The following is a 288,358-nucleotide window of genomic DNA, read 5'->3' as shown; positions in this document are numbered from 1 at the left end:
GTTCACGTGTGCATATTGGTATTTGTCATTTCAATTCACTTACTTCTGATTGGATAATCAGTAAATAGTTGTTCCAGGTTTCTCCCACCAGTTTAACATTTGTATCAGAAGTACTAGAATTAAGAACTTTCCTGATTGTAATAGAACGTGAATAAAAGGATTATGTTGTCAACCATCAAGGAGAACAAACGTCTATTTATTTTAAACCAAATGAAAGAAAACAAGTCCGTTAGTTATACTTATGACAGACATACAGCTGTACTTGCGTTGTACTTCGAAAATTGTATGTCTGTCACCATGTACAGCGCTAGAACCATGCAAGCAACTCGGTACAATCGCTGTACCTGTACCGACCTGTTTTACTGCTGTACATGGCTACAGTTGTACTGTGCGCAGCGCCATAGACGGTTAGTGGTGGGTAGCATGAACAAGCAGAATCAAATCACTTGATAAACGTTCTTTTCATTGACTTTCTTTTAAGTTAATAACTCAGATTGGAAACTTTTTTGTTGTGTTTGATAGTTTAGACACTAAATAAAAACCTTTTTCATTGAAATATGTGGTGGAAATTGGAAAAATATCTGATTGTCAGTTTGACATACGGTACAATGTACAACCAAAGTATGTCTGTCATGGTACGATGGTACTTGTACAACGCTGTACACGTACAACGCAAGTACATCTGTATGTCTGTTCCTGGTATTAGTGTTAGGTGTTTAATGCAATGCGTTGCGTGTTAATTCAAATACATCGCGAGATATCCCAAAATATGCAAGAGAGAAGCGGAGAAGTACAAATATCGCCGGCGTGAAGTGTTTTCGTTTGAACGCCAGCCACACGCCAAAACCACGCTCACGACACGTCAGCCTGGAGTGAACACATCGGTGAGAACACACACGATTAATCGTAAGCATCACACGCCCCGCCCAATCCACGCTGACGCTCCGCTGCAGTGAAAACAAGGCCTAAAGGTTGTATCCGCCACTAAAAATTATGTAAAGCAGTATGAAGCAAATGCAAGTTACAAGAAAATCCGTTAGATTTTCGCTGCGAAAAATATTCAAATACTAAGTCATTTTATGCCGATTTTCATTCAAAAAAAGAAAATTCGAAAGCAAAGCTTCTTTATTTTAGATCCTTAACCCATGAGCTCAGGATTCAATTTCTGCCAAGCGTCGCTTTTTCAGTTTAGGAATATTTCCTGATTTTTATTTCAATGTTTCTTTATTTTTGAATATTACCCTTAGAAAAATCCTCGGTCGAAAACTACTAAATACATTTGGTAATGCAAAATTAGTAGAATGTACAAATTTTTTGTACATATTGTCAACAAACCCGCATCCCTACCAGAGATTAGTATATTTTACTCGATAACATTAGTAAGCTTGGATATTGTCATATCTGAAAATTGGTGAGAAAAGCGCGTATTAACCATTTTCATTGTTCCCATAAGGCAATACGGAGGTATAATAAGGATATAATTCTGATACGTGCATTTTCGGCGAGAAAATGTAGCCGATATTGGGCTTCCGAATCATTGTTCTGCTTGACATATGTGTTTATTAGTACGGTCGAAAATGACTATAGATTGGTAGTATTTACCAAAAAATTCGTTATATTTACTAATTATTTCTCTCAGTGTATACTTGGCAACGCTGCTAGGAATAATTTTAAAAAAATTGCACCACCTTATGTATTGGTAGCTTTGGATGAACTGTCGTAGCAAAAGCCTGCGAAAACGAATAAAAATGATAAACGTCTGAAAAGCTGTTAATTGTTTCTGGTGTTTTCGAAAGTTATCTTTACAAAAAAGAACAAGCCGTGATGGATACAAGCGTCGAAGACTTGAATGAAAGCATGACTGATGTGATCGAGCGCGCAGAAGCTTATCTATCAGCACATTCCAGTCTTTCGAACCGAAATACGTTAGATCAATCAATTGAAAACCTGTTCGATAGTACAATCACCGAAAGATCATTCGAGACAGCCCATGAAACATCAGATTGTTCAGAAGCTCACACTAGTAGCAACGAAAATCCTAGGAATATTGCAAAAAATGACAGTGCAACTTTCAATAGAGTTTCGATCACCGCAACTGGAAATAGTCGTCCCGAACAAGAGGAGATTGAAGTACTAAGTGATGATTCGGATGATACCGTTTTGTATAATGTAGTTCACGAAGAAGCACCAAATCCACAACGGAATGGAGATGCAGACAATGATGATTGCATTGTAACAGCGGAGACAAACCGGGAACCCATTCCAACGGTTGCAACTATAGATCTAAGTTCAACCATTGACGAAAATATGGAAACGCTCTCCAGGCAGAGAAGGAGGAATCGACGTAGGAGACTGGATATTAATGTACCAATTGTGGAGTCAATTACTCTTGATGATTCAATTAGCGATATGCAGCCATATAGTCATGAACCAGGAAACGCTGGAGGAATCGTTTATAGTTCTCCACCTAAGCGCACTAAGACAACTGCAGTAGACCTGGAATCCTCTTCGGAAGGCGGAGCCTCATCCAACTCGATTATCTGCCCGATTTGTTTTGATTCAATATTCAAGAAAGATCCGTCGTCAACCATCTGTGGGCATCTTTTTTGTTATTCTTGTATCAGTCAGGAAATTCAACTGAGAAAAAAATGTCCATTGTGCAAAAGGAAGTTGACACGGGCTCAGGTACACCCGATATATTTTAGTTAAATTGAGATTTGTGATATTAAGATGCTGTGCATAGACTGACTCACTGAGTGTATACAAACCTTCGAGGACCATTTTATTTTTTTCCATCACATAGTATAGAATCTTTCGTTCCATATAATTACGATTCTCTGTTCGATCTTTGAATTAGTTTTATCAAGTTTTGCTTCCCTTCCCTAATGACAAGGTATGCTAAGTTATGTGTTCAAACAATAATTGTAGAGTTAAAACGATCGATTCTAGAATAAACAAATTTGTTTTACAACGAGAAGCTTTACCTACGTAAATTCCGTTATACCTGGCTGAGCACCTAGAGATCATTCGAAACTCTATTTTGCCCTCACCAAATTCGATGTCATTATACTATGGGCCTGATCATGAACATTACTGCCACATACGCTTACACTTCACTTAATCTTATTGTGGGCCTGATCACGAACATCACTGCCACATACGCTTTCACGTCACTTACACTTCACTTAATCTTTTTGTGTCTATCATTATTGCCACGGACAGTTACGTGTAAAAATGAACTCGGTGAGGTTAGGTGCAAGTGTTCATTCCCGTTTATAAGAGACATGTCAATTGCTGATTGTAATAGAACGTGAATAAAAGGGCGTTTGAACGTTATGTCGGTTGCATAATTTCGGACGATTGAACGTTTTGTAGGTACAACTTGTATGCGATAATATTCCATTAAATTAAGCGCATGTTTTAGAATGACGAGTTTGCGATTATACTTCGATGATTCGGTATTTCAATACCAACTATTCGGACTCATCCCACGATTTATTTGCTTGGTGCGTTAGTTTGCCGAATCAAACGCTGGTTCAAAGATGAGGAGGAATACTTGGATGCTCGTGAAAAATATAGTTGTTGAACATATGGGATTGTAATTTTATTTTCTCTTTGTATTAATTACTGTAGAGATATAACATGACTATTATGTTTAATAATCGACATCTCGCATACTCTTGTTCTTAGCTCTGTCTTACTCGTTTGAATAGTGAGAAGTATTTAGTGTAGGTCAAGGTTAGAATAATTTTTTAAGAATCGTTTGTACAATTTTGATGAATAATAATATCTTCTATATCTCAGAACAAACCCGAATTTATCCACCTCACGATCAGTATAATCTGAGCTACCCCCATACGTGATTCAAAATATCAACAAATCAATCACCCTCATTCTTGTTTTCGAATGAAAAGAAATCGTTCCAAAGGATGTACCATTTGTATTCTTGTTTTCGTACGAATCAAATCCATTCATTCGAACTTTCGAAAATTGAACAATTCTAGTTTTCGTACAAATGTGTTTTTTCACGTGGTTTCTAAACGTCACTTTTTTCTTGCGAATTCCGTTCGATTGTTAAATCATACGTATTCATGTTTTGACGTAGGACTACGTCTTTCATTTCTATACCGGTGTGTAAAATCAAAGTTTCGAAAACGAAAGCGTTACGCCGGAGACCGAGATTTTGAGCATTAATAGCTCCTAAACAACTGAACGAAATGGTATGATGAACACTTCATTCGAAAGATAGAATGTCTACGCGTTATATACTTGTTACTTTTTGATCCAAAAACTTGTTTCAATAGTCTTAAAATTGATTTCAAAACAGGCTATTGAAATCACCAATCGGTATATAAGCGAGCGCCACTCGGAAATCCACTCAGTTCTAATTGAACAGCGATTGGAGCATGTTGTCGCTGTTGTGGTGAAGCTCTTCGTTTATCATGAAAGCGCGAATGAACGGTGTCACCAAGAGCCTGTTTGTGCACCTTAGGGCAGAAGGGAATCCATCAGGAGGAGAGTGATGCCGCAAATGGTTCCCCGGGAAGAGATCGGAGCAGCCGCCACACACACACACACATACACGCGAGGAACTCTTCGTTTTGATGCCATTCAGCATAGAGAAAATTCCGGAAAGATTCAATCGTTGCTGAAAAATAATCTGCCAGTTCCCCTGGGAACTGAAAAATACATTCATGCCAAAGAGTTCATTTTAATGTTTTTTATCCATGTAATACTTATGACAGACATACAGCTGTACTTGCGTTGTACTTCGAAAATTGTATGTCTGTCACCATGTACAGCGCTAGAACCATGCAAGCAACTCGGTACAATCGCTGTACCTGTACCGACCTGTTTTACCGCTGTACATGGCTACAGTTGTACTGTGCGCAGCGCCATAGACGGTTAGTGGTGGGTAGCATGAACAAGCAGAATCAAATCACTTGATAAACGTTCTTTTCATTGACTTTCTTATAAGTTAATAACTCAGATTGGAAACTTGTTTGTTGTGTTTGATAGTTTAGACACTAAATAAATACCTTTTTCATTGAAATATGTGGTGGAAATTGGAAAAATATCTGATTGTCAGTTTGACATACGGTACAATGTACAACCAAAGTATGTCTGTCATGGAACGATGTTACCTGTACAACGCTGTACACGTACAACGCAAGTACAGCTGTATGTCTGTCCCTGGTATAACACTGCGACCAAATATTTTTCAATTAACACTCCTATACTCGCGCATTGGTCTGTCAGACCGAGAAATCAATAATTCGTTCATTTCTCAGAAAATATCAACACTACGACTTTGCGATTCTCTCTAGCTTCGTTATTCATCGTTCGTCATCGTTTAGCGTATCACATGTGTTGTTACAAAGGGGACGTGTGCGACTTTTTAAACACTTTCGGTCTGACACACCGACGCGAGTATAGGAGTAACTTTTTTGGACAAGTGCCTTTTTCATATTCTAGAATATTGTTGAATGAAATGTATAAATTAATGTTAGTGGCGTGGAATATTTATTGAATACTAGATAACCCGGCAAACTTCGTCCCGCCCATTTACTTGATTAATTCTCGAGTAATGCAGAAATTTGTGTTTTATTTGTATGGCAGCCACCCCTAAGAGAGGGGGGAGGGGTATCTAACCACCATAGAAACATTCATTGCGCCCTAAAGTTTCCATATGCCTAATTTGGTTTAATTTGCTTGATTAATTCTCGGGTAATGCAAAAATTTGTGTTTCATTTGTACGGCAGCCCCCTCTAAGAGAGGGGGAAGGAGTATCTTAACACCATAGAAACATTTATTGCATCCTAAAACCTCCACATACCAAATTTGGTTTCATTTGCTTGATTAATTCTCGAGTAATGCAGAAATTTGTGTTTCATTTGTATGGCAGCCCCCCCTTTGAGTGGAGGAAGGACTGTCTAACCATCATAGAAACATTTATTGCACCCTAAAACTTTCACATGCCAACTTTGGTTTCGTTTGATTAATTAATTTCCGAGTAATGCAAAAAATTGTGTTTCATTTGTATGGCAGCCCCCTCTAAGAGAGGGGGAAGGAGTATCTTATCACCATAGAAACATTTATTGCATCCTAAAACTTCCACATGCCAAATTTGGTCTCATTTGCTTGATTAATTCTCGAGTAATGCAGAAATTTGTGTTTCATTTGTATGGCAGCCCCCCCTTTGAGTGGGGGAAGGACTGTCTAGCCATCATAGAAACATTTATTGCACCCTAAAACTTTCACATGCCAACTTTGGTTTCGTTTGCTTGGTTAATTTCCGAGTAATGCAGAAATTTGTGTTTCATTTGTATGGCAGCCCCCCCTTAGAGAGGGGGGAGGGGTCTCAAAATATCACGAAAACCTTCCCCGGCCCCAAAAACCCCTACATACCAATTTTCATGTCGATCGGTTCAGTAGTTTCCGAGTCTATAAGAATCAGACAGACAGACAGACATCACTCCATTTTTATATATATAGATAGATAGATAACGCATAAAATCATAACCGGACTATTATTATTTGATTTCTGTTCCTTTTGTAACTGGATTGAACGAACCGATATATTAACTATTCGTCGTTAGATTCATACGCTCAAAAGCAAAATATAAATGTTTGACTTTCGTATAGTTATTCGCTAAATATAATGGTCACACACATACACACTCGTGAAATAATTTCACTTGTGGGAGAATTGTAAACAGTAAACTATTAAGCAATCGGTGGCTTATGGTAATTTTTAACAGTTACAGTTTCGGGGTTTTTTTTTATAATGAACAATATCGACAAGAAAACAAGGAAAAAAGGAAGTTCGTAGAAATTCTTTTATATCATCTTTTTATTCCCCATCTAAAAAAAGGCATTAATTCTTTGTTCACCAAGAATACAGAGACAAAGACTATTAGAAATATTCAAACTTTATATTCCAGAAACCTTTATCATTTGGTGATTATCTAGAAGGTCGTTATACATTCTTCTCTTCGATAAAAGACCCGAAAAACACGCTACAACTGCATGAAATGTGAAAAATATGTTTGCTTCGAGCATGCAGTTATGGTATGTTCTGATTCATACTCCAATGAAACCACAATCGATTAATACGTTTCTATGTTATTTTATAACTCTTGCTACTTCCATAAATTATATTCAGTTGCTTACTTTTGATTAATAACAGTGAAAAATCGTTATTTGTGTTGGAGTATCAAAAATTACTCTGTTTTGAGGAGGCTGAATTCGATCACCACTAAAACATAATAAAGACGAAGAACATATTTTTTGGAGTTTTTTCATTTAATCATACCCTCTTCTTCAAATAAATGCCAATAAAGCCTGAAAAATACACAATGGCAACATTACAGAGAAGTTCAATTTTCGGTCTGTGACACCGTGCGCGAGTATACGTGTTATGATTTTGCACGCGAGTACAGGAGGGTTAAGTGCCATTAACAGGTGGTTATCGAGTTAGCATTAACCACTGGTGGGCTTCGAGTATCGAGGAAAATCGGGAAAAATCTAATCGTTGCTGAAAAATAATCTGCCGGTTCCCCTGGGAATTGAAAAATACATTGATGCGAAAGAGTTTATTCTAATGTTTTCTATCCATATGACACTGCAACCAAATACATTTGGTTTTGTGATTTTCCATCGCAATTAACAGGAAAGCTTCTGAAATTATTCTTCCCCATCAGTAGAAAATTTTCGTATCCAATATTGTATGCGCGCGCAACGGAAAATGTTTCGAATCGCGAAAATTATATAGTTTTCAATTGATTATTGCTCAGTCGCCGAAAGTTTCGAAATCAGAGAGTTCATTCGCCTATAGTTTGCCTTCCAAATTGCCATCGTAAACCACACCTTCTCTCGATTCAATCACGCACAAAAAGCATACTTAAGCGATATTCTGGTGGTGAAACGCATTCATTTTTCGTGACGACATCAACAAGGCAACATCGTTATTGAACGAGCTGAACGAGCGGAACGAGCTGGACGAGCTGGCAGCGAGGGATCAAGAGATTCATTACCTGGCCTAACCAGACTTGAAACACATACGGTTTGTTTGGAACTGTGAGGGAGCGCAGAAAAGCTGATCCATCAGAAGAAGAGAAGACGACCGAGAAATTATCAGCACCGAAAAACGGTTCCATTTGAGATATCGAAGCGGCCGCCACAACACACATATATATACGTGCGGAACTTCTTCCGTTTAAATGTCATCCAGCATCGAGAAGATTCAGTTCCCCTGGGAATTGAAAAATACATCCATGAGAAAGAGTTTTTTTTAAATGTTTTCTAATATATAATACTGCGATCAAATACATTTGGTTCTGTGATTTTTCAATCCAGTGCAATTAACAGGTGCTTATCGAGTTAGCATTAACCACTGGTGGGCTTCGAGTATCGGAGATTATCTGGGAAGATGTTATTGTTGCTGAAAAATAATCTGCCAGTTCCCCTGGGAATTGAAAAATACATTCATACGAAAGAGTTTATTTTAATGTTTTCTATCCATATAACACTGCGACCAAATACATTTGGTTTTGGGATTTTCCAATCAAGTGGAATTAACAGGTGCTTACATATAACATATAACACTGCGACCAAAAACATTCGGTTGTGATTTTTCAATCAAGTGTGATTGGCAGGAAAGGTTCTGAAGAGTATTCTTCCCCATCAGTAGGATATGTTCGTTTCCAATATTGGATGCGCGCGCAACGGAAAATGTTTCGCATCGCGAAAAACATAATTCTCAATCGATTATTGCTCAGTCGCTGAAAGTTTCAAACTCTTTTTAGAGGCGAATGAACTGAAAAGTTTAAAGCCTCTTTAATTCAACATCATCATCATCATTTCAAACTCATTCTCATTCGCCTCTAGTTTGCCTTTCAAATTACCATCGTAAACCACACCTTCTTTCTATTCAATCACGGACAAAAAGCATACTTAAGCGATATTCTGGTGGTGAAACGCATTCATTTTTCGTGAGGACATCGACAAGACAACATCGCTACTGAACGAGTTGAACGAGCTGGACGGCGAGGGATCAAGAGATTCATTACCTGGCCTGACCTGAAACGCATTCAGTTAGTTTGGAATTGTGAGGAAGCGCAGAAAAGCCGATCCATCAGACGAAGAGAAGACGACCGAGAGAATACCAGCATCGAAAAACGGTTCCGTTTGAGACATCGAAGCAGCCGCCACACACATATCTACGTACGGAACTTCTTTCGTTTAAATGCCATCCAGCATCGAGAAGATTCCGGAAGAATATTATCGTTGCTGAAAAATAATCTGCCAGTTCCCCTGGGAATTGAAAAATACATTCATGCGAAAGAGTTTATTTAAATGTTTTCTAACCATATAACACTGCGACTAAATACATTTGGTTTTGTGATTTTTCAATCAAGTGCAATTAACAGGTGGTTATCAAGTTAGCATTAACCACTGGTGGTGGACTTCGAGAAGAATCCGGAAAAATGTTATCGTTACTGCAAAACAATCTGCCAGTTCTCCTTGGAATTGAAAATTACATTCAAGCGGAAAAGTTTATTTTAATGTTTTCTATCCACAAAGTACTGCTGCGATCGAATACATTTGGTTTTGTGATTTTTCAATCAAGTTATTAGCAGGAAAGCTTCTGAAGATTATTCTTCCCCAAAAGTAGGATATTTTCATATCCAATATTGGGTGCATAAAACCTTGTACCTCCAACGTAACGCTCTCGTTTTCGAAGTCCTCCAAATATTCATTTATTCTTTCATTCAGAATGGATTCAGATTCAACTTCAAACAAATGATCACTAAATCAACGATAGTCCTACGTCACCATTGCGGTTATACCATAGATATAACCCACTTCCTGTTTTTCGGATAATTTGAGCTTAAGTCGTACTGATTCTGCTGTTCAATACATTATAGAAGGAATTGAGTCATTGAGGATTATGAATATGATTCATGAACATTATTAATATTTCATTTCTTCGTATACTTTTTATTATTGTTTTTGCTGTTTTGCAGTCCAGTTAGTAAAATTCAATAATTGGGTTGATTTTCCGGCAAAATTAATGAACGATCACTGTATGGGCGACACTTTCACCGTTGCTTTGATAAAATCTTGCATGAAATTTTATTGATGCATGAAATCTTGCATCTGATGTTTATGTTCGAAATAGGTCTTGTTCGAACGGATTCGTACGAAAAAAAGAAAGTATTTTTCGAAATTGTTCGAATCGAGTCTTTCGAACGAAAGTCAGATACGTCCGTAAACAAGAATAAGGGTGAATATTATACATAATAAATCATGATGATCGTTCTTTCTAATAGGAGATTATAAATTATTGTTTTTCTCACACTATTACAGCGTATTTGGGCCAGTGGCCTCCATTCCCATTTTATGGTATTGCAACTCTCTGTTGGTCTAATCCCAAAAATAGAAACAAAAAAAATTCTATTCATTCAGGATACTCGGAAGTTGACCTTTCGTCATGTTTCAATGGGTCTACGGGAGCTACATTTTTAGTCCCTTATTACATTCCATAGTGCATTTACGGAATCAAAATAAAAAAATTTACGTTCTAACCAGGTGTATGACACGATTATCGCTATCTCACTCTACCTACCTGTGTGGACGCTAGAATGCATATTGGCAACACTGTCAGCTATAAATATCTCGCCACACTCGTTCATCCCACCATTCGTATATACCTCGATCATAGCAACCTTGCACCTCGGGCTGACAGCTCATCTGAGCCAGGGGTACGACTAAAACGTCAAATCCCTCATATTGCCAGTGTGCCCAATATTGCTGCGATTTACTGACATTTTGGTTCAATCAATTACTGTTGTTTACAACTCGGTCCGGTTATATAGTTGAATAGTGGCTAACTTTAAACTCCATGTTAAATGTGAACACCTCCATGTGAAACCGAAATATGAAAATCGCTCATGCAGTTAGAATAAAGCAGCACATTTTTCGATTTCAATCCTCGTAAATGATATGTTGATAAACAAATGACGCCATATTGATTGTGATTTTGGGTAGCCTATATTCAATTGATGTCTAACCCCTGATCTGAGCACGACACACATAACATTGCCCCCCTTTCTTGTTCCAGCCACACAAGAGGTAAGATACATTTCCGCGTCCCGGGGCAAAATGGTGTACTCCACGGAGGCCGGTCATTTACACTACCGTCATCGCATATCTCACTATCCCTCTGATGTAAAAGTTCATCATCGACATCACGATATGTCAAATGGTGGTAAATTGGTAATTCGCGATGGTGTCGACGTCTGGTGGCGACTTCAAATTAGGGCCATAATTTGTATCCCAAACTCGTTAGTGTAATCTCTATCAGATTAGAAGACACGAAGCGGGTTTTTAAATTTTAAAATTTGAATGAAAATTTTCACATCATGTTATTTAATTACTTGAAACACGTATTTCTGACTTTCATTAAACCATATGGCTATACAATTCCAAAAGTGTTGCTGATTTTTTTTTATTATAATATAAAATTGTCTTCATAAACAATTTTCGTATGAGACTTTTTCACCATCTGCAAACAAAAATGTTTTTAATTCAAATAGAATGCTAATTTGATATAGAAAAGCTAATTTTCATTCATAATTTTAATTTTGAAAACGTTCATTCCGACTGAAAATCAGCTATTCGTTAACGCTCCCCTAAACTAGTAAACGAAGCACAATTCCGCCAACGCGGATCGCGGATTTTGAAGAAAACAAATACTTTTGATGTTTGAGATGTTGGCACCAAAAACATGGCGGGTGTCATACAGCTTGTTCTAACGTCTAAACGTTCTAGACGTCAGGATTTCGTTCTAAAAATGCCACCTGGCGGGTAAATTGCTGTTTGTTTATCTTTTCTTTCATAAAAAGCAAGGCAAGATTCGAAACGTTAGCAAAAAAAACTAAATAAATACGAAATTGAACTTACTCCATTCCGCGTGACTAGCTTTCACCATCTAAAACACAAGTGACAAATATACCTGTTTTTCCCCGCGACGTGACAGTATCGTGGTATTCATAATAACACCGAGTTCATTAAAGTTGTCACGACGGATGAACTCTTCCGGCTTCTACACACACGGTAGCCGTAATAACGTTGTATACAATTTACTTCGTTTTCACCGTGAAGTGACGTTCGTGATCAGGCCCATTGCATCTTCTGATTATCACTTGTTCAGGCCGATAAGAAAAAATATTGAAGATCGAGAATTTCGGCTCATTGGACACAGTTTTTTGATGAGGAAACACAAAAGTTCTGCGATGATGTATTTTGAAAGTTGCGTGAAAGATGACGGAAGATAGTTGCACATAGAATCGAATAAATGTATATCTTAAATGTTTTGCTTTTGATTTGTTCCTAAAAATCGGCATGATTATTCCAAACAACTCAATATTTCCCAAGATTTATGAAGTTGATCGAAAAAAGATCATTGGTAGATGAAGCGCGGGGACTCATCATTGAGACTCAGACAAGGAAAGATTTTGCAATAGTAAACTAGTCTTAATGGGATGATGAATTTGCGGATCAGCTAAGTGAATAGCATCAGATATTAGGCACTGACTTACACTTATTAGATTGACCGGCAATCATGGAGTTGAACTCGCGAAAACTACATAGCACAACACAACATGTTTAAAGGCATGATAATATCCATATTGATTTTTATACACCTGCTATCTTGTTTCGAGAATCAGTTTTTCTACATAAAATTTAATTTAGGCGCAATTCAACTATTTTTTCGATGAAATGGAAAACATGTCCACGTGACAGCAGGGGGAGGGGTATGTCCATGCTTGTCCACGGAGGGCGAGGAGGGTGTCTGAAATCATACTTTTTCTATACACGTACTATGTGGACAGCGCCTTATTAGCGTGGAGAGACAACAGGATCTCTTTCAAGGGAAATTAATTCCGGCCGCATTCCGAGGGTTAATATTTTGCATAGGGTAATTTGTCGTGCAAATCAACACTTTGCAGGAAGTCCTGTTTTAAGATTCGAGATGATCATTTTCATTGGCACCCTATGATTTTTGATCAAAAAAAAATCGAGATGACAGTAGATTTCGACGTTTCAAGCAATTTGAAGACATTCGGCATAATTTCGTTTTGAAGAACCCCGATTTCATGTACTCGCTCCCCATTTTAAGAAAGTTCCGTTTGAAAATTCGAACATCATTCTTCCCATACATCCATTGCAGGTGTATGACACGATTATCGCTATCTCACTCTACCAACCGTCACCGCCTATCTCACTATCTCTCTGCTGTAAAAGTTCATCATTGACATCACGATATGTCAGATGGTGGTAAATTGGTAATTCGCGATGACGTCGACGTCTGGTGGCGACTTCAAATTAGAGCCACAATTTGGGTCCCAATCTCGTTAGTGTAATCTCTACAAGATTAGAAGACACGGAGCCGGTAAAATTTGAATGAAAATTTTCACATTATGTTATTTAATTATTAGAAACACGTATTTCTGACTTTCATTCAACCATATGGCCATACAATTGCAACATTGTTGCTGATTTTTTTCATTATAATATAAAGTTATCTTCATAAACAATTTTCGTATGAGACTTTTTACTCACCTGCAAAAAAAATGTCTTTAATTTAAACAGAATACTAATTTTATATGGAAAGGCTAATTTTCATTCATAATTTTTATTTTGAAAACGTTCACTACGACTGTGTGGTGGATGCCCGCCTTAACGATACATTCAAGGCGCGCGATCAGCAGAATTAGCAAGAGTCCAAAGTTCCGAGAACAGGCGATTGCGATTTATGCTGACCGCGGCAGAAAGTGTCACGTAGGCATCGCCGCATGCATGGTAGAATATGTCTGAGAGATTTTAAAATCATTCTTACACCTCAACTCATGGCGAGTAGTACATTGCTAATACCACGTCCCTCGATGTCTAAGCTGTACGAGTAGACATCAAATCATGGCGATCCCTCGCCAGTCGAGTAAAAAGTTAACCTTTTTAACAGAGTAAAAGTTGAGTTTTAACAGTGCAAAAGTCGAGTGATAAGTGGCAGAAGAAAAATCGATCATTAATTACCGACCAACAATGGGTTGGTTTAGCAGCGACGAGATCGTCGCGCCGGCAGCAATTAACAGCACAGCCGAAAACAGCCACGCACAGACGATAGCAATCTGCATACTTGCGGCAGCCGCCGTGGGATACATCGCGATTAAATTAATTGCGAAATTGCACCGCCAACAGACAGAGCGAGTGGCCAACCGGACCATTCAAATGAACAATTTAGCAGCGAACGTTTAACCCTTAAACTTCTAACGATGTTTAACGTTTGTGCTATGTGAACTGTGAAGTGAATAATCATAAAGACCATAAAGTGAATAATTCATAAAGACTCAGACCAGCCGCACCGTAGTGCGAAATTCAAAACGAAAAATAGCACACAGTTAATTTAATTATCAAAATACTGTGACCGAATGAGAGCACCGGGACAGCAGAACGGTTAAAAGCAGCAACAATCAACCGCAGCGAACATCAGTGAATGCATGCGACCATCAACATTGTCCTGTTATCATTTCACGACGCAATGCGGAATGCGCATCCACAGGCTAACTTCAAAATTAACAACAGGCTGCGTAGAGGAGAGCGCCTCCGCAGGCCAACAGCAACATTATCAACAGGCTGCGTAGGGGAGAGCGCCTCCGCAGGCCGCATCCAAACAACGAGCAACCGGAAACCTGATTCAGACGACCGCCAGTGTTCTTCAATCAGTTCAACGACCATGTAGATTAGTACAAAGCAAAACAACGAAAATTAATGTAAGTAAATGGATTTTATTTTTACAGTGGGGGATAGATTAAATAAGCTTTTAACTAATTTAAAAAAGCATAAATCATATACGCTACCCACAAAGAAACAAAAAATTAAAGATATCAAACAGCTATTGCTAGAAGTTAAACATGTAGTGATTGATGCTAGAGGAACGGAAAATCAGATAGCTTTCAAAAACAGATACATCGATCTTAAAAACATAGCAAGGGAGTGTTTGGTAATATTGAAATCAAACGACCTCGAATGCACAGCTATAGAGGATGATGATTTAGAAATTGGGGAAAATACTGAAAATAAGGAAGACAAAGAAGAAGACGAAGTCGAAGAGCAAGAAGAGGTAGAATTGGAACAAGAAGAAGAGGAAGATCAGAATAGTGAATTTTCAGACTTATCAGAAGAGGAAACAAGTGAATCTGAACCTGAACCATCCAAAATGGCTACGCTAGATCTTGGAATAGCTATGAAACTTATTGAAAAATATGATGGCGAGCCAACTGGGCTATCATTATTTTTAGAAACGATGGATCTGCTCAAAGAATATTCGAAAGATGTTCATGAGGCATCCATCATAAAATTCCTAAAAACTCGATTAATAGGAGCAGCCCATGGCTCCATTGAAAATGTGACTACGTTAGGACAAGTTAAGCAAGTTCTGAAAGACAAATTTACCATACGCCTCACCCCTAGAGCGGTGGAGAGCGAGATTCGTCAATTAAGACAACAGAACAAATCTGTCAGCGAGTTTGGCGCTGATATTGAAAAGCTAGCGACAAAACTAGCAGCGGCACACGTGTCGAACAATACCTTCACATCGGAAGCTGCTGCATCCAGTATTGTTCAGCCAATAGCTGTACAAGCTTTCATAGAAGGATTGAAAAATCCCCAGACCATGTTTTTCTTAAAGGCTAGAAACCCTAGTACTTTAAATAAGGCGATCTCAGACGCACTAGAATGTGCACCAGAAGCGTCAAAAACTGAAAATGCTTTCTGGTTTGGGTTTTCAAACAGATCAGGAGGATACAACAACAATGAAAGAGGCCGTGGAAATCCACGAAGCCGTGGATACTCTCGTGGAAGGGGAAACTTCCGAGGCCGTGGTAACCACCAACAACAACAACGAGGTAATTACCAAGGTCGAGGTAATTATCAAGACTCAAGAGGACGCGGTAATTACCAAAACCAGGGGAACGGTAATAATCATTTCCAACAACATTCGCAACAGCAAAACCATAGGCAACATGCACATTTGGCAGATCACGAGCCTCAGCAATCGAATGCATCAGTTGCAGCACAGCAACCTACAGAGGAAGCTAATCTGATCGAGTTATTTCGTTGACTTGAATCAAGGAAAATTAAGCTCGTCACCCTGAACAGCATTTACCATTTTTGATAATACTATTAGTTTTATTATTGATAGCGGAGCATCGTGCAGTGTTATTGATATAAAACACATACCTGAAAATGTGAGAATAGACAAACAAGATATAATCTCAATTAAAGGAATAAATGGATTAACAAAATCCGTTGGGTCCGTCAACACTGTATTGCAGTTCGGTAATAACTATTTCGACATTAAATTTAATGTTGTTCCAAAATTGCCGAGCAGCATAGCAGGATTGATAGGCACGGATTTCTTATTGAAATATAAAGCCAATATTGATTTTGAAGCTTTAAATTTGACATTTAGAAACAACCAAAATACAATGAATCAGATACCCCTAACACTTAATGGAACTGTGTCGATTGTTATACCACCAAGAACAGAAATAACTACCAATGTAAAACAAAATTTTGCAACACGTGTGTAGTACTTAGCGAACAGGTTATGCCAAATGTATTTATTGCAAACTCAATTGGTCAACCCTCGAAAGGTACTATACCTGTTAGGATAATCAATTTAAAAAATAAACCAGTAATAATCAAGCAACTGGAACCGAAGATAACATCAGCTGAAAAGTACAATGTTATCGAATTTAAAAAACAAGAGAATAATATTGACAAAACACGAGCGGAAAAACTATTGGAAGAATTGAAACTCAGTCATCTATCTGGGGATGATGAAAAAACAATTAAGAAAATTTGTCTGAAGTACTCAGATATATTTTGTGTAAAGGGAGATAAACTTGGAACCACCAATGTTTATTGTCCTTCATTGACCACCAAACCCAATAGTCAACCAGCGTTTAGTAAACAATACAGACTACCAGTCTCACAGAAGAATGAAATCTGTCGACAAATTGACAAAATGTTAGAGGAAAAAATTATTGAAGAAGCCAAGTCAGAGTGGAACAGTCCATTATTGCTTGTACCAAAAAAATCAAGTGATGATACTAAGAAGAGGAGATTGTTGATTGATTATAGAAAAGTCAACACTAGTCTTCAAGATGATAAATTCCCTCTTCCAAATATTGAGGAGGTGATTGATTCACTAGCAGGTGCGCAATACTTTACTCATTTAGATCTGTCGCAAGGCTACTACCAATGTAACCTAAAGCCTGAAGACAGACACATTACTGCTTTTTCAACGCCGTCGGGCCAATATCAGATGACCCGACTGCCGATGGGACTGAAAACCAGCCCATCCTCTTTTTCACGATTGATGACCGTAGCGATGTCGGGACTTAATTTGGAAAGATGTTTAATCTACCTTGATGATATTATTGTGTTTGGTAAAACATTTGACGAACACAATAAAAATTTAATTTCTATATTTCAAAGACTTCGAGAAGTAAAATTGAAGCTTAATCCTTCTAAGTGTAATTTTTTGAAGCAAGAACTGCTTTATCTAGGACATTTTATTTCAAAAGAAGGTGTCCTTCCTGACCCTTCAAAAATTGAAACTATAAAAACTTGGAAAAGCCCTTCAAATGCTGACGAAGTTAAACGCTTCGTAGCATTCGCCAACTATTACAGGAAACACATTCGAAACTTTGTTGAAACGTGTATTCCATTAAACTTCCTTACGAGAAAAAACATTCCATTCAATTGGACTTCGGAATGTGAAACAGCATTCCAAAAATTAAAGGAACAATTTATAAACCCACCGGTGTTAGATTATCCAGATTTTAGCGAACGAAATATTTTTAAACTACATACTGACGCTTCAGGTTATGGTATAGGTGCAGTACTCAGTAACAATAATGACAAATCAATAGCCTTTGCAAGCAAGACGCTAAATAGCGCAGAAAAAAATTATTCAACTATAGAGAAGGAACTTTTGGCTGTGGTTTGGGCAGTCCGACATTTCCGTACCTATTTATATGGGCGAAAATTTGAATTGTACACAGACCACAGGCCTTTAGTGTACCTTTTTACATTAACTGACCCTTCAAGCAGGCTGACGAAGTTTCGTCTAGCTCTTGAAGAATACAATTTCAATGTCTATTACAAAAAAGGTTGTGAGAACGTAGTAGCGGACGCGCTATCACGTATTTCAACAGCTGAATTGAAAGACATGAATACAAAATTAAGCCAAGATGCATTCATAACAACCCGAATGCAAGCTAGAAAAGAAAAATCGGAATCTTCCACAGGTGATGTGATCAATGGCCATGATACTTCACATGGAAAGAAAGCTCAAATTAAAATACAAAATAATGATTTTCAAGAGAACATAACGTGGATCCCTGAGAAAGAAGAAATAATTATTAAACCAACAGAATCCTTGGTATCGTTACGACGAACAATGGATAAACTTGGAGCAATATGCAAAATTAATAACGTCGACGAATTATACATAAAAATCAACAATGAATGTGCGCACAAATTCTATGAAAAAATAATAAATCATGATTTAATCAAAGGGATACCAAATATAATTAAAATCTCAAACAAGGTGAAAATTATAACGGACGAATTAACTAAAAAGTTGATCCTTAATGACTATCATTTGTTGCCAACTGCAGGACATGCAGGCATCAAAAGAACAATAAACACGATCAGACAAAAATACTACTGGAAAGGCATGAACCAAGATGTAGCGAGATTTGTTAAATCTTGTGTAAAATGTCAAAAATATAAGTCAATCAACAAAGAGAAAACTACTATGACAATTACTACAACAGCTGGCGCAGCGTTTGAAAAGATTTATTTAGACCTTGTTGGACCGTTGATTCCTTCAGAAGGTTATGAGTATATCTTGACAACGCAGTGCGAGTTGACAAAATTCATTACCGCAACTCCAATAAAGGACAAAGCAACTGAAACAGTAGCCTCAGCTTTCGTAAAAAGCGTCGTATTAAAATATGGCGTGCCAGAGAGGATTGCGACTGATAGAGGAACAGAGTTTATGTCGGAACTGTTCACATCAGTTGCAAAACTCCTGAATATTGAAAAACTAAATAGCACAGCATACCACCATGAATCAATAGGAGCATTAGAAAACTCACACAAAGCACTTGGAAATTTCTTAAGAATCCAGTGTGATAACAAGTTATTTTCATGGATAGACTGGGTACCATATTATGAATTTGCCTATAATAATACGGTTCATTCTACTACACAATTTACACCTTTCTATCTCGTGTATGGCCAACAGTCTAGAATGCCATCAAACCTTACAGACAACAAATCTGAACCTATTTATAACTTTGACGATTATAGTAAACGCATGAAACTACGACTACAAATATGTCACAACGAAGTAAAGGAAAGATTAATACGAGAAAAAACCGTCAGGACAGAACACATAAATAGAAACGCGAAAATAAGGAATTATAAACAAGGAGATTTAATCCTACTAAAAAATGAAACAACAAGGAAATTGGATGAGAAATATTCTGGTCCATTTCAAGTATTGGAAGATTTAGATCCAAACATAAAAATTTTAATTCAAGGAAAACAAGATTTAGTGCATAAATGTAGAGTCAAACCATACATAGGACGTGTGGTGGATGTTTAGAAAATGACAACAATAACAATAATAATAATAATAATAATAATAAGGTTAGTTAAGCCTGGTGCACGTGTCTCGTAGTTCCCATTGCGACCTTCAGCCTCTGCCCAGGAACTCCGATCCCTACCTTCACGAGGTACTAGCTGAGATGCGAGCAACCCTTGGAAAGATCGGGTAACCAACCCCGGTGGGACCTTGGGTCGTATGCAAACAGGGAAGGGGGACTAGTGTAGCGTCTGTTCTCCATGTTAGGAGCGGCCCACAACAGCGTCTGTATTCCAGGTTAGGAACGGCTGAGATACCGTCCTTCAGGCAGGTTGAGGACTCTAAGAAGCAACCTGTGCCAACCCGTGTTTTCCCGGGAAAAAGAAAACTACCAATAATGCAATTGAGAAATCGGAGAATTATAGTAATGCGATCGCCTGAGGAGGGCCCCCGGACTGGAGCTGGTCCTGGAACGGGCGTACATGCGAGCGGCCAGCGGCTAGAGGAATTGGTGCAAGAGCGGACCCCTAGTCATCGGGCTCAGCCCGTAAACCGAACGCTAAACAGAACCCGCAGCACAAGAAATCACAATGGCAATGCTGCACCTGCAAATGATGCTGCGATTGGACGACGTCAGTCGCTCACATTGACAGGCCGCCAACGGCAACGAATCATGTGGACGAGAGAGATGAATGAATTCGTGATTCGTTGCTATTATGTCTGCACAAGATTGGAGACGGACATGTCCGGCAGACCAAGAATGCTGGAAATGTTCAACGAACAGTTCCCACGATTTGCCGGCCAACTAGATCGGAATAAGCTCTACACACGGAGACGAGCGATTTTGTCACACAACATGCTGTCCCCGGCTGAAATAGAGGCCATCAAGTTGGAAGTGCAACGAGAACTGCGTAGAGAGAGTGGAAGATCGAGCGATATGTCGAGAAGGAGCTCTGCTAGGCTGAGTGCATCGTTCGCTAGTGAAAGGCGCGAATCTATTGCACCACCACCGGATCCAGTGGATGAGCCTAGAGGACAAGAGCCGGCAGAGGATCAACAACGAGGTCAATTAAAGAACGAATTGGCTTTCCACATGGATGCAGCAGTGACCCAGTTTTACGGAACGGACCCCTTAACCCGACACAAGATTCCGAAGTTGCAGTATTCCCACCGACTAACGAGTGCCGTCCAAGTACTCGACCAGGAAGTACTACCTGTGTACCTGGAAGTGGTAGAGAATCTAGAGGAGCTGCAATTTATCGTTTATTGTGGAACTGTAGCTGTTGTACGGACGTTAGGAATGCGCACCTTTCACCAAGACGATAGACAGAACCGCGTACTCTCCAAAAAAACGAAACCTGCTTGGATGAGACGCCTGGAAGGTCGTATCCAAACGCTCCGAGTAAAAATCGGTCGACTAACGCAGTACAAGAGGGGAAGTCGATCGCGAAAGCTGATTCGTGGAGTTGCTGAAATTGTGGAGCCGGCAGAGCTCTCTGATCTTAATGAAAACCGCATCATTGAGATCCTCGACACCCATGTACAACGGTTGAGTGCTCTATCAAAAAGGTTAAGACGTTATACGGAATGTACGAAAAGGCATGCGGATAATCGTATGTTCAGTATGAACGAAAGGGAGTTCTACAGCCGCATCAAAAAGAAACGCAATAATTACGATGGTGGTCTTCCTGAGATTGACGAAGTTACCCAGTTTTGGTCAGGCTTATGGGAGAACCCTATTCAACACCGAAGTAACAGGATGTGGCTGGCAGAAGAAGAGGAATATGGAAACGGACTTGAAGCAATGCCTGCCGTTATGGTAACCGCCCATGATATCAACGAAGTCATTCGATATTCCAGGAATTGGGCTGCGCCAGGACCAGATTTCGTGCACAATTTCTGGTACAAAAAGTTTTCTTCAACTCATGGGCAAATGGCAGAGTGCTTCAATAAGGTATTAGAAAATCCCCAAACAACACCGGAGTTCGTGACCCGGGGAATTACTCATCTGATGCCAAAGGATCAAGACACAGCGAATGCGGCGAAGTACAGGCCAATAACATGTCTAACGAGCCTGTACAAGCTACTTACGTCGGTGATTAATAAAAAGATACAAAACCATTGCGAAGTTAACGAAATATTAACAGAAGAACAGAAAGGCTGTAAACAGAACACGGGGGGCTGCAAAGATCAAGTCGTTATCGATGCAGTCATCGTCGGACAAGCAAGCCGAAACAGAAGGAACCTGAGTATGACGTACATTGACTATAAAAAAGCATACGACTCAGTACCGCATACGTACCTGATAAAGGTACTAAAAATGTACAAGATACATGATGGCGTCATCAGGTTTATGGAACACGCAATGGTAAACTGGAGCACCTCGCTTAGTATCACCGACGGAACAACTATGTTGAGATCCAGAACTCTCAATATTCGCAGGGGAATATTCCAAGGTGACACATTCAGTCCTTTGTGGTTTTGCCTTGCGATGAACCCCTTGAGCAGAGCACTCAACCGAAGCAGCCATGGCTACCATATCAACAGAACAACGACAATAAACCATACCTTCTATATGGACGACTTGAAACTGTTTGCGGAATCAACAGAAGCGCTACATAGTCTTCTACAGTGTGTTAGCGACTTTAGTTCCGATGTGCGGATGGAACTCGGAATCAAAAAGTGTAAGGCAGTACAGCTCCACCGTGGACGATTGGTGGAGACTGAAGGATTCCGCATTAACGAGAGTGAAGTGATTCAAGATTTGGTGGAAGGCGAATCCTATAAGTACCTGGGATTTCTGCAATTGAAAGGGATTTGTCACACAAAAATCAAGAAGGAACTCCAAGAACAATTCGTGATCAGAATCAACCAGGTTTTGAAAACAAACCTCTGCGGCGGCAAAAAAATCAAAGCCGTCAATACGTTTGCCCAGGACCGTATCATGAATCCATTGGTGATTGATAACTTCGAAAATCTACTCCAACTGACTCCTCAGTCAAGTTTTATGTCTTTATACCATGAGTACCTTACCCACGACGTGCACCCTTCACCAGGCATCTCCAACCAAGTTTGCTTCCCATACTTTTGCAATTCCTCTGTCATTTTTGATCTGTCCATGCGACAAAAAATCCATGGAATACCAGATCACCTACGCTCCAATGTTATTCCGTCGATATTTTCGGAAAAATATGGGAAAGTTGGATCTGATAAAATGTTCTTTACTGACGGTTCATACATAAACGGGTCCACTGGCTTCGGCATCTTCAATGAAAATTCCAGTGCCTCTTTCAAACTCAAAGATCCTTGTTCCGTGTATGTCGCAGAAATGGGTGCGATATACTATGCTCTAGGGATCATTGAAACACTGCCCATCGACCATTCAGACAGTCTCAGCTCAATAGAGGCAATCCGCTCAATGAAGGTTGATAAACGCTCATCTTATTTCCTAACAAGAATAAGACATCTATTGAGTGTTTTGGTCGAAAAATTATTCAAGATTACCTTAGCATGGGTTCCCTCTCATTGCTCGATTCCGGGGAATGAGAAAGCGGACTCGCTAGCTAAGGTGGGCGCTTCAGAAGGCACACTTTTTGAAAGGCAAATTGCCTATAATGAATTTTTTCACATTCCTCGTCAGGACACACTCGTTAGTTGGCAGCGCATGTGGAGTGAAGATGAGTTCGGTCGTTGGTTACACACGATTATCCCTAAGGTCTCGACGAGTGCATGGTTCAAGGGATTGAATGTAGGTCGTGATTTCATTCGCGTGATATCTCGGCTTATGTCCAATCACTACAACCTAAACGCGCATCTCTATCGCATTGGGCTCGCAGCAAACAATCTTTGTGATTGTGGCGATGGCTACCACGACATCGAGCATGTTGTCTGGTCGTGTATCCGGTTCCATGCTGCTCGCTCTCAGCTCTCTAGAGCACTGAGAGCACAAGGCAGAAAATCGGATATCCCCGTCCGGGATATCTTAGGTAGCCGGGATCCTGATCTTCTGCTTCATCTATACCTGTTCCTCAGAAACGCCGATGTCAACGTTTAATGATGTTTCCTTCGTTGTGTCCCCGTTTCATATCCCTCCTATCCGATCGATAAACTTTTACATAGTCGCGGCAATACATACACACACTCTTTACAGATGCACGGGCCGAAGGTTGTGCAGTCCACTGATCATTCAACAAGAGCCAAAGGTTGTACCGCTCATGACAACTCTACACGAACTGATGATTGCGCCGGCTAGTGACCATTCTATCCTGGATTCCTCGAGTCGAGAAAGACGCACCACGCTAGATATGGGGTACAGACTAGGGAGCGTTGCTGATTAATGGTCAGCTGCATCCCAATAGGAAGTAGCCCGTGTCGGGCACACGTATAGAGCATCGAAGACTGCATCGAAGACTGCAACATACCAATTATGAGAACACTTGTAACACTAACCTCGAGCCAACCGCGAGTAATCGGTTACATATTACTAACATAGTTGTAAGACAAAAATTGTCAAAATATTGGACTCCCGGCCCCGTCAGGCTAACGCCACATGTGCCTTAATAAAAAATATATTTTGGAAAAAAAAATACGTTTGCCGTTCCTTTACTCACGTACAGTTTCGGGGTGCTGAAGTGGACGAAAACCGATTTAGAAACAATAGAAAGAGCAATGAGAGTGACGTTCACAAAGCACCGTATGCACCATCCAAAGTCGTCCATAGAAAGATTCACCTTGCCACGTGTTGAAGGAGGAAGAGGTGTCACTGACATTAGAGCGCTTTGCAGTTCCCAGATCCAGCAGTTGCGGAGTTACTTCGTGGAAAGTCAGACCCGTCACGATATCTATCGCGCTGTCTGTGAAGCGGACCGTGGATTCAGTGCCCTGCATCTGGCGCAGGAGCAGTACGAACTTAGCTGCAATTTGCAGACCATAGAAGAAAAAACAACATCATGGAAGCAAAAGGAACTTCATGGGACACACCCCCATCGTTTAGAGCAAGCGCATATCGACAAAGTATTATCGAACACGTGGCTGGTGCGAGGTGAACTCTTTTCTGAAACAGAAGGGTTTATGGTAGCCATCCAGGACCGGATAATAGCGACCAAAAACTACCGGAAGTACATCTTGCACGAAAACGTTGTTGACTGTTGCAGAAAGTGCAATAAAGTAGGAGAGACGATAGAACACGTCATAGCCGGCTGTGGAGCGCTAGCCGAATCAGCTTATCTCAATCGTCACAACTCGGTTGCCAAGATTGTTCATCAACAGCTAGCATCAAAACGCAACTTGGTAAATCAGTTGGTACCCTACTACAAGTATATTCCGGATCCGGTTTTGGAAAATAGCTGCTACAAGTTGTACTGGGATCGCGAGATTATTACGGATGTCCGAATACCAGCTAATCGCCCTGATATTGTGGTCTACGATAAAAATAAGAAAGAAGTGCTGATAATAGACATTGCAGTACCGTTAGACCACAATCTACAATCTACGTTTGCTGCCAAGATAACCAAGTATCACGACTTGGCAGAAGAACTAAAACAAATGTGGCATTTGAAAGGCATCCGTATTATACCAGTAGTGATCTCTGCTACTGGTTTAGTTCCACACTCTCTCACGCAGTCATTGGAGGAGCTGCAAGTAACCGAGCAGCTTGCGGTTATGCAGAAAGCGGTGATTCTTGGAACGTGTAACATTGTGCGACGGTTCCTGAATCACCATAATTAGAACACGATGATTGTGCAGACACTATTATAAAGAGAAAAAAAGAAGAAAAAAAGATACCACAGAGCCTAATCCCCCTTTGGCATTTAAAAAGCCCGGGGGTAGGTGAATATTCCAGCTCAATGCTGAGAAGTGCCATAACTCTATATAATAATAATTATAATATGCCATAATTGTAATTCACCATAATAATTCATTGTAACACTCTATTTGAAACATTAAATGATCTTCAATTAAATATATTTATACAATATTAATTTTTAGCGTTAACAGTTCAATATCAATGTAATCAATTACAATATCAATTAATAACAATTTATCATCAAGTCAAATTATTATATTGCTTATAATACTACTATAAATAAGAAGAAGATTATAACAACTTTAAACTTGATTTAAAAATTAAACTATAGCATAATTTTTAAATTTTATAAGAAAGGGCGTGTGGTGGATGCCCGCCTTAACGATACATTCAAGGCGCGCGATCAGCAGAATTAGCAAGAGTCCAAAGTTCCGAGAACAGGCGATTGCGGTTTATGCTGACCGCGGCAGAAAGTGTCACGTAGGCATCGCCGCATGCATGGTAGAATATGTCTGAGAGAGTTAATAAAATCATTCTTACACCTCAACTCATGGCGAGTAGTACATTGCTAATACCACGTTCCTCGATGTCTGAGCTGTACGAGTAGACATCAAATCAACTGAAAATCAGCTATTCTTTGACGCTCCCCTGTTTGGATACCATCTATGTAAATAAGTTCAAACTTACGGGATACGTCCGAACGGTAATTCTGACATTACGTTTTACCTTCCACTTCACTTTCCTTGGGTGTCGCTAAAAAAATCGAGGGGTTGCTAAGTGGCCATCTTTTTGTAGCTAGCGTCAGAGGATAGTAAAGGCTGATTTAGACGATGCCAGTCAGCGCTCTAGTTGAAGTATCCAGTGAATAGAGAACAGACACTCTGTTCAAGTTAGAGGCCAATTACTTGTTCGATACTGGTACAAGTAATTTGGACAGAGTGTCTGTTCTCTGTTCACTGGATACCTCAACTAGAGCGCTGACTGGCATCGTCTAAATCAGCCTTAACTTCAAGCAAAACAGTGGGACCGATTCGAGGTTGCTTTTATGTAAACAGTAAACTTTTTTTACACTCTAAAAATTGCACCGACTTGCACTGACAACTGAATGATATTGTCAATTTGTGCGAGATACCTCAAAACAGCTGGGAATAAATATTGTTTATATATACAGTAAGTTACATTTAATGCGACGTTTAGATTATTGGACAGACCTGTAATGTGACACGTTTAATTTGACATTTTTGTAAACATCGAGTTCGGGGGCGTCTCCTCAGCGACACTGAATGGTGCCTCGGAATGTCATATTAAATTTAAATTACTGTATTATATTGTTATTTATGTTCGCATCATAAGCAACGAACACACATTTATTTTCCACTTGCAACAGTATTCACGATGATTGGATGGATGAATATACGACTTATACATGTATCTAGTACGACTATTGTCATGCGTATATACGATTTACTATAGACAACCAAAAAAAAAACGAATAGCGGAAAACGTTCTTGATAATTATAATAATTATTATAGATTTTTGGAAATACATGTGTGTTTGGAATATCACGTTTAAAAGTCCGAATATTTCCGATTTCAAGAAAAGTGAAAGTTAAAGTTGCTTTTTTTATTTTTAACTTTTAAGAACGAAAGATTATCTGTTTGCCGGTCTTTTGCGTTCTGATAAGCATAATGACAAAAAAAATTAGTTCAACTTCGTCATTCAATTGCACTTAACTCAAAACTGTAAACATGAGATTATGAACTTGACAAACCAAGCTGCCAAGTATGCCAACCCAGCAAACATTAAATCGTATAACTATCGTATATAGATCATCGAATATCTGATATTTTGGGTGGTATATGATGCGCCCAAATAGCATATACAGTATGTTACCTCTAATTCTCAACATATCGAGGCACTACTCAGTGTCGCATTAGAGGTGATTGGTTTGTAATTGGACATTCACGATTATAGTGGTCGTATTGTCGACGTCTGGTGGCGACTTTCAATCTGGGGCCATACTTTGGGTACCAAACTCGATGTTTACAAAATATCCAATTAGAGATGAAAATGTCCAATTATTTGTGTCGCATTACAGGTTTGTCCAATTAACTAAATGTCGAATTAAAGGTAACTTACTGTACATGCAAGGTTATTAGGCAATACCTAATAACATAATAAGTCTGTTGTTATACGAATATACGATTCATCACTGCCATAAAAAAATGGCGGAAAATATTGGAGTAAAATGTTCGGCCCGGGGAATCACCATTTTTGTATGTATATAGAACCTTTATAAACATTTATGTTTGTAGAAATAATAATTAATCAATTGACTTTTAGGGATATAAATGTTTGATATGAGTGGTGGCGACGGTTATAAAATTGCTCCGATGGGATTTGAACTCTGGTTGTTTGGATTATCAAGCCGCAGCTATCTCGTACGGCTATCTGAAATATGATTCTAGGGCATTTAAAGCTCTTACATATGATACGAAAGAGTTGCAATCGGATACGTCATTTCTGATTGTTTATTGTGCTTCAGTGGAAATATCGCAAAATTTATATAGAAATGGTTGTATCCGATAATGTAAGATGTAGTCCTACGTAAAAAATTGAAGGCGATATACATACATCCAAGACACTTTACTTGTATGATATGTATAACTGGCATATTCATATGAAATTGGAGGCCATATACATGTATATGGGGTATATGATGTAATTTAAACGATAATTATACGATTTCATTTTTCTAGGATGTATGTATATCGCCTCCACGTTTGTATGTATGGGCTGGCTAGGCGCATCATATACATGCAATTTATATTAATCATACTTGTATGTTTGTGAATATAATCCTCAAAATAAAATAATTACACTAAACCTTCATTTCAAACCGCTTATGCAGTTACCAAATCACGCAATGAACATCAAGAATTGCTGGGAACCTCTTATCAATATTTGTTCAAATTTAAAAATGTGCTTAACTCCAGTTTTGTTGACAACTTTTATGCATTCAATTAAATCGTACAATAAATCATATATAATATAAACATAAACATTCCCACCTTTCATCCTTCATTGGACACCTCGTAGTAGAAATCTGTGAGTATGCATACACTCTCCTACGAAACATAGTGGAAAAAAATATATTCGTCGATGTAAACAAGCGGTGAAAAAGGAGACACTTTTCGACGAGTGATTTGTATGAAGTTCCACTGTCGTGCTAGCGTCATGAAAATCATGAGCATATACATCATAACCTAAAATTGAAAATAAAGCAGTGTCTTAGAATATCAACAAATATTCACGAGAAACGAATATGATTTTGTTCCAGTGTAAATGACTTTTTTTCAGCTTGAAACACACTGCCCTCATTATTTTGATGACAATAACAAACGAGTTCATTTTGTTCATATCCCTGTTGCATGAGCAAATTTGCTATAATGAATGAATGCGACATTGATTGGGGTTCATAACTTCGCTGTTATTTATACTTTGGATATCAAAAGCAACAGATTGATATTCATCACATCCGAAACGATATTCGTTCTGGCAGTGAGCTTAAGTTCAAAATAAATTTTATTTGGCGAGACGGTAGCAACGGCATATGTAGAATGGATACAACGTGTGGTTTCAGCTACCGTCAAGTCATTTGCGACATCGGGAATTTCATAAGATATTTCCGATTACGGCATCCGGCAACTGCAAAACCCAACCGCACACAGCAGCCTCAGGTTAGAAGTTAACAACAGCTGATATTCATTTGGCTGAAATGAAATTCAGTTCTGACGTTTCCTATAATCAAAATGAAAATGACACTGGGTGGAAAAAATAAACATCAAAACATATTGAAGGACAAAAGTTCATTTGCTCATATTCAATGCAAGGCGCGTAGAAGTATATCCTAAGGTGGGCCAACTTGCTAAAACCATTCTTCAGCCATCTTGGAAGTCTACTGTGTTTTGTTTGTAAACAAAACATAATACGCTAGTGCCGAAGCTCGCTCCTGATCAGTCTGTCTCTTTCACGCTTCAAGGAAATAATTCCCCTTCTGCTTTCTTCCGTACTGTTTTCATATACCGCTCCGCTAACCAACTTAGTGACGAAACGGCCTCACCTAGTGCCATAGACCCGTCTTGATTCAATGGTTGCCTGGATCTGTCATTTTAATTTTCGTTTGGAATATATAGGTTTTCGATGCAACCTAGCCCGAAAATCTATGCATTTGATCTTAGCGAAGATGATTTTTTCCAACACTGAAATAAAGTGATTCGTGCGATCCTGCTGCAGTATTTTAATCGCAAATCGCAAAATAAGCTTCCGGATGGATATCTAAACATCTAAGAACTTTTCAACGGAATCATCGGCTACAGGCCATTGTAATTGCTGAACATATATGCACCAAAATTGACTCCCAAACAATGAACCATGCGTGAGCCCTAGCTTTCTGCTGCCTACGCTCAATTTGTATTGGTTTACATTGGGTTGTCAGGCTCTGAAGAAAATATGTAGTGGAAATCGCTCTGCATTGGCACGAGTATTGTTAAAAATATTGACCACGTAAGGAGTTTAATCGATCAATGTTGACACTAGGATTGATAATCGTTTCAATACTAGATCATCAAAATATTTATAGTTTATGGAGCACGTAAAACTGTTTCTTCGCACATTCGTCGATCGCTGAGAAATATCTAGAGCGAGAAAAAAAACATGAATGAGCGAATGGAACGAAATAGAATAAAACAATGACATCGCAAGCTTAAATCAATCGTATCGAAGAATGATTCATTCTTCTAATATAGTTCATTATTCAAAAGCCGGTAAGGCGAAACGGCTAACAAGAACATAAGAAAACAGGTTTATTCCTAAGTAAAACGTGATATTGAGTTCTAGAGCAAAACGTTCTCAGTCTTTTATTCCAATAACAAGCTTGTACTTGGCATTGAAGGTGATAAACAGTATGGAAAAACTTACATGCCATCAATATGATCATCATTATGATAACTAAGCTTGTGGTCCTTCTTAACCAGTTGTTTGGTACATTAGAATTTCGGAATAAGTGAAACTCGATCTCTACCTATATACTCTTGTACATTTTATTTAGTGTGTATAAAACGAATACAACTCACATAAACATGAATTTGAATTCAACACATTTTTTCTCATACACGATTTTTTTATATCTTTACTTCTTTCTATTTTTAAACTGCATCTTTCTCACTATTACATTGCATGTATTGTTAAACTGTATTGTTCTCTGCGAACAAACTGAATGTAATCATGTGTAGTTTGTTCCTGCTCGAGATGCATATCACTATCATATACAGCAGTCAATAAGCTAAACTAAACGACGTTTAGAAATGTGAGACAAAGTGTAGTTATCCAAAAACTTTTTTTTTCTCAATAAAAAGGCAAATTATGTTTAAAGGTATGTTACACTAATAATAATGGCGAATAATATTGACAAATATACCATTTCAGCAGTCGATTAGTAATCTACCAGTTATTAGTTTTTGCCATACACATTCTCATCTGAATAAGCAATGTAAAGAAAATAATCTTCTTCATGATGTTCCTATTGAAGAGAGGAAGAATTAGCAACAGAAATATGAGGTATTTGATAGCATGTGACCTTACCTGGTAAAGTGATCCCATAGTGGCAGATGTTGGAGGAATTACATTGTTAACGAAGAAAAACAAAGCATCTTCGGGCCTGAGGTGGATCCGTTTACGAATGAGAAAATAAAATTGACCGACGGTCAGATCAGATGGTACTAGATACTTTTTCTTATCCAAATCTCCTATACGTGCTTTGGGTGCCTTCTCCACGATAACCTGTAGAATTTTAATATATATTATATCAAATTAGTTGGAGTAGTTATTGAACTTATTCAACATGTTACTGGGAAGCAAATTTAAATGTTCAATTGAGAATGGAGTTCAGTTAGAAACCATAATTGGCTACCACGGTATATCTTCCGAATTATACCTGGCTCATAATCTCTGCGGGGTGAAAAACTTTGCGAATATACAAAAAGACAAAATGAAAAAAACAATCCCTTCTACTGTTTTCTGTTTTTGTTTTCATGTGCTTACATTTGAGGAAAAATGAAAAATATAAACCAACTTAGCATCATTTTTTTTACAGACGCGTAAATATTCATGCCTCTTCGTATTTTGACACAAAAACAGATCGAAAACGTATCACACACTCCTACACTCTTAACAAAGTGTTTTTTTTTGCATTTGGATGAAGAAAAACAAACGTTGTTTATGCATAGAACCTCTGAGTGGTAACGCATACATTAAAGATATTCTATGGGTAACCTTGAAAGTATCGTGTTGGAAATGTGCCCATATAAAATTTAGTACTCGCACATCACTACAATGAAACGCAAAACAATTTTGAAGCAAAAATTACTGCGTAAAGATCCTTTTTTACCTGAAATCACGCCAGCGAAATAACGGTCTTGTCTTTCATTTTGAAGTTTTGTTTAGGTATACCTGAGAACATATTTACAATTTGAGCTTGTTCTATATTTGTTCTTTCTGACGATTTGCAAATTGCCAAGGTGCAGATTAGTACAGTCTCAAATATATTTGTCATGGCGATCAGACGATCAAGAAAACAAAGAAAACTTTTCTGTGTTGTTGGAAACAATACAACTCCCGAAATTATTCTGTTTGCATTTGAATGATATACTCTAGAGAACAAAAATGACTGTAATACGAACACCATTTAATCGATCAAGAAAAAATCGGTCCGACATTTTGATTTCTAATTGCCGTGAATCACCATTTTTCACCCCGACATCAAACCTCTGAGCCCATAATGTGCAATGTTTATACTTACAGGAACACGGTCGGGATATTTGCGACGAATTTTATCTCCTTCAGCCTTCCTCTTCTCGAATGGATGCTCTTCTTTATATTGGAATTTCATGTTTGTAGTTTTGAAAGTATTTAAACACAACTTTTTCACCGAACCGAATTGAATCGCTTTTTCAATGGAACTGTGCCTCGTATTATCTACTGCGTCTTTACGAGCCTTTCAGTCAATAGAATAGAACTCTGATTCAGGTAGACAGGCAAATAACAAGGGCAAGGCGCCTAGAAGTATATCCTAAGGTGAGGCCGATTCGTCACTACACTGACCCAAAAAAATGGTATATATAACGTTTTTTTTGGTAAATATTACCAATGATTAGTAAATTTTTGCAATTCGAATTATTCGTTCATATTACACAATAACATCGGTAATCAAATGTCAAACTGGTCAGTATAACCCACTATAAACGGTTGGTTGAACGTTTGTTTAACATATACCCTATACATATATGAAATTTGTTCAACACGATGTCATTTGTCAGTCCAACGTCGGTTCAATGGTATTTTGATCGGGTATAGAATCGTAATATTTTCTTTTCAATTGTAATTAAAATATTTTTTTTTTAATTTATTATAATCAATAAAAATTATAAATAATTATTTCTATATAAATAAAATTGGAACTCGAGGAAGGAACCGGTCGATTTGATTCATCAGATCAGCTGATGTTTGCATCATCAACTGCTCGTATCAACGCTGTCCCCCGACTTTCGGCAGCCACTATTCCATTACTACTATTGCTACCGGCATTATTATACACCCCAACCAAGGACGCTTGTATCACAGATGCCGGGGATGTTATCGCAGGCTTTTTGAAGCAGGCTATTCTGCTGGTAAAACAGTGGATGAACCGGGTATTTGTTGTTACTGCTACTGCTGCTGTAACACAGCCGTACTTCGGGAGATTTTCCGTTGTGGTACCGCAGGAGCAGACAGAAATTCTGGTAGTTTTTTGTTCCAGTCCAGCTTATAGAGCAACAGTTCCATTATTCGCAAGTGGTTTTCCGTGTTATACAAGATTTGACTGGAAAAATTAAACAAATGCATTAACATGTGACAGTCAGACAAGGCTGGCAGGCATACTTACAAAATTTTCTACCTAGAAGGACACATTAGAATATGGCACCACACTTGCATCAGTATTGTCGGTTCCTCTCTCAGTTCCCGCTGGTACTGCATTTGGTATATTCGTATCAGATGTATCATGATATACTTGAGCGTCATGTTGTAGTAAATTGGCAGATCCTGGATATGTAATCGGATTGCTACGCATCACTGGTAATTTATTTGTGGACAGATACATGGATACATAATAAAAAGTTATATAAAGCATGTATAGGATATCCTACTTGAGGCTTACGACGAATTTGTCGTAAAACATAACCAGAATGATCGGATCGGACAGCTCCCGTAAGAACTTCTTTAGCACCCTGGCTACACACTCCGGTGAATAGCTGCCCAGATCGGTGTTGATTAGATTTTCGTTGAGTGAGTCACGCAGTTTAACCTCATCGTGGTTCGGTGACGTCGTCCGATACAGATTATACAGATCCAGGTTCAAGCAGTTTCCGCTGCACACGGTTCAAGTCCCGTGGCCGAGCACTGCTGATGCACTATGAGACTACACTGCAAGTATTACTGACATTTATCACATTTAATCGTCCACCAGATTAAGCGGATGTTTATCGGCCGAGTTATCACCATCTTCGCCGGTTATTCCCAGCACGATACCTTTACCTCCACTGGTGGTTCGCAAAGTACCACAACTGTGAATCAGTTTCTGTTTTAATAATAAAATCAAACCTCATGTCCCGTGTATCAAATTACACGAGAATGGGAAGGATAAGAGAATTAAACTTTAGAATCCCATATGGGAGTAGCTCAGATTATACTGATCGTGAAGTGAATAAATTCTAGTTTGTTCTGAGATATAGAAGATATTATTCATCAAAATTGTAGAAACGGTGCATAAAAAATGATTCTAAATATTTCTCACTATTCAAATGAGTAAGACAGAGCTAAGTACAAGAGTATGCGAGATTTCGATTATTAAACATAATAGTCATGTTTTATCTCTAGCGTGAAATTACATTCCTATATGTTCAACAACTACATTATTCCCGAGCAACCAAGTATTCCTCCTCATCTTTGAGCCAGCATTCGATTCAGCAAACTAATCATCGAGGTATAATCGCAAACTTGTCATTCGAAAACATACGATTGATTAAATGGAATATTATCTCATATGCTGTATTAAATTACCTACATAACGTTCAAACGTCCGAAATTATGCAACCGACACAACGTTCAAACACTCGACATTATGCAACCAACATGTCTCTTATAAACGGGAATGAATACTTTCACTTCACGGAGTTCATTTTTACACTCAACTGTCCGTGACAATGATGATAGACACAGAGAGATTAAATGAAGTGTAAGTGTCGTGAAAGCGTACGTGACAGTGATGTTCGTGATCAGGCCCATTTTTTCAGTTTTCACCATGCTGATAACAACAATTTTTACTGCAGCTGCAGCTTAAGTCAGCGTGGCTTGGGCGGGGCGTGTGACGCTTACGATTAATCGTGTGTGTTCTTACCGATATGTTCACACCAAGCTGACGTTATATATACCATTTTTTTAGGTCAGTGAAGTAATGAACAAGGCGCGTAGAAGTATATCCTAAGGTGGGCCAACTTGCTAAAATCACTCTTCAGCCATCTTGGAAGTCTACTGTGTTTTGTTTGTAAACAAAACACAATACGCTTGTGCCCAAGCTCGCTCCTGATCAGTCTGTCTCTTTCACGCTTCAAGGAAATAATTCCCCTTCTGCTTTCTTCCGTACTGTTTTCATATACCGCTCCCCTATCCCACTTAGTGACGAAACGGCCTCACCTAGTACCATAGACCCGTCTTGGTAATGAAGAGTGGACCGATTTATTTACACTGAGAGGAAAATTTAGTATATATGACCAATTTTTTGGTAAATATTACCAATTCGCTAGTCATTTTCTACCCTACTAATCATTGGTACATCCTACGAAAAAAAAAGTCACAGAAGGGTTGTGTCTGAGACACGACCGCATAGTTGACGTAGGATTCCGTTAGGCTATCTGTTGATATATCCAAAATGAAGAATTAAACTCTTTGATCATGATTTGGTGACCCTGAAAAGAGAAGTTTTGTTTGGTTGTTGGGTATTGTTTGTTCACTTACCAGTGTTTACAACCGAGTGATGATGACAGAAGGATTGTAATTAGTCGTTAGATAGTGAGTATCAGATAGAAGATGCCGAAGTGGAATGGGATATGATGAAAACTGTCCTCTGTGATCCTTGACGAGATGCCTCCTGTGTTATGTATGGATGAAATAAATAAAGAAAACAAAACTCATCAATGTTATAGAAGATAATTATCAATACCGAACACAATTATCAATTTTTCTCATCAGTGAAAACATGTTACTTTAATATAAAGAAAAATATTTGAAATGGAATAGGTAATTTTCGTTTATAATTTTTACTTTCTGAGTGTTTATTCAACCCAATGCGAATTTTAATTGGACTAACAACACCTAATGCTACATGTAAAGCAAATGGGAAATCACATTTTCGAATATTTCTTCACTTTTCCAACTTCCCTCGCCATATGAACTTTCCTTGGGTGAAAAAGAACACAACAAAACAGACAACTTAAACTGAACGACGCGTTCTCGAGCGAGAACACACCCTGGTTTTTATTTATGAAAATTTAAATAAACCGTTCCATATATCAAATCATTTTCAAGACAACTGCTACCATATACAATTTTACACTTACACTTGTGCTAAATTTTTCACAATACACGATCGATCATTGATATGAAATTTCACGAAGCAATCGACATTAAAGTTCCAAATTTAAATTTAATTTGCTAAAATTATTCGTATCACTCGCCTTACTTGCAATATAAAAATGCCCCCGACTTGCATATATTTGCAATGACGATTTCCCCCGAACACCTTGGTTTTGATGTCTCTATAAGGGAACACATTTCTGTAGGAACAAAAGTTCCTCCTACTTTCATGTATTTGCAATGCCGATTTCCCCCAGACAGCATGATTTTGATGTCTCTGTTAGGGAATACATTCCGGTAGGAACAAAAGATCCCCCTACTTTCATGTACTTGCAATGTTGAATTCCCCCAGGCAGCTTAGTTTTGATGTCTCTGTTAGGGAACCGCCGCATGTGTCGTCAATTTGACCAATGAGAAGTGGGTTTTTCCGTTAGGATAGGAGTTGAGATTTTTCAATTGTTCGATGGTTAGTTTCATGACATATATTATTTTATTCAATATAAAAATTTGTTATGGAGAGCCGAAATCGATTGACGCAAAAATTTCATCAATCCATCATGAAATGACTGAGCAATAAGCGTTTGAAATTGGACAATTTTCACGATGTGCTTGATTTTCGATTTTCAATTTATACCCCAATATATTCCCGAAAGACGTAATCCTACGTCAAAATTGGTAGACACAAATGTCAAACAAAACTATGGTTTGTAAGTCCAGTGTTGGCTCAATTTTGGCTTCAGTAATGGCTGATTTGTTGGCCCTCCATTGGTTCAAAATAATTGAGTAATATAATTTTTATTTCAAATATTTTTATTCTTATTAATATTCTTATTCTATTCTTATTTTTATAAAATATTGAAAAGCTTTTCGAGCAGGCTTTTAGCGAGCGAGTTGGGTATCACGGTACTTAAAAGTGTACTTTTTCGGACACTTGCGAAATTTCCTGGATCGCAAATTGCATCAACTCGTTCTCATCTTCGAAGATTATTTGACGCCGGAAATCGGCACCAGACGTGGTGCCGATTTCCGGCGTCAAATAATCTTCGAAGATGAGAACGAGTTGATGCAATTTGCGATCCAGGAAATTTCGCAAGTGTCCGAAAAAGTACACTTTTAAGTACCGTACGACGGTACGTACTCGAACGGGACATCGAAACAATAACCATCGATAATGCTTCTCGTACGCTCCTCGCTTTCTTTGATGGGGCTCACGCTGGTCACGGGTGTTTCTTATTCGAATAAGTTGCCAAAGTTGCCGTTTCCTGAAACAACAAATCAAACAATAATCGGATCTTCAATCAATTGTGTACGGCGACATCCGCCGTTTTTGGCCTCTAATGTTTAGTTTATCTAAACGCTTACGGCTGCATGAAACTTTTGTATGGATTCTACGATTTTAGGCTGAAAAAGGAAAATATTTAGGTAAAATGAATCATAATAAAAACCGAATGTTTACCTCCAAATCGCTTCGCTTCCATTAGAAAAATGGCGGTTGCGCACACACACAGTTGTTAGAAATGAAAATACTCGAGGTTACACATGCTATGAAGTAAAATGTACGAATCATTGGTAGGGATGTACATTGCATCTGACATCAGTTTTACAAAGTTTTGGTAATATTTACAAAAAATGTGTACATTTTACAAATGTTTCGACTACTAAAGATTTGGTAGCTGCATTTACTAAAGTTTTTCTCCAGTGTAGCAGTCAGCTGTATCCCAATTAACATACAGTCAGAAAAATAATTAGATGAAGATGAACGGCCACTGTCGTTTCTAACGATGGAACAACTGAAGCAGTTTCTGTGATGGAAAACGCACCGTTTGTAATTACCAAATGCAATAAAAAAACTGGCTTCATTTCAATTTATTCATTTAAATCGTATATTATTGATTTTTGGATGTACGGTAAGTTACACCTAATTCGACATACCGAGGCATCATTTAGTGTTAAGGCTGATTTAGACGGTGCCAGTCAACGCGCTAGTAGAAGAATCCAATCACTAGAGTCTAGTTATTAGAGCCATGTAAACACCCGGCTCCAGTTACTTGCGCAAGTATCGCACAAGTAATTGGCCACGCCAGCGAATAGAAAATTTTCTAGATACTGGCGCCAATAGATAAATGACAATTTCTTCCAAACAGTGCGTCATATTTAAATTTTGTTAAAATTATTTTTAAGATTTAAAATTTGTGTGAAATCGAAATGCCAGGCAGTTTCAGTGGTGCCATATATTTATTTGTACTGGAAGGGGAAAAATCTTTTTCGGCTATGGTGAAGACAATAATCAAACGGTGTTATTTGGCTTGCTCTGTAATTTGTATGTTTGTAACATGTTTGTTTGTAGCGCTTTACCACATTAAAAGAAATTTAACCCCCTTCCTGTTGACCGATTGGTCTGAAATTTGGAACACACCTTTATCTCTGCAGTCATTATAAAACTGGGTATTTCATTATTTTAAAAATCCAAGATTGCGGCTGCTACAAAATGGCGGATTACATATTCTCTCAAAACCCCATCAACATGGGTATCAAATCAAAGGGCTTGACTAGTAGAACACAGTTATGCATGAGGAATGCAAATCCAAAATGGCCGCCTCCACAAAACGGTGGTTCACATATTTTCTCAAAACCCGGTCAATATTGGTATCAAATGAAAGGGCTTGACTAGTAGAACACAGTTATTCATGAGAAATGCAAATCCACGATGGCCGCCACCACAAAATGGCGGATCACATATTTTCTCAAAACCCTATCAATATGGGTATCAAATGAAAGGACTTGATTAGTAGAACACAGTTATGCATGAGAAATGCAAATTCAAAATGGCCGCCACAACAGAATGGCGGATTACATATTTTCTCAAAATCCCATCAACATGGGTATCAAATGAAAGGGCTTGACTAGTAGAACACAGTTATTTATGAGAAATGCAAATCCGAAATGGCCGCCACCACAAAATGACAGATCACATATTTTCTCAAAACCCTTTTAATATGGGTATCAAATGAAAGGCCTTGACTAGTAGAACACAGTTATTCATGAGAAATGCAAATCCAAAATGGCCGCCACCACAAAATGGCGGATCACATATTTTCTCAAAACCCTATCAATATGGGTATCAAATGAAAGGACTTGATTAGTAGAACACAGTTATCCATGAGAAATGCAAATCCAAAATGGCCGCCACAACAGAATGGCGGATTACATATTTTCTCAAAATCCCATCAACATGGGTATCAAATGAAAGGGCTTGACTAGTAGAACACAGTTATTTACGAGAAATGCAAATCCGAAATGGCCGCCACCACAAAATGACGGATCACATATTTTCTCAAAACCCTTTTAATATGGGTATCAAATGAAAGGGCTTGACTAGTAGAACACAGTTATTCATGAAAAATGCAAATCCAAGATGGCGGCCACTACAAAATGGCGGATTACATATTTTCTCAGAACCCCATCAATATGGGTATCAAAGGGCTTGACTAGTAGAACACAGTTATTCATGAGAAATGCAAATCCAAAATGGCCAAAATGGAAAATTTGATTTGGCCGCCGCTAAAAAATGGCTGAATGGCTTGACTTGGAGAATACACTACACTATGAACAACGTAATTTCGAAAAGGTCACCGCCATAAAATGGTCCACTATGTATTTTTTGCAATCCCCTCAATATTAGTATCAAATGAAATGATTTCACTTATAGAATACAGTACACCATCGAAATATTCCGAAGAAAGTTAGGTAAGAAACAAAAATTGAAAAAACACATATTTTTTGGATGGTTTTAATGTAGAGAAACTAGGAAATAAAATAAGTAAAAAACAGGAAGTGGGTTATATCTATGGTATAACCGCAAGGGTGACATAGGACTATCGTTGATTTAGAGATCATTTGTTTGAAGTTGAATCTGAATTCATTCTGAATAAATGAATATTTGACGGCGCCAGTGGTTGTATGGTTAGCGTAACAGCCTCACAATCCGATCGGCCTGGGTTCAATCCCAGCTGGCGTCGTTGGGATTTTCTGAGGCGAAAAATCTCTGGTTACGTCTTCCTTCGGAGCGGAAGTAAAAGAAGTTGGCCCGGCTCATGAGTTGTTGAGTCTGATAGGTAGGAACAGGTGGAGTCGCCTCCCTGATGTCGGTGATTGGCACTTAAGTGGCGGAAATAGGCCGACGAAAAATAAGCGAAGATAAAAAAAAAAAAAAAAATTAATATTTGGGGGACTTCGAAAACGAGAGCGTTACGTTGGAGGCACAAGGTTTTATGCATCCAATATTGGATACGGAAATATCCTACTGATGGGGAAGAATAATCTTCAGAAGCTATCCTGTTAATTGCGATTGATTGAAAAATCACAAAACCAAATGTATTTGATCACAGTGTTACATGGATAGAAAACATTAAAATAAACTTTTTCACATGAATGTAATTTTAAATTCCCAGAGGAACTGGCAGATTATTTTCAGTAACGATTAGATATTTTCACATTTTCCTCGATACTGGAAGCCCACCAGTGGTTAATGCTAACTCGATAACCATCTGTTAATAGCACTTGATTGAAACATATTTGGTCACAGTGTTACATGGATAGAAAACATTCAAATAAACTCTTTCACATGAAAGTATTTTTAAATTCCCAGAGGAAGTGGCAGATTATTTTCCGGATCTTTCTCGATGCTGAATGGCATCCAAACGGAAAGAATTCCGTGCGTGTATGTGTGTGTGTAGCGGCTACTTCGATGGTCACCTTCTCTTCTCCTGAAGGATCGGCTTCTCTGTGCTCCCTCACAGTTTCAAACAAACTGCTTGCGTTTCAGGGCAGATCTCGATCCTTCGCCGTCCAGCACCCTCAGCAACGATGTTGTCTTGTCGATGTCCTCACGAAAAATTAATGCGTCTCACCACCAGAATATCGCTTAAGTATGCTTTTTGTGCGTGATTGAATCGAGAGAAGGCGTGGTTTACGATGGCAATTTGGAAGGCAAACTAGAGGGGAATATACTCTCTGAGCTCGGAACATTCGGCGACTGAGCAATAATCGATTGTGGGCGCATACAATACTGGATACGGAAATATTCTACTGATGGGGAAGAATAATCTTCAGAAGCTATCCTGTTAATTGCGATTGATTGAAAAATCACAAAACCAAATGTATTTGGTCACAGTGTTTCATGGATAGAAAACATTAAAATAAACTCTTTCACATGAATGTAATTTTAAATTCCCAGAGGTACTGGCAGATTATTTTCAGTAACGATTAGATATTTCTACATTTTCCTCGATACTGGAAGCCCACCAGTGGTTAATGCTAACCCGATAACCATCTGTTAATAGCACTTGATTGAAACATATTTGGTCACAGTGTTACATGGATAGAAAACATTCAAATAAACTCTTTCACATGAATGTATTTTTAAATTCCCAGAGGAACTGGCAGATTATTTTCCGGATCTTTCTCGATGCTGAATGGCATCCAAACGGAAAGAATTCCGCGCGTGTATGTGTGTGTGTGTGTAGCGGCTGCTTCGAGATCTTCCCGGGGAACCGTTTGTGGCATCACTCTCCTCCTGATGGATTCCCTTCTGGCCTAAGGTGCACAAACAGGCTCTTGGTGACACCGTTCATCCGCGCTTTCATGATAAACGAAGGGCTTCACCACAACAGCGACAACATGCTCCAATCGCTGTTCAGTTTGAACTGAGTGAATTTCCGAGCGGCGCTCGCTTATATACCGATTGGTGATTTCAATAGCCTGTTTTGAAAGCAATTTTAAGACTATTGAAACAAGTTTTTGGATCAGAAAGTAACAAGTATAGAACGCGTAGACATTGTATCTTTCGAATGAAGTGTTTATCATACCATTTCGTTCAGTTTTTTAGGAGCTATTAACGCTCAAAATCTCGGTCTCCGGCGTAACGCTTTCGTTTTCGAAACTTTGATTTTACACCCCGGTATAGAAATGAAAGACGTAGTCCTACGTCAAAAACCTTTTTTAAGTTAAACGGTTTAATGTACTAAGAGCTAGAAAATAATTTGACAAGTAGCTGTTAGTAATTATCACATCCGTTCTTTCATTGATCTAGGGCAATGATGAGACTAAAATAACATCGTGGGGTATATGATGAAACAACTAACTGTGGATAATGGAAATCCAACGTTTATTTCGTACCTAATTTTCTTCGGAATATTTTCATGATGTATTGGATTCTATTAGTCAAATCATTTTATTTGATACCGATATTGAGGGAATTGCAAAAAATAAATAGTCGACTATTTAGTGGCGGCGACCTTTTTGAATTTATGTTGTTTATTATGTTTCGTGTTCTTCATGCTATAGTGTTCATCACAGCAATTTTCAAACAATTCTCTAATTCTCACCATATTTCACGGCCGTCCATTTCTTCTTCTCTTCATCTCTCAAGTCCCAGGTCCGTTCAACCAAGGGTCAACACTCGCAGGTGTGAATCTGCGCATCTATCAAGATTTATAGAAATTGTGTAGAATATATATTATAATGAACCCTACACATGCCAAGTCATTCAGCCATTTTTAGCGAAGGCCAAAATAAATTTTTCAAGGTCATAGAATACGTAGTTTGATAATGGCAGTAGAATTGAAAGTATGTTCCATATTTCAGATCAATCAGTCAATAGGAACGGGGCAATTTTCTATTAATATGGGACAACCCTACAAACATTCAAACATACATACAAACAGGTCAAGCTGAATGAAACCATTTAAGAAGTAATTAGTTGTTTGGGGACTGCGGTCATTTTGGATTTGCATTTTTCATAAATTACTGTCTTCTACTAGTCAATCCCTTTCATTTGATATACATATTGATGGGGTTCTGATAAAATGTGTAATCCGCCATTTTGTAGAGGTTGCCATCTTGGATTTGCATTTCTCATGTATAACTGTGTTCTACTAGTTAAGTTCTTTCATCTGATACCCATATTGATGGGGTTTTGAGACAACGTGTAATCAGTCATTTTGTGGTGGCGGCCATTTTTGATTCGCATTTTTCATAAATAACTGTGTCCTACTAGTCAATCCCTTTCATTTGATATCCATATTGATCGGGTTTAAAGAAAATATGTAATCCGCCATTTTGTGGTGGCGGCCATTTTTGATTCGCATTTTTTATAAATAACTGTCAATCCCTTTCATTTGATACCCACATTGATCGAGTTTAAAGAAAATATGTAATCCGCCATTTTGTGGTGGCGACCATTTTGGATTTGCATTTCTCATGAATAACTGTGTTCTACTAGTCAAGCCCTTCCATTTGATACCCATATTGATGGGGTTTTGAGAAAATATGTAATCCGTCATTTTGTGGTGGCTGCCATTTTGGATTTGCATTCCTCATGAATAATTGTGTTCTACTAGCCAAGCCCTTTCATTTGATACCCATATTGAAGGAGTTTGGGAGAATATGTAATCCGCCATTTTGTAACGGCAGCCATGAAATTCCCAGTTTTATAATGACTGCAGAGATAAAGGTGTGTTCCAAATTTCAGATCAATCGATCAACAGGAAGGGGCTCAAATTTCTATCGATGTGGTAATGCGCTACAGACAAACATGTTACAAACATATGAACGTACAAACATACAAATTACAGGGCAAGCTAAATAAAACCGTTTAAAAACAGTTCCTATCGGTGCTTTATGAGAAACATCTGTGTTCTTACTGTACAGAACAAAACAAAAAAAAGTTAAAAAAATATACCTTTCCGGATAAATCTGTACATTTGCCAACACTGGATGGTTCGACGGTACAAGGAACATCAAATTCAATTTCCTCAACGTATCCATGGAAGAATCTCCATTCGCGTTGACGGCATTGTGCTTCATGTGTTCGATTTGTGAAGCGAAAATGATAGTAGACAATGAAATCATGGAAATATCAGGAAACAGCTGATGAAGGTTCAGTACGACGTGTTTTAATTAGTAAATTAACAAGAAGTAAAATTTTTCATTCAAATTTTGACAATTTAAAACTGCCTTCGCTCTTACAAAACCGATAAAGATTAATTTGCCTCCCAAAATGGTTATCGCCACCAGACGTCGCCACTGTCATTCGTCATCGAGGATAAAGTGACAGCCAAGCTGTCCAGTTGCTGAAAATGTGTATAAACGCACAGCACCAGTCAACTGGTGATCTAAATATGGCGTGCCGTTGACGTTCAAGTAACTGGCGCCAATTACTGGTCAATGTGTAAATCAGCTATTAGAGATGTACTATCCGCTCATGAGCTGTACATCCGACTCGCTTCATCATAGTGAGCGGATACGGATCGGCTCGCAATTAAAAAAAAACGGAGCTTCAGCTCACATCGGAGCTGATGAGCTCAGAAGCTGAAGAGGTGTTGAGCTGATAAGCTGCAGAGCTGTAAAGCCGTTGAACTAAGGAACTGCTGAGCTGAAGAATTGAAGAGCTGGAGAGTTGCGGAGCGGCAGAGCTGCAGTCAAAGTACGTAGAATAGAAGGTAAGTGATATTACCTGTGTATACACACGGAGCGCGCACACAAAGAAGATAGTAATAAACAATCCTCAATTTGTTCGATGTTCGGAAGTTTTTGCAATATTTCTTGTTTTGAAAAGTTCAAAAAATCGTAAAAAGTGACCAAATCGTTGGTCGAGCCGACGATAATCACGATAGTGTACCGCATTTTCACTGCAGGTAAGGTTTGATGTGATTTTTTATCGATTTCATACTGAACAGTGCTTGTTTACTCCAGCAGTATGTCGAAGTGCAACGTCCCGCGATGCCAGAGCAGAAAAATTTTGAAGAAAGTCGGATAACTTTCCACCATTTTACGACCAACAAATTGTTGAGACGGAAATGGTTAAACTTTTTCGAATACAACAGCTCGTTCGATACGCGAAACATATTTGTTTGTTCGCTTCATTTTTCGCCGGATTCTTTTGGGGATACTGTTTTAACCTATAATCAGCAAAGAAGACGTCTTCGTACTGGAGGTAAGTGTGTTTTTTTATATAAATTGTGATGAGATAAACTAATCGGAGATGTTTTCAGCTGTTCCATGCATTTGCTTCTTGGATCTTCCAAAACGTTCCGTTTCAATGGTTTCACACGAAATTCCAAATTTATACATTCACTTCTTGCGAAAGTGCAAAATATTTATTTGCAATCACTTCGGAAGATGATCCGGGATGGAGAAAATGTTTTTCTCGTTTTCCAGAAACGCCAATTTGGTCCCTTAAGCGGCCCCACTACGACTGAACACTCCAAACTGAGACCAATGAAAGCGTCGCGATGATTCATGATGGATGCTTCAATGAAAGACAAAAAAATCAGCAGTGTTCATCTTTCATCATATTATCAAATTGCGGGAACGACACTGCTTCGATATAACCTCTCCACACATTTGTTCATCATTTTTTTGCGTTATTTTTATAATACAAATGCGATAATTTCACTGTTTTTAGTTTTAAAATGATTAACTGTTGTTTCATCCCCTGGAAACATATTTTGAGACAGTTCTTTTGTTACAATTTAAAAAAAATTCAAAAATGTTCGAATTTATATGAATTCAATCGATGGTTTATTACAATTTTTTGCTTTTTTTCTTTGCCTACCACTACATGATCAAATCAGGGAGGAGACTACCTTCTATTCTACGTACTTTGAGCTGCAGTGAGTGTTCTGTGATGCGAAAGAATTATCTGTTTCCCGCCCTTCCTGATATGACGTCAGTTTGTTTTCGTCTCTCCGTTCTTTAGCTGTAGCAGAGATGCCAGATAGGAAAAGGTTTTAAGTTTGAAAATATTAAATCGTTCGTTATTTAATTATATCTCCATACAACGCATTACAAAACAAAAAACTTTATAATACAGGGTAGTATTTCACTTTCAAAATTGTATGTTATATCGAATTGTATATTATATCGAAGCATAATAAAAAAACTCAGAAACGTAGCTTATATAACTTTATCGTGTTGCTGTTTGAGTAAGGTTAATGAATAAATTAAACTAGAAGACTTTCTCATGATGTTCCCCTTCGTACTGTTGATTAAGACTTGATTTCTTTTAGAATCTGGAATCACAAAAACAGTTGTATTTCGGGATTGATTAACGGTACAAAACATGTTTTAGTATCAAAATACAGATAATTTATTGTTCTTTCAGAAAAAAAAAATCCAAAAAAATATTCCTGTACCCTTTGAAAATGTGTACGTTATATCGAGGTAAAATGTACGTTATATCGAAGTTCCCCTGTAACAATAACTGTTTGCAAATGAAATAAATATATTATATTTTATTCGAACATGACTGCTGGAACACATAATTTTTTCCCGTACTGAATCGAAACAATTAAAAAATCACCCGGCATCAATGCTGGTAGTAATGGTAATAGTATGATAATAGCTATGGACTTCCATGCGGAACAAAGAGGCTTTTAGAATGAAACAAATACTACTATCTTCGCTATTGCTAATCTGATAGAGGAAGAGAGTAGTGATCCCCGATTTTTGAAATTAATTGTTCATCAGCTAATCGAATAGTTTTCAGCAGTTCGTTATTCGATACGATTAATCGACCCAAATAATCGATTAATCGATTAATCGCAATACTGAGAGAAATAATCCGTCAGACTAATATTTCTCATTTGCTAGAAAGCCATATGGAATCAAAAATATGTTAATTCCACCTGAAAATCAATTATTATCCTTTACGCTCCCCTAAAGTCGTAAAGAATGCTCAATTCGCGTTGACGGCATTGAGCTTCGTTTATGAACTTAAGGGAGCGTCAAAGATAATGATTAATTTTCAGGATAATGTGCGATTCACATAGCACGTTACGGAGAAGAACGTCTACGTTCCGTCAACGTCTCCACCAATTCACACATGCAGTCAATACTTCCACCAGCACCGTCACGTCAAATGCTAAACGAATGATTTATTTAATTTTATTCATGGTGTCGCCACCTACAACAATTTTAAATTGCAATGCCCTCTTTCAAATCAGCATGCCTAGAATCAGTTCTAAATTTTGAAAAATTCAATGAATGATTCTCATTGAATTTTTCAAAATTCAATTATTCAATTCAATTATTTAAATGCTTATACCCCGTAGTCCGACCCTTATGCAATAATAATAATAAATAGAATAATTCTTTCAACTTGTCGCGAATGATTTTCACTCCGAAATTTGGAACTAAGAGATATGTTGGCATAAAAAGTACAGTAAGTTACTTGTAAAGCGATATGCTGAGCCACCATTCAGTGTCGCATTGGAGTCGGTTTTGACCAGTAATTGGACCTTTGCGACTGGTGGCGACTTTCAATGTGGGGCCATTATTTGGGCCCCGAACTCAATGTTTACAAAAATGTCCAACTAGAGGTAAAAATGTCTAATTAAACGTGTTGCATCACAGATCTGTTCAATTAGCTTAATGTCGATGTAGATGTAAATTACTTTACAATCAAATCAAAACAAAAGCCGAGACGCAAAGCCCAGACAAAAACCAAACGAGCCGTCCGTCTCCGTCAATTATTCTTTTCTATAAACCCTGCCGGTTGTTTTCGTTGAACGTATGCTGACGGGTCGTTACGTTGCTGGTGTATGTGAATGTTTTCATGAGAATTGCATGGTAGAATCATTGACGTATCGTGACGTGACGGGACGTGAACGTGACGTGTATGTTGTATGTGAATCGCACTTAAAACTGCAACGGCCGTACGTTTTTTTCTCTCAGCGTTTGGATCGATTAATCGCCGTAAATTATTCGTTCGCTTCGATTATTGGTTGTGCAGTATTCGTTCGATTAATAATCGATTTCTGTAGGAAGTATTCGATTAATCGATTAATCGAACGATTATCGGGGATCACTAGAAGAGAGTGGCTGTCTTTTTGTGAACTTTGGCATAGCGAACAATTATTTCGCTTTGTGCCTACTATTGGAAACATTTTTGTATTATTGGAAAATTTAACTAATTTTCAAATGGCCTTTTTACCAAACAACACAGCGAAATGTAAATATTGAACTTCATAAAGAAAACAAGAGATGTTTTAGTTTATAAGATCCCAACTCTATTGTTTTGTTCACGAGCGAAACATAAGAAAAACGAGAACACCAGTGTTTCATAACCATAGAACTTGAACTGGTAAATAACCATGATAGTCCCGAATCCGAAGCTTCAGTAACAAACCATGTAATGGACTTCCGACTTTTATGAAATGATGTTTTATTCTGTTGGAATAACCAAATCATCACGGTGGTTTCGATGCAAAACGATAGCAAATGATTTAGGAATACTTCCTTGAACTCCTCACTCCTCATTCGTGTGATTGGAAAAGTCATTTGAAACAGTTCTTCCCAAAATTTCTTTTCTTTCATTAATAAAGAAACAAAATCTAACATGAAACAAACTTGAAGTGGAATAAGGATGCAATCGAGATAATTACTTGGTAATTTGTTATTTAAAAAATATCCAAGAATAAGTGGACAACAGCGGGAGAGGTCTGGACAATAATCCACGGAGGGGGGAGTATAAAATCGTGCTTTTTGTGTTTTGTGACAGCCCCTTATATGGAATAGAGCCTATCATTTTGACTCGGATGTTACGATGAAAAACAGGAAGTGGGTTATATCTGTGGTATAACCGCAAGGGTGACGTAGGACTATCTTCGATTTAGTGATCATTTGTTTTTAGTTGCTTCTGAATCAATTCTGAATTAATGAATAAATGAATATCTGGGGGACTTCGAAAACGAGAGCGTTACGTTGAAGGCACAATATTCAGCAAAAAAAGCAATCACACGAAAGTTGTATAATACATAATACATTGCTTGTATTGTGATATGATTTGTATTCCATTTCCAATAGACAAAATAACTGTTGCTTCAAATCAGTCTACATATTTTTTGCGTTCGCTCATCCTTTCTCACAACACCCATTTCTCGTTTGAGAAATTGTTGAGCAAACATAGTTCGCCAGTGCGCGTAGAACGGAAATTCCTTCTTAAGATTCATTGCACCTCTAATAAATTGCCGAAAGACGTGGTCTTACGTTGATCGCACTTGATTGAAAAATCACAAAACCAAATGTATTTGGTCGCAGTATTATATGGATAGAAAACATAATAAACTTTGTCGCTTGAATGTAATTTTCAATTCCAAGGGAATGAATGAATGCGTTTCAGGTCAACTCAGGCCAGGTAATGAATCCCTCGATCCCTCGCCGTTCAGCTCGTTCAGTAAAGATGTTGTCTTGTCGATTCGTTTCACCACCAGAATATCGTTTAAGTTTACTTTTTGTACGTGATTGAATCGAGAGAAGGTGTGGTTTACGATGGCAATTTGGAAGGCAAACTAGAGGGGAATGAACTCTCTGTGTTTGAAACTTTCAGCGACTGAGCAATCGATTGAAAATTATATAATTTTCGTGATACGAAACATTTTCCGTTGCGCGCACATACAATATTGGATACGAAAATTTTCTACTGATGGGGAAGAATAATTTTCAGAAGCTTTCCTGTTAATTCAGATTGATTGAAAAATCACAAAACCAAATGTATTTGGTTGCAGTGCTATATGGATAGATAACTTTAGAATAAACTCTTTGGCATCAATATATTTTTCAATTCCCAGGGGAACTGACAGAGTATTTTTCAGCAACGATTAGTTCTTTCCCGATTTTCCACGATACTCGAAGCCCACCAGTGGTTAATACTAACTCGATAACCACCTGTTAATAGCGCTTGATTGAAAAATATTTGGTCGCAGTGTTACATGGATAGAAAACATTAAAATAAACTCTTTCGCATTAATGTATTTTTCAATTCCCAGGGAACTGACAGATTATTCTCAGCAACGATTGGATCTTTCCGGAATTTTCTCGATGCTGAATGTCATCCAAACGAATATACTCCTTTCAGTTTGGCCTGTAAAACACTTTTCTGAACTCTAATCCATCAAATTTGGAGCCCTGAAAAGGGCCGCTGATTATATACTAAGCTAATATAGCACGCATAATGTGACGCGTTTTGCGTGGATAGCACACAAATTACAATCTTCAAATAGGCTTCCTGCAGCGTCATAACAGCGGAACTTTTGAAGCGCAAGTCGGTTTTGAAGTCCTGAGCAATTCCACGAACCAAATGCTGCAAAGGTAGCTTGCGGATCAGCAATTCGGTCGACTTCTGATAGTGACGAATTTCACGCAAAGTTCCCGGTCGATAGCGATGTGGCTTTTTAACACACTTCCTGCGACTGGTGCGCTTATCGGAGCTGCTTTCGTGGTCCCTTACCACCGAAAGACTAACGAGCTGTCTACTTGGTCCCTCAACAAACAAGTCCTCACGGTGCGAGAGAAGAGTAAGAAATGAACGAAAGCAAAGGAAGCGTGATATTATAAACCATAAAAGTATAAAATGTAAACCCCACCCTCTTTATTATATAAGCTTACTGTATACTTACTTCGATGTTATTCGTTTCTCCCTCAGGGTAAGCTACGAATATAATAAGGGTGGGGTGAAACGCATCGACAAGACAACATCTTTACTGAACGAGCTGAACGGCGAGGGATCGAGGGATTCATTACCTGGCCTGACTTGACCTGAAACGCATTCATTCATTCCCTTGGAATTGAAAATTACATTCAAGCGACAAAGTTTATTATGTTTTCTATCCATATAATACTGCGACCAAATACATTTGGTTTTGTGATTTTTCAATCAAGTGCGATCAACGTAAGACCACGTCTTTCGGCAATTTATTAGAGGTGCAATGAATCTTAAGAAGGAATTCCCGTTCTACGCGCACTGGCAAACTATGTTTGCTCAACAATTTCTCAAACGAGAAATGGGTGTTGTGAGAAAGGATGAGCGAACGCAAAAAATATGTAGACTGATTTGAAGCAACAGTTATTTTGTCTATTGGAAATGGGATACGAATCATATCACAATACAAGCAATGTATTATGTATTATACAACTTTCGTGTGATTGCTTTTTTTGCTGAATATTGTGCCTTCAACGTAACGCTCTCGTTTTCGAAGTCCCCCAGATATTCATTTATTCATTCATTCAGAATTGATTCAGAAGCAACTAAAAACAAATGATCACTAAATCAAAGATAGTCCTACGTCACCCTTGCGGTTATACCACAGATATAACCCACTTCCTGTTTTTCATCGTAACATCCGAGTTAAAATGATAGGCTCTATTCCATATAAGGGGCTGTTCACATACCACGTAAACACAAAAAGCACGATTTTAGACTCCCCCCTCCGTGGATTATTGTCCAGACCTCTCCCGCTGTTGTCCACTTATTCTTGGATATTTTTTAAATTACAAATTACCAAGTAATTATCTCGATTGCATCCTTATTCCACTTCAAGTTTGTTTCATGTTAGATTTTGTTTCTTTATTAATGAAAGAAAAGAAATTTTGGGAAGAATTGTTTCAAATGACTTTTCCAATCACACGAATGAGGAGTGAGGAGTTCAAGGAAGTATTCCTAAATCATTTGCTGTCGTTTTGCATCGAAACCACCGTGATGATTTGGTTAATCCAACAGAATAAAACATCATTTCATGAAAGTCGGAAGTCCATTACATGGTTTGTTACTGAGGCTTCGGATTCGGGACTATCATGGTTATTTACCAGTTCAAGTTCTATGGTTATGAAACACTGGTGTTTTCGTTTTTCTTATGTTTCGCTCGTGAACAAAACAATAGAGTTGGGATCTTATAAACTAAAACATCTTTTGTTTTCTTTATGAAGTTCAATATTTACATTTCGCTGTGTTGTTTGGAAAAAAGGCCATTTGAAAATTAGTTAAATTTTCCAATAATACAAAAATGTTTCCAATAGTAGGCACAAAGCGAAATAATTGTTCGCTATGCCAAAGTTCACAAAAAGACAGCCACTCCCTTCCTCTATCAGATTAGCAATAGCGAAGATAGTAGTATTTGTTTTATTCTAAAAGCCTCTTTGTTCTGCATGGAAGTCCATAGCTATTATCATACTATTACCATTACTACCAGCATTGATGCCGGGTGATTTTTTAATTGTTTCGATTCAGTACGGGAAAAAAATTATGTGTTCCAGCAGTCATGTTTGAATAAAATATAATATATTTATTTCATTTGCAAACAGTTATTGGTACAGGGGAACTTCGATATAACGTACATTTTACCTCGATATAACGTACACTTTTTCAAAGGGTACAGGAATATTTTTTTGGATTTTTTGACGTAGGACTACGTCTAACCGGAAGATATAGGGGGTGAAATGGAAATCTAGGCACTGAACAAGTAGGAAAAAATGCATAATTTGGAACGCTTATAACTCGAGCATTTCTCAATAGATCGCAAAGGTTTTTGCATCAATTGATAGGAAATATATCTACGCATCTATCATAACGAATAACATTTCATTTTTCTTGAGATAAATAATTAAATAATTGTGAAATATCAAGCATTGTCAAAATGCACTATGTGCCCATTTTTGATTGGTCCATTTTGTGCTCCTCAAATCGAACCGACCAAAACGGGCAACCAGAGCAGCAGCGAAATAGAATGAACCACGATTGGAAAGGAAAAAGAAAAAAATGAACGAAACATTGGTCGCAGTCTCACACATGCGTAATTCTCGAGCCAGCCAGTCAGCTTAAAAATCCCCGCTCCGCTGCCGTAACGATCATTCTCATTCAAACCGTACACCACATCGGTTCGCATCACAACACATCAACAAACCAACCCAAGCAGCCATGTCTGGACATGGTAAAGGAGGAAAAGTGAAGGGAAAGGCAAAATCCGGCTCGAACCGTGTTGATCTGGAGTTCCCCGCAAGGGTAGCTAGGCCGAGCGCGTTACTACCAGTGCACCAGTCCACCTAGCCGGCGTTATATAGTTTCGGCCGCCGAAGTGATCGAGTTAGCTGGCAAAGCTGCTCGTGACGATAAGAAAACCCGCATTCGGAACAGAACACATTCGGTTCGGTGGACATCAAGACAACAGGCAGTTGCAGCGAGTGGCGAGTGGCAAACGCAATCGCAAAACGGCATCAGGTAGCAGAAGAAAAAAGTTTGTTCTTTATACACACTGCTTTGGTGGCAAATCCAGAACAAGGCGGCATCGAGGGCGTTCGAAATGGTTTTTTTCAAAACCACGAGTACTAAGTTTTCTAAATTTGAACCATTCTATAAAACAAGGCGCTTTTCAGGGCCATTAAACCTTCCAAAAAAGAGTTTAGGAAATACAGTTCAATGCTTTCTAAAACAATATCCAAAATAATAATAAAACACAAATTGATTTTTTCATAATTTGTTTGCCAGGATATGATGAGTATGTGAATTTGGCAGTTGTTCTGAGCTTATTGATTTTCACCAATTCTTAAATTGCTTCTAGATTGAAAGTACAGTAATTTACACTTATCTCGACATTTAGCTAATTGGTCGGACCAGTAATGCGACATATTTAGTTGGACATTTTTGTAAAGTTCGGGGTCCAAATTATGACCCCACATTGAAGGTCGACACTGTACCACTGTCATCGCAAATGTTCAATTACAGGTTAAAATTACCTCCAATCCGATACTGAGTGGTGGTAATGCGACGTGCCATTGAATGTAATTTACTGTAAAATATGTCAGAAGCTGGATGGGAAGAAATTTTCCAACTGTGAAAGCTGTGGCGAGTGGCAAATGCAATCGCTAAACAGCAAGGTTTAGCCGAACAAGATGGGGATATCGAGTGATAACAAAACAATAAACTCTTTAGATTGAAGATAATTTTGTGATCCTGAAAAGGACTTTTTTTAGCCTGCATGTGAATCCAACGACCGAACAAATCGTAATGAATGTGTTTTTTTGCCATCGCTCCCTTTTAACGCTCATTCGTTCGTCTCGTTGGACTCGCCCCTCTGGCTGAGTCTGCCGATTTGTCTCTATCCTGTGAGTGTGTACCGCTAGAGTATAAAACACGCGGACCCCAAAAAAATATCTTATTTTCTTTCAAACCGTAAACCCGTGTGGTTGTACGGCATCGGCATCGTGGACGTAACAAAGGAGGACAAGTTAAGGGAAAGGCAAAGTCTCACTCGAACCGTGCAAGTCTCCAGTTCTCTGTTGGTCGCATTCACTGATTGCTCGGCAAGGGTAACTAGGCCGAACGGATTGGTGCCGGAGCACCAGTATACCAAACAGCGATTATAGAGTTTCGGCCGTCGGAGTGCTCGAGTCGCATCAAGAACAGAGCAGCTTCGGTTCGGCGCTCATCAAGGCAACAATTAGTTTCAGTGAGTGACAAAGTGTTTCTCCGGCACGTCGCATCAAATGTAATTTACTGAACAACATGTCACAAGCTGGATGGGAAGAAATTTTCCAACTGTGAAAGCTGTGGCGAGTGGCAAACGCAATAGCTAAACAGGAAGGTTTAACCGAACAAGATGGGAATATCGAGTGGTAACAAAAACACAACACCAAAGGTTCTTTTCAGAACCATCAACATATTCATGAAGAGTAAACAGTAAACTAATCCATTTTTAAGGTAGATAGGTAGGTATTCACGTAGGAGAAGAAAATAAAACAATATATTTAAAATATACATTTAACAAAAGCTGTCCCCTTTGTATAGTCCTACGTCACTCCGGTTATGTCCCCGACATTACCCACCCGTCTTTTTTTTTCTGAAAGAACAATAAATTATCTGTATTTTGATACTAAAACATGTTTTGTACCGTTAACCAATCCCGAAATACAACTGTTTTTGTGATTCCAGATTCTAAAAGAAATCAAGTCTTAATCAACAGTACGAAGGGGAACATCATGAGATAGTCTTCTAGTTTAATTTATTCATTAACCTTACTCAAACAGCAACACGATAAAGTTATATAAGCTACGTTTCTGAGTTTTTTATTATGCTTCGATATAATATACAATTCATACAACATACAATTTTGAAAGTGAAATATTACCCTGTATTATAAAGTTTTTTGTTTTGTATGGACATATAATTAAATAACGAACGATTCAATATCTTCAAACTTAAAACCTTTTCCTATCTAGTTTACAGATTTGCTGCAGCAGACGACATCCGTTTACTTCGACCGCGGTGAGCGGTGCTTACCGGCGTGCCAGAAAAGCGCGCATTTTTCGGCGTCACCAACGCTACGCCCCCTTTTTTCTTTTGGGCAGTGCTGGCAGTTTATTTGTAGCGATTAGTGATTTTAAATATATAATATAATTTAAAAAGAAGACGTGCGCTTACGGACAGTGAAGTGACTGGTGAAAACAATTTCAAAAGCTTATTCGCGATATTGGTGGTTTTACAAGTGCTCTCGTTAAAAAAGTGCGAATTTCTGGGCACATATCCCTAAGTGTAAAGCCCCCATAAATATTATATAGTGTTTTAACCCGAAGAAAACCCCACTCGTCGGCTATACCTAGGGTGTAGCCAGACAACAGTATGGCTTCAAGTAGCTCCGGGCCTCCGGGAGGCCGAGCTACAAACATGTACGAGGGTAAACCTTCCCAACGTACCGCTCCAAGGTGGGTCGACCCACTAAACGGAAATCTTCAAATCCTGCTACTTCGTGCAACAGGAGAGAACGTAATCCCGACTAATCCGTTCGTAGTGAGCAAAACGATCGCCAACGCTGTAGGAAAAAAATATTACACAGCGCGACCGCAACGAGACGACAAGAAGAGGACACAATATATCCTTACGGCCAAGGACGAGGATATCATTGGTAAGCTCCTTCTAATTAATCAACCGATTGACGAAACCCCTAGTGAAGTGATTTACCACCCAACCCTAAACCAACGTAAATGTGTTGTTACTTGCCGTGATGTCATGGACATCAAAGAATCCGAACTGGTTACAGAGCTTTCCGATCAAGGTGTGATCGATGTCAAGCGCATCACCAGGAAGGAGAATAATATTGTTGTGCCAACAAAGACAGACACCAACAACAAATAACAATACAACCCCAACAGAAAACAACAACAACAACAACAACACACATCAAACAAAAAACAACAACAACAACAACAGCAACGCACATTCAACAAAAAACAACACAAACACAATAAACACTTCAAAGACTTCTACACCATCATCAATACATCAATCAAACAACATCAATACCTCAAAGAAAGCTTCTCTTTCCAAGGGTAAAGGACCATCGAACTAATTCCCTTTGAATAGTTCAAACATACACACAATCAAGACTTAGGAATTAGAGTTAAAAACACCAACACATTCACTCCAATACAGAAATTCGGGATACAATGGAACATCAGAAGTATCCGACAAAATATGTTAGAATTGAAAATTCTTATCTCGTGCTCTAATCCCACAGTCATAGCCCTTCAAGAAACTATGACACCAAACAATTTCAACAAACACTTCATCCCAAAGTACATCACATACTTCAAAGAGGGTCCCAACCCCTCAAAGCACGGAGTTGCAATCGCAATCAAGGATGGCACTCCACATGATCTTCTTGCAATTACCACCGACCTTCAGGCAGCGGTAGTGCGCATTAAACACCCCTTTCCAATCACTGTCGTCAGCATCTACATTACTAATAATTCTAATCCGGCCATTCTACGAGGCCAACTGGACCATCTGTTCTTCCAACTTCCCGCCCCAATCATGCTTATGGGTGATTTCAACGCCCACTCATACGCCTGGGGAGGCGCATACCTCGATCAAAAAAATCTATAATTGAAGATTTTATCTCCGACCATTCCCTACTCCTTCTAAACAACGGCCAACACACCAGAATTCATCATACTGGTACTACATCGGTCATTGATCCCACTATGGTATCACACACAAACTCTCTTCAAAACTTTCTTGGAACATTCACGATGATACCTGCGGCAGCGATCATTTTCCAATTCTCATCTCCTTCTTCAGAGTTTCCGACAAGGCCAAGATGGAAATTTGAATACGCTGACTGGGCTGGCTATCAGTTTGATATTGAAAACTGCCTTTCCACTAAACAAGACTGGACAGCCGAGGAGTTCTCCAAAGTTGTCCTCGAGGTTGCAATGTTGCACATCCCTAGAACCAGTGGCATCCCTGGCAGGAAGTGCGTGCATGGTGGTCGCCTGAGGTGAAGGCAGCGATCAAAGGTCGACGTAAGGCCTTACGCAAACTAAGAAAGGCCCATCCGGATAACCCTCATAAGCCCACTCTGCTCACAGAGTTCCAAAGGGCTCGCAACGAAGCTCGAACTGTCATTAATACAGCCAAGCACAATAGTTGGACTAAATTCGTCAGCGAAATTAACCCCAACATCGACAAAGGAGTTATGGAGTAAGATTGGTAGGCTTCATGGCAAGAAAAGAAGCAAAGAATATAATCTTCTTATTAACGGTCAATACACCAATGACCGGAAAATCATTGCCGAGGCGTTCGGAGAATTCTTTGCATCTGCCTCCTCCAATCAAAACTACGACCAAACCTCTCAAACCCACAAAACGGAATGCGAAAAAATTCCCATCGATTTTCATACCGATGTGGAATTTGACTTCACCAAAAACCTCTCCCTCAAAGAGCTCGATTGGGTACTGAACAAAGTCAAACAAGGATCTACCGGATCCGATGACATCAGCTACCCGATGCTAAAGAAACTACCCCATCTCGGGAAAAAAGCACTTCTGAAGCTCCTCAACAAAATCTGGGACAGTGGAACCCTCCCCAGTTGCTGGAAAGAGGGTTTAATGATCTGTATCCCGAAACCAGACATGAACAACCATCTTCTCGACAATTTCCGCCCCATCACTCTTCTAAGTTGTGTTGGGAAAGTCATGGAAAAAATAATAAATTGACGCTTAACGACCTTTCTAGAGTCAAATAAGCTGATTGATTCCAGACAATTCGCATTCCGCCCGGGAAAAGGTACAGAAGATTGCCTCGTAGCAATAGAAAAAAAGACGGGTGGGTAATGTCGATGACATAACCGGAGTGACGTAGGACTATACAAAGGGGACAGCTTTTGCTAAATATATATTTTAAATATATTGTTTTGTTTTCTTCTCCTACGTGAATACCTACGTATCTACCTGAAAAATGGATTAGTTTACTGTTTATTCTTTATGAACATGTTGGGGGTTCTGAAAAGAACCTTTGGTGTTGTGGTTTTGCGTTTTTTTTTTTACAAACTTGATTCTTGATTTTTTTCTGAAGGCTTTGTACATATTAAATGTTCAACGTCGGGCATCTTTCGGCGTATATACATATCGTACAATCAAAATGATGGCTGTGATAGGGAATGCATAGGTGGTCATCAGCTCGTTCACTATCATATATTTCACTATTGAGCACATTACCGTACCTTAAGCTGTGGTTTCGGAGACGAATGAATTGTAAGATTTGTAGTCTCCGCAAACAAAGTAAATAAAAATTAAAAAGAACTGAGGTTTAGGAGACGAACTCTACGATCTGTCGAGAAATAAACGAGCTATAAGCGTTCTGAAAAACCAACAGTAAATACAGGGACGGATGACCTTCGGATTAAAGTCCTTTAAAATAAGAACAGAGCAGTAGGAAATACATAGCTCATCGTGTTGCTCCTTAGTTATTTCTCTATGCAATGCAGATGTAACGTCAGTCAATTTTCAACATCAGTTATCAACCAAAGAAAGCAGTTCTTGCTACCGAGAAAATTCGTTAATGCCATCCTACATACAATGTGTTGTAATTTGAAGCCACTTTTAACTCGTATTAGCATCCCTAGTTGTTTTTACTATAGTAGGCATGAACTAGGATGGTTACTGTTAGCAACGTGATTTTTCACCCTGAGTTAGTTTGAGCTGAGCACGAAATAAAGATAGACGCTTTTACTTAACACATGTTCTTTTCAATTGCAACAAATTTTGGCGACGAGGACAAAGTGAAAATCGGAGTCAATAGAAGCTTACATCGTCTAAAATGGCAAGCGGAGGAGGAGAACCAGCCGGAGAAGCGATCCAGGACATGCAAACGGCGATTTTGCAAATCACCCAACTCTTGCAGCGGTTTGCAGTTCCCAGGCAGCCAAATCCGGAACACACGTTGGAAGCCCTTTCTTCCAACATCAGCGAGTTTTCTTTCAACCCAGAAAATGGCGTCACATTCAAGAAATGGTTCGCACGCTATACCGACCTTTTCGAGAGCGACGCGCAGCATTTTGATGATGCAGCCAAGGTTCGGCTGTTGCTGCGAAAATTGGACACCACTTCCCACAGTCGGTATTTGAATTACATCCTTCCAAGGCTCCCTAAGGATGTTCGACCAGTTCAAATGTCTGGTTTTCGTGACCGGACTGAAGGCATCCAAGCACGCTGATATTCGGACGAGATTGCTCACCCGGATGGAAAACGAGAGACCGGACGCACCAGTGACTCTTCAAACTCTCATCGACGAGTTCCAGCAGCTCGTTAATCTGAAAGCAGACACCAGCTTGATTGAGCATCCAGCCAGCTCGAAAGCAGCAGTACACGCCATCAGTGAGAAGAAGAGACTATCAGAAGTTCCCAAGCCCTCGTTTAAACCGGAAGCCAAATCTCCAAAGACGCCGTGCTGGCAATGCGGCCAGATGCACTTCGTGAAGGAATGCACATACAGCAACCATCTGTGCAAATCTTGCAACCGTGTGGGACACAAGGAAGGGTACTGCGGATGCTTCACCAAGACTTCAAACGCGCCTGCTGGGGATAATTCCAACCAAAAGGGTAAGAAGAACCAGAAGAAGACGACCAAGTACCAAGCCAACATCGTTCACACTGTAAACCACACCGGTAATCTCACCCGTTTCGTCACGACAATGATGAACGGACGTCAAGCCACACTGCAACTCGACAGTGGATCACCAATCACCATTATCAGTGAAGAGACCTGGAGGAAGGTTGGATCACCTGCACTCAAGCCATCGTTCTGTGAAGCACTTTCTGCAACCAAAGATCCTCTGCCGCTGCTGGGGGAATTCACCTGTCTCGTAGGAGTCAATGACGTCATCAAGCCTGGACTATGCCGAGTAACGTCAGTCAAGGGACTCAACCTGTTCGGCTCGGAATGGATGGACCTCTTCGAGATGTGGACGAAACCATTGTCATCGTTCATTAATCAAGTGAATCAATCCAATTCAAATTCCTTTTCTGGAAAGCATTTCCTCATGCGGTTTCCCGAAGTTTTTCAGGACACTCTTGGGCATTGCCAGAAAGCTCAAATCAGTCTTCACCTGAAGCCAGATGCCAAACCGATTTTTCGACCCAAACGCCCGGTTCCATACAACGCCATTCCCTTGGTCGAAACCGAGCTCAATCGTCTGCAGCAGTTGGGCATTATCTCACCAGTAGATTACTCCGACTGGGCAGCTCCTATCGTGGCAGTTCAAAAGCCGGGTGGCAAGGTTCGAATTTGTGCCGACTACTCAACTGGGCTGAACTCGATGCTGGAGGCGCACAATTTTCCGCTTCCCACACCGGACGACATCTTCTCGAAGTTGGCTGGAAGCAAAGCGTTTAGCATAATCGATCTGTCGGACGCTTACCTACAGGTTGAAGTCGACGATGCATCGAAGCGACTCCTCACCATCAACACCCACCGGGGCCTATTCAACTTCAACAGGCTGGCTCCTGGTGTAAAGTCAGCACCCGGTGCTTTCCAACAGCTTATGCACACCATGATTGCTGGGATTTCCGGTGTTGAGGTGTTCCTGGATGACTTCATCATCTTCAGCAAAAACGAGGAGCAACACTATCAGACGTTGTGCACCCTGTTCAGTTGCCTCCAAGAATATAGGTTCCATCTGAAGCTGGATACGATTTGGTACGATTTCGATATCGTGTTCGTATCTACCAACAATTTCGGCTATGCGGATGTACTATCGAGGCTCATCAGCAGCCACGAGCGACCAGAGGAAGAATTTGTGGTGGCAAGTGTCAACATCGAGCCCGATCAGCAGTGCATTCTGGACAGCACCATCGAACACCAACCAGTCACATCGATATGGTGCAGAAAGCTACGTCAGCAGACCCAATGTTGCAGCGACTCATCCAGTACATCAACTTCGGCTGGCCCAAGAACGGAAAATCGATTCAGAATGTAGCATTGCAGACGTTTTTCATCGGCGTGAATCATTATACGTTGTACAAGATTGCGTGATGATGATGGAACGGTTGGTGATTCCGGAGTGTTTCCGGAAGAAACTATTGAAGCAGCTACATCGAGGTCATCCCGGAATCGAACGAGTCAAAGCCATCACTCGGAGCATCATCTACTGGCCGAAGATCGATGACGACATCACTGAGTACATTCGAAGCTGTACCAGCTGTGCGAATGCGAAAAAATCTCTACCACAAGCAGAGCCACATCCGTGGTAGACCGCAGAAGGTCCATGGGAACGTATTCATGTGGACCGATCGACGGGTTCAACTATCTGGTCATCGTCGATGTGGCGGGTTCAACTATCTTGTCATCGTCAAGTGGCCAGAGATGTTCCAGACGAAATCAACGACAGCTTCTTCGACGATCGGGTTCCTCACAGAGAGCTTTGCCAGATTCGGCGTACCGAAGGTAATTGTTTCTGATAATGGAACCCAGTTCACTGGATTCGAATTTCGTTCCTTCTGCTAAAAGCTGGGCATCATCCATTTCCGCACTGCACCGTTCCACCCCCAATCGAATGGTCAAGCGGAAAGATTCGTCGACACGCTTAAGAGGTCACTGCGCAAAATCCAAGAGGGGGAAGGATTACCAGCATCTGCAGCACTACAAACCTTTCTGCAGGTATATCGAGCAACTCCGTCCAATCTGCTCGAGGGAAAATCCCCTTCGGAAGTGCTGAACGGCAGAAAAATGCGGACAACATTGGATTTGCTGAAGCCTTCGAACATACTCCTACAACCACCGGTAGCAGCCAAGCCTTGCCAAGCACGGAAACTTGCAGCCGGATCACTGGTATTCGCGAAGGTGCACAAAAACACCACCACCTGGAAGTGGCAATCTGGAGTCATCATTGAGGCGATTGGGAATGTACATTACAATGTACTTCTTGATGCACCATCCGGACGAAAGCGGATAATTCGTTCTCACATCGATCAACTTCGGACCAACGACACTGGAAAACAAGAAAAAACAGAAATTGGACTACCGCTGAGCATTCTTTTGGACGATTTCGGAATGACAACAAATGCGGAGTTTCCCGACGAAAATTCTTCTTTCGTTTCAGCACAAGAATTACCTGACCTTCCGGACGATCCGGAACTTCCAGACGATCCTGAACTGCCGGACGATGAACCGGAGCCTATTCAACCTGGACCATTTTCTGCAGTATATGGTTCTACGCTGGCACGATCAAAGCCAAAACGAAACATCAACCCTCCACAACGTTTTCAAGACTATGTTCTTTCTTAGGGGGGAGATATTAGCATCCCTAATTGTTTTTACTATAGTAGGCATGAACTAGGATGGTTACTGTGGGGCACAGGCAAGACAACCCGATGAGGGTCTACTATCAGTCCAACTGTGTGCACGTAAGATGTCACGTGATGTGCTTACACTCACACCAATGTACCAGTTAGCATAGAACCGAACGAGGCCCTTCATCTCCCTTGGATCGTCATTCGGGTGGGCAGTTCGTTCATCAGCGGTCCTACAGGCAAGAGGTGCATTCGACAGCTCCGGCACGCTCGGGCGATTGCCAGTGGCAAACGGCCGACTCCACATTTGGCGATCCTGCCAGTTGTAACTTTTTTTTTTCTTGTGAAAATAATCAATTAATTTTATTTGTCATTTTGCACAGTTCCTTTGCTAGTAAGAAGTCACTTGAACATCGCAAAAAAGTTTCCGAATCGTCAAAATGCGCGGAAAATTGTGCAATTGTATAAAGCAAGTCAAAATATAAAGCAATGCCGATATAAAGCAATGGCGTGGTGTGCCGATATAAAGCAAGTCAAAAAAAAAAGCGCGTTGGGATAACCGTGTAACAATTATAGTTTTGTGTGCGTTCGAGTTGACCATATAGCGTTCATTGCGTGTTGGGATAACCGCAGATTACTCTTTTTTTCTTTCAACGTTTGTGCGAGCTCGGGATGACCACACATTGTTAGACAACATGGTATACAATACGATATGAGCGAAAAAAAGGAAAAGGAATAGTTTTTTGCCCACTTAGCAACAGCGTAGTGTGAGTTGGGATAACCACACATGTAACAATCTAACGAAAATAAGAGCGTGTTGGGATAACCGCACTTTTTTATGACATTCAAACTTGGAGCGCAACGTGAGTTGGGAGAACCACGAATGAAGAAATTGAACAAAAAAAAAGCGCGAGTTGGGATAACCGCTGTTAACTAAATTTATATTCTGATTTTTTTTAATTGTTGTTGTTTTGTTAGAAGCTAGCGAGAGTTTTCCATTAAGCAAAGTGAATATGTGCTGGACGATTTTTTTCTGTTTTTCTCAAAATTGCAGAAAAAATATAAGCAGAGAAAATGGAAGGCCGATACGTACGAGCTCCGCAATACGATTCAGACTCGGATGACAAAAAAAGTGTTTTGTCTCGCGGGTCGGAAGAACCAAGCGATTTGGAGCAAGAATGCAACGGTTCGAAAGGCTCTGCAGGCGAGCAAGGTTTTATCGATGATAATGGCGACAAGGAGGGACCAGATAGTCGGGATTCATCAGATCAGCCGATCGGAGAACAGGGGCGTGAAGAAGAACCGGAGATGGAAAACGAAGGGAATTACTCGGCACGGACAGATAAATCGTTCAATGGCCAAGCGGATGAAGAAGGACCGGATGTGGAAGTGATTCCTCGTCGGTCGGCCAAATCAAACACAGAGCTGTACGCCAAAATGGACAAGTTTGAAAATGCTTTGTCCAACATCGCTGCGGCAATGAGCAGTTATCAACAGATCCCGCATGTATCCGACCCAATCGACGTCGAGCTAACCTGGACTATGGCGCGTACCCAAGGGAAACAAGACACTCCGCAAAGCATCCGCTGGGACCACATCAAAGCGTTCCCCAAGGACGTACCGGCGATACTCCGGAAGTATTTTCCCCTGGGGGCATCAGTCACCTAACTTTTACGGACGGTAAACAAAACCAGGCTGAAGAAATTTCCTTTAGCTGAACACTCGCTCGATCAGAACAAACAGCACAAACAGCTGTCAGATTGTAGAGCTAAATTTATGGGCGTTGAGCTAAACACGTTTGTTTTGTATAACGCGTAACGCGAATACAAGTAGCGCATCTAGCGGTCAATAGAACGACTATAATACTGGAATGAACACGGAAAACTGAAACAACGCAACATTTAAGCAGTGCAGTTCCAGCCCATGGATAAGTATCTGATATTCTTCATTCTGATATCAAATGGTATTCTAATATTTTGGCTTCTGCAGCTACTTTAGCATACACTCAAAATTCATTACATGTCAGATATATTATGCAAGTACATTAATAAATCTGGACAAAGTGCAATGCATTCCGATTTAGTGTACGACATTCATAATCCGATTCAAATGTTTAAATACGTTTTCCCCAATTTGAATGAAGGGCCTGAAGTATCGGCTGGAATTAGGCTTAGGTTTGCTCAGCTGTCTGGTCTCGAAAACGATTAACAGATCGTTGTCGGGTATCCAGTAAAGCGGGATTTCCTTTGTAAATTCAAAGCTGGTATGGATATAGGTATTAGGTTCGATTCCTGATCGGTCAAGGGTCTTCCCGGATTGGAAATTCTCTTGACATGCCTTGGAATATCTAGCGTTCATATAATGCCTTTACTTGCTCTTTCGAGTGACAATCTATGTATATGCTCTTAACTAATATACTGGTTTTGTTTGTATTATAAAAGAAATCCATATATATATATATATATATATATATATATATATATATATATATATATATATATATATATATATATATATATATATAGAAAATTCGTCCAGCTCAAATCGTTGTAGGAAAATAAAGTGGGACCGTCATCATTATTACATAATGAATAGAGTACTGTTTTAGGTGTAGGTGCATGTGTGTGTGTTTTTTTTTTATCTTTAGACTATGATGATGATGGTATGTTGTTTTTATTATTTTTTTTCTTCAATTTTTAATAATTTTAGTTATTAGATTAGTTTAAAAATAATTGTGAAGTCTACAAGAGTTTGAGCATCGCGCGCGTGAACCGGCATAGTAAAATTTGAAATTGAACATTGGCAAAAGTGATTTTTTTCTTTGTTTTTGTTTTGTTTAATAAGATCGATCCATTCCAAGGGATTGAAAGTGGAAACTGAAAAGAAGCTAGGGATAGCTCAACCGGAATACTTGTAAATTTATCCTTTTGACAGATGATTGACGAGATCTTTCTGTGTTGTGGCAGATCTCATTGCAGATTCAGATTGACGCGATTATACCCCAGGTTGAATGAAGGGCCTGAAGTATCGGCTGGAATTAGGCTTAGGTTTGCTCAGCTGTCTGGTCTCGAAAACGATTAACAGATCGTTGTCGGGTATCCAGTAAAGCGGGATTTCCTTTGTAAATTCAAGGCTGGTACTGACATAGGTATTAGGTTCAATTCCTGATCGGTCAAGGGTCTTCCCGGGTTGGAAATTCTCTTGACATGCCTTGGGAGAGTTACTGGGCCTGAAGTGTCGGCTAGAATTAGGCTCGGGGTTGCTCAGCTGTCTGGACTCGAAAGCGATCGCATTAGTAGATCGTTCTCGGGAATCTAGTAAAGCGGGAAATCCCTTGTAAATTCATGGCTAATGCTGATATAGGCATTGGGTTCGATTCCCGATCGGTCAAGTGTCTTCCCGGATTGGAAATTCTCTTGACATGCCATGGAATATTTAGCGTTTAGATAATGCCCTTACTTGTTCTTTTGATAAACAATCTATGCCAGTGGTACAACCGGACCGTTTTTTGTTTTTAACTAGCTTACTGGTTGATTTGATATTACAAAGAAACTCCTCCATATAATTATCCACAAGATAACTCGTCCAGCTCAAACCTATGTAGGGGAAAGAGGTGGGACCATCATCATTTTTAAAAAAAAAATACGTTTTTCCATGGCGCTTACATTTCATGTGAATTTAAGGGAACGATTATTTAGTGTGGTTTTGGATATTTTTTTTTGTATAATTTACCGAATCACCTCAGTACAACCCATTTTTTTAGAGAAGAGGGGAGATGTGGGGCATAGGCAAGACAACCCGATGAGGGTCTACTATCAGTCCAACTGTGTGCACGTATGATGTCACGTGATGTGCTTACACTCACACCAATGTACCAGTTAGCATAGAACCGAACGAGGCCCTTCATCTCCCTTGGATCGTCATTCGGGTGGGCAGTTCGTTCATCAGCGGTCCTACAGGCAAGAGGTGCATTCGACAGCTCCGGCACGCTCGGGCGATTGCCAGTGGCAAACGGCCGACTCCACAGTTACTATTAGCAACGTGATTTTTCACTTGAGTTAGTTTGAGCTGAGCACGAAATAAAGATAGACGCTTTTACTTAACACGTGTTCTTTTCAATTGCAACAATTCGGAAACCATACATGGCCACCATTTGAAGCCACTTTTAATTCGGAAACCATGCCGGGTGTTCGAGTTCGATTCCCGTTCTGGTCGGCGGAATTTTTCGTCAAAGAAATTTCCTCCTATTTGCACTGTGTTCACGCGTAGTCTAGAGCTTGCCACACAGAATGCATTCAAAGCGCGTTATTTGGCATAGAAATCTCAACTAAGTACTAATAAAAATGACGCAAGTAATACTACGTTGAGAAGGCGAAGTTCCTCTAGGAACGTTAGTGCCATTGAAGAAGAAGAAGACATGGGTTTGTGAAAACTGAATGATCAATTTAAAAGACCCCAACCACCAATAAGTTCAAGAACAAGCATAAACAAAAAAAATCAGTTTATATTATAAGTCATATTATGTCACATTAGAATGCATCGGTATTGTATTAATAACTCTTCTTTGAAAGGTTTAATGGCCATGAAAAGCGCCGTGTTTTACGGTGGCTGGTTTTGCCACCAAAGCAGTCTGCTGCCGTTTAGCGATTGCGTTTGCCACTCGCTGAAACTAGTTGTTGCGTTGGTGAGCGCCGAACCGAAGCTGCTCTGTTCTCGATGCGTGTTTTCTGATTGTCGTGAGCAGCTTTGCAAGCCAACTCGAGCACTCCGACGGCTGAAACTCTATAATCGCTGTTAGGTATACTGGTGCTCCGGCACCAATCCGTTCGGCCTAGTTACCCTTGCGGAGCAATCAGTGAATGTGACCAACAGGGAACTGGAACCTGCACGGTTCGAGTGAGACTTTGCCTTTCCCTTAACTCGTCCTCCTTTGTTACGTTCACACGTCCACGTTGCTGCTTGTTTTCTTTTGACGTAGGACTACGTCTTTCATTTCTATACCGGGGTGTAAAATCAAAGTTTCGAAAACGAAAGCGTTACGCCGGAGACCGAGATTTTGAGCGTTAATAGCTCCTAAACAACCGAACGAAATGGTACGATAAACACTTCATTCGAAAGATAAAATGTCTACGCGTTATATACTTGTTACTTTTTGATCCAAAAACTTGTTTCAATAGTCTTAAAATTGCTTTCAAAACAGGTTATTGAAATCACCAATCGGTATATAAGCGAGCGGCGCTCGGAAATCCACTCAGTTCTAATTGAACAGCGATTGGAGCATGTTGTCGCTGTTGCGGTGAAGCTCTTTATTTATCATGAAAGCGCGGATGAACGGTGTCACCAAGAGCCTGTTTGTGCACCCTAGGCCAGAAGGGAATCTATCAGGAGGAGAGTGATGCCACAAACGGTTCCCTGGGAAGACATCGCTACACACACATACACGCGCGGCTATTAACAGGTGGTTATCGAGTTGGCATTAACCACTGGTGGGCTTCCAGTATCGAGGAAAATGTGGAAATATCTAATCGTTACTGAAAATAATCTGCCAGTTCCTCTGGGAATTGTCAAAATATATTCATGTGAAAGAGTTTAATTGAATGTTTTCTATCGATGTAACACTGTGACCAAATATATTTCAATCAAGTGCTATTAACAGGTGGTTATCGAGTTGGCATTAACCACTGGTGGGCTTCCAGTATCGAGGAAAATGTGGAAATATCTAATCGTTACTGAAAATAATCTGCCAGTTCCTTTGGGAATTTTCAAAATATATTCATGTGAAAGAGTTTAATTGAATGTTTTCTATCCATGTAACACTGTGACCAAATACAATTGGTTTTGTGGTTTTTCAATCAATCGCAATTAACAGGATAGCTTCAGAAGATTATTCTTCCCCATCAGTAGGATATTTCCGTATCCAATATTGTATGCGCCCGCAATCGATTATTGCTCATTCGCCGAAAGTTCCGAGCTCAGAGAGTTCATTCCCCTCTAGTTTGCCTTCCAAATTGCCATCGTAAACCACACCTTCTCTCGATTCAATCACACACAAAAAGCATACTTAAGCGATATTCTGGTGGTGAGACACATTCATTTTTCGTGAGGACATCGACAAGACAACATCGTTGCTGAGGATGCTGGACGGCGAAGGGTCGAGATCTGCCCTGAAACGCAAGCAGTTTGTTTGAAACTGTGAGGGAGCACAGAGAAGCCGATCCTTCAGGAGAAGAGAAGGTGACCATCGAAGCAGCCGCTACACACACATACACGCACGGAATTCTTTCCGTTTAGATGCCATTCAGCATCGAGAATGATCCGGAAAATAATCGGCCAGTTCCTCTGGGAATTTAAAAATACATTCATGTGAAAGAGTTTATTTTAATGTTTTCTATCCATGTAACACTGTGACCAAATATGTTTCAATCAAGTGCTATTAACAGGTGATTATCGAATTAGCATTAACCACTGATGGGCTGCCAGTATCGAGGAAAATTTGGAAATATCTAATCGTTGCTGGAAAATAATCTGCCAGTTCCCCTTGGAATTGAAAATTACATTCAAGCGAAAGAGTTTATTTTAATGTTTTCTATCCATAAAATATCCATATAATACATTTGGGTTTGTGATTTGTCAATCAAGTACAGTTAGTAGGAAAGCTTCTGAAGATTATTCTTCAGAACAAGGTTTTTCGTATCCTATATTGGATGCATAAAACCTTGTGCCTCCAACGTAACGCTCTCGTTTTCGAAGTCCCCCAAATATTCATTTATTCATTCATTCAGAATGGATTTAGATTCAACTTCAAACAAATGATCTCTAAATCAACGATAGTCCTACGTCACCCTTGCGGTTATACCATAGATATAACCCACTTCCTGTTTTTATGATGTGATGCGATGCGATGTTAAACGATGCCGTACAACCACACGGGTTTACGGTTTGAAAGAAAATAACATATTTTTTTGGGGTCCGCGTGTTTTATACTCTAGCGGTACACACTCACAGGATAGAGACAAATCAGCAGACTCAGCCAAAGGGGCGAGTTCAACGAGACGAACGAATGAGCGTTAAACGGCAGCGATGGCAAAAAATACATTCATCAACATACTGATTTTAACCTCCGACCGAGAAGGTCGCTTTTATTTTCAGCTCAGCAGTTTGACGTTTTGGACAAGAGGACTAGGACGTCCCCCCCCCCGGCGTTTTCGAAAGGAGTGATTTCAACGGTTTTAGTGTGGCAGCAGAAAAAGAAGCAGGAAACAACAGTTCGTTTCGACCGTGAGGAGCGGGCGCCTACCGGTGAACCGGAAAAGCGCGCGCTTACGCGGCGTCACTGACGCCACGCCCCCTTTTTCTTTTCTGGTAGTGTTGTCAATTTTAATAGTAGTGCTTAGTGTTTACAAAATAAAATAAAATTTAAAAAGAAGACGCACGCGTACGGACTGTGAAGTGACAGGAGGGAATAATTCCAAAAGTTTACCCGCGATATTGGTGGTTTTTCAAGTGCTTTTGTATAAAAAGTAGTATTTTCTGGGAACATATCCCCAAGTGTCAAGCCCTCACAATAATAATTCAGTGCTTTAGTGCAAAGTGAAACCCACTTGTCGGCTATACCTAGGGTGTAGCCAGACAACAAAATGGCTTCCAGTAGCTCCGGGCCTCCTAAAGGCCGGGCTACAAACCTGTACGAAGGGAAACTTACCCAACGTACCTCTCCAAAGTGGGCCGACCCACTCAACGGCAATTTGCAGATTCTGCTCCTTCGTGCAACAGGAGAGAACGTGATCCCTTCCAATCCGTTCATAGTTAGTAAAACTATCTCCAACGTTGCGGGGGATAAATTTAACAGCGCGAGACCACAACGAGACGAAAAAAAGAGGAGGCAGTATATTCTTACAACCAAGGACAAGGATATTATTGGTAAGCTCCTTTCAATAACTAAATTGATAGATGAAACCCCTGTTGAAGTTTTCTTTCACCCAACATTAAATCAACGCAAATGCGTTGTCACTTGCCGTGATGTCATTGACATCAAAGAATCCGAACTGGTTACTGAGCTTTCCGATCAAGGTGTGATCGATGTCAAGCGAATTACCAGGAAGGATAACAACATTGTTGTCTCAACGGCAACTTTAATTTTGACCATTCGTGGAACGGTTGTTCCCGATTTCATTTATTTCGGGTTCATTCGAGTCGGGACTAGAAACTTCTATCCTAATCCCATGCAATGCTACAAATGCTACAAATTTGGGCATACGACCAAACGATGCAAACGAGAAAATCCGCTTTGCAGAAACTGCTGTCAAGAATACCTGGAACAACAAACAGAAGCAATCAAAGTATGCAATGCTTCAGCTTTTTGTACAACTGCCAAGGGAACCACTCCTCTTCCAGTAGGAATTGTCCCGTATGGCAAAATAAAAATAAAATTACCAGAATAAGAATCGATAATGGAATTTCACACAAAGAGGCAAAGGAACAGTTTCAACTTCAAAACAATGGCTCTTCATTCGCAAGTGTTTTGCAAAACAGACTCACCAACTTGCGCCTCGGCCGCTTCGGCCACTTCTAGTCGCGAAAGCACCGCCCCCCCCCCAATTGACACCACATTCGATACAACCATGACAGATTCAACAACTGGTAGTTCATCAACCGAATCTGAAAACGAATCAGTTGTCTACGTTTGATGTTCCAAACAAAAACAAAAACAAAAGAAAAATAACTAAAGGATCATCCTCAGAGTCAGATAAAAAATCTGAAGATGAGACCCAAACAAACAAGGACAAGAAAAGAACTAAGAATGAACAAAGACAGTCACCAACAACAAATAACAATACAACCCCAGCAGAAAACAACAACAACAACAACACACATCAAACAAAAAACAACAATAACAACAACAGCAACGCACATTCAACAAAAAACAACACAAACACAACAAACTCTCCAAAGACTTCTACACCAAACAAAAACAGCACCAATACCTCAAAGAAAGCTTCTCTTTCCAATGGTAAGGGACCATCGAACTAATTCTCTTTGAATAGTTCTTTAGTTCTTTGAAATAGTTTAAAAACACCAACACATTCACTCCAACACAGAAATTCGGGATACAATGGAACATCAGAAGTATCCGACAAAATATTCTAGAATTGAAAATGCTTATTTCGAACTCTTATCCCACAGTCATAGCCCTTCAAGAAACTATGACACCAAACAATTTCAACAAACACTTCATCCCAAAGTACATCACATACTTCAAAGAGGGTCCCAGCCCCTAAAAACACGGAGTTGCAATCGCATTCAAGGATGGCACTCCACATGATCTTCTTCCCATTACCACTGACCTTCAGGCAGTGGTAGTGCGCATTCCAATCACCGTCATTAGCATCTACATCACTAATGATTCCGATCCGAACACTCTACGCGGACAACTGGACCATCTGTTCTCCCAACTTCCCGCCCCAATCATACTTATGGGTGATTTCAACGCCCACTCATACGCCTGGGGAGGTGCATACCTCGATCGAAAAGGATCCATCATTGAGGATTTCATATCCGACCATTCTCTTCTCCTTCTTAACAACGGCCAACACACCAGAATCCATTATTCTGGTACTACTTCAGCCATCGATCTCACTATAGTATCAGACAAACTCTCTTCAAAGCTTTCTTGGAACATCCACGATGATACTTGCGAAAGCGATCATTTTCCAATCTTCACTTCCTTCGGCCAAACTTCTCCAGAGTTTTCAACAAGGCCAAGATGGAAATTTGAATACGCTGACTGGGCTGGCTATCAGTTTGACATTGAAAACCGCCTCTCCGCTAAACGAGATTGGACAGCCGAGGAAATCTCCAAAGTTGTCCTAGAAGTTGCAATGGTGCACATCCCCAGAACCAGTGGCATCCCTGGCAGGAAATGTGTCCCATGGTGGTCGCCTGAGCTGAAGGCAACGATCAAAGGTCGACGTAAGGCCTTACGCAAATTAAGAAAGGCCCATCCGGACAGCCCACTGAGGCCCACTCTGCTTACAGAGTTCCAAAGGGCTCGCAAAGAAGCTAAGACTGTTATCAACACAGCCAAGCACAACAGTTGGGTTAAATTCGTCAGCGAAATTAATCCCAACGCGTCAACAAAGGAGTTATGGAGTAAGATTGGTAGGCTTCATGGCAAGAAAAGGAGCAAAGAATATAATCTTCTAATTAACGGTCAATACACCAATGACCGGAAAATCATCGCCGAGGCGTTTGGAGATTTCTTTGCATCCGCCTCCTCCAATCAAAACTACGACCAAACCTTCCTAAACCACAAAACGGAATGCGAAAGAATTCCCATCGATTTTCATACCGATGTGGAATTTGACTTCAACAAAAACCTCTCCCTCAAAGAGCTCGATTGGGTACTGAACAAAGTCAAACAAGGATCCACAGGACCTGATGACATCAGCTACCCTATGCTTAAGAATCTACCCCATCTCGGGAAAAAAGCACTTCTGAAGCTCCTCAACAAAGTCTGGGACAGTGGAACCCTCCCCAGTTGCTGGAAAGAGGGTTTAATGATCTGTATCCCGAAACCAGACATGAACAACCATCTTCTTGACAATTTCCGCCCCATCACTCTTCTAAGTTGTGTTGGGAAAGTCATGGAAAGAATGATCAATCGACGCTTAACGACTTTTCTAGAGTCAAATAAGCTGATTGATCCCAGACAATTCGCCTTCCGTGCGGGAAAAGGTACAGAAGATTGCCTTATAGCAATCGAAAAAATCCTAGACGACACTGAAAAATTACATCACATTGATATTGTTTCCCTGGATTTATCCAAGGCCTTCGATCGGGCATGGAGGTATCCAGTGCTGAAAAGCCTTTTCGACTGGGGGATTCGTGGGAGGTTAGGTCTCTTCATTAAAAGTTTTCTAGAAAACCGGTCTTTCAAAACCGTAATTAACAACCACCAATCTTCTCTAAAAATCCCAGAAAACGGCTTCCCACAAGGCTCAGCACTTTCACCAACCCTCTTCAACATTGCCATGCAATCTCTATTCGAGATTATCGCGGACCATATAAATATCATAGTCTATGCAGATGACATCACTCTTATCTCTACGAGCTGCTTCGGCTTAATTCAGAGAAAGAGGCTTCAAAAATCCTTAGACTCCATCCAAAACTGGGCTCTAAAAACAGGTTTCAAACTTTCCCCGGAGAAATCCAAACACATACATATCGGAAAAGCTCTCAGAAGGAGAACCTATCTTCAGCTCAACAAAATCCCGATCCCTACAATGAGGACATTGAAAATACTATGGGTTACTTTCGACAAGAAACTCAACTTCCTATCACATTCCCAAAAGACCAAAATAGCCACCAGAAAGAAATTGAACATCATCAAGGCTATCGCAGGCAACCTAGCCTCTGGCCATAGAAAGACGCTGCTAAATGTTGTAAATGTTTGGTTGGTCCCACAAATCCTTTACGGAATAGGCACCTTCAGCCGTGGAGGGCTTCAAAAATCCTTAGACTCCATCCAAAACTGGGCTCTAAAAACAGGTTTCAAACTTTCCCCGGAGAAATCCAAACACATACATATCGGAAAAGCTCTCAGAAGGAGAACCTATCTTCAGCTCAACAAAATCCCGATCCCTACAATGAGGACATTGAAAATACTATGGGTTACTTTCGACAAGAAACTCAACTTCCTATCACATTCCCAAAAGACCAAAATAGCCACCAGAAAGAAATTGAACATCATCAAGGCTATCGCAGGCAACCTAGCCTCTGGCCATAGAAAGACGCTGCTAAATGTTGTAAATGTTTGGTTGGTCCCACAAATCCTTTACGGAATAGGCACCTTCAGCCGTGGAGGGGACAGGGTGTTAAACACCATTCAACCAATTTACAATAAAGCAATTAGGCTCGCAATTGGCGCTTTTCCCACCAGTCCTACTCTTGCTGTAATGGCAGAATGTGGGCAACTTCCCTTCACCCACCTGGTAACAAAAGCCATCACTAATAAAGCCATCCGTCACTTGTCACTCCCCGAAAGCGACCACAATGTCCCATTAATACATAGGGCTAAAACATGGTTCAAAAATGTCACGAACAAAGATCTTCCCGATATATGTGAACGTTCATCTGCGACGGGAAGAAATTGGAACGTCAAACCGCCGAACATTAACCTTGAACTTCTCAAGGCAGTTCGGGCGGGAGACCCTTCTCCAAAAGTCAAAGCCTGCTTCAATAACCTCGTTGCATCCAATTTTCAAAACAACCACCAGGTATACACAGATGGTTCAGTCAGTGCCGATGGAGTTGGATGTGGAATCTTTGAGAGTAGATACACTGGTAGCTTTTCTCTTCCACCGCAATGCTCCATCTTCAGTGCGGAAGCTTTCGCCCTTTTAATAGCTACCCAAGAATGCACCCATGATTTTCTTCCTACCACAATATTCTCAGACGCAGCTAGCTGTCTCCACGATCTTCTAAGTGGAAACAGCAAACACCCATGGATTAAGCAAACAGAAGAGGCTGCTTCAAATAAAAACATCTCCTTCTGCTGGGTTCCTGGTCACTCAGGAATCCGCGGAAACACAGCCGCCGACATACTGGCCGGCAAGGGCAGCAAAATAGAACCCCCAGACATGCCCTGTCCTCCATCTGACATTGTCCGCTGGGTAAAACAGCAAGTCCGTGAAAGTTGGGACATAGGTTGGATAAACAGCCGTCCCACTCATCTTCATAAAATTAAAAATTCCACTCTCCCTTGGGAGGACCGTCTCAATAGTAGGGAAAGGCAAGTCCTTACCCGTCTTCGAATTGGGCACACCCCAATGTGCTTGCAACGAAGCTCCGGTTTCCGTTAGCCATCTTTTACTTGAATGTCAACATACCAAAGATGCTCGAGTCCGACACAACATAGGTCAGAGACTCCGAGATATCCTCAGTAGAGACGAGACCCAAGAAACCAATTTAATTGCGTTTCTGAAAGAAACCGACTTCTTTGGTAAAATCTAAATCGAAATACTAAATACCTTGGAAATTGCTTATTAAAGTTCGCCACTTCACAGTCATGTATGCGTGTTTATGTGTGTATACACATGTATGTACGGGTCGGAAGGAAGGAATTCATACATGTATATACACGCATTCAATAATAATAAATAACAAATAATATAATATATACTTTCATACCCACATCTATCTTCTATCCATTACATTATACTTTAATCAACTTCCTATTCCTACAGCCACACTCACCAAGGAGGATAAATTCATTAAATAAACCTCTCCATTTTTCAGCTCTACTATATACCATTAAATTCAAAACCACTATATTTTATTATCTATTCAAACTGTATTTCATTTCATTTCACCCCACCCCACACCCACTCCTCCCCTCTTTCCTTCCCATACCACTCCCACCCCCTTCCACTCCACTAATCCCACCCAAATCCTTTCCACTCCTTTCCTTCCCATCCTCCTGAGAAGGGCCTTTTTGTTTTTTTGTTTTTGGAACACGCCTTTCGCTGGGTCACTTGTGCTTCGTTACTGCTTTGGTCCTCGGATCAGTAAATATTTACTTTTCTTTACAGCATATATTAAATATCTTATGAAGCATAGGATCCCTTCCTACCTTCTTCTTTAACCGAGAGTCGAGCGGACAGATCTGATGAGTGATTTTGTTGGTTTCCCTTTCGCCAGTCCCCTCTGGGCTGGTTTTATTGTGGCTCTTCACTGGGCTAGAGGCGAATGAACTGCAAAGTTTAAAGCCTCTTAAAAACAAAGAAAGAAAGAAAGAAGAAAATACATTCATTACGATTTGTTCGCTCGTTGGATTCACATGCAGGCTGAAAAGGGTCCTTTTCAGGATCACAAAATTATCTTCAATCTAAAGAGTTTATTGTTTTGTTATCACTCGATATCCCCATTTTGTTCGACTAAACCTTTCTGTTTAGCGATTTGTTGCCACTCGCCACAGCTTTCACAGTTGGGAAATTTCTTCCCATCCAGCTTTGTGACATGTTGTACAGTAAATTACATTCAATGCGACGTGCCGAAGCAACACTCAGTGTCGCATTGGAGGCAATTTTAACCTGTAATTGAACATTTGCGATGACAGTGGTACAGTGTCGACCTTCAATGTGGGGTCATAATTTGGATCTCTATGTTTACAAAAATGTCCAACTAAATAAGTCGCATTACATGTCCGTTCAATTAGCTAAATGTCGAACTAATAGTAAATTACTGTACTTTCAATCTGGAAAAAATTTAAGAATTGGTGAAAATTGAATAATCAGGAAAGTCCCCAACTATCAATAAGCTCAGAACAACTGTCAAATTCACATACTCATCAGATCCTGGCAAACAAGTTATGAAAAAATCAATTTGTGTTTTATTATTATTTTGGATATTATTTTAGGAAGCATTGAACTGTATTTCGTAAACTCTTTTTTGAAAGGTTTAATTGGCCTGATAAGCGCCGTGTTTTATGGAATGGTTCCAATTTAGAAAACTTTGTACTCGTGGTTTTGAAAAAAACCATTTCGAACGCCCTCGATGCCGCCTTGTTCTGGATTTGCCACCAAAGCAGATTGTATAAAGAACAAACTTTTTTCTTCTGCTACCAGCTGCCGTTTTGCGATTGCGTTTGCCACTCGCCACTCGCTGCAACTGCCTGTTGTTGTCTTGATCCACCGAACCGAATGTGTTCTGTTCCGAATGCGGGTTTTCTTATCGTCGCGAGCAGCTTAGCCAGCCAAATCGATCACTTCGGCGGCCGAAACTATATAACGCCGGCTAGGTGGACTGGTGCACTGGTACTAACGCGCTCGGCCTAGCTACCCTTGCGGGGAACTCCAGATCAACACGGTTCGAGCGGGATTTTGCCTTTCCCTTCACTTTTCCTCCTTAACCATGTCCAGACATGGCTGCTTGGGTTGGTTTCTTGAATGAAGGAAGGTATTGTATTATAGAGACTTTGAACTTTTTCAGTTCATTCGTCTCTAGCCTTGAGAAAGGCCCTTTGAAAACTCTACTCTACTCTACTCCAGCACTACCACCTCCACCCTCTTGCCTTGAGAAAGGCACTCGATTCCTCGCCGTCCAGCTCGTCCAGCAACGATGTTGTCCAGTCGGTGTCCACACAAAGAATGGTTTGTTGATGTGTTGTGATGCGAACCGATGTGGTGTGCGGTTTGAATGAGAATGATCGTTACGGCAGCGGAGCGGGGATTTTTAAGCTGACTGGCTGGCTCAAGAATTACGCATGTGTGAGACTGCGACCAATGTTTCGTTCATTTTTTTCTTTTTCCTTTCCAATCGTGCTTCATTCTATTTCGCTGCTGCTCAGGTTGCCCGTTTTGGTCGGTACGATTTGAGGAGCACAAAATGGACCAATCAAAAATGGGCACATAGTGCATTTGGACAATGCTTGATATTTTACAATTATTCAGTTATTTATCTCAAGAAAAATGAAATGTTATTCGTTATGATAGATGCGTAGATATATTTCCTATCAATTGATGCAAAAACCATTGCGATCTATTGAGAAATGCTCAAGTTATAAGCGTTCCAAATCTTGCATTTTTTCCTACTTGTTCAGTGCCTAGATTTGCATTTCACCCCCTATATTTTCCGGTTAGACGTAGTCCTACGTCAAAATCCTAGACGACACAACTGAAAAACTACAGAACATAGATATCGTTTCACTTGACCTATCCAAGGCCTTCGATCGGGCATGGAGATACCCAGTGCTGAAAAGCCTCTTCAACTGGGGGATTCGTGGGAGGTTAGGCCTCCTAATAAAGAGTTTCCTTGAAAACCGGTCTTTCAAAACCATCATCAACAACCATAAGTGTACCCGGTCACTCAGGAATCTGCGGAAACACAGCCGCCGACATATTGGCCGGCAAGGGCAGCAAAATAGAACCCCCAGACATGCCCTGTCCTCCATCTGACATTGTCCGCTGGGTTAAACAGCAAGTCCGTGAAAGTTGGGACATAGGCTGGATAAACAGCCGTCCCACTCATCTTCATAAAATAAAAAACAGGAAGTGGGTTATATCTATGGTAAAACCGCAAGGGTGACGTAGGACTATCGTTGATTTAGAGATCATTTGTTTGAAGTTGAATCTGAATTCATTCTGAATGAATGAATATTTGGAGAACTTCGAAAACGAGAGCGTTACGTTGGAGCCACAAGGTTTTATGCATCCAATATTGGATACGGAAATATCCTACTGATGGGGAAGAATAATCTTCAGAAGCTACCCTGTTAATTGCGATTGATTGAAAAATCACAAAACCAAATGTATTTGGTCACACTGTTTCATGGATAGAAAACATTAAAATAAACTCTTTCACATGAATGTAATTTTAAATTCCCAGAGGAACTGGCAGATTATTTTCAGTAACGATTAGATATTACCACATTTTCCTCGATACTGGAAGACCACCAGTGGTTAATGCTAACTCGATAACCATCTGTTAATAGCACTTGATTGAAACATATTTGGTCACAGTGTTACATGGATAGAAAACATTCAATTAAACTCTTCCACATGAATATATTTTGAAAATTCCCAGAGGAACTGGCAGATTATTTTCAGTAACGATTAGTTATTTCCACATTTTCCTCGATACTGGAAGCCCACCAGTGGTTAATGCCAACTCGATAACCACCTGTTAATAGCACTTGATTGAAACATATTTGGTCACAGTGTAACATGGATAGAAAACTTCAATTAAACTCTTTCACATGAATATATTTTGAAAATTCCCAGAGGAACTGGCAGATTATTTTCCAGCAATGATTGAACTTTCCGGAACTTTCCCAATGCTGAATGGCATCCTAACGGAAAGAGTTCTGCGCGTGTATGTGTCGATCCTTCGCCGTCCACCTCCTCCAGCACGTTAGGCAACGATGTTGTCTTGTCGATGTCCTCACGAAAAATGAATGTGTCTCACCACCAGAATATCGCTTAAGTATGCTTTTTGTGTGTGATTGAATCGAGAGAAGGTGTGGTTTACGATGGCAATTTGGAAGGCAAACTAAAGGGGAATGAACTCTCTGAGCTCGGAACTTTCGGCGACTGAGCAATAATCGATTGCGGGCGCATACAATATTGGATACGGAAATATCCTACTGATGGGGAAGAATAATCTTCTGAAGCTATCCTGTTAATTGCGATTGATTGAAAAACCACAAAACCAAATGTATTTGGTCACAGTGTTACATGGATAGAAAACATTCAATTAAACTCTTTCACATGAATATATTTTGAAAATTCCCAAAGGAACTGGCAGATTATTTTCAGTAACGATTAGTTATTTCCACATTTTCCTCGATACTGGAAGCCCACCAGTGGTTAATGCCAACTCGATAACCACCTGTTAATAGCACTTGATTGAAACATATTTGGTCACAGTGTAACATGGATAGAAAACATTCAATTATACTCTTTCACATGAATATATTTTGAAAATTCCCAAAGGAACTGGCAGATTATATTCAGTAACGATTAGATATTTCCACATTTTCCTCGATACTGGAAGCCCACCAGTGGTTAATGCCAACTCGATAACCACCTGTTAATAGCACTTGATTGAAACATATTTGGTCACAGTGTAACATGGATAGAAAACTTCAATTAAACTCTTTCACATGAATATATTTTGAAAATTCCCAAAGGAAATGCCAGATTATTTTCCAGCAATGATTAGATCTTTCCGGAACTTTCTCGATGCTGAATGGCATCCTAACGGAAAGAGTTCTGCGCGTGTATGTGTCGATCCTTCGCCGTCCACCTCCTCCAGCACGTTAGGCAACGATGTTGTCTTGTCGATGTCCTCACGAAAAATGAATGTGTCTCACCACCAGAATATCGCTTAAGTATGCTTTTTGTGTGTGATTGAATCGAGAGAAGGTGTGGTTTACGATGGCAATTTGGAAGGCAAACTAGAGGGGAATGAACTCTCTGAGCTCGGAACTTTCGGCGACTGAGCAATAATCGATTGCGGGCGCATACAATATTGGATACGGAAATATCCTACTGATGGGGAAGAATAATCTTCTGAAGCTATCCTGTTAATTGCGATTGATTGAAAAACCACAAAACCAAATGTATATGGTCACAGTGTTACATGGATAGAAAACATTCAATTAAACTCTTTCACATGAATATATTTTGAAAATTCCCAAAGGAACTGGCAGATTATTTTCAGTAACGATTAGTTATTTCCACATTTTCCTCGATACTGGAAGCCCACCAGTGGTTAATGCCAACTCGATAACCACCTGTTAATAGCACTTGATTGAAACATATTTGGTCACAGTGTAACATGGATAGAAAACATTCAATTATACTCTTTCACATGAATATATTTTGAAAATTCCCAAAGGAACTGGCAGATTATATTCAGTAACGATTAGATATTTCCACATTTTCCTCGATACTGGAAGCCCACCAGTGGTTAATGCCAACTCGATAACCACCTGTTAATAGCACTTGATTGAAACATATTTGGTCACAGTGTAACATGGATAGAAAACATTCAATTAAACTCTTTCACATGAATATATTTTGAAAATTCCCAAAGGAACTGGCAGATTATTTTCAGTAACGATTAGTTATTTCCACATTTTCCTCGATACTGGAAGCCCACCAGTGGTTAATGCCAACTCGATAACCACCTGTTAATAGCACTTGATTGAAACATATTTGGTCACAGTGTAACATGGATAGAAAACTTCAATTAAACTCTTTCACATGAATATATTTTGAAAATTCCCAAAGGAAATGCCAGATTATTTTCCAGCAATGATTAGATCTTTCCGGAACTTTCTCGATGCTGAATGGCATCCTAACGGAAAGAGTTCTGCGCGTGTATGTGTCGATCCTTCGCCGTCCACCTCCTCCAGCACGTTAGGCAACGATGTTGTCTTGTCGATGTCCTCACGAAAAATGAATGTGTCTCACCACCAGAATATCGCTTAAGTATGCTTTTTGTGTGTGATTGAATCGAGAGAAGGTGTGGTTTACGATGGCAATTTGGAAGGCAAACTAGAGGGGAATGAACTCTCTGAGCTCGGAACTTTCGGCGACTGAGCAATAATCGATTGCGGGCGCATAAAATATTGGATACGGAAATATCCTACTGATGGGGAAGAATAATCTTCTGAAGCTATCCTGTTAATTGCGATTGATTGAAAAACCACAAAACCAAATGTATTTGGTCACAGTGTTACATGGATAGAAAACATTCAATTAAACTCTTTCACATGAATATATTTTGAAAATTCCCAAAGGAACTGGCAGATTATTTTCAGTAACGATTAGATATTTCCACATTTTCCTCGATACTGGAAGCCCACCAGTGGTTAATGCCAACTCGATAACCACCTGTTAATAGCACTTGATTGAAACATATTTGGTCACAGTGTAACATGGATAGAAAACATTCAATTAAACTCTTTCACATGAATATATTTTGAAAATTCCCAGAGGAACTGGCAGATTATTTTCCAGCAATGATTAGATCTTTCCGGAACTTTCCCGATGCTGAATGGCATCCTAACGGAAAGAGTTCTGCGCGTGTATGTGTCGATCCTTTGCCGTCCACCTCCTCCAGCACGTTAGGCAACGATGTTGTCTTGTCGATGTCCTCACGAAAAATGAATGTGTCTCACCACCAGAATATCGCTTAAGTATGCTTTTTGTGTGTGATTGAATCGAGAGAAGGTGTGGTTTACGATGGCAATTTGGAAGGCAAACTAGAGGGGAATGAACTCTCTGAGCTCGGAACTTTCGGCGACTGAGCAATAATCGATTGCGGGCGCATACAATATTGGATACGGAAATATCCTACTGATGGGGAAGAATAATCTTCTGAAGCTATCCTGTTAATTGCGATTGATTGAAAAACCACAAAACCAAATGTATATGGTCACAGTGTTACATGGATAGAAAACATTCAATTAAACTCTTTCACATGAATATATTTTGAAAATTCCCAAAGGAACTGGCAGATTATTTTCAGTAACGATTAGTTATTTCCACATTTTCCTCGATACTGGAAGCCCACCAGTGGTTAATGCCAACTCGATAACCACCTGTTAATAGCACTTGATTGAAACATATTTGGTCACAGTGTAACATGGATAGAAAACATTCAATTATACTCTTTCACATGAATATATTTTGAAAATTCCCAAAGGAACTGGCAGATTATATTCAGTAACGATTAGATATTTCCACATTTTCCTCGATACTGGAAGCCCACCAGTGGTTAATGCCAACTCGATAACCACCTGTTAATAGCACTTGATTGAAACATATTTGGTCACAGTGTAACATGGATAGAAAACTTCAATTAAACTCTTTCACATGAATATATTTTGAAAATTCCCAAAGGAAATGCCAGATTATTTTCCAGCAATGATTAGATCTTTCCGGAACTTTCTCGATGCTGAATGGCATCCTAACGGAAAGAGTTCTGCGCGTGTATGTGTCGATCCTTCGCCGTCCACCTCCTCCAGCACGTTAGGCAACGATGTTGTCTTGTCGATGTCCTCACGAAAAATGAATGTGTCTCACCACCAGAATATCGCTTAAGTATGCTTTTTGTGTGTGATTGAATCGAGAGAAGGTGTGGTTTACGATGGCAATTTGGAAGGCAAACTAGAGGGGAATGAACTCTCTGAGCTTGGAACTTTCGGCGACTGAGCAATAATCGATTGCGGGCGCATAAAATATTGGATACGGAAATATCCTACTGATGGGGAAGAATAATCTTCTGAAGCTATCCTGTTAATTGCGATTGATTGAAAAACCACAAAACCAAATGTATTTGGTCACAGTGTTACATGGATAGAAAACATTCAATTAAACTCTTTCACATGAATATATTTTGAAAATTCCCAAAGGAACTGGCAGATTATTTTCAGTAACGATTAGATATTTCCACATTTTCCTCGATACTGGAAGCCCACCAGTGGTTAATGCCAACTCGATAACCACCTGTTAATAGCACTTGATTGAAACATATTTGGTCACAGTGTTACATGGATAGAAAACATTCAATTAAACTCTTTCACATGAATATATTTTGAAAATTCCCAAAGGAACTGGCAGATTATTTTCAGTAATGATTAGATATTTCCACATTTTCCTCGATACTGGAAGCCCACCAGTGGTTAATGCCAACTCGATAACCACCTGTTAATAGCCGCGCGTGTATGTGTGTGTAGCGATGTCTTCCCAGGGAACCGTTTGTGGCATCACTCTCCTCCTGATAGATTCCCTTCTGGCCTAGGGTGCACAAACAGGCTCTTGGTGACACCGTTCATCCGCGCTTTCATAATAAATAAAGAGCTTCACCGCAACAGCGACAACATGCTCCAATCGCTGTTCAATTAGAACTGAGTGGATTTCCGAGCGCCGCTCGCTTATATACCGATTGGTGATTTCAATAGCCTGTTTTGAAAGCAATTTTAAGACTATTGAAACAAGTTTTTGGATCAAAAAGTAACAAGTATATAACGCGTAGACATTTTATCTTTCGAATGAAGTGTTCATCATACCATTTCGTTCAGTTGTTTAGGAGCTATTAACGCTCAAAATCTCGGTCTCCGGCGTAACGCTTTCGTTTTCGAAACTTTGATTTTACACCCCGGTATAGAAATGAAAGACGTAGTCCTACGTCAAAATTCCACTCTCCCTTGGGAGGACCGTCTCAATAGTAGGGAAAGGCGAGTCCTTACCCGTCTTCGAATTGGGCACACTAACTTCACCCACTCACAAAACCCCAATGTGTTTGCAACGAAGCACCTGTTTCCGTTAGCCATCTTCTATTAGAATGCCAACATACCAAAGATGCTCGAGTCCAACACAATATAGGTCAGAGTCTCCGAGATATCCTCAGTAGAGACGGGACCCAAGAAACCAATCTAATTGCGTTTCTGAAAGAAACCGACTTCTATGGTAAAATCTAAATCGAAACATTAAATACTTTTGAAATTGTTTATTTATTACAGTTCGCCACTTCACGGTCATGTATATACATGTATGTACCTACATACTCTGTATATACATGTATGTACCTACATACATATACACGCATCTATTAATACATATTCTCACATCTATATTTCATTTATTACATTACTTAACTGATTTCCTAATTTTACAGCCACACTCACCAATAAGGATAAATACATTAAATAAACCTATCCATTTTTCAACTCTATTATATACCATTAAATTCAAAACCACTATATTTTATTAAATATCTATTCAAACTGTATTTCATTTCATTTCAAACGAAGTGGTATGAATCACATTATTTGAAAGATAAAATGAAGATGTTTTCTGCCAATTTCCTTCAACCTCAAAACATCTCTTTCTCCCGTTTGTCGTTATTGCGTTCGCTAATCCTTTCTCACAACACCCATTTCTTGTTTGAGAAATTGTTGAGTAAACATCGTTTACCAGTGTGCGTAGAGAGGGAATTCTTTAAGATTCATTGCACCTCTAATAAATTGCCGAAAGACGTGGTCTTACTTTGATCGCACTTGATTGAAAAATCCAAAACGAAATGTATTTGGTCGCAGCATTATATGAGTAGGAAGCAAATAATCGCTCGAAAATTACATGATTTTCGCGATGTGACAAATTTTCCGTATTACATGTTATGCATCCAATATTGGATACGAAAATTATCTACTGGTGGGGAAAAATAATATTCAGAAGCTTTCCTGTCAATTGCGATTGATTGAAAAATCACAAAACCAAATGTATTTGGTTGCAGTGTTGTATGGATAGAAAACATTAAAATAAACTCTTTCGCATGAATGTATTTTTCAATTCCCAGGGGAACTGGTAGATTATTTTTCAGCAATGATGATAGCAACGAGGGTTCCGCGCGTGTATGTGTGTGTGGCGGCTGCTCCGTGGAACCTTGGAACCGTGGCATCACTCTCCTCCTGATGGTAACACCGTTCATCAGCGCTTTCATGATAAACGAAGTAAGCTTCATCACAACAGCGACAACATGCTCCAATCGCTGTTCAATTATAACTGAGTGGGTTTACGAGCGGCGCTCGCTTATATACCGATTGGTGATTTCAATAGCCTGTTTTGAAAGCAATTTTAAGGCTATTGACACACACACACACACACACACACACACACACACACGAAAGGAGTGCCAAGCACATCAGGATTGACGCCAGTAAGATCCTGATTACGACATACTGGTTACGACATAGAAAACGGACACGATACGGAAACGATTTCAACACGACGCTAAAGGCTGACAGTCGTACTATCCTGTTCCCTGAGTAAGGAAGGGTGACACCGTCCTGAAATGGCGTTTGGGCTAATAGTGCGGTTGCCCCCGTCCCGGTAATAACTTGGCAAGTCTTCGGGTACGTTCGATGCTCGTCTAGGCCCAGGCACTAGGTACTAGGCGTCAGATGTCACATTCCTGACTTGCGCTGATCTGGCTCTGAACACGGTCCCCATGAAGGACCGTGTCAACCCCTGCATGGCCTCACTGCTTGCATAGATAACCATGGGATCACTGGTAGCGACTATGTACAACGAGCGGAGATAGCGGCCCGAAGTTGGGACCCAGAAAAATATGAATAGTTGCAATAACACACCAACAAACGATGGAGAGGAGAATGTGTCGCGAGAAGCGGAAGAATGCTGAGGTCACCTGTCACTCGAGTAGCCACAACGAGTACAAGCAACACAAAACCACAAGAAGTGTTTGCTGCCCAAGCATTCCAAGGAGATCTTGGCTCCGTACAGAGCCAGTTGTTTACGCTGACCTCAAGCGCATCCCAAGAAGGGCAACTTGGGGGGCTCAGCATCACGGACGTTAGGAAAAAGGTCAACGAACTTTACGAGTTCGTAAAGGACAAAAACAATGTCCACTTAAAAATAAAACATCTGGTGACGAGCATCAGATCGGTCGTCATGGTTGCTGAACGCGAGCATAAGGAGCTGCAGATGAGAGCAGAGGGTGCTGAAAAGGCTCTGCTCGAGGCGAATGAGAAACCCGTCGAGATACTTGAGACGCCGAAGGGTCCTCTGAACACACGATCGGACAAGAGAAGGAGGGACACCCCAGGAGAAGAAGAAGAGCTGAAAAAGGCCAAGAACGATCTGAGTAACGCGAAAGGAGGTGAAAGCAGTGAATGGCGTACTGTCGATAACCAGGCAGAAAAACGCAAAAAACAGAAGGAGAAGAAGAAAAAAGTTGAGCAGGAAAAGAAGAAACTCAGACCTCGAGTGGAGCGAATCAAGGGCGATGCTTTGATCGTTGAAGTGTCAGCAGGAGTATCGTATGCAGCTATCCTTCGGAAAGTGAGAGACGATCCGGAGTTGCAGACACTGGGCGAGAACGTCGTGAAAACTAGGCGCACGCAGAAAGGCGAGATGCTCTTCGAGCTTAAAAAAGATCCAGCGGTTAAGAGCTCTGCTTTCAAACAACTCATTGAGAAATCACTAGGGGAGGAGGCGAAGGTGAGAGCTCTCTCTCAGGAATCAACCATCGAGTGCCGGTATCTGGACGAGATCACGACTGTTGAGGAATTGAGAACTGCGTTACAGTCACAATGTGACCTTGGCGATGTGCCAATGACAATCCGGCTGAGAAAGGCATACGGTGGGACACAAACGGCCTCGATACGGCTCTCGAAACAAGCTGCGAATAAACTGGTGGAGAAGGGTAAAATAAAAGTGGGGTGGTCCGTGTGCCCGATGAAAGCTCCCCCTCGTATGGCCAAGCAAATGGAGAGATGCTTTCAATGCATGGGCTTCGGTCACCAGGCGAAAAACTGCGGTGGTCCTGACAGATCGAAATTGTGCAGGAAGTGCGGGACGGAAGGTCACGTTGCTAGAGACTGCACAAAGCAACCGAGGTGCATGTTGTGCAAGGAGGAGGACGGAAACGACCACGTCACAGGTAGCTTCAAATGTCCGGCGTACAAAAAGGCGATTGCGGGTTCGCAGTAATGGAGGTTACCCAGCTCAACCTCAATCATTGCGACATAGCACAGCAATTGTTGTGGCAGTCAACAACTGAAACTAAATGCGACTGGTTACGACATGGAAAATGGACACGGTACGGAAACGATTTCAACTCGACGCTAAAGGCTGACAGTCGTGCTATTCTGTTCCCTGTGTAAGGAAGGGTGACACCTTCCTGAAACGGCGTGTGGGCTAAAGTGCGATTCACATACAACATCCACTTCACGTTCGAGTTCAGGCACGCCACGTTGCGTCTATTATTCTTCCAAGTAGTTCTTATGCAAACATTCATATACACCGGCAACGGCAACTTCGACTTGCCGTTGCTGGTGTATGTGAATGCATCAATAGGAATTGAATGGAAGAATAACTGACGCAACGTGACGTGACGGAACGCGAACGGTAGTGCGGTTGCCCTCGTCCCGGTAATAACTTGGCAAGTCTTCTGGTACGTTCGATGGTACTAGGCATCAGATGTTACATTCCTGACTTACGCTGATCTGGCTCTGAACACGGGCCCCATGAAGGACCGTGTCAACCATGGCCTCACTGCTTGCATAGATAACCATGGAATTACTAAAAGCGACTATGTACAACGAGCGGAGATAGCGGCCCGAAGTTGGGACCCACCAGACCATGAATACGAATGATAAATTCAATAGACGAAACGACGAGAATGACACCACATCAATTGGAGACGTAAACGTGTTCGCAAGAAGCGGTAAGCTCCAGAGATCACCAGCACGAACGACCACAGCGAGCTCTGTAAATAACACTCCCCTAGGGCAGCAGCAAGAATCACAAGGAGATGCCGCCCCAATGTTTACTCAGAAATCTATCAACATCACTTCCTCTGAAGGACTGCAGCTTGGGAGGTCAAGCCAGATGGAGGTAAAAAGGAGAGTAAACGAACTCTATGAGTTCATTAAAGACAAAAACATTGTCCATACGAAGATTAAGCACTTAGTGACGAGCGTCAAATCGGCCGTTATGGCTGCTGACCGCGAGCAAAAGGAGTTGACCACGGAGCCGAAGTTGCGGAAAAATTGGGTGACGGACAGATGATTAGAGATGGCCGCAATACAGGTTATGGGCAGATATCCTGTCCAGGAAGTGATTGGAGGCTCATATGAAGGATTCGTTATCGCCAAAATTAATGGAATCTGCATGTGCAGTTGCTATGCATCCCCGAGATGGACAAACGAGCAGTTCGACCAGATGGTGGACCCAATGACCGCGGAACTAATCGGTACGAAACCGATCGTCATTGGAGGTAACTTCAATGCTTGGGTGATGGAGTGGGGAAGCAGATGTACTAACGTAAGAGGGTGCAGTCTACTGGAAGCTCTTGCAAAGCTGGAAGTGACGCTACTCAATGAAGGAAGCACCAGCACCTTCTGTAAAGATGGCCGCGAATCTATCATCGACGTCACTTTCTGCAGTCCGTCGTTGGTGGCGAACACTGAGTGGAAAGTGTGCGAATCGTATACACATAGTGACCACTAGGCGATCCGGTATAGAATCGGTCAACGAAACCACGTGAGAGTACGGAGGACAACAAGCAGTGAGCGGAAGTGGAAGACGAATGCTTTCGACAAGGACCTTTTCGTTGAAGCACTTTGTCTAGATAGTAGAGCTTTAGACTGGAACGCGGAAAACCTGACAGATTTTCTGGTGAGAGCGTGCGACTCTACCATGCCGAGGAAATTAGTCCCTGAAGACGCGTCCACATTACGCCAATCGGCCTTGACCGCTCGGTAAAACCGACTAAATGTGGACGTACCGCCCGGGCTTGCCGACGTGCCGAAAACCGACTCGAATCAAACCGAACCCAACCCGAAACAAGTTCGGTTCGAGAAAGTCGAACCAAAACAAAACGAAGTAAATTAGCGTTGACGACATAGTGCTTCGTGTGTTCGTGACGGCTTCGGGCATCCGATGGGACATCGGCTTCGTGCACCCGATGGGGCGTCCACATAACATAACGAACCGAATTTGCCGCCTGGTATAGGCCGATCGGCATCATTCGGCATAATGTGGACGCGCCTTAAGAACCGACGCCCAGCTAACTGGTGAAACCAAAAACTCCGCAATCTTCGCGCTAGTTGTCTTCGGGCCAGAAGAAGGGTCCAGCGTGCAAGTAATAGTGCCGATAGAGAGGAGCGTCGAACGGTGTACCGAGCACCTAGAGCCGCTTTGAAACGGGAAATTGAACAGAGTAAATCGAACTGTTTCAAGGAGCTATGCCGAGATGCAGACGTCAACCCATGGGGCGATGCTTATCGAGTCGTGATGGCGAGGATCAGAGGTCGTCGCTCGTCGTATCGTTTCCCGAGAAGCTGAAGGTCATTGTGGAGAGATTATTCCCGAGGCATGATCCAACGGTTCAACGGTGGAACGTTATGTACAACGGATTCCTGATATTGAAGCTTCCCAAAGACGTGGAGATCGTGGGCTTCGCGGACGATGTCGCACTAACAGTGACAGGAGAAACGCTCGAAGAGGTGAAAATGCTAGCAACCGAGTCCTTCGTCACAGTAGAGAACTGGATGCAAGCAGCGCAACTGAGGATTGCTCATAACAAAACGGAAGAGCTGTTTGTGAGTAATTGCAAAGCCGTCAGCGGGCGGAAATCACGGTCGGTGAACACGTGATATCTTCGAAGCGTGTGTTGAAGTACTTGGGAGTTCTGATCGACGAACGGGTGAATTTCAACAACCACGTCGACTACGCCTGCGAGAAAGCAGGAAAATCTGTCACTGCGATAGCGAGGATAATGCTGAACAACGCTGGGCCCTGCAGTAGCAAAAGGCGTCTTCTAGCTACTGTATCCTCGTCAATACTGCGGAACGGAGCGCCAGCCTGGTCTGCGGCTCTCCAAATCCATCAGAATTGCAGAAAACTGGACCGGACGTTTCTGCTCATGGCGATGTGAGTTGTGAGCGCGTACAGGAGATTTCGATTTTAACCTGACGCAGTTCCTGTCTGGACATGGCTGTTTCAGGCAATATCTTCATCGGTTCGGGCACGCAAGGTCGCCACTCTGCCTGGAGTGCGGGGACGTGGAGGAATCACCGGAGCACGTCGTGTTCGTATGTCCCAGATTCACCGCAAGGCACGAGGGACTGCCTGTCCTTCATGCTGGGAATATTGTGGAATAATGTGTCGTGACGAGGGCACCTGGAACGCTGTGAACAGTGCAATCGTACACATCATGTCCGAGCTACAGCGGAAGTGGAGGACTGACCAGAAATCTTACAACGCCTGACTGTTCAAGGAGAACACCTGCGAGGACTGCTCAAACGGATGGTACCTCACGAGAGCAGCTGTGACGGAGTGCGCGTTATGTTGGAGGGCACTGCCTAATCGGCGTTCCGTTGGGAAGAAAAATTTTGCGAGGGTGGCTGTGACGGGTTGCGCGTCAAGTTGGAGGGCAATTCCTAATCGGTACACGTCTCGACGGGTAAGCGGAATCTGGCGAGTAGGGACAACAAAATGCTGGCAATGCCTGTTGGTGGATTGGAAGAAGGAACACTGCGAAGGTCGTTTCGACAGAGCAAGTGCCTATGAGTGCGTCATCAAATCGGTGTGTACCCTACGAGAGTAGCTGTGACGGAGTGCGCGTTATGTTGGAGGGCACTGTCTAATCGGCGTTCCGTTGGGGAGAGAAATCCCGCAAGTGTGGCTGTGACGGGTTGTGCGTCAAGTTGGAGGGCAATTCCTAATCGGTTCACGTCTCGATGGTCTCGAATGGATGCATGCGAAATGGACATAAGCGCAGTGGAGAGAAAAACGAATGGTGAATAAGAATATTGAGAAAAAGGGAAGGATCAACGCTAGTAAGCGTTGAAAACTCGTGAAGTGCATGAGCACAGCCGCCCCCTGAAGTAGTCGCCTAGATGTGGTCCCAGGGGGAATGAGACAACGAGTAGACGACTTTGTTTTTGAGGGTGAGATCTCCACTCCCTTCGCAGATAAGGCTGGTAGAGCGTTTTTCACCTCTATAAAAAAACACACACACGCGCGCAAACACGCATTTTTGTAGCACAAAAAATAACAAAACAGTGTAAACAATAAGGAAACAACAATCCAAAGGATAACTGAGTGCCCGTGCGAACAATAAAATTGCTATCTATTGAATTTCGGCTCCGGTGACGCTCATACGTAAGTACCAAGAAAACACGCATGAAGGCTTCGAACTGAGACTTTTAAGTGCGATTCACATACAACATCCACGTCACGTTCACGTTCCGTCACGTCACGTTGCGTCAATTATTCTTCCTTGGAATTCCTATTGAAGCATTCACATACACCAGCAACGGCAAGTCGAAGTTCCCGTTACCGGTGTATGTGAATGTTTGCATAAGAACTGCTTGGAAGAATAATTGACGCAACGTGACGGGACGGAACGTGAACGTGACGTGGATGTTGTATGTGAATCGCCCTTTAATCTTTCGATTCATTTGTCTGTCGCAGGATGATTTTGACGTATTGGCTCACCTTGCTCAAGATATAGTGCTTAACACCAAGGCGCCTAGAAGTATATCCTAAGGTGAGGCCGTTTCGTCACTAAGTTGGTTAGGGGAGCGGTATATGAAAACAGTACGGAAGAAAGCAGAAGGGGAATTATTAGCTTTAAGCGTGAAAGAGACAGACTGATCAGGAGCGAGCTTCGGCACTAGCGTATTATGTTTTGTTTACAAACAAAACACAGTAGACTTTCAAGATGGCCGAAGAGTGCTTTTAGCTAGTTGGCCCGCCTTAGGATATACTTCTAGGCGCCTTGGTAAACACCAAGGCGCGTAGAAGTTATCCACAAGACGGGTATATGGTACTAGGTGAGGCCGTTTCGTCACTAAGTTGGTAAGGGGAGCGGTATATGAAAACAGTACGGAAGAAAGCAGAAGGGGAATTATTTGCTTGTAGCGTGAAAGAGACAGACTGATCACGAGCGATCTTCGGCACTAGCGTATTGTGTTTTGTTTACAAACAAAACACAGTAGACTTCCAAGATGGCTGAAGAGTGGTTTTAGCAAGTTGGCTCACCTTAGGATATACTTCTAGGCGCCTTGATTCATACATTCTCATCCAATGATTACATATCGAGGTGGAGCAATAGGCGAAGTGTATCTGTATTGGCAAGCAAATATCGTGTCGTCAATTATTTGCATTCAGTATGGAATGAATGTGGAAGAAACAAAACAATGTTGAAAGTACTCACGGCTGCATGATAATTTAAGCCAAAATTCTCATGAAATCAGTTTACTGTTTGTTTTTTAACAAATGACTATTGTACCATGGCTTATTTGGATTATTTATGTAGTAAAATGTCCAGAGAGCATTCGTATGCTTAGTTCTCGAAAGCAGTAACATTTTCGGTGAAATTTTGATTAACTGACGATTATTCTCTCACAACATACGCACCGACACTGAGAGCATTCGAAACATCATCTTCATAACGTTATGATAATGAAATTTTGTTTGTTTCCATGAACGTGGGAGAGTGAAAATGGCAAATGGAAATATTACTTTTAATCGCACTTTTAAATCGACGTGATTTCACAAATATTCACTGCACGCTATCACATTAGCCTCATATTCAGCGGAAACACTAAAAAAATGTACGTTTTTAATTGATTAATTACATCCTGAAAATAGCATTTTCACATGGATGCGGTGGGCAATCAAAGATAAACACAACGCCTGACGTCACTATTTGAGAAATAGTTATGACAACGCTTGCTATGTCGCTCGAAACTCTACCATCTTCATTACCTTTTTTCCAGGACATTGATTCTCATCTATATCGATTGATCAACTATACGTCAATACGGAGGACAATATTTCTTAATCAAAATAAAGGCCATAATCTTCGTATCAACTTATTGCAATAACTCGATATTCCTATAACAGCTAGAATCTACCAAACCTGCATGTTCGTGCGATAAAAAGTATTATTTTGCTGACGCTCATCGTATTTGTAGCACACTGAAATTACTTTTCTCACAGAATGACCGACAAGAGTGCTTCCTTACAACCTTTGGTGAAGATTGGTCACTACATTTTGGGAGCGACCCTGGGTACGGGAACCTTTGGTAAAGTGAAAATTGGAGAACACCAGCTCACTAAACATAAGGTTGCGGTAAAAATCCTCAATCGACAAAAAATCAAAAGCCTAGATGTAGTTGGCAAGATTCGCCGTGAAATCCAGAACCTTAAACTATTCCGCCATCCGCACATCATCAAGTTGTACCAGGTGATATCGACCCCAACCGATATATTCATGATTATGGAATATGTTAGCGGAGGCGAGTTATTTGATTATATTGTAAACAATGGGAAACTGCAAGAATCGGAAGCGAGGCGTTTCTTTCAGCAGATTATCTCCGGTGTTGATTACTGTCATCGGCACATGATTGTGCATCGTGATTTGAAGCCTGAAAATTTACTTTTGGATCACAATCGTCATGTTAAAGTAAGCATGGGTTCGCTAGATTACATTTCTGTTTCAAAACATTGTTGTTTTAGATTGCCGATTTTGGGCTGTCAAATATGATGCTCGATGGCGAGTTTTTGCGCACGTCGTGTGGATCACCAAATTATGCTGCCCCAGAAGTTATTTCCGGAAAACTATATGCTGGTCCTGAGGTGGACATTTGGTCATGCGGTGTTATTTTGTATGCTTTATTGTGCGGAACGCTTCCGTTCGACGATGAACATGTGCCAACATTATTTCGAAAAATTAAATCGGGAATATTCCCCATCCCGGAATATCTCAACAAGCAAGTTGTGAGCTTACTTTGTCAGATGTTACAAGTTGATCCACTGAAAAGAGCAACTGTAGAGGAAATCAAGAAGCATGACTGGTTCCAGAAAGAGCTACCAGCTTATCTTTTCCCGTCTCCGGTAGAGCAAGATAGTAGCGTTATTGATACACATGCAGTTGCCGAGGTTTGCGATAAATTTGGAGTTAAAGAACAAGAAGTACATAATGCTTTGCTTAGTGGTGACCCGCATGATCAACTAGCAATAGCGTATCATTTAATCATCGATAATAAACGTATTGCTGACGAGGCGGCCAAAGCAGAATTGAAAGATTTCTATGTGGCCGGCAGTCCGCCACCAGCGCCAGTGGCACATCATGTTGAAAAACACACTTCAATAAATGATACATTTAAGTCACCTCCTATACATCCTGAACGAATTGCCCCGCTACGTGATCGAGCAGCGGCTACCATGGGTGCACCTGTGCCATCGCCTAGCATAACTCCATCAGCTGTACCAATTGACAAGCATCGTGGAACACCTGTGAAACGAGCAAAATGGCACCTGGGCATAAGATCGCAATCGAAGCCGAACGACATAATGCTTGAGGTGTATCGTGCGATGAAAGCACTTGACTTTGAATGGAAAATAATCAATCCGTATCATGTGCGAGTCCGGAAGTACAACATCAGGAACGACAAATACGTCAAAATGTCTTTGCAACTGTATCAAGTGGATGCAAAGAGCTACTTGTTAGATTTCAAATCATTAACCAACGACGAGGTTGAGCAAGGTGATGATGTTATAATGGAAAGTCTAACGCCTCCTCCACCGATTGGATTCGGCGGTATGGGAGTGCCCGCGCAGCCTACCGGTCATCACACGATGGAATTCTTTGAAATGTGCGCTGCTTTAATAATACAACTGGCTCGTTAATTTGTTTCCGCGCGGTGATGTTGGAGTCGCTTCCCCCCTCTTAGCTTTTGATCAGTGCGAAGTAGTTGAAGGTTTTGTCATCATAGTCATTATAAATAAAAATCCTATTGATGTATATATCAATTAATAAAGCGTTTTAAATTAAAATTTGGCTATTCTATAACCAATATATTGCTTATTTTAACCTACTTGGAGGCCACATATTTTTCACATCATCGTGGCATGATGCAGGTAGAAGTTGTTGATACTCGTGTAGAAGAACTAAAAGAAGAGTTTTTTTGTCTTATAGATCACACATACAAGGTGCTTCTGGGCATACTCACAATTTTGATCGATTTTCCAGAGTTCATCCAAACGCGACTTGGAGAATATCTCATTCTTCAGAAACAGTTTGTACAATGCGTTAATCCGGGAAATGGATGTCAAATATGAGCGAAGAATTGTATCCGGAGAAGAAAGAAGATGCATTGCAAAGCGCGCTAGTTTTGGATACACAGTTCCATAAACGAAAAATTTGATGAAGTACCTGAAAAAAAAACACATAATAGTTTTAGTTTCTCGATTTTCGATTGAAATACGTTCTATCTTGGGCCCATCGCTATGGAACAGCATCGTTGTCCTGACAACATGAGAATCATCGAAACAGGTTGAAATGTTTGCGACTGAGTCGATAGACATGATCGGATTCTGGATGCGAAGTGTGATGGTCAGTAACCGTACAGCAGCGTTACGGTCGAAAATCACCATTGGAGAGCACTCGATAACTTCGGAGCGAAAACTGAAATAACTGGGGATGCAGATTGATGATCGATTGAGCAACCACGTCGACTACGCTTGTGAAAGGACAACGAAGGCAATCAACGCACCGGCTAGAATCATGTCCTACAGTTCTGCCCCAAGCAGCAGCAGCAAAAGGCACCTTCTGGCTAGTGCTTCTTCATCGATACTATGATAAGGCGGTCCAGCCAGGGTCGCTGCGTGAGAAACCCAGCAATATAAGAGAAGGCTGAATAGCACGTATCGACTTATGGCGATGTGGGTCGCGAGGTTAAGAGAAGCGATTTGCGTCATAGACAGGATGATCCTCACTTTGGTTGGTGGACAACAAATTTAGCTTCCTCCGCTATTTCGAGGAAGTTAAGAGAAGCTGTGCCACTCGGTTGAATTTGTTGAATCTATCATCAGCAGCCGCCTCGAGTTGAGACGAGCTCCCAGGAACTCTGGGACCGATCAGTGACATGTGAAGCTGTGGATCACCAACTCTTTTCTCAGCTTTTGAACCGAAATGTGGTTCGCAGAGATGGTAGTTCCTCAGAAAAGTCCACACTGAGGACGGCCACTGCTCGATCTCACACGGATTCAACAAAGGACCTTTCCGTCTACTCTGCGATCACTGTCAAATTTACAACTCCGTGGAACGCTTTCGGTGCGGTTGCCCGAAGGAGGATGATCTGCAATATCTCTATGTGATCAGCAGGAATTTACGAGATATCTTGAGCAACATTTCAGTGAGAGTAACAGCGCTTTTCTGCTACTTAAAAATTGCCCAACTATTCTTCAGGATCTAATGTCTGAACAATGGATCAACCAAGGAAATCCTTGTACGTTCCCAATGAGGTACATATGATGTGGAGCAGTAGGCAAATTATATGTGGATTAGTAAACAAAATATGGTGTCGTCATTATTTGCACTCAATATGAAGTGTATATGGCAGAAACAAAACAATGTTAAAGGACTCACGGTTTCATGATTTCATGAGCCCAATTTCTTATGAAATCTTATAACTGATTGTTTTTGACGTAGAACTACGTCTTTCAGAAAGAGTGCCAAATCAGAAAACCGGTCATGTTTTTATGAAATAAAGTTAACGTTAATAACTATTTTCACTGTGAACGAATTCTCATTATTTGCATACCAATCGAATCGGAAATTCTCTAAGATTTGTTTGATATGCTGTACATTACAATTCACTCATCTCTAAACGGTTAAAATTCATGAAAACTGGATGAACTTCCTTTTTCCCATACTTTTGTTTTGCCGATTTGTGTGCTAACCCTACCCGTATTTCGAATGCTTATAACTTCAATATTTCTTAACAGATCGGAAAGATGTTTGCATCAATTGATAGGAAATATTTTTACGCGTCTATCACAATTTATAAAATATTACATATTTGTTTATTAGATGAACAATTGAATAACTGTAAAATATCAAGCGTTATTTAAACGCCCTAACTGCCAAGTTTTGATTGGGCCGATTTACGGTTTCCCCAACATAGACTTCAAAATCGATGTACTTGTGGAAATCCGCTCTGCAAATATACCTGCAAATCAGGGGTATTTTTGTTCCCACCGAGCTGTGTTTCCCTAACACGGTCTTCAAAATCAATGTGCCTGGGGGAATCCGCTTGGCAAAACAAGTCGGGGGTATTTTTTGGTGTTGAGTATTTTTGTACTCGCTTGTCGTTGTGCAGACCGGAATATGTTTCCCTGATACATACTTTTAAACTGAGAAGCCTGGGAAAATCGTCATTTCAGTTACTAGAGGTGAATGAACTTTCGCGGTTCGAGAACTACGTAAACATAAGATGTGCAATAATTTCAGAGGGAAATGTAAAATATCCGAATATATTTTCTTGTACTATTGTTGCACAATCGTTTAATCGGTAAGTCTATTGAATTATAATCGTTGTGAAATCAAATTTGATTGCCTATTCCAGCTTCATCATGTCCCGTCGGAAGAACAAATTGCCTGACGCTCTACGAAAGGAATTCCCGCAATTCAAACCAACTTCAGACGAATCTGGATGGCTGCTGAAGCCACAATGGTATTCCATGCCGTTCAGCACAACTATAGCTACCTGAGCTGTGATTGCGAAAGCAAGCTGTTTAAAAAGGTGTTTCCTGATTCAGATATTGCCGGCAAATTTACATGTGTGAAAACTAAGACTGAAGCTATAATCAACTCGTTATGGGACCACAATCAATAAAACTACGTTTGAAAAGATGCGAAGGCTGGCCGTTCCTTTCATCGGAGTGAGTATTATTTTCATTTCACAAATTGGTACACAAAGCGGCTGGCAAGGCGAAATAAATAAAATTTAAACAAATCTTTTAGACTACCATTTATAGCATAACATATTTCCGGAATTAGTTTAGCTATGGATGCTTTCGTGATTCTAAAAGATATTGACAACAATCTAAACGATATTCCAGAAGAAAGGCACATCAATGTCGTTTTTTAATTTCATTCTTCCAGGTATAGCATCCCTCATAAATGTATCTTGGCGTTGTATTTTTGGACCAATGAAATCCAACAGTGTTTCCACTTATTCAGGTATTTTTCTCAATGATGATGGTCCTCTGTACTCTAGAGGACCATCATCGTGGAGTTACTTCAATATTGTATTTGTTGTTCCTTTTCATTGCATCCAATTCCTGGCCCAAATCCTTTTGCCTCTCTGCTTTTTCGGATTGTACTTTCAGTTCGAAGAAATTCAGCTCACAGTATTTTTATACATGGTCAGCGTGTATTTCGCGATAAAATTGTGTAATGATAAATGCAACTGAAAACCTGAGACGAAAACTGCCAATAGAGAAGTCGCTTTCGGATGAATCATTTGTCAAATTCGGACCTGATTGCTGTTTCTGACTATTTGGTGGACCAATGCTGTAGTATCTCGTCAGCAGCTCACAGTGTGAACGGACAAGGCAATTGTCAAACGAGTTCACCGACCCAGTAGCTGCTCACTGTCAAGTCAGCTACTAGCAACGTATAAATGGGCCTTTACTTACTCAGAGTTAGAAAAGGTTCATTTATTAGAATACCTGATCTCATTAATCACATCCAAACATATTTCGGGCATGTCCTGAATACGCTTTATGATCAGTTACTGAGTTGAACCAAAAATCCATAATTCGACTCTTCTATGCAATCGGAACGAGAGCGCAAAAGCTTTCTACAGTGCAGCGAATAAATTCACACACTCTGATGAGCTTTTACTTATGCACTCTAGCGGACAGAAGTGGCTTTCAATTAACTTAGCGCTGTATTTCGTTGAAAAAAGTGAACCGAGGTTAAACATGCGGCTGGATTATATGTCGAATGAGATTGCACTCTTCAGTTTACTATTCAGTGTACTCTTCAGGATACAGGTTTTCGCACACTCGAATTTTCAAGACCAAATAGAATGTAAGAGAGTGTGTTCAATTCACACCAAGATTCTCCCAACTAGCGCACACTGGCTCTTTATATAATCGCCGGTGAAAGAGAAAAGCGCATGGTCTCTCTTTGGTGATATACCAAGAACGCCTAAAAATACACAATAGCAATATTACAGAGACGTGCACACGAAGTAAGAAGCATTTTTCTAATGACCCTGAACCTGACCTCTTTTTCTTTAAACTCCGTCCCATTTTTACACAAGAGCCTTGATCTATTTGAAGGACTTGTTTAGATCCGTATGCTGGATCTACATTTCAACTATCAACTACTATTTTTTCAAAGAAACGAATGTTTCTATTGGATGCCACAAATAAGAGAAAAGAATGTAAATTAATCGCATTTTGTTTATTAAGCGTTATTCAAATGCAGTTCAGCTTTTAACACTTTTTGAGCATTTCAATGTACTCGTCCATCAAGGCTGCATCTCTATGGGTGTCCGCCAGCATCTTCATATTTTAAACCCCAAGTTCCTTCGCTTCTTTTTCTGCTTCCCGCTTTCGTTTTGCAGCGATTTCTTTCTCATCTTCTTCAGTTTGCTTCGCTTTTGAGGACTCCACGTATCTTGAGTGAACATTGCATCCGTAATGGATGAGCGATTTCGTTACGTTAACACCAGTAAAGCCGAGATTCCATTGAGGCGACACTGAACGGCAAGTCGCATCGATCCGTTGGCTGACGGATAGAAGACGACACTTTTCAACACGTCAATAATGTAAAGGAATTGGATTGTCGCATTGTATTGCTTCGATGGAATGACTATGCCAGAGGCGAATGAACTGCAAAGTTGAAAGCCTCTCTAATACACACAATGAAGGAAGGAATGACTGTGCATCGTGCGTAACAGCCGCAGATCGCATGCTGCATAAATGTCAGCTCAATGGAATTGCGGCTTAACTTCTCCTGCATTGCGATCCCTTGCTGTATTGATTGCGGATTTCAGTGCAAGTCCAATTTCAATGGTAGCAGTAGATTGATTTCTGTGAGTTCAAGCTCAACAAGTGATTCGGATTCTACTTTTAGTCGTTCGGGCTTCATAATTTTCTCCGTGACAACTCTTACAAGCCCCGCTAGGTCATCGAAAAAGAAAGAACCATCGGTGCCTCTGTCTGATAGTCGATGCTGTCGTTATACAAAAAGTAAATTACGGTCCCAGCAGCCTATCATCCACAGCATTGGCGACAATCTCGAAGACATTCGACCGGAAAACTGATGCAAAACTCCGTTTAAAGTTTGGATGACTTTCCTTAAGCTTTCTCCCCTTGTATCCTTGCCTCGCCGACAAACCGTCTGAGGTGTGGTAGCATTTGAACTGCACTTCGCGCAACACGTTCATTCTGTACCCAGTGAACATCGCAAAGCTTCAACGGAAATACAGTTGAACCAGTTACGGCCGTATAATCTGCCCTTCTCAGAGGAATGTTCTTAGCCGTTTGAGTGCGGAGCAAATTTTGTTAGCATATGCAAAAAATGCGGATGAGTTTGGGTATATTTAAAAAAATACTAAAGAGCTTAGATAACTGATTAAATCGCAAAAGTTGTATTAATAGGAAAAAAACACATAAAAAGTGAGGTTTATAAAATTTACTAACATAAACTCTCTTATCTATACATATTTTTTTTTAAATAATGAAAAACAATATTTAACAATTTCATTCAAAATTATGGTTTGCTGCACAAAGCGCGTGAAGTCCTCTTTAAAAAATGTCCCGAAAGACAAAATCCAACGCTAAGAGGTGCTAAGCCAAAAATAATAACATAGAACAAGAAGAGCGCTATCGCGCTCCCCGCGCTTTTCGCATACAACAAGAGGAGCGCCATTGCTCTCCCCCGTATTCAAACGGTTAAATAGGCTGTACAATGCTCTCAAAAAGTTATCCAAATTCCATTCGGTTTTTCGCAGCCCTTCCTTGGAAGTATTATGAACCGTATGCAATCCGCAGCTTCCAATGTTGAGAATTTCGTTCGACGGGTTTCATATAAGTTCTTGAACTGCGCTTGTAAAATTCTTAAACATTTTCCAGTTTACTGCTGGGCCATCCGTGGAATATTGAGTTACTTTCTTCAACAGAGCAGGATTTTTTTAAAAACACAGATTCACAGAACGCACCAAGGAAAAAAACACTGAGCAAAAACGCGCCAAGGAAAAAAACACTGAGCAAAAAAAACCCGACTTGGTGAAGTAATTCCTGACTTTTTCCCGATGAATTATGATTCCCACAATTCCCGAGTAGGTGACAACCCTGTAAGTAATTAAATAAAGAATGATCGCATCACAAGTCGAAAGGCTGTATTCAAAACTCCAATGAATTCTGTATAAGATTAATTTGACCAAAAAATAATTGACATTATTTAAAATTTTCGCATCGATTTGAAAAAAGTGTCGAAAAAGGGGTTTTGTATTGTTTTATGAAACCTTATGTAATTCTACAAATATAGCAGAAAGTTGTAATGTTTCCAGACAAATTTTTAGCCTAATGTAAACTCAAAACACTTGTGAACGTTTCATATGGATACGTTCAATTGTCTTTTTTAGTCGATCGATCAAAGTTTGGAGGTAGTTGGAGAAGCACCTAATCGCAAATTGTACCAAAAAACCAAAAATGTTATGCGTACTCTCAGAATGAACAATTCGTAACATTCATTTTCATGCGTTTGTAGGTACGAGGATTGCATGAAGGGATGATACTCACACGTACACAACCACATTCCCATATATACACGCACTCCCCACCCTAGTATCCAGAAAGTCGCCAAGGCTGGACGAGTGCAATGGGCGAGACTTATCGTTAGAATTCCGGAATGTAGCAAATCGATAAAGTTGGTATCATACGAACGGTATTTACTAGAAAAAGCTATATGAATTGTTCATTTATGTGACATCTAAAAGAGTGCAAAATCGTCTGTAAGATCAGTCGAGATTGAAATAATACTTTTTTTTTTATATAACACAAACATCGTAAAGAATCTACCAATGTCTGAAACCTACAAATGGTCGGTGTTAAATAATATTTCACATGATCCGGTCTGACTTAACGCCGACCAAATATGGTCTATCACGAATGTAGTTCGGATTCCGAGAAGGTAAATCCGTGAACACTATTCGGATAGTGGTAAAAAAGCCAGGAAATCGTCCAAACAAATCGAAATTGTGCTGAGCAGCAATCGACGTCAAGATGCTTTCAATAGCGCTATACTAAAAAATATGGTAATAAAAATAAACTTACAGGTATCGTTTCTCGTCTTTCGGCATATCGATTTCCGCTATCGGTAATTGCCAACCGGATTTGCCTACAGTCGCTTGCACGTGACACATGATGCTATCGTTGGCTGGATCATACCAAGGTTCTGGTTCATCCAAGACTTTGATTATGTTACAGTAGTTTGGTACCAATTGTAGTAACCATTCGGGTTCGATGGCTGTGATTCCCCTCAAAAATATTTTACTTTTTCCACCTTCCATTGTTTCGTAAACTTCCTGATAGCATATCCATTCTGGGTTGTGTCTTCTCAGCACTGAACTTGAGTTCACGAAAACGGGATTTTCCATGTCCGGTAGGTTATACGCATGCTTGTATTTGATCCTATCTTTATTCAACTTTATTTCGGTGTCTGGAATTTTGCGCGCAATTTTGTCCGCCATGCCAATAAGCACCAGCTGCCGTAGGAGTTTAGCCTGCGTGTCACTTGGAGGTGGCATCTTCGGATCAACCGACAGATTAAGGTCTTTGAGGTTGATGTTGATTTCGTTGGTAAGTTGAACGCGTAATTTCCGAATTTCCTTAATCGCCTTCAAACGGAGGCCGTTCTCTTGACAGAATTCAGCCATCCGGCCAGTGCTGTTCGAAAATTCCGCAGCCCCTACTGCACGCAATAAAATCATGGGATCCCCAAGCAGTAGCGAGTTTCCTGTTTTCGCCCAAGATTTCCTCTTGATTCGCCACTTTTTATGCTCATCGGAATCGTCTGATAGGGAAACCTCTTGCAACACTTCTTGAACCGATAACGCAGCTACCATGCAGACGGTGTATGCGAGCAAACCTTGTTGATGGCTCAAAGCCAACATTTTACCAAAACGAGGAGCAACAGGAAAGGCCGATATTGTTCGACCGAGCTCAGTGACTCGACTCAATGTTTGGGATTTGTTCTTATTGTTAACAATGTGTTCTTCAAGTGCGTCCATCAACACCAAATGTTTCTCTGCGATTTCCAACTGTAGTTTATCAGGTGGAGAAGGAAATGGGAAATTAATCACTTTATCGATACCCATACACTTCATCTGCAGCATAAGATCATCCACTGGCTTTTTCATAATTTCTGGCGTTGTGAATTCTTCAAATTCATTATTATAAACAGCACTCGAATAGAGACGGTAGCAGTGTCCGGGAGCAACTCGGCCAGCTCTTCCAGCACGTTGATTTGCGGATGCTTTACTTATGTAAGTTACATTGAATGCTGTTACACCTGTAACTTGATCGTAGAGCTTCGTTTTTTGACGGCCACAATCAATTACATATTTAATTCCGGGAATAGTCAGCGATGTTTCGGCCACGTTCGTTGCAACGACACACAGCCTGGTCCCTCCAGGGGGCTCTTCAAACACTCTTTGCTGCTTCTCTGACGACAAAATTGAGTACAGTGGAAGAACACAAAGAGGTTGTTTTCCTTTGAGTTCGGAAGTGTTTAAATTCTCGTCAAAATCAGAATCCAGACCACTAGCCTCTTCGTACTCACAGTCATCATCGTCATCGACATCTCGTTGATCGCCCTCAGTATCATCCCAAGGTAGCTGGTAATTATCCAAATTTATTCGCGGTAATTCTATTTGTTGTTTCTGAGTTTGTTTCGCAAGTCTCTTTTTCCTACTATCAATTTTGGCTGCTTTCTTACGGTTAACGGTGCATGCTAACGTTTCGTCCTCATCATCAGAGGCAATAGGCGCAAGAACGTAGCATTTTTTTCCAGACTCAGAATCGAAGCTTTCTTCAAAGGGAAACGCTTTTCTCAGCTTTTTCACCATCTGATTAACCTCTTTCTGTCCGGTGAGGAACACAAGAATGCCTCCGTCTGGTAATTTTGTATGAATTTTAATGGTTTTCAAATAAGCTTCTCTGACATAGTTAACGGCTGTAGTTTTACTAAAATGAACAGTCACAGGGAACTGTCGGGAATCTATGTTTATCACCGGAGGAACCTTGGAGAAAAGTGTGCGATTCTCAGTAAAATCCTTAACTCTGAGGGTCGCAGACATTATTATCAATTTTAACGGGGTACCTTTCCTCATTCGTAAAATCACAATTCTTGACAGCAGTCCTATCAATATGTCAGTGTATATGCTACGCTCGTGAGCTTCGTCCAAAATGACCACCGAGTATGCCGCCAACAGAAAATCTTTTTCGATTTCTTTTAGAAGTACTCCGTCTGTTAGGAATTTTATTCTGGTCCTATCTGTTACATTTCCTTCAAAGCGAATTAGGTAGGACACAATGTCGGTCGAGAGATTCATCTCTGCTCCTACACGCTTGGACATCGAAACAGCAGCAACACGTCGTGGTTCAGTAATGGCAATAATACCACGATTTGGTTCCGCATATCCAGCTTCGTATAAAAATTGGGGCACTTGCGTTGTTTTGCCGCTTCCTGTTTCTCCCGCTAATATAACGATTGGGTTTTCATTGATTGCCTCCATGATGACCTGTTCCTCAGCGAGAATTGGAAGCTTAAGACGAGCCGCTTGAACGTCCGAATCTCGTTCAACATGCACATATACAGCTGGTTTGCTACTCAATTTTGCCGTATTTTCCACGCTTTGCGTATTCTTGGATCTTTCGACAATGTCAGTTGCTTGACAGTGAACTTCAATTTCAGTCTTATTTTGTACTGCCGCAGGGCCACTTTTATTATTAACTTCGGCTTTAATTTCAACCCCAACCGTATTCTCTAGTTCCGGTGCATGATTTTTATGGTCAATTTCGTCTTCAGCTTCCGATGACGAACTACCGTCGTCAACACCGAGCGTGTTTAGGTCCCTAGAAGTTTCATCATTATCTTTATCAGTATCATCGCTGGCCTGAGCTCGCATCAATGCAATACGTTGTTTTCGGCTACCAACAAGACACTTAACTTTCGCTTCACCGGCGGTAGGTTCTGATATTACCGTGACACCAAATTTCTGTTCCTTAAAAAGTTGTTTCAGTCCCTTTGTCTGTATTGAGCTTATCTTGGTGTAATGTTTCAATTCCGTTAATGGTGCTTGAAATTTGGCTAGAGCTGTTATCAGAGTGGAACGATTCTCCTTTTTCCGTTTCTGATCAACGACTTTCTCTAGTCTTTTGCGTTGTTTTTTCGATAATATCCTCGTAACTGTAATTTTATTCTGTTTGATTTTAGTTGGTCGTTTTTTTGAAGGCAGCACAAGCAAATTTGCATCATCTGTACCGCCGTAACCGTCCTCGGTGGTAAAGTCTAGTTTTATCTGCAAGAATCAAATGAGACCATGCCGAAAAAATACTTGAACGCTTTTACCTGTTTTGTAGCAGAGTTATCGATGACGATTTCATTTTGCTGACGACCCTTTTCGTTGAATCGTCTTTTGCCCATTCCGAAGATTTGTAGTGAGAACAGAAACACAATTAACACCCGAATTCACGAGTATGAATACATATATTTGATTTCTCAAAAATGTTGGCGGAATGTTTACCTCCACCACATGTTAAATGCTGTCACATCAAGGTTCTTTAAGGTGTGAAGATTTTCATTATTTTACCAAAGTCATAAGCACAGATATAAGGCTGTGTACGAAGTTATACAGCACAGACACTAATCATAGGTAAATCGTGAAAAACTGGAAGTAATCATATTTTTGATTTGTTTTCCAGTTTGAAGAGACGATTTGGTGAAAACCATAAAAGCGTAGCGTACGATAATGTTGATGTACGCATTGTTTGCTTGTTATAACGCTATTGCAAAAATCCTAAGCGAAAATAAATGGCTTTCCCTCCTGGTGGAACCTAGGCGGAGCACAGTCTCGTCAGCTAGCGTATGAGGGATACGTGATAGCGCGCATGAAGGGTGCATGCGGTGTGGTTACCGAGTGGTGGAAGATAAGCGGAATACCGTCAGCCTACGTACAATAGCGATAGCGATAGCGCATGACGGACGCAGTTGCTCCGTGTAGGCATATGAACGACACAGGAAATGCCAGGCATAACAACCTGCGCATGATGGGCCCCTTTCCTGTGTGAAGATCATTAAGGTGGTGATGAATATGCTATTCAGCATAGTGCCAGGCACTTAGGAGACGATTGGCAATTGAGGGTTAGATCTTTTGAAACAACTCAATAGTACGGAGGTTCGGGATATGAATTCTTTGTCGAAGTTCATCAAAAACGGTTTCTCTGTTTGCGTGCCCAAACTTTTAATGATAAGACAGGATGAGCTATCACGTTACAACGTGACTTCATGGGAGCACGATAGAAAAATGTTATATAGAAGGGAATAAATCCTGTTTTCTCCATCCAATCACTCTGTTGTAAAACTTACTTTAGATTGGTTCGAGGTTAGCATTTAAAGAGGTACGGTTGTCGTCCGACCGCGAAACAATTTATATTTTCATCCTAACTGAAACGGAATATTTTTTTCAATATTTTTTTTTGAATAACAATAAATTATCTGCATTTTTATATAAAAACATTTTTTGTACTTTTAACCAATCCTGAGATACAACTGGTTTTGTGATTCCGGATTCTAAATGTCTAACTAAATCAAGATATCATGGAGGATATGTAGCTATTCAGACGTGAAAAAATATCGAAATACTGGTTCGATTTTTTGAACAGCTGGCCGTAATGAGTTAAAAAAAAGGATTAATTTCGGATGGCGATGGAAAAAAACCAAGGATGATACAATTGATCAAAATTTCCTTCAATCCAATGTTTATTACATTAAAAAATGCATCGACGTCCTACCTGTGTGGTGCAGACTGAACTGATTCCAGAAAGTGTGAAGTGTCCTGAATGTAACATGACATTTCTGCGCACGGGCACTCATTGTGAGTGCCCACTTTACAAGCACATGGCAACAACCGCGATTGATCCTGCCCTTTTTGATGACAAGCCGTGAAGTAGGTAAGACGCATACAGTAGTCCCTTTCTCTATAGCCAGCAGAATCACACAATGGCGATCCTGCCAGGAGTTGCAGTTATTTTTGTTCTTTTAGACTGCAACTTGAATATCGAGTCAAAAGTTGACGCTTCTGGCGCTGAGAAAGGAATTACTCTCAAATAGAGTGCAGTGTTAAAAAAGTGGAAAGTGTGTCGATGAAGTGATACGAAATTTTGTTGTACGAGTTAAATGGCGAAAATTGTTTTGATAAAATGAAAAAGAAAATTGTGTTGAACAAGTCAAATGACCATACATTGCGAGTCGAAAGGATCGCGCTGAGCAGGTAGAAATGAGTGTATTGCGGGCCGGAAAGGTCGCGCACGGCGGGTTAAAAGAACCGCGCATTGCGGGTTAAAAGAACCGCGCATTGCGGGTCAGAATGGCCGCGCACAGCGGGTTGAAGGAACCGCGCATTGCGGGTCAGAATGGCCGCGCACAGCGGGTTGAGCCGCGCATTGCTGGTCAGAATGGCCGCGCACAGCGGATCGAAGGAATCGCGCGCAGCGGGTCGGAATAATCGCGTAGAGTGGATTATAATGTATCGCTTATAGCGGGAGAAAAGATATGCGCAGAGCCAATTAAAAACACCGTGTCAGGTGGTAAAGTACCGTTCTGTGGGCCGTGATGAGTGAATAAAACACATTCGAAAATCAATTACTTCCCTTAATTTTTTTATCATTACCCATCTGTACGGAATGGTGTCTTAGGGAAAGCCGGATGTGCAGTAGCACCAAAAGCACTCTAAGATAATTCATTGAAGGTGGTTCACGGAAGCTACTACAAAAATGAAAAGCATTATATGTAAACATGTGTGGTGGCCAGGTATAAAACATGTTGTATCAGCCGGAGAGAACAACGTCAATGAAAAGGGTGTCCATTCCAAAACAGCATACAGTAACACTATATTTATAAGGCCCTAAGTGAGATTCGATAATATAATTATCATTATGATAGTAGATTTTAATTCGACATACATAACAGAACAAGAAAATCGACTAATTTCGAGAGTACTAGAAACTTTATGGTATAATAGAGGAGTAAGATTTTCGAAAACCATAAAACGAATATTTCTTCGATCTTCTCGATACTATTATTTGCTTGGCAAAACGGATTAGTCGAAATTTATATGAAATTATTATGAAAGCCACTTCGGCAAAACGAGAAACGTTGATGAATTGAGGAAGGTAGTGCATGCTCATAACGCGGCGGCCTAAAGACATCACGAAGGTATCGCCTGAAAAGGTGACATACGGACGTCTTTGACCGAACATAGCTATCCCGTTTTCTACAAATGCCTTCCTCAGCACAGGAATCGTGAAGTCAAGAAAACGAGAAAACAACGCTATTGCAGTATTAAGCCGAAGGATGAAGTTATCACCGAACGGCATTCCAGTACCAATTGAGATCCTCGTTTCTCACCGACTAGGCACACTGTTATGAACGGCAGTCTGATTCAGTTATAAAGATATGAGATCATGCGAGCGGCATATATCATAGACGAAAATAGTCAAACCATGGCGGGGTACACTAAAGTGTACAGATTCACTGGGCAGTCCCATCTGTGAAAGACTATTAAGCTATTGTTTTGAAGAACGGGTAAGAAACAATTTCTTGGGAACGTAATGCAATCGTTATTTGTTGTATCGTCTGATACAAGAAGATTCACGAGTTAAAGAGTTAAATAGGACATTCCCAACATTTTTTTTGAATTCGTAATCCAAATTCGGAAAAAAAACATCAAAATTCAACAAACCTACCGTTATCAAAATCTGAAAAACAAATTAATGTACATAAATAATATAAATTCAAATACAGTATAATGGAATGGAATTGAAAGTTATTATGGGAAAGTTTCACGTCAACAGCGACTCTTATCATAATTCAACAAAAACTTTTTTTACTTCTTTTTTTGAGAAGGTGGTGGATGTGTGGTGCAGACTGAACTGATTCCAGAAAGTGTGAAGTGTCCTGAATGTAACATGACATTTCTGCGCACGGGCACTCATTGTGAGTGCCCACTTTACAAGCACATGGCAACAACCGCGATTGATCCTGCCCTTTTTGATGACAAGCCGTGAAGTAGGTAAGACGCATACAGTAGTCCCTTTCACACACACAGAATCACACACTACCGAGCAACGTTACGTCAATTAATACGCTTAAGGTCTCATCTGAAGATGTTTGTTGAAGCTGTAAAGAAAATAAATTCAGGAGATACTGGACAAGTTTGTATCGTGGTGCCGTGCCAACAACTTGACTTCAGTATTCCAAAGTGCCACGTCATCAGCATCAATCACAGGAAAGGCCCCCGGCAATTAAAATATACGGAACCACCCTGACACGTGTGCAGACGGTGCGTTATCTTGGAATTTCCTTGGACCCCAGCCTAACGTTTGAAACCACTATGTAGAAAAAATCGCAATAGGCACAACGACTGCTTGGTTTCATTGGAAAAGTGACGAATGGGTTTGTAGATCTCATTATATGTCAGTCTGGATCGACCCATTCGGATTCAATCGTCTGGGATTTGTTCTATAGTACCGTAACCGATGGTATAGAGGTCATTCAACGTAAATTCGTGAAATTTGCTCGCGACTTGCCGTGGGACAGATGCTAGTTGCTGGGATTGGAGACGCTGGTAAAAAGAAGGGAGAATGCGAAATCTATTTTTGCTACCAAGCAATTGAACGCCGAGCTCGACGCTCCGAACCTCCTGACTCTTGTGGACATTAATGTCCCTGTATACACACTCAGCACCAGTGGCGTCGACTGGGGTGTGCGGCCCGCCCTCGGGTATACGATTTTAGGGATGCAGAAAGTTCCACTCGACGCCACAGCTCAGGACCTCCGAATTCTTTCGCCTGCCATGATAGAGGCAGGACTACGATGAACTAATACGAGCAATCATGCGTAGTTTTAATCTATAGCTCAGTTTCGTACAAGGCTTGAAAGATATTAGAATTAGGTATTCTTCATTGAGACTATATAACGTCGGATGAAATAAAACAAATAATAAATAAATTATAAAGAATAACCGGAACATTAGCCATGGCCGATGAAAAGATGGATGTCGTCAGGTTCTTCTGCTGCTTTTCCGTTTTGGTCACGAAATCATTAGAATAGGATCCTCCCAGCCGTATGGCACCCGCCATGTTTTTGGTGCCAACATCTCACACGTCAGAATTATTTGTTTTCTTCAAAACAGCGATCCGCGTTGACGGCAGTAAGCTTCGTTTACTAGTTTAGGGGAGCGTCAAAGAACAGCTGATTTTCAGTCGGAGTGAACGTTTTCAAAATTAAAATTATGAATGAAAATTAGCTTTTCCATATCAAATTAGTATTCTGTTTAAATTAAAAACATTTTTGTTTGCAGGTGGGGAAAAAGTCTCATACGAAAATTGTTTATGAAGACAACTTTATATTATAGAGAAAAAAAACAGCAACAATGTTGGAATTGTATAACCATATGGATGAATGACAGTCAGAAATACGTGTTTCTAATAATTAAATAACATAATGTGAAAATTTTCATTCAAATTTTAAAATTTGAAAACCGGCTCCGTGTCTTCTAATCTGGTAGAGATTCCACTAACGATTTTGGGACCCAAATTATGGCTCTAACTTGAAGTCGCCACCAGACGTCGACGTCATCGCGAATTACCAATTTACCACCACCTGACATATCGTGATGTCGATGATGATGATTTACAGCAGAGGGATAGTGAGATAGGCGGTGACGGTAGGTAGAGTGAGATAGCGATAATCGTGTCATACACCTGGATCCTCCGCTTGAGAATCGCTCGATTATATACAGTTTCTTTTGAATTTCAAATGTGACTTATTTCAAGCGAGAATGAAATATTTCAACGTTAAAGTAAGTTTTAAATGGAGAACGATAGAAGTTGGGTGTCAAAGAACGAATGGTAAAGCGGTTATAGAGCTTTAATTTGATTTATAGAAACATTCAAGTTCATTATGCATTTTTTGGGGAAAATTAAGAATAACACCTTAAAAACCACTAACTTTTACCAAGGGGGTATTCTAGAGCTCCGTAAAATTAAAACAAAGAAAATTTGTAGTACCCATCATACACTCGACTTCTGTATCAAATATGTATTCCATGCAAGTGAGAAGCATGTTATTTGCAAGTGATTGAAAAATCTTGAACGAGAATCGTTTCTGAAAATAATTTGATATTACAATGAGTTTTGGTAGAAGTACTAGGAAATTTATAATAAAAGGAAATTGTTAGGTTCAATTAGATGATCAATCAATGAACCGTTCTGCGATTGGACCAATGGACGTTCGCTTAGCAAGAAGACGTAAATGTTTGAAGGTATTTATAACAAAAAAAAACTATTTTGAGCGGAACGAAGTTTGCCGGGTCAGCTAGTATTTATATAAATTCGATATGAATCGGTTCAGTAGAACTTGAGATATACAGTAAACATTCACTAACTGGGCGAAAAGGGAAGACCAGTTATCGACATTCACGTTTTAACTGGTCCGGCATGTAAACGTCAAATAAAATCGAGGGGAACTTCAATGAATTGTTTTATTCATGTAATTGGATAAACAAAAGTATTCCAATGGAATTTTCGCATTGAGTGCTACAACAGGTATGAAATATAGTTTGAGAAAATTGTTTTTTTTTTGTAGTTTAATCAATGTTTTTGTCATGCGAAAATAATGTCAATTTTCATAACATTTCAAATTACATTCGAATTCACCTCACAGCAAATCTTCCATTTGAATACGGCGTCAATTGTTTACGAAATTCTGCTTTTTAACTGGACCAGTTAACGTTCGCCCAGTTAAACAGCAGACCAGTTAAACCAGGATCAGTTAGCGAACGGTTACTGTAGTGTACGCCAGTTTGAAAAAACTAGTTTCGAGAACGCGCCCGGTGCGGTAGAAATTCTGAGTACTAATCCCCCGAGCTTGACTGCCTCGAATGCTTTTATTATTCGTCATGTTTACAATTCTTGTTTTCTTATTTACTAATACAAAATTTGGCGCGCGCTAAATTCACGGGCGCGCGCTTCGAATGGCTTTATTATTTGTTATGTTTACAATTCTTGTTTTCTTATTTACTAATACAAAATTTGGCGCGCGCTTCCTCGTGCTGACTCTGCACGCGATTGTGTAAAGAGCAACACAATTAAACTAGGGCAAATTTAGCATACGCGGATACAAAAATTAACAACAGGGCCGTTCATCTCCAAAGTGGATGTACTTTTGTAAATTGACAACAACGCGCGTGTTAAAATGAAATATGGAAAAATGGAGCGAAGCATTCTCCAAGCGTCTCTATAATGATGTCTGAAGCGATTAGGGCCGCTTCAAATGATATCTAAATCCAGTAATTTGGAAATTTCACTACTGTATCCTGTATAAAACTTTCTCATCTTATTAATGGAAGCAACAGAATTGTCCTATGTTTAAATTAGAACCAGTTAGAGGCAAACAGAGCCCGAAATAGAGAAAAGGTTCAATAACTCTGTCATTGTTGCAATTCGAACAAAAGCGTAGGATTTTTTTCAACAAATTTGATTCTCTTTAACCTCGTGAAATGATTGGGATTTTTATATGAGAAAGGTACATTAAGACTTTAAGGGGATGATTCAAAAAAAATTTTTTATATTCAAACAACAAAAAATATATGTATAAAAAACAAATAAAAAAAAAATTTCTGACTCGATTTGTACAGTGAAAAGAAATCGGAGACTGTATCTAATCGAGTTCGCCCTGTATTTTTTCCTTTTTTATTGAAAACCAAAATTTTATGACCATATAAAGAGTAGCAGTTGCATCTCCCACGAGATCTTTCAACTATTTTTATTTAGAGACTAGCTGACCCGACGAACTTCGTCCCGCCCAAAATAGATTTTTTGATTTGAGTACTTTCAAACATCCACGTTTTCTTACTAAGTGAATGTTAGTGAGTCCAACCACTGAACTCTTCATTGATTGATTACCCCTTTACAATTTCCTTTTACTATAAATTGTCTAGTACTTCTACAAAAATTCATCCTTACAATATAAAATTATTCTCAGACACAATTCTCGTTCAAGATTCTTCAAGCATTTGGAAATAACATGTTTCTCCGTTGCATGGAATACATGTTTGGTACAGAGAATATTACAAAATAAGATAGCTCAAATCGGACCATTCCTTCCTCGGGTTTAGGGCACACCAACACATTTGGCCTTCCGTTTTTGTTTATATAGATAAAAGATATAGGAATGCGTTATTCCGTCTGAAAATCCTTTTCCACTTTCGAACAAAAATCAAATTCGTTAGCGCCAACATGAAATGGACTAACAACGTTTAGCTAATCGTAGAACTTATGGGAATTCAATTTTCCGAATTTTCCGATTTTTCTCTCCGCTATATTGATCTACGGGAAGAGACGAATACAACAAAATACAGCAGGCTAAAATCGGACCATCCCATCTTCGGGTTTTCCGCTTACCAACAGATTTTGCCTTACATTTTTATTTATATAAATATAAGATATGGAAATGTGTTATTTCGCATGAAAATCCATGTCCACCTACGAACAAAGATCAATTTCGATAGCGCAAACATCGAATGGACTAACAACGCTTATTATGATGTAATTTTCGAACATGTGGGAGTTCAATTTTCCGAATTCTCCGACCTTCCTTCAGGATTTTCCGAAAATTTTCCGATTTTTCTCTCCACTATATTGATCTACGGAGGCTTAAATCGGACCATCCCTTCTCCAGGTTTTCCGCTTACCAACAGATTTTGCTTTACATTTTTATTTATATAGATAGATAGATATTAGATATGGTAATGCGTTATTTCGCCTGAAAATCCATTCCCAGGTACGAACAAAGATCAATTTCGATAGCGCAAACATCTAATGGACTAACAACGCTTATTATGATGTAATTTTCGAACATGTGGGAATTCAATTTTCCGAATTTTCCGACCTTCCTTCAGGATTTTCCTGAAATTTTCCGATTTTTCTCTCTACTATATTGATCTACGGGAAGAGACGAATACAACAAAATACAGGAGGCTAAAATCGGACCATCCCTTCTTCGGGTTTTTCGCTTACCAACATATTTTGCCTTACATTTTTATTTATATAGATTCTGTTTCACTGGCCACGGTGATGTTGTTGTGTTTTGTATCGATATTCCAAGTTATTTTTTTTCAAATGTCTAAACGAAAGTGTCATTTTATCGACGATTTGCGCCAGAACTACCCCTTTTCCACAAAAGAACTTAAGAATTATGGGGCCAACGCTGCATATGTAATACAAAAGTGTCGTTGGCTCATAGCGATATTTAGCTTCAGCCATTTTGTTGACACAGATGTTTAGAATCAACAATGAAACATTACAGGTAGATCTGATTAGGAAAAGCATATCGAAACACCAAAACATTGCCAGAATATTCGATTGGCATCCACTTCCAAATCCATTCTGAACTATTTGGTGCAGAAATTCAGACGCTCAGAAAATTTGGGTTGCAGGAGCTCTTGCGTTTCAGAAGGCGTCGTGCACAAATTACGTAACGCGATAAGAGGGGGGAGGGGGTCGAGGTTGCGTTACTTTCTGTGTATTAGAGATAGGAAATTGCGTTACGTAGGAGGGGAGGGGGTCCAAAATCCGGATTTCGGCCTACCGCAAGGCTCCTACCTAAGCCCCCTCTTGTACAGTTTTTACGTCAATGATATGGATGATTGTCTAACTAGAGACTGCACGCTGAGACAACATGCAGACGATGGAGTTATTCCATCACGGGTACTAATCCCGTCGTTCTGCAAAAGTCGTTGCAAGATACCCTAAACAATCTGTTCACGTGGGCCCTCAAGCTGGGTATCGAATTCTCTACGGAGAAAACTGAAATGGTCGATTTTTCCAGGAAGCACGAACCCGCCCAATTCCAGCTTCACCTATCCGGCAAAACGAGCAGGCACTCGATGTTTTTCAAATACCTGGGTGTATATTTTGATTCTATGTGTATCTGGGGGAGACACATTGCGTATTTGAAACAGAAATGCCAGCAAAGAATCAATTTTCTCCAAACAATAACCGGAACGCCCATCCAGGAGACCTCATTTAATTGTACAAAACGATATTATCAGTGTTAGAATATGGCAGTTTTTGCTTCCGATCAGGTGCCAGGATCGGAAAGAATACAATATCGTTGCTTGCGTATAGCCATGGAGTGTGTGCATTCGACACATAGGATGACTTTTTTTCAGCCCATCATCTTGCGTGGACACCGACTGGACAACATCGTTGCTGGGCGAGCTGGACGGCGAGGGATCGAGTGCCTTTCTCAAGGCTAGCCTGGTGGTAGCACTGGAGTAGAGTAGAGTTTCAGAAGGGCCTTTCTTAAGGCTAGAGACGAATTAACTGCAAAAGTTTAAAGTCTCTATAATACAATACCATACCATACACATACACATACGATGAGTCTCGAAGTCTTGGCAGGAGTACCCCCGCTTACTCTTCGGTTCACAGAATTATCCTACAGATTTCTCATCCGTTGCAAGATCATGAATCCGTTGGTGATTGATAACTTCGAAAATCTACTCCAACTGACTCCTCAGTCAAGTTTTATGTCTTTATACCATGAGTATCTTACCCACGACGTGCACCCTTCACCAGGCATCTCCAACCAAGTTTGCTTCCCTTATTTTTGCAATTCCTCTGTCATTTTTTATCTGTCCATGAGACAAAAAATCCATGGAATCCAAGATTATCTACGATCCAATGTAATTCCGTCGATATTTTCGGAAAAATATGGGAAAGTTAAATCTGATAAAATGTTCTTTACTGATGGTTCATTCATAAACGGGTCCACTGGCTTCGGCATCTTCAATGAAAATTCCAGTGCCTCTTTCAAACTCACTGCCAAAAAAACCTGCCGTGCTCGTGAAAAGACAGAAGCCATCATCTCCGGAGTATTTTCACCGCCCAAGAAATATGTTGAATGAATAAATTGCACGTGTTTTTATTTATTGATATCTTAAAGCAAGGGTTTTCACATTTTTTTATGGCAGAGCAGTTTTTATAGCAAAACCATTTGACGGAGCACCTGCATTTTTCAATCAATAAAACAAATCATATTTGCATCGACATTACCCAACTGGAAACAATTCTAGTTCAGTTATACATCGCAGTTACACAGCATCTGACCCGGAGTGAACAGGATGAATCACTATACGCCAAGTGAAATTAAATTAAAGATTATTTTTTTCAAGGAGTTTTCAAGTGGGAGCATTTGCTATAACTTCGCGGAGCACTTATTTCCCGCGGAGCACCATTTGAAAAATTGTGATGTTGCTGTCTCCAATGCTCTGTACGTGTGCCCGACACGGGATACTTCCTATTGGGATGCAGCTGACCATTAATCAGCAACGCCCCCCTAGTATGTACCCCATATCTAGCGTGGTGCGTCTTCTTAATCTACATGCGTTGTTCAGGGTCAGTCTAATCATGATGGAAGGGCAAATTAAACTAAATACAAAACGGTGCATATTTGACCTAAACCGGTCACTAAATAAAGTCTTGAAGATCACGTGAGTTTAATTGAATAGATCGCACAAGAGATTCGTATCGCAACAATCACCTACTTTTTGCAACATTAGCACACTGAAGCATGTTGTTCATTATTGTCACATCGATTCCCCCCAATGGCTGTGTTCGGAAAATTATTGAAAATGTGGCCAAATTGTTAAATTATTTTTTCTCATTATTAGGTTCAGGTATTCAACAATGTTGTAGTAGCTTTGATTTCATGATGCAATAAATAACGGTATAATAACTTGGTTAAAAAGAAAACTCAAACGAAAGAAGAATGTCGAAAGTAATATCGTTAGTGCATTATAGCTCACGAATGCTCGAAGTCTAAATTCATGTTTCAAAATGCTTATAAATAGCCGTAACATAACTCATCACTAGCTGCCAATCAGGTCGTTCCAACTGGCACATTTCATCAATACTCTGAAATGAAAATGGAACATCTGTAGATTAATACACAAGAAAGCAACGTTACAAAGTACCTACCAGAGATGTTGATATTCCCACGCTTTCCGCTGCTGCAAAGGCCAAAGTGAAGTTACGTCGCTTGTCATTGGGACTAAGCTTGTCGTAAGGAATACGATCCGGTATGTAGGAATGTATAATCGCACACAATGCTAGACCATCGTTCCACGAGGAGCTGAAGTTGGTTATGTCTATATTCCGATAGCCGACTGTTTTATTTTGACACCATTTCAGGAGCGCGTTGCGCTTCGATCCGCCATTCTTAACAAGCGCATTCAATGGATCTTTACGATCACCTGCGGCGAAAGAAAAATATATTTAATAGATAGAAAGTAATGTATTCTAACTACACATTCTGGATAATTTGTTCTTTTTTCTTTACTGCTTCGTATATGTATGTATGGAAACTGTAACAGATGATCCTCTTAGGGCCTAACAACACGTAATGTGTGAGCTATTCATATGGATAAATTCTTGTAGAGGAGCCAAAAAATCAGCTCAGTGAAGAAAGTTTATCTGTGAAAAGAGTTCTCCATTTCTCAACTGAATACAAGCAACATAGATGGAGTGGATACAAACTAGGGGCACCGGGAGATGTTGATCCATCCTCAGCATCCGATCTTTGAATCTGCTCTGCACAGTCCTTAGAGAATGGGGTTAAAACTGTTGACAGCTTGTGGTGAAAAGACCTCCCACAAGTCGCCAGCCGACTGTTGCAAAAAGAAAAAATATACGCACCCCTAAGTAATTTGCACTCGAGTGTCTGTCACGCGAAACCGTGAGTTTCATTGCACTGCGAGTGATTAAAGTCCACAGTAGAGATCATAACCATGGTGCGTACCCAAAGTTTGAAGGCTTGTTACGGTTTTTTGATACTCAAAAGCTACATTCCGAAGATATTTAGTTCACTGTATAAATTTTTTCATGTTCAAGACTTATCTTGAATTTTACGAACGCATACTGTCCGACAAATTCTTGAAAATGCAAAAGATCCTGAATACCATAGAACTCTTCGGCTCGACGAAAGCAGTATTTGCTATCGCCGGTATGATCTTCATCAAAATGATCTAGGCAGGGAACAGTGATAGCTGTATTCAAATATACACCCAGGGTTTTTTACGCGGAGGATACGTATCTCGTAAAAAAAACGCGTTAATTGGAAAACCTGCGTAAAAAAACCGCGTTAATTGGAAAATCCGCGTAAAAAAACCACGTTAATTGGAAAATCCGCGTAAAAAAAACCATGTCACCTAATGATAGATATCAAATGGGACTATCCTTACGTAGAACGGAAGTGAAAAATTGAGTGTTACTCGCCTCCGAAAACCCGTAGTTTTTTCCTGCGATTTCGTTGGTTACTGATAGCTATTGTCCGGTTTTCCCCACGAATGAGGACATCTGCTGTTGCTAGAAGATTCCCTTGTGATTTGTACACTCTTCTGCCGATGCACGTGCAGTACCACTATTGGACCGTCCAGAGCTAAGTAGACAGAAAAATCCATTCACGAATCGCTGCCCCGTTGTACAGCCCGGTGAGCTACCCTAACACCTAAAATCCACGTAAGAATCATGATAAGGTGCTGCACTAATTTCCTTTATAAGCTCTAAGCTCCGTTACAAGCACTAATTACCGTAATATACTATGAGGGAACATAAGCGAAAAATATGAGCTGAGGGGGAGATGTGATATTGCACTGTTCTTTTTTTACGCATGTACCGCGTAAAAAAACTGCGTTAATTGGAAAATCCGCGTAAAAAAACCGCGTTAATTGGAAAATCCGCGTAAAAAAAACCGCGTTAATTGGAAAATCCGCGTAAAAAAACCTCGTAAAAAAACCGCGTAAAAAAAAACCTGGGTGTACATCAAATGGAAATGCAAAACCCGAGAAGACGGAGTCGACGATTAATTAGCAACACCATCGGAATCTCGGGCCTGTAAGGTATTTCCCCTTCCCGCGGTGCAAGCTGGGGTGCGCTAAATGAACTATAGGGTGTTCAATAAGTTCGAATGCACTTTAAAAATTTATTTTAAAAAATTAAAATATAAGACATTCTTTTCTGCGTCAATGTTTATTGAGTATCTTTACGACATATTAGCACCCCCTCTTCGTGCTGTATGACGAGCTTAAGACGTTTCCATAAAGAATCGCACGTGACATGCACCTGGTCCATCGGCATCTTGTCCCAGATCATGGAAATGAGCTTCTTAAACCCGTCCATAGTGCTCACTTTATGGTCGCTCTATTTGGCCAGCATGTACGACCATACATAGAAGTCCAGGAGTCCCAAGTTAGAAGAATACGGAATGATCCAATTGCAACGACTTTAGCATGAAAAAAGGACACGAATTGGAAATGGACCACTGGCGCAACAAGGTAAGCAGGCTCAACTGGCTAGTAAGGCGCACACAAAGTCCGTGGGTCTCAAGTGGCGGTACACTGAGAACCAAATAGACAACATCTGCATCAATTGAATGTTAAGACGGAGTAGTCTGCTTGGCGTGCGGAATAAACGTAGTGCCGACATCGCTTCCGAACACCATGTTTTCATCGGAGAAATCCGTCTACGCATAGCGCGGGTTCAACGAAGGGAGGGAAAGCTCGGCTGTCGATCAACACACACCGATTGGAAGATTCTAACCTCAAGAAAGTCTTCATCGCTATCAGCGAGAATAACCTGGGAGAACTACCCATCCAGAGGAAAGAAATGATCTCGAAGGGCACCTGAAAGATGAAAAATGATCGGAGGGACGCTCCACGGGACAAGCGAGCGTGGGCTGACTCTCTTGTTAACGAAGGGAAAAGAGCCGCTACAACCGGTAACCTTCGCCCCCTCTACGATGTATCACGACGCATGAAAGGAGCAAGGATGAATACCAAGATGCCAGTGAAAGACGCGACTGATCAGTTTATAACCGACTTCATTGAGAAGCTGAAACGCTGATTCTAACACTTCGAGCAGCTGCTCCAAATGCACGCGAACCACCAATCTCCAACATTCCAGTGTGAACCGTGAACCACCCCAGTGAGACGCATTTCCCGTTTAAACACAGAAGCGCCGTCATTGCGAGAGATAGAAGCTGCTTCAAAAATCAAAAGTACGAATGGGTCCACTAACCAGGTCGATCGCATATCCGTCGAGATGCTCAAAGATGACCCCTCACTAATTTATTCGTAAATATCTGGGAAACCGCAACATTTCCGGTCGACTGGATACAGAGCATCCTTATCAAGGTCCCAAAGAAAGCGGAGTGCGACAACTGGCGAGGGATCATGCTGCTGTGCGTAGTTCTTGAAGTCTTGTGCAAGATAATCCTCAATCGGGTCAAGGAGAAGATAGAAGCGACACTCCGGCGACAGCGGGCGGGCTCTAGAGCTGGTAGGGCCTGATACGACCACATTGCCACGCTGCATCATTATCGAGCAGATCAATGATTTGAGTGCTCCCGTGGACGAGTGGTTAGCGTCACATCTAACATGCTGGGGGTTCGGGTTCGATTCGCGATCTGATCGGGGGAATTTTTCGCCAAAGAAATTTCCTCCGACTTGCACTGTGCTCACGCGTATTCTAGAGCTTGTCACTCAAAATGCATTCGAGGAGTATCAGTTGGCATAGAAAACTCCACAAAGGCAAAACTGTTTATTTTCGCCACTTCTGTTTCTCATCGTCATCGACGGGATCATGGTGGACACTATCGACCGTAAACCGAACCGAATTCTTTGGGAGCCTATTAGGATGGAGCATCTCAACGACTTTGCATTTGCCGACGACACTGGATCAGTATCATCGCGGCGCTCTGATATGCAGAGTCAGCTTGACGACCGTATGCTCTTTCGCGTCTGGCCTGAGAATCAATGTCAGCAAGATGAAAGATATGGATGTCAACACGGTCACACCTTCCAGATTTACAGTAGCTGGGCAAGCAGTGGAGAGGATCGAGAATTTAGAATTTCCAATATATTGGCAGCTGCCTTTGCGAGCTGAGGGAGACAAGGAGGTCAAAACACATCAGTTACCATACCAAAATCCGGGTTTTTAAATCCAACATAAAAACTGTACAGCTTTACGCGCGGAAGCTTCAGGTCTTCCTGAACCGTTGACTGGTATACAACTGGATCTTGATTGATACATCGTCGTTGCCAGCAGTTGCTGATATTAACATAAGTTCAGAAGCGCGAGCGGTCGTGGGTCGGTCACACATTACGGAAAAGTAGTAGTGAAATCTGCAAACAAGCATTAGACCCAGAGGTTCCTGGCGACGGAGCCCCACAACGAGATAAGAGGAGTCAAACCCAAATTTGACCTGGGACGGGTCAAAGCGAAAGCTGCGGATCGCCCAGGATGGAAGCTTCTAACGAAGGCACCATGCTTCCAGTGCGGAGCACTGCGACAATACGTAAGTAAAAGAACAGATGATTGAAAAATCAAAATTCTTTTTTCTAATTTATCTATTTATTCTATATGAAGGTCGTCCTTTCTTTAAACACGGAATAGAAATTGCATATTTCTATTCTCACACCAAAAGCATTTGTTTTGTTCCTCAGCATGAAGCTTACAGAACAATCAAAGGTAAAAAAAAGCATTTTTGATTTTGTATCGTCATTTTGTATCGTCATAATCATTCAAACAAATAAATAAATTGAAAACCCATTATTAAAAATTTAAGAACTGATATCTGCCCAGAACTAATCTCACAGACACCCCATAAACGTCAACCGTGCCTGTAATTTAGTCGAAACAAATTCTTGGTTTTAGCTCCAATTCTAGAAAACAACCTTTCGGTTGGATCTAATGTCACAATCCAGTTCATAGATCGCATGAGTCACTGGTTGCAATACATCGTACCACTCACTAGCCACCGGAATTTTAATCCTGTCAGCATTTGTACGGAAGTGCTCCCTTGGCCGAGTGGTTAGCGTCATAACTAACATGTTCGGGTTCGATTCCCGTTCTGGTCGGGGGAATTTTTCGTCAAAGAAATTTCCTCCGACTTGCACTGTGATCACGCGTATTCTAGAGCTTGCCACTCAGAATGCATTCAAGGCGTGTTATTTGGCATAGAAATCTCAACTAAGTACTAATAAAAATGACGCAAGTAATACTACGTTGAGACGGCGAAGTTCCTCTAGGAACGTTAGTGCCATTGAAGAAGAAGAAGAAGATTTGTACGGAAGCAAATCGTAGAAGAAACAGACTGACTTTGTCAACAAGCTTAAGCCGGCGCCACACGATGCTACGAACAACCCCGAATATTAGACGCTCGATGGTTAAACGCATCGTGTAGTTGATGGACGAACTACGAGCCTCCAATGTCGAGCGTCGAATATTCGCGTTGGAAGGTAATCCGTTCGTTGTGGATTACTACATCATCAAGTGAGAGCTGAGTTGATCACCTATTGAAACCGTATTGCTGCATAATCATAATTACTTTTACACATTTTAGTTAATATTCGATTGAATTTGTTAGTTTTTCGATTATTAATTATCTGGAATTTTATACTTGCATTCACACTTCTAGCGATACGATTTTGTTCCACCAATCTAATACGATCTTGTCCATAACATAGAATGGCAGTATGATTAGAGGGATGCTGGTTTGACAGATGGATTATGACAGATTATCGCGCAATGTAAAAGAGCTGCACTGAAAGTGCAGTGAGTATATCGCATGCTATTAAAAGCCTGCATTGTAAAGGAAGCATTTCTAGTCCCGACAGAAATGTATCACACATTTATATCTATTACAACTGAAAACACTTAATTCATTTCAAAGACCAACATAAATGTAACGGTATGATCAGAGCACTGCGTAGTCATAGTCAACTGAGGATAGTCAGCTGACTAATTGATTGACTATATCCATAGTCAGTTAGTAATGACTTTTGGCTTCTTCACGCAGTTTCTCCGACTGAACAGTCAGTCGGGCGTTTAGTCGCTTCTCCCTCTACCGACTCGACTATATCATTTCATTTTTCCCAGTCAAATCGTCCTCATTACATTTTGAAGTGACTTCTAGATTCTTTTGTATCGTACACGAAAATTACTTACACGTATAAAATAACGTGCAATGTGTGCGCTATTTTGCACGCCTAATACTAACTTATACTAACGCAAGGACCTTTATAGCATACTTGATAAATGTCTAAGTTCGTTGGGTTGAGTTCACGATGGGTTGACAATAAACCGTCCTTTGATGGGGTAACTTCTTTTTCGCATCAGAAATTATGTTTTCCTTCCTCTTTATATGGACGTAAAAATAAGGTTGTGTACGCGGGTATGAATTAGTGTCAGGGGGAAATGGAAGTTTGGATTGAAGTCAGTTGAATGAAGAGGCAGATCTGTATTCTTTAGTCGAGTCATGATGTGAAATTAACTGATAATTTAAACCTATTTCAAATAGTTTTTATAATACGAGACAATAATAATCATATAACGAGCACAAGTGCCTATCACTATCTAGTCTTACAATCTAGGGTAGATAGGGCAATATGACCAGGCGGGGCGAAATGGATCACCCTTCGTTTGGGCTTGTTATTGAACCAATAACACTTAACACAATAAAACAATTGTGTTAGAAATACTCTTATTAAGTATCTCCGTGATAACCGTATTCAAATTCAATTGTTTTATAAAGTTATTGAAAAAAAATTTACACAAAATAAGCTCTGTACGTTTCATACAGAAATTTATGGCTCTGCTTTTATATCAATTCGTTTCATGTAAAAGATCAGTTCATTTTTGTTGAGCCTAAATGTACGGGGCGGAATGACCTGTAAATACAGCTGTCAAAATTTGTTAACATAGTTGAAAATAGATGTGGAATCATGGTGCGGAATTATACCAGAACATCCGATCGTAAAAAGTGGCCACAGACCAGCTTGAAAGCGATCATCGAGGCAGTGAATAATTGTACGTCAGTGCGACATGTAGCCTCAGTGCATTGTGCCCCGCGAGAAACAGTTAAACGTTATTTACGTTGTGCAGATATTTTGCAGCTCCAGCTTCTCGGATCATTTAGTAATGTTTTTACGACGGAGCAAGAGAACGATTTTGTAGATTATACTCTCTGTATGGAAGGACGGTTTACGGTTTTAAGACGAAAGAAATCCGGAAGCTGGTGTATAATTTGGTCGAAAGAAATGGTATTCCTCGCCCTTTCAATAGCCAAAAGCAATTAGCCGGAATAGATTGGCTCGCTGGTTTTCTAAAGCGTCACCCAAAACTCTCACTTCGGACACCAGAAGCAATCTCCGCCGTCAGGGCGCAAGGATTCAATCGCGTTGCAGTCGGGAAATTCTACAATTTACTGGATGACGCACAGAAAAAATTACAACATTTCACCAGGAGAGCAATTCAGCGTCGAAGAGACATCAGTAATTCTAGTAACTATCTTTTTTGCCACAGGAGAAGCAAGTGAACTAAAAATTATTATTGTCATTCAACAGGTGCAAACCAAAAATTCCAGCATCCTAGCAATGCGGGGAAAAAGGCAGATGAGCACTATAGCTTCATTGACCCTATCTACCCTAATGTACCAATTCTAGCTCCACGACATTAATCAGATATGTGAATAATTAACAACAGAATAACTGGTTCCACAATAATAATTTGTTCGAACAAAAAAAAAACACTCCCGTTAAGAAAACATAAATAAATCAATTTGCATTCAATCAATGAATCTTTTGTCAGCTGAGCTAAATTGTGAGAAGCTTATCGAGAAAAATAAAATAAAATGATTTAAAATAATAAAAAAGTGAACGAAAACATACTTATATCGCCATAGCTATTTCGCCGAACGTAGTCCATCGTTTTGTGTGACAATATCGAAGCAGTTACATGATCGTCCGTTTGTTGTTTAAATAATTTTCCCGTATGATTGTAATTATTACATATCAAAGTGGAGGGTTTGTTGTTACTAAAGTTATTATTAATAAGATTACTATTGTTATTGTTATTGCTACTGTCAAGATTACTGCTGCTGTTTGCGATGAGGTTTTGGGATTTTAACAGCAATACTGTATCTATAAATGAAATAAAAAGAAAAAAATCAACGATAATCAAAACATGATGGTAACATAAAATAATGCAATTGAATATAATACACAAGTATAAACAAACACACGCACACATGTTGATTTTAAAAAATAAAACAAAATTACTCACATGCATTTACATTAACAAGGTTTCGTTTAATTTATTTTTTATGTGTCATTCGGAGGATTATTGTTGGCCCTCAAAATATGCGCAATGCATTATTTTGGCAATAATTAGTATTAGAGTTTGTATGAGTAGTAACATATAATGTTCATGTTGACGGTTTGTTATTTCTTGTGGGTTAAAAATTCCATTTCGTAGAAGCAATATATTAGAATATGTTAAAGTTGCTCATTATGATTACGAAAACTCTATACAGGTGAACATATGTAATACAATTCAAAACACATCCAAATATACGCGAATAAACAAAAGACTCTAACTGCAATATAAAATGGGATTGTAGCATATTTCTACTGTAAGAGCAGTTATAAACAAACTAGAGCCTACTTTATCATTCAATTGTATTATGTTGAGCCACTGTAATACATTTACGACGATTGGTGCCGTTATTAGCTAAGTTAATTTATTTAATTTACAGTGGGGAACTGTGTTGAGACATTGGGTTTTGGACGACTGGTTAGAAACGCCACTCATTCTCGAATTAATTAAAAAAAACATGTAGATAAAGTATTCTCTTATGTATTATTAAAGCTAGTGGTGATGATTAGTGCATTATACGAGTTAATTATAATTCATGCAACTAAGTATATTTACTACTGTATTCTTTAACTAATATAGACGTGTGCTCACCTGTTGCATTAGTTTTTTGATTGCTACTAATATTGTTACCAGCTGTGGGTTGTTGCTGTTCTCGTAAAGGACTTTTGGCCGTCACAGAGGATATTAATGGGCTGTATAACTGGAAAGGGGAAAAATACGAATCAATAACTAAAGAAGGTAACACGAAACACTTCAATTAAACTTCTATGAATTTAGGGTAATTAAATCCCGCGACGCTGCTAGTGGACCCCTCCTGAACGTGCCGCAAGAAATTTAAGTTGACTCCCTTCGCACAAAATTGCTCGTGAAAACGTACTGATATGGTTGTGACTTCCACAATTGAAGTTATTTAGAAACGATCAATGGCAGCAGGGTCAGCTGAGACTAAACCCAAGCCGACAGTGGCATGACGCTGTCGTTAGTTGAACATAACAATTTCACTACTAAGCTTATTTTGAAAATCGTCCTGAACAGCATATAAAGTTTAAAGACGACCAAAGTATTAGGTTATCAAGTCTCTCGGTTAAACGTCATAGGAGCTTGGTTGAGCGGGTATCATCATCATATATTAGAAGGCACGAAGCCAGTTTCAATATGTTAAAATTTGAATGAAAATTTTTACATTTAATTAACATTATTTAATTACAGTGATTCGCGTCTAATTGGACATACCGAGCCACCACTCAGGGTCACTTTAGAGGGGATTGTGATATGTATTTGGACATATCAACAAATACAACACAATATAAAAAACAAGTTAAAATAGGAAAATCATTGAAAATCTAACAAATAACTAAATAACTCATAACAACTTAGAAAAGGTTGGTTAGGTTACGTTAGGTTGGGAACACTTCTAAAAACATATCGTATAGTAGAAACTTGCACAAAGGATGTTTACAGAAATGTCCAATTAAAGGCGAAAATGTCCAATTATTCGTGTCACATTACAGAGCTGTCCAATTAGCTAGACGTCGACTTAGAGGCGAGTCCCTGTATATCTGGTCATTTAACTCTTTGTGGTCGTTTGTCTGCTCTCAACCACCATACCTTTTTTACCGTTCTGGTCGTTTGTCTGCTCTCAGCCACCACAGCAAGAAACCATGCTTATCTTATATTTTACTCAACCAAGTATCAGTTTATGCTTTTCCTGAACGAAGCTTGTCGTTTAGTGAACCTGTTCACGGATCAAGACGGTGCTCCTAGGAGTAACATGTAACGGTACACGGTATCAAACAAAGCAGTCACCCACACAAGACAACGCACAGTGCGTAGAATGCATAGGAATGTGGGACAAAAATCATAGCAGCAGAATTTAGCCATTATAACACTTTGGTGTGATGGAAAATATTGTTCATAAGTATCAGATCTACTGTTTGCATAAATGTCTCATGTTATTTGAATAATCGCATAAGTGCCTCAAGCGACAAAATATTTGTTCATCTAAAGTGAAAAGTGCTGATCTTTTCGGATACACATTGCTGACATTAATTGCATCGATGGCAAAAATGTATCATATCCAACGGATAAAAAAAATAAAATTACGTATTAGTTATACTTCATAGGATTTACTCTTGGAGACTGTTCCCAAAGATTTCACATGAAGACGCGAATTATGAAATATTATTTTTATATAAAAACATCACATTAAAATACATTGTTAAATTAATATATTGTTTCTATAATTTCACAATCTTGAAAGAGATAAAATTTTTATAGAATTTATTATAGGGTTATTTTTAGTGATATTAAACTCAATGTCCACTGAAAAACAAATTTTCCTACGATCAAAAAGATTGAAAAGAAAAGATCGATTTTCACAATTTTTTGGGGAACAAAGAATCGATCCATGAAATCGGAAATCGGAGATGAAAAGATCGATCTTCCAAAGATCGATTCAAGATCGCCCAATCCTAGCTTCAACCGACCGACAAAATGTTCCACATTCTCTTCATTCAATGCGAACCTCACTGACATTTTTGAGCGATCCGAAGCCGATAGATTTATGTTGTCATTCCTATCATGACCTTTCGTTACAGATGATGAGCATTTGTTTTCTACAGATTTCGTACTTTGAACATTATTGTTGTCCACATTCATTTTACTTTGTTTCGCGGATCCGTTTGTTAATGATATGGAATTTAATTGCTTACGTAGGAGATCAACTTGGTTGTAGAATTCATCAGCATTTCGGTCGTACACATTCAAATTATCAATGGACGAGAATAGGCCCTGTCTAAGTTTTTGCAGGTCTTCATGTATAAGAGCTACTTTACTATTCGTTCTACAATAATCTGAGGCTGTGAATCATGCAAAATGTACACAATTTACTAGTTTTACGATATTGAACATTGAATTTAACGAAGATTATCCAATGATATGATCCTATACATGTTCTAAAACAATCTTGAAAGAGATAAAATTTTTATAGAATCTATTATAGGGTTATTTTTAGTGATATTAAACTCAATGTCCACTGAAAAACAAATTTTCCTACGATCAAAAAAAATTGAAAAGAAAAGATCGATTTTCACAATTTTTTGGGGAACAAAGAATCGATCCATGAAATCGGAAATCGGAGATGAAAAGATCGATCTTCCAAAGATCGATTCAAGATCGCCCAATCCTAGCTTCAACCGACCCAGGTGTTATTTAACTTTCTCCAATCGCCGCGATTTGTCCGCAGCGTTCTTGAATTGACTTCTGCGTCGCGCATACGACTTATGGCCAAGGTTTTTGGCCATTACTTGCAAGATTGAGAATTTCAAACACTCAATTTATTAAACCATGGGCCATATTGCACCCTTTATATCGGTTTGGCATGAAATGGCTGTATATATATGATATTTCCATAATAAGATTGTATTACAAGTTACCGCGTTATCGGATGGTTCGTATTGAACAGCCACGGATGTCTTGAACAAAAAAAAAATACATGAGTGACAATCTACTTATAGTTTACGGAAATAATTTGACTATGGCAGTATTAGTTCAGGTGTGTCTTACCATGTTAGAACTATCGTTCCCGTTTTGCGAGAGCGCCTGTTTAGTTGGATTGTTGACTGGCCTTGAGGAATTGACGCAAATTTCTGATGGAATGCTATTTAAACTGGAATTTGAACTGCATCGTGAATCTGCAGTAACCTTTGCCTGGAAGAATACATTTTCGAAAACCAATTAATTTGATAATGATTCTATAATTCGAGAAACACATGCGGTAGCGAGAGTCACACACATGTCAAGTTATGAAACGCAGAGTACGTATTGAAGTTCGAAATCCTTACCTGTTTCGCAGAGTTCTCGATGCTTTCAATGAGACTTTTCACGGACAGTCGGGAATCCTGCCGTTGGATGTTGGATTTCTGCTGCCTTCGAACTGCCATCTCTTGTTGAACTGTATTGAATATTGAGTTATGGGACTCTGTTGTTACAACTACTGTAAGTTACAAAAAAAAATCCAAATTTAAAAAATGTATAATTTTTTTTTCATTTATTTAACGTTTTTTCAACGCGGATGAAAATTCTTAGTTGTCATGGCCAAATCCCATCCCTTTGTGTGACATTTGCTCCGTGTTGAAAGTGTTAATTGAATTATTACACACAACCCGAAACCATACGTTTAAAGCGGACGAAAGGCCATCGCAAGCGTAAAGAAAACATAACTCACTATATTTTTAGTATTGTTAGTCCACTGTCCACTTTTTACCGATCATCTTTAGGTTTATGTATCGCATTTTTTTCTATTTGCGTATGTTGTTGATTCTTCCTACACTTGTACGACACTTTTCTGTGTCTTGAAATCTGTTCTTTCATAATCGAATATAGATAGATCTCCATATTTCTTATATCTTCTTTTAAATGATACATTTTCGTACAATACTTGTTCATTTTCTTTGTGGTTTAAGTTATTCAGACTAGTGCTAGTACTTAGTCGGTTTGAACGATATTTTTTGAATCTCGATAGGTTCGATGCCTTAGTTATGCCATCTATATCTGGTACTATCAAGTCGTCCGAACTTTTAACAGGAAATAATGAACCGTAACTCCGTTGATCTTTATGGCATTCTCTTAAATCTGAAATACTTTTCGATGCAAATAATGGTGTCGGTTTAACCACTTTGAAACTGTGATCAGCACTCGTACAGTCGTTACTTCTTGCAATGGCAATAGGACGAAACGCTGGTATTTTCGAACGATTATTCATCGTTTGTGTTCCCGGTGAATGTGGTAACGGTGTGTTTTTTCCTGATCTGTGCCTTTGAATAGCGTTAATCGATTCGACTTCATATGAGCTACGATCACTGTTGCGCAAACGTGTGTCAAAATGTTCCACATTCTCTTCATTCAATGCGAACCTCACTGACATTTTTGAGCGATCCGAAGCCGATAGATTTATGTTGTCATTCCTATCATGACCTTTCGTTACAGATGATGAGCATTTGTTTTCTACAGATTTCGTACTTTGAACATTATTGTTGTCCACATTCATTTTACTTTGTTTCGCGGATCCGTTTGTTAATGATATGGAATTTAATTGCTTACGTAGGAGATCAACTTGGTTGTAGAATTCATCAGCATTTCGGTCGTACACATTCAAATTATCAATGGACGAGAATAGGCCCTGTCTAAGTTTTTGCAGGTCTTCATGTATAAGAGCTACTTTACTATTCGTTCTACAATAATCTGAGGCTGTGAATCATGCAAAATGTACACAATTTACTAGTTTTACGATATTGAACATTGAATTTAACGAAGATTATCCAATGATATGATCCTATACATGTTCTAAAACACAAAAAAACACATGGGTATGGAAAAATCGACAATGAAGTAATGAGAATTACGATACATCAATGCCACGGTAATACAGTAACGTCTCGATTATATTACGCTCAAGAAAAACTTTCGCGTGATATGTTCGAAACAGGTTTTGTCCGTTCCGTGAAGATTGTTTTCTGTTGATATTATTCGATCACATATTTCGGAGTTGTATGTCGCTGAACTGGGTGCGATATATCACGCACTAGGGATCATTGAAACATTGCCCATCGACCATTGTTTTATTTTTTCAGATAGTCTCAGCTCAATAAAGGCAATCCGCTCAATGAAAGTTAATAAACGCTCATTGTTCAGTCTGGGAACAAAGACTAAGTTGTGGTGGACTGTATATTCGGGAACTTCTGAGCTCGGGACCAATTGGCTGAACGGGTGGAGCTCTCGTCGGGGATCGTAATCGGATGCGGGTTGATTCGTTGGATCGGAAGCCTTGAGAAAGGCTGAATACTCTTTCGGAATGGTTGCAGAGAAGAAAGATTGCGAAAAACTTTAGCTCTAATACGTATATTTCTTTCTTCTTCTGCAACTTGTGGTTTATTCTTTGATTTATTCGGCTGCTGCTTCTTCTTCCTATGTTGGTTCCTCCGATGTTGTCGTCGCGGCGGTCGGTGTGATTGTGGTGATTTTCGGGCAGCGCACCTCGCTTTTATAGCGAGCGCGAATTGCGTTGTTGTCAATTTTCTCTGCTCTGCTGCGCAATTTCTTCGTTGGTGAGGTGGCATACGACGTTCGTAGGCGTGGCATACGACGGGGGTTTTTCGCTTCCGTTGGGACGGAACACTCATCTTATTTCCTTAAATGAATAAGACAACTACCTTCGTATTGCTTTATGGCGACAAAAAAATGTTAATGCGTGCTTTCTTCACTACAGTCTTCAGATATGATCCATTCAAGTTCACTTATGTTACCGAGTAAAATTTTAAAACCCCTGGTAGAGATGGCCATTGAATCTGACATTCATTCTACATACACCAGTGACATTAAATCGCAGTACTTGGCATATTAGAAGTCGCATATAATTGAACCAAAATCATATACAATGTCGATCAAAGGATACATTATGTACATTTAGAATCGTATAAAATGCGAAAACCACTGTTTTATTTATCACTACAGATTAAGTCTTAATTCGGTGTAACAAATATCGGTTTTATGATCGTTAAGTCGATGTATACAAAATCATATATGCATATCAGCCTGATGCAGTATTAATTTACTGCCTAGTCTAGAGATTTGAAAAAAAAAGACGGGTGGGTAATGTCGGGGACATAACCGGAGTGACGTAGGACTATACAAAGGGGACAGCTTTTGTTAAATATATATTTTAAATATATTGTTTTATTTTCTTCTCCTACGTGAATACCTACCTATCTACCTGAAAAATGGATTAGTTTACTGTTTACTCTTTATGAATATGTTGATGGTTCTGAAAAGAACCTTTGGTGTTGTGTTTTTGTTATCACTCGATATTCCCATCTTGTTCGGTTAAACCTTCCTGGTTAGCTATTGCGTTTGCCACTCGCCACAGCTTTCACAGTTGGAAAATTTCTTCCCATCCAGCTTGTGACATGTTGTTCAGTAAATTACATTTAATACGACGTGTCGGAGAAACACTTTGCCACTCACTGAAACTAATTGTTGCCTTGATGAGCGCCGAACCGAAGCTGCTCTGTTCTTGATGCGGGTTTTCTGATTGTCGTGAGTAGCTTTGCAAGCCAACTCGAGCACTCCGACGGCCGAAACTCTATAATCGTTGTTAGGTATACTGGTGCTCCGGCACCAATCCGTTCGGCCTAGTTACCCTTGCGGAGCAATCAGTGAATGCGACCAACAGGGAACTGGAGACCTGCACGGTTCGAGTGAGAATTTGCCTTTCCCTTAACTTGTCCTCCTTTGTTACGTCCACAATGCCGATTTACGGGTTTACGGTTTGAAAGAAAATAAGATATTTTTTTGGGGTCCGCGTGTTTTATACTCTAGCGGTACACGCTCACAGGATAGAGACAAATCTGCAGACTCAGCCAGAGGGGCGAGTCCAACGAGACGAACAAATGAGCGTTAAAAGGGAGCGATGGCAAAAAAATACATTCATTACGATTTGTTCGCTCGTTGGATTCACATGCAGGTGGTGGCTAGGTGGACTGGTGCACTGGTACTAACGCGCTCGGCCTAGCTACCCTTGCGGGGAACTCCAGATCAACACGGTTCGAGCGGGATTTTGCCTTTCCTTTCACTTTTCCTCCTTTACCATGTCCAGACATGGCTGTTTGGGTTGGTTTGTTGATGTGTTGTGATGCGAACCGATGTGGTGTACGGTTTGAATGAGAATGATCGTTACGGCAGCGCAGCGGGGATTTTTAAGCTGACTGGCTGGCTCGAGAATTACACATGTGTGAGACTGCGACCAATGCTTCGTTCATTTTTTCTTTTTCCTTTACAATCGTGCTTCATTCTTTTTCGTTGCAGCTCTGGTTGCCCGGTTTGGTCGGTACGATTTGAGGAGCACAAAATGGACCAATCAAAAATGGGCACATAGTGCATTTTGACAATGTTTGATATTTCACATTTATTCAATTATTTATCTCAAGAAAAATGAAATGTTATTCATAATGATAGAAGCGTAGATATATTTCCTATCAATTGATGCAAAAACCTTTGCGATCTATTGAGAAATGCTCGAGTTATAAGCGTTCTAAATCTTGCATTTTTTCCTACTTGTTCAGTGCCTAGATTTCCATTTCACCCCCTATATCTTCCGGTTAGACGTAGTCCTACGTCAAAAAACAAAAATTTTCTTCTTCATATTTCTGATGTTTAAGCAGTGCACCCGTGGCCGAGTGGTTAGCGTATCACATTATCACGCCGGGTGCTCGGGTTCGATTTCCGTTCTGACCAGGGGATTTTTCGTCAGAGAAATTTCCTTCGACCTGCACTGTGGTCACGCGTATTCTAGAGCTTGCTCCTCGGAATACTTTCAAGGCCTGTTATTTGGCTTAAGAAATCTCAACTAAGTATTAATAAATGACGCTAGTTAATGCACACTTTCAGACGGCAAACGTTCCACAGGGAACGTTAACGCCATTCAAGAATATATCCTAGAAAAGACTTTTCGAGATTCCCATTATTTACCGAGCTATAACCATTTCAGTGATGCAGTGTACAGCTATAACAATTAACTTCAAACGCTTTTTTCTCAAAACTAGTTTTTTCAAACCGGCGAATTTATATGAATACAACCAGTATGTATTTCTCTATCGTATAAACCAATAAAACATTATAATTCTTCAATCTTACTATTTTTTAAAAATCGGGAACGTAAAAAACACCTTTAAAACAATTCTTTTCACTTCAAACGATCGCCATTTTGTCAAAAAACATGTTTTTGACTTATCCAAGGTTCATGCGATAGCGGAATCTTTACTGATTCAGAATCTGTTCGATTTTTTTGGTTCAGATAACCAGAATGGCTGAAATCGTGTACGCCATGGCACAACTTTTTTTTAACCTTCTCACTTCATTAGCTTGTAACTCTTCCAATTACGAACAATTTTTCTTTTCGTTTAATTTTTGTTTTATTGTTAAAAGATAAACAAGTTAATAATGGTATAATGGATAGTAAAAATATTCTTTATTTAATTTTTTCGGAGTTCGAAAAACCTTCAGAAATTCGCGCCTCTATACTACAGTACCCCCTGAATCATGCAGTATTGCGAAAAATTGTATTACCCCAGCAAACAATAAAACGTACAACTTTTCCACATTTTTTTTTTCATATGATACTGGCAATGCAGCCAAAAAAACCACGAACACAGTGATCCCACTGAGCAACAGGTCCGATGCCCTTGCCCCAGGGAACGACGAAAGTGCACAGCAAGAAACTGTTCAACCAAAGCCCGCTCTGATTTACCTGCGTCAAGTAGTAACAAAAAACGCGATTGACCTAGTTAAAAAAAGCTATCGGCAGCAACAATTTTCTGTGCCGCAATGTGCTACGCGGAAATATAAGTGAGTTGAAAGTGCAGTGCAACACTCTTGACGATTACCGCAAAATCGTCAACGCGTTAGAAAAAGAAAAAACATTATATTAGGCTGTCAAAAAAGTCCTGCGGTATTTTTTTGAATTTTCATTTGTTCATAAAATTAGTTACAATCATCTGTTTTAAGTCAAATATGCGCCGTTTTGTTCGATGATTTGTTCCCAACGAGATGCCAACTTCATAATACCCCTGTTATAGAAGCTCGCTTCCTTATTGAGCTTGAGCTTGAGCCGTGATTGACCTGAACCAACCAAATTGCACAAAGAACACACAGAATGACGCTTGGGACTAGCAAATCATTCTCGTTGTGCAATTTTCGGTGATTCGAGCTTTCAATGATCAATAACGACGCCGGCCACGTCCTTACAGTCACCAGGGGAAGGGTAGGAATGTTAGTATGATATTCGCCGCCCGAAGGCCAGAAGGATCGCCTCTATAGCGTGGTTCCCTAGCGTTTATCATGGAAGGGATAGTTTGTTAGTGGGAAGGGGTAATAATCAGGATTCACTGTGGTAAGTGATGTGATTATGCTAACGCAAACTAGAGATCACGAAACGAAAACTTGAAAACCAAATGCATTTCGTAAAAGTGAAGATATTAAAGGGTGACCTGAAAAGGTCTCAGCAAAAGGATCATAACTCTGGTAAGTGAATTAATTTTGTAAGCGTGGACCCAATTACTCGTTGAAACGAAAACTCGAACATCAAATGCATTTCGTAGCAGCTGAACGGTAACCTGAAAAGTCTCCTCTGTTCAACAGAGCAAAAACTCGAAAATCAAATGCATTTGAAGATTGAATATATTGAAGGGTCACCTGATAAGGTCTTATCAGACTCGGATCGGACTTAATACTTGTGCCTAGTCGCACGTCATGCTCTTCCATTGTAATACACGGAAATCACGGAAGTTTTCAGAATTGGGACTCTAGCATCTTGAACCTAGTCTTGCAATTTATATTTGAACCTCGAAAAGGAAAACTTGATACCTGCGATTTGGATTTGTAATAAAAACTAACAATTTCTCAAGTAATCAGTCGAGCAATTATTAACGAAATCATTGTTCTTGTAGTAAGGGTTAGAATGACATAATTGAAGGAAAAGCAACGTCAAAAAAACAAAAAACCGAAAAGGAGATACATACAAGAAGAACTCACTGACATTCAAGGTGAACTACTAATCCCAAGAAAAAACATGGGTGAGCAAAAGAGACAAATGTAAGTTAATTCAAACTTTTCTCTCGACCTCCGTAACATTCTCATGGTTGAAACGCACACTACATTGAATATTCTTGCATGGAAATCTTATGACCGCTTGTACATACACATCAAAGTCAACGTCTAGCTAGATTTAAAAGAAAAGAAAATCGATGTTACGTTGACGTCAATGCGCTCTTTACCACGAAGACAATATTAGATATATAAAAACCTCTAAAACTATTGGATCTTCTAAAACTCTAGAATGTCGTTTAGATTGAATGCAACTTCGCGCGAAAATGCGGCTGCACAAATCTCACGCAACTGCGAGAAGTAAACAACGACATAGAACTGCACCGGCGTGGCTACACCGTCCGCTCCGCCTTGCCGTGACCGAAATCGTCTGCCTCGAACAAACAAAACAGCCTGCCTCCATCCGTCAGCTATCGCACAATCAAAATATGCTCTCCGATCCAATCCTCTCACAAAAACTCGACTGTACGTCAACCGACGAAAAGAATCAAACTACCTTGGTCTTCCGAAGCAAACGAGTCCGTTCTGGGAAGCAAGGCAACCACACCAATACAATCACATGTTTGCTGGCCATCCTCCACGATCGCGCACTCGTAATGCCACACTCTCACACGCAGCCGCACACGCCATCACCGCAGTCTTCTACTGACTGACACTTTCTCTCTCTCGCACACAACACCGAGAGACTTGAAGCGGATTGCATTTCGGATCGGTTATAAAAATAACAAATTGTTAATAGTACTTAGCTGGGATGTTGATGTTTCTCGATACAGTTGGATCATTTTGCTGGCAGAATTAGTGGTTAGTGGATTCCATCCTTAATATCACTGCTGTAAAAAACATGCTCTAAAAAGCAAGCTACCACGCATACACACATAACCACGGTACACGAGAGAGTTGAAGAAAAACAACGCCATAATCCAGTAAAATAACCACAAAACTGATTAACTGAATTTAAACTTTTTTTTTCATTCCAACACCATTAACACAACGAAACCAGAAACCATTTTCACGATAACTTCCACCAACAAGCTATTCCTAGCAGCGAATAGAGCCGAAACAGGTTGAAACGCGCTAAACAAAGAAGAAAAAAAAATCAGACGCGGAGCAAAGAAAAACGTTTGGCCATAGGGAAGCAGCTCATAATAGATTATTCCTTGACAATCCCACCACACACACACAGCAGAACCTTCCTGGCCGTTAATGAGGGCTTGGCCACCGTCTGAGCCGCTTCAGCGGGCTTCGACCACGACCGTTTGCGCTTCACGTTGTCGTAAGTGACCCACTTTTCATCGTCAGTCACCATCCGCTTCAGAAACGGGTCAATTTTGTTGCGATTCAGCAGCGATTCACATGCGTCGATACGGTCAAAGATGTTTTTTGCGTCAACGTGTGTGGCACCCATACATCGAGCTTCTTTGTGAATCCAAGCTTCTTTGTGAATCCAAGCTTCTTCAAATGGTTAATAACGGTTTGATGACTTATCCCCAGCTCTTGGCCGATGCTACGGCTGCTACTATGCCGGTCTTTCTCGGCTAATTCAGCGATTTTGTCGCAATTTTTGACGACAGGCCTTCCGGAGCGTGGCGCATCTTCGACGACCTCTACACCAGAACGAAAACGTTGAAACCATCGTTGTGCGGTGGAAATGGAAACTGTATCGGGTCCATAAACTGCACAAATTTTATTGGCAGCTTGAGATGCATTTTTGCCTTTGTCATAGTAGTACTGTAAAATATGTCGGATTTTCTCTTTATTTTGCTCCATATTTGCGACACTATAACTCACGAACGACTTAACCAAACAAAACACTGTCAAGGACTATATTATAGCGCGCAAAAATACCTTTCCAACAAGCTATAGTATGACTCGATACAATGAATACAACTAGAACTACGCGCTTACAACGACACCTCGCGGAAATACCGCAGGACTTTTTTGACAGCCTAATATTATACCTACCGCCTAAAAGCGTAGAAAGGTTTAACTGTGGTGCTGAAAGGCATAGAACAGGGTGTTTCACCCGACGAAATAAAAAACGTCTTAACCGACATGGGTTTTGAAGATAGGTAGTCGGTTACTAATATGATGAACCGGTTTAAAAAGTCACAGCCCCTCTATAGAGTGGAACTCGAGCCATCAACAAGAAAATTGAAGCCTGGCGAGGTGCATCCGATTTATAAAATCACCCGCCTTTTAAATCGAGTAGTGATGTTTGAAGAGCCACACAAACGGACTGGCCCCGTGCAGTGTCACAACTGCCAAGAGTACGGGCATACCAAAGGTTATTGCAACCTTCCAACAGTCTGCGTAGTTTGCAGTGGCATTCACGAGACAAAAAAATGCCCAGTCCCTAGAACAGCAAAAGGGGAAAAATGCAGCAGCTGTGGTGGAAACCATACGGCAAACTATAGGGGGTGCCCTGTATACACAACCTTGAAGAAAAAACCGAAAGAATCTCGACAAAAAGCTGCAACTAGCAGGCCAGTAAACGATCAGCCAATTCTGCAACCAGTGGTAAAATCAGCCACACTCCCGAAACCCCAACCTCCTGGTTTCACGCCTTCACCTGCACATCGTATAGGGATGCTCTACTCTCCCTCTTTAATGAGGCTGCGGTCCTCATTAAACGAGATATTCCACACTATTTATGGCACGGTCACAGTACTCTCAATATTCAAGCAGCGGCTGTGTGCATAGAGAGTAAATCAGAGAAATACTAACAGCATTCTACTCATCGCCGAACCACCACCCTTCGGAGGAGGAACTGAAAGACTTCTTCTCACTCCAAGGGCACCGATTTATTGTCCAACTCCAACGCAAAACACACCTTCTGGGGATCAAGGCTGATTACCACTCGTGGTCGCGTTTTATACAACGTCATAACTGACTCTGGCTATGGCATTGCATCATGCGGCGAACCAACACACTGGCAAGAGGATCTTGCACGACTTTCGGACCTGCTAGACTTCGCTGTCACAAAAAACATTAATAGTAAACGAATTCGATCTAAGCTCCTCCTGGACTTATCATCTGATCACTCACCAATACTTCTGGAATATTTCATAGAAAAAGAAGTGAAGCAGACATCATCCAATCTCACCAACTTTTCTACGAACTGGACAACATATAAGACATACATACATCTCTTCTAACATTTACTCGATTTACCTCTGGATAACGAACATCATATCGAGGCCGCAGTTAACCAGCTCAGTGAACTCATGAAAATTGCTGCGAGGATAGCTACCCCACCTATGAAGATCCTGAAACACAGAAAAATTTTTTCTGCCTCAAACATAAAAGCAGCAGTTGCGGAAAAACGACGCCTAAGACGTATCTGGCAAAACAAACGAACGCCAGAATCTAAAAACCAACTCAATATGGCACAACGTAAACTAAGAAAGCTATTACAAGACGAGAAAGATGAAAAATTCCATCATTACCTCACTGAATTGTCACCAAATCAAGATACTAACTACTCGCTATGGAAGGCAACTAAGGATCTAAAAGTTACAGATCCCGCCATTTAGAATGCCCTCTGGGAAATGGGTCAGAAGTGATGATGAAAAAGCAGCTACTTTTGCAAACCATCTTCATCAAGTTTTCACCCCGAATCAATCGGCACCTATTGAAGAAACGCTCGAATTTTCTGGTGCAACAAATCAAAACAAAATGAAAATCAAACACCGAGATCAGCAGGCCTGGAAGCATGGATTGGTAAAAATTGAATGAAAATTTTTACTTCATGTTGTTTGCTTCCTTAAATCAAATGCCGCGTAGCACTGAACCTTAATTGACCATTTCTATGTAAATTTCAAGACATTTCCACTAAAATACAATAGACGACAAGGAATACCGTATCCGATTGCATCTTTTTCGTTTCATATGTACATGTTTTAACTGCTCTGAAATTATATTTCGGATGGCCGTTCGAGATAGCTGCTGCTAGACAGTCCAAGCAATTGGAGTTCGAATCCCATCAGAGTAATTTTCTTAATCATCGCCACCGTGTGCACGAGACCGACCGGTAGGCTTACGAGACTGATCCGCCTTGCGTTCCACTATTCGGGAGCGCATCGCATGCAGCCTTTATGCGTGCTATCGTACCTCTCTTACGCAGGCCACTTGGTACCGTATCATGCGCGTTCTCGTATGCCCCTCTTACGCAGGCTTGCTTCCAACATCCGTGATCACATTGGTGCACCCATCATCTCTCGTTCTCACGAAACCCCCAACGCACAGATGGGTTAAAAACATTTGCAACGTCCTGATACATCATTTATATCCCATAAATATTCTCATACATACGATTCGATTGAGGATTGACGATTCGTGAGGTTATAATTACAGTTGACGTAAATATTTTTCGCTATTTGTTTTTTTCCATGCTAGTAATAAATCATATATTCGAATGACAATAGTCGTATATTATGCCAGCGAAATTCATCGAATTCTTGTGCTAATCAAACAGTCTAGACGGCACCGGCAGTAAAATATCAGCGCAGAAATGCATTACCAACTCGCCAATCACCCAGCAGAAAAATGCTTCGGGCGTGGAAGTGAACCCATCTGCAAATTGTGCCAGCATAAACAAATGCCCAAGTCCGAAAAGTCTCGGATCATCACCACACAGTAAATTTGCACCAAGTTCCGATTTTCTGCTTCTCAAATTAATCGATTACATTACATAGGGATTTCCATTTCGGGCTTCCGAAAGTATACAGCCATGCGCTGACAACCGTTTGACATAGCTGCCAACCAAAGCGTCATATCGTTAGTTGAATGTCTGCCATTTTACAATATGGATCGTTTTAGCACAACGTGTTAATTTTGTTCAATTATACTATAAAAATGATGAAAAACCGGCAAATGTTTTTCGAGCATTACGGACGGAATTTGGTCGTCATGGACGACCTACAGAGCACACAATCGCTAATGTAGTGCGTAAATTCGAACAAACTGGATCCGTAGCGGATATTGTGAAACCTGCGCATCATCGTAATGTGCGTTCGGCCGAAAATATTGCTGCCGTTGCTGCCAGTATGGAGGATGACCCGAATGTTTCGATTGCACGGCGTGGGCTTGGGCTTGTCAAACACATCATTGTGGCGAATTTTGCATTTGGACTTGCACCTACATCCATATAAAGTCCAACTGGTACAAAAATTAGAGCGTGGTGACCATGGAATGCGTCGGGCATACGTCGATTGGGTGAACGAACAACAGCAGCAAAATGCTGAATTTTCGCATCAAATTTTCTTCAGCGGTGAGGCACATTTCGAGCTCGGTGGCTATGTGAACACCCAAAATTTCCGTATGTGGGGCTCAGAAAATCCACACGTGATTGTTGAGAGGCCATTGCATCCGCCAAAAGTAACTGTTTGGGGCGCATCATGGTCTGGTGGAGTCATCGGGCCGTATTTCTTTGAAAATGAGGACGGCGAGACGGTAACTGTGAATGGTGAGCGCTATGGCCGCATGTTAACCGATTTTATTTTGCCACAAATTGAAGATATGGATACGGATGACATGTGGCTTCAGCAGGACGGCGCCACGTGCCACACAACACGACCGAACATGGCCATATTGCGAACGAAATTTGAGGGACGCATAATTTCGCGTTTTGGTGATGCCAATTGGCCGTCCAGATCATGCGATTTGAACCCGCTAGACTTTTTTTGTGGGGTTATGCGAAAGACCGTGTCTATGCCAACTCTCCGCAAACTCTTGAACATTTGAAAGAAAATATTCGTAAAGTTATGACCGAGATACCGCCCCATATGTGCCGAAAAGTCATCGAAAATAACCTGTTTCGGAGGTGTGCGAGGAAGCCCTAGGTGGACATTTGAATGATGTTGTATTTCACACATAATGGCATAAACCAAACTTTAATTTGAAATAAAGGTTTCATCACGACCTCATCGGGTTGATAAAACATGGTTCCAAAACTCGATTAACAAAAAAAAAATCCAAAATGCAGTCAACTCTCCCTAACTCGATATCCAAAGGGACCATCGAGTTAGGGAGGTATCGAGATACAGAACATTTTTTCATATTTTTTGTTATGTTATAAATTGTAAATTAGGGTAAGTGTCCCAGTTATGGTATGAATTTGAATTTTTGATTCATTCCCTTAGAGTGAAAAAACACCTTTCTCATATAAAAAAACATTTTTTCCAGAATCTCTCGGAAGGATAGACGGTTATATTTCACGGAACAAATCCTCCTACGCATATGTTCGAATTTCAACGATGACAGAGTTATAGAACTTTTTATTTGTTTCGGATTCTGTTAGCTCAAACTGACTCTACATTGGAAAGTACGCTACGTAATCCGATTCTGTTGCTTTCATTTAAAAGATGAGAATATTTAGTACAGGATATAGTAGTTGAACATCTAAATTAGTGGATAAAAATAACATTTTGGAAGTGGAAAAATTAAAAAATAATTTTTTTAAATTTGTGATTATTAATTTTATCCCAAAAATTCATACTAAACTTGATTGTTTCTATCAATTGAATTAAAGCCTCTAACCCCTCTACAATTTGTTCTTTGACGCCCAACTACTATCTCTCTTAATTTCGCTGCAATATCGATATAAACAATTCCTGACAGCAGTGTTTGGATTTCGATCAAAATCGAATGATACACAATGTGTCATGCAAGTAACCTCTCACGAACATATAACCAAATATGGTAGGATCATTCAGATACTTGTATGAATGACAGTAATCACTTGTGTTATTTACATGATTACATGATTAAACCAAGAGAGGAACTAAGACTGTTGTTTGCATATTCGAGCTGTATCAAACATCGCAAACCATTTTCGAAGCCTGCATACAAGTTTGAACCGCATATATCGTCCCGCTCTACTATAGCGAAACCCACTGCACAGACAAGCGCAAAGCAATAAATGCAAGCAAGAAAAATTACGTCATCATTCGGTCACCATTTGCGGAGAGCAACGAATGGGAAAAGAGAGCGGTGTTGCTAGTAAAACTATGCGGTCTATATGAATATACAAATTTCAAGGGATAGCGGCGTTAAAAATGGAAAATATGATCTGTCTACCCTTCCCTTAGCCTCTATCGAGCTAAATAATCATATAGTTTGCACTCTCTGAGACTTAAAAATCAGGATCTGCTGTATTAGCTGAATATGAATCATTCGCTTTGCGTAGTCCGTACGATCCTGCTGTTTCATGATGCATGGAGAGGCATATGTTAGAGGCAAAGAAGAATATAAACTTTCTGCACCGAAAGCGTATATATGATGGTTTTACTTGCGTGTCGGTGTATCACGAAGTGCGAACCGATGCAGAGTTGTCTCGTTCTCTTTTGTGTCGTGATTTGCATCACAAGACAAAAAACGAATGCCGCCGGAGGAAATGATTTGTGTATGATCATATTTGAACGAACGAAAGCGATTTTTTCAGTGAAAGGATCATTTGGCAAACACTGCCTGACAGTCTTCAGAATGCAACCCGGTGCTGATGTTTTGTGCCCAGTTGAGCTCCTACTCCTTGTGTACACATGCGCTCTGGCGAATGAGCACACTCCGAAACACAGATGAAATGTTAGGTTGTCAGCGCCGTTCTTGTGCAGAGATTTGCGCTGAATTTTGCGCCGTGCTTACGCCGTATTTCTATACTGCGCGCTTGAATCTGGATTGCTCTCTCTGTTGAGATATTTTTCTTCACACAAGCGCATACGTCATTCCACGCCGACAGCTTCGAGAAGTCGCACGCGCTTTGTGTACGTCCCGTTAGTGTGATCGGATACCGTTAGTGAAGCTATTTTTTCCCGCATTGGTGCTTATTAGTGTCGCGCGTGAACTGGATACAGTGTTCGCGATAGCAGAGAGGAAAGGTTCACTTCAGCCAAAGTTGGCAAAGCGTCTGGCTTTTGGTTTTCACCATATCATCGCCATTACTATCGGCATCAGACATCGGTGGTCAATCCCACACAGTGTGAAAGCGTGAAGAAGCACTTTTTGGTGGTGGTAGTGTTCGATTGCCATCTCACTTGCGCGGAGCGCCCAGCACGCAATCAACCGAGCGTCAAGTTCAGCTGCACCGGTGGGTGCGTTTAGGTATTTAAGAGTAAATAATTTTTAAGATTTGATAGTTTTAAGATTTAAGAAAAATATTGTATTTTTTAACTGCCACATAATCATGGCAGAAGGGGAAAGAGAGTTTCCTAATATGGAAACCTCTGACTCCGAAAGTAATACCGCTTTAGTTGTGCAAACGGCGGCAGGAAAATCGCTAAAGCGAAATACCACTTCGGAAGAAGAGTCATCCCACCTCAAAAAACCCCCTTCGAAAAAACTCGCAACCCTCTCCTCTCAATCCCCTGAATCATCCACTTTAACTCAACCCCCGATCTCGCATCCCTCATCTGTGGCTTCCGATCCCCCTCAATCATCCACCTCCTCACCCCCCTCTATCGTCTCCGTTTCCGCTCAACCATCGACCTCGTCTTCCTCCTCCGCTGTCTCAGCTCCCCGTGTCAAGATCTATCCGGAAGATGCATCTGGAAATGACTCATGGGTTGTTTTCTTCCGGCCCAAACCAAACGGGAAACCGCTCAATGTAATTCAGATCATGAAAGATCTGTCAAAAAATTATTCCTCCGTGGTTGAAATTTGTAAAGTTAGACCGAACAAACTACGTGTTGTCGTGGCTGATCGGAAGCAAGCTAACGAGATTGTTGTCGACAACCGGTTCATACTAGAATATCGCGCATATGTGCCCTGCCATATCGTAGAAATTTCGGGGGTGATAACAGAAACGGGTCTGACGAGTGAATTAATAAAACAGGGAGATGGCAGATTTAAAAAGCTTCCTTTGACAAAAGTTAAAATTTTGGACTGTCATCAATTAGGAAAAGTGTCTCAGGAAGAGGGAAAAACAAAATTCACGCCGTCCGACTCGTTTCGAGTAACTTTTGCTGGTTCCGCTCTCCCTGACTACGTTATGGTGGACAAATTGAGGCTTCCAGTACGACTCTTCGTGCCAAAGCCCATGACTTGCAACAAATGCAAATCAGTTGGTCATACAGCAGATTATTGCGCCAACAAGGAGCGCTGTGCCACTTGCGGAGAGCAACATGTTGGGAAATCCTGCAGCGCGACTGAGCATAAGTGTCCATATTGCGGGGGATCCCCACATGAGCTCTCAGCTTGTGAAACTTATAAGAGTCGCTGGGATAAACAGAAGCGCTCTTTGAAGGAACGCTCAAAGCGCACATGTGCTCTCTCCTTCCTGAGCCACGATTGATCTTGGGAGACTTCAACTCTCACGGAACTGCCTGGGGGGAACAGTACGACGACAACCGTTCATTGTTGATATATGACCTTTGTAACAGCTTCAATATGACCGTTTTGAACACTGGGGAAACAACACGTGTACCTAAACCTCCTGCTAAACCAAGTGTTCTTGACCTCTCGCTTTGCTCGAATTCACTATCGTTAGATTGCAAGTGGAATGTAATTCAGGATCCCAACGGTAGTGATCACATGCCAATCAAAATTTCCATCACCAATGGGTCAAATTCTTCTGAATCTATAAACATGGCATATGACCTCACAAGACACATTGACTGGAATAAATATTCGGACGCGATTGCTCTAGCCATCAATGCCATAGATGGTTTACCTCCATTAGAGGAGTATAACTTCCTTTCTCGTTTGATTCATGATAGCGCAGTTCGCGCTCAAACGAAACCCATCTCAGGTTCCACCATTCGCCGGAGTCCTCCCAATCCATGGTGGGATAGCCAGTGTTCCAAGCTTTATCAGGATAAATCGAATGCATTTAAAGCTTTTCGGAAACGTGGAACCGCTGAAAATTTTCAAACGTATTTAGACCTTGAGAATCAGTTCAAAAATTTGATCAAAGGGAAAAAACGTGCTTATTGGCGAAATTTCGTGGGAGGTTTGTCACGAGAAACGTCAATGAAAAAATTATGGAAAGTGGCTCGAAACATGAGAAATCGTTCTTCAACGAATGAAAGCGAAGAATATTCACATCGGTGGATTTTTAATTTTGCACGGAAGGTTTGTCCTGATTCCGTTCCTGTGCAAAAAATAGTTCGAGATATACCAAAAGGATGGGGGCGATCTTGATTCCGAGTTTTCGATGGTAGAATTCTCTCTTGCTCTCCTTTCTTGTAACAATTCTGCCCCAGGATCGGATCGAATTAAGTTCAACTTGCTGAAAAACCTCCCTGAAACATCGCTTGTTGAATTTATTCAATCGGTTTCTGGAGCATAATATTGTTCCAGATGACTGGAGACAAGTACGAGTTATAGCTATTCAAAAATCCGGAAAACCTGCGTCCGACTTCAATTCGTACCGCCCAATAGCAATGCTGTCTTGTATACGGAAATTGTTGGAGAAAATGATCTTGTTTCGCCTTGATCGATGGGTTGAAACGAATGGCCTACTCTCAGATACACAATATGGGTTCCGCAGGGGCAAGGGGACGAATGATTGTCTTGCGTTGCTTTCTTCAGAAATTCAAATGGCTTACGCCGAAAAAAAACAAATGGCTTCAGTATTCTTGGACATAAAGGGGGCCTTTGATTCTGTTTCAATAGAGGTTTTGTCAGACAAATTACACTCTCGGGGTCTGCCGCCTCTATTGAATAATATGTTATATAACTTGCTTTGTGAGAAACATTTGAACTTTTCTCACGGAGATTCGGCAGTAAGTCGGGTCTCTTACATGGGCCTCCCCCAGGGCTCATGTTTAAGCCCCCTTTTGTACAACTTCTATGTAAGCGACATCGACAATTGCCTTACACAAAATTGCAGCCTAAGACAACTTGCAGATGATGGAGTGGTGTCTGTCGTAGGATCAAACGAATCCGACCTGCAAGGACCCTTACAAGATACTTTGAACAATTTTTCAACCTGGGCCATTGGGCTAGGGATCGAATTCTCCACGGAGAAAACAGAGATGGTGGTTTTTTCTAGGAAGCATAGACCAGCAAAACCAAAGCTTCAACTTTTGGGTAAACCGATCACTCATGCTATGTCATTCAAGTATCCCCAAGATACTGGTTCGACTCCAAATGTACTTGGGGGGCCCATATTAGGTATCTGAGTAAAAAAATGCCAACAAAGAATAAACTTTCTCCGTACAATTACCGGCACCTGGTGGGGAGCCCATCCCGAAGATCTTATAATGTTGTATCGAACAACTATTCTCTCAGTGATGGAGTATGGCAGTTTCTGTTTTCAATCAGCTGCCAAAACACACCTCATTAAACTCGAGCGAATTCAGTATCTTTGTCTCCGTATTGCGTTGGGATGTATGCCCTCAACGCATACTATGAGCCTCGAGGTTTTGGCAGGCGTACTCCCACTAAAAGATCGCTTCAAATTATTATCTCTTCGGTTCTTCATCCGGTGTAAGGTTATGAACCCATTGGTGATCGGAAATTTTGAGTCGCTGATCGGGCTAAATTTTCATTCTGGATTCATGACTTCATATCATGAATTCATCTCCATGCAGGTTGATCCTTCTTCGTATATTCCCAACCGTGTTTGTTTTCCTGACTACACCAATTCCTCTGTACATTTTGATCTGTTCATGAAGGAGAAAATCCATGGAATTCCAGATTATCATCGATCGGAGATCGTTCCTACGATCTTCAATGTAAAGTATGGGCGTATCAATTGTGATAATATGTACTTTACTGATGGGTCCTCTATGCATGAGTCCACAGGATTTGGAGTGTTCAACGAATTTTTTAGCACCTCCCACAGTCTTCAGAATCCTTGCTCAGTGTATATTGCTGAATTGGCAGCAATACACTGGGCGCTGGACAGCGTCGCCTCACGACCTGTTGAACACTATTACATTGTAACGGATAGTCTTAGCTCTGTCGAAGCTATCCGTTCAGTGAGGCCGGAAAAGCACTCGCCGTACTTCCTTGAGAGAATACGAGAAATTTTGAGTGCTTTATCCAGACGCTGTTATGTCATCACCTTTGTCTGGGTCCCTTCACATTGCTCAATTCCGGGTAATGAGAGGGCTGACTCATTAGCAAAGGTGGGTGCGATTGAAGGCGATATTTATAAGCGTCAAATCGCCTTCAATGAATTTTACTCTTTAGTCCGTAAAAATACAATCGCTAACTGGCAACGCAAATGGAACGAAGATGAATTGGGCCGGTGGCTCCACTCAATTATCCTTAAGGTTAGCCTCAAACCATGGTTCAAAAATCTGGACTTGAGTCGGGACTTTATTCGAACCTTCTCCCGACTCATGTCCAATCATTGTTCGTTAGACGCGCTACTTTTTCGTTTTAATCTTGCCGACAGCAATCTCTGCGTTTGTGGCCGTGGTTACCACGACATCGAACACGTTGTTTGGTCGTGCGAGTTGTATCTTGTCGCCAGATCGAATTTAGAAAACTCCCTTCGGGCTCGAGGAAAGCAACCCAATGTGCCGGTGAGAGATGTGTTGGCTCGGCTAGATCTTGATTATATGTCCCAAATATATGTTTTCCTTAAAGCCATCGATCTTCGAGTGTGATGTTCTTACATCCTTTACCCCTCCTTTTCGTCCTTCGCGAACTATCGGTTCCCTTCCTACTAACATTAGAATAAGTTAAATTGTGAATACATATTAGATGTAAGGATAGTTTTAAGAATTGAGTGTGAAGTGTGAGTGTGAATGAGAATGTGAATGTAAATGCGAGTGTGAGTGTGAACATTGCTACAATATCCTTACATCCCATCCTTTTCCCAATCAAAGTGTGTCACCCTTCTAAACTCGAGTCGACCGCGAGTAATCGGTTTCCTATTTTATTAACCATAGATTTAAGGAAACATGTTAATATTTTATAGTAAAAATATATTTAAGAGCGTGGCTCCTTTAAACCTATGTAACTGAGCCTGTAAAAATAAACGGATTAATAAAAAAAGCGCATACGGTTCAAATGGGGCGCGCTGTTGTTTTTATGCTTTGCTCAGAATGAACGAAGACAAAGCGGGCGCTGGAATTTGATGTGTATGTGTGTGTGTATAGAATGAGACTCGCATCACACAAGTGAGAAGAAATGTTTGGTATCTGAGTTCTGCACTGGGTACATTTTGTGCTGTCGTGCTTATGAATTTTGTGCTCTTCGCACCAAGAGAGAATGCGAGTTTTTTTGAACGCGCGCTGATGAAAATTAAACTCAAGCGCAGCGCTGCGTTTGTTTTCTGAAGACTGATTCCTGATGAAAATTCAATCAAAATCTTCAAAAATCGCGATTTTTAACCCACTGTACTTGAAAAAGTCACTTAAATTTCACTTTAATGTTGAAAGGTAATTTTTTTTTCTTGAAATTATTCATATTTGAATTATAAAAAAAACTTTTTTTTTCAAACTGTATATAATCGAGTCCTAATTTTTACATAATCGAATCATATATAATCGAGTTTGTATATAATCGAGCCCGACCTGCATGAGGAACTAGGTTAACAAAGAAAATATTGATTAAGTATGTTATTCAAACTAAATTGTAACGATCACGCAGGAACTGTTCAATCACAAAAAAATGTTCAAATAGCTTCACAGGAACATTTTCAGTTGATTTCAATATTCCGGACATATTCTTCAGGTTTTATTTAACGTTCGAAGATGTAATTTCGACACAATCATCTGAACCTTCCTGAATATTCTCCATCTCAATAGAACTACTATCTCCAGCGTTTTATCAGTTTTTGCACCAATCATTAAAAGACATCGAACGGTATTGTACTGTCGACATCAGCAAGCTCACGACGCATTAAGCATGCCAGCGGAATATCACCATCATCATTGAAGGAAAATTCGGCTTCCTGAAGCAATTTTAAATTGTCTCAGATTTAATCTTATTGATTTTAGAGGGTGAAAGTATTTCAATTGCATCCAATACCGATATATCTGAAGGGTTATAGAGTGATTAAAATACAGTAGGAATGCTGAATAACATGAAGGTTGAATAGAACAAATATCCTCCATTTTTTGCAATCTTTGTTTCACTAATCGAACTAATTAATCGAAGATGGCAAAAGTACTGATTCAGGTTCTTGATTATGTCGAAGTCCAGCTGCTGAGCTACGGTAGAAAAGATTTGTGGAAAACGTGTAAACTTATCGATTTGAGCTTTGGTCGAAGAGATTTTGGGTGCGCTGTATAGTTATCAACGAACATGACCACCTTTGAGAAGAAATAGATATAAGTATGATACCAGAACACATAATTCCAGAAATAATACCTTTCTATTTTCATTGGAAATTTTACGTCAAATTACATGATCCATTCCTCAAAAAGCATGAAGGCCATCCAGACCTTGGTGCTCTCGTATATCACTGGAAATGACTTCTTCTAATTGAAACACCGTAGGTTTTTACTCTTTCCATTGATCAGCAACGGTAGTTTATCATTCCCGTCCATGTTGGTTGTGCTTTAAAGTTGGGAATTCCCAGTTTCTGGACAAATTCGCAAGCCAAATTCCGAAGAATAGAACCTGAGAGAGGTAAATTAATCTCTCTGGCTTGGTATAACAAAAATCCATTAACCGCTCAAGCTTTTCGATGCTTTTGGTCTACATTCAATTTTCATTTCGGATTCCATTTTACTTTAGTTTGAATATTGTTGATACCGTGCTTTGTGCAATACTGAGATTATTTGCAGCTTCAGACCCCTTCTGTCCATACTTTTCGACCTGCTCGATGATGCCCAAACGTTGCGCAATGGTTAGCGTTTTGATTGTTCGCTTAAAAGGTTTCTCGTGGTTTTCCATACTTGAAAAGAAATTTTTTGATGACACGAACACTCCGACTTCACTTTCAAGAGCAATTGAAATCAGAGGCAATAACGCACAAAAGGATGTACGCGAAAATCAATCGAGTTAGGAAGGTGAAAATCAAAGGAAAAAAGATTCAAAACACATCGAGTAAGGGAGGCATCAAGTTAAGGAGGTATCGAGTTATGAAGAGAAGAATGCTTGTAAAATCGAAGGTGCCATGAAATCCATCGAGTTAGGGAAAATATCGAGATACAGAACATCGAGTTTGGGAGAGTTGACTGTAATACATCTTTCAATGTTTTTAGTGTCTTATTCAATGTTTCTGAATTTAACATGATCGTCGATTTTAATTTTTCTCGTTAGATTAGTTTTATATTTCGAATTTCGAATCGGCATTTGCAGAAAAAGCTCATATTAAAATTTAATCCTCTCAACGGTACGTAGTGCTGTTATCCATTTATTTTTCTTATTTATTTATTTATTTATTTATTTATTTATTCATAAACAATGTTTTTAAAAATTGTATCAAAATTGTAGACCGATACATTCTTAATACTACTTAAAACTGAATAAACTAAAGAGAGTTGGTTGGATAATTTATTCGTTTAATTCAAAAGAGGACCTCAACAAATGACATAATCAATTTTTTTTTAATTTATTTATTTGTTTCAACAAACCAGCGTAGACTAAATATGCTATAGTTTTTTAGCATTGACCTTGACATGGTTACTTCAATTATTTCACTGTGTTCGTTACAGAGGCTCATCATATGATGGACTATGTTCGGCATAATTCATTCTTCGGTAATCTATGTAGAAAATGGCAGGTGCCTAATCGGTGCGTAACAATTTAGGTTTCCTAATATTTCTTCTAAGTCCACTCGTTGTGATATGATGTCAAGCTAGCGTTCAATAAATTGAAATTCTCGAAATCTGTTGAACCAGGTGGAATCCCATCATTGATTTAAAAAAAATGTCCTGCCGGATTGCTGTCTCCAGTGTCTTAGAATATCAACAAATATTCACGAGTAACGAATATGATTTTATTTCAGTGTAAATGACTTTTTTTTCAGTCCGAAACACACTGCCCTCATTATATTGATGACAATAACAAACGAGTTAATTTTGTTCATATCGCTGATGCATGAACAAATTTGCTATAATGAATGAATGCGGCATTGAGTGGGGTTCATAACTTCGCTGTTATTTATACTTTGAATATCAAAAGCAACAAATTGATATTTCTCACATTCGAAACGATATTCGTTCTGGCATTGATTTTGTGCCAAAATTCAAAAATAAAATAAAATTAGTCAGGCTGAATCATTTAGAGAACAAAAACGCCAGAGCTCGATGAAACGATCTTTGCAAGAAATCGCGCAGGATTTTGTTTGGCGAGACGGAAGGATTTAAGCATCAGTACAATCCGACCTACATAAAAACCAGTCGCACACAGCTACCTCTGGTTAAAAGTAAACAACAGCTGATATTCATTTGGCTAAAATTAAATTCTGTTCTGGCATTCTGAATAATCAAGATTAAAATGACATTGGGTGGAAAAATAAACATCAAAACATATTGATCAACAAAAGTTCATTTGCTCATATTCACTGGTTGCTTGGATCTGACATTTTGATTTTCGTTTGGGGTATATAGGTTTTCGATGCAACCTAGCCCGAAAATATATGCTTTTGAGCTAAACGAAGATGATTTTTTCCAACACTGGCTGTCTCCAATGCGGTTTTTGTTCAGCCTTTCCTTGTCAACGGGTATCTTTCCGTCGCTTTGCAAGAGAGCATACATATTCCCATCCACAAAAAAGGGGACAAAATGAACGTTGATAACTATCGAGGAATTTCTGCCCTGTTCGTGGTTTCCAAACTTTTTGAACTCGTAGTTATGGGACCGATATTCTCCCATTGCAAGCAATACATTTCCATCGATCAACACGGATTCATCCCGAAGCGTTCTACCACTACGAATCTTCTCTCTTTCACAACGTACGTATTCGATGGAATGTCCACTGGTATGAACCAAACGGATGCTATCTACACCGACCTGTCAACCGCTTACGACAAAATCAACCACGATATTGCAGTGCAAAAGTTAGACAAGCTTGGTTTCAGCGGAAATCTCTTGCACTGGTTGAAATACTATTTGACCGGACGCTATCTCACGGTGAAAATTGGCGATGGTCTCTCTGTTGAATTCTCGGCTACATCAGGAATACCTCAGGGAAGTCATCTCGGTCCTTTGATATTTTTAATCTACTTCAATGATGTGAATCTAGTATTGGAGGGCCCTCGGCTTGCCTTCGCAGACGATTTGAAGCTGTTTTTCCACGTGAAGCCTGAGGTTGTCGCATTATTTCTCCAACGGCAATTGGAAATTTTCCAGAGATGGTGCGCAGACAATCGTATGCCACTGAATTCGACTAAATGCTCAACGATCACTTTTTTAAGAAGAAAAGATCCAATTCATTTCGGCTATCATCTTGATGGTGTTCCGCTAGCCAAAGTCGAATGTGTGAAGGATCTGGGTGTTTATTTGGACTTCAAACTTAACTTCAAAACGCATGAACTCCACGAAACTACGTCTACCTTCGACCTTTCCGTCTTACTAGCTTTGGATGTAACTCAGCCGTTCAAGGCCTGCAGCGGTTGTGCAACAAAAGTAGGGTTTCGACTACCATATTTCCCGAAGCGCAGTTCGGCGAAATTTCATTGTGATAAGAAATTTTCATTAATATCATTAGGACAGTAAAGTGTCTATTGATTTACCAAAAAATAGATTCGTCGCAATTATATACCTGGTTGAAATTATCCATTACCCGATAATCGGTTAAAAATTGTCCACCAGAAACAACATTTGAAACTTACGAATGCCAAAACTCTTTCTAAAATTAAGGCACTACAATACTAGAACTACGCATGTGCCCCAAAATTACGTACAAATTTAATAGTTAAAGTAATTTTTTAGTTTCTTCAAAATATTCTTTTGATGTTCAACTTTATGGTGCTCTTGTCACGTAAGTCTTGACATGGAAGTGGTCACTTCCTATAACATTAAAGTTAGATATCGTCAAAAAACTAGTCAAATCTCTTAGTCATTTAAATTTACCACCGATTCGATTCATGTCCCGGAGAATTTTTTATCTCGCCTATTTGTCGGCCCAAAGGAATAAATACAAACTCCAATTCGCAAAAGCTGTCACAAAAATGTATCATCGGCTACCTTCAAATGTAACTTCAACAATTGACGAAATAAAGTAATGATTCTTACACGAATCAAACTTGAGAAACGGCACAGGTCGTGCATCTCATTCCAAACAATCAAAGAGAAAGTTGCTCAGAATCAACCTTAGTTGTTGATTCTGAGCTTATGGAAATAGTACGAGAGGCTTTCAAAAGCAACGCGCAATATTCCCACAGTAAGAAAACTTTTCGTAAGCTACGTGAATACTGCTGATCACTAGAGATGATATGAATACTTAAAAATCATTTTTTCTGCCTAATCTACATTTTTTTCAGTTCTTTCCCTGATCTCATCGGAGAAGGACGTGTTTTTCTTTCGCTCCAGAGTGGAAAGGAAGTATCAAGTTTTTTTTAATTACTCTTTTGCTTTTGCCTATTTTTAAAAAAATGTGTTTCTACAAGTATACATAATCGCCAGCACTCAGGATCTAAACCATCGACCACCTGGACTACCCAGCTACCCATCTTGTTGGAGTTTCTTTTCGGAAACAGGTAGGCTAAGTTCTGCTCTTTGCTACCCTCTTTTTGCTTTTTCTTCTTGTTGTTATCGTCCTCATTAACAAGAAATTTATTTCTTGCTTTCACAATGGAAGTGGATCTTACTAAACACCACTGTCCCTCTTCCCCTCCCATTCCTAATAATGACCCAACTATCCCAGTGCTGGGAAACCCCGATCCACCATTAAAAATAACTTTTTAAAAAAAAAACTCAAAAAATTATAGCACGGTCGATTCGATAAAGCTAATTAGACAGAACAAGCTTCGCTCGATTGTCAAAGACCGCAAGCAAGCCACTGAGATTACATAATGCAAACTTTTTACGGAGGAATATTATAAAGACATTGAAATCAATGGTGTCATCACCGACCCTAGTCTAACGTGTGATGAAATATTACACGAAGGAAAAGGTCGATTCAAGGATGCCAACATTGATACTATGAAGATACTCGCTTGTAAGAAATTGCATTTGGTATCTCATTCTGAAAAAGGAAAACAGTACTTCGAATCAGGATCGTTTCGAGTAAACTTTCCCGAAAAAGCTCTTCCACAATTCGTGGAAATTGAAAAAGTTTTGCTTCCTCTACGTACCTAAAGTAATGAGTTGTATGAAATGTAAGCAATTGGGACATACAGACTCCCACTGCAGCAACAAGATACGTTGTGCAAAATGTGGGGGGATGCATGAGGATAAATTATGCTCTGAAGATGCCGATAACAGCATTTTTTTGCAAAGGAGAAGTTCACGATCTTACTGCGTGTCCAGCATTTAAATCGTGGGAAGCAAAAGTTAAGAACTCTCTCAAATAACGACCCAAGACGACCTATGCTGAAATGCTCGAAAGGGCTGTGGCAAAAGAGACCCCTAATCCTGGAGCATAAGAGAACCCTTATGCAATTCTGCCAACCGATGATTGTGAAAATTTTACTTCCATTGAAGAAGCATTCATGTCAATACTGGGAGGCACAAGAAAAAGAAAAAATTTCCGCTCCTCTTACACCTCCGACTCCTCGTAAGAAGCAAGAAAATGTTAAACCAATTGAGAAATCCTCTGGAAATGATAAAACTCAAAAGCAAACACCTCCTGGTTTTACTTCCCCGAGAACACAAAAAGACGTAAACACTCCGTCCGGGTCTTCCAAAGCTGGGATATTTTCCCTTCCAAGTATTGCGAGTCACATTCTAGATGCTCTAAGCATTCCCGAGCCCCTTGAAAGTATTATCGTTAGTTTGATTCCTGCACTGTTTGCATTCTTGACAGAAAAATGGCCCCTCCTTGCAACCATTTTCTCTCCCGATGCCTAATTGTTCTATAAGCGATATAGATACAATTAAAATTATTCGATGGAACTGCAGAACTATCAAACCCAAAATCGAATCGTTAAAATTTTTAGCCAACAATAGAAATTCTGACGTATTTGCTCTTTGTGAAACATGGCTTACCCCTGATGAGGATTTGAATTTTCATGATTTTAATATTATCCGCTTAGACCGGAGAGACTCACGCGGTAGCGTTCTTTTGGGGATCAAAAAATGCCATTCCTTCTATAAAATCCCTATACCATCGCTTCTAGGAATCGAGGTAGTCGCTTGTCAAACAACAATAAGGGGAAAAGACGTATGCATTGCCTCTGTGTATATTCTTCCCAGAGTTGGAATTTCACGCAACCAACTCGATGGATTTATCGAGATTTTACCTGAACCCAAGTTAATCTTGGGCCATTTCAATTCACATGGTGTGGCCTGGGGGGCACTCTATGATGATAACCGTTCCTCAATCATCTACGATCTGTGCGATAATTTCAATTTGTCAATTTTGAACACTGGCGAAGCTACTAGAGTACCCAAACCCTCTGCAAGGGAAAGTACACTGGACTTGTCACTCTGTTCGTCAGCTTTATTTTTAGATTATATGTGGGAAGTAATCCAAGATCCTCACGGTAGCGATCACTTACCAATCCTTGTTTCTATTGCCAATGAAATGTGCCCACAGAAATTGGTCGAAGTTGTATACGATCTTACCCATAATATTGACTGGGAAAAATTTGCTGATATAACATCAGAGAGCATCAATTCGACTCCTGAAGCTCACCTGAATTCATTGCTAGTTTGATTTACCACACTGCCATTCAAGCTCAAACGAAACGTTTCCCTGGTGCAAAACATCGCCAACGCCCTGGTGCTCCTTGGTGGGACAAATAGTGCTCGGATGCTTATTTCAATAAATATCTGCTTTCAAAAATTTTCGTAAAAATGACTCAATGGAAAATTTTGATAAGTATGAACTTTTGGAGACCAAATTCAAAAATCGAAAAAACGTAGTTACTGGCGACGATATGTCAATGGTTTGTCAAGGGAAACATCTATGAGTACCCTATGGAACACAGCCAGGTGTTTGCGAAACAAAAACCACACAAACGAAAACAAAGAGTATTCCGACCGATGGATTCTTGATTTTGCCAAAAAAGTATGTCCGGATTTTGTCCCTGCAGAAGACATATCTCGTGATACATCGTCTTCCAGTAGTAATAACGAGCCATTGTTTTCAACGACTGAATTCTCACTTGCACTTCTTTCGTGCAATAATTCAGCTCCTGGTTCCGATGGAATCAAATATAATCTTTTGAAGAACCTTCAAAACGTCGCTAAGAAACGTTTATTAAGGTTATTCAATAAGTTTATTGAGCAAAATATTATCCCTATCGAGTGGAGACAAGTGAGAGTAATAGCTATTCAAAAACCGAATAAGCCAGCTTCCCACCATAACTCATACAAACCAATAGCCATGCTATCTTGCATCCGTAAGTTATTGGAAAAAATGATACTCCGACGTTTAGACGAATGGGTCAAAACGAATAACTTTTTATCAGATACGCAGTTCGGTTTCCGCAGGGGCAAAGGGACAAATGATTGTCTCGCGTTACTTGCTTCCGAAATTCAGACGACACAAAAAACAGATGGCTTCTGTTTTCTTAGACATTAAAGGGGCGTATCTGATATCGTATCTCAGTATCTATAAGAATTTTATCAGACAAACTTCACAACCAACGATTTTCACCAATTTCAAACAACTTTCTCATGGAAATTGTGCCGTTTCTAGGACTAGCTACATGGGTCTCCCTCAAGGTTCATGCTTAAGTCCTCTTCTATATAATTTCTATATTAATGATATAGATAATCATCTTGCAGATGGATGTACTTTGAGGCAACTGGCAGATGATAGTGTTGTATCCATACTAAAACTAAAACTATTGATTTGCAAAGACCGTTGCAAATTTCCTTAAATAATTTATCTATATGGGCTGGCTAGGTATTGAATTCTCAACTGAGAAAACAGAAATGGTTGTATTTTCTAGGAAGCACCAACCTCCCGAACTTCAGCTTCAATTGTTCAACAAAACCATTTTTCAACCCACAAGCTTCAAATATCTTGGAGTTTGGTTTGATTCTAAATGTACATGAAGAAAACATATTGCATATCTGAACAAAAAATGTCAAGAGAGAACAAATTTTCTCCGGACAGTTACTGAAATATGGTGGGGTGCTCATCCAGAAGACTTAATACGGCTGTACAAAACTACAATACTGTCAGTCATGGAGTATGGTTCGTTTTGTTTCCGTTCTGCTGCTGAAACCCACATCATTAAACTGGAGAGGATACAGTATCGTTGCTTGCGTTTAGCCTTAGGATGCATGCAATCAACACACAACATAAGCCTTGAAGTCCCGGAAGGTGTTTTACCATTGCAGGTCCGGTTTTGGGATCTGTCCTATCGTTTCTTAATCCGAAGCGAAATCATGAACCCATTAGTAATTGAGAATTGTAAGAAGCTTCTCGAATTGAACCAACGGTCGAGATCCATGGATTTGTACTCTCATTATATTTCTCAAGAAATAAAACCTTCAGCGCTATCTTCAATAATGTTAGCTTTCCGAACTTTTGCAGATCTTCCGTTGATTTCGATCTTTCTATGAAGGACGAAACTCGAGACATTTCAGATCATCTTCGATCATCATTAATCTATATATATAAAAATGGATTTCTGTCTGTCTGTCTGATTCTTATGGACTCGGAAACTACTGGACCGATCAACATGACAATTGGTATGTAGGGGTTTTTAGGGCCGGCGAAGGTTTTCGTGATAGTTTGAGACCCCTCCCCCCTCTCTAAGGGGGGGGGGGGGAGGCTCCCATACATATTAAACACCAATTTCTACATTACTCGGGAATTAATCAAGCAAATGAAACCAAATTAGGCATATTGAGGTTTTCGGGTGCAATAAATGTTCCTATGTTGGTTAGACTCTCCATCCCCCCTCTCTAAGGGGGGGCTGCCATACAAATGAAACACACATTTCTACATTACTCGAGAATTGATCAAGCAAATGAAACCAAATTAGGCATATTGTGCAATTCCAAATGAAATCGTCCAAAAAATGCAGATTTTAAAAACATGTATTTTTGATTCGAATGAAAGTTTGTATTCCGTTTGGGTTGGAGGAAATATGAGTTTTCCACAGCAATTGGGAATTTTTTGACTCAAGCGTAACTTTTGAAAAGGGCGTATCGATTTTAGTAGGAGAAATCTTTGATAATTTATATTTAAAAAACTATGAGTCGTACCGAAAGAGTTATAGCGTATTGATGTCTAAACATGAAAAAAATATACACTGAGGAAAAAAGCTCATTATAAATCTCCTTCTAAATGTAGCCATTCTCGAGACATTTTAAAAAATATTTTTAATTTCTTGTCTTTTTTATAGTAAATATTCCCTTTCAATATGTTTGTCGTGTTATACCGTCATGTTAATGAAATTTCATGAATTTTCTTATAATTTCCAACAACCTCTCCAAATACATCCTTATGGTAAAAATATATGTTTAGGAGTTACGATGAAAAACATTTGAAGACATGTGGGTTAACACAAAACGTAGCGATATTAAAAAATCTTTTTTTATCTTAATACAAACTTTTAACATATTATTCGTGTTACACAATCAAAACACGAACAGTAGAATTGAACTCCCAACAACAAATACACCTTGTTGAATCAACCGGTCGTTATGGGTACAAATACAGGGTTTTCCATTTCGGGCTTCCGAAAGTATACAGCCATGCGCTGACAACCGTTTGACATAGCTGTCAACCAAAGCGTCATATCGTTAGTTGAATGTCTGCCATTTTACAATATGGATCGTTTTAGCATCGCACAATTTGTTAAATTATACTATAAAAATGATGAAAACCCGACAAATGTTTTTCGAGCATTACGGACGGATTTTGATCGTCATGGACGGCCTACAGAGCACACAATCGCTAATGTAGTGCGTAAATTCGAACAAACTGGATCCGTAGCGGATATTGTGAAACCTGTGCATCATCGTAATGTGCGTTCGGCCGAACAGCAACGCAGCAATGTTGCTGCCAGTGTGGAGGATAACTCGAATGTTTCGATTCCACGGCGTGCTCAGCAATTGGGCTTGTCAAACACATCATTGTGGCGAATTTTGCATTTGGACTTGCACCTACATCCATATAAAGTCCAACTGGTACAAAAATTAGAGCGTGGTGACCATGGAATGCGTCGGGCATACGTCGATTGGGTGAACGAACAACAGCAGCAAAATGCTGAATTTTCGCATCAAATTTTCTTCAGCGATGAGGCACATTTCGAGCTCGGTGGCTATGTGAACACCCTAAATTTCCGTATATGAGGCTCAGAAAATCCACACGTGATTGTTGAGAGGCCATTGCATCCGCCAAAAGTCACTGTTTGGTGCGCATTATGGTCTGGTGGAGTCATCGGGCCGTATTTCGGCGAGACGGTAACTGTGAATGGTGAGCGCTATGGCCGCATGTTAACCAATTTTTTTTTGCCACAAATTGAAGATATGGATACGGATGACATGTGGTTTCAGCAGGACGGCGCCACGTGCCACACAACACGACCGAACATGGCCATATTGCGAACGAAATTTGAGGGACGCATAATTTCGCGTTTTGGTGATGAAAATTGGCCGTCCAGATCATGCGATTTGAACCCGCTAGACTTTTTTTTTGTGGGGTTATGCGAAAGACCGTGTCTATGCCAACTCTCCGCAAACTCTTGAACATTTGAAAGACAACATTCGTGAAGTTATGACCGAGATACCGCCCCATATGTGCCGAAAAGTCATCGAAAATTACCTGTTCCGGATCAAGGTGTGCGAGGAAGCCCTAGGTGGACATTTGAATGATGTTGTGTTCATTGATTTGAAATAAAAGTTTCATCGAAATTCGAATTCTAAGTGTGTTTTATTATTTACTTTCGGAATTTAAAGTTGGAAAATCCTGTATATAAAGTCAGGTATCTTCAAGCTACCTCTGTACAGGTATATGAAGTCAGGTACCTTTAAGGTACCTCTATAATGTATATAAAGTTACTCATATTCAAACATCGTTCATCAGTCGAACAATCTTCCTTATAGAGTGAATAACAGTATACCCCAATGGACTCCAAAAACTCCATCCTCCCCCCTCCCTCTCTAGAGGGGGGCTGCCATCGAAATGAAACACAAATTTCTGCATTACTCGAGAATTAATCAAGCAAATCAAACCAAATTTTGCATGTGAAGGTTTTGGAATTGTCCGATTTGGGGCTGTCTTCATTTTATCATATTTTCTGTATAAAACATTTATTTCATGTAACGGAGCAACATGTTATTTGCAAGTGCTTGAAAAATCTTGAACTAGAATTGTGTCTGAAAATAATCTGATATTATAATGATGAGTTTTGTTAGAAATACTAGGAATTTTAAAGTAAAAGGTAAATTCAACGGGGTCGAATAGAAGATCAATCAATGAACAGTTCTGCGATTGAACCCATGAACTTGCTCATAGTAAGAAAACGTGAATGTTTGAAGGTATTGATAACATTAACTCTCAGAAAAGCACATGTTTTTCAATCATGGCAGCTTGAAATCTTCTCGATACAGTTTTATGGGCCTACCACAGGGCTCCAGCCTAAGCCCCCTCTTGTATAGTTTTTACGTCAATGATATGGATGATTGTCTAACTAGAAACTGCACGCTGAGACAACTTGCAGACGATGGAGTTATTTCCATCACGGGTACTAATCCCGCCATTCTGCAAAAATCCTTGCCAGATACCCTGAACAACCTGTTCACGTGGGCTCTAAAGCTGGGTATCGAATTCTCTACGGAGAAAACTGAAATGGTCGATTTTTCCAGGAAGCACGAACCCGCCCAACTCCAGCTTCACCTATCCGGTAAAGCGATCAGGCACTCGATGTTTTTCAAATACCTCGGAGTATATTTTGACTCTAAATGTACATGGGGAATACACATTGCGTATTTGAAACAGAAATGCCAGCAAAGAATCAATTTTCTCCAAACAATAACCGGAACATGGTGGGGTGCCCATCCAGGAGACCTCATTCAGTTGTACAAAACAACGATATTATCAGTGTTGGAATATGGCAGTTTTTGCTTCCGATCAGCTGCCAGGATTCATATTCTCAAGCTGGAGAGAATACAATATCGTTGCTTGCGTATAGCAATGGGGTGTTTGCATTCGACACATACGATGAGTCTCGAAGTCTTGGCAGGAGTACCCCCGCTTACTCTTCGATTCACAGAATTATCCTACAGATTTCTCATCCGTTGCAAGATCATGAATCCATTGGTGATTGATAACTTCGAAAATCTACTCCAACTGACTCCTCAGTCAAGTTTTATGTCTTTGTACCATGATTTCCTTACCCATGAAGTGCACCCTTCACCGGGCATCTCCAACCAATTTTGCTTCCCATACTTTTGCAATTCCTCTGTCAATTTTGATCTGTCCATGCGACAAAAAATCCATGGAATCCCAGATCATCTACGCTCCGATTCTATTCCACCGATATTTTCGGCAGAATATGGGAAAGTTAGATCTGATAAAATGTTCTTTACTGACGGTTCATTCATAAACGGGTCCACTGGCTTCGTCATCTTCAATGAAAATTCCAGTGCCTCTTTCAAACTCAAAGATCCTTGTTCCGTGTATGTCGCTGAACTGGGTGCGATATACTACGCACTAGGGATCATTGAAACATTGCCCATCGGACAATATTTTATTTTTTCAGACAGTCTCAGCTCAATAGAGGCAATTCGTTCAATGAAAGTTGATAAACGCTCATCTTATTTCCTAACAAGAATAAGACATCTATTGAGTGTTTTGGTCGAAAAATTATTCAAGATTACCTTAGCATGGGTTCCCTCTCATTGCTCGATTCCGGGGAATGAGAAAGCGGACTCGCTAGCTCAGGTGGGCGCTTCAGAAGGCACACTTTTTGAAAGGCAAATTGCTTATAACGAATTTTTTCACATTCCTCGTCAGGACACACTCGTTAGTTGGCAGCGCATGTGATCCTGATCTTCTGCTCTATCTATACCTGTTCCTCAGAAACGCCGATGTCAACGTTTAATGATGTTTCCTTCATTGTGTCCCCGTTTCATATCCCTCCTATCCGATCGATAAACTTTTACTTAGTCGCGGCAATACATACACACACTCTTTACAGATACACGGGCCAAAGGTTGTGCAGTCCACTGATGATTCAACAAGAGCCAAAGGTTGTACCGCTCATGACAACTCTACACGAGCTGATGATTGCGCCGGCTAGTGACCATTCTATCCTGGATTCCTCGAGTCGAGAAGACGCACCACGCTAGATATGGGGTACAGACTAGGGGGCGTTGCTGATTAATGGTCAGCTGCATCCCAAAAGGAAGTATCCCGTGTCGGGCACAGGTACAGAGCATTGGAGACAGCAACATCACAATTACGAAAACACTTGTAATACTAACCTCGAGCCAACCGCGAGTAATCGGTTATATATTACTAACATAGTTATAAGGCAAACATTGTCGAAATATTGAACTCTCGGCCCCGTCAGGTTGACGCCATATGAGCCTTAATAAAAATATATATTTTGGATAAAAAAAAAACAACAACAAACAAATTTTGTGCGGGACGAAGTTTGCCGGGTCAGCTAGTTCCTAATATTATCGCTTCAAAATATAACTAAAAATTCTACAATTCTTCAAGAATGTTTTTCACCGATGGTTAAATAATAAACGGATCCACTGGTTTTGGTATCATTAATGAACATTACACTAGCTTCCATAAACTTGAAGACCCTCGTTCAGTTTATGTTGCCGAACTGGCTGCAATATATCATGCAATTAAGACCATTGAGTCCTTACCACCTGATCACTATTTTATTTTCTCGGATAGTCTTAGCAGTATACAAGCCATTCAATCGTTGAAACAACAGACGAAAGCATCATGTTTTCTTATCAAAATTAGGAAATCCTCATTTTTTGTTCAATAACTCAACAACGAATCAAAATTAGCATATAATTTCTTTTGTTTCGAAAAACATGATATAAATGAAACATTTTCAGTGATAAAATCGAGAGTGATATAAACGAGACGTGATAAAAACGCCCAGTGATATAATCGAGACGTTACTGTACCACTGTGTTAACGATTATCCTCAAGTGCAGAGATTACTACTGAGTTTATTATTTTTAGCGTGATTTCAAACTTCTCGCTTCATGAGCGTGAATGTTAAAAAAAACACGTTGAAATAAAAAGTACTCACGTTTGTTAAGCTTCTCTATTTGTTGCTCCATTAGGCGAATACGTTCCCGCAAGGCTTTGTTGTCCAACGCAAGTTGTTCCCGTGCATTGTGAGCTTCTGTTTTAAAATCATTCGCGACACGTACGGTCATCAGTAAATCGGACTGGAAACGTTCCCATTCTTCGCTCTCTTGTTTTCTTAAGCTAATCTCTTGGTTTAAATCATCAGTCTTTTCGGCAAGTAGTCGTTCGGTTTCACCCAGATGTTTCTGGGCCTCCGATAATAGAGCTTCTAGCTGACCTTTGTCTTCGATAAGGCATTTGTTTTGAACCTGTATAAAACACACCTGATGATTACGATAAATTCAATGGATCGTGTGCTGATCTTACCTGTAGTTCGCTCACGTTTTCCTGGAGCTGCTGACAATCACTGACTATTTTATTCTTTTCCTGCTTTATGGTCTCATGCTTGTACTCCAAATCGGAAATTACACATTTGGCATTATTTCTTACAACTTTACATTCTTCGCTCATTCGCGCAAGCTGATCCTTCAACTTCTGGATTTCACACTGGCTTATTGAAACTTGTTCTTGAAGTGATGCCACCTGTATTTCCAACGCATCCTTCTCTTTCCTAGCTACATCTAACAGTTCTCCTAAATCAGATTTATCACCCAATGCTCTATCCTGCTCTAATTCGTCGATTTTAGCCCGAGCGTTTTCAAGTAACGTCGTCAGTCGGCTAATTTCAATTTGTTTGACCGAACTATCCTCCTTGGATTGCAAAAGCTGCGTATCAATTTCAGTTCTTTCTGCATTTGTTGCATCAATCGTGGATTCCAGTACTCCTATTCTTCCGTGCAGTCTCATCTTCTCGTTGTTTGTATCTTCCAAAGCTGCCTTGAGCTCATTTAGTTCGGAATAAAGTTCCTCCTGTTTAAGCATAAGGCTTTCCCTTTCATCTTGAGCATTTTTCAGCAATTCCACGAGTTTCTGCTCTCGCTCCGTGGAGCCGCCATCCTGTTGGTTGGGTTCACGAAGCAACAGTTTCTGTAGAGTTCCAATCTGCGTTCTGGAATCCTCCAATTTTTCAGTTTGTCTGCAGAGAGATTGAAATATAACGTCCTTTTCCTCCGCCAACCTCTCGTTGTCGCTCTGAAGCTCAATAATCTGTGATTGCAGATCGGCAAGTTCTTGGAGTGTGGCTTGGAGTTCTTCGTTCGTAGAGTAATGAGTTTCTTCCATCTGAAATTAAAGTAATGATAACATTGATATATTTATTACTGGATATCGAGCAAAATCAGAGGCGATTTGAGTGCAAAGTTTGAAGCCTCTTAAAAACAAAGAAAAAAACAGATGCAAAATCTTTTAATTCAGCGCTTCAATTGACTCCAATCATGTTTTTTGTAATGCAGTTTTCGTCTTAGGTAACAACTAGTTCTATTGCGGTTTTTCCAAGTTGCATGTGAAAACGAACATTTTTTTCGAAGAAACTGACAAAACTGACACTAATACGAAAAAATTACTTAATCCTCTACAACCCAGACCCGCCTTTAGATGGGCTTCACGGATTTTCTTTTCAAATTATTCAGACATAATTTTCAATGTTCACCCCCACTAGAACGTCTTTAGAATATTTTCATCTATCACACATACACATTGGTTTTATGCTAGCAGCTTTCTGCTAGGAGTATTTTATGTTGAAAGTCGGAAATTCGAGATAAAAGTGGAATGGGTTTTTTAGATAAATAAAAAAATGTGTTTTTGAGGGTTAAGCTGTAAGATTCGTTCACGGAAACAGAACACTGCATTCGAAAGACATTAGTGCAAACAGCTATCGGTCTTCGGCGCATGTGTACTTCTGCTGCGGTGACATCAGTCACGTTTTCAGTAGAGGAAAAGGGGAGAATTTGGACCATCTAAGCCAGGGGTTCTCAAACTGTTTTGGGCAAGAGACCCCTTTTCCAGAAATAAATCATACCTTAGACCCCCATAGCCACTTTCTATGAAAATCCTATCTTTAGTTTTTTTCTAACTAATAATTATCAATTTGAAAACATTGCAGTTGGTTAAATGAATAATTATTTTCTCACCGAGGCGATATGGCGTAGTGGTGCCATCCTCACCTCTCACGCAAAAGGCCATGAGTTGAATTCACACTCCCGACATTCTTCAAAAAAATGGAAGTAATGTGATAAACCAGCCAAAAGTGTTGAAAGTCACTATGATACAGAAAAATCTTGGCTCATTCCATGGAATGGATATAGTATTGGTTTATTATCCATTAAGGAATTTAAAAATTTCGAATATTTAAAAACATTTTAGTAAAATACTTGTATAATGCGTCCAAGTGAGTGACATATGATAATATATGATCTGGAAGTTTTGTGATAATTTGGATGAGTGCATAAACTGTGGATATTCTAAAATTTAAAAGCTTAAATTTGAAGTTTTGTCAGAAAGGCCGATATTATTCATATTGTTTCAATCTAGTTGTAATCGTCACCCTGCAGCTAAAACACAAATTCAAAAAAGCTGAAAATATTGCTATGCAAGAGGCTCGTGGTGGTCATCGAATTCCATCTCAAGTTTCCTGAAATAATAATAAAAAATATTTTGTTACGCCATGCACATGGATGACCAAGCATTTTGTACATTCTTTCTCAATCACTTTATCAGTCATCCCATGTCAAACCGATATAGTGGTTTTCAGATTTTCGTGAAAAGTGGTAATTTTGTTCTTAATCGCAAGATATTAGATCCGTATTTTTTGTTTCTTTATTAGGGTGCCCATTTCCATTTTAAGGCTGTCCAAAAAATCAAATCCATATTTTTTATATTTTTTCTGGAAAGCTAAGGCTTTTTTACATAACATTTTTCGAAATCAGAGGGGCGTGATGATTACAACTGGTTGAAACAATATGAATAATATCGGCCCTTCTAACAAAACTTCAAATTCAGCTGAAGAGAATATCCTCAGTTTATGCGTTTGTCCAAATTATCACAAAAGCTTCAAGATCATGTTATATTACATTTGTCACTCACTTGGACGCATTACACAAGGATTTTACTAAAATGTTTTTGAATATTCGAAATTTTTAAATTCCTCAATGGATAATAAATAACTCAAAAACTAAAAAAAGCCTACTGATTTCGAAATATGTCATGTAAAAAATCTCAGCTTTCAAGAAAAAATATAAAAATATATAGCGCCCTCGGTCCCGAGACCACGAAAACAACAAAAAACAAATACAAGCAATAATTAAAAAATCAAAATACAAAATTTTTACAAGTCAAATTTTTTCCCTAGCTAATTGACTTTAATTTGGTGTGTTGATCATCAAAATCATTATAATAGTTCAAAATTTTGAATTTAAAAAAAACGATTTTTGGAAAAAATGAGAAAAAAAATATGTTTTAGACCACGGAAATAGTAACCTTAAAAAAATTTAAAAAATACGGGTCTAATAGTTTGCGATAAAGAACAAAACTACCACTATTCACGAATATCTGAGAACCACTATATCGGTTTGGCATGGAATGTCTGTTATTCTAGTTCACTTCATTTAACTACGTAAATATCTTGTAATCTGTTGAATTAAATTAAAAGTTGAATACATTATCATTCAAGCTCCAATGTATTGCAGAACACATATGAACTTGCAACCTAAGGGTAAGCTGGTTATACAGTAAAATTTCAGGAGCATGTTTGGACATGAATTTGATGATGACTTCGTTCGTGTTAAATCGCTGTTCACGTTTTTTTACTTGCCGAATTTTTCATTTTGTACTTTTGGTACTTTTTTATTTTCATCTTGTGCACACTCATCGTCTTGTTGAGATTTTAAAATGTACAACAATAATATTTTCTACAAAGTTATTAGCCATTCTCAAGGTTACCACATATACAGAATATTCTGTATTTTACAGATTTTTTGCCAAATTACAGTCAAATTACAGATTTTCTGCAAAGATACAGAATTTAAAGATATTTTTTTCAAATTCTGTCTACATTCATAATAATTAACTTTGTTTTTTATCGTTGAGTCATGAAGATATGTACACTGATTTATAAAATGTTGACCCATATGAAATGCTACCTCACTTCTCCTTTCCTGCTAAGGATGTTTTTGGGACACTTTTTGATAATTCCACATTCATCAGCGTGCGTCGAGTGAATTTTCTCGCTTCACAATGCCAACAAAACAAAGTTCTGAAATCGGTTGGTTTCCACAATGATAGACTCTATTTTGAAAGCAAATAACTATGGATGAAATTGACGGATAATTTAAGAAAAGCAAAGTTCAACGAAACCATGTATAAACATCATACACTTTATTGTGAGAAAACTTTTTTATGATTTATTTTTTTGTATTTATACGACTTAAGCAAACCATAAATAAAAACAATAAATTCAAAATGAAAATAAACCTTTCTTTCCTCTTTTCCGTTAGTTTTTTGATACATATGTTTTCTACTAAAAATACAGAAATATATTTTTTTTCAGAAAATTTTACAGGATCAAATAAGGCTACCCTAGTCATTCTGATAACAGGGTTGTTCACGTAACACAACCTATGAAGCATCTCAAATTTTCAAATAAGAACTTGTGTTATTTTATAGGGGTCGATATTCAAACCCCGTCGACCCCCAAAATCAATTTTCGTTTCTGTCGACCCCTGGGAAACTCGATATCGACCACTTTGAGAAACTCTGATCTAAGCAAATCGCCTAATATTTCCAAACCAATACGATCTAAATAAAAAATGTCACATTGGATACTAAGCTGCACTTGTTTTCTCTCAATCAATAATGTTTAATAATTATATCAAGCTTTAAACTACCAAATATATCATTAAATAAAAGTGATGATTTTTGGACATTAAAACTTGATGTGGGGTGATTTGGACCATCTGTGGGGTGAATTGGTCCAGTATGTGTTTCATCGAAAAAAACATACTTATGTTTATGTAAAGTATTTTAGAATAATGTTACAATCAATAACAGTGTTCTGGGATCGATACCAGGTGTCTTGGCCAGATTTCAGACCAGAAAAATTGGAATGAGACCATCTCGAATTCAGCATGGATTACTGTTGTTCGAGCATTTTCAAACACTTTCGATGCTTGGTCAAAGAAAATCCGTTATTGATAGCCTGCGTTTCTCTTTCAAGCACCTCCTTCTTCCAACGATGTCTGCCCATCCTCTTTTTGTAATTCAGCGGCATCTGGAATTAATTAGACCAAAGAAAAACCTCAAATCAGTAGGACCAATTCACCCCACAAAAACGTGTCCATGTTACCCCACACAACATGCAACATGGTGTCAAATTGTTCCTCTTCTGTAGACGAACAGAACTTTACTGCACAATACACGAAGTTTGTTTAATCAGCGGGGAAAACCTTAAAACCACGATCAGAAATCTCACATTTTTTGACAATCAAAGTGCTTGTTGTGTTCATGCTACCATTTCCTTCCACCTGTCGAATTTTACCAAAGTTTTTTTAACGGTAGTTACATAAGGTTCAACAATAAAAGAAGATGGCATTGTAAAAAGTCCAAATTTAGTCGTACTTTTTGAGATAATGAGGTGGTCCAAATCACCCCGTATGTCCAACTCACCCCGTGTTACCCTAGTCACATCTAGTGAGTTAGAAATTGCGGACGGGTGATTGTTATAATGCAACAGAGTTATCTATGCGGCTCTATGTATAATCACTGTGCATATCAGAAGACATTCCTTTGACGGATATTGCACAAACATTAAACAACGAGATCCCGCCACAGATGTTCCATTCATTATGAACTTCATTTCTCATTTTGAATTAGTATTCATGAGCATGCGGTTGAAGGAGTCGAAACAAATTAGAGAGTACGCTCGATGGGTTTTTATGTGTTTCAACGCGGCCAGGACAACGTCTTTCTACGAGCTGTGCCAGCAATATGCAATTTGCATTTGTACACGAAGGTAGAGAGCGACCGACTTCGATTACTACGACTAAATAAACTTTGTCATAAACGAAACGCTATCATGAGCAACACGGACACAAACTTTGCTATCGCCAGGCCTAAACTCAGTTGAATGGTAAAAGCGAGTTAGTAGTATGGTAGCAATACCAAAAGCTAAACTTTTGTCTACTACAAGACCTTTCAGCCGAATTCACATTGATTTCTTCCATTTCTCCCACATAGCGTTTCTATTGATTGTTGATTCCTACTCAAAGTGGCTGGAGGTAGAGTGGATGAAAAAAGGCACGGATTGTGCAAAAGTAAATAGTGAAGAAATTTGTAACATATTTTGCGAGATATGGGTTATCAGATGTTCTGGTATCGGACGGGGATGCTCCCTTCACTTCACATTCATTTCATTTCTTGAAAGGCAAGGAATCAAGGTGATGAAAAATCCACCTTACAATCCCTCAAGTAATGGACAAGCCGAAAGACTGGTGAGGACAACAAAAGAAGTATTGAAGAAGTTCTTATTGGAACCTGAAATGGCGAATGTAGATTTGGAGGACCAGATTAATTTATTTTTAATGAATTATAGAAATAGTATTGTGACAAGCATGTGCTCCCTTGGCCGAGTGGTTAGCGTCATAACTAACATGCCGGGTGTTCGGGTTCGATTCCCGTTCTGGTCGGGGGAATTTTTCGTCAAAGAAATTTCCTCCGACTTGCACTGTGATGACGCGTATTCTAGAACTTGTCACTCAGAATGCATTCAAGGCGTGTTATTTGGCATAGAAATCTCAACTAAGTACTAATAAAAATGACGCAAGTAATACTACGTTGAGACGGCGAAGTTCCTCTAGGAACGTTAGTGCCATTGAAGAAGAGAAGAAGAAGAAGAAGATTGTGACAAGCAGTGGGCAATTACCCTCAGAAAAAGTTTAAATTCCAAAAACAAGTATAAAAATTATTTATTCGTACCAAATTCCCCAGAAGATGAAAATGTGGAAAGCATTCCACAGTTAACTGACAAGAAGTTAAATGACTTGAATAATCTGATGGCGGGGGTTGCGATAAATGGCGGGGGTTGCGTACAAAAATCACCATGATAATGTACCTAACAGATGGTGGCGATTTTTCTAAAGCGATATTCCAAAAATGTATTCCAGGTGTCAATTGGAAGCGTGGAAATAATGTCCTACCGGAATCAGCTTAGGCTCTTCCAGGGAAAATACCCGGAAACACGACCAAACGTCACGATGTAACCGGGCACTTATCAGAGAAATACTGGCGTTCTGGAAAAGGGAAACGGAAGACGGAGCTGGAAGGGGCTTAGAGGAAGACATCCTGAGGGAACTCCCGCGGGATGAACTGGCAAAGGTCAGGAACAATAGGAAAAGAAAAGCTTCCACGGCGGAATTGCCGCTAATCTACGGCATTCGAAACGATCAAACGTCGCATCGAATACAAAAATTATGTGTATGAAAAATATCCACGACGAATATGTCGAGGAGAAGTTCACAGCGTTCGAAGCGAACAAGATGACGTGTCGAATATGGAGATTTAGTGAATTGTGAAAGTAGTTTCAATCAAGCATTTTATTGGAATTCGATGTATAAATATTTTGAATTGTATAATTTCTTTAGTTTTAATTATAATTTGAATGTGATTGTATGAATGAATTTAGAATTGTATAATTTCGTTAGATTACATTAAATGTAACTTTTCAAAGGGGGACGGTTGTAGTGTCCACACCTTTAAATAACACAAAATGTTACACCTATATTTAAACACCTTGATATTGTACAACGCCACAAGGGTATAAATGCCACAGACAGAATAATAAACAGCTCTTAGATATCTGAAATTCAGAACGTAAAGACGTGTTTCAGTCATTTCTCCCTCTCAACGCAACATTGGGTTGGAGGTAAATTTCGCAAACGTAGACCGTTGACTTCAAAAGCTTTGTGCGAACGACGGCTTGCTCGAGATTGCTGCAGTCTTCCAGAGCAACAGAGCTACACTGCCGTAATCTCGCAGTGACGCAAGCGCCAGAGGGAAGAATTTTCAGTACGAGACTTTTTGTAAAATTGCATGTATAATCAGCATACGCGTACATTACGAAAATCTGATCAGTACAAAATGTGTATACTTGATGGGAAAACATTGCCATTGGCTTGATTTTGAAAAAAAAGATTTATTTAAGCTATTGGCGATCTAACGTACAAATCTACACCTAGGCGCCACTGCGGTGAATGTGATGATGGTTTCAAATTTTGCCATGTGAGTTTATGGGAAATTCCTTCCATGTTTTACAATGTTATAATCATAAACGATTATTTGACTGCGATGAGTTTAAAAGAAATTTAATTCTGCGCAATTTTATATATAACATGTTATTTTCTTACCTCTTTCAGTAATTAAAACTGTATAAATATTGACAATGGTTGAATCAAAGAAGGAAATTCGAGAGCACAATCAAAAACAAGTAGAAAAATGCATGGTTCCTGCATGTGAGAAATACCTTGGAAAGCCCGGAAGTAAAATATACATGATTTGTTTTTGAGTTTCAGGTTACATTATCATCATCTTCTTAGTTCAAAAACAACATCCAGAAGTCTCACCGATCGTTTACGTTTTGCGTTAGATCGCCAATGCAACCAACGCCAGTTTGTTGTGGAAACAGCCAATTTAAATCGCTGTTTCCACAACCGAACCGGTGTTTCCAATTATTTTCTCCAAAATACCGCCGTTGAGCGAAGCATGAGGAAGCATCAGGGAGAAGAATTCACACACTTTTCCGGCAGCACTGATTTTTTCGAATTTAAAATGCAAATGAAACCATCCGTAGAAAGTGCAGTTGTTCACCAAATCCGACATTTACCCTTCAATCAACACTCAGCTTCAATTTATCCAAAAGAGAAGTTGATCAGGCGAGGAAAGTAAACATCGGGCCTGATCACAATCATCACTGCCACGTACGCTTTCACGTCACCAACACTTCACTTAATCTTTTTGTGTCTATCATCATTGTAACGGACAGTTGCGTGTAAAAATGAACTCTGTGAAGTGAAAGTGTTCATTCACGTTTAAAGAGACATGTTGGTTGCATAATGTCGGGTGTTTAAACGTTGTGTCGGTTGCATAATTTCGGACGTTTGAACGTTATGTAGGTAAAATTAATACAGCGTTTGAGATAATATTCCATTGTATTAATCGTATGTTTTAGAATGATAAGTATGCGATTATGTCTCGATGATTAGTTTGCTGAATCAAATGCTGGCTCAAAGATGAGGAGGAATATTTGGTTGCTCGGGAATAATGTAGTTGTTGAACATATGGGAATGTAATTTTATTTACTCTTTCTATAAATTACGCTAGAGATAAAACATGACTATTACGTTTAATAATCGAAATGTCGCATACTCTTGTACTTAGCTCTGTTTTACTCGTTTGAATAGTGAGAAATATTTAGAATCATTTTTTATGAACTGTTTCTACAATTTTGATGAATAATAATATCTTCTATATCTCAGAACAAACCCGAATTTATCCACCTCACGATCAGTATAATCTGAGCTACTCCCATATGGGATTCTAAAGTTTAATCCTCTTATCCTTCCCATTCTCGTGTAATTTGATATACGGGATATGAGGATTGATTTAATTATTTGAACAGAAACTGGTCAGCAGCGTCGGTCAGACGGATAATCTTCATAACATAACATCTTATGGGTTTCAAAGAATTTGACAAAAGCGGAAAGTGATTCAGATTTTCTTTAGACGGATATCAAAATTATGGAAAAAGAACTAGAGAAGAATTTAAAAACAGTATCTTGTGAATGCTTTGCAATGATACTAATTTTTTCCTTGTTTGAAACTTATTATCACTTTTTTAATATTCTTTCATTCAAAGTATGTCTTCAAAACAATACCGTTGAAAATATCTATAGCGTAAAAAGTTATAACTATCGTCCTGATTCTGGTCTGGTCCGCCAACTTGTTTGAATTACAAAAACTAGCTCTGCAGTGTTGAAAAAGCTTTACAGTTATTATTTTATATTTAAAATATCAACAAATCAATCATAAGGATCGTATTTGGGTCAGTGGCCTCCATTGCCATTTTATGGTGTTGCAACTCTCTGATAGTCTAATCCTAAAAAAAGAAACGAAAAATTTCTGTTCATTCAGGACAATCGGAAGTAGACCTTCGCCATGGTTCAATGGGTCTACGGGAGCTACATTTTCAGTCCTCAATTACATCCCATAGCGCATTTACCGAATCCAAATAAAAAAATTTACGTCCTCTGTATACGTCAGAATTTCGTTCTAAAAATGCCACCAGGCGGGTAAATTGCTGTTTGTTTATCTTTTGTTTCTTAAACAAGACAATAAAAGATTCGAAATGTTAGCAAAAAAGCTAAATAAATACGAAATTAAACTTACTCCATTCTGCGTGACTAGCTTTCACCATCTAAAACACAAGTGACAAATATACCTGTTTTTCTCCGTGACATGACAGTATCGTGGTATTCATAATAAAACCGAGTTATTCAAAGTTATCACGACGGATGAACTCTTCTGGATTCTACACACACGGTGACAGCTGTTATAAGGTTGTGTACAATTCACTTGTTTCACCGTGAAGCGACGTTCGTGATCAAACCCATCATCAAGAAGCTTTGTCCCTTGAAGACACTACATATTAGGGAACCCTTGTAATCAACAATTAAATGTGAGTTTGAACTATTTAGTTCTAATCTTTATGTGATATATGTGAGAACAGCAATACACTTAATCTAGCATATTTTTTTTTTAAGATGAGTTTGATTTTATGAATATAAAGTACATGATTTTATGAGCTTCTTAGTACACGATTTGTAGTCCTGAAATAAAATTGCTATTAAAAATGTAGCATTCCATGGGGATGGACTATTTTTGATTAAAATATTTGGCATGACGAGCTTTTCGGAAGTGTTTTTTACAAGAAAAAAGGCATGTGACTTTTATTATGCTAAATGTCCATTACGGAAGATGTTATGTGAAATTTGCTGTCCCTGCTCGTTCATCCTACGCTATCAGAACAGATAAAAATCACATCGCATCACAATAAAATTACGTCACATCATAGGGGAAATGGCGCTTGCGCCACATCACAGTGGAAATGGCGTTTGCGCCACTCTGTTTTCAAGCTTTTACGAGGTCATTTTTTCACATTTCTGTAAAACTTCACAGTTGTTTGAAAGGATTTGGTCTTCTCTATCGATCTATAACAAAAAACGCTTGCGTCACTTTGCAACATTACGGCTGTACAACTCAAGGAGGCTTTAACTGAAATCAAAACTCCGCCGCCACGTTGAAGGTCGCTGGTGGCAGTACTCCGATCGCAACGAAAAATACTGTATGATGAAGCCAGCTCAGCGTTATTGATATCCGAGCGTAGGCACCTTTCCATGAGTACAACAACATCATTGTTACAAGACGATAGCTTGAGAAAGAGATCCTGCGTTTTAGTACGGATGCCTCTAACATTTTGGTAGTAAGTCTTCAAGTATTTAGAGTAAGTGCCAGACGAACAAGAAGGATGGTTGCGGAGATCGGATGAATTAACATGTTTTAAGTCTTCGTTCAATATTCCTGTCTGACTAGAATCCAATCTTCCCGCAAAAGTGGTAATTTTTTAAAGAAAGTAAGCTTATTGGCTTCAATTTAATGTGTCGATCATCTAAATCGGTTCAATAGTTCAACTGATATGATTTTTAGCAAAATGTCATTTTTGGATAAAAGAGGAAAAATGATTTTTCGGACCACCGGTTAACTTTGAAAAATAATATCATAAAAACGAAAAAAAAGCATCTCTAATATCGAGATATGTCATGTACAAAATCTTCAGCTTTCAAGAAAAAGATATAAACAAATATAGCGCCCTCTAGTCCAGAGCCATGAAAACAATAAAAACGACTACAACCAATAATTACGAATAGACACCTATTTTTTACGAATAGACACCTATTGTTTCTATATTTCAATATTTTTTAATAGAAGGCATCTAAAGTGGCTCAGTGGTTCAAAATTTATGATTTTTTTTAAAAAAGTCATTTTTAGGAAAAAATCGAAAAATTGATTTTTTGGACCACCCTTAAATGAAAATGGGCACCCTGATAAAAAAATAAAAAAATACGGGTCTAATGTTTTTTTCAGATTTTTGGGAAATTCGAAGATGAACCAGCTGCGACGGATTTTCTTTCATGTTCTGAGTAAAGCGATAATCATAGATGCCTTTCTATAACTTGAAAAATAATAATTGCATATACGCCTCTCATGTGTACATGTACAACATACCGTTGATAATATATTTTACTTACAGCAAGTATAATTTAAATTATGGCAAAATCTACAAAAATTGTATGTAATATTTATAATATTATTTATAACGGCCTGCGATGACACCAGTTTACTCAATATTATTACTCTAGCAGTAAATCACCACATGAAAATGTTCATAATTTCAATTTATTTTTTTAAATAATAATTTACTTAATCATGTTAGCACACATCCACCCGATTGTCAGGAGGAGGAGCACGACACAATCGCGAAGTAACAATGCCCAAACTTATCAATAATATAGTTAGCGACGATAGTCCTAGTATGATGCCTGTTGTTACGTCGTGTAATGGACTTCCCGGAAACGGATGCAGCGTCATTAATGCGAGCTGGGCACAGCAATTCAGCAACGAGAACACAGTCACCAAGATGTAACCTATTGTAATGAAGGGCAATGAGTCTTAACGTAGGATTGGGAATTGTGGAACCCCAGGTAGAATCATGGTGATCCAAATCGAGTAATTTCACGCCGCATCGGCCAAGAAAATCAGCTGATTCTATCCCATTCTATCGCGTTTTTTGAAACTTCCGTCACAGGGTAATTATTTTATTTTCAAATGACAAATCTTAGTTGCGATTTATGTTTAAAAGAGGGGTATTCAGAATAGTTCTGATCGAAATATGATCTTCCACAAGGACGTCGAGAATTCAATGGGCTGCACAGAATATATCAAATGGTTGAAAAAACATTTTTTGCTTCTTATTGTTCCAAATATAGTTGAGAATATACAAACTAAGTTACAGAGTCTAACGTTTCCTCAACTACTTTTTTCTAGTTCACCCAGAAGAACAAATTATAATACTTGAAACTCAAATCTATTTTTTGTTTTTTCTATGTGTATTGTGTATTCAATACATATTTTCTCTCTGTAACTCATTGAACTACCCAGCAACTTTGTGAACAACTTTCAATTGGACAATAAGGCTTCGAGTTTTGATATGCGTAAGTAAAAATTACTTGTTTGAAGAGTTAGGTTAAGGTCCGCTTTTGGCCGATGCTGCGTGTAATTGCTCTCTATATGTTTTACGAAAACGTTAGCACCTGAGTTTCCACTAATAATGGATATTTACCTGAAATATAATTCCGATTCGGTAGCCAATCACAGTGCCGAGATTTAAAGCCTAGAATTCCGAGCGCAATCGCGGCAAAGCCAGCAAATATAGCTAAATCCAGGTAATACTCTCTTCCCACTTTAGAGGTAAAGTACAGACTTAACCCGGAATTCATAAAACCACAAAGGATCAGCATAAGCGACACGGATCCAATAGTGGCGGAGGCATGCGCAATTTTTTGAAAGCTCGTATTTTGCCATGACTTGCTCATATGATCCGACGATGTCGTTTCACCGTAAACGCTAGTGCCATTAACCACGTTCAGACGAGGCGTAATAACAGCTGTCGTTCTTGCAGCTGCTTCCAATAATTGTTTTTGCTTTTGAGTGCTGTGTTCAGCGCGTGTCGTCCGTTGAGTAGGGTAGCTTGACTGCTGCATCTGGTAGTCGTACTGCAGTTTTTGTGGTTTGAATTCATTTCTCTTTGGTGTGCTGGAAACAATTTTCGGATTGATATCATGTCGAATTGGCGAATTTTTTGGCGTGAATTCTTCTCGTTTTGGCGTGCTGAGTAATTCATGCAGCATTTGTGTCGCAAGTGGATTTTTCTTTGGCGTTGATACCGTTCGAGTGCTTGGTGTCCTCTGGGGTATAATACTTGGCTGTGATCTATTGATATTCTCACGTGTCGCGACTTTCTGACAAGGTGATTGAGGATCATTTTTGATAGATTGTTCTTCGTCCAGACAAGTTTCATCATCCTCTGTGGGAATTACCGCATAACGATGCGCTCTACCATTATGCATTTGTATAATTTCGTGGTTTGGATCTACTAATTCCTCATCCTCTTCGGTAGGGACGACTTCATATCGTTGGTTACTTTTCTGATCGTACAGGATGAAAGATTTGCTCCCAAAGTCTGATGAAAACGCATTTTTGAGTCGGTTCTGCGTAACTGGTGGTATGGGTGAAGATAATGGAGGTAAACTGCAGAATTGATCAGACAAATTCGCGGGCTCATCATCCAAATTGGAGATACTCGAGTAACGGTCTAAATGTTCCTGACTTTTGACGATTCTAGCTGAAGGAACGCTGATTGCGTTATGCTCGATTGGTAAAATTGCGTAACGACCTTTATCATTCGCAGCTATTTCTTCAACCGGAACCAATGCATAACGCCCACTTGACTTTTTACTGCTAATAGATGTGTCCAGTGCTGAAGATATTGACGCATAACGTGCACCAGCGACGGATGTATGGCTAACATATTGATCCGCTATGCCAGATCCAGCAGTCGGAGGTAGAACACGGTTGTTGGCTCTTTCCGGCCCATGGCATGCGAAGCTATTCTGGCGTGTAATTGATGAACTAATGCGATTGAAGGAACGCGTTAATTCACTCCTGTGGATCTTCGCCGGCGAATTGAATGTACTCCTCGAAGCACTTTGGTAGAATGCGGAAGGCTGGAGCTCACTTTGCTGGCAAAAAGCGGGATTTGTGTAGTTATGGTTCGACATCGCGAATTTGATCCCAACTTTTAATTCACAGTCAATATCATGAACACGAATAGCATATAAAGCACCACGATCAGCACCATTAATATAACACTTTCAAAGAAAACTAACTTTTCGTTCTGCGAACTTCACTCGTAGACTTTTCGATTGCATCTGCGCGAACGTTTCAAACTAAATTCCTTTCCCTACTCTTCATACTTTATGCACACAACTACCAGGAACGATAGCAACAATATTGACAGGGGGAAAAAGTCCGTTAAACTTCGTCATTTAGAAAAATACGTAAGCTACATAGCGCGTATATAATCGTTTTTGTAGGGGGAAATAAAATGTGCGCGAGAACAGCACGAGCCCGTGAAGAAAGAATTTAAAAGGAACAGGATGAATGAATGAACTGAAGAACATCGAAAAAAAAAGAAGAAAATAATAGCAACCGACGAAAGGTGGGCGCCTATCGAAGAAAACTATGTTTTGGGTGAGAGTATCAACTGTGCAGCTTTATGTTTATAGGTACATATACTTCAACGGCACGCGCCATCAACGAACGACCGCGAAACAGGATAAAAGGGAAATAATTCAGCCGTTGGCTTTGCAGGATTGAACAGCAGAATATATTCTTCCTATGAAGCTTATATCGTTTAGAAATTGTATATCCCTTTCGGTGATTGCATCGCCTCCAGTTGTCAGAAATGGAACTTTTGTTTTGTTTCTTGTTTGCAACAATTTCATGAAGAAAGGATCTATTGGAATTTAATCGAAATTTGCTCTATATTTATTCCTTTCCGAAAAATTTTAGACCCGTATTTTTTATTTCACCCTTTCACCTTTCCATCATTCATGAAAAATCGGATTTTTCACTAATACGCTCCTCATTGAATATTTGTATCTTTTGAATCGCTTAACCGATCTACGATTTCTTAACACTTTAAGGACCGCACGTTTTGGGGCAAACTTATACGCTTCATTTGCTCGAATTCAACGAATGAGATCGTTTACTTCGGTATGGATGAGACGAAGGCGAGCCATCGGTAGGCCTTGTTAGATTTTTGGCAGTCCAAGGATTTAACCATCAAGTGTAGAAAACACAGGTTATTTCATGATCCATCCGTTATAGACGGAACGCAAAACACGAGAAAGCTCGTGAGCGGTCCGCAATGGTTAAGTACAAATGAAAACTTTTTACTTTTCATAGCTTTTCAGAACTAAAATATTTAGGTCGGACTCGATTATATACAGTTCGAAAAAAAAGTTTTATATTTCAAATATTATTTCATTAAAAAATGTAATATTTATACGTTAAGGTGAAAGTTAATTGACGAATTTGCGTTTGATTTATAACCAGATGGCGCAGCGAGTAAAATGAGGATGTTTTGTTTTTTTTGGTATGAAATTCGTTCAAATTTTCTAGAAAAATCACAATTTATCTTCAAATTTCCCGGTTTCATGTATTCTTTCCACGCTGAAAAGGTTAGAAAATCATCATTTTACAATGTGCTATGTATATTACGAGGAATGGCTTGTTATAAGTATTGAAACTTTTTTTTTCAACTAAGTAAACGATGAATAGGGTGTTTTGTGCTAAAAATACTGAAAATCCTTCTCGTATCGGCCCCTACATAATCAATGATATCAGCCAATTTGATATGATATCTATTTCATCGCAATTTTCCATAGTATCAATAATCGGTATGCATTATCAAACTTAAAATTTTCGAAGATTATCTATGACTTTGGTCAAATCGCGTGTTGAAACCATCGTAAATATACAAAACTCCAACTTTCTTACCATATACTGACGACATTCAATGGCTGAAATGAATCTAAATTGAAATAAAATGAATAATCACCACCGAATCTCGCTTTTCAGTGCGTAAAATAAACAAACACCCTCACTTTTGTGGTTCTGAGCTCTAATGTAGATGTCGCATGGGCTGATTCAGCTTTGCGTAAATTCGTCAATTGAAAAATGCATGTTCCTGCATGTGAGAACTACCTTGGAAATTCCGGAAGTAAAATATACGTGATTTGTTTTTGAGTTTTGAGTTACCTTATCATCATTTTCTAAGTTCAAAAACAAAATCCAGATGTCTTACCGATCGTTTACGTTTTGCGTTAGATGATGATGACCCACCTCATACCCCTACAAAGACAAAGGTTTGAACTGGCCGATTTATCTAATAGATAATATTTATATTTAAGAAAATTAAGATATCAGTATTATAAAACAAAAGAGCGAACTGACTCTGTTGCAGGCATGAATTTCTATTAATCGAACATCATAAATAGACAAAAACTTTAAAAGAAAAACAATGGTCCTATCCGTATCGGCATTATCATAATGATAATCACAACTTTAGACCCAAAGTTTTTTTTAAGGCATGTCAAGAAAATTTCCAACCCAGGAAGATCCTTGACAGATTGGGAATCGAACCCAATATCTAAAAGTGTCTACTTAGAACATGATAGAGATCTGCCACATTCAGAAATACTCGATATAACCATCTTATAAAAAGATAGTTTACGACAATTCTGAATGAGCTATCCCCATTCCAGTTTCCACTTCAGACCCACATAAAAATTTCATTATGTTATGATCGCCAATTATAAGTACAATGGAGAAGAAATCGTGATTTTTGAAGATTCTAATTAAAGGCTCACCAGGAATAGTTCAAAATGAAACAGATCGGACTAGAACTTCTACAGACTCGATTATGTTATGATTCGTTTACCGTCGATGGGGGGTGAGATTGGGTCAAAAACGGAGAAAGTTACTATTAGTAGAATCTTGATAAATATTGAGAATATTCTTGAAAGCTGTGAACCGTTTAGTAGGAGACATATTTTCACTACTTCCAATCCATAATACAACCTAACACGCATCTTTATCGCATTGGGCTCGCAGCAAGCAATCTATGTGATTGTGGCGATGGCTACCACGACATCGAGCATGTTGTCTGGTCGTTTATTCGGTTCCATGCTGCCCGCTCTCAGCTCTCCAGAGCATTGAGGGCACAAGGCAAACAATCGGATAACCCCGTCCGGGATATCTTAGGTAGCCGTGATCCTGATCTTCTGCTCCATGTATACTTGATCCTCAGATCCTCAGTTTAATGATGTATCCTTCGTTGTGTCCCTGTTTCATATCCCTCCTATCCGATCTATAAACTTTTACTTAGTCGCGGCAATACATACACACACTCTTTACAGATACACGGGCCGAAGGTTGTGCAATCCACTGATGATTCAACAAGAGCCAAAGGTTGTACCGCTCATGACAACTCTACACGAGCTGATGATTGCGCCGGCTAGTGATCATTCTATCCTGGATTCCTCGAGTCGAGAAAGACGCACCACGCTAGATATGGGGTGCAGACTAGGGAATCGTTGCTGATTAACGGTCAGCTGCATCCCAATAGGAAGTATCCCGTGTCGGGCACACGTACAGAGCATTGAAGACTGCAACATCCCAATTATGGGAACACTTGTAATACTAACCTCGAGCCAACCGCGAGTAATCGGTTACATATTACTAACATAGCAAACATTGTCAAACTATTGAACTCCCGGCCCCGTTGGGCTGACGCCATATGAGCCTTAATAAAAATATATATTTTGGAAAAAAAAAATCCATAATACTTAACTGTAGTACAAATAGTTATTGTTTAATAATTCATCAATATTTGATGTATAAATAGCCATCAAATAACTCCCGTAACTATGTCTTCAGCTATAATGCTGCACAGACTAAAAACTCTTATAATATTTGCCTTATCCTATTTCTAAAACTTTGTCTGGAACTGGAACTTTGCTGGAACAAAAATATTCATCTGCTGCAAGAGATCTGGGCAGTCGATTCGGTTGCTGATTAAATCGAACGCAAATATTCTCCGCAGGTATTCTCGTCGCTGACGTAGCGTCTCTAGGCTTATTAGTCCACACCGATGTTCATATGGAGGTAATCTAACCGGATCACTCCATGGTAATCTCCTCAGGGCATATAGAACGAAGCTCCGTTGAACTCTTTCGGTCCGAGCGATATGAACTTCGTGATAAGGGGCCCAGACTTGAACACCATATTCAAGTACACTGCGAACGACGAGACAGCAATATAGTGCCTTCAAAGCGTACACATCGCGGAATTCAAATGCGTTTCGGCGGATGAAACCGAGAATTGCAAAAGCCTTTGCAGTGGTTACAGTGATGTGTTCGTTGAACGTTAGTTTGCTGTCCATTGTTACCCCTAAATCTTTGATCGATGTGACACGGTCCATTCTGCCGCTGTTCACTTCGTAATTAAAATTCAGCTGTGTCCGAGATTTGTTGAAGGAAATTATTTAGCATTTCGTTGCGTTCATTTCCTTGCCATTTGATATGCACCAATTCGCCACGGTTTCAATCTTATGTTGCAAAGCGGCACAATCGACCGGTGAGCTGATTACTCGGTAGATCTTTAGATCATCAGCGTACATGAGATGATGCGAATTAAGATGATGGCTCAGGTAGTTCACAAACAGAATGAAAATCAACGGTCCGAGGTGACTTGTGGTACACCAGATGGTGTAGCGAAGCAGCTCGACTTTGAAGACTTCTGTTTCACGAAAGCGGTTCTTCCTTGCAGGTATGAGCGCAGAATATGGGTTTAGCAGCAGAATACATTTTGTCGTGGATTAGTAGCTCGAGTATCTTGGCCAAACAGCAAAGAATTGAAATAGCTCGGTAATTTTTAACGTTATGAATGTTTCCGGATTTGTGGATAGGTGTTACCGCAGAGATCTTCCAGGCATCCGGGAAAACCGCTTCCGTCAGCGACAAGTTAAATAGGTGGCAAACAGGTGGTCCTAGCACATCACCATTTCGTCGAATGAATACGGGAGGAAATCTATCTGGTTCGGGACCTTTGGCTGGGTCGACAGAGTTCAATGCACTGACAATGTCTGCTACCGTGAAAGCTGGACACGGAAAGTTTATATTATACGACGGCAATGAATTCAACAATTCCTGGGAGTCAGGCGGGGAATCAGCATTATAGACGGATTTGAAAAAAAAAAGCGAAGAGCTCGACTGAGCCGTTGCTGTCGTCACTGTTCCTTCGATCGAAGAACATTACCGACTGAATCGATTGTGCGTTTTTCCGACTCTTGAAAAATCACCAGAAAGAGGAGGGATTTGCCATGACCTCGTTTTGGATTCCAAATATATACTCACGGAAAGAAGAAGATACACAGTTGTCGTAGTCAGCTTCCAGCCTTCTGAGTGCGGTTGTGCGCATTACGATGACGCAAAAAACGGCGTCAAGCATTACAGAAATACTACAAAGTTGAATATTTCATAGAATGATTATTTTATGCCTTGTCTAGATGAATCTTTGTTGTTTGTTGTCAAAAACGTTTTTACATGGGAATTTAAATATTTCCGAAATAATCTCTTATTTACGTTGAGTGGGGGTGTGAATGGGTTAAGGATAAAATTGAACATATTGGGTTGGGGAGAAAGAGATGTCGTATATTGTCAATATATGGCAACACGGTATGTGAAGGATACACCCACAGTGATCATCAAGCCATCCGTTATACCATTGGCCAACGAAACTCCGTGGCAGTACGGATAAATAGGACATGCCCGCGCAGGTGGAAGACAAAAACCTTTGACAAGGACCTTTTCATCGAAGCACTACGCGTGGAAAACGACGTCTTGAACATGAACGCGGATGAACTGACGGAAACGCTAGCAACAGCATGTGATATAACAATGCCAAGAAAAAGGGAACCCAGGTATAAGCGACCTCCAGCCTATTGGTGGAGCGAGGCACTTGGCGTGCTTCGGGCCAACTGCCTTAGCGCCAGGAGACGTTTCCAACGGTCAAGCATAGACACCAGAGAAGAGCGGAGAGTGGAATTCAGAGAGGCTAGATCCACTCTTAAACGGGCGATTAAGCGGAGCAAATCTAATTGCTTCAGGGAGTTATGTCGGGACGTGGACGTCAATCCATGGGGCAATGCTTACCGAATGGTGATGGCGAAGCTCAGGGGCCCAACGACACCTTCCGAAATGTGTCCCGAAAAATTAAAAATTATCGTGGAAGGGTTATTTCCGCAGCACGACCCAACGACCTGGCCACCCACGCCATATGGAGAGGATGAGGATAGCATCGAACGCAGAGATGTGACGAACGATGAGCTAGTTGCAGCTATCAAACGCCTAAAAACGAAGAAAGCGCCTGGCCCAGATGGAATCCCCAACGTAGCTTTGAAAGCGGCAGTCCTAGCATTCCCTGATATGTTCAAGACAGCCATGCAGAAGTGTCTAGACGAATGCTACTTTCCGGATCGATGGAAGGTACAACAGCTAGTACTACTGCCCAAGCCAGGAAAGACGCCGGGTGGTCCAGCATCGTATAGACCCATATGCCTGTTGGACACTCTTGGGAAACTTTTGGAGAGAATCATCCTTAATAGGCTGACGGAATGCACGGAGGGAGTTCGTGGACTGTCCGATAATCAGTTCGGATTTCGGAAAGGGAGATCCACGGTAGATGCCATTCGCATAGTGGTCGAAAGAGCCAACAGAGCATCCAAACAGAAGCTCAGAGGAAATCGATACTGCGCAGTGATAACGATCGACGTTAAGAACGCGTTCAATAGTGCCAGCTGGGAGGCCATCGCGACTGCGCTCCACACGATGAAAGTCCCAGACTACCTGTGTAGAATACTGAGAAGCTACTTCGAGAACCGTGTGCTGGTGTACGAGACAAACACGGGCCAGGCGCAGATTAAAACTACGGCGGGAGTTCCGCAGGGCTCTATCCTGGGCCCATCGCTCTGGAACAGTATGTACGATGGTGTACTAAAACTGAATCTGCCCAGAGGTGTGGAGATCATTGGCTTCGCGGATGACATCGTTATTCTCGCGACAGGGGAATCTTTGGAACGGGTCGAAATGCTCGCGACCGAGTCGATAGACATGATCGGAAGGTGGATGCAAAGTGTGAAACTGCAGATAGCCCACCACAAGACGGAAATGCTGATTGTCAGCAACCGCAGGGCGGTGCAACGTGCAGAAATCACAATTGGAGAGCACTCGATAACCTCGAAGCGAGACCTAAAATACCTGGGGGTGCAGATCGACGATCGACTGAACTTCAACAGTCACGTCGACTACGCTTGTAAAAAAGCAACGAAGGCAATCAATGCACTGACACGAATCATGCCCAACAACTTTGGCCCAAGCAGCAGCAAGAGGCACCTCTTGGCTAGTGTCTCCTCATCGACACTACGTTACGGTGGTCCAGCCTGGATCGCGGCGTTAGAAACTCAGCGGAACACGAAGAGGCTGAATAGTACGTACCGGCTCATGGCGATGCGAGTCGCGAGTGCGTACAGAACCGTGTCAACAGAAGCGGTCTACGTCATAGCCAGGTTGGTCCCCATAGACATCATCTTGGCGGAGGACAGCGAGTGCTATAGGAGGAGGGGAACCAGAGGAATCCGGAAGCTAATGAGGGCGGAGTCGATGGCTAGGTGGCAGCAAGAGTGGAGTGCCGCGCAAAACGGCAGGTGGACGCACAGGCTCATACCGACACTAATGGGCTGGGTGAACAGGAAACACGGAGAGGTAAATTTCCATCTAACGCAGTTTTTGTCTGGTCATGGCTGCTTCAGGCAGTATCTGCACCGGTTCGGACACGCAAGATCGCCTCTTTGTCCGGAGTGTGGAAATGTGGAGGAAACACCGGAACACATCGTATTCGAATGTCCCAGATTCACCACAATGCGTGAGGGGCTGCCTACCCTTCATGCTGGGAACATCGTGGAGGAAATGTGTCGTGACGAGGGCACCTGGAACGCAGTAAACAGTGCAATCGTACATATCATGTCCGAGCTACAGCGGAAGTGGAGGACCGACCAGCATGCGGATAACGCCTGACCATAAGAGATGAATAATCGAGACGGCTGTAGTACCGGATAGTCCCCCCGAGAGCCGCCGTGACGGAGTGCGCGTCATGTTGGAGGGCACTACCTAATCGGCGCTCCGCTGGGAAGAGAAATCCTGCGAGGGTGACTGTGACGGGGCGCGCGTCAAGTTGGAGGGCGCTTCCTAATCGGTGCACGTCTCGACAGGTAACCGGATACTGCCACGGAGAAGAGCAAAAATGCCTGCCTGGCAACGCCTGATCGTGGCCTGGATGGAGAAACACTGCGAACGTTTCGAAGGAGCGAGCATCAAGGATGAAACCATGATCAAAATGGTGCATACCCCACGAGAGTAGCTGTGACGGAGTGCGCGTCATGTTGGAGGGCACTACCTAATCGGCGCTCCGCTGGGAGAGAAATCCTGCGAGGGTGACTGTGACGGGGCGCGCGTCAAGTTGGAGGGCGCTTCCTAATCGGTGCACGTCTCGACAGGTAACCGGATACTGCCGCGGAGAACAGCAAAAATGCCTGCCTGGCAACGCCTGATCGTGGCCTGGATGGAGAAACACCGCGAAGGATGAAGCCGTGATCAAAATGGTGTATACCCCACGAGAGTAGCTGTGACGGAGTGCGCGTCATGTAGGAGGGCACTACCTAATCGGCACTCCGCTGGGAAGAGAAATCCTGCGAGGGTGATTGTGACGGGGCGCGCGTCAAGTTGGAGGGCGCTTCCTAATCGGTGCACGTCTCGACAGGTGAGAAATCCCGCGAGGGTGACTGTGACGGGTTGCGCGTCAAGTTGGAAGGCAATTCCTAATCGGTACACGTCTCGACGGGTAAATGGATGCCTGCGAAGAGGACATAAGCGCAGTGGAATGAAAAGCGAATAGAGAGAAAAAATGTTGAGAAAAAGGGAAGGACAACGCTAGTCAGCGTTGAAAACTCGAAGAGTGCATGAGCACAGCCGCCCCCTGAAGTAGTCGCCTAGATGTGGTCCCAGGGGGAATAAGGCAACGAGTAGAGGGCTTGGTTTTTGTGGGTGCGATCCCCACTCGACGTCTGGGTTAACCCTTCCCAGATAAGGCTGGTAGAGCGTTCCTCACCTCTATAAAAAAAAAAAAAAAAAAAAAAAAAAGTGTTGATTGTCCTTTTCAGTCTCAAGTTATAGCGCGTCAAAGATGGAGTCCATATGGCGAGTCCATTGAGAAATTCGCCATATTTTACGTATTTACTACCTGCGAGTTAAAACTGCAACGAAGGCGGCCGAAAAAAATCGTGTAGTTTATGGACCCGATACTGTAACGATTCGCACAGCACAGCGTTGGTTTGATCGATTTCGTTCTGGTGTAGTGGCTGTCGAAGATACACCCCGTACTGGTAGGCCAATCGTCGTGGAAACCGATAAAATCGTTGAAATCTTCCAAGTAGACCGGCATGTGAGCACTCGCTCGATTGGCCAGGAACTGGGTATAGACCATAAAACCGTTTACAACCATTTGCAGAAGATTGGATTCTAAAAAATTCTGGATGTATGGGTGCCACACGAGTTGACGCAAAAAAACATTTTAGACCGGATCAACGCCTGCGATGCACTGCTGAAACGCAACGAACTCGACCCATTTTTGAAGAAGATGGGGACTGGTGATGAAAAGTGGATCACGTACGACAACCTAAAGCGAAAAAAGTCGTGGTCGAAGCCCGGTGAGCCGGTCCAAACCATCGCCAAGCCCGGATTGACGTCCAGGAAGGTTTTGCTGTGTGTTTGGTGGGATTAGAAGGGAATCATCTCGGTACTCTACTGTGAGCAGCTTGACCGTTTGAAGCAGACGATTGACCAGAAGCGGCCAGAAATGATCAATAGGAATGGTGTTGTTTTCCACCAGGACAACGCTCGGCCTACCACATTTTTGATGACCTGCCAGAAGCTACGGGAGATCGGATGGGATGTCCTATTGCACCCACCGTATAGTCCGGACCTGGCTCCAAGTGATTATCATCTCTTCCGGTCCATGCAAAACGATCTTGGTGATACTAAGATGGCCTCAAAAGAGGCTTGTGAAAACTGGCTGTCTGAGTTTTTTGCAAATAAGGAGGGAGGGTTTTTATAAGGGGGGAATAATGAAGTTGCCTTCTAAATGGCAACAAGTTTGCGAACAAAATGGCGCATATTTGACTTAAATTGGGTAATTTTGAATATGTTAAATAAAGCGTCAAATTTCGATCAGAAATACGACATTTCTTTTTCCCCAACCCAATATACACCTAAGCTGCAATTTACATGCAAAAATACACCAATACACTCACAATTAGTAGCAATCCTCCAAATTCAACGCTCATTTCACAGGCAATAGACGTGGCTTTTTTCGGAACTATGAAGTGGAATTGGAGGCAAAATCTTTGCACGAATAAGAAGAAAAACGTTTCCTTAGCGACAACTTTGCAGAAGCCACATTTTCCAGGTTTGCTGAAACTGCTAATTGAAAGCCTTAAGACAAACAAAAGAGCAACTTGATTTCGGGATTCAAGAAATGTGGCATTTATCCGATTAAGCCGCTATTAATCTATCTACCATTCAATCTGCTATCATTCAAGACACATGTTGTCAAATTACCATGAACTTATTGAGAAGTAGATTTCTAAAAATAGTTCTTCAAAACAGGGCTATGGAGTCGGAGTCGGAGCCTTAAGGATTTTCATTTCGGAAAAAAATTACCGACTCCGACTCCGACTACTACTTAAAGAACCTAATTAAATAAAAATATTTAGCTCAACAAACAAAATTTAATTCCATGATAAGGAAACTTTGTGTATTAACATCATGTTCAGAGCTGTCTGTTATACTGACAAACACTCATTTTTGCCTGATTTTTCAGAAATGACCCTGTTTCCTTAGTTGAAAATGAGAACGGTGATAATAGCCCTTCGGTCCGCGTATGTATGTTGCTTACATAAAATTAAATTCTCCTGATACAAAGCTGTACCTAACTATTCATCAGTGCCCACCCCCAACGATAGGTGAAGTAAGGAATGCTATTAAACAGTTGAAGAACAACAAATCAACTGGCAAAGATGGCATCGGAACAGAACTTATCAAGATGGGCCCGGAAAAATTGGTTAGTTATCTTCTTCTTCTTCTTCAATGGCACTAACGTTCCTAGAGGAACTTCGCCGTCTCAACGTAGTATTACTTGCGTCATTTTTATTAGTGCTTAGTTGAGATTTCTATGCCAAATAACACGCCTTGAATGCATTCTGAGTGGCAAGCTCTAGAATACGCGTGATCACAGTGCAAGTCGGAGGAAATTTCTTTGACGAAAAATTCCCCCGACCAGAACGGGAATCGAACCCGAACACCCGGCATATTAGTTATGACGCTAACCACTCGGCCAAGGGAGCAGTTAGTTATCTGCATCGGCTGAATTTGGGAAACAGAACAACTACCGCAGGAGTGGAAAGATGGCGTTATTTTCCCTATCCTCAAGAAAGGGGACAAACTAGATTGTGAAAATTTTCGTGCAATCACCGTCCTGAATGTCGCCTACAAAGTGCTTTCCCAAATCATCTTCCGTCGTCTATCGCCACAGACAAACAGATTCGTGGGAGGTCATCAGGCCGGCTTCATCGAAGGTCGGTCTACTACTGACCAAATCTTCACCTTGCGGCAGATCCTCCTGAAATGCCGTGAGTACAGAGTCCCCACGCATCATCTATTCATCGACTTTGAAGCCGCATACGATTCAATAACACGAAAAGAGCTATGGAGAATCATGGACGAAAACGGCTTCCCCGTGAAGCTGACAAGACTGATCAAGGCTACGATGGATGGAATACAGTGCTGTGTGTGAATTTCGGGTGGATTATCTGATCCATTCGAGTCCCGCAGGGGGCTTCGACCAGGTGATGGTCTCTCTTGCCTATTGTCGCAACATCGCGCTGAAGGGTGTTATGAGACGAGCGGCGTTTAACTTGCGTGGTACGATTTCCAATAGATCCTGTAAATTCATCTGCTTCGCTGATGACGTAGACATTGGTGGCAGAAGATTTGAGTCGGTAGCTCAACATTACACCAGACTTAAGCACGATGCAGAGATAATTGGACTGAAAATCAATGCATCTAAAACCAAATACATGCTGGCTTTCGGATCCGAGCACGAAAGGACCCGATTAGGTAGTAGTGTAATGATCGACGGCGACGAGTTCGAGGTAGTGGACCAATTTGTTTACCTTGGCTCAATGGTAACGTCTGACAATGATACCAGCCGCGAGATCCGAAGACGCATCATCAATGAGAGTCGTACCTACTATAGTCTCCACAAACACTTAAGGTCAAACAGACTCAGCAGTCGTGCGAAATGTTCCCTGTACAAAACGCTCATAAGACCGGTTGTCCTCTACGGGCACGAGACGTGGACAATACTCGAAGAGGACGAAGAGACGACGAGGAGCACAACGAGCAAGGTGGTTAGACCAAGTGGAGCATGACATGATGAGCACGGGGTGCTCTCGGAATTGGAGAGAGATAGCCACGAACCGAGTTAATTGGAGAAAAAATGTGAATCAGGCCATGTTGTAAAGACGTTAAGCCAAAATAAATAAATAAAAAACTATTCATCAATATGTATGATCGTTGCAAACCGACAAATCCCGGATAGGTGAATAAGTGAAAATCCCGATTTATTTTCACTGCGCACAAATGTTTCGAGGCTTTTCAAAATAGGGCTAGATAATTTCATGAAACCAGAATATCTGACGAATTTTAGAAATAATAACGAGATTAACTTTGAGGAACAACATTATCTTGTATGATGTCTATGTACGAATAGTTGCAATGACAAAAACCGGTTCAGAGCGTAATACTACTCAAGAGCAGCTTTTTGAATTCAAAGTCAATATAAAATGTTACATAACATTTGCTCATCATATTGAAAGTAGAATCAACTTGAATGGTTAAATTAGAGTAAATTAATCTATTATCAAATCAAATGATATCAACAACAATACACCCACTGTTGGTATGTCGGTATTTGTTCATTTCTTGAGTGAAAACTCATTCCAAAGTATGGACGTTGAATTCAAAGGATTGTTGATTCCTCTCTAATTTACTGTAATTTGCTCTAGGTTTTTGGGGAAAAAATATCTGATCAAAAAATCCCTGCAAAATTCTGTAACGTTTGGGCGTCACTAAAATTAGAGTCTCTATTAAAAGGCCCGACTGACAGCACACGCAACGCGGCGTGTCAGGACAGTGAATCGCAGCGGGATCGAGCGACGTGCTCTCCCCAGGAAATCGCAGCGGAATCGAGCGACGTGCTCTCCCGGGATCACTGTTTCAAATATTTTTTTTTATTTTATGAATTATATTTTATTATCAATCAAGAAACATATATATACCGAAACATAATTTAAATAAAAACGATATCATTATTCTATTCACACATATTTATCCCAATTCATTATCTATAACATTAAATATAATCTTTCAATGAATCATAGTAAATAATTTACCGGGGGACGGAAAACCAGCCTCTCCCGCGCAACAGAAACTTAGAAACCGAACTGCAAGAGACGTCGTATTATCAGCCAAGCAGACATACAGAACGCAGGGTGCTAGCAGCGGTCACCATGCAAAACCGAATTCGTGATGATTTAGTAGATCGGCTGAATCGGAGACATCGGATACAATCCACTCCGGAAAGAAGTTACGCACAAGAGCGAAGGGATGACGGAGATTACAAAAGGCAGTGCACAACTGGACATTCAAATTTCGAGGTGAAAAAGAAACCACTTCGTTGAAACATTCGTAACATCAGAAAATATGAACGGTGCAACCTTATTAGCATCGATAAAACATCTGCTGCAGGAAGATGCTTTGGATTGGTACGCTAGAGAAATGTTTCAACAGCTTTTATACTCTTGGGGAGCTTTTAAGTCGGAAATTCGTAAAGAGTTTCTTCCTAGTGGATACGCGCAGATCCTACGATTGGAAGCCAGCTTTCGTTTTCAGGGTCAGAACGAGTCATTCGCCAAGTACTACCGAGACATCGCAACCCTGTTTCGCTTTGTCACACCGCAAATGTCGGAGGATGAAAAATGTTCGTTAAAAAAACATGAATGCTGATTGCGCAGTCATCGTTACAGCCGCAAGACCTCCTCACTGCAGAAAATTATGGAAATATGTACGAGTTATGATGAAATCAGGTTGCTACTATCCAGACAACGCCGCATTCCAATACTGCACAGCGATCTGTTGGAACTCAATTTTGCCACATCACTCATTCCACAAAAAAACATCCGGTCATACCGCAGCAGCCGCCACGATTCGGAAGAGTTCACGCAATTGACACAATCGAACACAACGAACATGAGACTAGAGAATGGAACACACAGGAGTATGTTCCACAAGCAACGGACAACGATCAGCTTTGGCAAAGCAAGCTGGAGGATCTGATAAGTCAAGTCAACGAAATTAAACTACAAATGGCAAGTCGAAGCACTCCAAGGTTGACAACGGCAGCACAGCTGCCAGGAACAGCGATAGCTACCCAGTTACCTCAACAATACAACACCCAAGCAAGACAGCAGCAGCCACAGCAGCAAGGTCGAAGTTTAGAGCCACAACGACCACATTTCGAACCGAATCGCAGAGAAAACACTCCAACTAACTAATGTATGCTGGGATTGCGACGAACAGGGACATCGCTTCATGGACTACTCCAAGCCGCAAGCCACCCTCTTTTGTTACCGATGCAGAAGAAAAGGATATTCCCTTCGTAGCGGGAGCGGTAACGCATCAGCGGAGACTCCTTGAGGAGGATCGAATCTTCGCGAATAAACAGCCCTCCACTCTATCAGCAATTCAGACTGCTAAACCAGATAGTGATCGACCCTGGAATCGACAACCAACCGCATGCAGTGATCAGCAAAACGGGAAAACAACTCACTGCATTGTTAGACAGCGGCGCCAACTGCTCACTGCTAGGAGGAAGAAATGTGCACTTGGTGCAGCAGTTAAAGCTACAGGAAGAACCCATAAGAGCTGGTATCAAAACAGCAGATGGTACGCCACATAAAATCAGCAGCTTCACTCGTATTCCTATCGTTTACAATAATCGCAGTGAAACAATACGTGTACTACTCATACCAACGCTTCCAGATTGTATCATTCTGGGAATGGACTTTTGGGAAAAATTCGACGTAAAAGCAGAATGCCAGACCATTGAAATAGACGAAACGAACACAGAATATCTTATGAGAAACTTATCACCGGACCAGAAACAAGCTTTAGCTCGAGCGGTTGAATTATTCCCAACAACCGAGGAATGAAAGCTGGGAAGAACACTACTTTACGAACACCATAGAAGCGAAGCCACGAAAACAACGACACTACCTAATGTCGCCGTATTTCCTGCAAGAGGTCAATCAAGAGATCGACAGAATACTGAAACTCGATGTCATAGAGGAAGCAAGATTCTCTCCGTGGAACAATCCGTTGGTGGCGGTTCAGAAAAAGACTGGAAAATATCTAGATGCCCGCCACTGTCTTTTGTCTAGATGCCCGCGACTTGAATTCGATCATGGTAAAGGTTATCCAATACCGCAAATGTCGTCCATCATAAACAACCTAGGCGGTTGCACTTACATATCTTCGATAGATTTTAAAGACGCATTTTGGCAATTACCATTGCATCTAGAGTCGAAGCCGCTCACGACATTCACGGTTCCATCAAGAGGTCACTTCCAGTTTTAAGTGGTACCATTTGGATTGTGCACAGCTAGCCAAGCTCTCGCGCGGTTGATGATCTATCTGTCCCACGACATGGAGCCACGTCTTCCATTACCTAGACGACATAGTCATCTGCAGTAAGACCTTTGAAGACGATCTCAATATGTTAAACGTGGTTGCAAGCAGATTGCGCTGATGAAACTTAACCATCTCCGGAAAATCAAAATTCTGTCGAAGAGAAATTAAATATCTCGGATAAATACTAAACTAGAAGGGTTGGCAAGTTGACAACGAGAAAGTGGAAGCAATAAGCAGAATTCCGATTCCTACATCCCGAAAAGACGTCCAAAGATTCTTGGGACTCTGTAACTGGTACAGACGATTCATTGCAGATTTCTCTCGAACAGCAGTACTAATCACAGAACTCACTAAAACAAAGATAAAATTTCGTTGGACACCGCAGGCGGAGGAAGCCTTTTGGATGCTAAAAGAGGCTCTAATGTCAGTATCTAAGTGATGCTGCAATCGGAGCGGTACTGACCCATGAAATAGAGGGGGAAGAGCATCTGATCTGCTATTTCTCACAGAAGTTATCGTCGTCAGAAAAGAAATACTCTGTGACCGAGCGAGAATGTCTGGCAGTCATTCGACTACTTTGACTACTCAGATTAAACACTTTTGACTTTTGACAGAAGAAGCGACGCTTTCCCAGATTTTCGTACAGCTAACAATCTGCTCTATAAAAATTGCACCTGAAGGAATGAGACGGGTGTCACGACCCACAAATGGGAAAAGGTGGCTTCACAGGAAGAGCGCACAAGCATAATTCGTCAATTACACGATTCATCGACGGCGGCTCACTTGGGTCTCCACAAAACATGGCAGAAAATACAAAAACCACTTCTATTGGCCAAAATGAAGGAGGAGATTGAGCACTACGTGAAGAACTGCAACATTTGTAAGGCATGCAAGGCTCCAAACGCTCGATTGATGCCACAGATGGGGGAAGATAAAGCCGGCGAGAATACCATGGGAACTCATCTCCGTCGATTTTGTGGGTCCGATCACACGTTCCAAGAGGGGAAACACTGTCCTGTTAGTGGTAGTAGACTGGATCACCAAGTACGTCACCGTACATCCCATGCGCAGTGCTGACTCAGAACTAATCAAGCAAACGGAACCAAATTTGGCATGTGGAGGTTTTAGGGGACAAGAAATGTTTCCATTATGATACGGCTTTCCTCCCCCCTTCTCTACGGGGGGCTGCCATACAAATGAAATACAATTTTTTGCATAACTCGAGCTAATCAAGCAAAGGAGTAAGAGTAAATCTCGAGGAAGGAATCGTCTGATTTCAGATGTCATCATTTTATTATATTTTCTGTATTAAACATATATTTCATGTAAGAAAAAACATGTTATTTGCAAGTGATTGAAAAATCTTGAACGAGAATTTGGTTTGAAAATAATTTGATATTATAATGACGAGTTCTGGTAGAGGTACTAGGAAATTCATAGAAAAGGGAGTTTGGAACGGGTCAAAATTAATCAATGAACAGTTTTGCGATTGAACCCATGGACGTTCGCTTAGTAAGAAAAAGTGAATGTTTAAAAGTATTTATAACAAAAAAACCATTTTGGGCGAGACAAAGTCTGCAGGGTTACGAATTAAACATTAATAGTAATTTTTCAACGTAAAACATGAATAAGTTGTTGTTCGAAAAACTTTTTCCCTGTAAAAGTGCACATCTTCCGATGTATGGATGACATTTGGAAATAGTATTTTTTTTTCAGAATTAAAAAAAAAATAATTTCATTTTTTTAAATATTTTTTTCAATTGTTTTTTTTTCAAAAATGTGTTTGATATTTTTTAATGAAAACATAAATAATTTATTCTTCGATTAAAACTTTGTAGGTTTGTTAGATTATGCGTGAGAACTTTTTTTTTAATTTTCAGTTTTTTTTTTATCCGAAATATATATTTTTATTAAAGCTCATATGGCGTCACCTGACGGGGCCGGGAGTTCAATATTTCGACAATGTTTTTAATTTTAAGTTGTTTTTCAACTTTTTTTTCGAAAATCTTAATTTAAAAACTATAAGATCTACAAAATGTTGTTTGGATAATGAACTGTAGGAAATTATTCATTTTTTTTTTTCACTGTATTATAGTGACTTTCAACTCATTTGGCTGGTTCGTCACTTTTACTTCCATTTTTGGAAGAATGTCGGGAGTGAGAATTGAACTCGTGACCTTTAGCGTGAGAGGCATGGATGTTACCACTACGCCAGATTGCCTCCTCAGGAAATTATTCAGGTTTTCATTAAAAAACCAAACAAATTTTTGGAAAATGAATTCACTGCAAAATAATTGAAAACTATAATTCTTTTTCTCGAAATCATGTTTTTTTTTAAATTATGATAAAATAGATATAAACAGCTCTTACAATTTCCAACAAGTCACCCATACATAGGTAATTGGGCACCTTACAGGGAGAATGTTTTGCTGACAATAACTTTTTTCATGTTTTCTTTGAAAAATTACTATTATTGTTCAATTCGTAACATTTTAATGTACAGATTATCGCGATTTACAGGCTCTGCTAACTTTTTTCTGTTTAAAACATGTCAAGAAGATGTCGCGAGTATTTACACATAAAAATGTCACGTAAAACATTATTTTTGAAGAGTCTTCCTACAAAAATTACTTATATCCCAGAAACTATAAAAGATGGAGAGCTGACATCTTCGACGAAAGTTCATATTTTAATAAGATCTAAAACTTTGTCGAATACACTATATCGCTATCTTGACTTTGAACAAAATTAGGATTAGTTGTAATTTTTTCGAAGAAAGAAACATGAAAAAGTGGTTGTTAAAAAAACTTTTTCCCTGTTGACAATGACTTTATTTTTCCGCGATTTCTGAGGCATTGAAACTAATTTTTTGAACGACCCTCGTACAAGCTGTGAATCCACCGACATTGAATGATGCGAAGAAAGCTTGTAGAGAGTTAGAAGAATCACAAAGTAGCAAGAAAGGACGATATTCCAACAGAATTTTTCAAAATCGGGGGCAAACGATTGTATAGTGATATTTATCGGATCTTGGGGGTATGCTTCGGACTGGTTGGAAGGATTCATATGCCCTGAGGGCGACCGTCTCGATTGTAGCAATTATCGAGGCATAATCCTCCTCAATTCCGGATACAAGATTCACTACCGCATTCTGTTCTACAACCAAGATGCCATTGCAGGAATCTTTTGTTGGCGAATATCAATATGGTTTTCAAGATAGGCGTTTTAATGGACCAAATGTTTACCTTGCGACTGATCCTAGATAAGATCGGAGAATACAACTAGCAGACACAGAATACAATTTGTAGACACATCAGCTGTTTATAGATTGCAAGGTAATATTATTGCCATATTATCTAATTTAAATCAGCATGGACCAAACACGAACGATTCGTTCCCCTACTATGCTGTACATGCGTACCTAAGTTGTGTTGGACAAGTTTTGGGTTGTTCCATTCACCCGAAACACGTTTACCCGAATGTAACAAATACCCGAATGCAACATATACCCGAATAGACATCTACCCAAATGCGGGAAATACCCGAATGGACATTTACCCGAATGTAACAAATACCCGAATACGACATTTACCTGAATGCCACAAAGGGGAAATTCCCGAAGGGAAAATTCCGACAAATCAAATTATGAGTTTTATCGAATTTCCTGTTACGAAGTAAAATAAGAAATTGTAATGAGGAAATTCGAAAAAGCTGTTGAAGACTCCACTGTGTCATTTTTAGAAATTAGTGAAGGAACAATTGACATCCCGCCTTCTTTCCTTTCCGTATTGCTTTTTAAGGCCAAGAGATCATTCAGAAATGAGCAAGGGTTATGAAATATTCCGAAAATTAAGCAGATAACGTTACCATAAAAAACTTAAAAGAAAATGTGGAAAGGAATAGATAAGAAAAAAAATTGTATTTACGTATTTACCACCGCAACGATATTTTTATTATTTCGTGGTGAAATTTATTGGGGACGAAGTCGAGGATAAGGAACCGAGGCGGCACCAAGCCGCCGAGGTAACTTAATCCGAGTCGGCTGCCGACCCGCCGTCGGGAGCGGCGGCCTTTCGCAGGCAAACCTGTGTTCCACCGATTGCCCGGTTCGTTTGAAACACAGGAGACGAACTTTTAGTTTAGTTTAGCGAGCGTCGGACGGCGTATGTTTACCTGGTGCATTACGTTCGCCCGATTAATTACGCATGTCATGTATTATGATCTCAAAATACTGCTCCTCCTTCCGTAAATCACGCCAGTACCCGTTGTAACCATTTCGCCACTGAAGATAACCTAGCAAAGTTAAAAGTAAAAAAATAATTGAAGATCTTTTCGTTATAGTATACAGCAAAATGTACTCTTTTGAAAACGTTCTTTGTCGTGACATACCATGTCCCACTGTTGATTCATGTGAGCTCTGGCAAAACTCAGACGTCTTTCGATGTGAGATGGTGTGAGATTAATAGCTTTAACCTTTTAAGCCCTCTTTATTATATAGCCTCTTTTCACCAAAATTTGAAGAATTGTCTCCCGTGAAACATTTAGATTCAAAGATTTATTTGGGTATGCGGGTATGAGTCAGTTCGGGTAGATGTTACATTCGGGTAGCTGTCGCATTCGGGTATTTGTTACATTCGGGTGAGTGGGTTTCGGGTAAATGTGACACAAGTTTTGAGCCTTGCCTTGCTTTCCCACGAATACTATGCGCCTGGAGCTATGCAATCATTCCCCTTTGAAACACCACGAGTGAGGTTCGATGTACGTTCTGGCACAGTCTAATCGCCACGAGTGTTATTCGACGATGTATGTGAAGGGGTTAAGGGCAACGAGTTGTGACAGTTTATGCTCGAACGTTGTTTCAAGCGTTAGGATAGCGTGCGAAATATTGGATTCGTTTGTGAGTACGGTCTGAAGCGAGGGGACGAACTCTCAAACCTGCTATTTAACGTAGCTTCAAAAGGTGTAATACGAAGAGCAGACATACAAAGGAGTCTTACCATCATCACTAAGTATCACATCCTCCTACGCATAGAGGACAACATCGACTTCATTGGCGTCAACCGTAATGCCGTAATGAAAACCTTCGTGTCGTTTAAGAGGGAAGCTGTGAGTATTGAACTCATCATTAACTCTATAAAAATTAAGCTGGTTACTGGCAGAGAGCGTGCTAGTTCGTCGGGTGTTGGTGCTGCGATAGTATTGGATGGGGATACTTTTGAAGTGCGGTGGCGTCTCGTCCGCCCGTTCAAACTGTTCATAGGACAGGTAGACAATTTTTTTTATTATTTCATATTATCATATATTTGTAAATTATTTTCGACAATTCTTCATCCATGAATTATCGAAAATAATTTCCGTATTATTCCGAATATCCTTTTTTCATTTCTGCTAGGGTGAAACATCTCCACCGTGAAGAATGTAATCTGATAGTTGGACTAGACTACACCACACAACCCGCACGCAACACAAAACAACATTACGAAATAACCAGTAAAGACATAGGGCATAGGGCCGCGATCGTTACGTAACAAAATTCCATTTTTATTCCTAAATAAATTCACGGGCCCCTATATGCTTGAGCAGCTAGCTACGATTCTGGGACCGAATGAGGTGTTTCCTGAGCCAAGATGATAAAGCGCGTGTTTTAATGGGTTTAACACCTCGGACAGGGTTACTATATCTACATAATAATCTGCATTTCTACATATTTTTAAGATTTTTTGAATTTTCTGTAGATACAGATTACATTTTTTTGTTTCATACAGAATTTACAGATTTTTTATAATAACATTGTAATAATGACTTGAGGTTAATAATATTTTTTCCCATCCCACCTATTTTATTCATATAGCGTTATAACAAATAATTAACATCGTTTATCTGTTTCTTACTAAAGCACAGAGAATGTAAATTCCAAAAGGGCACTCAAACTGTCGTGAAATTTCCTTTGAAACTTTATTTTTCAAATGAATTGAAAAGCACAGCTCAAAACGAAAAGAAGGGATTAAATCAGTTCAGGAAATATTGATATTGTGCTACCTTGGCCGAGTGGTTAGCGTCATAACTAACATGCCGGGTGTTCGGATTCGATTCCCGTTCTGGTCGGGGGAATTTTTCGTCAAAGAAATTTCCTCCGACTTGCACTGTGATCACGCGTATTCTAGAACTTGCCACTCAGAATGCATTCAAGGCGTGTTATTTGGCATAGAAATCTCAACTAAGTACTAATAAAAATGACGCAAGTAATACTACGTTGAGACGGCGAAGTTCCTCTAGGAACGTTAGTGCCATTGAAGAAGAAGAAGAAATATTGAAGCTCGAATAATTGAAAATGCTGAATTCTCCCGCTCTCACTGGAATCCGTCCTTAAACATAATCTAGAGAGATTCGACTACGACCGAAATCTTTTTTTACTGTTTTTTGTACTACCTTTTGCAATTGATTGTTGAATTGAATTGAACATCACAACACTTTATCTTACTTTCTTGAGTAATGTAATGTAATGAGTAATAATTCTTCATGTGGTATAATGTCGACCCAAATTGAAATGTATCCGCGATGACAACGGTACGGTGTCGACATCCGGATACGAAATTAGTATCCCACTAAAATTTATCATTATAATATCAAATTATCTTCAGATAAAATTTTTGCATGAGATTATTATACCACATGAAGAAAAAAAAGTTTTTCATTTATACTGAACACCAGGCCCAAAGAGGTGGTCCAAATCACCCAGTATGTCCAACTCACCCCGTGTTATCCTACATGTTGCGAGTGTGCAGAATGAAGATACTAGAGCTGGTAATTTTTTTATTGTTATCTTTGAATGCAGTCTATATTAAGGAGAACAAATATCCTGAAGGTATTGAAGATTCATGGGTATCGTCAACATTGTCGATCAACGGAATGGGTAATCTATTTATATTAGAAATTCTGTTGTCTATCACAAGTACATATGCTACACAATTAGCATAGCATAAACCAACAAAATTGGCTATACAAATAGTAAAGATCACAAGCAATGGCACTTGAGAGGTAAAATACACTCCAATATCTCCGGTGTTGAAATAGTCAATAACGATGCCAACCGACATTATTTGTTGTTTGTGTTGACATAAGACGCACTGCTATTGACAGCTGATGTTCATCGAATACAAGTGTTGACATTTCAATGTACATACAGGGTTTTCCATTTCGGGCTTCCGAAAGTATACAGCCCTGCGCGGACAACCGTTTGACAGAGCTGTCAACCAAAGCGTCATATCGTTAGTTGAATGTCTGCCATTTTACAATATGGATCGTTTTAGCACCGCACAACGTGTTAATTCTGTTAAATTATACTAGAAAAATGATGAAAAACCGGAAAATGTTTTTCGAGCATTAAGGACGGATTTTGGTCGACATGGAGGGCCTACAGAGCACACAATCGCTAATGTAGTGCGTAAATTCGAACAAACTGGATCCGTAGCGGATATTGTGAAACCTGTGCATCATCGTAACGTGCGTTCGGCCGAAAATATTGCTGCTGTTGCTGCCTGTGTGGAGGATGACCCGAATGTTTCGATTCCACGGCGTGTTCAACAATTAGGCTTGTCAAACACATCATTGTGGCGAATTTTGCATATGGACTTGCACCTACATCCATATAAAGTCCAACTGGTACAAAAATTAGAGCGTGGTGACCATGGAATGCGTCGGGCATACGTCGATTGGGTGAACGAACAACAGCAGCAAAATGCTGAATTTTTGCATCAAATTTTCTTCAGCGATTAGGCACATTTCGAGCTCGGTGGCTATGTGAATACCCAAAATTTCCGTATATGGGGCTCAGAAAACCACACGTGATTGTTGAGAGGCCATTGCATCCGCCAAAAGTCACTGTTTGGTGCGCATTATGGTCTGGTGGAGTCATCGGGCCGTATTTCTTTGAAAATGAGGACGGCGAGACGGTAACTGTGAATGGTGAGCGCTATGACCGCATGTTAACCGATTTTTTTTGGTCACAAATTGAAGATATGGATACGGATGTCAAGTGGTTTCAGCAGGACGGCGCCACGTGCCACACAACACGACCGAACATGACCATATTGCGAACGAAATTTGAGGGACGCATAATTTTGCGTTTTGGTGATGCCAGTTGGTCGTCCAGACCATGCGATTTGAACCCGCTAGACTTTTTTGTGGGGTTATGCGAAAGACCGTGTCTATGCCAACTCTCCGCAAACTCTTGAACATTTGAAAGACAACATTCGTGAAGTTATGACCGAGATACCGCCCCATATGTGCCGAAAAGTCATCGAAAATTACCTGTTCCGGATCAAGGTGTGCGAGGAAGCCCTAGGTGGACATTTGAATGATGTTGTATTTCACACATAATGGCATAAACCAAACTTTAATTTGAAATAAAAGTTTCATCGAAATTCGAATTCTAAGTGTGTTTTATTTCAATTTACTTTCGGAATTGAAAGTTGGAAAACCCTGTATATGCCAAAAATAATACATTAAATTTGATGTTCCAGAAACAGACTTTGGAGATTTAGAAAAGTATCTGAAGATGTCTACGTAGGGGAAGTGTGGGCATAGTGGTCACCCTAAGGATTATGTCCATTTCCTGCGCCCACATACCGCTCCAATCCCCGTATTTGGAAGAATATTGTAGTTCAACTCATTGTTGTTCAAGATAGTAAGCGACTTTTACTATAGAAATTTAAATTAGTACATTTTTCGTCATTAGAAAAAAAGTTGAAAAATCGAACTTTTTTTTTTAACCGGGAGGTAAAGTGGTCACCTGGTGGGGGCAAAGTGTTCACTCGCATATATCATGCTAAATGGGAAAGATTTATGCGTTTTTTTCGTCCAAATTTGTTTAAATCATTATTGAAATAGTATGGACATGTATAAAATAATCTTGGCCTATTCACCTAGAATTGTAAATTTTCTCATACATAAAAAAAACATAGTAAGAAACACATACCGTTTCGCATAATGAGGCTTGGTTTAGTTAGGGTGGCATATGTTTCCTGGGTCAAAGCCACAAAAGAGATCCCTTTAAGAGCAGAATGTGATGAGGTATATCAACTTCAGGTATATCAGCATACGGCAGCTATAGTCAATAGTTATGCGGTATTATGCGGAGAGCGGGCTTCAACATGCGGGACACGATTTTCAACAAGTCTAGTCAGTTTATCTGCTTCGCCGGCGACGTGGACATAATCGGAAGAACACATGCGACGGTAGCCGACTTGTATACCCGACTGAAACACGAAGCAGGGCTGATTGGGCTTGGGATTAATGCGTCTAAGACTAAATACATGCTAGCTGGAGGGACTGATCGCAACAGAGTTCTTCTTGGTAGTAGTGTTGTGATCGACGGCGACGAGCTCGAGGTGGTGGAGGAATTTGTCTACCTTGGCTCGTTGATAACAACTGACAACAACAACAGCCGTGAAATTCGAAGACACATTGTCAATGGAAGTCGTGCCTACTATGGGCTCCGCAAATCCTTGAGGTCCAACAAGCTCCGACCCCGTCCGAAGTGTACCATGTACAAATCCCTAATTCGACCGGTTGTTCTCTATGGGCACGAAGCATGGACGATGCTTGAAGAGGACTCGCAAGCGCTCGGAGTTTTCGAACGCCGAGTGCTCAGAACAATATACGGTGGTGTACAGGAAAACGGAGTATGGAGAAGGAGAATGAACCACGAACTGGCGTAACTCTACGGCGAACCCAGTATCCAGAAAGTCGCCAAGGCTGGACGAGTGCGATGGGCAGAGCATGTTGCAAGATTGCCGGACAGCAGCCCTGCAAAGATGGTGTTCGCATCTAATCCGGTAGGAACAAGAAGGAGAGGAGCCCAGCGAGCGAGGTGGTTGGACCAGGTGGAGCAGGACTTGGCCAGAATCGGTGCAGCCGGGAGTTGGAGAACTGCAGCCATGGACCGGGTTTATTGGAGAAGAGTAGTGAATCAGATCTAATCTCAAAGAGATGTAGAGTCATAGTAATAATAATAATAATAATAGTCAATAGATATACTATCAAACAAACAGATGACCATGACTTTATCGCATTGGGCTCGCAGCAAACATTCTTTGTGATTGTGGCGATGGCTACCTGGTCGTGTATCCGGTTCCATGATGCCCGCTCTCAGCTCTCCAGAGCATTGAGGGCACATGGCAGACAATCGGATATCCCCGTCCGGGATACCTTAATTAGCCGTGATCTTCTGCTCCATCTATACCTGTTCCTCAGAAACGCCGATATCAACGTTTGATGATGTTTCCTCCGTTGTATCCCTGTATCATATCCCTCCTATACGATCGATAAACTTTTACTTAGTCGCGGCAATACATACATATACTCTTTACAGATACACGAGTCGAAGGTTGTGCAGCCCACTGATCATTCACCAAGAGCTGAGGATTGTACCGCTCAAGGCAACGAGCTGATGATTCTGCCAACTACTAACAAAGTTGTAAGGCAAACATTGTCGAAATATTGAACTCCCGGCCCGTCAGGTTGACGCCATATGAGCCTTAATAAAAATATATATTTTGGATAAAAAATTTAAAAAAAAGCAGGTGACCACTTTGCCCCCAGTGACCAATTTGCCCCCACTACCCCTCTGTGTTGAAGATGTAGAAATAGAAGCTACTGAACTGGGCGAGAACAAAACTATAGCTTTTAGGACCATCCGCTGACCCATCAAATGATTGGACGACTAATGATTGAATAAAAAATAAAATTTTAAATTAAAACATACCCGATTAATTTGTTTATAATGAAAAATTCCTGTCCTGTCCATACCCTACGCATTAGCTATATAGTAACTTTAGGTGTCCTTCCCAAGCGTCGACAATTCTCCAGTTTAACCTTGATATGCTACCTTTTAATTCATCACTACACTACATTACATTTTGTGTGTACCTGAAATATATTATAATAAAGGTATTTACGTTGCCCAATCCCCAGGTAACTGGATAAATTTTCATTGCACCTCAATAAAGCAATGTATTTTTACTACAGTGTATGTTTCCTGGCATTACATGGATACCATCAACATCGTCTAATCAATAATTTCTTTGTCAATCAATGATACTAAAGTTAAAATTATGCTTAAAAATTGGACTTATAAACCTAATACAGATTTTTTGAGAAAAAGTTAAGATGTAAAGATTTTTCCAGACCAAAAACACAGATCTTGATTTTGTCATGGCTGCTAAACAAAAACTTATTTCGTTTGATGTTGCTGGATGCTAGGGCACCTTGGTCATGCTGAAGTTGTTCAATACAGTGGTTCAATCTCATGGGCTCGATTTTAAAAGCGTGAGCGATCTGCTTAAATTCGTGATTATTCAGCTTCAAGGAATAATCAAGTCAGTAATCATAAAAAATGTGGATGGAGGACTAGACGAGATCCCATTTTAAAAAGGGCATAGATATTTTCGATTTATCATTTTAATCAATTGAATCTTGATCCAATACGCGTTACCATAAATGCTCTAGGACGCTTTCAACCGTTGAAAGTCGTATGGCTCCTCTTCCCCGGGAGTTAGTAGGTTCAATACTTCCTCATGGTCATGAGGGACCTTAACTGGAAACGAAACATTTTAAGTATGCGGGGGAATCGTTAACTGATGTATGGAATAATCTAGCGATCGATGGATATTCCCTCAAAGCAAAATATATGGAGTTCGCAAACTCTAAAATCGATGAAGCGGAATTAGTACGATACAAATGCGCTGCCATACAAATGAAACACAAATTTCTGCATTACTCAAGAATTACTCAAGCAAATGAAACCAGATTAGGCATATTGAGTTTTTAGGGTGCAATAAATGTTTCTATGATGGTTAGACTCTCCACCCTCCTCTCTAAGGGGGGACTGCCATACAAATGAGACACAAATTTCTGCATTACTCGAGAATTATTCAAGCAAATGAAACCAAATTAGGCATATTAAGGTTTTAGGGTGCAATAAATGTTTCTATGGTTGTTAGACTCTCCACCCCCCTCTCTAAGGGGGGGCTGCCATACAAATGAAACACAAATTTCTGCATTACTCGAAAATTAATCAAGCAAATGAAACCAAATTTGGCATGTGAGGGTTTTCGGGTGTGCGAAAAGTTTCTATAATGGTGTGACACCCCTCCCTCCTCTCGTATGGAGAGGGGGTCCCATGAAAATATTACACTTATTTCAACCAACAATTTTCCAACCAAACATGAAAATTGAAAATTTTCGGGAAACTTTGGAGGAAAAAGGGAAAATTCGGAAAATTCAATTCCCATATGTTCTACCATTACATAGTGACAAGTGCTGTTAGTCCATTTCATGTTTGCGCTAGCGAAAATGATCTTTGTTTGAAACTGGAAATGGATTTAAATGTGATCAAACGCACTCCTACATCTTCTTCTATCTATAAAAAAAAGTATTGCCGGATGTGTTGATAAGAGCAGAACTCGAAGAGAAATTGTCCGATTTAGGACTGTCTTTATTCTATAATATTTTCTGTATAAAACACTTATTCTATGTAACGGAGAAACATGTTATTTGCAACTGTTTGAAAAATCATGAACGAGAATTGTGTCTGAAAATAATCTGATATTATAATGATGAGTTTTGTTAGAAATACTAGGCATTTTATAGTAAAAGGTAAATTCAACAGGGTCGAATAGAAGATCAATCAATGAACAGTTCTGCGATTGGACCCATGAACTTGCTCATAGTGAATGTTTGAAGGTATTGATAACAAAAAACAGATTTTGGGAGGGACGAAGTTTGCCGGGTCAGCTAGTGTAGCTATAAAAATAAAGTAAGACTATGGGCCTGATTACGAACGTCACTTCACGGTGAAAACGGAATAAAATGCATACAAATTGCATACAATTCATATCGTTTTCACCGTGAGTGACGTTCGTGATCAGGCCCTATGACTTTACACATAAGCGTCTCCAAGTAGGTTATCCGATGACCATGTCATCGAGAGTTATCATGTCGCGTAGAGTGACCATTACTTGTTCAATGTATCAATTGTAGTTAATGGCCTTATTTCAAAAACCGCACCCAGAAATCATTTTCGAATATATAGACAGTTTAAATTACAATTGGATTGAAGAAAATGCCTAATTTCCCTCATATAAACGCTATTACAAATTGTGAACAAAAAAGTGGTGTTTTGTGTGTTTCAAGTGCAAATTTATGCCAATGTTAAATATCGATTTTAACAGATTGAATTACTAGAAGCTGTGACTGTCGAAGGTTGTAAGATGATTATCAATAATCGATTGCGTTAAATTAAAAAATACAATACATCAACGCATTCGAAACCATCGTGTCAGTATCAAACACGACGCGGGTAGCATCCATTCACCATGAGAGCTTTAAACAAATGCTTAATTCTACCGGTTCAAAACAATTAACCACTTCAACAAAAAAAAACGCATTCTGAAGACAAATTCGCTGAATACTGTGTTTATGAACTCTGGGATCGGTTGGAAGATCATGAAAAGAGAATGAGAAATGCACTAAAAGTAACCGGACTGTACTATTTTCATTTGGCACTGGAAAGAGTAATGAAAGGGGGTTTGGAACAGTTAGATTTTATGGAAGGCGTCAGCTCAACTGCAAGCCATTTTTCTTTTCTCTTTTCTCAAATCAAAAGTTCAATAGCTCGAACGATGGAGTAGAATTTGATCAGAACCAGAAAAAAGAGACGAAACAATGTCTCATTCAACTGCTATTAATCAGTACCATTCCGGCAGCGTAATTCATTTAGATGTATCTCAAACCAATGTTCTGATTGAGTTTCTTGAGGCCATATTTACCACTATTAAACCAATACATTTGACTCTTCCGATACGATTACAGAATGAAACATACCTGCGTTATCTTGTCCTGCAAACAAGCTACTGCAATCTCGCTGCTTGATGAGTGCTTATCCCAGTCTGGAGTTACACAGGGGGTTCCATCCATGTCCATATTCTACAATGTACAATAGTTAATTTCAATCGAGAAGACAAAATCAAGACAAAATTAGTCAAACTTACAATTGGTAATGCAATGGAGGCCGGTGCCGAACTGTGGAGTCTCTGTGAATCTTTAATAATTTGATGTTTCTCAGAGTCAGACAACGGTGATTGCACAATTGTTCTGAGACGCTCCCTTAAAGTCTCATTTTCATTGAGCAGTCGATGCAGTTCATTATTGCTCATTTCCTGCGACGTCTATGAGAACATAAAAATGTTATGTTTTATACAATTCTGTTCTTTTTATGAGCAAAGAATATATATACCTGAAGTTTGTCTATCTCATCGCGCAAAGCTTGGACATCCCTCTGATGATGAGACATCTCAACTATTTTCTCTTCTAGTGCAGCATTTTCCTGGTTCAATTTGCGCAGATGAGCCTGCAGTTCCTGCATTTTATTTGTTTCGCAAATCTGAAATGGTATAATACACAATGAAAATACAACTGACATCGAGTTTTTTCATATTCTTTTAAAATTGTTCAAAATTGTATATAATCGAATTACATATAATCGAGAGATATTCTGATATTAAGGTAATCTAATACCAAAATCTCGGTCTGTACTCTGTATTTTGATATTGAATCCATGCATCGGTTTCCTATTTCATCCTAAATGTGTTCCAGTTTTAAGATTTTGCATTCAGTTTTAAGGAAGGTAATCGTTTTTTTTTTCTTAGAAAGACTCATTGAAGATTCTTGATTTCAAATTCCACATTGAGATGAACACATTAATGACAGCAAAGAAATCTGTAAGACATAGGCCTGGAACCGCATACTTTGGGGCAAACTTGTACGCTTCATTTGTTAGGATTCCACGAATGAGATCGTTTTCTTTGGTGTGGATGAGAGGAAGGCGAGCCATCGGTAGGCCTTGTTAGATTCTTGGCAGGCCAAGTATTTAACCATCAAGTGTAGAAAACATTAGTTATTTCGTAATCCATCCGTAACAGACGGAACGCGAAAGACGAGAAAACTCGTGAGCGATCCGCAACAAAGAGACGCGAAACACGAGAAAACTCATGAGCGATCCTTAATGTGTTAACAATATTTGAGATTCACAATTTCGGATTTTAGATTCCGAATTTGAAATTCTGGGTTTTGTTTGCGGAAGCGGATTTAGATTTCATATGCATATTCCAGCTTCCTTATGTTCAATTCTTATATAATCCAAATTCTAGATATGGTTTCCAAATACAGGTTGTAAAATCTTGGATTATAATAGAGATGGGCAACCCGTTCCCGAACGGTACGAAAAAACTAGTTCACCAAAAAGAGTGAAGAAGTGGTCGTTCTTTTTCAAAGAACGGTAGTTCGCCCCATGAACTGATTGCGAGCGAACAGTCGAACAGCGAACTCCCCACAATAGTTAGTACCGATTGTGACTCCGACTCCGATTCCTGCTGACAAAAATTAAATAAATCTAAACCACGTTTTTCAATAGACCGTTTTATTTACTATTTTCTCTGATTAGGCAATCAAAATCAAGATCAAAATTTAGAATGCTCGTAAAAACAGAATTGCTTCAGACAAATCTTCCTCCACGAAGGAAGATTTCGAAGATCCAACTTCACAATTTTCAATACAGAGAACGGCGAATAAGAAATTGATGAGAACAAAACCGATTCTTTTTTCACATATTTTTAACTTTGATTGTATTTATGAAGTGATCGTCAGAAATTGAAAATAGATATACATACAATCTACGCTTAACCGTTCCTGCAGGAACAATGATAACAATTTATTGCATCTCACAACCACAGCTTTCGCTTATGAATTAACGACGTAAATTAAGATGAAGATGGTTATATTTTCTTTTTTCATGATTCACTCCTGTTGTACTCCTACCATGATTTCACAGATACAATCCAACGTTTGTCTTTGTTTGTCCCTGGATGGCTGTATCGTTAAAATGGATAATTTTGCTGTTCCACGGTGTTTTTGCAAAGCATTATTCCTATTCACTTCGCATTATTAACAAACAAAATCAACTTGATGTTGATTTTGTTTGTTAATAATGCGAAGTTTCCTTATCATGAAATAAAATTCTGTTTAGTGAACTAAATATTTTGATTTTATTGGGTCATTTAACTAGAAGTCTGAGTTGGATTCGGTAAATTTTTTGCGACTCCGACTCCGACTCCGACATAGCCCTAGTTTAAAGCCAGATACATGGCAATTTTTTTTAGGCTCTTGCACTCAAATTCTCTTCCGTGGGATCTTTCCTGCACTGTCTATTGCAATTGGATCATCTTCGATAAGCTTTCTTAGTGGCACCGATATCACCGTTGCATTTCAGCATTGAATTCCGTATCGTTCTCATTATATTTTGTCATTGTCCCATTCGTCGTTAAGTTTTTCACGAAATGTAGTAGTTTTCCGTCTACCCCCAGTCTGCCAGTGTCTTCAGAATTAGTAGAATCCAGGATCGGTTGTACACTTTCTCCAGATCCAGTGCTACCATCTCCGCGTGCTGTCGGTTTCTTCTGGTTTTAGCTACCAACTCTCCAAGGGATGCGTAATACGTGTTCGTGCCCATCCCCGCTTGAAAGGCAAATTGTCGGTAGTTCCTTTTTTCGGTCAAGTAGGTTATGAGACCAGGATCGCCATTTTTCCATGATCTTTGACGTATAGGAGATCGAGAATATTGGCTGGTCTTTCACAGAGCAGCTGTACTGGTCAAATTTGGAGATTGGGATCACTAACTATGTATCCATTCCGCTGGGTAGCCTTGCTTCAGTTAGAGGTCATTAAACAGGAAAGTGGTTTGAACTAGCGCGGGCAGTTGCTTGATCATTTTATAACCGATGCAGTGAGGACCAGTGGACTCCCCTTCGGTGGAGCGCGGCGCGGCGGTGAATTCTTTGAAGGAGATATGTTTGTTGAAAGGTTTTCCCACCCGATCGTTTCGAAACACAAATCGATTCACTGAGTTCGTGTACGCTTTTTGTCGTCAGATGGACTCAGAAGAGGTTTTCAGTCGCCTGGTTCATTTCTGTGCGACAGGGTGAAGAGTCCTGAGAGGGCTCCACCAAATAACGTGGGATGCTACTCCTCATTATGTAACTCCCTATACATGAGGGTCCTGAGAGGGCCATCACTTGTGTTGGGGACCTCAAATCTTCCATTTTGTTATATTTTCTCAGCGTTGGCTTCCGTTCTCTTGTGCTAATCCATGTGTTCCGCCGGAGTGCTACCGCTGTACGAAGCAGCTGGTGTGATCGATGTGCAGTATCACTCCCATGTCGTCTAAAGACGACGCTCGTACACACAGCTCATCGCGCGGATGTCGTCTATAGACGACACTCATACACACAGGTCGTCGCGCGGATGTCGTCTATAGACGACGCTCGTAGCGAAAGGGCTAATGTAGGCATACGCAACACTCCAAGTTCCCAATCTAGAGACTGCCTGCTGATCACGATGTCCCGGGGGATCTTCCAACATAGATGTTGTCGTTTTGATCTTGCATGGGAAGAATTCACTGGTTTCAAATCGAATTAAAAGGAATAAATGCATAGCTTTAAGCTGTGCCCGACAACGGATTATGATCTGCTTGAAAGATTCTGAAAATCTCGCCAAAAAATCTAAGACTTCCGAGATGCAGAATGCGAAGCAAGTAGAATCCACTTGCCAGGCGTGCAATGAGACGGATGATGAACAAATGGTAGCATGCAGTGCGAAATGTGGTGGCATTTTGTGTATGTATGTGGACGTTGAAGAAAGTATCAGCGCGGAGGATTGCAATTAATAAATCGAGCCTACTCTTGTGACGCTAAACAAAATAAGGGTGGGTTTAGACTAGTGATATATTCATGTGAAGAAATATGATGAGATTTATAGAAATCGCATCAACCGTTTACACTAGCGAGAACTTCTATAATGAATATATTCATATTTTCGATGAATTTATTCACCTGAAGTAGAACTGCATCCAACTTTAGTGATTTCTCACCAGTGAGAAATTCACAAGCGTTTACATATGCTGAATTTATTCAAGTTATATATACCTCGAATAAGTGTATCATATTTATTCTCACCCGTTTACACCTATTGTAGCAGCCGCGACGAAAACTCTTGTAGCAGCCGCGACGAAAGTTACGCTGTACGTGGACGACAAGTAGAATCCATCGAGTAAAACGAAAATCTTTTGATTTTGATTTGATTTTTTGGAGTTTTCGTAATTCCCACGATGTCAACACAACTGCCGAAGTTATGATGATTAATGGACCACAAGAAACTGGTAGAGGGATATCGAAGGGTTGTTACGTGTGCAAGGACCTCAATCACAAAGTTAGAGACTCCGATACGTACTCACAGTTGAATGTAGAGAATCGCTCGAAAACGGTACAACGGTTGCAGTTTTGACGTAGGACTACGTCTTTCATTTCTATACCGGGGTGTAAAATCAAAGTTTCGAAAACGAAAGCGTTACGCCGGAGACCGAGATTTTGAGCGTTAATAGCTCCTAAACAACTGAACGAAATGGTATGATAAACACTTCATTCGAAAGATAAAATGTCTACGCGTTATATACTTGTTACTTTTTGATCCAAAAACTTGTTTCAATAGTCTTAAAATTGCTTTCAAAACAGGCTATTGAAATCACCAATCGGTATATAAGCGAGCGGCGCTCGGAAATCCACTCAGTTCTAATTGAACAGCGATTGGAGCATGTTGTCGCTGTTGCGGTGAAGCTCTTTATTTATCATGAAAGCGCGGATGAACGGTGTCACCAAGAGCCTGTTTGTGCACCATAGGCCAGAAGGGAATCTATCAGGAGGAGAGTGATGCCACAAACGGTTCCCTGGGAAGACATTGCTACACACACATACACGCGCGGCTATTAACAGGTGGTTATCGAGTTGGCATTAACCACTGGTGGGCTTCCAGTATCGAGGAAAATGTGGAAATATCTAATCGTTACTGAGAATAATCTGCCAGTTCCTCTGGGAATTTTCAAAATATATTCATGTGAAAGAGTTTAATTGAATGTTTTCTATCCATGTTACACTGTGACCAAATATGTTTCAATCAAGTGCAATTAACAGGTTGTTATCGAGTTGGCATTAACCACTGGTGGGCTTCCAGTATCGAGGAAAATGTGGAAATATCTAATCGTTACTTAAAATAATCTGCCAGTTCCTTTGGGAATTTTCAAAATATATTCATGTGAAAGAGTTTAATTGAATGTTTTCTATCCATGTAACACTGTGACCAAATATGTTTCAATCAAGTGCTATTAACAGGTGGTTGTCGAGTTGGCATTAACCACTGGTGGGCTTCCAGTATCGAGGAAAATGTGGAAATATCTAATCGTTACTGAAAATAATCTGCCAGTTCCTTTGGGAATTTTCAAAATATATTCATGTGAAAGAGTTTGATTGAATGTTTTCTATCCATGTTACACTGTGACCAAATATGTTTCAATCAAGTGCTATTAACAGGTGGTTATCGAGTTGGCATTAACCAATGGTAGGCTTCCAGTATCGAGGAAAATGTGGAAATATCTAATCGTTACTGAAAATAATCTGCCAGTTCCTTTGGGAATTTTCAAAATATATTCATGTGAAAGAGTTTAATTGAATGTTTTGTATCCATGTAACACTGTGACCAAATACATTTGGTTTTGTGGCTTTTCAATCAATCGCAATTAACAGGATAGCTTCAGAAGATTATTCTTCCCCATCAGTAGGATATTTCCGTATCCAATATTGTATGCGCCCGAAATCGATTATTGCTCAGTCGCCGAAAGTTCCCAGCTCAGAGAGTTCATTCCCCTCTAGTTTGCCTTCCAAATTGCCATCGTAAACCACACCTTCTCTCGATTCAATCACACACAAAAAGCATACTTAAGCGATATTCTGGTGGTGAGACACATTCATTTTTCGTGAGGACATCGACAAGACAACATCGTTGCCTAACGTGCTGGAGGAGGTGGACGGCGAAGGATCGACACATACACGCGCAGAACTCTTTCCGTTAGGATGCCATTCAGCATCGAGAAAGTTCCGGAAAGATCTAATCATTGCTGGAAAATAATCTGCCAGTTCCTTTGGGAATTTTCAAAATATATTCATGTGAAAGAGTTTAATTGAATGTTTTCTATCCATGTTACAGTGTGACCAAATATGTTTCAACCAAGTGCTATTAACAGGTGGTTATCGAGTTGGCATTAACCACTGGTGGGCTTCCAGTATCGAGGAAAATGTGGAAATATCTAATCGTTACTGAAAATAATCTGCCAGTTCCTTTGGGAATTTTCAAAATATATTCATGTGAAAGAATTTAATTGAATGTTTTCTATCCATGTAACACTGTGACCAAATATGTTTCAATAAAGTGCTATTAACAGGTGGTTATCGAGTTGGCATTAACCACTGGTGGGCTTCTTCCAGTATCGAGGAAAATGTGGAAATAACTAATCGTTACTGAAAATAATCTGCCAGTTCCTCTGGGAATTTTCAAAATATATTCATGTGAAAGAGTTTAATTGAACGTTTTCTATCCATGTTACACTGTGACCAAATATGTTTCAATCAAGTGCTATTAACAGGTGGTTATCGAGTTGGCATTAACCACTGGTGGGCTTCCAGTATCGAGGAAAATGTGGAAATATCTAATCGTTACTGAAAATAATCTGCCAGTTCCTTTGGGAATTTTCAAAATATATTCATGTGAAAGAGTTTAATTGAATGTTTTCTATCCATGTAACACTGTGACCAAATACATTTGGTTTTGTGGTTTTTCAATCAATCGCAATTAACAGGATAGCTTCAGAAGATTATTCTTCCACATCAGTAGGATATTTCCGTATCCAATATTGTATGCGCCCGCAATCGATTATTGCTCAGTCGCCGAAAGTTCCGAGCTCAGAGAGTTCATTCCCCTCTAGTATGCCTTCCAAATTGCCATCGTAAACCACACCTTCTCTCGATTCAATCACACACAAAAAGCATACTTAAGCGATATTCTGGTGGTGAGACACATTCATTTTTCGTGAGGACATCGACAAGACAACATCGTTGCCTAACGTGCTGGAGGAGGTGGACGGCGAAGGATCGACACATACACGCGCAGAACTCTTTCCGTTAGGATGCCATTCAGCATCGAGAAAGTTCCGGAAAGATCTAATCATTGCTGGAAAATAATCTGCCAGTTCCTTTGGGAATTTTCAAAATATATTCATGTGAAAGAGTTTAATTGAATGTTTTCTATCCATGTAACACTGTGACCAAATATGTTTCAATCAAGTGCTATTAACAGGTGGTTATCGAGTTGGTATTAACCACTGGTGGGCTTCCAGTATCGAGGAAAATGTGGAAATTACTAATCGTTACTGAAAATAATCTGCCAGTTCCTTTGGGAATTTTCAAAGTATATTCATGTGAAAGAGTTTAATTGAATGTTTTCTATCCATGTAACACTGTGACCAAATATGTTTCAATCAAGTGCTATTAACAGGTGGTTATCGAGTTGGCATTAACCACTGGTGGGCTTCCAGTATCGAGGAAATGTGGAAATATCTAATCGTTACTGAAAATAATCTGCCAGTTCCTCTGGGAATTTTCAAAATATATTCATGTGAAAGAATTTAATTGAATGTTTTCTATCCATGTAACACTGTGACCAAATATGTTTCAATCAAGTGCTATTAACAGGTGGTTATCGAGTTGGAATTAACCACTGGTGGGCTTCCAGTATCGAGGAAAATGTGGAAATAACTAATCGTTACTGAAAATAATCTGCCAGTTCCTCTGGGAATTTTCAAAATATATTCATGTGAAAGAGTTTAATTGAATGTTTTCTATCCATGTAACACTGTGACCAAATACATTTGGTTTTGTGGTTTTTCAATCAATCGCAATCAACAGGATAGCTTCTGAAGATTATTCTTCCCCATCAGTAGGATATTTCCGTATCCAATATTGGATGCATAAAACCTTGTGCCTCCAACGTAACGCTCTCGTTTTCGAAGTTCTCCAAATATTCATTCATTCAGAATGAATTCAGATTCAACTTCATACAAATGATCTCTATATCAACGAGAGTCCTACGTCACCCTTGCGGTTATACCATAGATATAACCCACTTCCTGTTTTTATACATGGGAAACGCCCATGTAAATTCAAAAGGTTGTGTGAGATAGACGGGTGCACGTTACGACATAATCCTTCATCTTGCATCTTTGAAATACTACCAAAGGGCATCCTATTTTTGCATACACGGACGATGTGGTAGTGGGCACCTCCGCCAAATTTAGTAGACCAAAGATCACCCAAACCATTTCATGAGTGGTGAATAGAACCACAAATTCAGTGACACCCCGATCCGCAACCACGGCACAAGTATCCCACGAAGGAAAGCAATCCGGATCGTTGCAGTCCCCATCGAGCGGAATCTGTCCTCCAGTCAGCACTGCGATAGAATTAAGATCGATTGCCACAGCCACATCAACCTGCTCAGATGCCTTGCCGACGGACACGAAAACTCCAATCGGAGTACACAAAATCGAACGTGTGTAATGCTATAGAGAACTTTCGTCCAGAGCACCCAGACCCTGCTGGACAATTTGCTCCCACGTACAACCGCGCCATCCGCACCACCTCCGGTATTCTTTCGTCTACACCCGCGTACGCTTCACCGTGCTTCACTATCAATGAACACCAGTGGAATGAACATCAACACCAGCTTGCCATGAAGTTAATTTTCCATTTGCACCTTCATTTTCTTCATGACATTCGTAACGTCGAAATTGAAGATCATTGCGTGTTAGTGAAAATCAAAGCATAAAATTCAACGTCAACCAATTGAGAGTGAGATCGATTAATGGTAAAAGATGGCCATTCATCACACAAAATTCTTGTGTCTGGCTACTTCGGCAATGGACTGTATAGTATAACTCTTGCTATGTTTTATGAATCTACTCCCGATTGGCCGGAAATGGCATACACCACCAATTATATGAGCAATGGGTGACAATAACAGACGAGCGGAAAACGAACATAACCTTGTTTTGATTTTCGGTTTAATGATAATGGCTCTAAATTACCAGCAATGATATAAAACCCCTACGATATGAGTATTGAATGAAAGGGCTTCAACAGCAGAAGTCGAACACCGTATTCCGATGCCATTTTGGAAAAGAAGATGGTGGCTTCCGGTTCATTAAAAAAAGGCCCTGTGAGACTGAAAATGGAGTAAGTGAAGTGGAGTTAGACAAAGAAAGTGTTAGAAACTAAGATTGTGTTAGAGAATAGCGGTAGTAAAAGAGCATAGAAAGTGGAAATGGAAACGGAAACAGAAACGGACCGTACCTCTCACACTTGAGGTTACGAGTTCAATACTCGCTCCCGACATTCTTCCAAAAATGAAGATGACGAATCAGTTAAAAAGTGTAGTATAGTGTAAGACACTATAACAAACAAAAAGAAACGTCGCTCAACCGCTCGACACCGCACAACGGTCAACGCTCAACGAAAACTAATCTTCCATGCATTGAACTGACGCTATGGTGAAGCAGGTGTTAAGGTTGTGCACCAACATTTTTTTTTGGGGAATACCAAGTTATTTATTAAGTTATATTAAGTTATTAATTTATTTGGGCTCGCGTGTCAGTCGCAAAACTGCTTTCAACTAGGATTGTATTTGCGCTAATTTTGATCATAATGAAGCATTGCTACTCTTTTCGAGGTTACGAAGATTAACAGATAGAGTTTATTTCGTTTATTTAGTCACCAAGAAAGCAAATGTCGTTCTGGAATCTTGTATGTGATTTGGTTTCGCTTACTAGTAACAAACCATTCTCCACTAAGGATGACAGCTGCGATTATCTCGAGCATGTATTGATCTGCGAGCACAAGGATGAATCATCAAACAATTATCGTCAAATTATTCTACAATAAAATAAAACATTTCAGGGCGACCAAACTGGTAGAATGGTTATTTCAAAATTTCCGTGGCAGTATAAAATAATATCTGCAGTTATAAACAAGCGACTTGAATTAAACCACAGCGTAGTTCTACGTCAACAATGCGGTCGTGTCTTGCACACAACCTTCAATAATTTTTTTTCATAAAATTAAACTCGGAGACAAAGTGAATTAAAATTTTGTTTAGAACAACGCTCGTCAATTCATTTTCTAATCAATTCAAATCATGTTGACGGCGAATGCCGAAGTAGTCCTAGTCGAAGCAAAACTACTGAGAGGAGAGACGATTTTCATTTTTCATCTTCAACGCGATGGGTTGATGGTTACCCCTCAACGATTCAACTGGTTCGTATCTCACAAGGTGAAATACGTTTTTGACGTAGAACTACGTCTTTCTGGAAGAGTTCCATATCAGAAAACAGGTCACGTTTTGACGTAGGACTACGTCTTTCATTTCTATACCGGGTTGTAAAATCATAGTTTCGAAAACGAACGTTACACCGGAGACAGAGATTTTGAGCGTTTATAGCTCCTAAACATCCGAACGAAATGGTATGATAAACACTTTATTCGAAAGATGAAATGTCTACGCGTTATATACTTGTTACTATTTCATCCAAAAAATTGTTCCAATAGCCTTAAAATTGCTTTCAAAACAGGCTATTGAAATCACCAATCGGTATATAAGCGAGCGTCGCTCGGAAATCCACTCAGTTATATTTGAACAGCGATTGGAGCATGTTGTCGCTGTTGTGGTGAAGCTAACTTCGTTTATCATGAAAGCGCTGATGAACGGTGTCACCAAGAGCCTGTTTGTGCACCTTAGGCCAGAAGGGAATCCATCAGGAGGAGAGTGACGCCACAAACGGTTCCGCTTGAAACATCGGAGCAGCCACCACACACACGCATACACGCACGGAACTGTTTTCGTTTGTTTGCCATTCAGCATCGAGAAGATTCCGAAAAGTTATTATCGTTGCTGAAAAATAATCTGCCAGTTACCTTGGAATTGAAAATTACATTCAAGCGAAAGAGTTTATTATGTTTTCTATCCATATTATACTGCGATGAAATACATTTGGTTTTGTGATTTTTCAATCAAGTGCGACCAACGTAAGACGAGAAATGGGTGTTGTGAGAAAGGATAAGCGAACGCAAATATTATGTAGACTGATTTGATGCAACAGATATTTTGTCTATTGGTAATGGAATACAAATCATATCACAATACAAGCAATGTATTATGCAACTTTCGTGCGATTGCTTCTTTTGTTGAATATTGTGCCTTCAACGTAACGCTCTCGTTTTCGAAGTCCCTCAAACATTCATTTATTCATTCATTCAGAATTCATTCACTAAATCAACGATAGTCCTACGCCACTCTTGCGGTTATAGCACATATATAACCCACTTCCTGTTTTTATGAAATAAAGTTAACGTTAATGACTATTTTCACTGTAAACGAATTCTCATTATTTGCATACAATTGATAGGAAATATTTCTACGCGTCTATCATAATTAACAAAATGTTATTTTATGTAAAATTTCTGGCGTTACCTGAACGCTCTAACTGCCAAGTTTTGATTGGCCCGATTTACGGTTTCCCCAACACAGACTTCAAAATCGATGTACCTGTGAAATCCGCTTTGCAAATATACATGCAAGCGGAGGTATTTTTGTTCCCACCGAGCTGTGTTTCCCTAAAACGAACTTCAAAATCATGTGCCTGGGGGAATTCGCTTTACAAATACATGCAACTCGGAGGTATCTTTTGGTGTTGAGTACTTTTGTACTCGCTTGTCGTTGTGCAGACCGGAATATGTTTCCCTAAAACGTATTTTCAAACTTAGAAGCCTGGAAAAATCGTTATCAGGTATTAGGGGTGAATGAACTTTCGCAGTTCGAGAACTACATGAGATGAACAATAATTTCAGAGGGAAATGTAAAATACAATGATCGTTAGACAATTCTTCCGTTCACATATTTTAGTAGTCCTAGGCATCATATCAAACATAAAACGACGTTCATCAAATTTACTAGTGACGAAGAACATAAAGGGTGTGTCACATCAAATTGCAACACGGAAAAAACGCTGTAGAAATTCGCCCAGTAGACCGATCCTTTTGAAAATTTTAGACAGTAAAATAAAAACTATTAAACAACTTTTGGCATTTTCTTTTTATTCATACTTCGAGCCCAAGCCCGTATGCTCGCACCTTCCTCTTTACCCCGTCCATAAGGTCTGTACAACGTCAGGTTGTAGTTTTTTTGAACAGAAATCCATTTACTCATGAAGTCCGCCTCCGATTTGACAACTTTTGGGTTCTTCCGGAGGGCCTGCTTCATAATCGCCCAATATTTCTCTATTGGGCGAAGCTCCGGCGCGTTGGGCGGGTTCATTTCCTTTGGCACGAAGGTGACCCCGTTGGCTTCGTACCACTCCAACACGTCCTTTGAATAGTGGCACGAAGCGAGATCCGGCCAGAAGATGGTCGAGCCCTCGTGCTGCTTCAATAGTGGTAGTAAGCGCTTCTGTAGGAACTCCTTAAGATAAACCTGCCCGTTTACCATGCCGGTCATCACGAAACTTGGATAGTTTCTGCTTGCTAATCTCCTCCGGAACGCTGAATTTGTCCTCTGCGGAGAAGAACAACAGGCCCGGCAGCTGACGGAAGTCCGCTTTGACGTAGGTTTCGTCGTCCATTACCAGGCAATGCGGCTTCGTCAGCATTTCGGTGTACAGCTTCCGGGCTCGCGTCTTCCCCACCATGTTTTGCCTTTCGTCGCGGTTAGGAGCCTTCTGAACCTTGTATGTACGCAGGCCCTCCCGCTGCTTGGTCCGCTGGACGAATGAACTTGACAAATTCAGCTTATTGGCGACATCCCGGACCGAACTTCTCGGATCACGTCTAAACTGCTTAACTACGCGCTTGTGATCTCTTTCACTGACGGAGCATCCATTTTTGCCGTTCTTCACATTCCGGTCGATGGTTAGTTTCTCGATGTATCGTTTTAGTACTCTGCTGACCGTGGATTGGACGATTCCCAGCATCTTACCGATGTCCCGATGTGACAACTCCGGATTCTCGAAATGAGTGCGCAGGATTAATTCACGACGCTCTTTTTCGTTCGACGACATTTTTCCAAATTTACGAAAAATTGACAGTGAAGCATGGACAACGTGATCTATACACTCTTATCTGATTATAAGCGAAAGCTGAAGATATAATTCCTAAAAATTAAATTTCTACAGCGTTTTTTCCGTGATGCAATTTGATATGACACACTCTTTAATCTATTACAATACATGAATTGATCTTACATGGCAACTGTTAAAACTTTTTACTTACAAAGCAAATATGTTGAATTCAATTGAATTCGAAAATTGTTTAGATACATCGTATATTTCATGGAAGTGTGCTTTCAAATCCCCGTAGGAAAACCTTACTGATGCATGTGGTGGGGTTCGATTCCACCTCAAGCTGAATATAGGAGCAAAAGTGTTTATCGATATCTGAGTGGAAATGAGAAATTCTGGTGCGGGTTGGCAATCGTAAATGTAATGTATTAATATATTGTACTAGCTGATCCGGCAAACTTCATCCCGCCCAAAATTTACTTCTACCAAAACTCTTCATTAGAATATCAGATTAGATCCCTAAAATCTCTATATGCCCCCCTATCCCTCTGAGAGAGGGGTGGAATGTTTATTTTCCATAGAAACGTTTCGTGCCCTATAGAACCTTCACATGCCGAATTCGGCTCCATTTACTTGATTTCAAGTTTTGCCGAAATTTTTTGTTTCATTTGTATGGCATCACCCTTAGAGAGGGAGGAGAAGTGTCGATTCACCATAGAAACGTTTCGTGCCCTCTGAAACCTCCCCATGTCAAATATGGCTCAATTTGCTTAATTAGTTCTCGAGTTATGCAGAAATTTGTGTTTCATTTGTGTGGGAGACCCCCTTTAGAGACGGGGAAGGAGTGTCGAACTACCATAGAAACGTTTATCGATCCCTAAAACCTCCATATGCCTAATTTGGTTTCATTTGCTTGATTAATTCTCGAGTAATGCAGAAATTTATGTTTCACTAGCTGACCCGGCAAACTTCGTCCCGCCCAAAATTTGTTTTGTGTTATCAATACCTTCAAACATTCACGTTTTCTTACTATGAGCAAGTTCATGGGTCCAATCGCAGAACTGTTCATTGATTGATCTTCTATTCGTCCCCGTTGAGTTTACTTTTTACCATAAAATTTCTATTATTTCTAACAAAACTCATCATTATAATATCAGATTATTTTCAGACACAATTCTCGTTCAAGATTTTTCAACCACATGTAAATAACATGTTTCTCCGTTACATGGAATAAATGTTTTATACAAAAAATATGATAGAATGAAGACAGCCCTAAATCGGACAATTCCTTCCCCGAGTTCTGCTTTATCAACACATCTGGCGATCCTTTTGACGTAGAACTACGTCTTTCATTAAGGGTGCCAAATCAGAAAACAGGTCACGTTTTTATGAAATAAAGTTAACGTTAATAACTATTTTTGCCACTAACGGATTTTGACGATTTACATACTAAACGAATCGGAAATTCCCTAAGACTTGTTTAATATGCTATACATTAGAATCTCCTGGTTTGTAAATGGTTAAAATTCATGGAAACTTTAAGCGTTTCCATTTTCCATACATTTGTTCTATCCATTTGTGTGCTTTCCCGAACAGAGCTGCCAATAACGAGTAACTTATCGTCGACCAACGAAGGGGAAATCGTAGGATTTAAAGTCTCCGTGAACAAAGGAATAAAAGAAGAATGAAGGGGAATACTTGCCTAGAGTATAAACAGTGGATCTCGTTGAGGCAAACTTTCATTCGGCATCGAACTGTTGAGCAGACCAGTTCACTTTGCTTTCGCTGCGCTTCGATCTAAGATTGGACCCAACCAGTGGTAATCCCGTGGCCGAGTGGTTAGCGTCATAACTAACATGCCGGGTGTTCGGGTTCGATTCCCGTTCTGATCGGGGGAATTTTTTTTCAAAGAAACTTGCAAACAAAGAAAAACTCCGACTTGCACTGTGATCACGCGTATTCTAGATCTCGCCACTCAGAATGCATTCAAGGCGTGTTATTTGGCATAGAAATCTCAACTAAGTACTAATAAAAATGACGCAAGTAATACTACGTTGAGACGGCGAAGTTCCTCTAGGAACGTTAGTGCCATTGAAGAAGAAGAAGAAGTGGTAATCCAACTTGGATATCGTCGTTTGGTTTTTCTGTTCGTTTTTCGCGTTATTCGCATCGTGTGTTTTTCTTTCCGCGTCATAAATTGGACGCTTCGCGTAGTGTGTGATGAGTAAGAAGGGGAAGGGGAAGACAGGCTCGAGCCCTGCAAAAAACGAACGCATTGCCAGGGGCAATAAAATTTCGAGGCAAGCGTCATCTAATGATGCACGCGATGTTGGTGCAGTGAAAAGCGCTCGTACTGAACCGAGCCTTCGCGATTGTGACACCGCATCGAACAACAGCGAAGTAGGCGACTTCGGCGCATCGGTCGAAAATATGAACGCCGTTACCCAGGCAGCAACCAAAATCAAGCTCCCCCCGCTGGTGATGAAGACGGTCGCTCTTGACAAACTCAACAGCGAATTCGCATCGATGGGTGTTACAGCGGAGTACAAGCTGTGTGGCATAACTCAGTATTTTTCCAAGCAGTTAACATTGTTTGTTTTTCGTCATCATAAGGGCTTCGTTGGTGCCTTTGAGAATGCATTAATGCATTAAACTGACGTTATGGCAGGCGTTAAGGTTGTGCGCCAAAAAATTATTTGGGGAATAACAAGCACGTCTTGAACGTCTTACTGGAATGTTATAAGTTATTTGGGTTCGCGTGCCAGTCGCCAAACTGCCTTCAACTAGGATTGTATTTGCGCTAATCTTGATCATAATGAAGCAATGCTACTGTTTTCGAGGTTGTTGATATTAACAAAAAAGAGTTTATTTCGCTTAGTGACTAATCACTAAGAAAGTAAATGTCGTTCTGGAATTGTGTATGTGATTAGGTTTCGCTTGCCAGTAGCAAAACTTCCTCCACTAAGGGTGACAGCTGCGCTTCTCTCGAGCATGAGAAAGTAATGCAACTTTTTTCGAGGCCAGTAATATTAACAGAAACGTTTCTTTTGAGAATGGCACAAAATGATGAGAAGTGTTCATGTTCCTAGTACAGGTAAACTTCGATATAACGTACATTTCACTTTGAAAATTGTACGTTGTATCGAATTGTACGTTATATCGAAGCATAATAAGTACTCACAAACGTAGTTTGTAATACATTATTGTGTTGCTGTTTTAGTCAAGTTAATGAATAACTTCAATTAGAAGACGAAGCCTGCCTTTCTCATGATGTTTCCCTTCGTACTGTTAATTAAAGCTTGATTCATTTGGAATCCGGAATCACAAAACCAGCTGTATTTCAAGATTGATTGAAGGTACAAAACTTGTTTTAGCATCACAATACAGATAATTCATTGTTCTATCAGAAAAAAAATATTGAAAAAAAATTTCCTTCACATTTTGGAAATGTGTACGTTATATCGAGGTAAAATGTACGTTATATCGAGTGACGTTATATCGAGGGTACGTTATAACGAGGGTACGTTATATCGAAGTTTCCCTGTAGTTTCAAGCCACCAATGTATGGCTCTGTATGCATGCTATGGCGAACGCTTGTTTGGCGCTTAGTTTACATTGCACGAATGATGCCTAGAGGTGCGATTCCTTTGAGGCAATACTAAATAACATGTAGCATGAGATTTGATACTTGCAAGTGTTGTCATTGTTGTTGTTTCAAAGATATATTGATGTGGAAGAATGGTGCTGTTCAACAATTATATAATCGACTGTAGCCGAGTCTTAGCCCCCTTAGAGAGGGGGGTGGAGAGTCTAACTACCATAGAAATATTTATTGCACCCTAAAACTTCAATAGGCCTAATTTGGATCATTTGCTTGAATAATTCTCGAGTAATCCAGAAATTTGTGTTTTATTATTTGTATGGCAGCCCCCCCTTAAAGAGGGGGGTGGAGAGTCTAACCACTATAAAATTTGTGTATCAGTTGTATGGCAGCGCCCCCTCTCTCTCTCTCTCTCTCTCTCTCTCTCTCTCTCTCTCTCTATATATATATATATATATATATATATATATATATATATATATTATTATTAGGCTGTCAAAAAAGTCCTGCGGTATTTCCGCGAGGTGTCGTTGTAAGCGCGTAGTTCTAGTTGTATTCATTGTATCGAGTCATACTATAGCTTGTTAGAAAGGTATTTTGCGCGCTATAATATAGTCCTTGACAGTGTTTTGTTTGGTTAAGTCGTTCGTGAGTTATAGTGTCGCAAATATGGAGCAAAAAAAAGTCTAGCGGGTTCAAATCGCATGATCTGGACGGCCAATTGGCATCACCAAAACGCGAAATTATGCGTCCCTCAAATTTCGTTCGCAATATGGTCATGTTCGGTCGTGTTGTGTGGCACGTGGCGCCGTCCTGCTGAAACCACATGTCATCCGTATCATATCCGTATCCATATCCATAAACTCCTACCTGCCAGTTTTCATGTCGACCGGTTCAGTAATTCCCGAGTCCATAAGAATCAGACAGACAGAAATCCAAATTCATTTATATATATATATATATATATATATATATATATATATATATATATATATATATATATATATATATATATATATATATATATATATATATATATATATATATATATATATATATATATTATTAGGCTGTCAAACAAGTCCTGCGGTATTTCCGCGAGGTGTCGTTGTAAGCGCGTAGTTCTAGCTGTATTCATTGTATCGAGTCATACTATAGCTTGTTGGAAAGGTATCTTGCGCGCTATAATATAGTCCTTGACAGTGTTTTGTTTGGTTAAGTCGTTCGTGAGTTATAGTGTCGCAAATATGGAGCAAAAAAAAGTCTAGCGGGTTCAAATCGCATGATCTGGACGGCCAATTGGCATCACCAAAACGCGAGATTATGCGTCCCTCAAATTTCGTTCGCAATATGGTCATGTTCGGTCGTGTTGTGTGGCACGTGGCGCCGTCCTGCTGAAACCACATGTCATCCGTATCCATATCTTCATTTTGTGGCAAAAAAAAACGGTTAACATGCAGCCATTGCGCTCACTTCACAGTTACCGTCTCGCCGTCCTCATTTTCAAAGAAATACGGCCCGATGACTCCACCAGACCATAATGCGCACCAAACAGTGACTTTTGGCGGATGCAATGGCCTCTCAACAATCACGTGTGGATTTTCTGAGCCCCATATACGGAAATTTAGGGTGTTCACATAGCCACCGAGCTCGAAATGTACCTCATCGCTGAAGAAAATTTGATGCAAAAATTCAGCATTTTACTGCTGTTGTTCGTTCACCCAATCGACGTATGCCCGACGCATTCCATGGTCACCACGCTCTAATTTTTGTACCAGTTGGACTTTATTTGGATGTAGGTGCAAGTCCAAATGCAAAATTCGCCACAATGATGTGTTTGACAAGCCCAATTGTTGAGCACGCCGTGGAATCGAAACATTCGGGTCATCCTCCACACTGGCAGCAACAGCAGCAATATTTTCGGCCGAACGCACATTACGATGATGCACAGGTTTCACAATATCCGCTACGGATCCAGTTTGTTCGAATTTACGCACTTCATTAGCGATTGTGTGCTCTGAAGGCCGTCCATGACGACCAAATTCCGTCCGTAATGCTCGAAAAACATTTGCCGGTTTTTCATCATTTTTATCATTTTTATAGTATAATTTAACAAAATTAACACGTTGTGCGGTGCTAAAACGATCCATATTGTAAAATGGCAGACATTCAACTAACGATATGACGCTTTGTAATATATATATATATATATATATATATATATATATATATATATATATATATATATATATATATATATATATATATATATATATATATATATATATATATATATATATATATATTCGCGTTTACTATATTTTATAAAAACGTGACCTGTTTTCTGATTTGGCACCCTTAATGAAAGACGCCAAATGTCTTAAAATTGCATGAAACGTAGAGATCTTGTGTCATCTCGAAATTTTTTTTTTTCAAAAATCGACAATCGACACTATTATATATATATATATATATATATATATATATATATATATATATATATATATATATATATATATATATATATATATATATATATATATATATATATATATATATATATATATATATATATATATATATATATATATATATATATATATATATATATATATATATATATATATATATATATATATATATATATATATATATATATATATATATATATACTATTTTTCCCACGAACGGATTTTGGCGGTTTACATGCTAAACGAATCGGAAATTCAGTAAGATTTGTTTATTATGCTATACATATATATAGAATTCCTTGTTTTGTAAATGGTTAAAATTCATGAAAACTTTAAGCGTTTCCATTTTCCCATACATTTGTTCTGTCCATTTGTGTGCTTTCCCGAACAGAGCTGTCAATAACGAGCAACTTATCGACGACCAACGGAGGGGAAATCGTAGGATTTAAAGTCTCCGTGAACAAAGGAAAAGGTAGAAGAATGAAGGGGGATTCTTGCCTAGAGTATAAACAGTGGATCTCGCTGAGGCAAACTTTCATTCGGCATCGGACTGTTGAGCAATCCAGTTCACTTAGCTTTCGCTGCGCTTCGATCTAAGATTGGACCCCACCAGTGGTAATCCAACTTGGATATCGTCGTTTGGTTATTCTGTTCATTTTTCGCGTTATTCGCGCTATGACGAAGCAGGCGTCAAAAAATTATTTGAGAAAAACCAAGCATCTTGAATGTCTTACTGGAATGTTATAAGTTATTTGGGTTCGCGTGCCAGTCGTAATTGATACTGTTTTCGAGATTGTTATTAACAAAACAGAGTTTATTTCGCTTGTTTAGTCACCAAGAAAGTAAATGTTCTGGAATTTTGTATGTGATTAGGTTTCGCTTGCCAGTAGTAAAACTTCCTCCACTAAGGGCGACAGCTGCGCTTCTCTCGAACATGAGAAATTATGCAACTCTTTTCGACCAGTATATTAACAGAAGCGTTTCTTTTGCGAATAGCGCAAAATGCTAGAAGTGTTTATATTCCTAGTAGTTTCAAGCCACCAATGTGAACCAATAAATAAATTACGACATACGATCAGCTAGTGTATTGTTTTGCGAGGGCAAGAATGAATCATCAATCAATTATCGTCAACTGATTCTACAACGAAAAAACATTTCAGATATTATTCTACTAAGCAGTAGTTACTAAAGTTTCACAGCATTATAGAATAATATCCGAAGGTATAAATAAGCGACTTATATAAAATAACAGCGTAGTTCTACGTCAACAATGCGGTCGTATCTTGGACACAACCTCCTATAATTTTTTTTGAAAATCCCGATTTCCTTGACTCCCCCCTTGGCTGATTTTCCGATTTTCAAAACACTTAAACTTTGACTGCCACTCTCCCTTAATATTTTGCATTGGGTGTTTTTTCGATGTGGTGAATATATAAGTTAACGATCCATGCGACGAGCAGAGCGTAAACCATCAACAAATAAACATCAACACAGCATCAGCAGATTCCCGTAACGCCGCATCACCGAGCGCGAGTTTACATTACATTCCAGAGTCCCCAACGCAGAGAAATGCAACGCTAGCGAAACTGTTGGTTAGATAGCATAGGGACGCTAGGCCTCTGTATGACATAGATTGGAAAATAAAGTTAGTCCGATTTTTATACTCGAAAGGAACAGTTTAGTTTTTAAAAACTCTGATTCCGAAAGTACATTTTTAATTTATATATGTAAAAAAAATTTTTTTTTTGGCACTTGGTCGGTTTTTCGTCTGAAAAGTCGATTTTTAACAAAAAAATCTTTTTGAGATAACTGTAAATCTCGATGTGTCATGCAATTTTAAGACATTTGGCATTGATTTTTTTTTTGAAAACCCCGATTTCTGGTGATTTTTCGGTTTTCAAAAAACTCAAATTTTAACGTCTGCAACACTAACAAATACCATCAGAGGCAAAGACCTCTGTATTGTCAGCTTGTATTGGCCTCCGAGAGCTGCGGTTAGCCCCAAACAACTTGTCTTGGGAGACTTCAACTCTCACGGAACTGCCTGAGGGAACAGTACGACGACAATCGTTCATTGTTCATATATGACCTTTGTAACAGCTTCAAAATGACCGTTTTGAACACTGGGGAAACAACACGTGTACCTAAACCTCCTGCTAACCCAAGTGCTCTTGACGTCTCGCTTTGCCCGAATTCACTATCGTTAGATTGCAAGTGGAATGTAATCCAGAACCCCAACGCTGGTGACCACTTGCCAATCAAAATTTCCATCACCTTTGGTCGAATTCTTCTGAATTTATAAACATGGCATATGACCTCACAAGACACATTGACTGGAAAAAATATGCGGACGCGATTGCTCCAGCCATCAATTCCAGAGATGGTTTGCCTCCATTGGAGGAGTATAACTTCATTTCTCGTTTCGCGCTCAAACGGAACCCATCCCAGGCTCCACTATTCGTCGAAGGCCTCCCAATCCATGGTGGGAAAGCCAATGTTCCAAGCTTTATCAGGATAAATCGAACGCATTTAAAGCTTTTCGGAAACGTGAAACCATTGAGAATTTTCAAACGTATTTGGACCTTGAAAATCAATTTAAAAACATGATCAAAGGGAAAAAACGTGCTTATTGGCGAACTTTCGTGGGAGGTTTGTCACGAGAAACGTCAATGAAAAAAAATATGGAAAGTGGCTCGAAACATGAGAAATCGCTCACAGAATATTCACATCGATGGATTTTTAATTTTGCACGGAAGGTTTGTCCCGATTCCGTTCCTGTGCAAAAAATTGTTCGAGATATACCACAAGATAGGTGCGATCTTGATTCCGAGTTTTCGATGGTAGAATTCTCTCTTGCTCTCCTTTCTTGTAACAATTCGGCTCCAGGAAGGGATAGAATTAAGTTCAACTTGTTGAAACACCTCCCTGATGTGGCGAAACATCGCTTGTTGAATTTATTCAATCGGTTTCTGGAGCATAATATTGTTCCAGATGATTGGAGACAAGTGCGAGTTATAGCTATTCAAAAACCCGGAAAACCCGCGTCCGACTTCAATTCGTACCGCCCAATAGCAATGCTGTCTTGTATACGGAAATTGTTGGAGAAAATGATCTTGTTTCGCCTTGATCGTTGGGTTGAAACGAATGGCTTACTCTCAGATACACAATATGGGTTCCGCAGGGGCAAGGGGACGAATGATTGTCTTGCGTTGCTTTCTTCAGAAATTCAAATGGCTTACGCCGAAAAAAAACAAATGGTTTCAGTATTCTTGGACATAAAGGGGGCCTTTGATTCTGTTTCAATAGAGGTTTTGTCAGACAAATTACACTCTCGGGGTCTACCGCCTCTATTGAATAATATGTTATATAACTTGCTTTGTGAGAAACATTTTTCTCACGGGGATTCGACAGTGAGTCGGTTCTCTTACATGGACCTCCCTCAGGGCTCCTGTTTAAGCCCCCTTTTGTACAACTTCTATGTAAGCGACATTGACAATTGCCTTACACAAAATTGCAGCTTAAGACAACTTGCAGATGATGGAGTAGTGTCTGTCGTAGGATCAAAAGAATCCGACCTGCAAGAACCCTTACAAGATACTTTGAACAATTTTTCAACCAGGGCCATTGGGCTAGGGATCTAATTCTCCACGGAGAAAACAGAGATGGTGGTTTTTTCTAGGAAGCATAGACCAGCAAAACCAAAGCTTCAACTTTTGGGTAAACCGATCACTCATGCTGTCATTCAAGTATCTTGGGGTATGGTTCGACTCCAAATGTACTTGGGGGGCCCATATTAGGTATTTGAGTAAAATATGCCAACAAAGAATAAACTTTCTCCGTACAATTACCGGCACCTGGTGGGGAGCCCATCCCGAAGATCTTATAATGTTGTATCGAACAACTATTCTCTCAGTGATGGAGCATGGCAGTTTCTGTTTTCAATCAGCTGCCAAAACACACCTCATTAAACTCGAGCGAATTCAGTATCTTTGTCTCCGTATTGCGTTGGGATGTATGCCCTCAACGCATACCATGAGTCTCGAGGTTTTGGCAGGCGTACTCCCACTAAAAGATCGCTTCAATTTATTATCTCTTCGGTTCCTCATCCGATGTAAGGTTATGAACCCATTGGTGATCGGAAATTTTGAGCAGCTGATCGGGCTAAATTTTCATTCTGGATTCATGACTTCATATCATGAATTCATCTCCATGCAAGTTGATCCTTCTTCGTATATTCCCAACCGTGTTTGTTTTCCTGACTACATCAATTCCTCTGTACATTTTGATCTGTTCATGAAGGAGAAAATCCATGGAATTCCAGATTATCATCGTTCGGGGATCGTTCCTACGATCTTCAATGCAAAGTATGGGCGTAACAATTGTGATAATATGTACTTTACTGATGGTTCCTCTATGAATGAGTCCACAGGATTTGGAGTGTTCAACGAGTTTTTTAGCACCTCCCACAGTCTTCAGAATCCTTGCTCAGTGTATATTGCTGAATTGGCAGCGATACACTGGGCGTTGGACAGCGTCGCCTCACGACCTGTTGAACACTATTACATTGTAACGGATAGTCATAGATCTGTCGAAGCTATCCGTTCAGTGAGGCCGGAAAAACACTCGCCGTACTTCCTTGAGAGAATACGAGAAATTTTGAGTGCTTTAACCAGACGCTGTTATGTCATTACCTTTGTCTGGGTCCCTTCACATTGCTCAATTCCGGGTAATGAGAGGGCTGATGCATTGGCAAAGGTAGGTGCAATTGAGGCGATATTTATCAGCGTCAAATCGCCTTCAATAAATTTTATTCTTTAGTCTGTAAAAATACCATCGCTAACTGGCAACGTAAGTGGAACGAAGATGAATTGGGTCGGTGGCTTCACTCGATTATCCCTAAGATTAGCCTCAAACCATGGTTCAAAAGTCTGGACTTGAATCGGGACTTTATTCGCACCTTCTCCCGACTCATGTCCAATCACTTTTCATTAGACGCGCTACTCTTTCGTTTTAATCTTGTCGATAGCAATATCTGTGCTTGTGGCCAAGGTTACCACGATATCGAACACGTTTTTTGGTCGTGCGAGGAGTATCTTGTTGCCAGATCGAATTTAGAAAACTCCCTTCGGGCTAGAGGAAGGCAGCCCAATGTACCGGTGAGAGATGTGTTGGCTCGGTTAGACCTTGATTACATATCCTAAATATATGTCTTCCTAAAAGTTATCGATCTTCGTGTGTGATTGTCCTTATATCCTTATATTCTCCTTTTCCTTTTCCTTCGCGAGAAATCAAATCCCTTCTTACTAACAATAGAATAAGGTGAAATGTAAATACATATTAGATATAAGATAGGCTTAAGAATTGAGTATGATGAATGTGAGTGTGAACATTGTTAACATATCCTTATATCCCTTCCTTTTCCTGAAAAAAATGTCACCCTTCTAAACTCGAGCATACCGCGAGTAATCGGTTCTCTACTTCATTAACACTAGAATTAATGAAAAATGTTTATATATACTTGTAACAATACATATAGGAGTTTGGCTCCTTTAAACTTATGTAACTGAGCCTGTAAAAATAAAGGATTTAATAAAAAAAACACTAACAAATGAAATTCGAATGAGCTAAAATTTCGCATAACGTATATTATCGTGAAGATACCTTCTAAATGGCAACAAGTTTGCGAACAAAACGGCGCATATTTGACTTTATATATTTTATATATAGATATATAATATGTAAATCTACAGTCTGGTAGCGATATCCATATTATTCTCTATCTGTTTACCAGGCCAGGCCTACCAGTTTGAAATTGTTCGAACGATTTTTACTACTGAAGTAAAAATCGTCATTTGAAATAAATAAATAAATAAATAAAAACTAATAAGTTATTTCAAAAATTTCGATGTATTCTACAACACTATTCGAAGTGGTAAATAAATGGATTGTATAATATAATTGCGTAGTTCTACGTCGATGCAGTCGTGTCCTAGATACAGCCTCTTACTTTTTTTTCTATTCTGTGATAGTGTAACCTTACGAGAATCGCTCGTGTAATATAATAGCGTAAACTTTTTTTATATTTCAATAAACTCACCTCACTGCCAATGTTGTTTGACCTTAGTTCGTTGGAGACCACAATGTCCTCATTTGCACTAGAGTAAGCGTCATCATCACGTTGATCCAATTCGTCGCGATTAGCACCGCTTCGTTCAAGCTGCTGCTGTGGCGGTAGAGATTGATATGCCACCTGAGGCTGTACGAACTGGTGTTGGGCGACGGACATGCTGGACTTGACGATGTTGCCGAAAGATTTAAAATCGGTCAATTTCTCCTTCGAGCCCTTAGAATAGTACTGATGGTGGTTAGAACTATACTGTTCAAGCCTATCCTTGGAACCATGAATTGGCGCTCTACTGTTCTTGTTGCTCACTTTCTGGACAGATGTAACGCCGATACAATCTAGGCTTGACACGGACGACGCGCCCTTGAGAGGTGCTCCATTCGCAGACGCAATGTTGTTCGTTGACTGCGATGAGTGTTTGGATCCCGAGGGTCCTTGACCTCTACGAAAAAGCGATTTCAACTTGATCATGGTATCGGAGATTTAAAACACACTGAATTGACTATGGTCGACCTATAGCTCGACAATCACTGAATGTCGTGTATTTGGATGGAACAAAGTTTCATCATTTTCTATATATTACATCTGGTGTAATATTTCTCGTTGTTTTAATCACTGTAATGTGTCGATACGGCACAATTTTCTTTTCTTTATTTATTATAAAATTCTATATGGTGTTTGATGTCACGATAACGGTCTACGATAATAAATGGTTAATTTCCTGGATACACAATTCATAACAGTTTTCGGAAACGATGGCGTAGAATCATAAACTTCTAGTTCATCAGAGTAGTGTTCAATCTACACTACTAGTTAAATGATAAAAAATACCTCTAACTAGACTTACTGAATGTATTGTTTTTTCACTAATATAACTGAAGGTACAACATGAATAACTACTAAGTGAATCAAATCACTGTAAAGTGCGAATAATGACTATAGAAATATTGGGCGTGTGAGCATGTATCCGTCCTTTTCGATATGTTAGTTTGCATCAAAACTTACACGCGTGTACATTGAAATGTCATCACGTAAGCATTGTATATCTTGCTTTTGCCTGTTCTTCATTATTCGCTACTCTGGTCATTTATAGAGTCTGTTGTCCATTTTAAACAGAGATTGGATTACGAGAGTTTGGTCCCCGGAAAGGTTTGTGGTTTGTCCCTATTCAGGCATCATGGAGAGCGGATTATAAATGATTTCCACGTACATATAGAAGTGTAATATTCACCCGGGGTGTCGACTGCCTTGAAAATCCTTGAAAATCAGGGAAAGTCAGAGAAAATCAGAGAATATCAGGGAAAGTCAGAGAAAATCACAGAATATCAAGGAATTACGTCAAAAATCTGGAAAAATCAAATTCCGCCAATTAGAATTTTGATTACTAAATTACTAAATTACGATTTACTAAAGTACCACAGCGCCTACGAGAGTCCTGTAAGTATACATAGTCTTCGAGATACACCATCGACTCTGTGTACCATGTCTTTGATCCAAAGTAATGCTGTTCACTGAAATCGACTATTTGGACCTAGGACCTTCGAGTGAAATAGGATTGCCGACTGGCAGCACTGTTCACCTGTCTTAAGGTGGGACCAGAATGCCGCGCTATGCGTCGCGTTGCGACAATTGTGCTTTGACACTTCATTTTAAATATGTGTGTTTCCATTAAGTCGAACACAATAATGCGTTGCGTCATTAGCATCATTGTACTAAACGCTAACATTTGTTCTAAACTGCTTGCGTCGAATTTGCGATGACAGTGGCATGGTGTCGACGTCTGGTGGCAACTTCAAATTAGGGCCATAATTTGGGTCCCAAACTCGTTAGTGTAATCTCTATCAGACTAGAAGACACGAAGCCGGTTTTTAAGTTCTAAAATTTTAATGAAAATTTTCACATCATGTTATTTGATTACTTGAAACACGTGTTTCTGACTTTCATTCAACCATATGGCTAAACAATTCCAACATTGTTGCAAATTTTTTTCATCATAATATGAAGTTGTCTTCACAAACCATTTTCGTATGAGACTTTTTCACAACCTGCAAACAAAAATTTTCTTCATTTAAATAGAATACTAGTTTGATATGGAAAAGCTAATTTTAATTTTAAAAACGTGTTCATTCCGACTGAAAATCAGCTCTTTCACGCTCCCCTAAACTAGAAAACGAAGCTCAATGCCGCCAGCGCGGGTATGTCAATGAATTGTTTTTAAAAACTGATCCTCGGACACAATAAGAACAAGATTTTCATACAAATTTTATTTTGTTTTTGTACATGAAAAGTGGTGACGCGAATGCTAGATTGTGACTGCAAATCAACAGACTGCGTCGGGCGAATGTTTTAGTACAAAACGCAAGCAATGACAGCTGATGAGAAGCAACGCACAACGCGGCATTCTGTTTCCACCTTTACCGTGAGAGCGATGCGTTTAAATAGTCACTGGAAGCTGGAAGCGGAAGCAACCGTACGGGCCTACGTATCTAAGGCAGCGAATATAAACGGTCGACAAGCAATCATTCAGACGAAGACTTGACCGAAGCAACGTCCTGCAGTGGAAGTAGCGCTATTGTTGTTCCGACTATAGGGAATGCACTACCGTTTTTAGCAGCGAAATTTAGCAGTTCACTATTGCTCTAGTTCAGTTTGAAGCTTAGGGCCTGCTTCAACAGAATACTCTCTCTGGTGTGAAGTTATTCTTGGCACAGCGACTGCATCATATGTTTAGGGTTTGATTTCATTGTCACTTCCAGTGCACTGCTAGCCTCCGAATAGGATCCAGAATAGGATGACCACCTACTTTGCACCGACAGTTGTTGATGAACCTAACAACACTAGCAGCTATTGGAATCGGCCTTTCCCATCATGTAGTTACATGGATATTGACCTACAAAGTCGCAAATGTTGCTCCGTGGAATAAAACACACGTTTTCATTCCGGAGTATCGACTTCCGCCTTTTCTTGTTGCGACTTCATACTTGCCGACTCATTCAGAAATTGAGGTTCACTGGACCACGGTTCGTTTGAAGCCAATGGCGATCCTACACCGCATTACGGTTTCCCCACCGTAAATCTTCCAAATCAATGTACCTGTGGGAATCCGCTTTGCAAATACACATGCAAGTAGGAATCTTTGTTCCCACCGAGCTGTTTCCCTACACGGACTTCAAAATCAATGTGCCTGGAGGAATTCGGTTTGTAAATACATACAAGTCGGGGGTCGGGAGTAAGTCTTCATTTTTCACCTTTGAAGATTTCGGGCCCTGAGTAAAATGCATGAATTGATTTTACTAGCAACTGTTCAAACTTTTTACTTACAAAGCAAATATGTTGAATTCTATTGAGTTCGAAAATTGTTTCATTCAATCGATAATTCAATCAATACAATAGAAATGCTTACTAAGACAACGGTAGTCCCACGTCAACTTTGCGGTTATATCATAGATATAACCCACCCATTTTTTTCTGACGGAACGTATCTACATCCCTTGCGAACGTTCCACGACGTATTCGCGTTGACGGCAGAATAGTGTCGACATCTGGATACGACATTAGTTTGTATGAAGCCAACTATTCTCTATCAGATTAGTCGGCCCTAAGGCAGTTTTAAATTGCTAAAATGTGTATGAAATTTTTTTTCTTGGCGTTATTTACCTACTACAAGTACGTTTTTCTGACACTAATTTAAACTATTTTCTATGAATTTTCAAATATTCTCACCAAAACTCACCATTATAATATAAAATTATCTTTAGACACTATTTTTCTATGATATTTTTCCACTACTTGCAAACAAAAGTGATTATCATTTACATAGAAAACTAATTTAATTTGGGAAACAATATTTTCATTCATAATTTTTATTTTTAAAGTGTGTTCATTTCTTCTGCAAACCCTTATTGTCATGCCAATTCCCCCATTCCGTAATACGGAGCTCAATGCCGTCAACGCGGATTGTTTGTACTTATGCTGATCGGAGTGGATTGGCGCCGTAACTCGCTGAAGGTCGCGAGTTGAATTCTCAATACTCCTGACATTTTTCCAAAATGGAAGTAAGGTGAAAAACCAGCCAAAAGTTTTGAAAGTCACTATAATACGGAAAGAAAAATACACGCTGAGGGAAATTGATAATCAAACACAATGTCACAAATTTAAGAAAACTAAAAAAAAATTAATCGGTTTTTGAAACTTTTCCCATTTCGGAGGGCCTATTCTTCCACTATGAAAGTGTACTGAAAAAATTAAAATATTTGAATAAATTTCATAGTTTAAGGGAATCAAATTACACAATCTAGATAACCAATGTACTGGTTCAAAATATGTGCAACAAACTCGCATATTGATTATTGAATTTCCTGATTACGAACGTCACTTCACGGTGAAAACGGAATGAAATGCACACAAATTGCATACAATTCATTTCGTTTTCACTGTGAAGTGACGTTCGTGATCAGGCCCGGCTAGTTTTACGTGCAATATTTAAATCACGTGAGAACTATGACGAATCTCGTGAAGATAAGATAAACAAGCAACTTGCACCGCCTGCTATTGCACATACATCTCGACGTATTTCATCCAATACCTGATGGAATACTTGAAACCAAATAACAATTCTACGAGACAAGAAATATTTGACTTATTAAAAAAGAAATAAAGAGGCTGTAATTAATTATAACAAGAAAAATAACCGCGTAGAGCCAAATCCAGTCATCATATTAAATACACGAGAGAAAATCCTCAAGATTCTTTCGTAACCTGTTACTCTATATTAGATGTTTCATGTGTACCTGTTTTAGCAACAAACAGCGTTTGGTTACTGTATCTGGAAAATAAGCGAAAATAAAAGACAAAAACCCGTCCCTTCTCATTCTTCTTCGTCTGTGTTTGTGAGCCAGTTTGCAAATAATGGAAAAAAGTTGCTGTTCTGCGCAAATCAAGCAGCGATTTCATTCACTTAATGATTATTATGTGCTGAGATTCCCATTTTCAAATATTTGACTACAGATAAAGAACAAATTGATTGCAATTGGATACGTAACATTCTATAGATGCTATCTCTTATCTTTAGGATGTTTTATATGATACAGATAAAATTGACAGATACATTGAGAAATTATTGGAAAAAAATAAGATACTGTTCAAGGACTTTTACTATATGATTGTGAATCTCTACTGCTTGGTTTTAATTCTAGATGTTTTCAACGTTATGTAGACGTCAAACAAATTCTACGCCAACGTTGATCACCAAATGTTCATGTTTCCATGCATATTTCCAAATAATCACAAACAAATGGAGAAAAAAAACGGCTACCACGAAAACAACACAACTTGTTCGTAGACATCAACGTTAGTTTGCTGTGTCTTGTCTTCTCTTAAGTTTCACTGACATATTCCTCTGACCACTGATATACTTTTTTAAGATTCACTTTCACTTCTCGTCTTCGACGACTTTCTTCAATACTTTCATAAATTTGCGAGATCACCATTCAACTTTTTTCATTTTTTCATATTTAAATCTAGTAATCAACAATCTTGGTAATATTTATATATCTAAAATACTTTTGTAACTTCAATAAACTAATTCTCCTCTGTTCTAATTACTAATCCAACTTTATAAATGAGCGAAAACACGGAGTAATCCAGTAAAGCCAACCGAACTGAACGAAACTCACTAACACACTGCGCTAGCGGTTAAACCATACTGTGAATGATACCAAAGCAACAATTTGTGCTCTCATCGATGTTACTGGAAAAGAGAATCGGTGGAATGACTTTAAAGCAAAAGGTGTGCATAGAATCTCATATGCAGTTGTATGCACTTATTTGTGACGTGTGCACAAAAACAGTCACTTTTGAATTAAAATTAAATGATTGCACCAACAATTGCGAATTCGTATTGTTGTAATATTGCTTTTTCTAGGCTAAGAGGCTGTAATTTGTCATGCAATCACAAGGTGACCATGGACGCCATTTGAACATATATATTTAGATCGTATTAGAGATTCATTTGAAAACACAATTACACTAGGATATGTAGTTGCGGTCGTAAAGAGTGATGGCGAAACGAGGTTACGTATAATACTCAGTTATCGCAATGCAGTAATTAGTTTACCCCTTGAAGATTCCGAAAGGAAAAACGATAATTCAGAATAATCCTTTAGTTTTCCTAACGATTTTGTCTAATCCTCTTTTTAGGTCATTTTCAACCTATTGCCTAGCTGGACTGTAAAAAGAAGCCAGAAATCCCTCTCTTATGAACTACCGAAGAAACACGCTACAGCCGTTCTTCGTTTACTTTACATTCAACTAATTCTTGGACTGGTTAAGCATCTCGCCAAATAATTAGTGTTCGATTCTGAACCCACGTTGTATTTATCTATGTATTGTCTCGTCTCTAATCCATGAAATATATCTACGAACTACGTTCTGCCGAAATCCTAATACTTAATGTTATTGAAAGTTATTCGAAGGAACGGGACGTTCGTGCATTTCGCGAAAAAATGCCCTTTACAAACCAAACAAGAACATCTATAGGAATCTGGTTCGTTTGGCTAGTAGTACCTCTAGGTGCAGTGTAATTCAGCCGTGTCCTTTCACGGGATCTCGTCGGAGTTCAAAATCAGGACACCTGTCACAGCTACGATTATGATCAAACCATCATCATTCTTTTGAGGTATAAATAAATAAATAAAAACACGTTGTATGTGATTTGCACTTCAAGAGACCAAAACACTCAAATCTACTCAACATATTTCTATACATATTTCTATACGTACATGTAAGTGTACGTAAGAAATATTTGTACATGAGAAATGTGCTTCACACAATTTGAACGCCGCTTTGACGCAAATCGGTACGAATAATGAGTCATTCACAATAATGTTGAGCGAAAAATAATTTGGGTTGACGGAAATGAACCAACTAGACCCAAAGGTGGTCTTCACCCGAAGAAAGTGTGTTAGGTTGGATTGGAAAAAAAAAAATGTATTATTAGCTTCTATCAAGCAACCAGAATGAATTAAAGGCAACCATGTAGGACAAACTTCCAGAAGCAGTACCAACGTTTCTTGGAACAAAATAATTATTTATTTATTTACTGTACCATTGGCATACGCAAAATCATACCGTTAGGTAGGCCATGATTTGTAGCCATGGTACGACAGTAACAAAATGAAAAAAGTTAGAGTTTAGTTCCAACCACCAAACAGAGAAGTCGAAATAAATCAAGCTCTTAACATTAAAAATTAATTTCATTCTTTGGAAGAACCTAACAATTTTGGTGACGAGGAGAAGTTCTTGCCATTTTCCGGAAGCAACGTCAAGCTTGTTCCTGTTCCTGTTCCTGTTCAAGTTCAAATTCCGTTCCGCTTCTGAAGCCCTCAAACCGTCACGAATTCAAGAATGGCCGACGCAGATTTAAAGCAAGCGATTCTCCGGCTGACTGATCTCATCGCAAACCAACAGCAGCAGATTGCAGCTCTCCAGCAGGGTAACGCCAATCAAGTTGGAACGAGAAGATAATCGAGTCACTCTCCACGGGAATCGACGAGTTTCAGTACGATCCAGACGGCGGCATCTTCTTCGATTCGTGATATGCTCGATACGAGGACGTGTTCAAGGAGGACGGAAAGCATTTGGATGACAAAGCAAAGGTCAGGCTACTTCTGCGGAAAATCGGCACGCAATTCCACGAACGCTACGTGAACAGCGTTTTGCCGAGTCATCCGCGGGATTTTTCATTCGAAGACACCGTCAAGAAGCTGAAGAAACTTTTTGGACGCCAAAAGTCACTCTTCAACGTACGCTACCAGTGTCTTCAATACGTGAAAAATGAAGTCGACGATTTTTCATCTTACGCAGCATCGGTGAACAAGCACTGCGAAGCGTTCCAGATCGAAAAGCTATCCAGCGACCAATTCAAGACGCTCAGGTTCGTATGCGGTCTCCAGTCACCACGCGATTCGGATATCCGGACCAGGCTGATCGGGAAGTTGGAAGCTGAAGAAAACGCGCCACCCGCCGACGGTGCCAACCTCAAGCTTGAAAACCTGGTTGAGGAGTGCAACCGCATCATCAACTTTAAGCAAGACACGCAAATGATCGAGAAAGGTTGTACGGACAAGTCTAAAGTCAACGCAATCTCTCGTCATCGTACTTCAAACGGAAAGGAGAAGAAGTCACCAAAAACACCTTGCTGGTTCTGTGGGGATCTTCATTATGTCACGGAGTGCCCCTACCAGACACGCACATGTTCAAAGTGTAAACGAAAGGGCCACAAGGAAGGGTACTGCTCCTCATCCGAGAAGAAGCCGACGAAGCAGATCGACAAACCCAAACCTAAGGACATCGTCAAGTCTTAAGGTATTGCGGTTAAGCGAGTTGATCTGAAAGCAAAGCGGAAGTTCGTGAAAATCGACATCAACGGTGTACCAGCAAAGTTGCAGCTGGATTGTGCATCTGACATCACCATCATCTCCAAACGAACTTGGACATCGGTGGGTAAGCCTGTCATCGAGACAACGAATGTCGCTGCTGTGAGCGCCTCGGGTGACGGCATCGACATCGTAGGTGAATCCAACGCTGAAATCACCATCTAAGACGTGACGAAAGTGGGCCGCATTTTCGTTACAAGCAATCCGGATCTCAACGTTCTGGGAATTGAAACGATCGATCAGTTCGATCTCTGGTCGGTTCCGTTCAGTTCATTAGTCAACTCAATCCAACAAAACTCAAACGCAACAATGCAGAAGCTGCAAGCGAAGTTCCCTGAAGTGTTCCAACCAACCCTCGAATGCTGCACCAAAGCTAAGGTAACGCTCTACCCGAAGCCAGATGCACGACCTGTGTACTGCCCCAAGCGACCGGTTGCCTACGCTGCCCTTCCGAAGGTTGATGCTGAGCTGCAGAGACTTCAAGACAACGGGATCATCTCTCGTAAGACGCCAGCTCATCTATTTCTAGGTCGACCGCTACGAACGACACTGGATCTGCTGAAGTCGTGTCCTCCAAGTCCAACGCTGGTCAACGAAAAGCAAAATTCCTAGTTCAACAGACGACACGGTGCGATGAAACGAACTTTTGATGCTGAAGAAATGGTCTTTGCCCAGGTTCATTATCGTGACACAACAGAATGGGTTCCAGATCAAATCATCGAGCGCAAGGGTAACGTAAACTACACCGTGTTGCTCGAGAACGGACGACTCATGCGAGCACACACAAACCAACTTCGACAACGATATGGAAGCGATGCCGATGCTGATTCTACACCTCAAAATCAACTTCTTTTGGCACTGCTGATCGATTAATTTCAATCTTCAAGATATGAAACCTCCGAGTCCAGTAGTTCCTCCAAAAGAAGATGAGCAACCGATTCCTGATGATGAGCCGATGCCTGTCGATGATGAACTAGAAGTTGTTGAAGACGACGATAACGACGATGAATATGATGTTCCTATTGAAGACTCTCCACAACCCGTCAGGCCAGAAGGAAGACTTCGTAGGCTCCCAGCATGGCTTGCACCGTACGATATTTTCTAAAAAAAGTCAAAGGAGGGTTGTGTCCGAGACACGACCGCATAGTTGACGTAGGATTCCGTTAGGCTTTCTGTTGATTTTGGATGTTTGAATTATTACATCGTTAAACTCTTTGACTATGATTTGGGCCATTTTTTTGGTTGTTGGGTATTGTTTGTTCACACCACCAGAGTTTACCGTGTGATGATGACAGAAGGATGGTAAACAGTCGTTGGATGGTGCGTATCAGATAAAAGACACAGAAGTGGAACGAGATATGATAAAACCGCCCTCTGTGATTTTGGACGAGATGCCTCCTGTGTTATGTATGGATGAAATGAAGAAAAAAAAAACTAACCAATGTGAAAATTAACACAACAAAATAGACAGCTTAAACCAAACGACACGTTCTCGAGCGGGAACATACCTTGGTTTTTATTTATGAAAATTGAAATAAATCGTTTCATACATCAATCATTTTCAACTGCTACCATATACAATTTTACACTTACACTTGTGCTAAATTTTTCACAAACACGATCGGTCATTGATATGAAATTTCACGAAGCAACCCACATTTAATTTCCAAATTTTAATTTTATTTGCTAGAATTAATCGTATCACACACCTTACTTGCAATATAAAAATATCCCCGACTTGCATATATTTGCAATGTCGATTTCCCTCGGGCACCTTGGTTTTGATGTCTCTATTAGGGAATACATTTCGGTAGGAACGAAAACTCCTCCTACTTTCATGTATTTGCAATGCCGATTTCCCCCAGGCAGCTTGGTTTTGATGTCTCTGTTAGGGACCCGCCGCATGTGTCGTCAATTTCGACCAATCAGAAGTGGGTGTTTCCGTTAGGATAGGGGTTGAGATTTTTCAATTGTTCGATAGTCAGTTTCATAAATTATATTATTTTCTTCAATATAAAAAATTGTTACGGAGTGCCGAAATCGATTGACGCAAAAATTTCAACAATCCATCATGAAATGACTGAGCAATAAGCGTTTGAAATTGGACAATTTTCACGATGTGCTCGATTTTAGATTTTCAATTTGTACCTCAATATGTTCCCGAAAGACGTAGTCCTATGTCAAAAGGAAGATGTACCATTGGCATACGCAAAATCATGCCGTTAGGTAGGCCATGATTTGTAGCCATGGTACGACAGTAACAAAATGAAAAAAGTTAGAGTTTAGTTCTAACCACCAAATAGAGAAGTCGAAATAAATCAAGCTCCTAACATTAAAAATTAATTTCATTCTTTGGAAGAACTTAACATTTACAATGATACTATATCTCAGAAAGAAATTGGATCTTATTCACAACATTATTTCGCCAATGAACCCTGCCCATTGCTGTAGTACTCCAACTCCCGCTGCAACGATTTTGACAGGTTTAGAAGGGTAACATATTTTCTTCAGGAAAAGGAAGGAAGGAAATGTTGACAATGTTCACACTCACATTCATCACACTCAATTCTTAAGCCTATCTTATCTATATAAATAAAACTGTAAGGCACAATCTGTTGGTAAGCGAAAAACCCGAAGAAAGGATGGTCCGATTTCAGCCTTCTTTATTTTGTTGTATTCGTCTCTTCCCGTAGATCAATATAGCGGAGAGAAAATATTTAATTTCCATATGTTCTAATAACGGAATAACGCATTCCTATATCTTCTATCTATATAAACAAAAATGGAAGGCCAAATGTGTTGGTGTGCCTTAAACCCGAGGAAGGAATGGTCCGATTTGAGCTGTCTTTATTTTGTAATATTCTCTGTATCAAACATGTATTCCATGCAACGGAGAAACATGTTATTTCCAAATGCTTGAAGAATCTTGAACGAGAATTTTGTCTTTAAATAATTTTATATTATAAGGACGAATAAAGTAGAAGTACTAGACAATTTATAGTAAAAGGAAATTGTAAAGGGTCAAAGGGTAATCAATCAATGAAGAGTTCAGTGATTGGACTCACTAACGTTCACTAAGTAAGAAAACGTGGATGTTTGAAAGGATTCAAATCAAAAAATCTATTTAGGGCGGGACGAAGTCCGTCGGGTCAGCTAGTATCTAATATGTATTTACATTTCACCTTATTCTATTGTTAGTAAGAAGGGATTTTATTTCTCGCGAAGGAAAAAGAAAAGGAGAATATAAGGATATAAGGACAATCACACCAGAAGATCGATAACTTTTAGGAATACATATATTTGGGACATGTAATCAAGGTCTAACCGAGCCAACACATCTCTCACCGGCACATTGGGCTGCCTTCTTCTGGCCCTATGAGAGTTCTCTAAATTCGATCTGGCAATAAGATACACCTCGCACGACGCACGACATGCACAGATATTGTTATCGGCAAGATTAAAACGAAGGAGTAGCGCGTCTAACGAACAGTGATTGGACATTGCCAGTTAGCGATGTTGTTTTTACGGACTAAAGAATAAAATTCATTGAAGACGATTTGACGCTGATAAATATCGCCTTCATTTGCACCTGCCTTTGCCAATGAATCAGCCCTCTCATTACCCGGAATTGAGCATTGTGAAGGGACCCAGACAAAGGTAATGACATAACAGCGTCTGGTTGAAGCACTCAAAATTTCTCGTATTCTCTCAAGGAAATACGGCGAGTTCTTTTCCGACCTCACTGAACGGATAGCTTCGACAGAGCTAAGACTATCCGTTACAATGTAATAATGTTCAACAGGTCGTGAGGCTACGCTGTCCAATGAATTAGACATCAAGAGAGATAATCATTGCAAGGAGGGGCTGTTATCGAAGAAGATCCAAAACACGGTTTTTTTAGCGTGCTATTCCAGCAGCTTTAAAGCTGTAATATATTAAGGCATGTTACATACATCTGATGGAATCAAATAATAAATTTCTTACATTTTCAGTGTTTCAGTTTCTCTTCTCGACTAACTCGGTTCTAACCCTACTTCTGGGATGCAACAAAGGTGCAACGAGGTCTAAATGCAAACATATAGAAATTGAAATTTCCACCAATTTTCAGATGAATATTGTTTGTTATTTACTAATCTCGTCTTAGATTTTCTTTCACAGCTCAAAAACGGCAATAAACCTTATCTACGCTAACAAAATACTCCGATTTCTGATTTAAACAATCCGACTACGCTTCCAAACGATATCTATAACTCACTGATTATGACTTTTTTTCCATTTCTGTTACAAACGTCAGAGTGACATATTTGCCCGCGCGAGGGAATGGTCAGTGGATTCACTCCGATGCAGTGTGCCCAGTATCTACCGCAACATTCCCCGACCCGTGATCCACTTCCGTTTCCGATGCTTGATTCTCAGAACCGGCCGATCTGCCAACATCTAGAACCGCTAACTCCACAGCGGGTCTGGAAAATACTCCTCTCGCGGTTTGTACTTTTACCCGTCTAACTTGGCCATCCTTACCCGGGTAAGTCTCCAGAACACGTCCTCTTTCCCACCGATTTCACTGATCCTCGTCCATAATAATCACCAAATCTCCTGGTTCTAGCGGTTTCGCTCGCTCGAACCATTTCGTTCGCCGCGTCAGCATTGGCAGGTACTCGCGAATCCACCTACGCCAAAATTCGTCTACCATATGTTGTGATAGTTTCCAACTATCCCGTAATGCGCTTATGTTGTCGACTGGAGCGGTGATTGGTTGCTTTACCCCACTGGAACTATACAGCAGAAAGTGGTTCGGTGTTAGAGCCTCTTGTTCCTCTTTCTCCAAGGGAACGTAAGTCAACGGTCGTGAATTGATGACTCCTTCTGCCTCCAGCAATACAGTCTCCAATACTTCGTCACTTGGGTGACGGGAATTGTTCGTTATAGCCTTCATAGCTACTTTAACCGACCTGACCATACGCTCCCATGGTCCCCCCATGTGTGGAGCAGCGGGAACGTTGAAGTACCACTTAGTGTGGGCGTTCGTAAATGTTGAAGCACAATCTTTGTTAATCTGTTGCACGCGTTTTCTCTCTTCCGACAACAGCCGATTTGCGCCAACAAAGTTGGTCCCGTTGTCACTATATACTTCCAATGGTGCTCCACGCCTCACCACGAACCTCCTAAAGGCCATTACGCATGAGATCGTAGACAAACCGTGACAAACCTCCAGATGAATCGCACGTATTGTGAGACAGGTGAACAAACACACCCATCTCTTGACTACACTCCTTCCAACTTTAACCTCCAGAGGCCCGAAGTAGTCGACGCCTACGTAAGTGAACGGACGTATGAACGGTGTTAATCGAACTTTGGGGAGTGGTGACATCAATGGGGGAGCAGGTACCGCTTTCCTGATCATGTACAACTGGCAACTTCGACTTACTTTCCGAACGAGGGAGCGAAGACTTTGTATGAAAAACTTTTGCCTTATTTCATTACAAACGGTTTCCCCGTTTGCGTGAAGGAACTTTTTATGGTAGCTGTCGACTATCAGCATGGTAACCCTGTGTGTCTTTGGAAGAACTATAGGGTACCTGGCTGAGTACGGGGTCAGTGAAGCAGCCTCTGTACGACCGCTGACTCTTATAATACCCGCTTCATCCAAGAACGGTACTAACGGATATAGAGAACTAGATTTTACTAATGCCATTCTTTTTTGCAAACATTCTATTTCACTGGAATATGCTTGAGTTTGAGCCTGACGCAATAATGCACCTTCTGCTTTGATGAGTTCATCCTTACTGAGGTATGTACTGTCGTCTCTGATGATCTTCTTGCCGACTGATGCCACTTTGAAGACGTAAGCCATTGTACGCAGAAGACGATGCCAGTTCGTAAAACGCTCAACATCTATTACTGCTTCCGCAATATCCGAATGGTGCAGAACAACTTCACGCAGTTCTTCTGTTGTTTCATGTAAGGTACCTTTAGATTCCTTAGGCCAATGCTCCTCAGATTCATTCAGGAAGGTTGGACCTTGAAACCAGCGGCAACTTGGGTTGAAATTTGGTCCGGAACCCCATTTGGTGGCATCATCAGCCACGTTGAGTTTTGTCGGTATGTGCTGCCATTCGTCCATCCTGGTGATCGATAGGATTTCACCGACTCGAAACGATACGAACTGGTGATACTTCCGAGATTCTGAACGAAGCCACGCCAGTACTGTCGCTGAATCTGTCCATAAGATGCGCTTGCTAATGTTGAGTGTGAGGGCCGAACAAACCATCTGCATTAGTCGAGCTCCCATCATTGCTGCCTGCAGCTCTAGCCTCGGAATGGAGAGCGGCTTCAAGGGTGCAACTTTCGTCTTTGCGGCCAGGAATGAACATCGTCCGCCGTAGTCGTTAGGAACTCTGATATATGCAACACATGCGTATGCCTCTTCACTGGCGTCAGTCAAAACATGAATTTCTACTTCTCTAAACTTCCATAGATCGGTATCACGAAAGAAGAATCGGGGAACTCGCACTTCGCTAATTTGGCTCAGCATTTTTGCCCACCGGAACCACTGGTCGACTAGATGTTCAGCTACTGGTTCGTCCCAGCCTGTGCCTGTGCGCCAAACCTCCTGCATCAGGACCTTTCCATGGATGACGAAATGAGCGAGAAAACCAAGTGGGTCGAAGATCTTCATTACGGTTCGAAGAATTTGCCTTTTTGTAGGTGCTGTTGCGTGATCAATTATCTGTTGTACATCTACCGGCACTTGAAAGGTGAAAATATCCGCACCCGGGATCCACATCAGGCCGAGGACTCGATCGAATTCTTCCTGCTGGTCAAGCTTCATTGGTTTGCATAGCGTTCGATCCGCTTCTCCTAGTAATGAAATTACAGTCATTGAGTTCGACTGGAACTTAACTAGTTCGAAGCCAGCTGCCGCATGAATTGCTTTCACCTCTTGCATCAACCGTACCGCTTCATCGACCGTGTCTACACTGAAAAGACAGTCGTCGACATAGTGGTCGTCAATTATTATACTGACCACTCTTGGGAAGGAATTAGAATACTGATGAGCATGTTTGTTCTTGACGTACTGTGCTATAGACGGGGAGCACGTTGCACCAAATGTAGCGACGTCCATGACCCAGATTTGTACTGCTTCAGAAGGTTCGTCTCGCCATAAGAATCGTTGTGATTGTTTATCTTCTTCTCGCACCAATATTTGGTGAAACATCTCGCGGATGTCACCACACACCGCAATGTTTCTTTGACGAAAACGAAGTAAAACAGCAAATAAAGAGGTAAGAAAGTCTGGGCCTTTCATTAGCATATCGTTCAACGATATTCCGTTGACTTTCGCTGCGGCGTCCCATATTAGGCGGATTTTCTCGGGCTTCCTTGGGTTAGTCACCACCCCCAACGGGAGGTACCAGACCCTCCTTCGATCTGTCTGTTCGATTTCTTTCTTCGTTGCTCGATGGGCGTACCCCTTATCCGCGTAACCTTTGATCTGCTCTTTTACCTTCGCTCTAAGTTCTGGATCACGTGCTAATCGTTTCTCCAAACTGGCAAGCCTCTTCATTGCCATCGGGAAACTGTCCGGAAATATCGGTTTGTCCACTCTCCAAAGCAGACCCGTTTCGTACCGCTTACCCCTTTGAGTTGTTATTCGTTCTAGGATCTCCATCGCGCGTTGATCGGATTCCGATTCTAGTCTTTTAGTAACTGCTGCTTCCTCTACGACGAAGAATCTCTTCATCGCGTCGTGTAGCTGTTCGTTACTCATATCACCAGTCATGTGAAAGTTCAATTCTTCAATGGAATTCCTACCGCCTTTACATCTTCCGTATATACACCATCCAAGTCGCGTCTTAGTTGCGACAGGGTCGCTACAACCTCCTTCTCGTGACTTAAGAGTGTCAACAACCGAACATGCTCCAGTCCGATTATCATTCCGGGTCTGACGTCAGTGTAGTTATCGATGGGAAGACCTCGTAGATGAGGAAACACTTTCGACAACTGAATGTAATCCAGCGATTGATTTGGCAACCCTAGTTGGCGTACAGTTCGTACATTTTCTATAACAAATCTTTGTTTGAAGCCGACTCCAGCGATTTGCAGTGACACTCGCTGGGATGTTTTTTCATGACGTCCGATTTTTCCCGTCCAGCTTAGCCACAGCACATCCGGCTCTCCGGAAATTCCCAGCTGAGCCGCTAGCTCTTCTTCGAGCAGTGTAGAAGACGAACCCTCATCGAGAAACACGTAAGTGTTGACCGCTGCATCGTTTCCATATAGAGTAACTGGTAAATATCGGAATAGTGAAACTGTTTTCGAAAAGTGGTGATGTTGATGAACTACGTAGCTGGGATTTGGCGTGTCATACAATGAAGCATCTCGAGCATTATGTAGGAGAGTATGATGACGAATGCGACATCCTTCAACACCACACTGCTTCTTTGATCTGCACGGCCATTTTCTGTGTGGCACTAGACATATGCGACAGAGATTCATCTGTCTGACTGCCTTCCAACGACCATCTATATCTAATGACTTGTAACTGTCACAGTTCGCTATCAAGTGTTCATTCGCACCACAGTAACAACAGGTATGGGAAGTTGATTCTACCATCTGTTCGCTTTTCTCGTCCACATCTGTTGCTTCCCCAGTGTGAGTAAACAATTTCTCTTTCGGCTTTTTTCTATCTGTCCCGGTGTACTTTGCGTGATTCTGTGCAGAATCTAAATCGACACTCAAATCTGAGGCCACATTCATTAGATCCGTCATGAACTCGTTAAACGTCGCCAAATTGACATTTAGATGACCACGCTTGAAAACACCCCACTGCATTTTCATGGGTGTCGGCAGCTTTTCCACGAGTTCCTGGAGTAACATCGGATTTAACAAATGTGCCTGCTGGTCGGAAAGAATACAATGATCCACGAGATTTTGTACCGCCAATCCATATACAACAATAGATTGGAGGTTATCAGACTTTAGAGTTGTTACACTACGCACTCGTTTCAGTAAAGAATTGATCAGGAGCTCTGGTCTGCCATATAATCTGCGTAGAGTTTCCAACACGTATGGTACCGAAGCTGGTAGTAATAAACGGCTTCTGACAGCTTCCAAGGCATTACCCCCAAGACAGCGTTGCAATCTGGCCAAATTCTCAGCATCTGTATAGCCGCATACTTCAGTGGTGTTCTTGAAAGAACTGATGAAAATAGGCCACTCTTGCGGATCACCAGTAAATTTTGGAAGTTCCTTCGGCATCACCTGCCGGGCCGCTAGCTGGGCGTTTGTTGGTCCTAGCGGGATTGCATCCCCCGACCCGTAAAGACTTTGTCTCGGCAGCACAGGCTCCATTGCCGATGCAAGATACACTGGTGCAGATGCTAGTGGTTGCGAAAACTCTCGACATACTGTGGAGGAATTCGATACATACCGAGAATATGGGTTTTGGGCGGATGGCAATAACGTTGGCTGAGCGATTGTGTCTTTTGCCTCCACGATATGAGGAATCGTGCCTGCCACGGAGGTACAAACTCTTGTCTCAACCGTATTAATACATTTCAATTACGGTCGCGTAACATCCGAAACAGAAAACAAAACTGGATATCTCGAAGCGGCAGTAGTAATCATTGTTTGAATTTCCCTATCACGGTACATGGTATTCGACGTGGTTGTTGCTACCTTGGGGATCGTAGTACCATCTCCACCGGAATACTTTTGATAACACATCTCTTGTTCGGACACTATTTGTTGCACCGACAATCCTGTTGATGGCCTTTTTTCGACGGTCTTCACTATCGACTCTTGACCGGTTGGAGTAGATGTTTTCTGCGGCAAATGTTGAATGTTTACCTCTGACTCAATCGGTAACAATGTGGAACTCGAAGCTGTCGGCGATGTTTTCTTTCGAGCACCAAGATGTCGATCAGCATCATTAGTTGTTTCCGTAGGGAAAGATGTAAATTTATTGAGCTGACTAGATGGTGCAGGTTCTATTGTTCCCACTTCTTCCACCCTCGCTCTCTTCAGCCAAACCTCCAGCTGTTCCCGTTTACTTTTGGAATTAACTTCGCTTTGTCTGTTCATGGTTTCGTTATCTTCATCCAGCTGCATCAATAACTCAAACTTCTGCTTCACATACGCTTCCTCTTTTTCCAACCGCTTCATTTCGAGTTTTCGCTGCTCTTCCAGGAGTAACAGACTCAATTCAATCCGCTGTGACTTCCGGCTAGCTTTACTTCAGCTACTCAGCTACGAGTGAAATTTACTTCGAATGAATTCGCTTTATTTCCCACAGCTGCTTATCTGCAACGTCTTCAAACACAGGCACCTTAGACGTTTTACGCGGTAAATTCAACGCAACTTAGCGATTGAAAATCTTTAAAGTATGTTATCGAAGAAGATCCAAAACACGTTTTTTTAGCGTGCTATTCCAGCAGCTTTAAAGCTGTAATTTATTAAGGCATGTTACATACATCTGATGGAATCAAATAATAAATTTCTTACATTTTCAGTGTTTCAGTTTCTCTTCTCGACTAACTCGGTTCTAACCCTACTTCTGGGATGCAACAAAGGTGCAACGAGGTCTAAATGCAAACACATAGAAATTGAAATTTCCATTTTCCAAATTTCCATTTTCCATTTTCAGATGAATATTGTTTGTTACTTACTAATCTCGTCTTAGATTTTCTTTCACAGCTCAAAAACGGCAATAAACCTTATCTACGCTAACAAAATACTCCGATTTCTGATTTAAACAATCCGACTACGCTTCCAAACGATATCTATAACTCACTGATTATGACTTTTTTTCCATTTCCGTTACAAACGTCAGAGTGACATATTTGCCCGCGCGAGGGAATGGTCAGTGGATTCACTCCGATGCAGTGTGCCCAGTATCTACCGCAACAAGGGGCCATGTTTGCATCAATTGCTGCAAAATTGTCTTTAACACTGGAAGCATTGAGATGACAACGGTTCTGATAAAGTCGGAAACGTTAGAACACGTGAAGATTTGATCAACAAGGTCAGTCAACTTTATAAATCCCGATCGGGAAGTTGAACTGGACGGAAAAACGGGGACAGTTGGGTTTTTTTGATGTCCCTTCGAGTGTTGGGCCGTTCGAAGGTGAATTATTCCCAGGGAAACCAGGAGGAACTTGATTTTGCTTGTCCGCTGCACTCGATTTTTTAGGCATGCTAACAGGGGGTATAACCGGAAGGGCTTGTCCTTGAACTTTAGGAGTAGTCACATTTTTGCGCCGGGGATTCCCATGGAAAATGAACAGTATGCCCCCGTTAGCTATGTCCGCTTCCATTTCGTCAACGGGCAACGTGGCGAAGACATTTTGTGTGTTGATTGGTTGTTGTTGGGCCAGTGGAGAAGCGCCTTTTAAAATATTCGCATAAGTGCGTTTTGAGCGTTCCTTCAAAGAGCGCTTCTGTTTCTCCCAGCGACTCTTGTAAGTTTCACAAGCTGAGAGCACGTGTGGGAACCCCCGCAATATAGACACTTATGCTCAGTCGCACTGCAGGATTCATCCACATGTTGCTCTCCGCAAGTTGCACAACGCTCCTCGTTGGCACAATAAACTGAAGTGTGACCAACTGACTTGTTCTTTGTGCAATTTCGCTTGTTTAGGTCAATCACGGAGAGCAACTACGAAGTGTACAGTCTACCCAAGCACAAGCTCTCCCCCATCACGATGAAAGCTGTACCAAGCTCGTTGTGTTGCCGCAGCTCTAATAGATTGTATAACAAACTTGAAACAATCATGCCATCAAGCCTTTCCAGCACACCTCTTGCAGCGCTACGATGTTGGAATTGCGGACTCTCAATATTTTCGAAAGAATTTGGGTACTCGAAAAAAAGTTAAGAGACTCGCATTTTCATGTCCCATTTCCTATCTCTAGTCCGTGTTCTTTGCAATCTCTAGTCCAATTGTCCTGTCTCGAATTTCTTTGCGAATTTTCCTGTGTTACGGATGGCTTGCACATACGCTGTTCTGACTCGTGAAGAAACAGCTCTTCACGTAGTCCAGTCGTTTACCAACAAAACGTTGCAAAATTGATGATTGAATAAATCTATGCCTCCATACAGAAATGATTTTGATTTTTTTTTTCCAAAAAATCGGTCCGAGCTCTTGGGTTAACCAAATATATATTATTCCATACTAAATAGCACAACGTGATAAGAACTCAGAACTAATACACTCAAATTGGAAAATACAAAGAAGCGACATATTTTCTCCAATAAATTTTATTTGACTTTAATGAATTCAGTTTAAAGCGATTAGGTGAGGAAAGTGCGTAACCTAATATAACCGTACAAATAATAAAACCTAATAAAATACAAAAAATGTCAACTTTACTGTACTATTATGTACTTTGATTGAAGAACACACAATTATGATGTAGAAACAAAACATTCAATTGAACCTTCTGCAGAAAAATGCAGATGTTAGCCAATTATCGATTTTTCGTCTATTTTTTTTTATTTTATTTTTTTTATTCTAGCTACTATGTCCACGCAACAATCATCATGTGTCGGTAATCCCAGTCCCTTACCGCTCACATTTTCGGTCTGCTGCATCGGTATTGGCACTATTAATAACGCAACAAAGGAAGCCTAATATCAACAGTCCCGCTGTGAACAGCCCAACTGTGAACATTCGAACAATAGCAATATTCTTACGCCGAAAAAAAAGGCGACATGTGTTGTGCATCGATAGAATAGGAATTCTCTTGCGCCTAAACGGCTACTGTGTTATAGATAAAACAAATGTTTATCGAATGATAGCGATACTCTTACGCCTCAAAATGGTAACAGTGTAATATACAACAAAAGTTATCTTAAGATAAAAAATGTACACGAATGAATTCGGCTCTGTTACAAAAAAACATATTGATACAATTGGGTAGTTTTATGGGTTTATTCACCCCAGTTCATGAGCTCTTTACCAAACTATGTTGTGTTTTCCTGGTGAAAGTACGTGTTTCATGAGAATATATTGGACACGGTGTACAATGTTTTTGTCAGGAGAACAGGAGAAGGGAGAATAAAATAATTCTTATTTCTCGATTGTACCACAGAGAATGTTTGACACACGAATTGATTTGTTTGTATATTCTTAATCTTAAGAATATATTCGCCTTTTTATTAAATATTTCAATACAATAGCATGAAAAGTGAATCCACGTTGTTTGAACTGTGCAACGAGCTTTTTTTTGTTGAACACAAAATATTGCGTATCATCGTAACAACATACAGTTACAGCCACCATATGTCAATGCATCTCATAATTATTTTGGTGCGCTGTGTTGTAGACAAAGCTCTTGTGAACCAGTAAAGAATTTTGATGCACGCAAACGTCGGATGAACTTTCATTTTAATATTGGGACTGTTTACAAATGCACCATGGCAAATATAATCGATAACAACTTTGTTCCATCCACAATATCCACTAATTATGTCACTAATTCTTTATTTGTCGATAAAACTAATAACGTATTGAGTAATCGATATTAGTAAACTATTGAAAAACATTCATACCTCTCTAATATTGTTATATTTTCCTTTGCTCGTCCGATTTTCCGTCCATTGGAAAGATTGGAACTATCCGCAAGTACCGTAATCTCAATAGCGAACTGATTAGTACTTGTTTATAATGAACACTTTTCACCTTAATTATCCACAAACAATGCGTATGAACTTCAACTGAAGGGACCACTATTCAATCTAGTTTACAGTTTCTTTTGATGCGCAACATACATAGCCTGTCTCTCGCACAACAGCAGATGTCGGTAATCAATAGTACCACTTTCGGAACCGTATCACAAACTGTCGCTTGTTTTCATAGATTGGCTGTGCCAACCGGCATCTTCGAAATTTTTGGGAGCTCGATGTTACAGTTTCAAAATAACAGTGTACAAATAGAGATAAACATGAATAAATCAATCGGTAAACACAGAAGCGGCCCAAGAGTGTGTTAATTATGCTGAAAAAATGAAATGATAGTACGAAGATTGCTATGTCGGCACATTTCACTGAAACGGTATCACGCTCTTCGACTCTCTATTTTGCACGTTTAATTTCTCTTGCTCGCAGCAGCTCTCTTCTCCGCTGCATTTATGGAAAAACATAACAGAGAACTTATTCAGGGATGCCAGGCTAATTTTGTATTCAAAACAACAGTTTTGGTGAATACCGTGAATACAATTTCAGTAAACTCACCAAACTCACCCAACATTAGAACCAAGGCGCCTCTATATATACCAGGTGAAACAATCATATGAAATGCACTTTCAGCCATATTGGAATTGCTTTCGGTATTGTTTCCCACTCTACTTTGTTGTGCCAAATTGGTCCCAGAAAATAATGTCGACATCGGTACCGACATCGTGCCATTTTGCAATGATTTTGTCGACATATCCTTCGTGTTTGACAACCAAATACGGGCCAACACTGTGCCAATCTGGCACCACGTCGACCAAATGCGAAACTACTCGACCCTTATTTTGACTGTATTTATTTTCAAGTATAATCAAAAAGAAAGTAAAACAAACAGACAGTGGATGGAATTGATTAATTTTATTATATGTACAAATACATTACATTTCATTGCATAACATGCACGGCTATTTTTAAATTTAATTTCGTTACTACTTTGTTTGATTGTCTACCGATCGTTCCCTACCGGAATAGCGTTCAGTATTACAATTCATCAGTTCCATAATATCAATCCGTGACATCCTCTGATATTCTGCGTACTGTCGCGATGAATGAAGAAATCAATGATTTCTGGGCAATATGAAAAATGTAACAATTATAAATCGTTATCTATAAAAAAAATTCACAATAATATAAACATCTTAGCATATTATTACACAAATAGCAATCATTTAGCGCGAATGGGCTGACAAAATGCTATCGCAATCATTCCAATTTTCAATACTGAAACAAAACATAAATCGATTAAATATGTGACAACGATAGAAACCAATGCTCATACCTAACGGTCCTTGGTAATAGGTGAAAATTTAGACCTCCCATAAACAATATCCGGGGGCTATGTCATGATGAAAGTCATAGTATATAGGATCCTTTTGTAAATCCACATAGCGATGCTGGTGGTGGTTACTTTTTGTGTTGAAACACGCCACTTCAGTCAAAAGCTGGTGTTCACTCGTTCGCAGGAATTGACCATGAATCAATTTTGATAACCTTCAATTGTTCTGGTTCCTACACGCTATCAGTATATCGTTGGATACGTTGGAACGGCATCGGTCTTATTTCTAACCGCACATCACGAGACGATATGATGCAGCACCGGAACGTTAGCATACAAGTTCATCACTGCAAAACTCTCCGCACGGTTCTCTTCATATCACTATGACCACGAATAACTTTACGGATATGCTCAGGATGCATATCATTTTTCCGCGAATCGACAAATAAATACTGCCGTTTTCGTCTGCAACTGTTGCATTTTCATTCATTTTTCTTCGAAATAAAATATCCGATTCGTGGGGGCCCATTCATGGAATAAGTCGAACAACTGCTTGCTGCTGCTGTGTTTTGCTCGCTGCATTATGTAGGTCTTCCAATCTGTAATGTTGTTCAGAAAAGCTGAAAACACAAAATTCATCATGATCAATATTTAAATAAAACAACAAATCTTGTCGTACCTACGAAACTTGATTCTCGATCCATTCCATTCTCCGGTTTATTGTTTTGAACAAACTGTCATTATCATGAGAGAAAGAGAAAAGACTCGATCAGTGATGCCGTTTCGCTCTGTACAAGTAAAGTGCGATTCACATACAACATCCACGTCACGTTCACGCCCCGTCACGTTCCGTTACGTCAGTTATTCTACCATGCAATTCATACCCAGATTCATATATTTTCGAGCGGTTATGGACACCATGTCGACCGAGCGACGGAATTCCCACTTTCATATTTTTTCGAGCGGTTATAAGCACCATGTGGACCGAGCAACGGAAAGTGCTACAAAAGTGCCGGAATGTTACCCCGCCTTTCTCCCCATAGGCAGCACTGCCTATTGACGTATTTACGCAAAGCTGAATCAGCTCATGCGACATCTACATTAGAGTTCAGAACCACAAAAGTGAGGGTGTTTGTTTATTTTACGCACTGAAAAGCAAGATTCAGTGGTAATTATTCATTTTATTTCAATTTAGATTCATTTCAGCCACTGAATGTCGTCAGTATATGGTAAGAAAGTTGGAGTTTTGTATATTTACGATGGTTTCAACACGCGATTTGACCAAAGTCATAGATAATCTTCGAAAATTTTAAGTTTGATAATGCATACCGATTATTGATACTATGGAAAATTGCGATGAAATAGATATCATATCAAATTGGCTGATATCATTGATTATGTAGGGGCCGATACGAGAAGGATTTGCAGTATTTTTAGCACAAAACTTCCTATTCATCGTTTACTTAGTTGAAAAAAATTAAAGTTACAATAGCCATTCCTCGTAATATACATAGCACATTGTAAAATTATGATTTTCTAACCTTTTCAGCATGGAAAGAATACATGAAACCGGGAAATTTGAAGATAAATTCTGATTTTTCTAGAAAATTTGAACAAATTTCATACCAAAAAAACAAAACATCCTCATTTTACTCACTACGCCATCTGGTTGTAAATCTAACGTAAATTCGTCAATAGTTTCAGCCATAATTGTACACGATTATGTGCGATTCACATAGAACGTTACGGAAAAGAACGTCTACGTTCCGTCAACATCTCCACCAATTCACACATGCAGTCAATGCTTGCACCAGCACCGTCACGTCAAATGTCAAACGAATGATCTATTCAATGTTATTCATGGTGTGGCCATCTAAAACAATTTTGAATTGCAATTGACGAATTTACGTTGGATTTACAACCAGGCGTGTTGAAACCATCGTAAATATACAAAACTCCAACTTTCTTACCATATACTGATGAAATTCAATGGCTGAAATGAATCTAAATTGAAATAAAATGAATAAACATCACCGAATCTTGCTTTTCAGTGGGTAAAATAAACAAACCCCCTCACTTTTGTGATTCTGAGCTCTAAAGTAGATGTCGCATGACGTAATTTAGCTTTGCATAAACCTCTTTCAAATCAGCATGCCTAGAATCAGTCCTAAATTTAGAAAAAATCAGTGAAAATCATTGAACTATATTATTTAAATGCCTAAAACCTGTAGTCCCGACCCTTTTTCAACAATAATAATATATAGACTGTTTTTCTCAGCTAGTCGTGAATTGATTTTGACTGAGAAATTTGAAACTGGGAGATATGTTGGCATAAAAAATGCAGCCAAAATCAATACAAAAGCCGAGACACAAAGCCCAGGCAAAAACCCAACGAGCCGTCCATCTCCGTCAATTATTCTTTTCTACAAATCCTACCGGTCGTTTTCGTTGAACGTATGCTGACGGGTCGTTACGTTGCCGATGTATGTGAATGTTTTCATACCCACTCTACTTTGTTGTGTCAAATCGGTCCCAGAAAATGGTGTCGACAGCGGTACCGATGTCGTGCCATTTTGCAATGATTTTGTCGACCTTTCCTTCGTATTTGACAAGCAATTTCTAGACAACACTTTGCCAATCTGGCACCGCGTCGACCGATTGCAGCACTGCTCGATCGTTCTTATGGCTTCCACTGTTTGTTTTCATTTATGTTTAAACAAAAAAAACACACAATTGATATATATTTATTTTATTATTTATACAAATTAAATTGAATTCAGGTAAAATAAATCTGACATATGTATCTTAAATATACAAAAAAAAATCGATAGAGAACCTAGCAGCTGAATTTGAGTTACAATTTCGTAGTTGATAATATACCTGAGCGATATGAACACATAGAATAGCTTCAGTGTACGAAGTTATGTGAAGTTTCATGGTCACAATGATTAAGATATGAACTTATATTCTAACACTCAATTATGATGCAAGTTTCTGATTTTGGAATAGATGTGAAGTCCAATGCATCTCTATGTTTTTCCCTTACAATAAGTAGAACAGATACCATAGCTGGATACTCTGCCTAGGTTTTCCTGCAGCACATGAATTACTTTCACAATCATTTCGAGTTCTTTAATAGTGCAATAATCTTTTTTTTTCAGCGTAATGTGCGTTCTAGCGTTTCCGTGTGGCAAAAATATTTAATAACTCATGTGTATGTTGGATATTTACTAAACCCGCTTATAACTCGGAACATACAATATATTTCACCAAACGCACCTCAACCTTGTTGTGTTTTATATAACGCAAAATTTTTTTAATGGGCATTTTCCAGCATGCAATTGTTCGTAGGTTGATGCTGTTATTTCGATTATTCGCTGCCTCTTGTTTGCCAACCCAAAGTCGCTGGTCACCATCCTGATTCTGATCTATTCCCATTCGATTTGGGGAATCATATCCAAAGAAAACAAAGTATACCTAGCTCAAGTTGCGTTGGAGCTCGATGACGTTACAGTCTTGTGGAAATCCACAATCTCAACACAAAAGGACTATACTGTGACAATTGCCTCATTCATCAATCTACAAGAAATTCAAAATAAGTATGCATTCAACGAGAATAATGTTCCATACCTGTCAAGCCGTATAAAGATTCGATTGAATGAAAATTGACCAATGCAGGCTAGAAATGTCCTTTGGAATTTTTACAAACAGCATTGAAAAGTTTAGATGAATCAACTATATACCCATCTACATATTATCTTTATCGCTCTTTGTATTCATAGAATCTTCTTATAACTTGAAATCAGTGGAATGACCATGCAGTTTCAATTCCTTTCCCGGCACAGACATTTCTAGACACAATCGGTATAGCAGCGTTTGCGAACCTAAAATAAAGTTGGATTAAAGCAATAAACTTCCGGAACATCGTTATTTTTAACTAACTTTAGAGTTTCCTTTTTTCGAGAAAAGACTGAGAGGACATCAGAGGACACTCTATAAATTCCATTCCGAAGGAAGAGAGCTCAGCGAGGATAATTTTTTCTCAAACGTTTCAATCGCATTTTCTTATTATATTAACTTTTTACAAAATAATACGGTGCAAAAAAACATAACCATCAGTTCGTTGGAAATGAACTGATGCTTATGTTTACCTTCTATCTAGAGTGAGTGTTTATTCAAATGGCAATCTAGGAAGAAAGAGAAAGAGCAATCGCTGCAGTGATGCCATTTCACTCATATGTAATCGCGTACAATTATAGCTGAAACTGTAGGCAGTGCTGCCTGCAGGAGGTAAGGCGGGGTAAGATTCTAGCACTTTTGTAGCACTTTCCCACTCTACTTTGTTGTGTCAAATTGGTCCCAGAAAATGGTGTCGACGTCGGTACCGATATCGTGCCATTTTGCAATGATTTTGTCGACCTATCCTTCGTATTAGACAACCAAAGACGAGCCAACACTGTGCCAATCTGGCACCACGTCGACCGAATGCAAAACAGCTCGACCCTTGTTATGGCTTTATACGTATTCAAGAAACATGAAACAAAAAATAAAGAAAACGCCGATGCACACAAATAATTTTTTTATTATAATTATTTACAATTCTTATAAAAAATGTATGATCCTAACATTGCTAATACAGAAAAAAAAATAGTTTTGGAGTTTGTACCTTATTACCGCTATGGAATTCTGAGTGAAAATATCTTCGACAATATGCTTATGAATATATCTGGACAGTTCGACATCTCGGGTGCTAGTTGATCACTACTAATGTACCAAAGTCATTTCCAGCATTTGTATCAGGTACAAATTCTCTCGTCGGAACTATCCTCGCCATCGAAACAATTGTTCTACAGCGACAGTCGAAGCATTTATTATCAACAATTGAAACGGTTTTATTCGGTACCGTGTTACGAGTCCAATTTGCTGTTCGTTATCAAGGATATTGTAATAATTTTCTCCCCGGCTTGTACAAATGGGACGTTCAGCGGTGTCAACCAGAGTACATCTTGAACGTTGATAGATTTACAGATTTACATTGAGACCTGATAATCATCGAAGCACCTTACCCACAATCCAGTGGCATCTGATTTCCTTCATAGCCTGTAGATGTGTCTTAAGGGATGAGAATCAATTGATTGGAAAAACTTATCGATTAAAATTTTCACTACTTATTGGAACTGAACTTACCTGTAATTTAACGTTGTATTTTACGTTGTAAATTGCAGGTCTCATCCACTTAAAGTCGTGAACAACAAAGTTTAATCCCTTAATGCCAAAGTCGTTAATGTCTTTAATGACAAAAAAATTTACGTGCCCATTCGGGTGTGTTCGTCAAGTGAAGATTGCCAAATTTGATTCATCATCATGGATAAGCATAACAAACGTATTCTCCGGATTCTTAAATTTGTTGCTGGTGATTGCGCTGAGATATGCTCGTTTGTTCAGTTGGTCGGCAATACTTCCATCGGCATTTACCATCGAAATAAATTGAGCTCTCATTTCTTCCAACCCACTTCTCCATCCAACGGCCCACTGCCCACAGTTTTAGCTATAATTGTACGCAATTATTTGTAGCCTGTCTCTTTCTCGCTAAACTGTCAACACGCAAACGACAACTTCCGAATTGAAAAAAAACAGTCGCAAATACCAGTTCGGTTTTTGTGTTCTTGATTTACAACTTGCATACTTCTCAGTGCGGTCAATATTACTATGATTTTCATTCTTCGGGAGCAAGCAAACAATGAACCTTCATATAAATTTATAAATCAAAATACACACAGGTAAGGAAACAATATTTTTATTATTCTAACCTTCGAAACTTTATCTTTATTTTAGGTAATAAATTTAACCGCTTGATGGTAGAAACTATTGAGAAAAAGATGCGCAAGTTATGTGAAAAAGCATATGCGTAGTTTCATGTGGAAACGGCGAACAGCATCCTAGGGGACGAACGCAACTGGAAACATTAGCGGTTGAAGGAATATGTAGTGGTCGCTAATGCAGCGAAATCAAAACGATGAGTGTCTAGTTCTGCTCGGCCGTTGGATGGAGAAGTGGGTTGGAAGAAATGAGAGCTCAATTTATTTCGATGGTAAATGCCGATGGAAGTATTGCCGATCAAACTGAACAAACGAGCATATCTCAGCGCAATCACCAGCAACAAATTTAAGAATCCGGAGAATACGTTTGTTATGCTTATCCATGATGATGAATCAAATTTGGCAATCTTCACTTGACGAACACACCCGAATGGGCACGTAATTTTTTTTATCATTAAAGACATTAACGACTTTGGCATTAAGGGATTAAACTTTGTTGTTCACGACTTTAAGTGGATGAGACCTGCAATTTACAACGTAAAATACAACGTTAAATTACAGGTAAGTTCAGTTCCAATAAGTAGTGAAAATTTTAATCGATAAGTTTTTCCAATCAATTGATTCTCATCCCTTAAGACACATCTACAGGCTATGAAGGAAATCAGATGCCACTGAATTGCGGGTAAGGTGCTTCGATGATTATCAGGTCTCAATGTAAATCTGTAAATCTATCAACGTTCAAGATGTACTCTGGTTGACACCGCTGAACGTCCCATTTGTACAAGTCGGGGAGAAAATTATTACAATATCCTTGATAACGAACAGCAAATTGGACTCGTAACACGGTACCGAATAAAACCGTTTTAATTGTTGATAATAAATGCTTCGACTGTCGCTGTAGAACAATTGTTTCGATGGCGAGGATAGTTCCGACGAGAGAATTTGTACCTGATACAAATGCTGGAAATGACTTTGGTACATTAGTAGTGATCAACTAGCACCCGAGATGTCGAGCTGTCCAGATATATTCATAAGCATATTGTCGAAGATATTTTCACTCAGGATTCCAGAGCGGTAATAACGTACAAACTCCAAAACTATTTTATTTTCTGTATTTTCAATGTTAGGATCATACATTTTTTATAAGAATTGTAAATAATTATAATAAAAAAATTATTTGTGTGCATCGGCGTTTTCTTTATTTTTTGTTTCATGTTTCTTGAATACGTATAAAGCCATAATAAGGGTCGAGCTGTTTTGCATTCGGTCGACGTGGTGCCAGATTGGCACAGTGTTGGCTCGTCTTTGGCTGTCTAATACGAAGGATAGGTCGACAAAATCATTGCAAAATGGCACGATATCGGTACCGACGTCGACACCATTTTCTGGGACCAATTTGACACAACAAAGTAGAGCGGATCTCTACAAACTGCCACGATGCTTATTCCAACGATGCCTACTATGTTCGGCTTTCGCGAATTTATGGCATATAAATTCGTGGCATATCTAAAAAATTTTCATTCAAAATTTAGAATTTAAAAACCGGCTTCGTATTTTCTACTCTGATAGAGATTACACTAACGAGTTTGGGAATCAAATTATTGCCCTAATTTTAAGTTGCCACCAGACGTCGACACCATGCCACTGTCATCGCGAATTCGGCGCAAGCAGTTTAGAACAAATGTTAGCGTTTAGTACAACGATGCTAATGACGCAACGCATTATTGTGTTCGATTAAATGGAAACACACATATTTGATATGAAGTGTCAACGCACAATTGTCGCAACGCGACGCATAACGCGGCATTCTGGTCCCACCTTTACCAAGGATTCGTATATGTTACTTCATACCATTAGTAACCTTGTTTGTTTTGTCATACCTAACATCTGTGAAGCGCGCACTTTGCAATTGCCATTTCTCTTTTGGAGACGAAGATATATATTCGGAGGTGAGCATTTTGTTGATGTTATGTTTCATTACATGTATACATATTTAATATTATTAACATGTGTTTTTCCTTTGTTCATGGGGACACGAGAGAACAAAATACGGATGAAACGCTGTGCTACCAACACTTTGTTAATCAGCTATCTCCGTCCCTAAATAATGCAAATCAGAGCGATGCAGCAGGAAGAGGGACGGAAACTTTTTCGAGTACTCGAGACTTTGGAAATGCATATGAAATTGATGTGGTTGAGGCTGCGATAGTAATTTTCCCCTTGTACGCTGCTCATAGAATAATTGATGTTATTAAGTACTGTTATTATTATTCACAATAATAATTTTTATATTGTAGAATAATTGATACTGTTTACAGAATAAGTTATATGTTATTAGTATAATGTATTCTAAGTATGTGGAGTTAAATGTAATCAAATACATTTTTTGAATTAAAAATAATTATTAAAAAATATTTTCATAATCCCTGATAGGTATTCATCACAAATGAGAAGCATCATTTTCACTGATATTCAACCAATGTTGGACCAACAAATCGCAGTTTGTTTGACATTTTTTCCTACCATTTTTCTTTCGTAACATGTACCAATGATTAGTAGGGTAGAAAATGGCTGTTATTTTTTATAAGTCGCTTGTTTATACCTTCGGATATTATTCTATAGTGCTGTGAAATTTTAGAAACAACTGCTTAGTAGAATAATCTCTGAAATGTTTTTTCATTGTAGAATTAGTTGACGATAATTGATTGATGATTCATTCTTGCCCTCGCAAAACAATACACTAGCTGATCATATGTCGCAATTAATTTCATGTCAATGTATTGAAAATTTACGTTGAACGCTATTCCGGTGGCCTTTTTCGCAATTGACATAAACTCGGCTACAGTCGATTATATACATGTTGCGCCAGCACCATTATTCCACATCTCATAACTACATCAATATATCTAACTACTAGGAATATAAACACTTCTCATCATTTTACGTTATTCTCAAAGGAAACGATTCAGTTTATATCACTGGCTTCGAAAAAAGTTGCATTACTTTCTCATGCTCGAGATAAGCGCAGCTGCCACCCTTAGTGGAGGAAATTTTTGTACTGGTAAGCGAAACCTAATCACATACAACATTCCAGAACGACATTTACTTTCTTGGTATTTAAACAAGCGAAATAAACTCTTTTTGTTAATATCAACAACCTCGAAAATAGTACCATTGCTTTATTATGATCAAGATTAGTGCAATCCTAGTTAATGGCAGTTTTGCGACTGGCACGCGAACCCAAATAACTTATAACATTCCAGTACGACATTCAAGATGCTTGGTATTCCCCAAATGATTTTTTGGCACACAACCTTAATGCCTGCTTCTCCATAACGTCAGTTTAATGCATTCATGCAATGTCAAAGGCACCAACAAAACAAAACAAAACAAACAATGTTAACTGCTTGGAAAAAGACTGAATTATGCCACACAGCTCTACTCTGCTGTAAAACCCATCGATGCGAATTCGCTGATGAGTTTGTCAATAGCGACCGCCTTCACCACCAGTGGGGGGAGCTTGATTTTGGTTACAGCCTGGGTAACGGCGCTTACATTTTCGACCGACGCGCCGAAGTCGCCTACTTCGCTGTTGTTCGATGCGGTGTCACTCGCGAAGGCTTGGTTCAGTGCGAGCGCTTTTCACTGCACCAACATCGCGTGCTTCACTAGATGACGCTTGCCTCGAAATTTGATTGCCCCTGGCAATGCGTTCGCTTTTTGCAGTGCTCGAGGCAGCCTTTCTCTTCTTCTTGCTCATCACACACTACGAAGCGTCCAATTTATTACGCGGAAAAAAACACGATACCAATAACGCCAAAAACGAACTGGAAAAACCACACGACGATATCCAAGTTGGATTACCACTGGTGGGGTTCAATCTTAGATCGAAGCACAGCAAAAGCAAAGTGAACTGGATTGCTCAACAGTCCGATGCCGAATGAAAGTTTGCCTCAGCGAGATCCACTTTATACTCTAGACAAGTATTCCCCTTCATCGTTCTTCTTTTCCTTCGTTCAGGTAGACTTTAAATCCTACGATTTCCCCTTCGCTGCTCGTCGATAAGTTGCTCGTTATTGACAGCTCTGTTCGGGAAAGCACATAAATGGACAGAACAAATGTATGGGAAAATGGAAACGCTTAAAGTTCTCATGTATTTTAACCATTAACAAACCAGGAGATTCTAATGTATCTTAGGGATAATAAATCTTTAATAAATCTTAGGGAATTTCCGATTCGTTTACTATGTAAATCACCAAAATCCGTTCGCGGCAAAAATAGTTATTAACGTTAACTTTATTTCATAAAAACGTGACCTGTTTTCTGATTTGGCACCCTTAATGAAAGACGTAGTTCTACGTCAAAAAGTGAAATCGAACCAGGAAAAAGAAATTAAAACGCACTATTCAAATTTCAGATCAAGATCAAATCTGTTGAGTATTTGATTATTGCTTCATGGTAACTTTTTTTTACAGATGGTATACTATTGTGCTGTAAACAGTGCCACAATAACCAACGTGTGAGTTTCCTACCCAATAACGAGCAGAGGAAAATATGGACTCACTTCTGTAAGAATGACCCAAAAATATGGCGTTTGCTCGAATCATTTAAATGTAACGAGCTATGAGGAGCGAAATGTGAGGACCGAGACCGAACAGCGCAAACGACTTTTAAAAAATGGTGAGGCAGGAAATTCAAATTATCGAATGATACTCACAGCGCATTTTACTTTAAGGGAGTATTCTAGTCTAGAAATTTAAAGAAAATCAAATTTTTTTCCTTCACATTTCTGTAATTTAGGCATCCAAGAATATATCCTAGAAAGGACTTATCGAAAATCCCATTATTTACCGAGTTAGGGCCATTTTAGTGACGTACACGATATCTCATGTTCTACTGAACCGATTCATGTCGAAATTATATGAATACAATCTGTATGCATCTCTCTATCGCATGAATCTCTAAAAACGATATTTTTAAAAAGTTACTATTTTGGAAAAATCGGGAAACGTAAGAAAAAGCGTTTTAAATCGCATTTTGATTTTCTAATGGCCGCCATTTTGTCAAAAAAGATTATTTGGAGCGGTCCGAGGTTCATGCGATAGCGGCATTTTACTGATTTAAAATCTGTTAAATTTTTTTGTTTCAGATAACCAGAAGGGCTGGAATCATGTACGCCATGGCACAACCTTTTTCTGAACCCCCTCAGTTCATCAGCTCGTAACTATACTAGTTATGAACATTTTTTTTCCGTTCGATTTTTGGTTCATTGTTAAAGGTTGGATGAACAAATAATGATATAATGGATCGGGAAAATACTCGTTGTTTTATTTTTACGGAGTTCTAAAAACTGTTCTTTCGCTCTTTCGTTCAGCGGTACTAAGAACAACATAGAATGTTAGCTGGAATCCACCACCAATAGACAGCTATTAATTGGTATCGTTGGATTGGATAGTATACGCATGGGATTTATATATTTGAAATTTAGTAGGGAAAGATAAGCTGCTTCTTCTTTAAAAGTAGCAAACTGTGTGTGAAAATACATTAATCGGCCGACAAAAGTATATGTAATAATTTGATGCGCACAAAGTATGCGCAATTTTTCATATTTTCTGTTTGGACAACACACAGGTTTCATGTAAGATCATATTTCATAATGCTCATTTAGAGAAAAAATTGAGCGGCGATTTTTACTAACAATCAATTATACAAACAATCACGATAACACGTACACGCAATAGGCCAAAAAATGGATTGAAAGCAACGAAAAAACTTTTTTCTCAACTTGCCCTCACTGTTAGATTTTATGTTTACTCAATTCAGGCTTCCCCCAGGTTTTTTTGATAATCAAGAAGTATATGCATGTTACGCGGAATTGAAAGAATACATGAAATTGAAAATATATAGTTTTCCCTTTAAAACTACGAAAATCTAATTTAATTTTTAACCTGAAATTGAGTATACCTGACCAAAATAAACCCTGCATTTTGCTCATAAATGACATTATCGTTTTATGTTTCTTAGAAGCGTTTTCGTTATATTTATCCATTCTGTCCAGCGAAATCAGTTCAGCTGCACTCGTTCGTTCGCAAACAGTTCGTTCTCAAACAGTTCACTCTCAATCAGTTCTTTCCCATACGGTTCACTCGCAATCAGCTCGTTCACAAACAATTCACTCTCAATCAGTTCGCTCTCCAACAGTTCACTCGCAAACCGTTCTTTCGGAATCAGTTCGTTCACAAACCGTTCACTCGCAATCAGTTCGTGGGGTTCTTTGAAAAAGAACGACCGTTCGTTCACTCTTCTCGGCGAACTAGTTCTTCCGTACCGTTCGTGAACGATTTGCCCATCTCTACTACAAAGGTTTGATACAGAAGAATATCATTGTTGTGAAGAATTTGATTTAGTGAAGAACAGGGAATGATTATGAATAAAATGGATTACAACTCAGATGTTTAAGGGAATCAAGCAATAATTCATCGTGAATCGATGTTATTCTATCGGGTGTTAGGATAAGGATGTTCAATAAACAGCCAAACACAATGAGATATTTAGGAATGAATTCTGGTTAGCTTTATTTTGCGGGATTTAGTTTTCAGTTATATCAGTTCGATTTTTCCTATACATTAGTGCTCTCACCATGCTAGAGAAGGTGCGTTGAGTTTTAATTAATATGTAATTTACGTAACTGTCCAGCATTGATCAAATCAAAAAAGTGTAATTAATGTAATCACTTAGGGTAAATATATTGTTACGTTTTCATTTTATTATACAAATATTTCTACTTCATTTTCTGGCTCTATTCCAAGGGTACGTAGGAGAGCGTTCAATAGCGACTGTAGAGATAACATTACCGTTGATAATTTTGTCTATTCAGCGCGTGGACAATATGACATGTTTTTACTATCGTCGTTGAGATACCGCTGTATTTGTCTGAATTTCAAAATTATAGAATATTTAACCGTATTGGCATGCGTCATTCTGTACAATAGGTAACGACAAGACCTTAACTTTTAAATAATAGGGTCGAATTTTCCAACTGTATGAAGAAACACCAACTTCGGACCCGAGCCTTGCACCCCTATTCTGTATTTCGATCGATTCGAAATATTTCGAACGACTTGATAAAATACCATTCTGTATTCCGTTCGAGTTGTTTTTGCATTTCGTTCGATCTGTTCCCCTTCGAACATTCAACGGGCAAAACGTTCGAAATAGAGCATTCGAAATTATAACTCGAACGTAATAATGGTTTCGAACGAAATGGAAATCCGTCGGAATACAGAATAGGGCTGTTGATTCCAAGTTGTTCAGCAAATTTCCTGAGACTATTGCCTTAGGACAACAGCAGTAGCAATGGTGTACGAATGTATTTTTTTGCATGAGGAAGTATATAGAAATGTGTATAATTTCAATAAACAAATTCATAATAAATTGGTAACGTCAGTTGGCAAAGTTTTTGTTTCTGCTTAAAGTGTGCTTTGGAAAAAACTCTCTCGCAAGGAACGGCTCTTCCCGCCACACAAGAGGATCGCTTATTGTAGGTAGAAGAGGTTTGGCTAAATATTTATCCATTTCTATAATGGAAGTTGGCATTGAGTCCTGTTTAACTTGCAGTCTGCTAACAGCGTCATCGAACTCGTCGCACAATGTAGAATTAACATTTCTGCGAATTCCTTCCACATTCGCGCTATTTACCGGAACTGGAAACAATTCTAATTTTCCGTAATATAGTTTGGTATACCGATTTGAATTGATTATCTTCCTGGAAGCCCTGCCGCTTGAATCGTGGATCCAATACAATTGATTGGGACACCAATTCATTGGATTCTCATGCAGTGAAACGCTCATCCGAATTTTTTAATTTTTTTTTAATTTTTACTGGAATATTGGGAGTAGCCGCATACTGATCGACCTTCTTCCTCAAGATTCTTCAAAGCAGAGCACTTTTCGACAGCGAAACATTTTTTGCACCGGAAATTTCAACGGTAACCTCATAAAATGCCTCACCTCATAGCAGCTTCACGCTGTGCTCGAATATTTCCCAATCTTCGCTATCTAAACTAAATCGTGAATCAAGTAATGCTAACGTTGATATAATCACTTCTTTGTTCGCCAATATACGTTCCAACATGTCGTAGGTCGAATTCCAGCGTGTTGAAACAATGAACCTGCTTCAACTTCAGGCCTGTTTTATTCATTTTAGTTTGCATGTCATGGAGCTTAGAAAGGGCATACGTACTTTTTTTTAATATCGTACAATATTTTTCGTTTTTCCAACTACATCGTTTGTAGATTTGGCAATAGACATTTGCACAGTCAAATTGAAGCGAATGAGCGAAGCGAGGAAGATGTCTCAATTTTAGAATTGATGACGCGGATTTCATATTAGCCGCATTATCTATAACCATTGCCGTTATTTTAAATTGAACGCTTTTCGAAAACGTGCGCAGTTAGGCATGTTCTCACTGCAGCGTGGCTTGGGCGGGACGTGTATCGCTTACGATAATTCATGTGTGTTCTTACTGATGTGTTCACACCAGGTTTACGTGTCGTGAGCGTGGTTTTGACGTGTGGCTGGCGTGCAAACGAAAACACTTCACGCCGGCGATATTTGTACTTCTCCGCTTCTCTCTAGCATATGTTTGTTTGTAGTAGTGACATAATTTAAATTTTGACGTAGGACTACGTCTAACCGGAAGATATAGGGGGTGAAATGGAAATCTAGGCACTGAACAAGTAGGAAAAAATGCAAGATTTGGAACGCTTATAACTTGAGTATTGCTCAATATATCGCAAAGGTTTTTGCATCAATTGATAGGAAATATATCTACGCATCTATCATAACGAATAACATTTCATTTTTCTTGAGATAAATGATTGAATAATTGTGAAATATCAAGCATTGTCCAAATGCACTATGTGCCCATTTTTGATTGGTCCATTTTGTGCTCCTCAATTCGTACCGACCAAAACGGGCAACCAGAGCAGCAGCGAAATAGAATGAAGCACGATTGGAAAGTAAAAAGAAAAAAAAAATGAACGAAACATTGGTCGCAGTTAAAAAATTCGCAGGTTAAGTCCCCAGTCGCAGGCTTAAAAATCCCCGCTCCGCTGCCGTAACGATCGCTTCCATTCTTTGTGTGGACACCGACTGGACAACATCGTTGCTGGACGAGCTGGACGGCGAGGGATCGAGTGCCTTTCTCAAGGCAAGAGGGTGGAGGTGGTAGCGCTGGAGTAGAATAGAGTAGAGTTTTCAAAGGGCCTTTCTCAAGGCTAGAGACGAATGAACTGCAAAAGTTTAAAGTCTCTATAATACAATACCTTCCTTCCGTAACGATCATTCTCATTCAAACCGTACACCACATCGGTTCGCATCACAACACATCAACAAACCAACCCAAGCAGCCATGTCTGGACATGGCAAAGGAGGAAAAGTGAAGGGAAAGGCAAAATCCCGCTCGAACCGTGTTGATCTAGAGTTCCCCGCAAGGGTAGCTAGGCCGAGCGCGTTAGTACCAGTGCACCAGTCCACCTAGCCGGCGTTATATAGTTTCGGCCGCCGAAGTGATCGAGTTAGCTGGCAAAGCTGCTCGCGACGATAAGAAAACCTGCATTCGGAACAGAACACATTCGGTTCGGTGGACATCAAGACAACAGGCAGTTGCAGCGAGTGGCGAGTGGCAAAGGCTATCGCAAAACGGCATCAGGTAGCAGAAGAAAAAAGTTTGTTCTTTATACAAACTGCTTTGGTGGCAAATCCAGAACAAGGCGGCATCGAGGGCGTTTTTTTCAAAACCACGAGTACTAAGTTTTCTAAATTGGAACCATTCCATAAAACAAGGCGCTTTTCAGGGCCATTAAACCTTCCAAAAAAGAGTTTAGGAAATACAGTTCAATGCTTTCTAAAACAATATCCAAAATAATAATAAAACACAAATTGATTTTTTCATAATTTGTTTGCCAGGATATGATGAGTATGTGAATTTACCAGTTGTTCTGAGCTTATTGATTTTCACCAATTCTTAAATTGCTTCTAGATTGAAAGTACAGTAATTTACACTTATCTCGACATTTAGCTAATTGGACGGACCTGCAATGCGACATATTTAGTTGGACATTTTTGTAAACATAGAGTTCGGGGTCCAAATTATAACCCCACATTGAAAGTCGACACTGTACCACTGTCATCGCAAATGTTCAATTACAGGTTAAAATTACCTCGAATCCAATACTGAGTGGTGGTAATGCGACGTGCCATTGAATGTAATTTACTATAAAATATGTCACAAGCTGGATGGGAAGAAATTTTCCAACTGTGAAAGCTGTGGCGAGTGGCAAACGCAATAGCTAAACAGGAAGGTTTAACCGAACAAGATGGGAATATCGAGTGATAACAAAAACACAACACCAAAGGTTCTTTTCGGAACCATCAACATATTCATAAAGAGTAAACAGTAAACTAATCCATTTTTCAGGTAGATAGGTAGGTTCACGTAGGAGAAGAAAATAAAACAATATATTTAAAATATATATTTAACAAAAGCTGTCCCCTTTGTATAGTCCTACGTCACTCCGGTTATGTCCCCGACATTACCCACCCGTCTTTTGTTGTTTCTTTTTTTATTTTTTACGTTTTTCACCCTCCGAGTTTTTAGCCGGATACGTCCAACGATTTTGGAATATTGAAAAATAAAAAAATTTTCATTCTTTCATTCAAAAACACACATTGACAATTCTCATAGAACACACCGAAGACACGCCGCTGGCACGGTGCAATGTGAGTGAAATAAAATATCGTGGCGAGATGTAAACACGCCCCGCTCACGCCACGTTGATGCCCCGCTGCAGTGAGAACATGCCTTTAAAGCGTAAAAGCGTAAAAATTGACAGAACCAAAATGTCAGTGAACCGCAGCAATATTGGACACACTGGCAATATGAGGGATTTGACGTTTTAGTAACCCCTGGTTTCACTTTGACCATTATATCGTCGTAACAACAATAGTCAACAAGCTTTCGGAAAGCGTTTTTCTGCTCGGTAGTGTATATGACTATTGGTCTCGTATCTTCAAGCATTCGAATTTTGATATCGATTGAGATCTGATGATGGTCCAGGTTCATACGGATTGGATTTTTCGGATGCCGAAGTTCGCTGGACATTTCTTTCCAGAAGGACAAATGGATGCTTGGATTTTATAGCGAATTCGTTTTTGTTCAGTTTCAACCCCAGTGCCGCACTAACTGCTGTCAAAATTTTTTTTTTATTCACTCAGTTTCGCACTCAGTGTCACACTAGTTCGCCCCGAGAGCTGTTAGTTTCGCACTGAGATGTTCCACGGGTTGGCACTCGGGTTCACCAATACAACTATACTGAACTGTCAAGTTCCGAGTACTGTTTTGGAAAATCTAAAAATAAAGACTATGAAAATGGAAAACCTCCTGCTCTTGCTTTTGTATTATTGGAATCGTAATCCAATTCGGATTCTGATTTTGAAGAGTATATTCGTGTTGACGGCATTAAGCTCCATGTGCTTTCATTGGGAGGCGAAAATTATTATGGATATTCAGGAGGAATAAACATGCTCTCAAAATCAAAATTATGAATGAAAATTTACTTTAACGTATCGAATATTTGATTTATGTGATGAAATAAGAGGTTTTTTCGATATCGCAGAAACAATGAACGAAAACTGTGTCTAACGATGATTGTATATTATAATAGTAATTATTTGTGGAACAAACAGGAAATGCATCGACAAATGGTTAAGTGAGTGTCAGGACTACATGTGTTAGGTAATCAAACAATATAAAGTAAAAATTTTCATTCAAACTTATATATTTTTACACTACACTTGGCCCTTCTGATCTGATTGGCGATCTAACGTACAAATCTACACCTAGGCGGCGCTGCGGGGAAAGTGATGATGGTTTTAAATTTTGCCATGTGAGTTTATGGGAGGTTTGTAGTTCTTTCCATAAATTACAATGTTATAATCATAAAAGATTATTTGACTGCGATGAGTTTGAAAGAAATTTAATTCTGCGCAATTTTATATATAACATGTTATTTTCTTACCTTCTTACCATACCTTTCAGTAGTGAAAATTGTATAAATGTTGACAATGGTTGAATCAAAGAAGGAAACAGAGCACAATCAAAAATAAGTTGAAAAATACAAGGTTCCTGCATGCGAGACCTACCTTGGAAAGGCTGGAAGAAAAATATACGAGATTTGTTTTTGGGTTTTAGGTAACCTCATCATCATTTTCTTAGTTCAAAAACAGAATCCAGATGTCTCACCGATCGTTTACGTTTTGCGTTAGATCGCCAATAGAGAATAATTTACCTCCCAAGCCCTAATATCGCCACCAGACGTCGACACTGTACATTTGTCGTCGCAAATATAAATCTGAGAATATAAATAAATCAGACTATATAACGCACACCAACAAACCACCGCATTCGTGAAACTGAAAACGTTTTTTTATTACAGAGTCAGTGTGGCACTGACTCAGTTTTAAAAACGAATTCGCTATTAGATGTCGTTTTAAATTTCCGCTGGATCCTGCAGACATTGCCAATTGGCGATCTAGCGCAAAACGTAAACGATCGATGAGACATCTGGATTTTGTTTTTGAACTAAGAAAATGATCCTAATGTAACCTAAAACTCAAAAACAAATCACGTATATTTTACTTCCGGGCTTTCCAAGGTAGTTCTCACATGCAGAAATCGTACATTTTTCTACTTGTGTTTGATTGTGCTCTCGAATTTTCTTCTTTAATTCAACCATTGTCACCCTGTTTATAGTTTTTACTACTGAAAGAGGTAAATAAATAACATGTTATATATAAAATTGCGCAGAATTAAATTTCTTACAAACTCATCGCAATCAAATAATCTTTTATGATTATAACATTGTAATTTATGGAAAGAACTACAAACCTTCCATAAGCTCCCATGGCAAAATTTAAAACCATCATCACTTTCACCGCAGCGCCGCCTAGGTGTAGATTTGTACGTTAGATCGCCAATATAACATGACAATATTTACACTTTCCTTTTCCATCTTACTTCTCAAAATGGGACCAAATATCACTACGGCTTCTAGGTATTCCAGACATCTTAAAAAAAGCAAATGCCGAAAACATAATTTTTGTTTGTCTAGTTTTTTTTTTATCCCATTTATTTATTTATCAGGCTCATTAACATTTTATCTGTAACCGAGCCGGGTTTTTATCGTGTACATGTACATATGTTTATGTTTCTATAAATTGTAAATTACACAGTAGAAGTAGTAGCCATTTAGGCGTTAGATTTTCTGTTCCATTACATTATGGTAAATTACACTGTAGTAGCCATTTAGGCGTAAGGGTATTCTATCTGTTCTTCCATTGTTCAGCAGACCGAACAGCGGAGACAGTTGATATTGATCATTGTTGGGTTATTTATAAAACAGCAGCCCGATGTTTCTTGCAGAGCAGAGCAGTTGTATGGATGAATCGATCTTTGTTCCACCGTGGATCGATCTCCATAGCTGATGATGGTTGCGTGGACGTAGTTATTCTATAACAACACAAAGATGGTTAATTGAGGGCCCTGAGTTTGAACTCACAATCGATCGCTTAGTAAGCGAACGCGTAACCAAGTGGCTACGAAGACCCCCCTTTGTTTGTCTAGTTATCTTTCATTTAATCTTACCGTTTGATTTTTGGTTCTTGAAAGTAGGAAATGGGAGAAATCTTCGTCTATTAATACTAAAAAATATTGCAAAATATTATCAAAGCGATTCAATCAATCTAAGTAGTTATTAATCACATTCTAATAGGTTTGAAAGTTGCGACTCTATTGGCGATCTAACGTACAAATCTACAACTAGGCGGCGCTGCGGTGAAAGTGATGATGGTTTTAAATTTTGCCATGTGAGCTTATGGAAGGTTTGTAGTTCTTTTCATGAATTACAATGTTATAATCATAAAAGATTATTTGATTGCGATGAGTTTGTATGAAATTTAATTCTGCGCAATTTTATATATAACATGTTATTTATTTACCTCTTTCAGTAGTGAAAACTATAAAAATGTTGACAATGGTTGAATTAAAGAATGAAATTCGAGAGCACAATCAAACCACAAGTAGAAAAATGTACAATTCCTGCATGTGAGAACTACCTTGGAAAGCCCGGAAGTAAAATATACGTGATTTGTTTTTGAGTTTTAGGTTACATTAGCATCATTTTCTTAGTTCAAAAACAAAATCCAGATGTCTCATCGATCGTTTACGTTTTGCGTTAGATCGCCAATTGACGAATTTACGTTGGATTTACAACCAGATGGCGCAGCGAGTAAAATGAGGATGTTTTGTTTTTTGGTATGAAATTCGTTCAAATTTTCTAGACAAATCAGAATTTATCTTCAAATTTCCCGGTGTCATGTATTCTTTCCATGCTGAAAAGGTTAGAAAATCATCATTTTACAATGTGCTATGTATATTACGAGGAATGGCTTGTTATGAGTATTGTAACTTTAATAACAACTAAGTAAACGATGAATAAGGTGTTTTGCGCTAAAAATCACCAATTGGCGATCTAACGTACAAATCTACACCTAGGTGGCGCTGCGGTGAAAGTGATGATGGTTTTAAATTTTTCCATGTGAGCTTATGGAAGGTTTGTAGTTCTTTCCATAAATTACAATGTTATAATCATAAAAGATTATTTGATTGCGATGAGTTTGTAAGAAATTTAATTCTGCGCAATTTTATATATAACATGTTATTTATCTACCTCTTTCAGTAGTAAAAACTATAAAAATGTTGACAATGGTTGAATTAAAGAAGGAAATTCGAGAGCACAATCAAACACAAGTAGAAAAATGCACGATTCCTGCATGTGAGAACTACCTTGGAAAGCCCGGAAGTAAAATATACGTGTTTTGTTTTTGAGTTTTAGGTTACATTAGCATCATTTTCTTTGTTCAAAAACAAAATCCAGATGTCTCACCGATCGTTTACGTTTTGCGTTAGATCGCCAATTGACGACTTTACGCGACATCTACATTAGAGCTCAGAACCACAAAAGCGAGGGTGTTTGCTTATTTCACGCACTGAAAAGCAAGATTCGGTGGTAATTATTCATTTTATTTAAATTTAGATTCATTTCAGCCACTGAATGTCGTCAGTATATGGTAAGAAAGTTGGAGTTTTGTATATTTACGATGGTTTCAACACGCGATTTGACCAAAGTCATAGATAATCTTCGAAAATTTTAAGTGTGATAATGCATACCTGTTATTGATACTATGGATAATTGCGATGAAATCGATATCATATCAAATTGGCTGATATAATTGATTATGTAGGGGCCGATACGAGAAGGATTTGCAGTATTTTTAGCACAAAACACCCTATTCATCGTTTACTTAGTTGAAAAAAATTAAAGTTACAATACTTATAACAAGCCATTCCTCGTAATACACATAGCACATTGTAAAATGATGATTTTCTAACCTTTTCAGCATGGAAAGAATACATGAAACCGGGAGATTTGAAGATAAATTCTGATTTTTCTAGAAAATTTGAACGAATTTCATACCCAAAAAACAAAGCATCCTCATTTTACTCGCTGCATCATCTGGTTGTAAATCCAACGTAAATTCGTCAGTTGGCGATCTAACGTACAAATCTACACCTAGGCAGCGCTGCGGTGAAAGTGATGATGGTTTTAAATTGTTCCATGTGAGCTTATGGAAGGTTTGTAGTTCTTTCCATAAATTACAATGTAATAATCATAAAAGATTATTTGATTGCTATGAGTTTTTAAGAAATTTAATTCTGCGCAATTTTATATATAACATGTATTTATTTACCTCTTTCAGTAGTGAAAATTGTATAAATATTGGCGATCTAACGTACAAATCTTCACCTAGGCGGCGCTGCGGTGAAAGTGATGATGGTTTTAAATTTTGCCATGTGAGCTTATGGAAGGTTTGTAGTTCTTTCCATAAATTACAATGTTATAATCATAAAAGATTATTTGATTGCGATGAGTTTGTAAGAAATTTAATTTTGCGCAATTTTATATATAACATGTATTTATTTACCTCTTTCAGTAGTGAAAACTATAAAAATGTTGACAATGGTTGAATTAAAGAAGGAAATTCGAGAGCACAATCAAACACAAGTAGAAAAATATACGAGATTTGTTTTTGAGTTTTAGGTTGCATTAGCATCATTTTCTTAGTTCAAAAACAAAATCCAGTTGTCTCACCGATCGTTTACGTTTTGCGTTAGATCGCCAATTGACAATGGTTGAATCAAAGACGGAAATTCGAGAGCACCATCAAAAACAAGTAGAAAAATGCATGGTTCTTGCATGTGAGAACTACCTTGGAAACTCCGGAAGGAAAACATACGTGATTTGTTTTTCAATTTTAGGTTACCTTTTCATCATTTTCTTAGTTCAAAAACAGAATCCAGATGTCTCACCGATCGTTTACGTTTTGCGTTATGCCAGCGCTACACGATGCTACGAACACCCTCGAATGCTGGACGCTCGATGATTCGACGCATCGTGTAGTCGACTGACGAGCTACGAACCTCCAATGTCGAGTGTCGAATATTCGCGTTGGAAGGTAATCCGTTCGTTGTGGATTACCTTCCAACGCGAGTGGCACGAGTCAAAGGATTTTTGTCATTCGTTGATTCGGCACTCGATGACATTCGATACACCGCTACACGATTCGTCCGAATCTATCTTTGACAGATTGGTTTGTTTAAGTTTTAGATGAAGGAACTATGAAATTGATTCATAAAATTCGAAATATTCGGCAAAATATTGCAGTTTAATAATGTTGATTTCAAGCATTTTTAATTTACAGCCCGATATCAGTACAATTGCTACGGCAGCAATTTCAATACTCGCATCGTCATCCAGTTTCCTTACGTTTTTGATGGTAAATAAAAACAATAAACATTCGATCCAAATACTCGCCGAATGTTTGGACCGAGTGCATTGAATCGAACATTCGCTTCGCCGTTTAGCAGCACATTCGTCACAACATTTGTCGATTCATCGAGCCAAATGTTTGAGTCCAACATTCGAGTGAAACGTTGGACGAATCGTGTAGCGCCCGCATTAGATCGCCAATTGACGAATTTACGTTGGATTTACAACCAGATGACGCAGCGAGTAAAATGAGGATGCATTGTTTTTTGGGTATGAAATTCGTTCAAATTTTCTAGAAAAATCAGAATTTTTATTCAAATTTCTCGGTTTCATGTATTCTTACCATGCTGAAAAGGTTAAAAAATCATCATTTTACAATGTGCTATGTGTATTACGAGGAAAGGCTTGTTATAAGTATTGTAACTTTTTTTTTTCAACTAAGTAAACGATGAATAGGGTGTTTTGTGCTAAAAATACTGCAAATCCTTCTCGTATCAGCCCCTACATAATCAATGATATCAGCCAATTTGATATCGATTTCATCGCAATTATCCATAGTATCAATAACCGGTATGCATTATCACACTTAAAATTTTCGAAGATTATCTATGACTTTGGTCAAATCGCGTGTTGAAACCATCGTAAATATACAAAACTCCAACTTTCTTACCATATACTGGCGACATTCAATGACTGAAATGAATCTAAATTGAAATAAAATGAATAATCACAACCGAATCTTGCTTTTCAGTGCGTAAAATAAACAAACACTCTCACTTTTGTGGTTCTGAGCTCTAATGTAGATGTCGCATGAGCTGATTCAGCTTTGCGTAAATTCGTCAATTGGTGATCTAACGCAAAACGTAAACGATCGGTGAGACATCTGGATTTTGTTTTTGAACTAAGAAAATGATGCTAATGTAACCTAAAACTCAAAAACAAATCACGTATATTTGACTTCTGGGCTTTCCAAGGTAGTTCTCACATGCAGGAATCGTTCATTTTTCTACTTGTGTTTGATTGTGCTCTCGAATTTCGTTCTTTAATTCAACCATTGTCAACATTTTTATAGTTTTCACTACTGAAGGAGGTAAATAAATATCATTTTTTTTTCCAAAATATATATTTTTATAAAGGCTCATATGGCGTTAGCCTCACGGGGCCGGGAGTTCAATACAATTTTTCTTATTATCTATGTTAGTCATATGTAACCGATTACTCGCGGTTGGCTCGAGGTTAGTATTACAAGTGTTTTCGTAATTGGGATGTTGCTGTCTCCAATGCTCTGTACGTGTGCCCGACACAGGATACTTCCTATTGGGATGCAGCTGACCATTAATCAGCTAAATATCATCATTATATATTAAATTGCGCAGAATTAAATATCTTATAAACTCATCGCAATCAAATAATCTTTTATTACTATAACATTGTAATTTATGGAAAGAACTACAAACCTTCCATAAGCTCACATGGCAAAATTTAAAACCATCATCACTTTCACCGCAGCGCCGCCTAGGTGTTTATTTGTACGTTAGATCGCCAATTGGCGATCTAACGCAAAACGTAAACGATCGGTGAGACATCTGGATTTTGTTTTTGAACTAAGAAAATGATGCTAATGTAACCTAAAACTCAAAAACAAATCTCGTATATTTTTCTACTTGTGTTTGATTGTGCTCTCGAATTTCCTTCTTTAATTCAACCATTGTCAACATTTTTATAGTTTTCACTACTGAAAGAGGTAAATAAATAACATGTTATATATAAAATTGCGCAGAATTAAATTTCTTACAAACTCATCGCAATCAAATAATCTTTTATGATTATAACATTGTAATTTATGGAAAGAACTACAAACCTTCCATAAGCTCACATGGCAAAATTTAAAACCATCATCACTTTCACCGCAGCGCCGCCTAGGTGTAGATTTGTACGTTAGATCGCCAATTGGCGATCTAACGCAAAACGTAAACGATCGGTGAGACATCTGGATTTTGTTTTTGAACTAAGAAAATGATGCTAATGTAACCTAAAATTCAAAAACAAATCTCGTACATTTTTCTACTTGTGTTTGATTGTGCTCTCGAATTTCCTTCTTTAATTCAACCATTGTCAACATTTTTATAGTTTTCACTACTGAAAGAGGTAAATAAATAACATGTTATATAAAAAATTGCGAAGAATTCAATTTCTTACAAACTCATCGCAATCAAATAATCTTTTATGATTATAACATTGTAATTTATGGAAAGAACTACAAACCTTCCATAAGCTCACATGGCAAAATTTAAAACCATCATCACTTTCACCGCAGCGCCGCCTAGGTGTAGATTTGTACGTTAGATCAATAGCAAACTCTAAAGAAATCAACGTTGCCTTCTGACTAGAAATGGGCAAACCGTTCACGAACGGTACGAAAGAGCTAATTCGCCGAAAAGAGTGAACGAACGGGCGTTCTTTTTCAAAGAACGGTAGTTCTCCCCACGAACTGATTGCGAGCGTACGGTTTGTGAACGAACTGATTCCGAAAGAACGGTTTGCGAGTGAACTGTTTGAGAGTGAACTGATGGAGAGTGAACTGTTTGTGAACGAACTGGTTGAGAACGAACTGTTTGTGAGTGAAATGTATGCGAACGAACTAGTGCAGCTGAACTGATTTGCGCTGGACGGAATGGATAAATATAGGGTTGGGGAAAAAGAAATGTCGTATTTCTGATCGAAATTTGACGCTTTATTTAACATACTTAAATTTTTTTTTTCCAAAATATATATTTTTATCAATGCTCATATGGCGTTAGCCTCACGGGGCCGGGAGTTCAATACTTTGACAATTTTTCTTATTATCTATGTTAGTAATATGTAACCGATTACTCGCGGTTGGCTCGAGGTTAGTATTACAAGTGTTTTCGTAATTCGGATGTTGCTGTCTCCAATGCTCTGTACGTGTGCCCGACACGGGATACTTCCTATTGGGATGCAGCTGACCCTTAATCAGCAACGCCCCCCTAGTCTGTACCTCATATCTAGCGTGGTGCGTCTTTCTCGACTCGAGGAATCCAGGATAGAATGGTCACTAACCGGCGCAATCATCAGTTCATGTAGAGTTGTCATGAGCGGTACAAGCTTTGGCTCTTGTTGAATGATCAGTGGACTGCACAATCTTTGGTCCGTGTATCTGTAAAGAGTGTGTGTATGTATTGCCGCGACTAAGTAAAAGTTTATCGATCGGATAGGAGGGATATAAAACGGGGACACAACGAAGGAAACATCAATAAACGTTGACATCGGCGTTTCTGAGGAACAGGTATAGATGAAGCAGAAGATCAGGATCACGGCTACCTAAGATATCCCGGACGGGGATCTCCGATTGTCTGCCTTGTGCTCTCAGTGCTCTAGAGAGCTGTGAGCGAGCAGCATGGAACCGGATACACGACCAGACAACATGCTCGATGTCGTGGTAGCCATCGCCACAATCACAAAGATTGTTTGCTGCCAGCCCAATGCGATAGAGATGCGCGTTTAGGTTGTAGTGTTTGGCAGTTAGCGCTCAACTTCCGAGTTGAACAGACGCTTTTCGTGTTCTGCTATCGTCTACGGAAGTCCATTCGCCGGCTATTTAATTCAAAATTTACGAGAGTTTTCGTGTGCTATCGCGAGCCGATGTCCGCGATAAAACGCCGCGAAAACACATTTCGCATTGATTATGCGAATGTGCCAAAAAAGCCATCGTCCGAGGAGGTCCACCGTTTTGTTGGAGTAACACTCGGTATGAAGCGCGAGGAGATAAAGCGAATCCAATACAGTCGCAATCTTGGAGTCGCTTTTGTTAAGACCAGTTCCCTCGAAGTCGCACTAAAAGTCGTTGAAAATCACGACAACACGCATGAAATTCAGGTGGATGGGAAGATGTATGTACTACGTCTGAAAATGGAAGATGGAGCGGTAGAAGTGAAGATCTTCAATCTTTCCGAAAACGTATCGAACCAAAAGATCGACAAATTTCTCTGTGCATACGGGGAGGTTCTATCCATTCGTGAAGAGATATGGGACGAGAAGCATTTTTTCCCTGGTCTACCGACCGGTGTCCGCATCGTCAGGATGACGGTTAAAAAAAATATACCATCTTACGTTACCATTGATGGTGAAACGACACTTGTGTCGTACTACGGTCAGCAACAAACATGCCGACATTGCAGTGAATTTATTCACAACGGCGTTTCATCTGTGCAGAACAAAAAGCTGCTGGTCCAAAAACTGGCAGCAAACAACTCCTCATATGCAGACGTTGCGAAGAATACGAATCCCTCACGTACGAAGCCACCAGCTCAGCAAATTCGAGCTGCAAAACCGAGTAGCACAAAAACAGCAGAAACACCAAAATCCACACAAACAAATACAGAAATGTCTACAAACAGCACAATGCCCCCTCCTTCTGTTGTGGTTGAGCTCGAGAGATTTGATAATTTCGCTATACCCGCAAACGTGCAGCAAGAACACGAACACGAAAACGATACATGGACCAAAGTTAATCGCAAATCATGTATACAGAGGAAAACTAACGGCAATGAGACAGACTCATCTACTTGTAGCAGACGCTCGACACGCAGTACCAAAAAAATGCGCTGCGATGACGGCGATGACCTGCAGGACAATGACTTCCTCTGAAAATAATCATGTTCACTAGCTACAATATTGCAACCGTAAACCTGAACACCATCACGAACACCACCAAAATTAACGCACTTCGAACATTCATCCGAACAATGGAGCTTGACATCGTGTTCTTTCAAGAATTGGAAAATGAGCAACTCACTCTCCCGGGCTACAACGTCATAGCCAATGTCGATCACACTAGAAGAGGCACCGCCATCGCATTGAAAGATTATATCCAATTTTCGCATGTGGAGAGAAGTTTGGATGGGCGATTGGTCGCTCTACGTATTCAAAATACCACGCTTTGCTGCGTGTACGCCCCGTCCGGAACGGCTCATCGTGCTCAGAGAGAACGTTTTTTCAATGATACGATCGCCTTCTATCTCCGTCATCGTACCGACCATATTATTATGGCCGGTGATTTCAACTGTGTCATACGACAATGTGATTCTACGGGATACAACATGAGTCCTTCTCTCCAAACTACCGTTCAACAGCTGCAGCTTCATGATGTGTGGCTTAAGCTGCGCAGAAATGATATCGAACATACTTATATCACGGCCAACTCTTCCTCTCGATTAGATCGTATCTATGTAAGCAGGGGTTTATGTGAGCAATTACGAAATGTACATACGCATGTATGCTCGTTTTCCGATCACATGGCAGTAACATCACGGATATGTCTACCCAACCTCGGACAACCCCACGGTCGTGGTTTTTGGTCGCTTCGACCCCATCTCCTTACCAACGAGAACATAACGGAGCTCCACACACGATGGCAATTTTGGACACGGCAAAGGCGTAGTTTTCGTAGCTGGATGGAATGGTGGCTATTGTACGGAAAGCCAAAAATAACCAGTTTCTTCAAATGGAAATCAAAACAAGTGTATGATGAGTTCCACCGCGCGCAGCAAATGCTGTATACGCAGTTACGACGAGCATACGATAGTTATTATCAGAATCCGGGAATGTTAGCAACCATCAACCGTCTAAAGGGAGAAATGCTCGCTCTTCAGCGACGGTTTACACAAGCTTTCGTTTGCATTAATGAGCAAATAGTAGCAGGAGAGCCTCTATCGATCTTCCAACTCGGCGAAAGGAGAAGAAAACGAACTACGATTACACGACTAAATGTAGATCGTGGTGAAATCATTGATGATTCACGACATATACAAGAACACGTGCTTCAATATTTTTCCGAGCTATATACGGAGACAGTTGGAGAACCAGAACAACCCGAAGACTTCCAGTGTGTCCAAATAATTCCAGAAAATGATCCATCCAACGAGGCATGTATGCATCCCATAACAACAGCTGATATTTGGACCGCCATAAAATCGAGCGCCTCAAAAAAATCACCAGGCCCAGACGGAATTCCGAAGGAATTCTACATGCGAACTTTCGACGTTATCCACCGTGAATTGAATCTCATTTTAAATGAGGCCCTAGCGTCCAACTTTCCATCAAAGTTTGTAGAAGGTGTCATTGTACTGGCGAAAAAAAGAGGATCTGGAGACACTGTTGGTTCGTACAGGCCGATCTCCCTTCTTAACTTCGATTATAAGCTCCTCTCCCGTATATTGAAGATGCGTTTAGAGAAAGTAATGACAGAACACCACATTCTCACCAACGCTCAGAAATGTTCAAACGGCCACAACAACATATTCCAAGTCACGCTGGCTCTCAAGGACAGAATCGCGCGATTAAACACACGAAAGCAAGTCGGTAAGCTAGTATCGTTCGATCTGGACCATGCCTTCGATCGAGTAAGACACTCGTTTCTATTCGGGAACATGCGCTCTCTCGGTATAAACATCCAGCTCGTAGAACTGCTTAGACGGATCGCAGCTCTATCTTCTTCTCGCCTGCTGGTAAATGGATGTATGACGGCACCTTTTCCCATCGAACGATCTGTGAGACAAGGAGACCCAATTTCTATGCATTTATTCGTACTTTATTTACATCCTCTGTTGGTTTCTCTTGAGCGTGTGTGCGATACTGACTTAATAGTGGCATATGCGGATGATATTAGCGTTGTCGTCACATCTGTGAGAAAAATAGAAGCAATGCTTGATTTTTTCCATCGGTTTGGGAGAGTATCAGGCGCTGTGCTCAACCTAAACAAAACGACGTCGATCGATGTCGGCTTTATGAATGGAAATCCGATGCATGTAGACTGGTTAAGAACGGAAGATCATATAAAAATTCTGGGCGTAATCTTCGCAAATTCGCTTCGTCTTATGATCACTATGAATTGGAATATAATGACAGGAAAAATGGCACATCAGGTGCGGCTACATTCTACGCGCACACTGACTCTTTATCAAAAAGTGATACTTCTCAACACGTTCGTTACAGCAAAAGTGTGGTATCTGTCTTCGATTCTTCCATTGTATAATATTCACACGGCAAAAATAACTGCCACTATGGGAATACTCCTATGGAACAGACATCCAGCACGCGTTCCGATGCAACAGTTGGCAAGACCACGTAAACAAGGAGGGCTGAATCTACAGCTACCGGCGCTAAAATGTAAAGCACTACTAATCAATCGGCAACTTCAAGAGATCGGTTCCACTCCCTACTATGCCTCCTTTATCACTCAAGCAAATCCCCGCCATCCCCCACCGAATTTTCCCTGCCTGAAAACTGTCCTGCAAACACTTCCACGTTTGCC

The 288,358-nt window shown here is 39.9% G+C and overlaps 9 protein-coding genes and 2 long non-coding RNA genes across 24 annotated transcripts; 5 read left to right on the top strand and 6 right to left on the bottom strand.

Annotated features, from left to right (window-relative positions):
• Positions 1–1,722: 1,722 nt before the first annotated feature.
• LOC129776953 (uncharacterized) lies at positions 1,723–3,812 on the top strand. The gene has a single exon (XM_055782919.1). The coding sequence runs from the start codon at positions 1,825–1,827 to the stop codon at positions 2,707–2,709; it is 885 nt and encodes a 294-aa protein (XP_055638894.1). The 5' UTR covers positions 1,723–1,824; the 3' UTR covers positions 2,710–3,812.
• Positions 3,813–30,616: 26,804 nt separating this feature from the next.
• LOC129776226 (gamma-aminobutyric acid receptor-associated protein) lies at positions 30,617–32,593 on the bottom strand. Its single transcript, XM_055781746.1, has 3 exons — positions 32,396–32,593; positions 31,180–31,377; positions 30,617–31,117 (listed from the first exon to the last, which is right to left on the bottom strand). The coding sequence occupies exons 1-3, from the start codon at positions 32,483–32,485 to the stop codon at positions 31,049–31,051; spliced, it is 357 nt and encodes a 118-aa protein (XP_055637721.1). The 5' UTR covers positions 32,486–32,593; the 3' UTR covers positions 30,617–31,048.
• An 11,831-nt stretch (positions 32,594–44,424) lies between these two features.
• LOC129778757 (uncharacterized) lies at positions 44,425–46,479 on the top strand. Its single transcript, XR_008743491.1, has 3 exons — positions 44,425–44,960; positions 45,019–45,259; positions 45,318–46,479. It is a non-coding gene; the product is annotated as an uncharacterized LOC129778757 (long non-coding RNA).
• Positions 46,480–59,525: 13,046 nt separating this feature from the next.
• Positions 59,526–61,349, top strand: LOC129773861 (uncharacterized protein K02A2.6-like). Its single transcript, XM_055777519.1, has one exon. It carries the CDS (start codon positions 59,526–59,528, stop codon positions 61,347–61,349), a length of 1,824 nt encoding a protein of 607 aa, XP_055633494.1.
• Positions 61,350–61,534: 185 nt separating this feature from the next.
• LOC129773860 (uncharacterized protein K02A2.6-like) lies at positions 61,535–62,656 on the top strand. The gene is made up of 2 exons (XM_055777518.1): positions 61,535–61,816; positions 61,880–62,656. Exons 1-2 carry the CDS (start codon positions 61,535–61,537, stop codon positions 62,654–62,656), a joined length of 1,059 nt encoding a protein of 352 aa, XP_055633493.1.
• A 30,834-nt stretch (positions 62,657–93,490) lies between these two features.
• Positions 93,491–95,559, top strand: LOC129778026 (5'-AMP-activated protein kinase catalytic subunit alpha-2). The gene is made up of 3 exons (XM_055784661.1): positions 93,491–93,646; positions 93,705–94,170; positions 94,224–95,559. The coding sequence occupies exons 2-3, from the start codon at positions 93,706–93,708 to the stop codon at positions 95,394–95,396; spliced, it is 1,638 nt and encodes a 545-aa protein (XP_055640636.1). The 5' UTR covers positions 93,491–93,646; position 93,705; the 3' UTR covers positions 95,397–95,559.
• Positions 95,510–106,331, bottom strand: LOC129778025 (probable ATP-dependent RNA helicase kurz). Its single transcript, XM_055784660.1, has 4 exons — positions 106,144–106,331; positions 102,846–106,093; positions 95,720–95,922; positions 95,510–95,657 (listed from the first exon to the last, which is right to left on the bottom strand). The coding sequence occupies exons 1-4, from the start codon at positions 106,216–106,218 to the stop codon at positions 95,572–95,574; spliced, it is 3,612 nt and encodes a 1,203-aa protein (XP_055640635.1). The 5' UTR covers positions 106,219–106,331; the 3' UTR covers positions 95,510–95,571.
• Positions 106,332–117,501: 11,170 nt separating this feature from the next.
• On the bottom strand, positions 117,502–257,319 carry LOC129780194 (cytospin-A). Of its 14 annotated transcripts, none has more exons than XM_055788201.1 (14): positions 240,376–240,507; positions 234,787–235,510; positions 209,814–209,960; positions 209,569–209,745; positions 209,402–209,503; positions 165,297–166,151; positions 164,929–165,238; positions 129,914–130,065; positions 129,636–129,779; positions 129,506–129,544; positions 126,663–126,771; positions 125,585–125,836; positions 117,837–118,111; positions 117,502–117,773 (listed from the first exon to the last, which is right to left on the bottom strand). In XM_055788201.1, the coding sequence occupies exons 2-14, from the start codon at positions 235,282–235,284 to the stop codon at positions 117,684–117,686; spliced, it is 3,150 nt and encodes a 1,049-aa protein (XP_055644176.1). In that variant the 5' UTR covers positions 235,285–235,510; positions 240,376–240,507; the 3' UTR covers positions 117,502–117,683. The 14 variants fall into 14 exon arrangements, 11 of the variants coding, with proteins under 11 accessions (XP_055644176.1, XP_055644177.1, XP_055644171.1 ...); XM_055788202.1 differs by having other exon boundaries at positions 129,914–130,062; positions 240,128–240,494; XM_055788196.1 differs by having other exon boundaries at positions 240,128–240,493.
• LOC129780196 (uncharacterized) lies at positions 177,162–179,983 on the bottom strand. Its single transcript, XM_055788208.1, has 2 exons — positions 178,312–179,983; positions 177,162–177,616 (listed from the first exon to the last, which is right to left on the bottom strand). Exons 1-2 carry the CDS (start codon positions 179,807–179,809, stop codon positions 177,402–177,404), a joined length of 1,713 nt encoding a protein of 570 aa, XP_055644183.1. The 5' UTR covers positions 179,810–179,983; the 3' UTR covers positions 177,162–177,401.
• On the bottom strand, positions 247,810–251,031 carry LOC129773859 (uncharacterized). The gene has a single exon (XM_055777517.1). The coding sequence runs from the start codon at positions 251,029–251,031 to the stop codon at positions 247,810–247,812; it is 3,222 nt and encodes a 1,073-aa protein (XP_055633492.1).
• Positions 257,320–257,875: 556 nt separating the features above from the next.
• Positions 257,876–259,037, bottom strand: LOC129779012 (uncharacterized). Its single transcript, XR_008743547.1, has 3 exons — positions 258,936–259,037; positions 258,260–258,876; positions 257,876–258,201 (listed from the first exon to the last, which is right to left on the bottom strand). It is a non-coding gene; the product is annotated as an uncharacterized LOC129779012 (long non-coding RNA).
• Positions 259,038–288,358: the final 29,321 nt, after the last annotated feature.

The sequence above is a fragment of the Toxorhynchites rutilus genome, chromosome 3 (assembly GCF_029784135.1).
Source record: "Toxorhynchites rutilus septentrionalis strain SRP chromosome 3, ASM2978413v1, whole genome shotgun sequence".
In the NCBI taxonomy this organism is placed as follows: Eukaryota; Metazoa; Arthropoda; class Insecta; order Diptera; family Culicidae; genus Toxorhynchites; species Toxorhynchites rutilus.
Note: the sequence above shows the minus strand (reverse complement) of the source record. Positions and strands in the feature narration are given on the sequence as shown.

Bases quoted from the DNA above. Each gene is read 5' to 3' on its own strand.
- LOC129776953 (XM_055782919.1), top strand. From the start codon at position 1,825: ATGGATACAAGCGTCGAAGACTTGAATGAAAGCATGACTGATGTGATC.
- LOC129776226 (XM_055781746.1), bottom strand. From the start codon at position 32,485: ATGAAATTCCAATATAAAGAAGAGCATCCATTCGAGAAGAGGAAGGCT. The intron at 31,378-32,395 runs GTAAGTATAAAC...AAAATTCTACAG, and splicing joins AATATCCCGACCGTGTTCCT to GTTATCGTGGAGAAGGCACC. The intron at 31,118-31,179 runs GTAAGGTCACAT...TCTCTTCAATAG, and splicing joins CTATGGGATCACTTTACCAG to GAACATCATGAAGAAGATTA.
- LOC129773861 (XM_055777519.1), top strand. From the start codon at position 59,526: ATGTTCGACCAGTTCAAATGTCTGGTTTTCGTGACCGGACTGAAGGCA.
- LOC129773860 (XM_055777518.1), top strand. From the start codon at position 61,535: ATGACGACATCACTGAGTACATTCGAAGCTGTACCAGCTGTGCGAATG. The intron at 61,817-61,879 runs GTAATTGTTTCT...TTCTGCTAAAAG, and splicing joins CCAGATTCGGCGTACCGAAG to CTGGGCATCATCCATTTCCG.
- LOC129778026 (XM_055784661.1), top strand. From the start codon at position 93,706: ATGACCGACAAGAGTGCTTCCTTACAACCTTTGGTGAAGATTGGTCAC. The intron at 94,171-94,223 runs GTAAGCATGGGT...TTGTTGTTTTAG, and splicing joins ATCACAATCGTCATGTTAAA to ATTGCCGATTTTGGGCTGTC.
- LOC129778025 (XM_055784660.1), bottom strand. From the start codon at position 106,218: ATGGGCAAAAGACGATTCAACGAAAAGGGTCGTCAGCAAAATGAAATC. The intron at 95,923-102,845 runs GTAAGTTTATTT...TTTTTTTTTCAG, and splicing joins AAAGACGAGAAACGATACCT to GTACTTCATCAAATTTTTCG. The intron at 95,658-95,719 runs GTGAGTATGCCC...CTCTTCTTTTAG, and splicing joins CTGGAAAATCGATCAAAATT to TTCTTCTACACGAGTATCAA.
- LOC129780196 (XM_055788208.1), bottom strand. From the start codon at position 179,809: ATGTCGAACCATAACTACACAAATCCCGCTTTTTGCCAGCAAAGTGAG. The intron at 177,617-178,311 runs GTAAATATCCAT...TCATTACAATAG, and splicing joins GAATCGGAATTATATTTCAG to GTTACATCTTGGTGACTGTG.
- LOC129780194 (XM_055788201.1), bottom strand. From the start codon at position 235,284: ATGATCAAGTTGAAATCGCTTTTTCGTAGAGGTCAAGGACCCTCGGGA. The intron at 130,066-164,928 runs GTGAGTACTTTT...TGTAACTTACAG, and splicing joins AATAGAGAAGCTTAACAAAC to TAGTTGTAACAACAGAGTCC. The intron at 126,772-129,505 runs GTAACTTGTAAT...TCCCCTTTCCAG, and splicing joins ACGAACCATCCGATAACGCG to TTATACAGCCCATTAATATC.
- LOC129773859 (XM_055777517.1), bottom strand. From the start codon at position 251,031: ATGACTGGTGATATGAGTAACGAACAGCTACACGACGCGATGAAGAGA.